Here is a 288358-nt window from a genome sequence, read left to right on the forward strand (position 1 = left end):
TAGCTGGTGCACAAGCCTGCAAGCCTCCACCACACTTAACTAAAATGCCAACGATGTGTCCAAGCCCAAGGGGGCTCTGCCTCATGTTACGCTCCAGGATTAGCACTCTTTGTGTGCAGCATGACAGGACCTGTATCCCAGAGCACAGAAAGGACCTGTGCACCCGGCTTTCAGTGCGTGGCCAGCTGCACACACAGGGACCATCACGTCTGGTGCACCCCCAGGCTCTGAGCCCGAGCTCCCAGTGCCTGCTGCCTGCGTCCCATCACCGATATCCCTGAGATATACCTGGGGTATCACAGAACTAAATACACTGGTTTGGACTTGAAAGTTGCCTTTGTTTTTAATGATGCCACGTCTCTAAATCCAGCACACGTAACAAGCCGCCTGTTTCCAAACAGCTGTTGTGTAACTCAGCTCCCCACCCCCAGAGATGTTGCCTGCCATTCATTTAGTGGGCTCGGTTTCACTGGGAAGTGCCTGGGGGAACCTCTTAGCTCCCTAATTAACAACAGACGGGGCCAGTCCTGGAGGTAGCAGTGAAACATTTGTGAGGTCTCGTGACAATAAGGGAGGCAGAGAAGGGGCCGTTTCCAGCTGGGAAAACATTAACTTTTATTCAACTTGCAGTGCAGAACAGAGGACTGAAGAGAAACTGTTGGAGGGAAGGTACTTGTAGAAATTATGAGGCTTTCTAGGCAAGAAAAGAGCATTTGTGAAGGGGGAGGAGGGAATGAGAGAGATTATCCACGTTGTCCATTGCTGCAGTCTGAGTTTTATATAAAACACCGTGGAGCAACACAGAGGCCCCGTGGGCTGGCTGCTGGTGGAGACAGGAGCGAGGCATTGCTGCGATCTGCTCTTAGATGTTTGAGCTGCCTCTTGTTAATAAGATTCAGGAATTAACAGCTTGGAAGTGCTTAGGAGCTCAGTGTTTCCTCTGAGGATGTGATGACTGAGGCTGAGGACAGAGCCTGCCATTCAGCACTGAAGTAGACTTTGGTGCAAAACAAGTCTCCCGCCAATCAGCTGAATGTCCTGTGACCTTACAAGGAAGGGGAAAACTTTTCTCATCCATTGACCGTGTGGTGATGTGCTTGGGGCTATTCCTTAATCCCCAGGACGCAGATCCATGTGGTAAGCTCTCTGATTTTTCCCATGCAGCTCCATTTCTGAGCAAGGCTTTTTTCATACAATACCAATTGAGAAGAGTTCTGGGAGCCTGAACAGTCCCAGCTTGGACCCATTGGACCTTGGGGACCATTCCCCTTCAGAAGTTATGCAGAGAAATACATCATTCAGTATCTCTGGACTGTGGGAGCAAATACCCAGTGAAGCAAAGGAAGGCCTTGCCAGCCTTAAGGACCTTCTTTAAAAGCAAAGAAAGAGGGTGAAGTTCAAAGACAAAACGAAATTGTGAGGCAGTCAGGGTTGCAGAAGCCTGGAGGAGCAGAGGGGAGATCTTAAACTTTCAGATATCATCCTGCCCTGCAACATCACTGGCCGGGAGCTCACTGGTAGTGGCCACTCACCAGGTGATCTTGTCCCTGCTATTCATAAAGATCCCTTGTTACTGAACACCATCTGCTCTCTGGTTATATTCTTAAGACAGTGAACCTGATTTCGTGCATAAAAAAAAGAAAATTATGCAGCAAAGCCTTCATGCTGTAAGATGAAGAGCAGCATGTTACAGCCAGGGCCATAACACCCAGTGAGGGCATTGCAGTGACTCTTCTGAAGGGCAGAATAATAATTTCTGAGTTGCAACAGCATCTCAGGTTATAAAAGAGCTGTGCTAGAAGCTTTTGTGGTCCACTCTTACCCGTGTCCGTGAGCTCATTTCATAACCAGAAATCAGCAGCTTTCCTTCTTGTGTCTCAGCTTTTGGTATTAATAGTATTTATGGGGCTTGGATTATGATTACATGCAATTGGAAATGAGAAAGAAGAAAAGTTAAAAAAAAAAAGTTCCTGAATAGAAAAAAAAAGTGGAATTATGCATACTGCAAGCTCCTCTCTCGCACTAGCAGGCACCCAGCATTTTGCAGAACTCCTGCCTGGCCTTTGAGTGCTTTTTCCAGCAGCACTGAATGGGCCTGGGAGAGCTGGCAGGTTATGTTGTGTTTGGCTCCTCCTGCTCCTATCCAGCTGCTAAACCAGCTGAAAAAATACTTCATGCAGTTCCATGTGCGCATTTTTTGTCATTGCTGCAAGGGTGATCCTGCAGATCAGTGACAAGAGCAAGACAAAAACACAGGAAACAAGCTCTCTGTTAGTATGTGATTTGTGCAATGGAAACATATTAAATCCCCTTATAAAATTATGCCAGTTGAAAAAGACTACAGGATGGCAACAACTGGAAGTTCAGATGGAGATGCAATAATGAGATACAGTATATCGAATATTAATCTCTATCTTGTTCATTTTGTTGTTGTTGTTGTTGTTGTTGTTGGGGTCCTTCTTCCCATGCCGGAAGAGCAGCTACACCAGCAAAATCACAGCAGTGGGACAGAGGCAGAAAACTTTCCAATAGTGCTCCAAGGAGGTTTTTTAAAAACACATTTGCTGAGACACCCTCCAGTGTAGGGAGATGCTCTGAGACGTTTGTGCAGATCCTTTTCTGTGGGATTCCCCTTTCCATTTGTGACACATGCATCAAAATCCAGTGGAAGGCAGCCTTGCTGACTCCAGCAAGTAGCTTCTGCCTGGATTTGTGCATTTTGGCCACTAGAGGATGTAAGCGAGAGGGGAAAAAATACTGTTTTCAACCAGACAATCTGCTGCAGCATCCCGGAGTGGGATTTTCTCTGGGACCCTTTGATCTTTGTCCACCAGAGCTCACACAAAACTCCTGCACATTCCTTGCATGTACGTAGACTGGATCCTGACATCTCAGCTATTTCAGATTTATCAGTGGCTGTTTGTTGCCTTTTAGCCCCAGGGCATGAATGGCCTTAGTGTGATCCCTTATATCTGAAGTGAAAGTTCTTATGATTCCCAAAATCTTTTAGACAGAGAGCAGCAACCTGTATCTTTTCTCTGCAGCATTAACTACCTCCTTGGCTCTTTTCACACACTCCTTGTACGGATCATTTCACTCTCAGATGTTTAAGACAGACCTTCTCTCCCCAGCCTTTACGCTTTTTCCTAGGGCTGAGTAAGAATTAGAATTTTGCTATGGTCTCCTGGAAACATCACAGGCCTGTTGTACCTAAACTTGGCACCTTACAGGGTCCTCAGCTACCTTCTACATGGGCTGTAATTCTTTCCTCTAGTTGCAAATAATTCTCTAGTCTTCTAACTATAGTACCTCTGCAGTCAGGGATACCATCTTCCAAGAAGCCTCGAGAGAGCTGGATTTTGTCTGGGAAATACAATGTTTAAAGCTAAGTAATCCAAAGAGTAGGCATGATCAAATACAGCTGTGGGGTAGCAGTAAGTTGAACTTCAACCAGATGAAGGATTTGCAAGCGTTTCGTCCTGATGGCTCTTTTTGATGGGGCAGTGGCTGCATATGAGCTCACAGCAGTACGAGACCTGGTCATTACAGAGCTCACTGGTGATGGGACTCCACTTCAAGCCTTGTACACAGATAGGAATCATGTCCTCTGCAGTAAAATGTAGCTATTCCTATATGGAGTGAAGTACAGCAAAGATAGTGCAACAATTGCATTTCCCTGGCTACAATTTTGGGGACAGGGTAATCAGCACAATGTTTTAAACCTTAAAAAATACTTCACAATCTTAAGCTAGTTATTTTTTCTCCAATAATTTTTATGTCAGTATTTTCAGCTTTATCATCATGTGATTGAAAATTAATAATGTCTTCAGTCCTAACTCTTTGTAGTGCACAACAACCAGTAGACCGAGCTTATTTACCACCACTGGAAGAACCAAAGAGTCTCAATTCCAGCATTTTGTGGACGGTAAATAGCAGCAAGTCACACTGATGATAAATGTATTGTACTGTACCTTATAGTTCATATCTTAATGTACAGCAGTGGCCTTGGTTGTGTAATTTTGTCAGTCCTTGAGTTTAAGAGACAAACACTTGTGTCATGGATCTCAAGGTCCTCAATTCAACTGCAAAAAAGAATGATTAAATTCACATACCTTAATATGTCCTTATTTATGCGCTCAAAAAAAACACAAAACCGTGGAAGAAATCCTTTTTTCTTCTTCCACCTTAAAACTCACTGACTGCAAAGCAGAATCTCAGGAAAACAAGCAGCACAGATTCCCCTATTACTTAGAGTTCATGGATAGAAATCTTTTCCATCTGAAGCAGACTCACAATTTAGTTTTTATAACTGGGGCTCACCATTGCCATATCTTTTCCACAGATGGAGACAGCAAAGTGTTGTGAGAGAACCCACCAAAATGACTAAAATTCAAATTTCAAGTTTCCTTGTTTTGGATACAAATGGGTCATGCACATGCAATGGGTCCTTCTAGCCTAGACCCTGTCTCTGCTGTTCTGCTTACAGCCTGGAGAGGGGAGGGATGGTTTGGTATCAGCCCTCTCTCTGTCTTTTTCATGTTGATTTGGGAACTTGCTAATCAGTTAGGAAATACTTCAGTTACACGGCATGTCACAGACACTGAAGATGAAAAATGTACCCAAATAACCCCAGTGAAAAAGCTTGCACGAGAAGAGCCAGCTCTATCTCAAAACAATAAACTTATTCTCTTACTTTTTTTTAAATTTCAGTTTAATTGCTGTGTCTCTGCGTTTCTGAGACTTTCTGTTTTTTAAGATACTAAGAACATTTCTGAGTCAGAAGACCAGTCCTAGATTTATCATATCGCAATGCTGGATTTAGTTGAAATCCCTAAAACTAGAAGAGAAAAAAGAAAATAACCCCACTCATCAGATAAAGCAAAAGAAAAAGTTTGATTTACAGTCTGCTTCTACAGAAGGCCTCACTCCTATATGTGCAATCAATTATTCAAATAACTTGTTGACAATTGATATAATTATTTCTAATTATTCTTGATTAGAGTCCTCTAATTATGTGATTACATGTTGATGTATGCATCATAAATGCAGAAGATGCAGCCTAGATGAGGAGGAAATATAGTTTTATTTTTCAGTGTATTTATTTTTACTAGATAAAAGGACTCAGAAAGTTTAACTTTCATGATCCGAAACAGAGGCTCACTGAACTCATCTTTATCACATTTCTTTTTGTAAGTTAAGTAGTAGAACCTCTTCAGTTATGGAAGCAAAATTCACTGTGTTTTTTTAATATTTAGGAAGGCTAAAAAACACAGTAGAGTTGTGTGACTGACATGCAAGTAATGTGAGTGTGCATGTTTTCTTTCTACAAAATCAAGTCTGTAGTGCTAAGGTAAGTGGGCTATTCCTAGGAGAATATAACCATTGGAAAAGCAGCGGTTAATTCAAAGTTAATTTGATAATTTCTCTTATGATTCAGATTTAAAATTTATGTTTCCTTCTACTGTAAATTCAACTATGTTCTTATGATTGTTTAGCATTTTACAATTACACTGCTGCTTAGAAGGTTTTAAGATGTATCAAATAAGCATCTGAATTTGATGCATTAATTCATCTGGGCGTTCAACTGTGAGAGTGGAGGAGATTGCTGGCTCGAAACAGCTGGGGGGTGTGTGTGAGGGGCAGGGGCAGGTTGGGCCCTGCTCTGGTGGCTGCCAATTCCTGGCACCCCGGAGGCAATGCTCCACACCTCCCTCTGGAGCTCCAATCTAGCCCCAGAGCTGCCAGATGACAGCAAGTCCCACCTGGGGGAACGGCCCAGGAAAGCCAAAGGGCACTTAAACCTGAGGCAAGCCTGTGTTGGCCCCAACTCCTCTTGGAACTTCTATGAGCTGAACACTGCTGGAACTAGGAGTGGTAGCTATACTTGTCCTTTTCTATATATTTTCTGTCTTTCTCTCCTTCTTCCAAGTCCTTCTTGGAGTTTTCAGTAATTTAAAATCAGACAGGCTTGTAGTTTGCTAAGTCGAATGGACTAAATTAATACTTCATGAAATATCTTATGTTGATTGCATGCTGCTCTAAACCTTTTGCTGAACTTCTCTGATTTTCTAAAGCTGCCATTAAAGTTTTTTGCTGTTTTGACCTCTTGAGAAGATCTTGTCAGTATTTCTCCCGTGTATTTAACTCAGAGTACATAAAAAACCGTAAGCCCTTTTAAGACTCTCATTGAGCAAGTTTTTGGGGCTTTACAGCAACCTAGAAGGGTACTAAGCAAAGCAGATGCTGAGTAAGCTCTATCTAGTGAGCCAGAATTAACCTGATCTCATTGCTTCTATGCATCTTCCACAATTGAGCAGATTGATTACACTAAAATTTCTTCCTTTTTAAATGATTCTGCTTATTCCAGTCCTTTGCTGATGCCTCCTCCTCATTGATTTTTACAGTCACTATGGAGCTAGATCCTTCATTGTCACCAGCTGTGTAATAAAGATGAGGGAATTACATCTCATAGTGGCAGACCCTTGCGGCTGTGTATCGCCCTGAACTACTGCTGGAGTTATCACCAGGTTTTCATAATTGTAAGTCCAGCTTCCTGTGCTTGGGCAGAACAGTTCCATGTGACTCAGTAGCAGGCAAGAGCATGGACTGAGCTAAGGACTGCTGTTGGAACCTCTGTACCTTGAATCACAGCAGCACTTTGCTTCATTTGCATGATATGATTTCTGTTAGGAACAAAGCCAGCCGTGCAGAAGTCCTGAAGACAAGAGCTGGATCAGCAGGGAACTGGTAAAATGGAGGGAAGGGCAGATGAGGATGAACTGAGTACCAGTGCTAGCAGTTGCAACCATTCTGAGGGGCTGCTGTACCTGCACCCTCAGCTCTCATTATTTACCAGGTCTGGAAAACCCCACTGCTTCAATTTGACATTCTGGATTATTTCTCCCTGAGCTACAGACAACTGCATTCACATGCCCATGCTTAAACCTTTTATGTCTCAATGGCATCTGAATTCAGAGGTATTTTGGACTGAGTTTACTCTTGCTTAGTGTCTGGCTCTCAGAAAAGACACTACAGAGTATCTAGAGGGACAACAGTTATTATCAGCCTATTGTATACAGTGCCAGTGCTGACATCAAGATTTTTCTGGCCTCAAAGACTGCAAGGAGGTGAGGGATTTTGAAACAGAGCTAAAAGAATGAAGGTGAGAATCACATAAAGCTTTCCTATCTCTTTCTGGCTTTGTTCCTCTGTATTTACACCCAGCTGAAATGTTGCAACTTGATGCTAGGCTTGGCAAAACAACCGGAGCAAGAAGAATCTAGAGATATGCCCAAGCAAAGAGATTTCCCCTCTGAACCTGCAGAGCAGAGGGGAAGGCAACTGGCACCAGGGTAATGTTTCCTTGTAAGATAATGCCATCTTCTGGGCCTTGCTCTAGCAGAGGAGGCAGTGCAAATGAACTTGGAGTACAAGTCTGACAGACCTAGAAGTGCTGCCTACCAGCCATGTCAGCACAGACAGAATGAGATTACATTTGCAGTTAGCTCCTGTATATGGTTTAATAGAAGCAGGGTTTAGAGATTTTTCATTCCTTACTGCCTCATACATTGCCATGGAGTATGACAGTGTACATACATCCTGTGCTACGCTCAGATTGCCTATTACTGCTGTAAGCTTTTCCCTCTGGGGTGAAAACCAAAGATGTGGTATCGTGATAGAGCAGTTGATACTTTCTGGGTTCACTGCTGTGTCACTTTTAAGTCCAGGGCAGGCTGAACAGTGCCTTTGTCATTCCTCCATCATTCCTGCAGTGGATAGACAATGATAGGATAGACTTGTCCGTGAAATTGATGTTCTGATGAGCAAGTAGGATTGCCTACTCACCACAATTCCCAAAGGTATGATCCTGAAGGCATGTTTGTTTGCGATATGCATTTGCTGGTTGAGCTGAGATCACTTATTTGATTAGAAGTGTAAGATGGTGGTGCCAGACTTGTCTGAGTTCAAATCCTATCCTGACACAGAACTGCCACGTAACATGAGGACAGATGAGGAGCTGGGAACTTTCCCAAGCTGTTCCTGTGAGAGGCTTCTTCATAGATATTTTGTTTGATGACAACACACTTGGAAGAAATTCCCCTGAGTGCAGATGTTGTTGTATATTTCTGGTTTTAGTTCTTCTTTTTTTTCTTTTTTTAATGGAGGAGGCATGGTTTTAGGCAAGCTGTTGCCTCAGCTGCCTGAGTCTTTTAGGGAGGAATAGCTTAGTCATTACCGCACACCTACAAACATCTCAAGCTAGTTACTCTTCCCCCTCAGAATCTGATCTAGAAAGGATGCTCAGATCACACCCTGTGCACATGGATTCATGCAGAACACTGTTCCTGCTGCTTCTGTTAACAGCTGCTGGGAGGGTAGTGCTGCCTCTTCCCTCACACTGTAATTCAAGACCCTGATGTTCAGGACATAAGCAGCAGAGATCTGGCTCTTGTTCTTGCCCTTGCCTGCAAGGATTTAAATCACAGCTCCTGCCTCTCAGCTCTAGCAGGACTTCTGAACTGGTATATGATAAATCAGCTCTCTGTTCGTTATTTGCCAAGAAGGTAAAGGAAGCAATCCCCAGTAGCACACAGACTTGACTTGCAATGAAAGCAGTAAGGTGCAGTGTTTGTCCACCTGCAGCAGAAGCTTCCTGTGGCCTTGGGACATGTGGTAAGGGATTATGTGCTCCATGTCGCATATGCTTTAAGGGCTCTTGCTCCAGAGGGTACAGCCATGGTGATTATATTGGATCTGAAATGGCACACAATGTGCTTCCTTAGTAGTACTGCACCTGCCTGGCTGGAAATTCTCCATGAGAACTTTTGAGGATTTTAATATGATGCATTTGCTACCTTCTTAGTAACAGCCATACCTGATACCTGTCACTAAGAGGTAGTTTACAAAAAATACCAACCTTTGATTGTGGTTCAGGTCTGATATGTAAACTGCTCAGATAAAGGGCAAGTAGCCTTCCTTACTTGCAGTATCTATTACTCTTGGCATTTATTTCCTACAGTCAACTGTTAAACAGCAGCTGTCCCACTTTATGAATGCTAAAAAAGTACAACAGCTCAGTATTTCTCTTTCCTAACAGGCCCATTTTAGAGGCCCTCACTTAGCAGCTTCTCTGATTCATGCCAAATGGAACCAATTTCCATGACTATTAAGGGTCATTTGCAGAGAGTTACACATACCACAGCACAGGTTTGCAGTGAACACTCCCTGAGAGCTGATTTTTCTGCTGGCTATGGTTTGTATCACAGCAGCACCATGACCATTTGTGGGTCTCCCTGCATCTGTGTGAACAGAAGCACTGTATAAAACCACAAAGGTTAAGTGAAAAGATCTACTGCCAAGGGAAATCTCTTATATCTTGTGAACAGCTTTCTTCTTTTTAATGTGTTAACTCCAACCCAAAATCACTTAACATAGGAGCCTTTGTTTTACCCCTTGTAGGACATGCATGCATTCCAGATAGAAAAGCCATTTCATATGCTTGAGGAGGATGAAGTATGAGTCTGCTGAGTCACTTGGAGTGATTTTGCTCTGAAATTTAAAAATGGCACAGTCTGAAGTTAGTTCTGCAAATACCCTAACACTGAGCTATTTTCAAGGCAGGACAAAGCATAAAAATGAAAGAAAAACATTCAGGGCTTCTGGGCTTCCCTCTTTGGATAGCAAAGAGGGCATCTAGCTCTGTGTAGATTCTTGCATAGGGCCGAGCTGTCACTGAGACCCTTATCCTCTAACTATCCCCAGAGAGCTGCAGTGAATGCAACAGAAAGGTTGCACCTAGTTAGTAGTAATGTATGAGGAGTCATCATTTTTGCAGCCTCATTCTTTGGTTTGAGGCATGCTCTGTCAGACTTGAACTTCACCTAGAGGCAAGGCACTCTGTGCATTTAAATTATAAGCAAAACAAGTAAACAGACAGAAATAAGAAGGTGATTAGCATCATTAAAGGAGTTTGCAAACTCGGTTTGATCTTTCTGCAATTACTTAATGGAACAAATTCACTCCAGTTTCTGTTAAATCTTTCAGATTGTCTCAATCAGGGGTGTGAATAAGCAGGGATTAGTTTGGTCAATGCTGTGGTGAAAGAAGGGGTAGTGAGTGCTGACCTTGCACGTGTGGATAAAGGGACTTTTAATTCTACAAAGGAGAAGAAGAATGCCCTAGATAACTTATTGAATTTCCTTCCAGACTTACTATGATGTTATCCCCTGTGGCATCAGGTCTGCACAGGCCATAGGTTTGTAAGGGCAAATGACATATGGTGTCAGCTTGGCCAGCAAAGGGTTTTTCCCCTTCACTGCTTTTCCTGTGCTTTGTTCACCTTTGTTAAATTCCTCCAGAGCCTCCTGCTTGTTGTAACAGACCTCACCAATGCCAGCTTTTCATTACACTCTTTTCAATAGACTAGTTTGTTGCCCAGAGCAATAGCCTGAGCAAGGCTGGGGACTGAAAAGATCTAAAATTAAAACCCTGCAGAGAAACTGTCTTTGTTCTTTCCCAGAGAAATGAAATACAAATATATCTTTGCCAGAAACAAAGGAACCTGTGTCACAAAGAAATGACAGTGCCCTGTCCCTCTCCAAGAGGACATAAGAGGACTGGATGTGGCTCCAGACTGCGAAACACCCAGGTATGGGAAGCAAAGTGACTGTGCCTTGCTCTCTGTTCCCTTTTCCCTTGCTGAGCACTGAAGGGAGCACGGGAGCCATGTGACCATTACCCTCATGACATCAAGCAGAAAGCACTGCTGCCATTTGGAAGCTCAGCCTTGCTTAGTTTTCTCCTTTCTTTACATTTCAGATGCCAAGCTTTCCCACAGCATGGATTTCTTTGTTACAGTGATGTGTACCCAGGCCAGTGGACTGCACAAGTCGTTCTTCTGCACGGCAAATAACTGCTGTGAGAATCATTCATTTTCCATGCAATGCTTCTGCTGTGAAGGCCATTTTTCAGCAGCTTGGCAGAAGAAAAGGGCCTGCAGAAGGGTGGGACCAGACTGTTTTTTTATTTGGCTTGAGAACTACTCAGAATACCTGCATTTTTTGACAGGAAATACCTGAGAAGCCACTAGACTCACCTGCCCCCCTTTCAGCACTCACACATGGTGGGACGCCAGCATGGGCTGTGACTTTGTGTGCGTGGCCCCTCTTCTACAGATTTTTTTGTTTTTAAATGGGTTTGAATCAAATGAAATGGTAACACCCTTTCATGGAGACACACAAAGGCTCAGGGGGATGATGCTACATGGACTGACTTCCAGTCTTTTATCTTTTGTAGGCACATCCTGCCTGGTACCCTTACGTAATAACTGTGATCAGAAAACATCTCGAGTCAGAGCACGCCTTTGTTTCTTTATTGCTACTTCTCTTTGTCTCAGGAGCTAAAAGTTTTAAAATGTTGAGGAACAGCACTTACCAACATTGTTAATTTTGATGCTGGCCCTAGCCCTTTGGGCAGGCCAGTGGAGTTGTACTGAGATGTGAGCTGAAAAGTACTGTATGGTGCTGATAGATGTTTTTCTTTGCTTAAGCTTGGACCTTGTATAAAACAAAGCAATATGAAAATATGTGATGCCGAACTTAGTTGTGACATAATCCTTCTCAAATTGGCAGGTTTCTTTTTATCAAATTCCCCATAATTTTCCATTGTTGTTTTAGGGAGGGGAAGCATTGGAGCAGGACAATGTGCCTTTGGAAACTGAAAGTGTCTTAGCAGGTCTTGTAGGATTTGAATTGAAGCTCTGCTGAGAAGGGAGGTAGTTCTCTGCCACGGAGCCAAGGAAAAGACCTGTTAAAAGCTTCATGGTACATTGGGTCATTTATGCTTCATAGATTTATTGGCTTTGTGCATTTTCTGCTCATCACCCATGATGCTGTAGGTACAAAGTAATTCTGGTTACCTGTAGGTTTGCTCATCTGAGAACACCAGGAATTTTGAGAAGAAGAGCTTTACTAGCTGTGTATGAGTCTAGGCACCTGGCAGAAAATTGGTACCCTCTGCTATGGCAAGATGAAGAGAGACTGAAATGAGATGAAACACTTTGTCTAGTTCCAGAGCAAAGCAAAACATGTAAGAATATCTTTGTGCCATCTGGGAGTACCTGAATACTTCAGCATGCCAAAGAGAGCTGCTTATACCAACCATGACATCTTGGGAATTCTTACACTCGCTTCTGCTGCAGCAAAAGTTGCTTATTTTTCTGATAGTACCATTTTATAATTCCTTTTTCACAGTGTACAAGCATTTCTTTTTATTATTTGAAAGAAGAGACAGTTTCTTGAAGTATTCTTGAGAGAGATTAATGAGCAGTAAAAGCCTGCTCTCTATTTTCATCTAACTACAGTCAGACCTTTAATGACTGGTACTATGAGATGTAGTTATTTTTGTCTGGGATATGATCTCATGCTTTTTGTGACCTACTGTAGCCCAGAACTGGCCCAGATAAATAAATTAAAGGATGTGCTGTGAATTTATTCAGGCCTTTGTCACTGAGTACGCTAGTGATGGCAGACCAACATACAAATTGCTGATGTGAGCTGTTGTTCCTTTGAGCTATGACAAAACTGATCTTTGGTAATCTCTCAAGTCTTACCCTTAAGAGCAAGCAGTTCCTAATCCAGCAGGATGGTATACAGTCTCACTGGGGCTTGCAGTTACTGTGCACATTGTGTAGGTCATTTGGGCAACTGGGACTTGATTTTGATCAACAGGTGCTCCAAAGATCTTTGGCTTGACTTCAGAGCTGGGCTAAAATGTTATAATGGTTTTGTTTGCTATGAATTTCTAGCTATGAGATCAGACAGGCCTAATTATGGACGTTGTTGTGAAGTCAGGAAGCCTGTATGCATTTTTGAGGAAAAATATCACTAATTGATATAAAGAGAGGGATATTAAGTTTATGTGGAGTACATCAATTGTTTCAAATTGTTACCAGACACCTTCGCTGCAGGAGGACGAGGTTCTGCCTCTGGCAGGGGCCACTACTGACTGCATTTTCGGCCTCTGCCTCTAGGGAAGGAAATGTGTCTGATGGGGCTCTGAGCATTTAACACCACAAACTTGTCTAATGGCCACTGGCCAGGCTGCACCGGATCTCATGGGGCCCTTTGCCACCATACCTGGGGACTCTTGAGCACCCATCCAAAACTGAACTCTGATACCTGACTCTGGCAAGTGAAACCTTTCTGGTCCTTGCAGAGAATTTCCTTCATTGCTTGTAAACTTGTATGGGTCCTGTGGGAATGCTAATTTATGCCAGGAATAATCTGTGCACTTCCTTTTTCGAGTCTTGTCTTTGTTACAGAATCTGCTTTATCCTGAGGGAGACTTTTGTGTACAACAGGTGCACAGTATCAGGTGGGCAGAAGACCAAAAGGGATCACTTGGGTAGTATCTTAAATTAATACTTCTCACTTCCAGATTGGAGGTCCCCATTCTCTCATTAATTTCTTTGCTGTTAATATAATTCATGTCCAATTCCTGTACACATTCCAGAAGCCATAATGATAGTAAACCCCTCTCCCACATTATTAACCTAAAGAAATGCAAAACAAGCTAACAAAACTTGGTGGAATTGCAAATAAGCAGTTTTGTAGGGTATATGAATAAAACTTGTGACAAATGACTTTTCTGTTTCCTCCTTATAGAAACGGCAATGGAATAAATTCCAATTTTTTTGAATTTCTAGTCCTGGCATTTATTATTAATGTGATGTGTCTGGCCACAGTGTGCCAAAGGCAGCAATGTGCATTCCTGACAATACAGCCTTTAAGTACTAAAGATCATAATCTTGCCATTTTGTTCCTTGTTCTTTTATTTTTAGATCATTATAATGTGGTTTTTACCTTAGGTTCACAGGAAATCAGATCATTTGAAAACATTTTCCTGTAAAGCATACTTTTTAGCAGCTGTTCTGAACTTTTCATTTGCCTGCTTAAAGATAGATAAGCCAAAGTCTTCAAAGTGTTCCATCCTTATCAAAATTTTAAGTCTCTAGCTTTTGTTGTATTGCACATAAGGTTATACTCAAAATAGAAAAGTAGTTCTCTATTGCTGCCTGTTTCTTACTTGGCTCATTCCATAAAATGTTTTAGCTTTCAGGATTGGAGAAGGCTTGGGACTCCAAGCATGCTGGGACTGAAACCTCATGGCAGAGCAAATACCTAGATGTGGTTTTCAACCTTTTCCTCGGATGTTGTTATTTTTCCCACTTTCCTGTTTGTTACCCTTTACCTATGGTGCAGTGATGAATTCAGCTTATTTTCTTGGATTACTTATTCACTAGAGTGTAATATGCTTGTTGCCCTGTAACCTGCAGAATTTTTACTCATGTGAGTGACTTTTATCAAGTCACCATAAAGAAGGATGCATGTCAAGTAGCTCCCTCTATCATACATATATAAACCATTGTGGAGGCATTAATTCTGACAAGGCATTGTAACAGCCAAAAATGTGAGGCCTCCTTGCGATAAATTTCACCCTTCAGTGTGAAAATTGACTTTTGCTGTACACTTAGGTCAGAGTACAGATCAGTGATGGGGTACAGACTTGCACTCTTTTGCACCATTTCATTGCAAGCACAGAAGTACAGACGTAAAGAGGTCAGGCTGCAGCATTCTGTCTATTTTGGGTGTCTCATGATATGGGTGAATCCATTGTATTGAGTTAGAACAACTTTTCTCTCCAAGTCAGGTGATTGAGAACTCTCTGCTTGTAGATCAGAAGACTTTAAAAAAAAAATTGAAGGGGCTCAGGAGAGTGTTTTTGGACTGAAGATCACTGGATGTAGACTTTGCTGCTTTGGTTATCTGTAAAGTACTTGGCTGTGTTGCTAATATAACCAGGGTCCATTTTAAAAGGGCCATCCCTGAAGTTTTCAGTATTTACAACTCTCTAAATTCTGTATCAATATGAACAGAAATGAATGTGCTGATCCTTTGGTTCTTCCTGAGATTATCCCATTGATGTAAATGGCACCTTTCATTAGCAATGGGTTTGTATGACCAGATCCTTACTTTTTAAGCTTGGCCCTGCAGATACTCTTGGACTCTACTGTTATGATACTTCTACATGAATTGAGATGCTTTAAGCATTTACAAGCTTTTAAAATGGAGCTCACTGAGCTGGTTCTGCTGTAGAAGACATGACCTTTCTGGGAGCTCAGAAATCCCTTGGAGATGTGTTAGCATCCTGCTGTTGGCAGGCTGAACATAGTCTTTGGAAGTACTATGTTACACCAGCAGTAAAACCTACCTAAGGGCTTACTGCCAGACTGGTTCAATAGTGGCTATATCCATAAAAAGGATACAGGGTAGAGACTGGAACATGACTCTTTGGTACTGAGCCATGATTTGTGTTTTCATCTTTGTGTTACCTAGCATCTTGAATGAGTTTTAAACTGCAGGCTGCAGAAGGCTGTGCAATGGTTGAAGAAAGCCATCCCTTCTGTGTCTCAAAATAGGACTTCGTTCAGAGGAAAAAATTGAGACATGGGAGCCTGAAAGTGGCTTACTGCTATTCAATTATTTCTTTGCCCTCTAATTTCAGACTTCCTGCGCATCATTTTGATGACACTGTTTCACCATTGGTTGTGGGACAGCAGGAATGAAGTGATTTGGAAGATTTCTTACAATGAGCCAAACACCTGTTCTGAATATTTTTCTCCTGTCTATAATATGGTTCTAAACCTGGGCTACATTTAGCAGAATTCTCTAAGTGGGCTGGAATTTTGTGTTGGGCCAACAAATATAGGCTGTTCAGGAGTTATTTAACCAGGGACAGTCTGTCTCAGCACACTATTAGTGTGTTATGTGCTTCAGCTACTTTAAAGGGTGTGCTTGTGCTGGTTGTGGCCTGGGTAGGGTTCATTTTCTTCCCAGGGGCTATGCTTTGGATTTGTGCTGAACACAGGGTTGATAATATAGAGATGTTTTTGTTATTGCTGAGCATATTTTGAAAGGAAACTTAACATGAAAACAGATGTCAGCAGCTGAATTTAAATTTTGTGTATTCTGCAAACTAGTTGTAGTAACACAGTGCACAGTAAGCAGTTAAAGTAGCTAACTATCTGTAAACAGGACTAATATTTTGTTTCCTGCTTCATATGATTGTTGTGAAGCTGCATATGTGAAAAGAATATTGAGTTCCTAAATGCAGATTTTTGTTAAGTGTATACTTCATTTTTTTGTGAAAACGGGCACTAAAATAATAATCAAGTAGAGTAATTGTCTTGCAAAAAGCATGCCAAATGTGAAAGTGACGTGCTCTGAAAAAAATGGGGACATAAGTATTTTGGGAATTAAGGTAAAGCTTCTCTTCATGGGAACTGATTCTTTCTCCTTGTTCTGCCCTCATCACTCCCACTGTACCTGAAATCTGTTGAGATGTTGTATTTGAAACACTGTGGGTCACAGTGCAGCAGCTATTGCTCACCCCACTGGGACCTGTGCAGTCAAAAGCTGTGTCTTGGTTTGAGACAAGTTTAGGGAGAAACGCTCTGGAAGGAAAGTCTCCTCCACAGAAGGCAGGTTTCAGCACTCCCTCCCCCACCCATACGAAAGGAATTTCTTGGGTGAAAGTGAAAAAAACTATTTATTTAACAGAGTGCCAGCAGGGCACAGGGAAAATGAATAACTGTTAAAATATTAAACCTCCTCGATGCAGAGAAAGCTGGTGGATTTAGAGTTCCTTATGTAGCTGGCTCGGCCCCTCCCGAGGTCTGAGACCAGGATGCCATGTCCCCGCAGCCTCCCTGCTGGTCCAAGGGGTCCAATGGTCTGGTTCTCGGATCACAGCTAGGCCAGACAGTTCCAGAAGAAGAAGTTATCAGAGGATTTTGGTATGCCGATAAGGAAACATTTCTTGCCTCAGCTAACAGGCTGGCTAAAAACAGGAAGGTGCTCCCTCGGCTCTGCAGCAGTGAGAACACAGGGGAGTGTGTGTGAGTCCTGGAACACAAACCACTCTGAAGGATTCACCTGGCTTCTTTCCCCCCCTCCTCCTGGACCCAGCTTAAAGCTGTGGGACCCATTTCTGGGCAATAAGCAGATGATAGGGAAACACATTATTATCATAAAATCACCCCAAGACAAGCTGCCTTCCTGGTGCAACATAAAACAGCTCTTACAAAAGCACATGCTACTGAGGCCAGTGCTTATCTCAGGAAATTCAGCTTCCTCCCCTCTCCTGTCAGTCTTTACCTTTTTGTTTGAGTATTATCTGCTCCTGAGCGTTCTCATTTCCAAACTACTTGGAGCATGAGTCTCCACAGAGCAAAGTATTTAGAATTAGATCTGGTTAGAAGCTTTTTAGATGCAAATCAGAGGAGAATTTATGTTCATTTGGTTAGGACTCTCGTAGTCTCAACAGAATGTGACAGCAGTTCTGGCAACAGAAAATCATAATGACTCTGGCAGTCTCCTGAGAAATGGGAAATGCAGCGTAGGGCCTGCTTTCCCAGATTCCAACTAGGATCTTAATGTGAGTGTACTAGAAAAGAGGATCACGTTGCAGAAATCCCAGTGGTCTGGCACCAGTGGCAGTGCTGCTCAGGCTCCGCAGAGCCCCGGATGGAGGCACCAGGTGGTCTGTCAGTGCTGCCTGCTGTGCCTTTGGTGTGTGTATGTACAGAGGAATGGGAGCCAGGGTACTGGGAGCTGGACACTAGGGGCTAGCATCTGGGATTTGGTGCTCACAGAAACACACACTGACAGAAACAGACCAGAAAGAATGAGAAAAGCATTATGTACTGAAACAAGATTCTTTATTTCAGTGCAGTACAAAGAAATGGGAGTTACTTTGCTTTGAATGAAAGTACCGAAACTAAAAAATGGAGCAGATAAAATACATTTGTGTATTTCTAGGAATCCTTGGATATCAAAGCAGTGAAAAATGATGTCTATGATGCTGCAGCATTAAAATCAATATTTACATATCTTTAAATTAATGCATTACTACCTTGATTTACGTTTTATCATTGGTAACTTAGTTTCCAGCAGTATATTACCACTGACAATGATGTCTTAGCCATCAGTCTTTCAGCCAGTGATTTGCTTATGTTTAAAATGCATTGGTACAAAAGCAACACTCTGTACCAAGCCAGGTCTCCAAAACCTCAGCAAAATCAGTCTCTTTTTTTCTTCCAAAAGATGAATTTGATCAGTTTTGTTAATTGCATTGAACTTTGGTTATGTATAATAATACTGTAAACAGTGGGCCCAGTTCACAATCAAGTAACACGAACTCATTGTATTAAGGTCATGAGAAAGTACTGTTTAAAGAAAAAAAAGATTGCTACATTGTCATCCTGCAGCACCAAACACAATGGCTGCTCAGGACTGCACGTTTTCAATTACAGCACTGTTTTTCAGCTTGCATCAGGACAGGTCATCTGTTTTCCTAGTAAATGTAGATTTACATTTTCAAAGGTACCAAAGCATACTGACATAGAGGTTCGCAGCAGAGTCAATGGCCCCATTTACAGATTCAGGGATAATGTGGGTTTTTTAATAAATAAACATTAAGTACACAGGTATTGCTGTGAACCAAGCCCATTGTCTAAAGGAAGCACATTTCTTGCCAAATTAAGTCTTTACATAAGAACATGTTTTTATAATGGATTTGAATAGCTGCTGTGCAAGTTATTAAAATCATGTGTCCTCCTGCTTGCACTTTGTACAAACACAAAAAAAAAGAATAAACATGCAGTAAAATGTAGCATTGTTTAGAAAATAATGTGTAAAAAAACCATTCAGTATCTTATATTAAAGCATTTACACTGCATAGGCATTCATATAAGGATATAGTATAATAAAACTTATCAAATATACAAGCATGCAGCAGTTGCCTTATATTCACAGTTCTAGAAATGACCACACATTGATTTCCTCAAATATAAACTGGATTATCCAAAATAGATTTTGCAGCCACTTTCCTTTGCAGTGGCAAACTATGTTCTCATGTGCATTGCAGATACTGACCTATATAACAGGCCTAAGCTATGCCGCTGTATTGTACACATCTGTGATAAATACTGTGTTTTGGAATAGGAAGGATAATGAGAAGTGATCCATACTTCTCATAGCAGAACTTGGAGACTACACAGTGCTTGAATTGAACAAAATATATACGCATATTAATTGTATTCTCCTTAGAGAGTAACACTGTAACCTTGCCACAGATCTAGCTACTGCATAAGCTGGCCATGCAGTTTTCAAAATAAGTTTAGACAGATTTTTCTATTTGATATTTATTCCATCAGAAGAGGTATAGTAGGAAACATATAGTACATACCCTTTTTGCTCTGCAAACTCTGCACAGGACTCCTGATACTTTTAGATTGTGTTGGGAAATACAATGCAGTGCCAAAGTCACACTCAGAGATTTAAAATATGTTTGCAGAGAGATCTTCTTTCTTCATTTGCTCCTTGGAAGGTGGCGGTGTTATATACGATGGTGAGCTTGGACCATCTTAACTGTCACAAGACAAGTACCCAGGTTAGACCCCCTCTGTGGCCAAAAGCCACCTGGAGGATAAAGTTGAGGTCACGTGTCTTGAAGTTGTCTGTGGTTTTGACTCGCTTGTTATTGCCTAGCTTGGCAGGTTAACCTGGCGTGTGACTCCAGGACAACAGCAAACAGAACACCTGGAGGCAAGGCTTGTGTTAGTTGTGCAAGGTTTGCAAAACTGAGCTCTAGATCCTGATACAGGTTTTGGATGTTCCAAGGTGAAATCAGATGGAGGAGTATGACTTTAGACCCTTTCCCTCCAGGTATTTTTCCAGTAGTGCCTGCATTCTGCTTCTGCCCTGACTTCCCCTGTCTTCATACACAGTAATTTGTGTGTCTTTAAACATCGTGTGCATGCACTTCCCTCTTCTGAGCACTTCAGGTAAAGCTAGTGGAAGTAACCTTGTAGGATGTTACAGCACCAACAGTGCAAGTTGCAGGAATTCATCCTTGTGTACAAAGCAGTAGCAAGGGATTCAGAAACAGCATTTAGGAAATAGCTTGAAAAGGAAAAGGACAGATGAGGCAGAGATGGTGGAAACATTTGCTAATTTGCAAAATGGAGTGTGGAAAGGGAAGAAAGAAATGGGGTGGTGATTGCTGTTCTCTCTATTGAAAAAAAAAGGAAAGGTATAATCCTCTCTGGAATGTTTCATTCAGAGAGAAACACTGCCCTTTGTTTTTTAAAAAAGTGAGCTTTGGCACACATGCAGTGTGGGAATGACAAGGTGAGTAGATGGCTTTGGTGTGTGCTATCAGAAATGGTGACATTGATGTCCCTCTGTGCTGCAGCCAGGAGTCCACTCATTATTCTGAGTCTCTTTGTGTGCATATTTGCATTTTCTAGTAAAGGATACTGGCCCTTTCCAGAAAGCTGTACTATTTCCTATCAGCCTTATTTAAGAGTAGGACAGCAGTGGAACAAGTCATGGTGGACGTTCCAAGCTCTTCTGGCATAGATACTCATTTTTCCTTTGAGGATGTGTCTCTGTGTGTACACGTGTGAGGAGCCTAAAGTCTGTATTTGGAATCCGATACAAGGACATTTGGAATCTGAGCTGGATAGGGGCATCTGAATGCTTTTATTGTATCAACTAGCACTTGGAAAATGGGCTTGCAGCTTTTTTTAGTTGGCTTACTTGCTGCCACAGATGTTGCTTTTCTGCCTTTCTCCAGACTTGTTTAGTAAGATCTCTGTGATGACATCTGAAGACACAAATGCTGTGAGAAGTGGCTGGTTTTCAATGATTATTTGGAAGTAAGATCTGCATAAATATACACAGAATCTCATTTTCTAGGCTACCTTTTAAGCTGTATACACTCAGAAATAGACATAAGACTTTGAATGCCAAAACCTTTGTGCAGCGTATCAAAGCAGTTCACTGATTCCTCTCTGCATAATGAGAGCAGCAGTTTAGATATGGGGACTGTCCATAAAAGTAACAGAGTTTAGGTTTATAAATTTCAGTCTCATTAATCTAAGTTACTGCATTAGCCTCTCAGTTATTTTCCCAAGTTTCCTTAGTTGGCAAAAATGAGACCGCCTTGTGGTTTTGATCCTGATTTTCTACGTATCTTAATATTTATACTACATTCTTTGGATTCCTCGCTGAACCTGCCATTCATTTTTCCTTTCCACAGGGAAAATTCTTACAATCTAGTTTAGTAATGCCTTTGAAGAATCTGGAGATTGTTAAAAGCAGATGTCACAACTGTCTTGAGCATAGTGAGAAGGAGGAAAAGGAGCTCTCCTGAGAAGTCTGACAGTTTGCCACAAAGAAATTGTTACTAAAGCTGTGAACCCCAATTTCCCACAGAGATGCACCATCTTGTGAGAATTAACAGAAGTCAGATGCATAAGATCTTTGCCTTCTTTAGAAACCTTATCAGCCCTATTTCTAGTAGCAACCTGGCCTATTCCCTCAGAACGGGAACCAATGTTACCTGCTTCTTCCACCTGGCCTACTTAGTGAAGAAATTAGTTCAATTCATAAAGACGAGGGGTGTTTGATCTCTCACCTTTTCATGCTAAAGTTAGCCACACATTTCAGTCATTGCAAATCTGTCTGTGTGGTGAAGAATGGTTTATTATAGAATAAAATAAGTTCACCAGAAGAGATATTTATATCATCAGAAGAACCTCTACCTCATTTAAAGCTTGTCAAGCATTCTCCCCACCCCCGCCTTCCATCTCTGTTTCCAAATTTTGTGTATGTGTTTTTCCACATTATATGAGGCAGCTGGAATTATGTGCTTGGCCTCCTTTATTATACTTTTAGTATCTCATTAGATGAGGGATCTCTCAAAGGGCAAAAATATGTTGAACAGCCAGCAGTTTTCAGAAAAAGCAGGTGACTAAAAATACTTAATTTTCTTTGCTACTGTCATAGGTTAGCAAGCATAGTCCCGGAAGGGACGTCCTTGCTAAGGGGTGCTTACAGTTTCCTCTGGGAACTGATAGAACCTATCAGCTGGCCAGTTTGAATATGGACACTTCTCTAAGCCACTTAAAGTTGTGATCACCTCTGTGATCCACATTTAAGAATAGGCAAACTCCCCTCCAAGCTCTCTCTCGTTTCCGGCGCTGGCACAGGTGGCTGCAGGCCCCGTGTGGGGGCCAGCGGGCCCGGCCAGGCCCTGCCTGGGCCAGGCCGGGCCGGGCCACGGCCATCCTGGAGCCATGGACCTGTTCCAGCCATGGAACCCCCCCCCCACTGCCTTGCCGTGGGCAGCCGGAGCGGCTCGGCTCTCCCCCCTCTCCACTGCGATAAGAAAAATTCAACATTCCAGCTGCAAAGCTGCAAGGCCGAGGTGAGATTAACCCTTTTATTGCTGTGAAGAGCTGAAAACCTGAGGGAAGAGAGAGAGGAGATGCTTAAAGCTGAAATTCTGTTGTGAAGCTATGATATATCAGAGTATCCTGTTGTAATTTCATGAAGATATGGGGGGTGGAGTGTTCAACTCGTGAGCAAAAGCACCTGCGCTGAGATAGGCAGATGCTGACGCAGCTGTAATTTCATGAGAAGTTTGGACAGGGAGAGATGAACCAGATGAGGACTTTTGCTCCAAAGGGGAAAGGAGAAAACCTCAGTCCGTAGAGATGAACCAGATGAGGACTTTTGCTCCAAATGGGAAAGGAGAAAACCTCAGTTCCTAGAGATGCTCCCAGAGATAGTCCTAAAGATGAAGATGATGAAGACCCTTTGCTCCCAGGGAAGGAGAAGGGCCTCTGTTTTTGTTTCTGAACGGCTCAACCTTAAAATTGTACCCCAAAAAACTTCAAGAGTGGACCCTCGAAAGCAGTTGTGGGAAAAGCTGCAAGTCGGGGGAAAGGACTCACACGCAGGCAGAGAGACTCCTCTTCCTAAATGGACTGAACAATATTTGGAAGTGGGCGGCTGTCTCGTTGTGATAATGTTTTCATAGCATGAGCAAGAAGAGACTTCTCTCTCTAAATGGACTGAACAAGGTTATTATGGAAGTGGTAAACAGACTGAACATCTTAAGGGTTGTCTTTTCACATTGTCAGTGGGAGAAGGGAGGAAGGTGGGGGGAGGAGGAGAGTTCTGAAGGTGGTATAATTTTTTTTCTTCTTTTAGGTCTGTTAATAAACTTCTTTATATTCTTTCAAGTTTGGTGCCTGTTTTGCATTTCTCCTAATTCTTATCTCACAGCAGATAAACAGTAATGAGTATTTTGGACCAAACCACTACACTAAATTGGTGTTTCTGCCCGGTTACAAACCGAACCCGCGACACTACTCAGGCAATGACAAGTGTAAGCCTGGACTGGGTTGCTGAAGAAGTAGGAGGCAGTAAGAGGACAAGTCAGATGCGAGAAAGCCCTCTGACCTTTAGAAAGAAACAGCTGTCAGTTCCAGAAGCATCCTGCTTTTTTGTCAAGTTTCAAGTAAAACACCGAATACAGGTACAGTGTCTCTTGAAGAAATACAAATGAGGAATACTTGCAGAGTAATTTAAGAGAATATTGTGAAGTAATTGAATGTTAAGCAAATCCACTAGAAAATATTTGTTAACAGGTCAGTCAAGAAAATGTTGGTCTATATACTTCCACTTGAACAGCTTCTCATTTTACATTTTTATGCTGTCTTGCTTAGACACCAATGGTGCATGCCTTTAATACATAACAGAAAGATTCCTTCCTCATTAAATTCCCCATTAAGTCCCCCAAAATGATATCTGAAAATAATTCTAGCTTCTAAGTGACTTATAAACTTTATATAGTTGGCTCTTCTGGGAGGATTCCTTTTCCTCATTTCAGTGTGTCAAGTTGGATTGCCTGATGCTTGTGCTTAGTTTTCACCAGTTTATCAGTAGTTCAGAATGGTGTCTGTCTGATGACTGTGCTTGTACATTGAGAGAACACAAGCAAATGCCACGTGTGATGTGAAATCTGCAGGCATGTGCTATGTTGTCAATTCTTGCTTATATTACACTAGAAACTTCTAATGTGCGAGGGAGAGTCCTCTTTCAAATAGTGCTTTACTACTCAGTACCTGCTAAACAGAAATGAACGGGCTTGTATTCATGCTGATTTCTTTCTGTTAAGCATAAGTTTGTAGCTGTTAAAGGTTCTTTCCTCATTCTGAAAACAATCGCAGGAGTTCATTCATATAAAGACAAGCAAGGAGGATGCATAAGAAATACAGGATTTTGCAGAGAAAGGAACAAAACAAAAATGCAGTCCAGAGCTTTTAGGTCAGCATCCAGTCCATTAACTCAAGCTGATTCAAGTTAGTTTGGCTCTTTTTGCCCCTTCCTCTCTACCCTTACTACATTTTATGCTGTTTACAGGAGGGATGGATTTTACTGTGTAAGATTCAACATCCACCACATGTTCACACAACACCATTGTGATACATGTAATTCATATTGTTCATGTTTGCAGCCATGCAACATAAAATAACACAAAATAATCCTCTGGAATGCTGCAGTTTCCAGCCATTTTATTGTATTTTGTTATGTTCTGTAGCCTGAATTGGCCATCAACCTTCTTTCTGTTCTTAAAGAGGGAATGATCACGGTTATTTTACAGGGTTAAAAAGTTATTGAGTCTTCCTGTAAAATCACAGTGTAGAATTTGTTGTGAGCAAAATAGAGCTTAATACACTATTATAGCAGAATAATTTGCAGCCAGAATTGAATTATGCTCTTAAAAGCTATTTTTAACAATGTTTTCAGAAATAGGCTGCAGTAGCTTGATTTTTGTCCTACATGTTTTTGAACTGTAGGGAAAACCTGACATTAGCATGTTTATGTAGTTGTATCATATAGATGTGGAATATAAATGTGGTTTCATGAAAATCCAGTTTAAGTTACAGTGTTGAATCACTCAATACAGCTGGATTCTTCACTCAGATTCTCTGTAAATTCCTGATTGCAAGGTAATTCAAACACAGAGTTCTCACAGACTTTTCCTGGAAGCCCATGCGGGGTTATCTAAACAGAAGATAAATAGAAAGCTCCACTTGATGGTAACACTGGAGTTTATCCATTGACTTCAGCACCCTTCAGAGCGTAAAGCACATGAGTTCTTCTTTTCTTGTCTAAACTATTTTGAATGAGGTCTCTTTTACATGCTAGTTTGGCAAGCTTCTAAGGCATTTGTGCAAGTGATGATCCAAGAGCAACCTGATTCAATACTGAGAAATTCATAAATAACATCCAGCAGTAATTAAAGTGAAAAACTACAGCTAAGAAAAGCAATCTCCTGCAGCTTCAGTTGAGCTGCTATACCTTGCAGTGTTAGAAGTGGAGCATGTTCACTGGTACCTTCAACTTGGGAGGCATCACTGTGAATTTTAAACACACTAAGGATTCATTCTGATTTCTTTACACAGATTGCACTGGAGTAACGATGACTGAAAAAACATGAATATATGATAGATGTAGGTAGAGAAAGAGTAAGAGTGGAAGAAAAACACAGCACCAGAAATTACCATCTGGAAACATACTAAACATTTAGTCAATATTTTTGTATTAAAATGAAGAGTTAATTTTGAAGACCAGAAAGGTTTTAAGACAACTTAGTGCACTCTATAAAGCCATGCTCAGGAGTCAAGTGCATAATGATCTGAGACTGGGATATTTAGGACTTTAGATTGAAGAACTGGAATAGCCAGCTGATGTCTTTTACCATCTTAATGAGAGTGCGTACACTCTTTCCAGTAAATACACGCTAAAGTCACAAAAAACCCTATAAATTGTCTGGATTTTTTCTTAGATTAGGGTTAACTGGCAGGTAACAGAACTTATCTGTTCAGTTTTTATGTGTGCAAATCTCAACAAAGTAGTAGAATTTAGGTAGCTGGTAGTATAGCAAATAATGGGTACGTCTTAAAAGTAGCATTTGGAGGCTTTTCTACTTGTTTCTCAAGCTCTCTTCTGATCCACCAGGACAGATTTACTGGGAGGCACACCTGGCCCTGTACTGGGTAAAACCTAAACCTGTTCCTGTTAGGGTACAGCTACAGCCATTGTGCTATGGCACATAATCCATGCCTTTCTGGTCTTCAAAGAGAAAGTGAGAGTAGTTGTGGATACTAGTTCATGCTTCTGGCAGAAAAAGTAGCTGGTCCAAAACAACTTGAGACTTAACATGCAAGATCTGGAAAGTAGCCACTATGTGATATTTGGACTTCAACCTGTGCTCACAGGAATTTCTATGATTATGGTTTTGATATCAGCCAGATGTTGGGGGAATTCAGATTTTATACTTTGGCAGGACAGAATAATTCAACTATGTTGTAGATTAGTTGATAATGAACCCAGGAGTAAACTGTGAAATTTAGTTCTTGAACCGGGATTGGATAAAAACACTCCAGTTTAGATGTGCTTGTGGTTTGGACCAATATCTTGCAGTCAGTTTTTGTCTTTTTGTGACTCTAGTTTTAGGTACTAAACTGTAAACATGACAATGTCTTTTTACTTAGGAAGTTTGCTGTATGCCTCAGTACTAAATACAGGATCTTTTGCAGGTCTTCATGTGAGGAACAGTTAAACAAAAACTTGTATGAATAAGGCACTAGTAAATGTTTGCAGCAAACAACAATTACAGTCTATATTCTTTAACAATAAAACTGTTCTGTTTAGGAAATTGCCTTTAATATGACAGTTACCAATGCCAGTTAGAAGGGGCCTAGAGAAAGTGCATCTTTTGGGTTATGCCTGTGAGGTTTGGGAGAAACCCCTGAATGCAAATCCCTGTTAAGTTAGGAAATAGCCTGTGCAGTGGTGATACTCAGGAGAGCGGAAGCAAGAGGAAACTAGTTTAGACTCTGAACCCTGCTAAACTAGTGTGAAATCACTGTAATGAATTTGCTTCAGATTTACTACAGTGGTAGAAGGACCTGAAGCCAAAATCGAGGCTGTTGTAGCAAATCTAGTTAAACAGTAACAGCGTTGGCCCAAGCCAAATAATTGGCAATAATCCCCTTAGACAGTTTCAAAAAATAATCTGGTATTTTAAATTTCCTATTTGCTGAAGTCCAAGGATGCACTTTGTCTTTTGGCTAATGTAATAGATCAAGGCCTTCTGTACTGCTTTGGAGCTGACACCATTCTAAACAGTTATTACAGTATTGATCCATACTTCATACCAAATGAAATTTGAGTCTGCCATTCCATTTATCGGATAGCTGGCCAGTATTTCACATTGAAAGTTGTTCAAAACCACCCAAAATCTTCCAATTCATAAAACTAAAACATACTGCCACTTTTAAAATGTACTTTTATGTATCTGCTCTTTGAGGGGGGTCATTGAAGCACCAAGAATTCGTTTATCTAGCCAATAATATTTGTAAACTAACAGATCTTGTTAGTATTCATGATCTGCATTTTCCTAGGATCTGTCCAGTAAAACTATTTTACTATTCATTTGTTATACTAAATCAGTCAGTGATCAGTCTGATTTCATCAATAAAATCCTGTTTTATAAACAGACAGCTTAGCTTTACTGTCTGACAAATTTCTGTTCCACTCAGATCCTCCATTATTTATACAAGATGTCATTTACAAAACTTAACATATTTTCAGGATCATAATGCAAGAGGGAATAAACCCCCTACACTGATTGATTACTGTATATTATTGCCATTAGGTGCTACAATTAACAACTCCAGAAAGTGTTTTTTTTTGTTTTATGTAAGGACATCGTATTAAGTTTATCTCAAACTTTAAGATCACCCATCCATGGGGACCTCAGACACTGTACAACTGTCTCAACCAGCTTTTAAAAATGTGGTGGGCTTTTTGTTTGTTCATTTTGTGGGGGTTTTTTTGACTCATAAGACTAAAGTTATTGGTGGTATAACTCAGCTGAAATTTTCACCAGAAATTAATCTGGACTTATATTCATTTCTTAAACAAAACAAAATATCCACAACAAGTAAGTTAAGTGCTGGGGATCTTTCTCCCATACTTGCTATACATACTCTAAATTATATACAGAAGGAAGAAAACCCAGAAATTTCTCCTCACAAAGATCTTTCCTCATAGCAACTCAGAAAACCATTTTCTTTTTAAATAGTTGTTTCTTATCAGTATGTTGGATTATATACTTTGCTGTGTGTGTGAGACTAATACGTGGCATGTGTTTATCTGAATATCAGAAAATGTTATTGACATTGGAGCTGTGCAAAATATTTTCTGTAAAAGTTGACAATCTTAAAAATTTTTTGTTTTATCATTATTTTCAGTAAGATGATGTAAATCTTTGCAATTGCAAAAGAAACAAAGATTCTTTGTCAAAAGTGTGCCTTTTGGGGTCATAATTAGTCTTGTGGGGTGTCTCCAGCTGACAATTTGAAGTTGTGCATATGTTGATTTATTAGAATTTCCTAAGCTGTGCTTACCTTAAAATAAATTTTAATTATTTACCTTATAAGTGTAACCTATGTTTTGAGAGTCAAGGTGGGTTTTTGACTTCCTCTTAAGATTAAAGTAATACATTGCAACGTGGTTAGATTTCTTTCTCTTTTTGCCCTCTGCTTTTGAAGTGTGCCAGCAGGAAATGAGAAGAAAAGTCATCATTTTCGAAAAGGTTCTGTGAATATTTAACGAAATGCAGAATGCAGTTTGCCTTCATGGCTATATTTCTTCAATGGAAGCAGAGGCATAGTAGTGAAACATTTTTATTTTGAAACTATGTATTACATCTCTGACTGGAGAAAAATCTGTCATCAAACATTTCTGTGTATTTCTTCAAAGAGTAAATTCACACTTTCATAGAACAGTTGCTTCTTGGTGCAACTGAGTTGTGATTGTAGAGGCACACTTTTGACACCAACTAAAAACTGTGGTCTAAATTAAAGCATCACTTTTCTGTCCATGCAGATGTATTTACCTATATGGATGACATTTTAACAAAAAAATGTCATTTCACAATTTTTATTTCTTTTTAAAGTAGAAGTTAAGAAAGCAAACTCTTCAGGTGTAAAAAACAACAAAATTACTAGATGATCATTTAACGACAATTATTGCATGATTTTGCATAACCCCTGACCTTTCGAAAAAGCAGTATTTGATTTTGAGATGTGCATTGGTTTGATAATGAGTCATCACATATCTGCTGACTCACAGATGATAAATATTTAACTTGGGGAAGAAATTTTCTTGAGATTACAAAAACATAAAAAAAAAAACAGTCCTAGGTTTTAGCTATTAATCCAGAGATTTTCACTGTTAGATGAAATGCATGTAATTGGAAATAACTATTCTGTTGAAAGGAATCCACAGTACTTTGATAAAAAAATCTGAGAAGCTTTAGGGAATATGACAAACTTGATGAGGCCAACCCCAACCCCTCAAAAATTTCTCATACTGTCAGGAGATGAATGAATTACGAGTCCTGTAACTTTAATGTATTTTAAGGCTAGTTAGAAGACATGGAATAGTGATACTCAAAGTAAATGCTCAAAACCAGGAAGTATTTTTATGACTAGGTAGTTATTTAAAGGGAATTATTTATATGGGTGAAACTTTGCTTAGTCCTTTACATTTTCTATTACAGTAAACCTACCATCTATTTGTATGTCAGTAACAACTGATCTTAGAATGCCATTTCATAGCTTGAATCTTCATTTTGCCTCAAGGTTTGTTCTAGCCAGGTTGGCAATTGGGGAAAGTCCTAAAACAGAAACATTGACACATGCTGATAAATTCAAATGTGGAACATTAAAATTCACATGGAAGCGGAAATGACATTCAGTGTCAGAAGTAACAAATTTGAAAGTCTTAAATAATTCATATAGAGAATATAGGTTAGACAGATTTAATATAAGTGTGCTTTTTCCTAAAAACACCCCCCCAAACCAAACTTTTTTTTTGCTTTTTCTTTAAGTCTTTTGTCTGTAAATATGAAAGAAGGCTACACCCCAACATAATTCTTCATTGCAATACTAAACGGTAAAATAGTCTTTCTAATTCACATTGCTCATGGCAGTCTTATTTGAAGTTCCTTTAGTAAGTCTGTGGTTAAAGCAGTTTGGGATTTTTGTTGGTTGTAAACTTTTGGCATAATGTGAATACCAGTCCCTTTCAAAAACGGCCTTGAGTTGCTTAATGATGCTTGTGCTGTTCCCCGCGTCTGCTTGGTTGATAACAAGGCCAGCTCCAGCATTCTGCGTAAAAGCATTTCCTACCCAATCAAAATTACCTGCAAGCAAAGGCAGGAATAAACAGTGAGTTTCTAACATTAAAAAAAAGAACCAAACAAAAAAAAATTATCTCCCTAAAGGCAATCCAGGATGAAACACTACCATTTTCCCCAGTGCAGAAATGGAAATCAGTTGTTGGGGTTTTTTTAACACTAGCAGGGAAGAAAAAGCTCCAATACATACCATGCGTAGTGAAGATTGTTCCTGGAAGTTTTAACAGCTCTAAGCCTTCAGAAGTGAAAACAGCTTCTTCTATTTATTCAAAACTAATTTGCTCTTCCTTTCACAGCTATTGTATTATTACTCCATTTACTTTCCTCACTGGCCTTTTCAGTCCTAAGAATAATTTTTTTTTTTTTGATGGATAAACAATTTCAAGTTCCAAACTAATAGATCTTTTACAAGTTACCCATTGATAGATACTCTCTGAGGAAAGAAAAATAGATGTTACTGGTTTATGCCAGTTATTACCACCTTTGTCGAAATCTAATGTAGCCAATTAGCACATTGAATCCTGGGGATAGCAGGGCAAAAAGGGTAATTGGACTAATGGAAAACAGGTAAACTAAGTGTTTCAGTTACTTCTTTTTATTTCACTAAAACTGTAGGTATTTTAATATAATTATACCTTAATTAATTAACTAAAATTTAATTAATATTAATAATATAATTGTACACTTAAAAGACATGCAGTATTTTGGACAAAAAAGGCTGTTACTTCAACAGGAAATGTTAAGCATTCTAAAGCTGTCAAGGATGATAAATTGAAGCCTCATCATAAAGGACATTTTTTCCTATGCTTTCAAGTAAAAGATATACCAGGTCCTTAGCATCCATTTGTATTAATTTCACAGAGCTTTGATAATTTCTTTTATTTATATGTAGCTGAGGATGCAAGGACAATGGGAAAGAAAAAACCCAACTTGGCTAAGAATCTAAGCTGTGTAGATGAGTTCCAAGGGACTGAGAATTGATCTAGCTATGTAAAAGAATTTAAAATGGAGTGAAAAAAACTATTTCTGGGAGGGGCAGGTGGGTATCATAAAACCTTCTGGAGATGAGGGAGGAATGAGCTGCAGTATTTGATGTAAAAAAAAAAGATTTGGATAGGTTATGAGGTGTGTGTGTTTCGAGCCCATCAGGGTGGGCTGTTCGGAGTAGGTTTTAGTTGTGTCTCTACACAACTTGGGATTGTCCCACTGTTGATGTATGTGGGCCTTGCTTTTGGGTTGCAGCCTTTGCCCTCCCTCACTGCCTCTGCCCTCACGGGCAGTCAGCCCTTGGCAGTGCATCTGTAAGATCCCTAAAGCATCGAACTGCAGCAGACCACAATGCATGTCTTCTCTCCTGGCTTTTTAAAATGCCATGAGTTGCTTTTGAATTCAATAGTGGTTTTCTGATCCCATAAGCTTATGCACAACTCAGATTTTTCCAAAGGTAGTTTTCAGCCTGCAATCAGTAGGCATTTGAGGGGTAGTGAACTTTTGTGAGGTGCCATATAGCACCTTTACTTAAATACATCTTCAACCCAAAATACCAGTTAGATATGTACCTAATGTTAGGAGAGTGTCTGAAATATCATTATAGTAAATGGAATAAGACTTTGGATGATGAGGATGAATGGCATCTGTACAGTATTTGCCAGGATTGACCATAGCTTTAGTGATCACATGGGGAAAGGAGAACACTCCATCTTCATTGGCTTGCAGAACCAAGAGAATATGCTAATAATGTACATTAATATACCTGCTTCATAAATTGTGTTATATTTGTGTTTTAAGATACTGAAAACAGAATGTTGGTCTTGGGAAACTGATTCGTAGGGGAAGAAAAAGTTTTAACTGAGAAGAGGCTCAAAGCTCAGTCATCATCCAGATTCCCCGAGAAATGAACTATTATCTTCACTTAAAAAACATTATCAGCTGTAGACAAAAGGCCTTTGGATACAAACTAGAATTTCTTGAGATGTGGTTACTTACCAATATATGCAGCTCCATCAGTCACCATGTATTTGTTACGATTCAATTTGGGAAGGGAAGTGTTCTTCTGTTCTTTAAGAAAGCAGGCACTCTCTTCCTCAAGGTCAAAGAATTTCTGCCATAAAATAGAAGGAAGCACAGGTTAATGAGAATTGCTCTATAAGAGACAAAAAAAATACAGTCTGTTCTCTAATCTTTATTGAAAATGAGTTGGTGCTACAGAACAGCTTGAGTTTTTACTGCCAAGCAGTAACTCTAATAAAATGCCAAGCATTAACTTTAATAAAATGTATTTCTAATGAAATTTTCATAGTTTGTGATAGTCCTGCTTTGCCATTCTGAACTATACAAAGTATATGGCTACTTCATGCTAAAAGCAATACAGTGCCAGGTAGTAAAGGCTGTGAAATTAACAAAAACCCCCATCTTTCTGTTATGCATGGTAAGAGCCAGGAACTTGTGTTTAGCTCATTTCCTCATTTTTCAAGGGCCACTGGGGTTTGAAGTCTGCTTCAGGATCGGGATTGGCAGACACAGCAACAGCTGAATTAATACCTCTGCAATCACACATTGCATAGCTCCCAACAGGAAACTTGACATTTCAGAAACTTAGAAGCTTCTCAGCATTAAATTTGACATGAAGAGATCAAATTTTCCAGGCAACAAGAGGAAAATGCATCTGTTCTACCCTGGAGGGTGAAGTATGAACAAGTTTAATTTACTTATTTATTTATTTATCATTTTAGAGCTATATGCACTCCTTGTCTGATCAGTACCAGACAAAAATGAGCAAGAATACACCTGCACAGCTCAAAAATAGCTTCACGTGGAGGCTCAAGAATACCTTGTGCTGTAGATAGATGTCTGTTCCATACCACTCCTTTGTGTTTTCCAGTTGTCTACAGACAGTTTAGTTCTAGGTCATAACTTCTGCAGGCCCTTTAAAAGCACACACCTTTCTCTGTTCAGCACCAAGCAGAGCTGGCCCCTTCCTGCTGCTCCTTTGAGAGTTACACCAGGCATTCGTGCACTCAAGATGCATTTACAGGGTCAAGTACAAAACTTAGGGAATACAGGATTTAAGGTCCCAAGAAACACAATGGTGAGCTCTTCACCTTGAGTCTGCCCTTTCTGATTCAAGCTTTAATTTCATGACCACATGTGGTTCAGTGCACAGGACAGAGCATCCCGTAGGTCACTCTTTGCCCTTTGGCTGTGTGCTTATAGCATTTAGTCCTCAAACAGCTTTCTACGTGCAAGTTCTTCCCAGGGATCATTTTCTTCAGAGTACTTGTATTGAGTTTGCAATCTCAAAACAGTTTCAGTTGAATCCAGTAATTATTAATGCTTATGTGAATGAGACTCCGAGATGCAGAAAATGCATAATGAGGGACTGTTTTCTAACTTCATTGACCTTGTTAGTTGCCCAGTATTTTCAATGTTTTTTGGCAAAAGAGAAAACACCCCACTTCTATATAGTGCACACCGTTACAACTCAGTGTTCACAGCTAGGAAATCATGCCCTGCAGTCCCTGCCATCCCTGCCCTCCACAGCAGACTGAAAACTTCACATGCAGCAGTTGGTGGCTGGCTTTGATCAGGACCCTGCCAGGTGTAACAGGGTTACAGTGCCCTCCTTCTAACTCTACACTAGCAGTTGGACAATACCAAAACTTCTATTTGCCTGGTCAGAGACCAGAAGAAATTAGGAGGAGATTCACATCTAACAGAGAAATTACATCTGCATCTCCTTCTCCAGGAAGACCATTGGCAAACCAGCGTACCCTGCAGCTGCAGCCAGCCATTGGCACTCACTGGAAACTTTCAAGCCAAACTGGTCTTTCCATAGGGATAAGAACAAAAAAAAAAAAAAAAAAACAAAAAACGGAAAACAATCAAGGTATATCACAGGGATGAAAAGCTAAATGAAAAATAAGAAGTTATTGAGTATGCTTTGTAGGACTTGGACTTACTATCCCCAAAAGAACAGAACAACAGGGGGATAGGAGGTCATGTGGTGCAGGTGTGTGTGGCATTTTGGTCAGAACATAGAGAGGTATTGCAGCAGCCTAGCAATTTTAAATAAAATTTCAATCAGAATTTGTAACAGGTTTCTCTTAAAATTTCAATGGTTTTATATATAAACCCACACAATACACATCTGCAAGACAGTATTTTGTGTACTGAGGTTAATCTTCTCATAGCCAAAGCAGAACTAAGAGGGAAAAGGAGAATTTTCAATAGTTCAATAGGTAATCTAGTTTTTACCTTGTTAACCTATTCTTTCTCCTCCATACACACACAGAGGTTTTTTTTCATTTTGAACCTGGCTATAACAGATGAATACAAAAGAAATCCAGCTTTAAAAAGAAGTTGCTCATCTGACATGCTTTTTGAATTAAAAGAGTATTGAGATGTAGCCTATGGCACAGTTTTCAGTCAAAATAAAATTGATACCTGCAAACTCCAACGCTGGCTTATCACTTGTACCAAGGTTTATTTAAGGCAGTGGCTCACCCAGACTGGGAAATGCGATGCACAGCATAGAGGGAACTGACTTATTGTTGCACCTTTACAACTCTCTACAGCTGATTTTTTTACTGGAACTTGTTTTTGTATTTTCTAACTGCAGAAACTCTAGCTGGACTATTTACCTAGGACAGATAGGTCGACAACTAGGTTTTTTTTCCTTTTATCATTTAGTTCATGACAAGATAAATTCTGTACAAAAGATTTTACCTGCTGTAAATAGATGGCAATGGATATAAGTATTAGGTACTACTTGAAAAAAAATTTCTGAATACATAAATAGAATTTTGATGATAAATATGGACCAAGCTAGAAGTTACTCAGAAATGAAGTGGCTTAAATGGAGTCAACTATGTATAGGGGTTTTTTTACGTAAAACTACAGTTTATGCTGGTTTTTTACAGAGGAAACTTACAATAACAACATACATTATAACAAAAAACCTTATTTCTAGCTATGCGTAATACCACTTACTGTGTGTATAACAAATAGTACTTCCTTTTTAGAATTGTTGTCAATTTTCAAAAAGCCAGAAGGATTTTACGGGATTGTCAATTTAGGAAATCAAAATAATTCAGCAGATTATTTAGAACTGTTACCTGGAAAAACAAAACAAAACCAGAAAGACCCACAAAAAACCCCCCAAGATCCAAGGTGGCTGATTTCCAGTGTGCCTCAACTTTATAAAAGGAACTGTATCACACTGAAAGTAGCACTTTACCATATATTCTGTTCTCTAATACATTAGTATAGTATTCTCACTTTCCGCTCCTGCATGCCTAATGTGGCCCCAGAGTGGTGTTTCTAGTCTTCTCAATTTTGAATTTGTACTCTAAACTTTAAAAATTTAAAGTCTTCATTATTTTGTCTTGTACTTCGCACTTGACTGAAGGGCAAGTAGATGCTTACACAGGTTAACAGTAAGGTTACATGAATGCAGACTAAACCATATTTTTGTGCTGTCAGATTTACTCATCTCACAATATAAACATGACCCATGGCCACAGTTCACTCTGTTGGCTTTGCTGTGAAAGACCACATGTGGTGTTTTACAATGGGCTCTCCATCACACCGACTGCCTTTTGGTACCACTGTATTTTTCTGTCTTAATTTTGAATTCTGTTACTACTAGGAGTGAATTATGTTCAATATATTACATTTTCTGATATTCAATTAAAGACTTTGATACTAACAGAGAACAATTCTCAGTTGTTAAGTTTTCTTGATTTTTTTTTTCTGGGGGGGAATATCTTATATTTCAAAGGAATATGGATTATACTTACAACTTTCAAACTACAGCTTGGAACTTCAGTGCAAATAGCTTTCAGAGATGAAACGAAGTTAAAAGTAAGGGGATCTGTGTCTCTTGAGAAACTTATGAGAAGCCGTACTTTAATACTTCGTAAAACTAATGCTTCTCTTATCTTCCCATCTAAATATGGCCAGTACCTGTGGAAAAAGAAGACAGTATTTGCGGAGAACCTTAAATTTGGGAGAGCCGCTCCCGTGCCCGAGAGCCGCAGCCAGAGGGCGCTGCTGGCCAGCCCAGACACGGCGACACAGCGCTGTCACAGCTCGCGCACAGGGAGCTGGAACACTGGATCTCTCCCTGGCTGACATCCTTTGTTTAACCCCAATGCATTGGGACCGTGCAGGCTGGGGACTGGAATGCCCTCCGTAATTTCCTCCGTGGGGAACTGGGAGCTGCTGCGCAGAGTGCCTGCGTCCTTCGGGAGCAGCAGATGAGATGGGTCGCTTAAGGAGGATGCTATGTGTTTTCCTGAGGAGGGTTGCAGAAATTCTGCCAGGAATGGGATGGTGGCTTCCACGGAGCTATTCTCACAATTGATAGCTAGGTTTGTATTCCTGACATTTGGTGGGAGCAGGTCAGGGCAGGCAGAATTAAACAAAGAAAAATGCATGTTTTCTACATTCCAGCAGCATCAAAGCATCTGGGCTAATGAAATGTGAGCTCTACTGTGCCAGAAAATAACTTAGAAGCAGGAACTGGGAGCTGGCAAGGTAGAGAAGCTGGGGCAGCGCCTCAAACACAAAGCCATGCTGTAGGAAAAGCACTGAAGAATTCATGTAGGTGCCTTCCGTGGATCTCCCTAATCCAGCAGACTGCTGAATTCTTCCAGCATGAGAATAAAGTAAGGAGGAGTACAGGAGATTAACATAAATTGCAACACTGTAGTGCTTCTACATACTAACATCCTTTCCAACATACAGGAGAAATAGGAGGGATACGTATTGTGAAACTGAGGTTCCTACAGCACTGCCCATGATTCTTTCCCTGTAATGGAGGCTGTACACAAGGAGTTTATTGGAAAAACTCTCTCACAGACTTAAAACAGTTTATGCTTGGTATCAGTTGTATGATAATTATTTTTTGAAAAAATTGAGCAGAACAGCTCTAAGTAGAAAAAGTACATAATCACATGCCTTGTTTGGCTTAACTGTGTTCAAATAAAGTGCATAGATGGAATGGCAGGCTTTGCTAGATTCTAAATTCATTCTGAGCGTTATCAAGACTAGGAGGGACCAGTGGATACCTGCCTCCTGAGTTGGATGGTTTTGATGCACTCTGGCTCCAGTTTTGGGCCATGAGTGTTTTTTAATGGTCCATCCAAACTGGCTGTTTAAAAATTATGTGGTTTCGTTTGGTTTTAGCAACTCTCAGTTAACCAAAATGTGATATAATTCAAATGTTATCTATGCTGAATTGGGAATTTTCATTTATATGTGTATGCCAATAAGATAATGACATTTCCCACACTGTATACAAGTCACAACATATTATTTCTCTCTTAACACACACACACACACACACACTCTGTGGTCTCAGGATAGTCAATATAATAGTGTAAGAAATAGGATTAATGTATAAGCAGACTGCTATATTCCTGGGTCCCAGTCACTTGCAGATGGTCAGACTAGGAAATTTCTGATCTCCTTCAACAGGTAGATCCAAAGTTTAGGACCCAGAACTGGAAATGTCTTCTTAGGTCCCAATTCTGCTCCCATTTACATCAATGGCAGGACTCTCACTGATTGCAATAAGAGCAGAACTGGGCCCCAAGAAATGGGTGCACAGTAGTAAGTGATCTCCTGTGGGTTCATGTTCTCCAGCAGACCCTAGTGGCATTACGGTAACCAGCTAGTCCTGGACTTGGACACTCACCGTTTGGCGTTGGTGTCGATGACAATGGGCAAGTAGTCCATGACAGCAATGTACACAAACTGTTTGGCATCGTCAATAACACTGTAGATAGCTTCAATATCCAGGACTCTGTCCTTGGGGCAGAAGAGTTTAGGTGAATTCTGTGAAAGGAGAAGTTCAAGTACGGCATTAAAAATAATTGATTTATTTTCTCTCTCCCTCAGTCTTCTTGAGATGATAAGTAGTATCCATTATTTTAGTAGAGATTATTAACTAATGCCTTCAGCTGTCCTGCTAGAATACTCAAAGCTACAAAGGAGAGCTATTTGCTTACTTGCCCCTCAAAAGCCCCACCATTTAGATGTAACTGTGGGTAAAATGCAGAAGACACAGACTTCAAAACATCTGCTGTCATCAAAGAAGCTGTAATTGAAGTTACCTTTCAGAGAACTTTGTTCCAAAGAGCCCCAGGACGGGTTCTTATAAGATGGAGTGTTCATATGTTATTGCCACAGGAGCCTGATGGATCACTTGTGAGCAGGAATGAAGTGGTTTATGTCAGTTGCAGGGAGATACTGCAGTTTTGCAAGAAACTTATCTTTAAAACAAACACAGCTTCAGGTATAAACTACCCAGCACTGAGCTGGTAAGTGGCAAGCCCAGATCTCAGCTTTTCTGCCTTCTGTCTGGGGCTGTCGAAGGCAAGGGGAAGCCAGCGGAAATTGCTCGTCTGTGGCAGATGTGCCCAGGACTTTCTACTGTCCTGCACAAGCAGGGAGAGAAAAGTGAACCTCCCCTTTCAAGTTGCTTGCAGGCAACACCACCATTCCTGGGGCAGCAGTTGTTGAAGGCACTTTAACCCAGCTGAACAGGTGTTTTCCTGTCACTCTATCACCTTCTCACCTTCATTACTTGCTTGGGTTGCAGCTGAGAGCCAGATGGGTGTGTTTCCTTTAGGGACAGATCCCAGGGGTTTTATTAGTCTTCCTTAATTTCAATACACTGCCTGTCACAGTGGTTTCTTATTACTGACTGGTGTTCTTAAGGATTTACTACAACTAAGTACAGAAAATATTAGAAAATTAACCGTAGCAAGATTTCAAGACCAATATTCCAGATCCATTCCTGAACACTAAAAAACCTAAACCTCTTACACTTTATCAGCCAGTCTGGAAGATGAGTTTGTTGCTAAGCAACACTAAGCCATGATTCCCAAGTGTAACAAAAAAATTCAATGGCCGTGTATTACGTTTGTTTTATATAGCACTAATATTGAAATATGTTTCCAAAAAAATGAATTTTGACTCAATAAAAAAGTGTAAAGTAATTTAAAGGTAGTTAAATAATTAAATATAATTTATGTCAATTATCTGAAACTTTTTGGAGGTTATTGCACCAAGATGTTATTCTTAACACTTGTATTATTCTCTTGAATTTTTAAGTTACAGAACAGCTGAAGAAAGAAATTCTTATGCATTGTATTTTTCAGATACATTCAATATAAATATCAGAAAGTGAAAGACTTCTTGAAGATAATTAGAAGGAAAATTTCAGCAAAAATTCTCTCTGTAGCATTGGGCTTCAACATTCCACTTGTTACTCTGTGGCACAGCTGATCCCTGTCCTGCAAGTCCTGGACTGGTCTAGGACTTGTCTCCATGTTGTGTAGCACTTGCTGTTCTGATCAAGTACCCACTTGTTCCTCGTCTTCACCTACCAGAAACAGGCCTTTATTCTGTCTGGGAAGAGCATCATTCCATGCCCCTACTCGGGGATGTGCTATCCCGAACCCACACGGAGGCAGCAGTCTGTCTCTGCCCCAGGCAGGACTGCCATGGCAGCAAGGGAACTGCCTGGCTCCTGGGAACTTCCTTCTGATCATTAGTTCAGGAACACACAGCAGCATTAACACTTGCTCCACCTAGTCAGTCCCAAGCCAACTCCAAGACTGCACTTCAGAGGGTCATGCTGGCAAACACTGAGAATTTTCTAGTAGGTGAGAAATTTATTGAAGAGCCTGTTTTCAGGAAGGAAGAACGAGCCCAAGTGGTTGTGGATACAAATTCAGGTAGCTCTTGGAGTTGGACTTCAGTGATATGAGCTTCTGAATACCACTGAGTCCTTCCTTTTTTTTCTGAAGTGAAATTTCAAGAGAAGAGGCTTCCTTGCCCATAGGAAAGGAAAAATCACAGAGAGGAAGTGAACACTGCAAACTGAAAGTAAGAAGTTTCTGTAGAGTCTCTCTCCATCTGCCTTTGTCTAGGGTCCCAGATTCCTTAAACTAGGCCTTAACCAGCTTTCCATTCTGTCTTTCCCTCCAGGACCGACTCTCAGCAGGATTTCTCCATTTCTTACAGATTTCTTAGAAAGGAGTAGGATTTAATTTTTCAGTGCATTATCTAACTGTCCAAAAGTCCATCTCTCATTTCACCTAGTCCTTAAGGTTCTCCAGAATCAATGGAAGTGTCCATTTTTCCAAACCACTATTAATTTTGGCTGTCTTAGGCACTTCCACATTTTCACTCCAAAATAGTTCTCTGTCTCTCCACTGACTGTAGGAGTATGAAAAATCCTGCACAGCAAAACATTGCCTGGCTCCCAGCAGGTAAAGGGGAAGCCTGCCCTGTATAACCACTCATCTGCACTGTCTGGTGCCAGTGGCTGTACAACTTAACAGTGGGCTACATGCCTTGTGTTGTTTTAGACATAACGAGGCTATAAAGCAATGGGGGTTTTCCCCTTGTTTTATAGAGAACGGAAAATAACTCTTAGCAACTTTGTTATATTCCCAATTTCGAAGAGGTAGTTTACATTCACATAATTACTCCCAAAATGAATGATACTCCTCATCTTCCAACACCTCTATCTCACTGGGTACTTTTTTCCAGTTTTGCTACATAGCTGCTGAGATGGAGGACTGCTCCATTTCTTTCCATTAAAAATACATGCACAGACAGTGCTTCCATGGGGATCACTGCTTGAGTTTTAGAAGTTTTAAAATGTCATTCGTAAGTTGAAGTAGATGATCTTGTACAGAAGTACGAATGCTTTGCAACAGTGTGAATCCTTTTAAATTACATTGATAAAAATGCAAGCTCTGATACCAAGCTTATTCTGTATCATTTTCTATGTCAGATTAATGGTTCCTTTACTCTCAAGGCATTCATGTTCTACCTATTAATGTAAGTAAAAGAATCTGATTTGAGGGGTCTCTGTATTGTTTTCTGAACATGAGTGGGAAAGTGTTGAACATTACAGAGAAAGGGAACTTGAATAATGCTCAAATGAAATCCAGCAGCATCTTCAGTCCTGGCAAACTGCATGTCATAGAAATCAGAATTAAAAAACAATATAGTGATTTGTCAAATTTCCAGGTCTTCCAAAGATATTGTGGGTTAAGTAAGTTTCTTCCCTTCCCCTCCACTCTGGAACTAATTTCAGAACTTACCGACACAAAAGCTTCCGATTTCGTCTCGTTCAGCTGCAGCGTCAGCTTATTTTGAGTATCGTACACTCCATAGAGTCTCTTAGACCAACTTGGAGGTATTTTATTCTTGTACCTTAATGAGCTATACAGGGCAAATATCCTTTGTAAATCCAGGACAAGGCAGCTACAGTTGTATACAATGACACCAAGTTCCTTCATCTGTGAAATTAAAAGTTGGATCATTAGTGATGTTTTTGCTGATGGATCTATGGATGTATGCAGCAAGAATGCAAAAACTTCACCTTGAGTACCCTGGTTTCTTCACATGTTAAAAGGGAGATAATGATACTTTTCTCCCACAGAAAGTAAGTACTCTGTAAGCATCAACATTCTCACATATAAATTATGAGGAAAAATAGTCCAAGTAAATACAGACAGCAGAGTACAATTAAATTCTTTAGCCTTCAACAGGCACAATTCCACTTCTCATTTAAGTCAAGGCATGTCTCCTGATCATCATAAATCTTGTTTTGGCAGAGATTTCATTAACTGTACATCCGTAGTACCTAAGCTGTTGACAGAATTTAATTTTGAAGGTATTGTTTGGCTTTTGTAACCAAAGTGTAACCACATGCTCACTCTCTTCCCTTCCTTTGCTTTAGAACAGCTCAAGAAAGGACTGGTGTGGGCCTGGATGCTATTGACCTCTCGTTACCTGCATTTCACAATAGTTCAGCCATTTCCTAAAACAAAGCAAGAAGAAAATCTGCATGTATCTGTTGGAAAACCATATGTAGGATAAATATTTAAAGGATCTGTGCTGGGTTTCTGCAGGCAAGCTCTCTTGGTAGCATGCCTGAGAAGTCTGCCCAGCCTTATGAAGAAAATAGGGGTAATATGAACTCTCCAGCATGCTTATTACCCTTTCACACCAAAATATTCCCACTGATGTAATTCCCTCAGATGAGACCTCCACAGTCACACGGTTCCTGGTAAAAGCGTATCTTTCTGTAAAGCCGGTGGGAACTCTGAACCGCGCACTGACGATATCTCAGCGCTTGTTCCAGTGCAATTCTCCCTGACTGCAGATGAGAACCACTCTGCAGGAGTGGGCACAGGGAAAGCAAAGGAGAGAATTGAACCTTGACTCTTTCTGTGGTGGGTGAGCAGAAATGACAAATACCAATACTCCAGTGAGAAGGAAATTTGATGGGTGACACATTCTTCAGGTCCCCAACCTGGAAATACCACATACCTAAGAATACACAACACTGAGCTATCTCATTCCTAAATATTTGCCAAATAGCTGCAACCACAGGAACACCACCTAATATTATTACTGCCTAATTCAGAGTATCTCTGCAAGCTTCTTTAATCTTTTATCCTGCACAGATTAAATTGAAATTGCGGATAGTTGGAAAAAACAGACATACTGCACTGAAGACTTTCATTTCTGGATAAGCCAGTATATTAATTTTGATGCTAAATATAAATATGACCAACATCCTAGCTGAAGAGTCTGTTTGGAATAATATCTTTAATTTTTCCCCTGGGTGCTGGTATCTTTGAAGATGCTCCTGTATTCAGCTCTAGGCTGTCCCTGTAGTCTGGGCACTGTTTGTCTCCAAATATTTTTAACTATACATTATCACTGTTTTCACTGTGTGCTGCCAATACAGCTCTCTTAATTGCCAGGCATGCCATTGCAGAGGACTTGTTAATAGTACTCTGTTACATCTATCTGCATAATGTGGTTTAATCGGCTTTTCATGGCTGTTAAGTTGATTCTGACATAATTATGTGGTTACAGTTTTCCTTTCATTTATCAGTCCCATTATTACTATTCCACTTTATCCCTTCTATTGAAAGTAAAGATAAAAGTGTCCTCACTGCACACGAGAAGCTGCCAGGATTGCATCTGCATGAGCAGCTCTCCTCGCAACAGGAGTGCCTGCAGTGTGTCCCCTCCCTGTGAATTAAGGGATTGCCCTTCTGCCTAAGTGGTTCCTCATGCACAGAGATAGGGAGGAGGCATGGGGCACTGATGGGTTTTGTTAAATGCCATCTTTACAGGTCACCACCTAGCCTGAGTGCCAACAGAAGCATTAGCCACGCCTTAGCGCCAGCCTGTCCCACGACCAGGAGCACACGGGGAGCACAGGGAGCTGGCCCTCCCTCCCGAGGCAGCGGCTCCTGCGGGAGCCGCGGCCGCTCACCGCCCGCAGGGAATACGCTCCAACCACGGGCTGGAGTGAAGCCACCCAGAGATGTGTTTACAGCGCAGTAATGAACCCTGCCTTCCCAAGGTGTTGCGTCTTGCAGCTGGCTTCTCAAAGCACCGATCAAAGCTTTTCCTGCTTCTGAAGCTGTGATAAGAGCTTTTCCCCATGGGGATTCCCTGCTACACGATAGAGGCAGGGCTCCTTTCCCTCGCTGGGAAAACACAGACATCCTCTTTTCCCAGCTGCCTGTTTTCATTAAGCCTTTATAAACTTAAGTTCAAATTTGACTCAACCTGACCAGTAGATTCAAAGCTATAGGAAGAGGGCAGACAGCGACTCTGATGCTTGTTGTGCAAACAGATTTCCTTAAGAAACCAGTTTAGATGTCAGCCTGTCACTTTGTGACCCTCTCAGCTTAGGTATGATACATCCCCTTGAAATGCAAACAATACACATATGCAGTAAAAACCCCCACCAGTCTACTTTCTTGTATAACAGGCTCAATAAGTTTGGAGACAAAAAACCCCCTGTTTCAGAAGCACCTTCTACATGGAGCCTAGTTTTACTCCCATACTCTGAGGTGAGGAGAAACTTCTCTTCTTCCTATTAATCATGAAGCCTATAATCCTGGAGGCATAGGAAGCAGCAAGGATGTGCTAGTGACAGATTCAGTATGAAGTGGTATGACACCTAGATAAGGGAAAAGACTTTCTTCCATTTGAGAGCTGCTGTCATTACAGACTTTTTTTTTTTTTTTCTCAGAAGATAAGCAGAAAAAACATCTATATTGTAAGAATAAAAATCTGAGTGTTGCTCCCTGGCTTGTTATCACGGAAACCTGCTGCTAAGCATCGTTTGAGGTACCTGTTAAGGTAAAATCCTTCAGGGAAGAGCTCTTAAGGCAAGGGAATTATTTCTTCATCCTGAGTTTTAAGAGCAATTAATACAGTAATGAAAATGTCACCGAAAAATTAAAGTGAAGGAGATCTCAAAAAATCAAAACCTTAATAAAATTAAGGAAGATAAATGTGAAATGAAAATATAGAGTCACAAATTTGATTAGCTCAAAATGGAACTGAAATGTTTGCATGGTAAAGTTGTACAGATGCTTGTGAGTGACATTTCCAGGGCATGTGCCAGGGACTGGGGAAAGGAATGGTTATCTGCATAGAGAATTTTGTGTCCTCTCTTAAGCAGGTTTCTTCCCCTCTTTGGTAAGAACTACCATGCATGCTCTAATCTAAGAATGAAAAATATAGGAGCTGGTATTCCTTGTTTTTCCCCATGCCATTTACATTTGTGCAGAGCAACTGTTAAAGACTACCAAATTACTGTTGGACTTTCTTGCCAATAAGGGCTTTCTTAAAGCATCAGAAAAGTGTGTAATTACACTTGGCTCAAGAAATGTAGCTTCCTCCCACTGTACAATGATAGTCTTAACTACAGAACTCAGTTAAGCTATGAAAAGTAATAAATACGGCCTAGAAAGAAAAATAGCAATTTTTATGACAAGAGGAGGAATTCCTTACTAGATTGGACAAAAAGCAGCATTTCACAAACAGGAATTTTTGCCCATTTTTTCCCCATGTACATTCATAGGCATCCTATGCAAAAATGAGGAAAAAACATGGGAAAAGAACCTGAACAATCCAAGTTGTGGACACAGAACACTGTAAGTTTCCCAAACTGAGAAACAGTGTTAGCAGGACTTTCCAGGTACGTTTGGGTTGCAGGCCAGAGAGGGTGTACGATGTGTCCCCTCCTCCACTGTGCAGACGAGACATTACATTTTATAGTTACCTTATTTTATATTTACCTCTGAGAGACAACCCCACTGTGTAGGCAAGGTACCATTTGACCCACATAACAGTGACACAATCTGGTTCACAGCTTGCAATATCTGAGTCGTGGCAAATGTAGCAGGAAGCTTTAGAAAAGCCCTTGTTTAAAGAAAAAGTTTTTAGCAGTTTTTCACACTTGAAACTGATCCTGTAAACAACAGGCAGCTCTCCTCAGGCATGAACTGCCACTTGCCCAAAAGGTCTGGCCACTGGCAGGTGCCAGGAATCCATTGCCTGTGCTACAGAAACTCTGGATTAACTACCGGTAGCCTATTGCACACAAAATTTACTGAGTAGACTTCTGGTATATAGGACAGTACATGCATCTGTCATTTGTCTGTGTTTGAAAATGTATTTATATTTGTGCATTCGAGCCTCTGATTTTTTTAATGACGAGTTCCTAAATGAGTGACTGAGCAAAGCCAGAATCAAAACAGGGTGAACTAATGGAGTAACAAAAAGCACTCTATACTGATAAATCAATTACTAAAGCCTAAAAGGACCTAAGATTTCACTAGCTTCAAAAGAAAAATAATATACAACATATTCATTATCAGCTTAACACAAACCATAGATATTTCGAGTGGTACTCTCATCTTTTCATAAAATATGCTCGAATTACCCGGTTAGCCTGCGCTCCAAACATACTTTCTTCTTCATTATCAGGATTACCCAATCCCTACTGCAGACCTCCCTTATGTTTACATATGGTATCCTTTAATACTGAGTGAGTATTTCCCAATCACACACAGCACCACTGAAGGCTGCCTCTGTGCAGCTATTCTTTACCTCTCTTTACCAAAACCTGCTGTGTCCATCCCATGCCAGGCACAGGTGACAGGCGAGTGGTGGCCTGGGGCAGCAGTGCATGAGGAGAAGGGCATTCTGATGGGAGTGACCATCAACAGGAGGGAGAGAGTCAGAGATGCGAGAAAGGTAAAAGTGTTTCTTTGTGCAGAGTTGTGTGCTGTGACTGTTGTAGCACACTTTGCTGGAAGAGGCTGACAGGGGTAGTGCTAATCACAAATGCCCTCAGTGTACAATCCCATTCAGGCAGCTGTCATTTTGATGTAAACCAGATGTGCAACCTGATGCTGAAGAGACTGAGAAGGCTGTAGCACTGCCTGGCCCCTCTCTCACAAGACCTCTGCAAGTATTACAGTCTACCACAACAGCAAAAGCATGTGTCTCAGCTAACACTTCACTAGAAACTGCAACCTACCCTTACATTCCTGAGACAAAAACTCTCCTTCTGTGCTTGGCTGGTAATACAGTACAGAGACTTCACACTTTGTTATGTTAAAATCAAAAGTAATGCAGTGAAATGCAAATGCAGCACAGTCCTGCTTCTGCTCCAAATTCCACTTTTTCTTTTCATGTTGCTAAGAAAATGGGAGCTACACTGATATTGGGAAATACTAAATAGAAAACATTAATACAAATGGGAAAGCAGTGTTTCCCCAGAAAGTTAATAAAACTCTGTCTAGCTTAAACTATCAGAAAGTGAATAAATCTAAATTAACAGCATCTTTGGATGTCAGAAATCATCTAGGGCATAATAAATGTTCTTACTTGAATTCCCTGTTATTTTGACAACCACAAACTGCTTTTGAATATTACTTAGAGAATTCAAACACATTAAATTTGAGAGTAACTGTTTCGTTGTTTAATTGTGCAACTTTCCTGTTTTCCATATACACTTTCATTGAATCAATGGTATTTTTAAAATCCTACATTCAACTCTCAACCGTTCTTCAATTGATCACTTTGTGAGTCTTGCACTTAGATCTCTCTTGTGCCTGGCCTATGTCCTATAGCTGTGTAGGTTTTACATTTCTGTCATCTAAGGCTAAAGGTTAATTTTCTATCATGCTGGTTTTAAGTAAATTGAAATTAATTACCAGGTAGAATTTCTAATGAACTAGAAAAGAAGTCCTTCCACTTGACAAAAGAATGCAATCTCATCCTAAGCCCGGAACTCAATCTCATCACTGAAAATGGAAAACTGTCACTCAATCCACTGTGCTGAAAATAAATCTTAGCATGTGACCAAGAAAAGGTGATGCATTTGACATAGAGTGCACCCAGAATTGGCACCGAATGTCAGTATAAAGCCATGACACGTCTTCACCAAAGGAAAGGAAGTGGTATAAGCGGGCTGACTATACCCCATTGAAGCTGATAAATTTGAATTGTCAGACACTAGCAGTCCACTGATCTATAATTTTCACCTTTAGAAAGTACATTTGATAGATTTGGATCTGTAGGTCTTGTAGAATAAAAGTCCCAGGAAGTTACAACTTGTTATGCTGTTTTTACTAGTATTACCTAACGACAAAAAGCTGCCATGATAAGGCAGAGAAGATCTTTGAGGAGCTGCTAATTTTTGTGCTCCCTTCTTTTTTCAGTGGTCCATAGGCCAAGAACGCAAAACTGCAGTGATGCTTTACTAATTTCCACTTCCCTTCAGCCTCACCATTATTTTTCATAGCACCCTGATCTTAAGAAAATCATGCTGAGAAAAAAAGATAGGCGTAGCATTTAATTTCTGCTGAAAAGTACCGCTGCTGAGATGCAAAGCAAGTTAGACACTCAGACAGAAGGGGGGCTTGTTTTAAAATGGTGTGGTTTAAAAAGAATTTTGTGATGAAGAGGTAGTAATGCAACTTCAAAGCAGAAAACCAGAAATCCCCTGTGTCCTCATCACATTAGAAAGAGGCCCCATGATGATTTTCCTTTTTCAGCCACCTGCTCTATTGATATGAAAAACTCAGCAAAAATAATTTTTTTGTACAAAAAATTCAAATATAGTTTCCTTAAACCATGGACCACTCTGTGATGATGTTTACATAGACCCTACCACAGGATTTTGAGTGCAATTTGGGCTTTTTACTGCTGTTGAAGCTTGTTAACAAACTGAGCCTGACACATGGCTAATTGTCAGAGCAAGCCAGAAGGCAGAACTGAATCAGTTAAAAATTCATTGCCATATAATCTATCAGCATAATTAATATCACTTGGCATAATCACAGCCTAATTTATCATTTTCAAATGACTTTTCAGTTTACAGTTTCATTACCCCCTCAAAGCAAGCAAAAGTGTCTTCTTTAGGGGAAATGGAAGCTCGCAACTGCAAGAAAACATTTTTCCAGGATCATGTTTGATTTATTTCTTGTTTTACTGCAGGAAATTTAATTAATGTGAATTCTAATTTGATTGTGTTTCTCTTTTGAAACACTGTTTTGTTCCTTTTATCAAAGAAAAGTGCAGGCTGGAAAGAAAAGGATCACGTTGTGTTGGCCTCCCATCTCACTGCTGGCAAGCTGCACCACATTTCAGTCTTGGTATCATTCACATGACATTAAAAAATTCACTTCTCCAGTGGAACCATAACAAAACGAACAGGTGAAGTGGAAGACCCTGCTAGCTTCTGAAAAGCCTGGACTGTCCCTCACCACGCATGTGTGTGTAGCTCCTGCAGCCTCTTTCCATCCTCCCTGCACCAGAGCCTGTCCTGTCAGCCCTTATCTCGCATTCTCTTCACGCAGCTGGAAATCACAGCACGAGCTCTCAGCATTTGTTCTCATCCTATGTAATGCTGCAAAAGGCAGCCTTCATATGTGTTCTGCTGTACAACAGAGAGAGGAGAGTGCAAAGGGCTGATCTCAGAGTAAGGGCAATATTTATGTCGAAACATTTCTCTCAAAGCACACAGTTTCTTTGGGGCTTTTGGATCCATGGCCTTCAGGGAAATGCAACAGCATGTAGTTGACTAATTGGATGCATTATTTATAACATTACTGACACACACAGTGAGTTTTCCTTTTGCAAAGTGAATAGAGATTGGTAGCAGGCATGCTGGGGACACAAACTGGGACAATGACATTGCATATGAATTATTGCTATAACTGTTGAGCTTTGCCAGACTACCTGATCAGAATTAGAAGCCTATCTTCTTGGTGTAAGCTGAGGCCCAAAGGCATGCTAATTAATTTTTGACTGAGTCTTGATTAAATTCAGTGTACAGGACCTTGAGGTAAGCTAGAAATCCAAGCAGTTTAGATAGGTAAGGCAATTCAGCAAAATGGTACATAGGCAGTCCCAGAACAATGGCCGGCCAATATGAAAATCTATTCTAGAAATCCACTGTTGCTCTATGTCCTTTTCTCCTGAGTAACCATCTGAGATATTTGTGATATCTGATAGGCTATATATTGTGATATATCACTGATAGGCTTCTGGCTGCTTCAACATGGAAGCAATGTCTCCTGCAAAGATCTGGTCCTGGTATAGGCCCCTAGGAAGAAAACTTGTAATTGAATTAATACATCATGTTTCTGCCTCTGGACTCTAACAGTAAAATTTGGAACACACAATCGCAGACTGTGTAAGGCTGGAAGCATCCACTGGAGGTCATCTAGTCTAGCCTCCCTCCTACCAGGGTCATCCTAGAGCACATGGCACAGGATTGTGTCCAAACAGTTCTCGAGTATCTCCACTGAGGGAGACTCCACAGCCTCTCTGTTGTGGCAATCTGTTCCAGTGCTGGGTCACCCACACAGTAAAGAAGCTCTTCCTCGTGTTCAGGTGGAACTTCCTGTGCATCAGTTTCTGCCCACTGCCTCCTGTCCTATTGCTGGGCACCACCGAGCAGAGCCTGGAAACATCCTCTTGGCACCTCCCTTGAGATACTCATAGACATTGATGAGCTCCCCTCTCAGTCATCTCTTCTCCAGGCTAAACAGGCCGAATTTCCTCAGCTATTTCTTGAGAGGTTCTCTAGCACTACATTTGAAAGAAATGCCTAATAAGTCATCATACTGATTAGAAAAAGTTGCCTGTCCAATACCATGATTCTCATGACTTCTACAGTTCTCTGAAGACACACTTAACAATTCTGTTTGCAGGCACTGCCTGCCCAATACACCTCCCTCATGCAAGGATTAATAGTTTTCCACTGAGCAGTTCCAGGGAAATGTCAATGATTTCACTGTTTTGATGGCTGCTGTTTATTTAGAAAAGTTAAGAAAGGTGACTGCATGATGACTTCTAAACCAGGCCTTGATGCTTATGACGACAATATCAAAATCTGAAAAGGTTAGTGATGACATTAATGCTGCACATTCATATGGAAGGAATGCTTTGTCAGACTGTTTTGTTCTGCTTGATGACTTATGGGTATAGAAAGATGAGATTTTATTCTGAACTGCAGAGTCATTTGTCTTGTATAGAATGACTGAAATGATTGTCCTTCCTTACCCCAACTCATGGAGATTTATGCCGTGGTATTTCCAGCCTGATTTACTGTGTGTCTCTTTCACAGGACAATACTAAATCCAGTTTTCCATGAAAGGATTCCAACTTTCAAACAGGAGGTGACTGGGCTCCATTTGGGAACCTTTTGGAGTTGAGGCAGTTCTGAAGGAAGACATTTTTCTAGAGGGGAACTGTCATCTGTGCAATATCAAAGTGTGTGTGTGTGGGTGGAATCACATATTGGGAAAACACTTTTAGGATTATTTTAATGTTGTTATTTTAATTGTTTAATTGAAAAAGATTGATCTGATGGGGTATGCTAATAACTAAATCCCTCTGAGAGGAATCTGCCTCCATTTGTTAACATCACTGACCAAGATTAGTTGCCAGCAAGTTCTTGTGGAAAACGACAGAATAGACTGTGTTGCATTAGCTCCCCCATAGAGATTCAGCTGGGGTTTAATGAACAAGTTTTCTTTCAGCCTAACATAAATCAAATTTTTGGGGAAGTGGTGGATTTACTGCTTTTTTTATATCCATGTAAGTTTACTGGTTATTTCAGACTACCACTGGGTAGATCACCGCAAACAGGCTTTATAGAGATGTGCCTAGAAACAATTTTAATCTCTGTGACTAATTTTTTTAATTTTTTTTTTTTTTTTAAAGGCAAGACAACTGCCAGGTGAGTTATTTGTGATGCAGTTTCTGGGAGATCCTCCCAAACAATTTTTGTAAATTTCAACAGCTTAACTTTTAGACTACTGAGTCTTATCTCTAGGCCATGGGCTCGTGTAAGCACACGTCACCAGCACTGTCTATTCACCACAGTATTTGCTTCAAGATAGCAGAAGGGGTCTTAAAAGCTGTCTCTTTTTTTGCACACACTTTTATGGATGATTTTCTATCCTGTGTGCAGTGGTGTACAGTTTGTGTTCTGGCAGCAAATTCCTACATGCCTCCAGTTCCCTGAACACTTTTAGAACCCATCCAAAATTTTCAAGTCTGATAATGCTGTACACTGATATTATTTGTCAAGTATCTGAGGGACCAGTAACAAACCAGAACCAATCACACTCTCTTTGCAACATCTATGACTCTTAATTAAGACATAGTGGTGGTATGGCAAGTATTAAAAAGAAAGCAAATGATAATGATGTTAGTTTACTGGAGAAAGAACCTTCTATTTTCCTTTGGGTTTTGGAGATCCAACTACCTGAATATGCCATGCTGCTTTGGAAAGAAGTCAGTTTATTCATTCAAAATGGATATTCCATAATTTTGCTCTGTAGGCTTATTATTTATTGATTTCCAATCTATTATTGATTACTCCAACAGCAGGAAAACCTGTTCACAGGACTTCCACAGCAACTAAAAAAAAAAAAAAGATGAGAAGAAAATAGAAACATAGAATGGGCTGGATTGAAAATGTCCATAAAGATCATCTAATTCCTATCCCCCTGTTACAGGCACGGATGCCATTCACTAGATCAGATTGCTCAGTGCCCCATCCAACCTGGCCTTGAACACTTCCAGGGATGGTGCATCTACGATTTCTCTGGGCCAACCTGTTCCAATGCCTCACTACCCTCACAGTAAAGAATTTCTTCCTAATATCCTGTCTAAATCTATTCACATTAAGCCTGGCATTCAGCAGATATTCAGGTATCCAGCTACCTGAATATGCCATGCTGCTTTGGAAAGAACTGCGTTTATCTGTTCAAACAGAATATTGCATCATTTTGCTCTGCAGGATTATTACTTACAGATTTACAATTTATTATTGATTATTTCAATAGCAGAGAAACCTGTTCTACAGCACTTTCAGAGCAACTCAAAAAAATCAACAAAAAATCAAAAACGAGACAAGATCTGTAATTTCAGAGGTCAGAAACAGAGTGATGAGCATATACCTACAGTCAACACAAATCAAATAAAAACATGCAGCAAGCCATTGTTGTATTTTGCCCTCTCCTACACTAAATACAGACACACAATGCAGATGATGCATTGATGCATGTGAGAACAGAGCACAACAGTGGGAGAAGTATGGCAAACAGGAACAACTTCCTAGTTCCTCCGAGCAGGGAATCAGCACTGCAGCCAGAGAAACTAGCCAAGCTGAGACCACTTTCTGGCTCCAAGTGCAAGGTAAATATATAGATCCCATGCTGTTTTCAGTCAGTAAATCACAAACAGGATTACAGGAGTAAGGAGCACACACAAGACACAAGGGGAACAGCCACATTACCCATGTTCCTGCCCAGCTTTAGCCGGCCCTCTGTGAGCAGTGCACAGCAATGGTAAGCAAGAGACAAAATGTCCTTTTGCTTCACTGATATTTATTTGTAAATACTGGATGCACAGGTAATAAATTTCAAGCAGAATAAGCATAATGGGCAACACTGACTGTCCTGATTTACTGGATGGAACTGAGAAAAAGCAGCCTGTCTCAGTTAAAGAATCAAACAAAACATTTTTTTTGTCCAAAAATGCAAACTTTACACCATGATAAATGCATGCTGTGAGATCTGCACATTTCCAAGAGCAACGTATCTTCTTCCAGTGCCCCATTCCTTGGGGGGAGAAGAAAAAAGAAAATAAGAAAGCTGCAATTTTGGAGATAGGTATTAGCCACTAAACTGCTCTAGACTGGGTCAAAGATAGGAACACCAGCCAAAAGCTCTTAGTGAAAATAATAAAAATGTCCTTTGAAGGACAAGCTGTAATAGCATCACAGCAGAGTTCTGACAATACAACTAGATTTCTATGCAGCAGGAAATAGAAAAAGGTAATAAATAGTCTAAAGAAGTAATTGTCAATACAGCTCTCTAATATCTCCTTATACCAGCTTTCTTCACATATTGCCTCATTCACCTATGCTTGAAGACCTGTGTTGCATTTTTCTGTTATCTTTAAAATATTAGGTAGCTCAGGAAATGATCCCATAGAAAGAAAACCCATAAAGGTTTTTTTTTAATGATTGGATCACATGGATATCAAAACTTTTTAGGAGATATTCTCTGTCTTATATAAGAGAGATTCATTAAGACAGAAATACAAATTTAGATAGAATACACCAGGATTATGTTGCCTGTAGTTTCAGTCCAGTATTTACCCATCTGAGCTTGATTGAACCTCATGGACAATGAAGCTGAAAGAGCCTTTTTTCATGTTATAGGACACTTGAGACTGTGCTCAGTTTACTAATAGCCATATGATACTGAACACCATTGGGATAGTAAGAAAATTAAGCAAATTACTAGAAGAAGATGGCAAAACCCGACAAAGTGCACATTAGGGACAAATCTGTAATTCATACTAGAACAACATTTTATCAAATGGAAACTCTCAATATAACTTTTACTTGACTGAAAAGATGGAATTCTACTGTCAGACAAAGTATCTTATCTCAAAAGGACCAGATGCACCATTACATAACTTCAAGAGACTCTCTCAGATAAAAGTTCAGAAAAACAACTGACTGATTATAGCCTGCCTTTGCTCTATAAGTTCTGTAAAGATCATCAACAGAAGTTTCAAATTTGCAGTTCTTGTCTCAGTGATCAGTTTTGAGAGGTGGCTCTGCTATAGCAAGATTTTGGGGAAGCTGGAAACAAGTGTGATCATCATGATGTATTTTGAGATATACAGAAATCCAGTATTTATTACATATTGGTTTTATTGGAGGACATTTTCTTCACACAAATAAATAGAAAATACAGTGTTCGATGATATAATTTGAGGAAATCATCATTCCCCTTTCCCTGGGAGAGTTACATAAAAAGAAACACAGGTTGCATTTGCTCCTGGCAGCATTCCATTCTGAATTTTGGGGAAGTTTTTATTAGGATCTATATCCCCAGAAATGAAGACCAAGAGAAGAAGGGATAATTCTGGGATGGGTTTTGTCCCTCATACGTGTGGCCTTTGAGCTATATCTCCTCCTTATGAGTGTCCTCAATACAACTGGGATGAGACTTTTGAGTAAAGAACCATGTGGATTGCTTCCAATTTGATTTTGCCCACCACAACCAATCAAAGGGTTGATCCTCTAATATTCCCAGAAACACAAATGACCCCAAACCTGCCACTTCAGGTGCAGCTCTTAATACCTGAAATACCATCATTTACCAGCTTTTTTCATCTCAGAGTAGGATGAGAAAGAGTTTGGGTTTCATCAGTCTTTTTGTTGCAAAAGATTAGAGGAGAAGGTGGTACAGGTGAATTGAGAGTGCTGCTTTTGTCTCCTTTTTTCTGTGCTATAGGAAGGACAGCCTGAACAACTCAACTGAAACCCCCATTATTTCTCAAACCAGCCCTGTCCTGTCTGGTGATAAAAGGCAAGACAAGCAGACACATTCCAAGTGCTCTTGGAGACATCCTGCTGCAAGCCTTCCTATAGCTAAGTTCAAAAAACTGACTCACTCTAAAACAAATCAAATATTGGCTCATCAGTTTTTACTTTAAATGGACACACAAAAAGTGTATCTTTTGACCAACTGAGGTTTTGGGAGTTTCCTCCCTCCCTTTTTTTCCCTTTTTTTTTTGGTTTGCTTGTTTGTTTTTCTAATGAGTACAGGCTTATTAAGTTCACAAATTTCAGAATCCAATATACTTTCACTGTAAGTATGCACTTGATTATTCATACTTATCATAAAAGACATAACTTTGTTTATCTACTGTGTCTACAGATGCTTAATAGATCGTTTTTTGATTAATTCTCATAGCTCTCCATCCCACTTAATTTGACTGTCAATTCAACTAAATTATTAACAGAATAAATGAACTGGGCAACTTGTTCCTTATCCTTCAAATGTAACTGATACTTCATAATTGCTACAAGTTTCATGTGCTGTAGGACTCAATACTAACAAGACAAGTATGTTTTACATACTAATAACCATAATGAAAAAATAGTTCACAGAGAGTTTCTCATTCACACACTGTCACATCTCACCTTCAACAGTACTTTGGCCCTCTTCGGTATTCATTTAACATCTTAGGTGCAGCAAATAAACACCTAACTCCTCAGATTAAACAGGTCTCTGTTTCCAACCTGATGAAAAGTGTTGGGACAGTTTATCTAATTTTCTACTTACCTTAAATTATGTAGATAAAATCAGCAGTTTGTAACTTATAACAACAAGACAGTAAGAGGAGGATGGAGAGGAAACTGACTGATGCATTTTTAAGATGAAGAGAAATCAAATGCCTTTCTGAAGTCTTACTTTATATTGGTGAAACAAATCACACAAAGAATCCAACAGACATGAAATGAATGGGAAAATGAGAACAAGATTACATGGTTATTTTTTTGTCCTTAAAGAAGTATGTTTTTCAGCCTGGTTGGGGTTTTTATCCTTAAAAACCCCCAATTTTTACAGCCTGGTTGTTTTCTATCCTTAAAAAAAATTAAATCTTGCAGCCATTCAGCTTAAACTTATGTGAATTTAAAACAATCAGAAGAATGAACAATCCAGAAAATACATGGTACTTAAGAGGCATCTTAGAAATCAAAATCCTCTGCTAGCAGTTTTTACACAGCTCAGAGAAGAAATCATGGGTCTGCTTAGAAACTTTGCCTCAACATCAGCTGAGCCAAAATTTAAGCAGGAATTTTTGAGATAATGCTTTTAAGATGTGCCAGACGAGAGAGCAAATGACTCCCTGAGGTGGATCTAGATATTGGGGTTTGTTTAAGAACCAACAAAATGGGAGCTTTTGCAACGAATTGATTATATTTCACACTTTCCATCCTTATCCTCTGTTCCTGCAGGGAAGTGGCTGCTGGCCCCAGATGCTGAGCAGAAAGTTGGGTCCATCCCTGCTGCATGGCTGCTCACCTGTCTCAGGCATCACCAGCCAGTGGTTTTGGTGCATCCCCTGGCTTCCATCTTATCCACAGCTCTCTAATCTCCAGGATCTCTCCCATCTTAAGTTTTCCTCCAGTCAGGAACTTCACCTTTTTCTGTTTGGGTCCCCCTCCTTTGTTTCAAGACCACTTCCTCCTGGAACCCCAGACAAGCCACTTCCCTTCAGTCCAGATGTTTACAGTCAGACTCCACAATTCCAGGGAGCAAACAGCAAGCTTCTACTTGAGACCTTAAACATTCAAATTTGATTATTAACCTTCACACATACACTCAACTACCTGGTATCATTAGTATTCATGACTTATGACTTAAGCTATTTTTTTTTGCCTACAAGACTAGCTAATATTAGCCTGATTTGCCTACAAGACTAGCTAATATTAGCCTGATTTCACTTCCAGCAAAGACAATTGGATTAATTTTACTTGTTTCAGGAATTTTCAGTAATAGTATTTTCCAAGAGCTGATTATTTGTTGCACATAAATGCATTTTTCTGAAGTAGTTCAACTAATCCATTACAGTTGTTTGCCCACTGGATTCAATTATTCATATGTGAATAAAACTTTTCCAAAAATGTTGCTAGCATAAAAAGCTCCAGAAATGTTCATATTTATTACAAACCTCAAGCTCCTTAACAGAATTAAGGAACTAAATGCATTTTCAAGCTTTGCTGGAACATATCATAAATACATGATACGTTTTGTTAGCTTATGGGTTATAACAATGGTTATATAACCCATTTCTTTTATTAAGTAATAAAAAGCTACTGGGTTAAGGAACTAGAAACTAGAATACAGCACCATGGCCATCTTGATTGCTATTAGTTCAAGCCACAGGCAAAAATTAATCAGTATACTTACACAATTTTAGGCATGCTTGAGTGACAAATTTTTCAGGTTTTTACCAGTATATATAAATTTACCAGCAAGAAATGAGATGATTTCACCAGTAAAATCTTACACAGCTTACTATATCTAAGAAAGTGGCAAAAATCTGGTTGTTCATAACCCTCAATTTTCAGTGGGTTATGTAATTGGGTAATACTTGGATATATGGATAACAAAAGAAAAAAATGCATCCCTGACACAAAATCTAGACCTGTACAAAGAAAAATTCAAAATATTCCACTGTGAATGAAAAAACATCCGATTTTTGTAAAATCCTGCTTTCAGGAAGTCTAAACAGTACTTTACATTTCCCTGTGGAGTTTGATTTCAGACTGAAGCAGATAGCTGGCATATATGATGTCAGCCAGCATTACTACAGTTTTGACAAACTTTCAATTTAACTGAAACACAGTTTTACTTGAAGAGTAATAATGTGCTCTTAGCCTTGCTCATAATTTCAAGGCTGAGACTCTGGCAACTACTAAAACTCTGACAGCAGAGGCACAGGGTATGTGCAACTTTAAAGGTTATTCTTAATTAGTATCTGCAGCATATGAAAATCTCTCCTTGATGCAGAAAATTTACTTCTAAAGAAAATACTCATATTGCTTTTTGTCTGTGCTGGCAAGTCAAGAAAATGGCAACAAAACTAAATAAGCTTCTATGAGATTGATTTCTAGTATCTTATAAACACAAAGAATTCTCCACAAATATTGCAAACCCAAAGCATTTAAGTCCTGATGACGTTTTTCAAGGAGCTGTTAAATTATTGTTTCAGCTTTCGATTTAGCCTCCTAAGAGACAAATGATGCTAACAGACTTGGGGTTTTTTTGTTTTTTTTTTTTTTTAGTGTCAGGCAAAGGGACAAAAGAGGGAGAGGGAGAGGAACCTGATCCCTCATTTGCAGCTATACTGGGACTCTGGTAACGAGAACTTGTGGGAGATACATTTCCCCAGTGAGGGCTCAGCTCACTGTGGGTTTCAAGATTAGGTCCCACACGTGTGCAAAGCATTTTGCTTGAGGAAAGGACTCAGAATAAAATGACAGAGTTCTGTGCTTATTTTGCTTCTTAAGTGAAAAGTTCAAGACAGATTATTATTTTAGGACAGCATATCACATCTCTTTGACAGTTGCCCTGATTTATGAACCTGAAACTCTGGGGTAAGGGAATTGAATACTCATATCTAACGTCAACAGAAGCCAAGCATCTAATTTCCTTTGGCTCTTCTGAAACCACAGCATACATTTCTCAACTAATTGAAAGCAGATTCTCTTTTACTGTAATGCAGAGAGATTTCGTTTTGCATAGTACAAATATTCTTCTGAGCTTCATCTTATAAATACATATAAAAATATACTGTTATATGACAATAAGATTTTAAAAAGTCCAAATGCATGCAGAAAAAGAGTGATAAAATTAACAGGGAGGAATCACTTTGGAAACACTGGCCTACAAGTAACTGGCATCAAAGTTTAATGGAGATATGTTACAAGATTTAAGATTTACTTCAGCACAAGAATACCAAACCTATATGGAATTGTATCATCTGTGATGAAGATCAAAAATACATAAGCAATATATAAATAATACAATAATCTGCATGGTAAATGTGCTTCTTTACTCCACATTTATTATTTTCACCGGTACTCAAACCCCCAAATAGAAGAGGATTCCAAGCTAAACTATTTATAAGCTAAATAAATCCTATGAAGAGCTATTTTGTTATGACAGAACAATTTAGCTCATGAGGCACAGATAATGTACAAACATTTTCTGAACCGTCCAAAAGCCCAAACTGTATGTTCTTACATTGACTGAAAATAAAACATCCTCTTCTCCAAGACTTTCTCTAACAACATTGTTTTTCTACCAGTATTCCAGATTCCTTTGTAAACATACCTTTTAAGTAAATTATTATCATAGGAAGAGCAAAAATGCATTTATTCAATCTCTTTACTAAAATGGCTGATTTGTTTTTTACTCAAGACTTCCAGTCTCTTAGCTCAAAACAAACCTTAAAAAGTTCAGCACAACCAAGACACACCTTCTTCTCTGCAAAATCATTAGAACCTATGTTCAAAATTATTCCTGTGTTTCTGAGATTCTGCTCATATCTAGAAAGCAAGCTTTTTTTACAGCAACCTGTAACTATCTAGGACTGCTTCTTTCCCCCCTCCATTGTACATTTCAGCTATTGACGTCTCAAAGTACAGGTTTCACTCCATAAGTGTGGCTGAGAGCAGCCTCACACAGTCAGTGGCATACAGCAAAAACGAACATGACAGCCACTAATGATCTTGAGACTGCTGCAGAAAGAAAAAAAGGCAGACATACCTACAAAAGGCAAATGAGCCGTGTTACTGACGAGTTCCTCAAAAGGGTCACAGACTGTGGAGAGTTCTTAGCACTGGTTGTTGACAAAGGCCTTAGTGTACATCCTTCAACTCTCATGTTTATGAGGAATAAAAATGTGGAATTCTCTCTAATACATGCAGCCTTCAAAATATTACACTATTTTGACTTTCAGTACCCGTAAATCTGACCCTTCCCAAAGGTAGTGGGTATTGAGGTGTAATACCCACTTTCCATTTGGAAGTCTTTCCAAATTTGGGGTTTGCTTTTTTAAATGGCAGATCAGAGGGCCTAGGTCTTGCCCATGATATTACCACAGAGTTTCCACAGTGGTTTGGTATTTACCAATGGGTTTGCTCACTTTTTTTTAAAATAAATAAACTGGAATATATAGTGACCATCAAAGAAATTAAAAAAAATGAATAAAATATTTAAAATTGAAGTATAACCATGGAAGATACCTGTTATAATGAAAAGAAGGAAAATTTATAGTAATATACTCCTGCCAACACAGAAGAGTCATCAAAACTGGGGCAGTACAGTTTTGGAGGCTGGCACTTTTGCCAGTAAACTATCAGAAAAGAGAGATATCCAAGTGTCCTCAAAATGTTCCTTTTTTTTCTCATTCTACCCTCAAAGGGTATAGGATTACTTTTTCAATTAAATTACCTGTCCCAACGATCTCCAGTCTAGGCTGGCACTTCCAATGTATACGTGCTGTTTATCAACAATCCAGAAAGACGACTGAAGCCGACCTTCATTATATGCTGACATGTTCATATACAACACTTCAGCACCTAGAGATTTAAGGACAAAATAATAAATGGCATTACTTAGTATGAGATAATTTACATTATTAAAAGAAGAAATTACTTCACATTTCGTGGCCTCAGTTTCCAAAATTAATGAGGGACGTAAAAAACCATACCATTAAGGTTTAAAATCAATGATAAACATGGTTACTGTCCCAAAACTTAAGACTTTAATTAACATATATTCCACTTATATGAAGAAACATTTACTTAATGCACGTCCCAGGAACATTCCCATACATTATAATGTTTACCTAATTTCCTTCCATTTTAGATTAAAATAGTCGATTTTTTTTCCAGCACTATATGTTCCTAAAAATAGTTCATTTCTAAATTTCTATTCTGTAGCACAAACCAGCTACATATTGCAATAATGACCTCTGAAATACGAGTGCAATTAAAATCCCTGCCTAAAAAGCAGACTCTGCTCTGCTCCTCCTGCCCTGTGCAATGGTTTGAACAGGTAGCTGCAGTGGCTGTGGCATGGAGAATTAAGGAAGTAAGCAAAGGCCTAAATAAAGTAGGTTGAAACTGCTCTTAATCCTGCTAATCTGTGACACTCAACCTACCACTCTGAACAGCACAGTTTTAATAAGGATTATAGGCCACTGAAATCAAAGGAGCTCCTTGTTGGCTCCATCACACCACCAAGAATGCCTGAATTGGCCCCATCTGTACGTTTGCAGAACTAAATCCAGAATATATTTAATATTAGGTAAGTTTAGGGGATTTCTCACACCATTATTGTTCTTTCAGTGCTCCAGTGTTTGCAAAATTAGGTGATTAATCTGAATTAATCATTGCTGAAGGCATTTTACAGTAACCCACTCATCTTCACATTTCAGTCATGACTAACCAGGGAAGAGAAGTGACAATAAACAGCAGCCTGGGGGCCAGTAATGGTACCAACCATCTCCTATTAAACATTCATGAGGTACCACGAATTCCAGTAATGGCTGAATATGAGTCACAACTTTCAAAGAATTCCAGGATATATAGAGAACTAAAATGTACTTCTTTTCATTGAACTTCCTATTTTTGATCTCCTGAGAAACATTTGACTTGTAATTTTAGGCAACAGTTAGCAGTGCTAAATATTTCTTTATTATTATGAAAACAGTAACTTTCCTTGAAAAAATTATTCCAGAAGTTCAGACATCAATAAAAGAAGGAAAATCAGGTAAGGTGCCACTTACCATGACGCACCAAACACACAAAATAGGATTTTGAGCACATTACAGAGTCTGGTTCATTGGTCAATTGCATTTTGTGCAACCCAGCTACCTTTCCAGTTTTTTGTACGTTTCACTCACCCACACTCGTCTATGCTTAGAAACAAAGATTTTTCCAATTTCCTTGGAACGTATTGCTGCTACTTTCAATTCATGCATCAACAAGCACAACTGTGCTAATTATTGAGAAAATTAGTGTGAAATGGAAAAGAAATCAGAAAACACTGTCGCAGGTGTTAAATGGTTTAAATTGTTTTCTGGTGAATAAACAAAAGCAACTGCTATTAGCTAAGGATAACCATTCTGTTAGGCACTAAACTTCTACCTAGTGATCCGAAAACTTTGTTTAAAATCAGGTTTAACAAAGCAATTTGCTTTGATGATGTTTTCTTTCCATACATATAATTTGCAGCATTAAATAGCAGTAGGAATTTAACACCCACAACACACCTACACCAAACAGGTTATAAATGAAATGTTAGGATTTTTGCATAGGAAAGATAAAACAATAGGAAGCAACAATGAGCTTTCTTCTCATAACTGAGAGCCTAAAATAAACACAATTTAAAAATATTTTTGAAATATCCAATCACAAACAAAAATGCTGACTGCCGAAGTTATAACAGGAGACTATTTAACCAGTAATACTAACATTAAAAATAGCAGACATCATCAGTAACTTGACACAAAATTCCAAAGTTGTAAAACACCAGAATTTGTTGGTGTGGGTTGTTCAGACATGGGCATAAGCAGTGGGATGGGACTATGACCCTAAAATATAACTAGGCTTCAATTACCAAAATAGTGACTATAGCAGTGCAGAAAATATTGCTATCACATATACCACTAAAATCAAAACCTGGAACCCAATTTCTTTTCTGGAAACAGCCAACTGATAAGGGAACAGGTGAGGAAGCAGTATTGCCAAGTTAATTTAAAAAAAAGCCATGTGTTGCAAACAGCAGCTGTTCTGAAGCCTATTAATGAGCTCTTACCTTTTGATGAAAGGAAATGTATCAATATTGATAATTGCCTCTGTTCCAGAAGCCCTTGAGATGCTTTGTTAAAATAGGCTTATCAAGCCTTCAACACAATCCACCATCCCCAGCGTGGTCCAGGCCCCATGAGGAAATTAAATTGGACTGATCAATATGTGAAGCCATAATAGAACTCTCTGTCATGCTCCAGTCTCAATTACACAAAGCTGTGAGTCTCCTGAGTTCAACCAGAAGGGCACATTTGTAGGCTTGATGGCTAATAAACATGCCAAATAAATCTAACTATTTTGTTTCACTGGAGATTAAAATTCAGGATAAGAACTTAGAGAAAACCAGTGCTGTCACTTAAAACTCAAGTGGATTTGTCTGTCCCTAAAAATTGTGCATTCTAAGGGTTGGGACAGATTACAGATTTTCTGCAGAAAAAAACCAAAAACCACAAAAAAGAGACACTGTAGGGATCCAAGCATGTTTTAAGTAGCAGACATTTATCTGAGTACTTTTTCTTCTAGATGGGGAATTTTTTCACACTGCATAAGGGAGATGACTGATGCAGTCTGGGATGCATGGAGCAGGCCCTGCCACTGAGAGCCTGGACCTTCTGCATGTGATGCAAACACAGCCCCTGGAAGCACCAGGTTGCTACTTACCCTCTAGCTTTCTCTCATAAGGGAGAAAGAAAACAGAAGGTATCAGCAGTATTGCAAGAGAGACTGACTTTTCATCCATTAAAAAATAAATCCAATTCCCAAAGTAATCCCAAAGAAGAGGGATGGCCCAAGAAAATGCCATTTACAATTTCTAGCCTTGCAACATCCTGCTTGGTCCAGCTGCCTGCTCTCAGATACTTCACTAACAATGTCTGAAAGCCCTAGAGCAAGCTTGACTGCAAGAATAGGAATTTGGAAAGAACTGGGATTGTTCAGCCTGGAGAGAAGAAGGCTTCATGGTGGACCTAATTGTGGCCTTCCAGTGCCTGAAGGGAGCCTACAAGAAGGATAGAAGTAGACTTTTTCCAAGGGCATGTTGGAAAGAGGGAAGGATGAGGGGGAATGGATTCAAAAGTAAGTTTAGATTAGATATGAGGAGGAAACTTTACTGTAAGGGCGGTGAGGCACTGGAACAAGTTTCCCAGAGAAGCTGTGGATGCCCTGTCCCTGGAAGTGTTCAAGGCCAGGCTGGATGGGGCTCTAAGCAACCTGGTCTAGTGGAAGCTGTCCCTGCCCATGGCAGGGGGCTGGAACTAGATGATCTTTAAAGTTCCTTCCAACCCAAGCCATTTCATGATCCTATGAACCTAAAGCTAGGACATTTTTTAAATATTTGAGGCAAAGCACTAAACTCTTAGCAGGAGCCTTTGATCAAGAGCTCATCACATACACGCTGTCATGAAAAACCATGTCAGACACATTCTTGGTGCAGATGTGCTGCAGCTGTGGATTTTACTGCTGCTCAAGCAAGGTCACCAGACAGCTACACAAACTGGGAGATTCCTCTTCATGGGAGACTGCAGGAGGCTGGAACTCATTGGCTGCCACTTGGCCTCCACATCCAAGTTTATGCAACAGTTTGGAGAAGGTGAACCTTCTTTGGAGGCGTTCACTTTTCTCGAGGCTATGGATCCAACACCTGTGAGCAGCTTAGGATATTGTCCTTGTACTGAGGCGACGTCATTATGCCAAATCCCCTCACTGGTGGATGCAGTAAATAATTTTTGTAAGGAAGACCCAGAAAGAGCAACTGTTTAGGCTGCTATTATCACAGCTGCCTTGAAAGCAAACATGCAAATTCTGCTTGCCACAGTTTTCAGCACTACCAGTTACAGGCTAAGCTCACTCTGGAGTTAGCAAACATAACGCCCAAGAAACAGAAGCTGCATTTGCTTGTACCATGCCTAAAATTGGTCTTCTGTCTTCACAACTTTCTTACTTTCACTACAGTGTTTTTAAAACCAGAGAGAAAGAAAAATAAGGGGAAGAACTTAAGGAGTAAAAGGAGAGCCAGTGTTATCTGTGAAGTTGCAGCAACAGTGACAGGCAATACACAACAGGCAGAGCAAGGATGAGAAAAGCACCGAGAGGCCTGACCTCAGAAGCCCCAACAGCAGGAAAGAGTGCTGCAGCAGAAGAGAGTGTGGAGAGACGTGCAGATACATCACCTGATGGCACGTGTTGGCACTGCACTGTGAGAGCCCTAGGAGAGAGGTCATGGAGCAGGCAGTGCTCTGCTACCTTCTGCTAGGAACAGGAATGTTATAAAGGTGGAGGAGATGAACAGGGTGTCTTTTGAATGTCTCTCCTTCCCCATTTTGGAAAAACAGAGCTTGTCAAGTAGAGGTTTCAGCAGGTGATGGAAGGGGAACACACTGGGGCAGGGGTAGCTAAGACAGGGAGTGGGAAGGTGGTAGAGAGATCACAAAGAAGAAGGGACAGCAGGGTACAAGGCAGTACTGATACATGAAATAAGTCCGGCCAGGGAAAGCAACATTGCTCACAGCTCTCATATATTTGCAGTCTGAACCTGACAAATGCACTTGCATGTCCAGTCAATCCACCGTGCATCTTCCAGACCCTGTTCCCCATGTCACAACAAAGCTGGGCACAGTAGCAACAGCTCCCCTCTCCTGCTTATCCCAGTCTTGTCATCCCTTCACTCTCCTCATTGCCATGTCCATACACTTTGCTCACACCACAATTTTTCCTCCTCTCCTAATTTTTCACGTGCAGAAGCAAATACTCTTAAGTAATGAGACCTTCAGAAAGGAGAACGTGAGCTGTGGCCTTTTTGTTCCACCCCCCTGCCGACAGTCACTTGGCACTCACGGATACATATTTTTACCTATGCTTTGGAGGGCAGCCTCAAGTCAGAGTCAAGAGCAAACTTACCCAGTCCATACCACAAACCCTGGAGCTCACAAGCTCATGCCCACAGGAGTACAGCCAGTACAGCCTGCAGGACACCTTGCATGGCCTCTCTGGGGGGCTAACACACAGCTGAGAAGCAGCACGTGCAACACTTGCCATCGTGCTATAGACCTTCTGTGTTCTTTCAGCTAAATTGCCTTTTCAGATCAGCACAGATGCAGTTAATCACCATGTGCTTACTCAGCAACAGCAACAGAAGATCCCGTATCACCTTTAGGTCCCACATTTATTTTTTAAAATACAATTTGCTCATTAGGATATGGATGCATCTGCATATAGATACATAAAGTGAACGTCTCCCTACATTTTGCAATATATGCTTTCATTTATTTGCTTTTGATAATAAGCCTTAGCACAAAGTGCAGCCATGAATAAACATAATTTTTATTCCACTGAGACAAAAATCCAGAGTTTTCAATACAAGTGGTCACAAGTGGTGGAGTGTCTCATTGGGGGCAGACACAAGTGACCCAGGCAGAGGATCACCTCCCCATGAATTTTCAGGCTTCTTTCTCAACTGATTGCAAAAAGCATGGACTTTTTCCAGAAGCCCCATTAGTGTGACCTGCCACCACTCAGAAGAGGACAGGTACAAAAGCAGAAGAATGCACAACTTGAAAACAAAGTTATTTTTACTAAATCTCTGAATGATTAAAAGACAAACTAGACTATTTACTATTTCTGTGCTCTTTATGGAATATTGGGTTTGAAATACAATTTAAAAGTCTGCCTGGCCCAGAAAGATTAATGATTCAGATTTATTTTAAAGAGAAAACACTCAAGGACTTTTAGGGAAATCTCTGATGGTAATACTTTAACTTTGAATCAGCTGTTTTGTTTACATTGCCCTCTGCTTCTCTCTCTCTCATGCACATACCTCTGTCCTTTTTAAAAACTACCAGGACTGAATCCTGTCACTCTGGGATTATGTGCTATTCATCTGTCTAAAGCCACAGTAATTTAAAAAAGAAGCAGCCTAAAATCAAAACCTTGCTGCCTTTTCTTTAGCAGCTCTATATTCAACTGTCACACATGCAAAAAATGAAATCATAATTACTCAAAGAAATTACATTCTAGCACGAGTCCAAGTAATCCCCAGAAAGCTTTTGCAATAACATTTACATTCATGCCATCCTGGCCTGCCTTAAACTCAAACTACCTGCATGAGAAACACTCACTCCCAGTGTATGATCAGCCATAAGCTGTGGGCACACGTAGCTTCTCAAAACTGCCTTTAGGAAAACTGGGCTGTTTCTGATGTCGATGTTTTTCACAAAAATTTACTGTAATGCTTACTATCTTGTTTTACAGCATCTGAGGTCACTGACACAAAGATAATTTTGAGGAAATCAATGCCCAGGAGAGGAATATGTGACCAAAGCTCCATGAGCCCCTCTGGTCTCTCTCTGGAAAGACACAGGTGCCTGCAGCACCCACTGGAATGGCAATGGATGGGCTCACATGCTTGGGGCTGCGGCGTGGGTGGTTCAGGGACAACAAGCACTCACTCTGCCTCCTGCGTGCTGCCACTGTTCATCTCCACTGGCACACTCCCCAGCCAGCTCACGTGTCCCTGGCTGGCTGGAGCTTGGAAGAAAGGCTGCTACAAGAGAGCTCTCCTAAGCAGACAGGCTGCAGTCAAGGATCTCCCTGTGGAGTTGAGGACGTGAGAAGAGAGGTCTCCATTGCTGCCGTCTGACTTCCCAGCCCCCTCTCCAGGCCCTGAGCCAGCTTCTTGCCTGGCTGCCTTCCCTCCCTAGCAGACTGCAACATGCTGTTGGGCTCTGCCCTGCATGATCAGGGGAGCAAATATCCTCTACACTCACCATTGCTTTTTCACTTTGTTTTTTACTCAGTCAGTGGATTGAAATAATTTCTGTGAGGAGGTACAGTCCCAGAAACTGCTCTATCCACACAGCTGTGGAAGCCAAGAGCTGAGAATGTGGATGGGAAAGAGCAGGAAGAAAAAGGAATAGTGACAAATGAGCATTACAAAACCCAGCTCTCTAACTGAAACCAAAGTATTACAGAATTATAACTTGCATGTTTAAAAACGGGAAAAAAACCCCAAACCCAAAAAACCAACACCAGTTACCCCCCAAAATAGTAGCATGAACAGATCTCATCTTCAGCAACCCTTCTCCTTCTCTCCACCACCTCTTCAGCTGTGCCAAAGCAGCTTTTTCAGGGAATGAGCTGGATCAGAAAATGGATCCAGGTTAAAAATAAATAAAAATAAGAAGGTTGTTTCAAATGTAGAACAATTCACTAGTCCAGCTCACCACATGGCAGTAAATAATTTTTTCCAACACAGCTGAAGGGGCAGCACAAGTGTGGAAATGAGTGGCTGTGGCTGGGTGCAACAAGATGCAAGAACTGCTTATGCCAGTGCTGCCATTTAAAGGTACACCCACATAGTCTCAGCCTCCATTCTTCTCAAAATCAGGCCTCAGTAATTCCAGGTGGCAAGCTCCAGAATTTGTTTGCCTTTTATCTTGCATAATCATTCGTCTTGTGCAAAGTAGATAAGAAGGCAATGCTGGCATTTGCTTGGGTTGGCATTTTCCACATGCTTACACAGGGGTCCACAGTGACGCAGAAGATCGAGAAAAGTCCCACCAGGGACCCTCATGTGTGCAGAGTTTGCTCACTGGATGCAGGATGGCAGATTTTTGAGAACAAAGGAAAGGTCAGAATTAATTTCTTGCAATTGCTTATTTAACTTCAATGACATCTTGGGAGCTAGAGTTAGTTCCCAAGGTAACATTTATCTAAATATGCCCTTACTCTGGCTTTGAAGATGTCAAATGTTGGCCTTTGTTGCTAGCCCAAGTAATGAAAACACTGATTTCTCAGCTAAGTACCCAGCTGCAGCTAGAGTTCAGTGTGGGAGTGCTACAGCTCTCGCCCACATGAATGCATTTTGTGCTGCCTGCTGGGCCCTTTTGATTTACTCAGCAGAAAAACCCCAGAAATATAACTTAAGTGCTTCCCACCCCATCTCACGGGTGAGACAAAAGAGAGGCCCGACAGTATTTCTCTGTAATACTTACTCAACCAGCTACACCTAATTTCTGACTCACCAGCAAATAGCCAGGGGTCCATCACAAATACGACAGCACCGAGATAAAAAGTCCCCTCTTTACCCGCAGGATAGACACAGCAGGAGAACACTCGACCTTCCCCATGCATAGAATCATACAACAGCTTGGGTTGGAAGAAAGCTCAAAGGTCATCTAGTTCCAAACCCCCTGCCATGGGTAAGGACACCTTCTACCAGATGGAAGCCCAGGTTGCTCCATCAAAGCTCCATCCAAACTGGCATTGAACAGTTCCAGTGATGGAGCATCAACAACTTCTCTGGACAACCTGTTCCAATGCCTTGCCACCCTCACAGTTGAAAAATCATGTGTGGACATGCTTAATTAACATATACACAGAATTGTAGACTGCAAAGAAGGAATAAGCTCATATAACTACAGATCTCTGGTCCTTCCAGTGATGGCAATCCAGGGCATCAGCATGTCCTTGAGACGCATGTGCTGCCACCCAGTAGAAAATGCAAGCAGCCAACAGTACAGCTCACTACATAGAACAAGACAGGAAAGGACATGCTCCAACTCTACACTTTCCAACCTAGATGTGGCCTCTGAAGCCAGTGATTTCTGTGCTGTATTTGCTAAAGAATCTCTTACTGCTTGGGCCAACGTTTAGGGCTCCCATTTCAGTCTATCTTTAAAATAAAATTAAATTGAGTTCATGCACAAGAATTTAGTCTAATTTAAAAAGCTCCAAACAGCTTTTCCTTCCCTTTTAGTAATTTTATCAAAAGTGGCAAACATTGCTGCCTCTTTTAACAAGTGTTGCTGCCTGATGTTGTTGCCTGTTGCAAACCTGAGAAAATCCTCATTTTTTTACTGCCTAGACTCTGATACCAGTATTTTTAAATCAATTTTTACTTCTTTGAGCTATTTGAAGTATTTCATATCAAGTCATAGAAAATTTTGAATGAGAGCATTGATCATCAGTTCAATTCTTTCCCCTTAGCAAAACTCAGCATTCCTTTAAATAGCATTTTCTTAGTACAAATCTCTTCTGAGAGTCTGATGATTCAGTAGAGTCTGTAAGAGAACTAATATACAACAAAGTTTGCTAGAATATTAAAAAAAATTCCACATCTTTTTTTGCCCTTCATTATTGGAGAGTAGACTGCTCATTTACTAGACAAAGCTGTAAAAGTGATTGCTTTGGAGATTGGGAAAAGTAATTTTCTTACTTAGTTGATTCAGGCAACAAAGCATATTACTGCTTGAAGGAAGACTATAATACAATCAGTAAAAGCACTAATAAGCTGGATTGTGGCTTTCTTTCTTTGCCTAATTATAATTGCATATGTTTTTACTATAAAAGAAGGCTATTTTAAATATAATAGAGAGATTAGTAAACTCGCTCACTGCTTACCCCACTTCCTTTTGAAGACTTTTCTTTACTTGGATTAGCATTATGAAGCACTATATTTATTTATATACTTCTTGGATGAAACATCCATGAATTCAGTGACATTTTTTCATCCTAACACACGAGGAATTAGGATCACAACCTTTTATGAATGAAGAAGGCTAAATCTCTACCAAGAAAAATGTGGTGACTATTTATCCCTATCTCTCTTTTTAACTTAGCAACATGATTTCATTCTGATATTTTTATATTCTAAAATCATCAGTATTGGCAACAGTCACTTCTAAATATGCTGACTAGCAGTAACAACACTTGTGCGTCGTTCTCAAAATGCGCTCCTCAGACATCTGGAGCTCTGCTTTGGGTTCTGTCAGTTTCCTTCCCCTGAAGGAGAAATCCCAGTTCTGGAAGGTGAGATACTGCAGGGCAGGCAAAGAGGTGAGAACAGTTTGCCTCCTTGAGTGGCTACCACTTTTCATTTTTACAATAAGTTCATAACAGAATCTATTTTTTTCCTGCACTTTCATTAGCTGATTCCCTGAGCAGCCCTAGAGTATTATTTACAGGCTACCAAAAGCCAAGAGCACCAGCTGACCTGGCTGTGGCCATACAAGAAAAGCAGAGGCACAGCCAGAAGTAACCTGGGTCTGCCAGTGGCACAGACATTTCTTTTCACTACTTCTCCCTTGTCTCTCAGCATTTTCCCCATCTCTTTCCTTTGATTCTATCCTGTTATCTTGCCGAGTCAGCCTTTGACTGTACTACATTTTTTTCAGATCATTCCTATCTCAATGCCAATTATTTTTCTCTCCATGCTGTCACAAGCCCACTAATAACATGCTTCACCTTTTGACGACATTCTGTTCTGATCTTTTCCTAAATTAATTACTCAGTTTTCAGTTTCTGACCTTTGCTTTCATCTGATTCATTCCTCCCTCTTATTTCATTTTCCCCACTACTTTCCCCCAACATAATTCATCCTCCCTCTCCATCACTCTCTTCCACTTCATACTCAGTTCATAATTTCACTCTTGCCCTTGCCTACTCTTTCATTGTTTCATGTATCATATATATTCATCCAGTTACTCATTCAGTCCCTCTCGCTCCAGTTACTTAAGGAACATATTCTGTTTTATAACTACATAAGCAGTATGGCATATTCTTCAAGACTTTACAAATAAATTTGTGGAAAGGAAAAAATATATTTTCTTAATAGTTCTAAGGCTAATCACAGCTTTGGGTTACCCAAATTGGTTCTAGTTTTATTTTATTTACATGTGCTAGGACTTCTACAGGTATTAACTCATGATATACAGCCAAAAAATAAACAAAGATTTCTGATGGTTGTTGCAATTTGGGACTCTGGGAATTTCTTCTTGCTTTCTTAGTCCAAACAACTGAGCTATTTATTACCATGAATCTAAGGTTCTTGAAAGAACAAGACACTTCTACAGCCTCTTCTTTTATCAAAGTAAGCACATAGAATAGATACTGTAGCTCTGCTGTAGCAGACTGAAGAGTCTCACACTTGATTTACTATTGTTTTGACCAGCCTGTCAGATGCATTTTTGAGGGCTTCAACATTCTGGCTTGGTCATTCAGACACTTCATACATTTAAATGGAGGCATTTTAAAGAGAAAAATGGACGTGCCCTGATGTCAAAATCAGAAAAATCCAGACAGTGGACAGAGAAAAAATAAAATGTGTATGGGGGAAAAAATGCTTTCATTTGAGGAAATATGTAGGGGATACAAATCAATAGTTTGTCAGTTAGCAGATTTTTAACACGGATTGACTTTCTTCCAAACAGCCTATTTGAAGTGTAGAAAGCAAAACAAAAGGAAGCCACAACTCCACAGATTCTATCTTATTAGCTGGGTGAAGGACACACACAATATACAGTCAATAAAAGTGACTGCACACTGAAATCACAGAGGATTTTAGTGTCACAGAGGGACCAGACCACAAATATTGTCTCATTTCTACAGTGTAATATCAGCAACTGCCTGTGAAGGACATGAATATAGGTATATTAGTCCCCCATGACTTTTTGAACTGGTGGAGAACCAGGTCTGTAGGACTTCTTTTTCTACTCCAAACCACACAGGACAGACAGAATTAGCTCGAGCACAACAAGCGACAGAGATGGACCAGTTCAGAGCCATTTGGGATGGCAGCAGGGTACAGGACAGGGGCTGCGTAACTGGACTGCTTGCAACTGACCATGGGATCTCTACGAAAGTGAGACCAGAAGGCAGCACAGGCACTTCAAGTCCCAATATCACATCATGGACTTGGTTACAATCCCTTGTCTTATGGCTGAGAACAGCTGCTCTGTGGTCCTTTGCTTAGGAACTGTTATTTTTGAAAGCTTATCATTGCAATCATCACAATGTTCTTTTGAAGAGATTTTGGAGCTTAGTATAGATATTATGTAGTCCTAAAACTGCTGACACTTTTGTCCATCACTTTATACTAACAAAACTACTGACATTAAAAGCTTCAAGAGCAGGGATCGGTTTTGAGTCACTGAAATGACTGTCAGTTTCTGTACTACCTAATTACTAATACTTACACACTGTAGAAAGCTATTATTTTGTCCAAAGGAAGGGAAAGAGGCTGAAATCACTCTGTTCTCAAGCATAAATATTAGAGAAAATCGCTCGGTAAGGGCATGCAGTAAGAGACGGAAAAGATGGAGAGTAACACAGAGGTATCAGTCTGGGAACTTTGCTTCCAGTTGAAAAACTTTAGAAGGAGCTTAATGTAATTTGCTTTCCAACCATTAGGCTGCATAAAAATTCATAACACACCAAAGTGCTGTAGAAGCCAAAGGTTTGTTTGAGAACTGCTATAGGAGATAACCAGAAAGGTCAATATTAGCATCATAGTGGCAAATCCTTGTTACAAAGATCACGCTTGATAACTAATGCTGTATAAACCAGCAAGATTTGGTCACATGGGTTTACTTCATGCTACAGTTGTGCTGTACACAACAACCCAAGCTGAGTAGCCTTTCCAAAGTGTTCATCAAATGAAAACCAAATGGTGTTGGTCAAAGAGTGCCAGTTTGGTCTGGGCATTTATTAATGCTTCTTATATAACTTTGAGCACACAGTACTTTAATTGGGTTTAAAGCAGAAATGTTATCTTGATTGAGCTAAGCAGCAAAGGAGCTAAAAGAACGTAATACAAGTGTCCCTGTCATGTCAGCTCAGTCTTCTCAGAGCTGCCCGAGTTTGAAGTTACACTTCAGTCTAGATGACACAAAAGACTTGAACAAGGTGAGAGATGAAAAACTCAGCCCCACGGAGAAGGCTGGAGCCTGCTTGCAAAACAGTAGCAATCAACAATATACCAAATCATACCAGCAAGACTTCTGTGACTGACAAAGATACAGTTCTAAGAAAACAGTCAGGCTGCCAGTGGATATTAAGTATATGAAAATCACATGAATGGACAAAACAGAATTGACCTAAAATAAATTAACTTGCTTTCCTTGGACCCCTTTTAGGACCATTAGCCTTCATCTCTTTTCAGTATGAGATAATGTTAGTGCTTTTGCATACAAGAGAAAGAATGGGGTGCCAAAATTTCTGCAAAGGTAGCACAGCTACCTAACAAATGTTTTCTGAGCTCACACGGCCCTGGCAGCTCTTACCAGCTCTTTCAGTAGCTGTAGGTAGGAATTTGCACACTACCCATATGTTTTAAAAATGTCACAACAAATTTCTGCTAATGCCATCCGTTATTGGTTCCTCTGTACTAAAGAGTGTCAGCAACTCAAACCAGCTAGTGCCACATGGGAAGAATCCATTCCAGCTTGTAAACCATCAAGCAAGATTTGAAGATGATCCCTGTGGCACAAACCTGCTATGTTGGACCTGACTAGGCCCTACCAGACAAGAGAACTTTGCTGTTCACAAGATGGCTGGATTACAAATGCTCACAGTTGTACTGGAGCTTGTTAAATACAAAAGTGCCCACTGCTGTCAAGTCCATGAATGCACACACATTAGTACCAGACTTGAGTGCAACGATATTTGCAATCTGAAATTACGTACTAAAATACTGACCAATCTACCATGAAAGACCTTTTCCATTACAAAATTCAAAGCAGAAGAATTATGATATTGTTTCTGCTAAACACCTAACAAATATGCCTCACAGTACATCTGTCCCTAACATCTTAAATGTGCCTCACAGTACATCTAGCCTTAATTAATGAGGAACATGAATTAAATGAATGTATTATTATTTACCTATGCATGTTTGAAACAGTGACTACAGATACAGGAAAGCATGTGACTGATATTTTATAATGCAAAAGTACACATCACCAATGGGAGGGTACTGTCTTTGGGTACACAGCCATTTCTCTCAGCAAAGGTATTCATTTTTAAGTCTACAGACACAGAAGCTGTAGAGTTTAGAATGAGGATTTATTGCTTACATATCTGGCTCTAAAAGACACAGAATTTTTGGCTTAAGTGAACCTTTTTCCCCCTTCCTTTTTGCAAAACAAGCCAGCACAACCTAAGGTCCCGGCTGCCTTCAGAATTTAAATTATTGTGAAGGTTGTTTAGGTTTTGTTTCCTCCCTCTGTTGGCTGTGGATGTGACAGCCTCATACTGCAAATCCTCTCCTGCTAGAGAATTCTGTAAGTCAGGCTATGCCTAAATCTTTTTAAAGTTAGTGTGCTTCAGGCTCACAAGAGAAAATAAGCTGCTCACATTGTGAACTATTATGGTGCCTAAAATGAGGATTACTGTGTATCCAGGGGAAGTTTCACTCTCAGATTAGGCATCTAGTTTCCTGTAGAACCTATAATAAAAACTGGATTATAACCAGTTTATTACATTTTTTGAGTTAAAAGACATCCAAAAAAAGCAGCAGGCAATGCTGTAAAAAATGTTTTTACCCAGCTCCTCATTTGGAATTACACAGAAGGATTGATACTCCAATGAAGTTTTAAAATTCTGTCCTACAAGTAGAACCTTAAAACAATTCTGTTGCTATTAAGGGTAAGACATTTCTTTCAAAATATATCTGGAGGCAATAGAAGGAGTAGAAGCAGAGTAAGGACTGGAAGCCGGGTTTCTTCCATCCCAAATGGATGTGCGACTACTACAGCCATCTTCAAATGTAGATAGAGATTAAAAGATTTTCTGCAAACTGTTAGAAGTCAAATAGGAAGGACCAAGGGAGCACCACTACAAAATATCTTCTGCTCTTCCTAAACCTTTGTGACTGCAAACTCAGTTTTAAGAAGTTTAAGATGTTCAATGCTAGCTTAAATGATTTGCTTTCTGTCAGGTGCCTGGTAAGGCAGACAGCTGTAAGGTAAAAGCTGGCAGTTTAGAAACCTTCAGACAGAACAGGATTTTCAACATCATCTTCTGCAACTCAGACAGATGTTCTGTGTTGAAGACATTTGGTGTATTGATACACATCTAACAAAAATACTCCCCACCTGCTCTTTTCAGTCATGTTTCATAAGGTTGGATGTGGCTTACTTTACCTTGCAGGACCTAGCTCTCCAACTGAAACAAGTAAGAAACATTGCACACGAATTCTCATGGGATTTAGGCACAAAACCAACACTGAACATCCCCTTGTGATCAATACGATTGTGGATGCGTGCACACTGTGCAACATAAACTAAGGTAAGACAGCTTAGGTGCCTAAACAGAAAGATGTTTCTCCAAAAACAAACCTAGCAGGAGTTTCTGGATGTTAGTGTTGCCTAGATGTTAGGTAAGAATGCTTGAATCTCTGACGCAAAACTAATACCTGCCTCTTTTGTTTAAGGATGGGATGCAGCTAGCTTTGGAAATTCAGCTTGGTAATTCTCACTACGTAGAACTCTGTCAAAGTAACTATGCATTCTAAGAGGCAGAGAACTTAATGAGATCTTTTATCTTGGAACTGGCTTTAAGATTGCTTGTCATAGGCTTAAAGCTGAGAAAATACCAGGAAATGCTCTTCAGCAGCAACTAATAAAAGCTAAATCAAATCATGCATCTACTCTTTTGTGGTACCCAAGTTATATAAAATAATAATAACAAATGAACAAGGCCTGATTCATAATAAATCAAAATATAAAAATGAATTTAAAATCAGATGTCAAAGATGTTGCCAGTGCAATTTTCATTAGCTGCCTTTTGTACACTCTCATATTTTCAAGTGTGACTTAGAGTTTTAGAAAAATGTCAACATTTACGATTTGAAAGAAATGGAAGAGATTTCTCCCCCTCTGTTCACACGCACCTTTAACTCTGTAAAACTCACATCCAAATTACTTGCTTCCTTCAGGAGGATTTACCCCTAGTCTACTGGTCCTCTCAAAAAATCCTGCTCACTTCTTTATGAAAAATCATAGGGAAAAAATAGTCTATTTTTGGTACTGCTGCAGGAACTTCCCCCATCTTAACATCCTTCCCTCACACACAGTCTTGGAGAATCCAGCCTAGGAAATGCATGAAGAAAGCAATGGAGCTACAGATCCATTCAATGCCTTACATAAAACCATCCACTGAACATCAGCTGTCAAGAGCACTCTTTACATTCCAATGGAACATGCATCAGATAATATTATTTTTATGGTACATTGTGCAAAAACTGGCCATCTGGACAGGCAGAAATCTCTTCAAGATCCACCTTCAGGATTCCAGCCTTCCATGACACGAATGGAGTGTATTTTCTTTTTAGTCTTTGCAGAGTACTTACATTGATTCTCAACATTTACTTCACATGAAAAGGAATTAAAGACTTAATTAGAATCAGAAAATCCCAGGTTAGAAGGCCCCTCAGAAGATCATCTGACCCAGTTTTTTGTGGAAAAAGGGAGCCTGTATGAGATCATCCAGCACCCTGTCCAGTCACGTCTTGGAAACCTCCAGTCATGGGGACTCTACCCATCTCTGAGGAAGGTTGTTCCAGTGAATGATTGTTCTTACTGAAAAAAAGTTCTTTCTTACGTTGAGATGAATGTCCTTAAGCACATAAGTTTATGTTCTCCTTCCAAACTATTATGGAACTATTAAACCCAGCTTTGAAACCAATCTAGATCTTTCCCATGCACCAGAGCTACAAGGCCATTCCTCACAGAGGCCTGTTTATTTTATTCTTAAAATTGCCAGTGATAGCTCTATTCTAATCTCTTTACAGTCCACTGTCCCCATATTTTGAACATTTTCAGTAGTACTGAAACCAAGTGTTCTGAGCTTAATATAAATCCATGTCATCATTGTTTATTCTACCAAAAGCTTTCAAAAAACTCAAGTCACCCAAACCCCAAACAGTTTCAGGCCCAAAGAAACTTACCAGGAAATGTTCCCTCTTAGTCTTATAGCTTTATCTTTTCCGGAAAAAATGGCAGTTTCTCCCAAATGGTCAATTTTGCATTCCTAGGGTTTGCAGTGTACAAAGGGTCTAGTTCAGAAAAAGTGCCCAACTCACAGCTTGTTTCATAAGAAGAAACTGCTCTGATACTCCCAGACAATCTCCATCTTTTCTATGACATAACAAACACCTTTCAGTTCTTCTACAGTATGTTAAAAATTACATCTTCCCTTCTCCCACAAGAAGATAGGGAAAGGGAACATGATTGTGGCCAAAGGTAAAAGCTCATGCTCCCACAACTCTAAAACTATGCAGCACCGTAAGTGTGCCAACAGAAGCAGACAGAATATGGAATTAAACACATTTCATAATTTATATAAATCACATTCACTATTGCTGCCCATTGTGCTACACTTATGTTAAGACAGTACAGAAAAGTACAGGAAACCCTCAAACTTCTTAAGAGTCCCTTGATATTACATGAACTTGAGCTCTCTGGTGCCATGGCAGATTGAACCTATCTCAACCAGGTTCCAGTGGTCCTTCCTCCCTTGTCAACCCCAGCTATGTGTTTCCTTTTTCTGTGTTATCCCCAGCCTGTGAGATCACACGCTGAGTAAGGCAGAAATCTAAAGCAAATGACAATTAAGCTAGCCAAAAAAACAAGCAGTCTGTAGCCAAAGCAGCCCCCTGAACTGTCTTACCACATGATCACTGGTGCAAGGAAGAAGGCAAGGACAACATATGGTGGGGAGAGCAAAGAGGAAGCTGGGATCATGCAGCTGCCCAGATACAACCTGTTTTAATTTGTCACGGAATGGTATCTGTTAGTGTTTGTAATCTAAAGAGCACAACTCAATGCATAAAAAATTTCTAGAGCTTTACTATCTACTCATTTATTTGTCACCCTGCAACAATGTAACTTTTTAGTTTTTCTGTTTTGGTTGTATCTAATTAGGAGAAAGTGTAATCCTGGGCAAATGTACATGAACTCCTCAGTGAACAACAGCTGCACGTGTGATCTAGTTACTGGATCCTGCCCTATGACAATGAATTCCTATTATTCTCCAATTTCATTGCTAATACTCAAAAGTGATTAGTTGAGTTAGATGATATTTTTTCCTTAAATCACACTGTGACACAGACAGACTCCTCTTTTCTTACCCGCCTCAGCCACCATTGACAAAAGATAAAATATCCCTTGCAAGTATATGAAAGATGCTTAATGAAAAAGGTGTATTGGGGTAAAAAAGAAATAGTAAAGGAAGCAAGCAATGAAAATTGAAGAAGGAAAATCCATTGGAATGTCTTAAAAATCATGAACACTGTCAGCTAAAATAAGATTGCAATTAGTAAGAGATTTAGATTCTGTACACATGAGAAATAATACAACCTGCTAATTGGAGACAGTGCTATTGAAATGTTACTGATGAACAAAGACTGGTACATAATTATGTGTAAGGAGGGGGAGGGTTACAAGCAATGTCTCAATCCAGTAGACTGAGCCACAGCTGAGAAAAGGCTAAAACAATAACCATGAAAACAAGCATTAATAAGCTACTGTCACAGTATGAAGAGGATAAAGAAGAACGTTTGTTTACACAATGAGCCAAATTCTGTCTAAAGACAGACCTACCTTTCACAAGAGTCATATACAGATATGCATAGTATGGATATACATATGTCCTACAAAAATAACATCACTGTTTATAGTCTGTCTAGTAATAATTTTGACAACATGAGCTGGGAGAACTTACATGTGGTTAATTTTTTTTAATTACTAATATACTTTTTAAAATTTTAATTGTGACTATAGAAAACAAATGCTCAGCTCTGGCTTCTGGTGCCTGTGTTGCCACTAACAATCACTGGTTGTCTCCAAGAGACAGAAGGAGCAAGAAACCTCACGTAACAGTCATGTTGTAAAAATAAATTAATTAATACTGTATTTTCAGAGCACTCAGATACCACAGTGAGAAACAGCATGGAAAGGCCTATGAGGAAATTAATCATTCTGCATTCAGTGCAGGATCTGGCAGATGTGCAATGAAGAAAGCCTAGAGACACATATTAAATATGAAGATAAAAAAAGATTCTAGCCATTACCAGCAGAAATAATATCCCCTGAATGAACATCAACTGCCTTAGGCATTAAATGTTTGATGCATTCTCATTCAATATAAAGGAAAACCCTCTGATTAATATGGCAAGATTACAAGGAGTACCAGCCAGGTATTTTGTGCAAAATACAAAAATCTGATAATGTAATTAAAGTCTATCATAAATGTATGTTATGGGATTAGTATTTCCTAATTTTTGCATGCTTAATTTTGCAACTAAATAACACTCCCACAGTCCAGCAATTATTAGCAAATGTACATGACCTCAGCACTCAGAGAATCCTGCCGCCACAGCTCTAGGTGTGGTATGTGTTAGCACAATAAATCAATCCATGTTTCACACTGCAGCCATTGGATTCCTGTAATCAATCTCCCCTGCTTTACAGCTACCTCAAGTAAGTCAGGATAGCATAAACAGGGCAAAAAAAAGTCACTGGAGTGATGACAAACCTGCAGGTTCACAGCTAGCTCAGATGTCTACACTAGCACTGCAACTGTGAATTACTGATTTTATTTTACTCCACATCAGTGCAGTTCTGCTCCCCCATCCATGTAAGTTATGCTTCATCTTACCCCATCAGCCCACATCTGAAGTCAGATTTCAACCTTCTCCTCTATTAATCAATAGGGACAGCTGCTGGAGAGGAAGGATGTGTGGAGAGGACTCTAGGTAGGATGTACCCTTGCTTCCTACAGTTCTTCAGAAAGGGGGAGAAGAGGCAAGGGGACTTGATGCATGCCTGTCTAGAAAAAGGAAAGATGTGCTGGAATAATCTGTCTGGCAGAAACAGTCTCAACATCTGTGTTGAGATGCAGCAGTACAGGAACCTACCGTGGTTCCTTGTACAAAAAAGCTGAAACACCGCATGAAAACATATGGATGACCAAGTACTGGTCTCCAAGCAATCCCATGTGTTTAAACCCATTCCACTTCATCAAGGCTACTTAAAGCAGACAGGGTGTGCTACATGAAGATTCCTTTTAAGGTTCCTGGGCAATATATTAGCAGGTGCATCCGGGGCCAACAGCCAAATTATCCTTTGCCCTAGCCCTAGGAACCAGTCTGCACCACATGAGGGCACAGCTCAGGGGTTCTGATCACTCAGTCTGCTGAAAAGAAAGGCAAGACTCTTCCATCCTCTCCAAGAAATAGCAATTCTCTTTCATAATCAGCAGAACAACTTGGAGACAGTCTGACTCTTGCATACAACCTGCCTTGGAAAGAAGAGCCAAGGCTATGCCCACCTAGCAAGGTGAAGGCAGACTCAGAAAGGCAGGAAATTCCCAGAGTCCCACTGATTGCGTATGTGCTTTCTGTCCATACTACTGCCCATGGATTAGGTGCCAAGCACATTTGCTGCTTAGGATCAATCAGAGTAGCTTATCAGCTGATGAAACCCAGAGTAGTGTTTAGACTCTCCGCTGCCTAATTCAGACCACCACCACAAGTCTGGGTTTGGGTTTGTTCAGACAAACATTCTGGTTCTCAATCTTGAGATGCTTCACAGCTTGGCTGAGCTACTGATAACATTTATTGCTTTCTTCTCCAAGAGAGGAATGTATCTGTTGAAAAGGGGGCATGGCATATTTTAAAGACAAATCTGACCACTTGCAGGAAAAAAAAAATTAGTTGTCTTCATGGATATATGTCCACATGATAATGCACAGCTCCCTTTCAACAATCGGTCCTGACTGATTTCTGAGGGTGCAGGTGACCAGCCCCTCACATGCAAAAAGATTAATAATTTTAGTAGATAGATCTTCCAGGACAGCATAGCAAAGATTATTGGTATTTTTTCTTTTTTTTTTAAGCTAGACTCCCACTGACCTTCTGTTTTACACAAGCAGGACATACCATGAACTGCTCATATAAGGTCTACTCATTTCAACATAAAATTAAGACAACTAAATCTGACTGAATTTAAAACTAATTTATTTCTTCTCAGGAATGCAAAACCAAGTAAAGATTTATCTACCTTTCATGGAGATAAAAACCAAACAACAAACCTAAATGAGTGAAAGAATTGCAACAGAGCTGGCAATCACCTTGCCATAACCAAGACATTCTAATAAAAATATCAGAGTTTGTTGAAATTAGCAGACCAAAACATGGAATAAGAAAAAAAAAATCCTAGTGAGAAATTCTAGAAGTTGCAGTATTGATGTTTGAGACAGGCCAACAGTACACAGTGATATATATAATTCCAGGGTTCAAAGATGATGAAAACAAAACTCACAAGAATTACTAGCAACTTTCTCCAATCCTTTGTAGCTCAGAGCACAAATATATTGATCAATTCATTTGAATACTGTAAGATTTCCTGTCTCAGAAATCTGAAAAAGGCATAAGGGAAACTGAAGCTAGCAAAATTGTAAAAGCCTCTGCTCTGTTGTTTGGTCTTTTTTCAAAAAGCTCACAGGTTGGATTAATTCCCACATAAACTGAAGGATGTGTTAAACATTTCTCCCCCTTTTATAGCTAAAAATTTCTCCTCATCTTTTTTTGAAAGAGGGTAATTTTTGGTATTGGGTATTTTTAATTGATAGTTAAAATATCTATTGCCAGTACACCAATATAAATGTACAGGCCCACCTCTCCCATTCTCTGACTCACCGGAATTGGGATATTAGAATCACAGGGAAAAGAAACAACTTTTTCAAAGATAATTTCACTGACATTGATGTTAAAATACCTGTTTCTTTTTCAACAGATCAGAAAAAGATACTTCACATATATCTGACAAAGTATTTGGTATATTCTTACTGGTTATCAGAGGATCGATATCTCTTTTGGTTATGTAGCAGAAATAATCAAATCCCTGAAACAGGCAGTGTCATGAAATGATGAGGGTCTATAGTTACTAATTTTTAAATTAAATTTAAGTTTATTAAATTTAAATAACATGTTATTCTTGATTTAAAAGCCAATCTCCCTCAGGGATAAGGACTTCCATCAGCAATATTCTTTTACTTGTGCAGTGAGGAGGTTATAAGGAATTCAAACAAATATAGATTGATTTTTGTTGGAAGAGGGTGCTCTTTATTCATTACCATGAACAGTCATGCTATGTTAAGGTGCTACTACCCATAACAAGTCCTTTGCTTAATTAATTTTTTTGATTTCTCTTTGTAATCCAAATAGGCATCTGTGTCAAAAATGATCACCATCAAAATATATAGGTTCTTTTTGCTCTTTGAAATGGGTATCCTACCCTTAAAATCATGCTTTTATCAGATTATACAGATAACTAACAGGAGAAATGTGTATGAGATTGCTAAAACTCCTAAGAGAGACAAATTTCTTTCAGCAATTCTTAAAATCTCTTCACTAGCTTCCACATAGTTTTATATAAAACAAGTTTATTCATGTAGTGCCAATGCACAATCCCTCTTTGGATAGGGATTTTTGCACCTCAAAGTAACAATTAGGAAAGCAGAGACCAAAGAAATACACATAGCACAGAAAACCTTGTCAGCTCGCTAAGTCTGACCAATGGTCCAGTGCATCAGAATCATCAGTACCATACACATTGTTTTATAAATTTACTTTGCTGTTGCTCAAGAGGAAAAATATCTTGTCCCACAAAGTATTACCCCAGACTCTCAGGTTATGTTGCCTACTATTAAAATGGCTACAGGGAATTTAAACACCTATCTAATCATGTACTGCCTTTTTATTTGCTTGCAAACTGCAAACATCAACTACAGTAACAGTTTCAGATTATTGACATCTACGAACCCGAGAAAGCTAAAGGTTTATAGGGTAATAGTTCAATACCAGTAGTGGGCATTTTATGTATCATCCGAGTCTGCATTTTAAATAACAGGAACATCACGCAGCAGTCAATGGCAGGACAACAGAAAGACCTTGGTCTTACCCTTTGTTTTCAAGTCGTTTAATACCTTTGATTCCATGGGCAGTTTATCGCTCACTAGTTTTATCTCAATATTTCGGGACGCCAGATCAAGCAATTTTTCAAAAAGACGCTGACCCTGGGAAGAACATTAAAGGAAAGGAGAAGCTTTAAGACACAGAATTGATCAAACTGCATATCAACAAATTAAAGAGGCACGTTAAAACAAAAGCATTATAAACAACAGCTGTGTAACTATGTTCCTAGATATGATTAAACCTACCCTAAAGGTTAGCAACTCAAATTCGTTTTCTTGGAGAAATACTGTTCCAAAGGCCAAAAAGGTTGCTTCCTTTTCCCAGATTGTGCAATACTGACGAGGTGACAGGTGTCAGGCAGAAAATGAAGTGTCCAGGGGTTTTATGCTGCATGCGCACTTTTTGACATTAACTTTCTTCTAAATAATCACAGCCTCTTGACTTAGGATTAAAAGTTCAAGGAAAAGAGTTTATTACATTTTTTTTCTGTATTGAGTGATATTTTTGCAAGTGGTTCTAACCAGAGTACAACACATTTCCAAGTAGCTGCATGCTCATCTTTAGATGAGTTACACCATGAAGGAAAACTATGATTTTTAGGTATTTTACACGCATTTACTATTTATACTAAATAAAATTTTATTATTTAAATCCTATTTCTAACACAGAACAAGAAAGGGAATGTCATACTGAGGTGGATACATGTCAAAACAGAAATCAAGACATTTGTTTCACATGAAAAATAAAATTTTAAATTGCCACATTTTTCCATATCCAAGAAACTAACAAGAAGCAAAACTTCTGATTGCATTGTAAATGTTTAAATTTTAGGTTCAGTATTTTAAATTAAATTTAAAAAGTTAAGTTAGTAACATCCAACTAGACCACATAAAGAATAGACTCTCCAGTGTATTACTCCTGTGTTGTTACTACAATTACAGACAAAGTTCATTTCCTTGCTGCTATTCTAACTTGCTACTTCAGACACCACTTTCAATTAGCACTCCAATACACAAAGACTTTGGGCTTATGCACCTGACAAAATGCCTGCCCTACCTACACAGTTCACTTTAGATTCAATGTAATGCTTGTCCCAAGGTAAAGCTAAAACAAAAAAAGCAACAGCTATACATCAACTTTCAAACAAACAGGCAGAAGATAAAGCTCTTCACAGAACCGTTACATAATTCTCTGTAATAACTGTTACTCTGAGAATCTTAAAAGGATCTTTCAATTCAACAAAAATGACCAAACCAAGAACAGTTTGGGATGATGTAATATGATGTAGCATGGACCAACAAAACCTCAGACAAAAGCCCTCCCCACAGATTGAAAACCCATAAGCAGCAGACAGTGGAAAGCCAACCTTTGCCCTGAAATTGACTGCACAGATTGATACTTTGGGCCTGCTGGGCCTTAAGCATTACATAGCCACAGAAAGTAGTGCTCCCCTGTCTACAGTACAGACCTATCTTTTAATAGTCACTTATTTTGAATATATGTGGCAAAATAAGAATACCCATCCTCCTAAAATATAGCTTCCTCAAAATTACCCATCGGCCAGAAGCTGCAATAGAAACAGAACTACTGTTTGGTTGACTTTTGTAATGTATGCCTGCTTGCTCACTCAAATCCATGGTATAGCTCCCTGCTCGTCCCAAGGCTCTCAAGAACTTAGCAGTGAACACAATACTGCCATAATGAAAGCATTGAAGAATAGCTAACAGAACAGGAAAACAAAAACATTCTTTGCATGAAGTTCCAAATGCTTCTCATGCTCAGATTCAGCATTTCTCAAGGTGACTAGGTGGTTCCATATGCAAGAAATGCCATCCATGATTTTAACTCACACACCCAAGAGCCCTGAGTTGCTGTCTAAGTCAAGAAGTGGCTTTCCCTCACATACCTCATCAAGCTAAAAAAAATCCTTAATTCTTATACCAGAGATTGTGCTGGATCTTTTAAAGAAGAAGAGCAGATGTTACAGAGAATGTAAAAACTAATGAGATAAGAGTGGGGAGGAGATGGATGCTGCATATGGAGTTGTGCAGCTGCTCCAACACAGTTCTGGGGCAGCGGAGGCGCACTGACCAATCTTCCTGGGCGCCCTGCTCCCTCCCAGAGGGTTTCTCCTGCAAGTGCGACAGTCTGGCACTGTTAGGCTCTAATGAAATATGGGAACAGCAATCGCTGCCTTGCTGTCTGCTGAATTCCCAATCCTTGCTTTGCCCTATCCCCCAGCTAACCCAAAGTGTCAGCTCCTGGCATGTCAGAGCTCAGCCAGCCTTTGGATGTGCTTCATATGGGTTCCCCCACTGGAAACACCAGCAGTTTTGGTTTTCATTAGCTACATCTTTGCAAAAGTGAGCGGGGAAAATTAAGGACTAAAAGGTTTGCATTATGCATAATAATTAATATACATATAAATAGAAACAGCTACTCAGAAAGGTTCTCTATGTTGATTCCATTTACTAGGTAGAAAAATAAACACTGGTTTTGTTTAGGTTATCTATAAAAACTGATTTTGTCTAGAAGTACAGCAGAAAGCTCTAGCATACAAAAATAAACGTGGAAAATGCATTCATAAATTTGACGGAAACTTATTATCATTATCAATACAAATTAATGCGTTAGCTGTTCTGATAAAGAAATGCTTAGAAAGTTAATTTCTAAAACTGATAAAATGAATTGCTTCAGGGGGATGGTTCCTAATTTTATTTCCCTATGGTAGTTATTTTTGGATATTACTGTCACTTCTACCTGCAGGAGATTTACATATGATTTATAAAAGCTTTGATAAACAAGCCTGGACTTTCTGTATTAACTGTAGTTTGGACAAAAAAGAACCTGGCAGCACCTCCTGAGTTTTCCTTGATATTAGTACTCCCTGATGTAACCAACATAAGCATAGCTGTCTCCTACAGGCCATGCTGCTGAACAGCCCATCCTATGGGTTAATAGATCGCTTGGAGTGCAGCCCTGCATTCCAATGAAACCATCTTCTCTGAAAATGCATCTGTTTTCCCATCAGGGACACCACAGACTATTCATTTACAGTTTGTTTTTTTTCAATTATGTTTATAAATGGTAAAACCTCAAATTGATTCAATATTTAAAGTATCTCTAAGTAGTGATGGTTAAAACTAGGAGTGCACTCACCACAAATATCTGTGTTTATACAGGTACACAAAAACCACCACCCGTGACAGAATTGGAAAGAATTCCCTTTGTCTCACCTGTCACTGCATCATCCCTCAGCAGGCATTCATACCCTCACCGAGGCTTCAGCTAGACACACCAAACTATGAAAAATTCACAACTTGCTTTTAAAAGCAAGTAAATAGGGTTACTAGAAATTCTTCCTTCACTGCTGAAGAACCTAGACTTCTTCTCCATTAATATTAATTTGGAACTCCGTTTCTACACTTTCTGACATGTTTACTTGTAATTTTACTGGTTCGTTCTATGAAAAGGAAAAAAGATGGGATGGAAGGTCTGAAATGTTTTGTTACTGCTGTCAGAACATTTGAAATGCTTCTGTTGAATACAAACCCTTATGCTGTCATTCAGACCACACTCCTTTTGTGAGACAATACCAGGCTGCTGCGCGGCTACGTGACAGTGATCAGAAGCATTTCTATATACCCAGCTTGTGAGGACTGACAAATAGGAGCAGCCAAGTGCTATGAAACTGTGGCTACCTTATACCAATATCTGCATTTTAACAAACAATACCATCAGAAATCTGCTTATCCTGATAAAATTTTCTGTTACACTTTTCGCTGGCCTGTTTGAAAAAAACTTACCAAAAGTGACAAATATGAATGTAAAAAGTATTTATCACATGAAAAAATGGACTTTTGCATGGTAGCTTTAAACTATCACGAATCTCAAACATCAGTTCCAACTCTACCTGCCACAGAAAACTGGTGAATGTAAAAAACCAAAAAAAAAGAAAGCTGTCATTACTAAAATGTCCTGAAATTTCCCCCAAAGCAACTTATTGGCAGTCTCTAGACAAGCTGATTGTAGCCTGGCTGATTTCCCTTGCCTGCTCGTCTCTATCAGCATAGGTTCCTCATTAGAAATAACATGGGGAAATACAAACATGAAAACGCTGTATTTACTGAAAGACTCTCAAATTGTTTTATTGTATTCTTCAGTAACACAGATTCCTACAGTTCAGAAAATGCTTATCTTTTTAATCCCACAGAAAAAACCTGGTTATTTCACAGACTTTTCTTCTGGTTTTTTTAGATGTAATTCTACTATTTTTTCCCCCAAGTTTTCCTATAATCAAGCCTCTGGGTATATTTCTAAAACATCACTAAAAACCCTAGCATGCTGGCAGAAACCAATAGAGCAAATAAACCAAGAAATCCTAACTTTTACTGCTGCTATTTAATACAGAACTTCAGAAACTTAAATGCTTTCCTCAATTCTTCTAACCAAACAACTAATGCAAAGGGAGGGAATATGCTTTCATTTTGAAAACTCCTTTCATGGAATTTATTTTCTATGCCTCAGTCAGTACCAGGGAAACACCACCACCTGAAGAGGGGAGATGTTTGTGTAAAGATGAGCTGATAGATGTCTATAGCTCATCCTATCCAATTTCTGCTGGGAGCTGCTAGGTGTGGAGATACCCTTTTCTTTTTTTATTTATTTCCATTTTTTAATAATTTTCAAGGAAGGGAACTTACGCTCTTTCACTAACATTTGCTCTACCAAACAAATCACTTAAGCTTCTTGGGCAATGCATGTGTGAGTGACTCACGATTTCTCATCAGAGATTCATTACAAATCTGGACAGCTGCCTTACATGAGACAAAGTATCAGATGGATGGGGCACCTCCCATCAAGCCATTTGGGAGATGTGCAGTACGTTGGTGAACAAAATCAGAAGAATCTATTTTTTATGTGATACTTGTGAAAATCAGATGCAGATCTACCCTTCAATCATCTTATGTTCATCCAAATATCCATCCAGGGACAGCTGTGTCATACTCATGGCAATACCAATAAGCCATGAGGCATTGATTCTGATTTGTGAAAAACAAACTGAAGTCTGTGAAGGACTTCGTGGAAATCTAAAAGGTCATTCTAAATTAAAGTTTCAAAATACAAGATGAGCCAGAGGAAATGAACTGTGAAAATTGTGAACTGGAATGATCTTGTATTCACCTCTCTCTTTTCAGTGAAAATGAATCAAAAGCCATCCTCAAAAAAATGTTTCCATTTTCCTCTAATATCTCTAAACTGGCACAGGAAGAGTCACATACATTCCACAAAAACCTCAATGCTTTTCCATGACAACTGTCCTGCTATCTTGAAAACACACATATGACAACACAAAGTCACCACAATATGTGGATTTTTTTCTGAATGATAAAAGCAGTGTAGAGAGAACTCACCATTTTGCAAAGCAAGTATTTGTTTACTTGACTGCTTTATCTGTTGAAGCACAGAAACACTGTCTCATCATGTGTCTGCCTTTAGAGAATCCAATTTAGCAAAACTCATCATCTCAGATGACTGAGTGTGGCTGCTGTGACCTGGACAGCTCAGTTGGCATTCAATGTTTATTCAGATTCTTAACAACAAAATATGGACAAGCAAGAGTCAAGGACACCAGGTAATGTACCCCCAAACAAAAATAAAGAAAAATACAGCAGGAAGTTCTGCAATTTTATATATGCAAATGTGTGCATTTATATATACATATATATATATATGTATGTCCAATATATATTTGGACAAGATGGACGATATGTATACATACAGATGACACATATATTTGGCATATACATGTATGTGTGTATACAAAGTCGCAGAATTTCCTGCTGTATTTTTCTTCAATATGTATATTGCCCATATGTGTGTGTACATGTATCTATGGATGCATGTAGGTATGTGACTACACAGACTTACATAGAGAATGTAGTTAAACCTTGCAACTAATTAAGAAAAAGAAATCTAGCCAACTCTGCTTTTCTCCTTCAAAAACCCATGTCTGTTAAGTGCTCTTGTGGAAAACCTTGCTTTCCAATATGCCTTGACTGTTCATAAAACGAGAATTGCTAATTATAGAGCAGGATGTGGGTCCATATGGAAAATGGATATGTCCTTAGTTTCTAAAAAACAAGAATCATTCACAGAACAACTAGAACTCATTCACTAAGCACTGTACTACCTGGGAGTTTTACATCTTATCCCCTTACCTTTCATAATGCTCCTGCTATGTTAGGAAAATTTCCCCAAACTCAAACTGTAAAGACTTGAGGGCATTGGACTTATTCTTCAAACAATTATAGTGTATATATATATAAATATATATATATATGGATTATAGTTATTGAAGCTCCTCTGAAATTTCACTTTCATTTCACCAAGTGGAGAAAGCAGATGTAATGATTCAAGTTTTCTCTCTTCCCTGTCTCAGACTGAGCTTTGTGTACATTCTCTGGGGCAGCAATTTGCTAAGAAACACTGCCTCTTGGCAATTTTTTAGCAATCAGACTGGCCAATAACAATACAGTGTTTTAGCATGAATAGACAAGCTTGACAGAAAGATCTATCAGCTGTTCAGCCCACACTGCTGTATAAATGAGGAAATGACTGGAATATTAATTGCCTTTAAACACAAGTAATTACTCATTTTTGTAAGACTACTAGCAGGCAGAAGAAGATAACTCAAACAGAATATTATGAAAAATGTTTCATTTTTCTGGCTTTAACTGTGCATTTGAGGACAAAAGACCAAATTCACCTCTTAGATGTCTCTTCTTCTTCTCCCTGCTGAATAGTATCTTACAGTTTTTACTTTGCAATGCGAATGTGGATTTGATGCTTAACTAGTGAAATCCCAATTTCCAGTTCACTATTTTTTGTCCTCTGTTTGGGATTTGTTAGGCTCTGCCAGTTTTGAAGCAAATGACAGGCTGAATTTTTTTCAGACAATACTTTTGAAAGATTCATGCACACATCAATTCATGCACATCCTAGAAACATCTAAGGCACCATCTCTTTGAATTCATCGCTTGAATGACAGTACATGTGTTTGAAGTTACTTAGGCAATAAATTTAAATAAAGCTTAGCTGCATAATTACATTGTGAAAAAAGTCAATATTTTGATATTCCATAAATTTATTTACAAACCATATTCCAATATTTATAAGCACTCTGAAATGAAGGGTTTGCATTACATTTTATATTCATCTGCTCACCTTATATTTTCAGTATTTTAAATGGACAGGCAGCAAACTTACTCTGAAGAAAAGTTAATGTATGCTGCTCAACTAGGCTACAGTCTATTTCAAAAGAAGCAGAATATAGTTGGTTAGAATACCAGGATTTGCCTATCATCTACCAAAAGGCATTTTTTACTGCACAGCATCAACAGAACTAGAAAGGAAAGCCAAGAGTTTATGCCATAGTATAATAGAGTTGAGTCCTTACAGTTACCTGGCTGTCATTTTAGCCCCATTTCATGTCAGCTGAGTGGCTCCTTTTGGCAAACAATCTATCTAGTGGAAAAGAGGAGATACTCTCAGCCTATCACTTCTTTGATATCTTAGTTTCTCAAGTGATGCTAAATGGAAACCTTTCCTGACCATATTTCTAAGAGGACTGCTCTCAAGAATAAAGTGTTTGTTGGCACAGCATCACTGTAATGCATGTCTGCCTTATTCACTATGATTTATGATTTTTCATTCTGTTCTTAATTGCAGAAGTCTCAAACACCGCTCTCTCCCAAGAGTAATTTTGAAAAGCTATGAATCATCTGATACTATATTGTTCTTTGTAAGTCTATCCCTCTATTTGGCTGGAAAATTAATCCACAGGCTTGCCTTTTTATTTCATCAGTAACACCAATAGAAAATAATTGCATAGATTCATGAATATTCCCAAATAGGTGGATGTGCAAATATAGATACAATTTGACAGCTTTCTTAAGGTTACACAATGCCTTTCTTCCCTAAGATGGAAGTGCTGTGAGTATGTGTTGAACGTTATCTAGTCCAAGCACACCACCACTCTCAGAAACTTTTCTATTGGCAGGAAAATCCCCATAAGAAAATGAATTTTTAGACTACCCAAACAAATAGTTCTGCTATAGGGAAGGGTTTTAGTTCTGTAAAATTAATAGTTTGACAATAAGAACAGACTGTTAAGGTCCCACTCTTTCGTTAGGCTAGAACATACCTGGCATGCTGATGGATGGCTGTGATTGAGGTCCCACTGGGAAGATACTATGTCAACAGACTTTTCAGCCATATTAAGCAAATTCATCCAGCCTTGGAAAAGAGACAAATGGGATGGTGCACTGTCTGAATAGTTGATCCCTTCAGGAATATTTTCCACAAGAGCAACCCTGAGAATAGATAAGGAAAAAATAACCACTTAACAAAAGCACTTTTCTTTATTAGAAGGTTCCAAATTGTAAAGAATGTCATGTTTTGGGCCTGGGGTTCAACATCTGCTCCCAGAGGCTCTCAGCAGTTTGCCACCCTGCAACTCTCTCTGAAGCATGACTGTCATGCTCCACACTTCCCAGAACAATGAAGTGCAGAAATGACCTACTGCTAACGCAGCAAAGCCAATCAAGCTTTTGAAGCTCTGCAAAATTAGCTTACACAGGGAAAATGTTATTTTTTACAACACAGTAAGTGGGAATCAGTGCTTAAGGTGAGGATGGGAAGAATGAAACAATCTCCTCTTGCTTTGCCATTCTCATCTCTGAATATATTTTCTTTTCTCTAAGGAATGTGGCAAGATGTACACTCCCTGGCATTCTCTTAGGTCTGCTTTTACAACGGATATTTTATTACATCGCAGTCCCTACATACAAATTCTCCCTTTCCAACTGCTCTAAGCTACCCAATTTTTCTGCTTTTGTTTACCTGTGTAAGGCTCTAACTGGGATCCAGTGGTTAAAAAAAGAATTATGACCTTTTAGCTTCCTGCTTTTTTTGGAAAGCTCTTTGATCTTACTGCCTAGAGTATTCAAAACATTTTCAAATTAGACTACAGAAATTCATACGGATACAATCACATCCAGGAAGCCAAACGAGCATTGTAGTAAACTGTCAGCTCAAAATATGCTCCTCTGCTTCAGGGAAATGATGTGTTTCATTCAGCACACCACCTCACTGCTAGATTTCCTTAAATTCCAGCAGGTAAAGCCTCTCTCTACACTCAATAGAGGAATTTCAAAATGAAGCTAAGTCAAACAAGTTCTTCAATCCTGTCTTTAGGTAAATTTTCAAATAAATGCTCCCAACATCTGCCACTTTTACTGTGAATGATGCAAACCAGATGTAGGAAAGGTGTAGTAGGAACTTGGAGAATACAAGTACCTCAAGCATTTCCACACTGTTTTTGTACTTATCAATAGTGTTAATTATCAACTCCAGTAATATGAATATAATTTGTAAACTTTAAGTAAATCATTATTACAGAATTCCAGAGTAAAAGAGAATTGTACATATTTTGACTCTTGGAAAAAAATGTTAGTGCAGTATTTTCTAGTTTATCCTAGAGGGTTCACATGGAAACTTTTACAGGTATTTCAGAATATCAAGCACATTTGTGAAGTGAATCCATTAAAAGATTGAAAACTGGTACTTGTAAACAATGTTAGGAAAACCCAGCAAGAACTGTGATAAAATCAACCCATGGTCATTACCACACTCTCAATCTCCCGGCCTGGCAAAAAATCCCACCACCCAAACCAGAACAGGCACAGCTCCTCCTGTATGTTCTCTTAGTCCCCAAAATCTGTCAAACATAGGTATCACTAAGCTGCAATTACCAATGACACTCTTCACATCTTACTTTGAACACACTATTCTATTTATTACCATTAAACTTAGCTACGTTGCAGTAATGGAGTTGTAAATCAGCAAATAAACTGTAGAATGTTAAAAACGCAACTAGATTGTTTTTATGCCATAAAGTATATTTCATTCTAAAACATTCTACCTACCTTGTTTACAAACTTTCTGAAATAACTAGTGCTCCAAAAATTGAGTGCCCTTTTAAAAACATTTAGAAATAAACGATTTTACTCTAACACTCAGGGGCTTAGGCTTACTTCTGCCAATAATTCTGTTACAGAATTTCATAAAACTGTGGTTAGATCCCTTGAAAGCCTGGCTTGTTCTTTTTCTATAGTTAGAATTACTAATCATATTGCAGCTCTTAACATGCCCAAGTTTCCAGAACTGTTTTATGGAGAGTTGTAGGATGGCCACCTTCAAAGAGCAAGAAATTGAAGCTGAGAAGATAAAGTGATCTCTACGAGGACATATAACCCCCCTCAGTAATCCAGTTGCAAAGGTGAGAAATGAATGCACCTCTTTCTGGAATCTTCCATGCCCATCTCAATCCCCTCTGAACATGGGAAAGAGTCATTCTGAATATGCTTAAGAGACATTCTTAATATCAAATGATTATTCAAAAATAAAATAATGTCAAATGCAGTTCTGATTTAGCTAGAATTTAAAAGTGCACACCACTCTCTTGAACAAATAGTGACCAAAATTTCCCAACATTAGAATATTGCCTGACATACATGGTGTTTTCTAGTGGAACCCATACAAATGAATTACACAGGAGCCTACAAAACAACTGATAGGATAGAATCTGTCACAGTCACTTCCAGTGGCTTTTAATAGTGTTTCCTATGGGCTATACTGAACTCATGTCTCACTGGAAAGCATTAGCTTAACTTATATTTTTCCTGCCTCTTTCTCTGGCAAGTTGAGAGCTGCCAAAAACCTAACACTGTCACAGAAGGGCTAAAATTATCTGGAGGTCATTTAGTTCAACCCTCTTTGTCAAAGGAGGGTCAGCGCCAGCAGGTTGATCAGGACACTCTCCAGTCAGGTTTTTGCATATCTCCAATATCTCCAAATCCAAAACTCATCGTGTTTGAGATGAGGGACCTGACCCAAACACATACATGTTTATTTCTGACTTCACATGATTTAGGTCTGCATTAAACTATAATGCAGGAAGAGTTGTGGCTGTGGGTCACTGCAGTTTACATACATTTTGGTACAGATACCATCAAGATATGCACAAAAGTTGGGCTCTTCCTCATTTCTCATGCATTAAAACCATTTTTTTGTTCAAAGAAAGTAGCAAGGAAAACTTACTGGGCAATAAGGAATTCAACTCCTCCTAAAAGGGCCCTTGTCAAGGACAAGGCGCCTCTTGGTAAGGAAGTTTGTCCCAGCTACTGGAATGAACTTGCCCTTCACTGGGAGAACAGCTCCCAATTTCTAAATCTGCGTAGCGTTCACCAGGCTATGGCACCAGCACTAAATAACATACATGACTACACAGCTCTTGCCATTGCATAATTTGGGTTTGGTTATCCAGTAGAAGCCAAATGCATTCCAGTTAACAAAACTGTTATTCAGAACAGACATTATCTGGTAATATTTTTCCTACTCTTCTGCTATACCAAACAGCAAGTACAGGGAAGTGGTCATAGCACCAAGCCTGTCTGAGACCAAGAGGGTTTGGACAATGCTCTCAGGCACATAATGTGATTCTTGGGATGTCCTGTGCAGGGCCAGGAGCTGGACTTGATGATCCTGATGGGTCCCTTCCAACTCAGCATATTCTATGAGTCTACTTTGTGTTCTTTAGGAAAAATAAAAGAAAAAAAAAATTAAAAAAAAAAAAAAAAGACATTTAATCTAGCTGGGGCACTAGTTAAAATGTTGTTTTCAGAGTGTAGATTTCCCTTTAAAAATGAAATGATTCTGCCAAAAACTTCCAGTGTTAAAACCCAACACCAAGCTCAGCAGTTACATAAAAAGTCAAGCACCAAGTTTTTATACTAAGTGATTTTGCCTTTATAATACTCCCTTTTTGGTTGGCACAATAGCAAAATTCCAGTGCTTAGTCAAGATGAATTTCATTAAAACTTCTGTGCAAAAATTTGACTTTGCAAGCCCAAATTCCATCAATAAAAGCTAAATTTAGCTTTCATTTTTGTTCCACTATGACCCACAAAGAGGTTCTCCAAATACAGTATTACAAAAACTTCCAGGAGAGAAGGTCATGCACAGACCTTGAGGAAAGTTAGACATAGTGACATAATTTATTCTGCAAAAATGGCAATTTAACAAAGGAAACCACAAAGGTACCATGGTGATTAAAACAGACTTTTCCTATCCTCAAAATCATTAGCAGATAACCTCACACCTGTTGAATGAAGATGTCCTTCCCCTCCCTGAGTTCCTGGTGCTCTCTTTCATCTGATAATGCCAACATAGGCTTGTCTCTTCAGTTTTACAGCTGAATACTCTCAAAACTACCTCACACAGACTGCGAAAGTAATGTTACACAATTTCTGCGAAGTTAGAGAAGAAGAGAGATCCAAGCTCCTCCGAGCTAACAGAAATGTGGCAATAGAATGGTATTTAATGCCTACCACAGAAAATACCATGACCTCAATAATAAAACTCTTCTGAGCTCAGCTACGACTTGCATTTAGCAATCTAAGTGAATTCAGTACTCGGTTAAGGATTCTTCTTCATCTTTGACAGTTCTTTGGTCAGAAAGCAAGAAGGTTTGTTTCTGATCTCACACCAATTTGTGAAAACAGAGGAAACAGAGGTTCCTAATTTAGCACATGGGTTAATCAGAGTAAAGAAGGCTAGGACAGTGAAAATAGGCAGATGATATATATCTGTCTCTTGAAAAAAATTGGGGCTATTGGCAGAAATTTATAGCTCTGTCAGAAAGCTTAGCTCTAACAATTCTACCAGTATGAAAGGAATTTTTTTTTTGATGACTCACACCATATTAAAACCATAAACTCTGGAACATTATTCACTCCAGTTTTTCTCAATCCATAGTCATCCACTAAAGAAAGCCCAGTTCATATGCACTTGAGCATCTGTGTATCATCTGAATTTACTCACCATTGAGGGAAGAAACATGGTAAGAAAACACTGCAATAGTTTGTATGAGACAATAAAGAAACAAAAGATGAGCAAAGGCTTTGACATAAGGCTGCTCTGTTTCAGACAAGGGAAAGAAAAAAAAAGAAGATAATTGAGAAAGGTCCACGAGTCCTGCCCCTACAGTAGGGTCCTATTTAAAGATACCCTCTTGTGACCCATTTTTCTTTTTTTCTTAACCCAGAAGCCCTGGAATCACCATCCCCTGGCCTGGAAGGACTACATCTACTCACAGAGTTCCAGTTCTGCCTCTGTTATAACATCAGAGACTTAATGTTTATTTAAAACCTACCATCTTTCTCACACCAGTGCTTTCAATTAAGGCTTCCACCATGTTACCTTCAAACCCCCCACATCCTTCTTCATCACGTCTCTTCTACCACTCTTCCCCCCACTGAGATCTAATCATTAGCTGTCATCCTGGCCAAGAGCACCTTCTCTTTAGCTTCTCAACTGAACCACAGCTCCAGCTCTTGATTCTGAAAGGGATTAAGAAATGCCCTTCCAGACGGGGTATAGTTACAACTTCAAAAACATGCAGAACAAACTCTGTTTTCTGGGTTCACAGAGAAAATATCCTAAAAAACGAGAGAAAGTATAGCACAACTGTATTTGGATATTCTACTTAAACACAGGGGTAATGACTTGGAAGATCAAGTGCAGTAAGTCTGCTTTGAGATCAGAACCGGAGCATAAAGATATGCAGGGTATTTGGATAATTACATGGTATATTCAGTAAAAAAAAATCAAACTGTGCATTATATGTAATATTTACTTTGTAATTAATTACATCTAATTCTTCCAGTAGGAGTTACAAAATCTGCTATCACACACTTACTCTGTGAATTTCAATTTTAAATAAAATATGTTTGACCCATTAAAGGGAATTTAAGAGAGAACAGCAGAGTTAAAAGTGAAATGCAAAGCAGCTGAGATTGAATTTAAAAAGGACTGTGAGCTCATACACAGTACTCAAAAACACCTAGACTATTAGCACCTGAGAATGTATCACAAGTTCTGTAACAGTCCTCTGACAGTCTTAACTGGTGAGGCGTCTGTGTGTGTGTGTGTGTGTTTGTACGTGGGCACGTGCCTGAGTACATGTACACCATGAAAACTCTTTGATGGCATTTACTTGTCTGCTTTTTGAATTTTAATCATGAAGACCTTGATGTTCAGAGACAAAATCTTGGGATGATGAATGCTTGGTTCAAAATTATTCTTTGAATTAGATCTGCAGTGAATGCAGATAAATTCAGGTGTATAATATTAAATATATTTTTATTGCAGACATGCAAGGTACAGAGCTTTATTTGAACATTTCCAAGTATGTGGTAGAGCAGACTAGAGTGATGTTCAAAATGAAAGGCTGTGCTGCCTTAAGCCAAAGAGGACACACTGGTCGTGGGCTTCTGGTCTTTATCACAAGAGTCAGTCAGTGACTCCTCACTCACACTGCTCACGTGGGCCAGCGTGGCACCAGGGCACCCTGACATAAGAAAGGGTCCCAGCACTTTACACTACAAATGCAAAAGACACAGATGCTTTGCTCAGTAACATGTAGCAAGAGCCGCTCAAGCTGTCCTGCACCTACTGCAAACATTTTGACAGATCTCCTAAACAGTGGCCAAAATTCTGTGAATACCATCTGTGACTGGACTCAGAAGGCACAGGCCTCTTCAGCCAAGTGAGTGGCTTGATCCTTTTAAACATGCAGCTGCAGAAAGTGGCTGTGGCACAAGAATGGGAATAAAAAGCCCTGCCAACCTCAAGTATTTACTGAACTCCAGCCTTAAGCACACCAGCTAATTCCTATAATTAGAACTTACAGCTTTCCCCTTCTACGGCCACCTCTTCTTTGCACATAGTTTCTTTTCACTTTTTCTTACTGATCCACAAACGCAAGTGAAGTATGATAACTATATTTCAAAACATATCTTAACTCCTCACCACTTAGGCCTTGTTATATTTTCTGTAATCAACTTGAAGATCACTTCGTTATTGCTGTGCCAACATAATTGTTTTTGTGCCCACTCAACACGATATCTAGAAGACAAATACAGCATGCGGACATGCACAGCACATCCATTAATCTTGGGAGATTTTATGTCCCACATTCTTGTTTGGTACCATATAGAAAATAAGATTTTCAGACAGCACTTCGGTCAGTGAAACACTATTGGTTTTTACCAGTTAAAGATTAGACTCAATTCTCTAGGTCTACAGAATAAATAACTCGAAGCACTCCAGGAATACCTCTTCTCTTCAGATTGTCCCACGGATTCTTATGTACAAAAAAGATTATACCCTCCCTCTCATACCATCATCTTCAGAAAGAATGTACCAATAATAAAGTCCTACTGTGATGAATAACACAATATCTGTGTTTTAACACACCATAAACACGTAAGTTTCAACAGAATTCACCAGTCATCCAAGGTTTAAACCTGTGAATGATTTCTAATTAAACACATTTTAGGTGATAAAATGAAGTTTTCACAGTTGCCTTTCAGATGCAGCTTTCAGTTCCCAAAGGAAAAACTGCATCCAAAAGAAGGAAAGAATTGACCAGATGTTTCACAAAGTCACTTCACCCTATGGGGGATGGTATTTCCCTGGTGTCAAAGCAAATCTGAACCTTAGTCAGAAATTCAATCTAGCCTGCTGAGATCATTTTAATACTGGAACCAAGATAGCAGTCATATAAAGTATCAAATGAAAAAGGAGCACAAGAAAGAATAAAGAGCAAACATTAAAGATCTTCATTTATTTTACTGACATGACTGATACTTGCTTCAGTTCAAAAAAACATAAATAAAATGTAATGAGCACAGAGCTTTAAGTAGCCTTATTGATTTTCTTAGGACTTTTCATATGCTTTGTGCAGACTTGGGATTTCTTGTGAATTATACAGAACAGTCCACTCAATACTGATCTTTCCCTACACTTTTACATATCCAGGTGCATACCAAAATAATTCTTACCAACTGCCCCTTGCTCCCTAAATGTTGAAATAAGGATGTTGATGGCATCATTAGGACTCAATAAAAAAACCCTCATAGACAAAGAAAAAAAACCTAGAATCTCATTGAAGGGGACAGACAAAATATGTATAAAACCCCTTTCGGAATAAAATACCGTGTGGTTTTGCTTCAGGTTTCTAGCTCTGTTATATTATGCCTGAGCTATAGCATTAGTGCACCTGTTTGGAAATACCTAAACAGATTAGGTGTTTTTAAATTATTTCAAAAGCAAATTAATTTGTCTGGTTGTTAAAGTCTACATATACAAGCAAAATGAATCTGAGAACTAGTAATCACAAACAACTATCATCAGCTGAGACTCTGAAATTTCTAATTGCTAGAATTATCATCATAAGAATGCAGATGACCAAAGAAATCTTTAATTTACTGAATTGACATTTAATTTACTGAGAAGACAGGATGTGGAGTTTAGTCTTCTAGACTTTGGTCTGGTGTTGCTCACCAATTCAGCAAAAGAAGATTTTTCACAGGTCCTGAACATACAAATCTCAGAACAATTTATCCTCTTTTTCATACCTTCTATAATGATTTACATACATACAGATCAAACAGATAAAGACCTACTATGCCAGAACATAGAAAAACTTTATGGAATAATTACAAATATTGCATTGTTTATGACTGGAATAGAATTTTTTTGACACCAGCTGAGGAAAATTAAATTATGAAGCTGAGCAGCCAAGCCATCAAACCAGAAACAAGCATACCTACATTTAATAAGGGAAAGTGTAAAAATATTATAAGGCTAAAATCTATATAATAGAGGTCTTGTGTTGCTCTTAATTTCAATTCTCTATATAAATTCAGGCCATGAAAAATAAAAGAACTCAATACCTGAGATTAACAATAGATTAACTAGAGACTTCATTAAGGCTGGTTTGACCAGAAAATCACTATGTTATTCCAATGCTATGCTTTATGGTCCCAGCTTTCCCATCTTCATCTATGAGAATTAGTGCCTTATTCCACAAGGAAAGAATTACTTGCTATAGTGACAACTAGTGCTGCAATAGTGACAACTACATCTGAATTTCCAAGACACAGAATGGAGTTTCATTTTAGGAAACATTCAGGTGTCGTATCTAATCATTTAACTTCAGGTGAAATCTTGCAAGAACTGATGAGCACTTGATCACTGCTGTCTAAATCCAGCCTGTGCTGGCAGTTCTTGAAGCCCCACTGTGCTGTGTAATCAGTAATCAGAACTGATACCTACCACAACTTTCATACTATACCCAAAAGTTCAGCACTAATATAGATTTACTAAACATCATAATGCAGAAATGGATTGCTTGATAAGGCCACAAGAAGTGTCAAAAAGATATTATTTGAACCAAATTGGCACAGCTATCATCTCACTTTCACCATGTTCTGATGGAAGTTGACCTTTCAAAATTCATAATCAATAGAAAAGGCATTATAAACCGCATTTTTAGATTCTTGCAATTCTTTGGTAGCTGTCAGAGCTTTGATTTGCACCCTTTTTAAATGCAATAATGCCTATTATTTTCATCAGAAACAAATTTATTAAAGTTCAAGTAAATCTTATTTCACAATCCCTTGTTTGAATTACTCTAAGTTTTTTCTCAAATGAAACACCAAGGCACTTTTATGTCAAAGAAAGCAACAGCATCTCTAGACACCAATCATCATTCATTTCAGAGCACGCCGCAGCTGAATTTCACATAGAAGAAGGCACAATACAGAGGTCAAACGTTGCAGTGTTCTGCTCATGGCTCTCTTTATGCACAACAGATATAAGCCTCAGGGATATGTGTGAAATCTATTTAATGGACACAGACTAAGAACAGAAACTGCCATCTGTTCCTCATATATATTTGGGCTTTCTGTAAGACACTTCCATTAGGCTATTGTTAGGCTATGACGAATCATGACAAGAAGCTCTAAAATTTGTCTGTGATACGCCCCTGTCCTTGTCATGTCTAAAACGTGCTATAAAACTCTTCAGCACCTCATCACGTGCCAGAATAACTTCCTTTTAGACTGTATTTTCACAATAGTGTTTAAAAACAACAGAGGGAAAACAGCTTGCATTTTGATCTTATTAAAAACATTCATCGCCAAAGACGGATGTCATATCAACGTTTGCATGTGACTGAAATTGATTTGGGGTCACAACAGCACTTCAAGAGCTCCTATCTGCTCTGTCAAACTTCAGGTGGCTTAACCAGCTTCCCTATGACTACTACAACTTCATTCTTTAGTTCCCTTATTTCTCATCAATTCCCTCTTTATTTTCCCCAGATGCTTATTCATTCCAGCTCCTTGTGGAGAACTTTGTGACAGGGAACAAAGACAATTTCTCTCAAGGTTATCCTTCATTATGATGATGTTTTATACAATGAAATTTGAACTTTGTTGATAAGTGCTCAAAATGCATAATTTTGAATGAACTGTTCATTCTTGGGAGATTTTCTTGGTTTCCTGTTCTTGAGAAAAGAAATTATGGGAGGAAGCCAAAGTGGAGTCAGCAGTCCTTTTGTGGGGATCATTGGGCTTTCTAAAGACAACAGGCCTACTCTTGTATTTTTTCCTGAGCCTTCTCTGCATCAAAAAAGCTTGTTCCAACCATGTGCCATCTGTTATTTTTCACCATCTTTTGCTCTAAATATGCTCTATTTTGAACTCTACCATTCTCATGGCTCCGTCTCCCCTTGCCTCCCTCTTCTGCATATTACATCTCAGATGACCTCTTTTGTTTTGCTCCTTCTGATTAGTCTTCCTCTCAATAAATTTCTTCCAAATTACTTAATTGGCAGAAAACATATTATTATTATTATATTAAATAATATTAAATTATTTAATTATTAATTATTATTAAATAATCAATTTATTTAATTATTAAATCTGCAGGACAGATCTGTGCATTCTAATCTGTTCCTCGACCATATCTAATTTGTTACTCAAGCAGTAGTGACAAAGTAGGATTCATCTTTGGTAAATTCCTAGGAATTACTGCATCAGAAAGAAGCAGCATGGGCCAATGAAAAACTCTGCTGACACTAAACATTATCCAGGGACAAACTTTTAAGTACTGCTACCTAAATTGTCATCATTCAACTCTTTATATCAGATGCCTCATGCAAGTCTAATTTAGCTTACTGCTTTGGGTGAGATTTTTTGTGTATGGTTTTTTGTTGGGTTGGGTTGGGTTGGTTGGTTTTTTAAGGGGGTTTACGGATATCTTGGCAGCTTCCTAATTACAAGAAGCACAGCAGTAACAACTAAGACTTCAAATTACTATTTCTAATGGTAACTCTTCGGAAGTTTCCTGCAACTTTCCTTTAGCTGAAGTAAATACAAAACCAGATATACTGATTTAAAAATGGAACCTGTGGACAGTGTGTAGGACCTTAAGCAGGTATTCCAAACTGAAAGGGAGAAGGTTTCCTGGGTGATCATGTCTCTCTCCTTGCTACTTCAGGCAGAGTTTCATATGCTTTTATTCTTAAATTATCACAAAAGCACAGAATATTCTGAGTTGGAAGGGACCCACAAGGATCATCAAGTCCAACTCTTAAGCGAAAACCTTCTACAAGGGTTTCAACCCATGACCTTGGCATCCAGATAAGGAAAGATAATAGGACAAGGAAGAGTTTTTACCACCACTTGTCATACTGGAGTATTTTTATCTTGCTGTTTTCCTAGGCAGAAAACCTTTCCTTTTATCTGCTCTAGCTTTTATCCTCAATAACTGAGATCCCACCCTGTAATTTCTCTCTCCTGTGCTATTTTCATGGATGACAATAATTTCCCTTTTTAGCTTTCACCCTGCACAGCCAAGTGCCTTTAGTATCTTTCTTATTAAAGCAACTTTTCACTTCTAGAACTTTTCACTTCTCCTACTAAGCACAAGTTCAACCTTCTTGATTACTGATGGTCAGGTGCGCACAATATTCCAGATTAAGCTTTATTGACGCCTTTCAAAATGGAATTAATTACTTGGCACTTCTGGTTATATCTTGCCTGATATAAATAGTATTGCATCTATCTCTAAGCAATTCTGTCTACTTTTATTACAGTTCCTCTAAGGAACTGTTTCCCTTAAACAGCATAAAGATGGAAAATCTAATAAAATTTCAGTTGGACTACTGCCTAGGAGTGACAAAAATTAAACTGTTAACCAAAATGGTACTTACATCCCCATGAGTAACCAAAAGATGCAGTTTAAGATTCATAAATTTGAAAAAAGTGTTTTTCCATTCTCAGTAGGGCATTTGTTGATCACTCAGTTATTTTCTGCCTTCAGAAAATAATTATTTTCTTGTTCAAATTTAATTCTAATGATCTCTGTAGGAAATGTATCTTTAGGAGGCTCTACAGTTATGTCCTGCTTCTGCATGACTTCTGTAATTTGTGAAGTTCAAAGAGTAAAAAAGATATCAAGACTAAAGAAGCAAACCAATTAAAAGCCAGATGATGCTGAGATGTGTAACAGGCATAAAAAAAATCTTTTTACAACCCTGTTTTAAAACTGTAAGCAACATGTTCCAATAAAATAGCTGATACTTGACGTAACTTTTTCTCAAAGTTGCTTCTGAGGATGTTTTATTATTATTTTCAACTAATTCAGGATCAGACTAACCTCAGAACCTAAGGAGCGATAAACTCCACAAAATATGAAACAGGAGAAATGTTGTTAAGGTGTGATGACAAAAAGAAGGTAAAAATACAGAAAGTCTGCAAAGAACAATTTTGAGGTATTAACCCAGTCCCTGATAAGAAATTGCATGAATCTGCAGAAAAAAACCTTTAAGAAATTGTGCTGAAAGATCTAGGATTAACCCTCAACAGGAGATTAACGACTGCCAGAATCACCTCTGTCATACTAAATCCTAGGGAAGGCAAACACCCCTCTGAGCAGTGCACATAAAAAGCTCACATCACTATAAGGAAGGGCACTACTGCAGAAGAGAGTAAGGAGCTCTAACTGGCAATCCAGCAAACAAAACAGCAGACAGTATTATCAAATAATTCAGGTTAGATGATCCCCCTGGGGGTATTCAGTCTAACCTCCTGCTCAAAGCAGGTCCTTTTAGAAGAGGTTGCTCATCACTTTGTCTGGTAAAGTTTTAGGTATCTCCAAGGATGGAGATTACACAATCCTCTCTGTGTGCCTGTTTTGATATTTAACACTCTCACAATGGAGAAAAATTTAAATTTAAGAAGAAGATTTCATGACAAAGGCTACTGTTCTACAGCGATTTCCAGCAACTCGAGAAATCAAATAAGGCCTTTCATTTAATCCCAGTCTATGAAAATTCAAAGAGCCTATGTCAATAATAAAGTAAGATACCTTGCTCTAATCCTCACGCTCCTCCAGTTCTTCATTTGCAGCACCCATTCTTGCTTTTCATCTGCAAATCAATGATTTTGTACTTTGAAGTATTAAGTGACATTTCTGTAACTCCAGACCATAAGATCACCTCATGCCTTCTATGATATTATCCTATTCTTTTGCAGAACTCCCAAATTTTTCCAAACAGTCACAATATTTCCCATCCTAATCTTTGAGCACAGAACACGCTCATTAGAATATGAAATGGTATTGATCTCGAGAATCATTAATTCTCAAAAAACCCTGCTGTACATTCCCTGCTCATGATTTTACAGTACCCCCTGCTGCCCTCCCGTGTGGAGGGATTTCTCACCCACCAAAAGGTTTGCTCAGACTGATACAGAGTACATCTACTGCCTGACCTTGCTACAAGAGTCAACTCCCTTATCACTGGAAAGACGTTAGTGTGGTAGAACCTACCTCATACAAACTAAAGGGAATTTTTTATCCCTCTTTCCAACATCTGTGTTAAAGTATTGTATAACACTGAAGTAAAACTTACAGGCTGGGATTTTTTTTAAGCAGAAGATGTGTTAACTTACTAACACTACCTGGGAAAGCATAAAATTTCAAGTAACCGATTCCAAAGAGACCAGACTTTCATCACATCAGATGAAAGAATTTTCTTGACTTAATCATAAATTATAATGAGCAAATTATAATCAGTAAATTAAAGCAATACAGATGGGATGTAGAAAACTCACTTGCAACAGCGAATGAGATGTATGAAGATGATTAATTAAATTAATCATTAAATTATTACAGAACAAAACCAACTGCAAAACAAGAAAGGTAGATACATAAAAGCAAAAATAAAGCTTATTTCAAAGGAACTACAGTAGGAACACTAAGGAGTAAAGCAGAAATACTCCCTAACATACTCTTGCTCAGCAGTTGTGTTTATAAATTAATTTGTACATTCATAACAAGAAATCTCTACAGAAAAATAGGTTCAAGATCAGAGGAACACAAAATGTCCTATTATTTTACCTTATACAAAGTGATTAGATATGAAGTCATCTTACCTTGATTCAAAAAAAGAAAAAAACCTCCACATTTATTGGTTACTCATTACTCAGGCTAATCCTTTTCCTTACAAAAAAACCTCAGTATTATTTAATTTCGCCATTTCTGGTACTTTCTGGACCTAGAGCTGACCCTAAGTAGGGTCAGTTAACACAACTAAAGGCAAGTTCATCAGAACTGCCTGCAGTACCCATATAGACTAAACTACCACTCATGCTTTTCTTATTCTGTCTCTAATACTTATCATAAGCTGTGTGCTATAGTGTCTTACAGTAAACAGTTTATCCAGGCTTACTCAAAGAATAAAGATTGACAAGTCTGCGTTGCTGAAAGTTTATTTTCCCACTGCAAGATAGGAACATATGATGAAAACTCAACATTTTGAGATAGGAATTGCCTTGCTCCATGCCAATCTACTCCATATCCACTATTCCTCTGGTGGATACTTTAGAGATATAATGAAAGGTTATTACATCCCACATTCTCACAAGTTCAAGACTAAGTTCTGTCAGGTACAGATCATGTCATTCCTGGTTTTGTGCAGTATCTAACAGCTCTTGGACAATAATACACTACACACCATATTAGGCCTATGTCAAGATAGAAAGATAGATGAAAGGACAGAAAAAAACAACAGGTTACAATTGGATTAATTTATTGTTCCTAACCCTTACTGGTAAAAACACCTGGAGCCTCAACAAATAACCTACAACTCCAAGTAGATTCCTACCACCTTGTCACAGAACTTTTTGAAGCTACTTTCCCCAGTCTACCACTATGGAAGGAGATGTTTTGAAAATAGGATATTGTTCTGAGGATTTCACATCTCTGTTCCCAAACCCAGAGAAAACTCAGGGCTGAGAAGGAGCAGGGAGTTTGTTTCTGTGAGCTGGTACTTCAGTTATAACTGATTATAAATGTTTTAATAATATCTCTCCTGAAGGAAGAATTTTGATGACTCTCTTTAATCAAACTATGCTTATCAATGCAGATGTTAGGGCAGGAAAAACATCTCAAAGTACATCTCTGTCCCTTGGTCCCAGTGATTACCAATAAATAACACAAATTACTGATAACCTGCACAGTACCTTCTAAACAAAGTCCTCCTTACTGATGGTCCAAAGACAGAAATTGAGACAAAACCACAGAGAACAAGAGACTCTAAAAAACTTTATAGCAATGGTGTGGGAGAAGGAAAAAATCCGAAGAGTATCAGCTCATGTCTCTCCTATTTGTCCACTGGCAAGCGAAAACTTCTCACAGAAGTCACAGGTTTCCTTCTGCCCTCCCAGGTGCAAGCCAACTGTTTATGGAAACTGTTCACAGATCCTTCATGTGTCACTCACCTGAGGAGGCAGATGGTGGACTGTGACGAAGCAAACCAAATTAAAATCTAGACTCCCTAAAGTGAATAACAAAATTCCTAACACTTCAGTTGGAACAGAACTTAGCTCCAAGTTACTGATTTTAAATAACCTCCAAGAAATATATATACAGAATTCCATAGTAGCTCATTTTTCAAATAACCATCTGTTTGATCTCATTAATAATCAACTTTAGTTAATTCTGGCCCAGCAATTTTATGTGCCTCATGATTTTATGCATACAAAAAAAGAATAAATAATTAGTATGTAGAAGAATTACAAATGTTCAATTTGCAAGGAATTAAAATTGTAAGTGAATGTTTTTAACAGTCTAGTTTAAATGGTTATTGATAATCAAAAGCATTGTAGAAAAAAAGCCATTTGAAGCTGTGAAGTATCTGCTGTAAGGGACAGGATCCACTCAGGAGCAGCCTCATCAGTGGGCCCACACACGTAACACACAAAATTTAATAAATCACCCGCTCTCTCTTTACATAGTTGCTCTTTCTATGGGTCCTGAACTCTGCATTATTTCCTACCCACAGTTTCCACAGACAGCACAAAACGCACCACAATACATGCACCTGACCACGCCCCTGATATGGTGATTAAGACACCGATCCAAAAAGGAAGAGGCGAAGAAAAGCTTACAGCTCAGCTCTTCTGCTTTCCATCTACTGCTTACTCTCTAAAGACAGGCACAGACATTCTCACTGCTAAGGTCATAAGCTCAGTGGTGTGAGCTCAGCTTGGTTCTTTCTGTCTGAGCATGTGTCCCAGATCAGTAATTACCCAGAGGAATATTTTAATTGTGAAACCCAATTTTGCTGAAGGACAAGATGGGGAATTCTCCTAAAAAGGCAGCAGTGTTAGAAATGCAGGGTACAAAAAACCTTGCCCGGTTGGGGTACATTTTTCACTGGAGCAATTTTTTTAATAGATTAAAAAAAAATCAGTATTTTAAAAAAAATCAGCTCTGCACTTCAGCTCCTAATTCCTACAAAATTCGCATTTCAGTACACAAGGTGTGGTTTGGGATGTGGAACCAATGCCAGCCAGCTCCAAGATGGACCCACCACTGCCCAAGGCCAAGCCCACCAGCAGTGGTGGTAGCATCTCCAGGACGACACAGTTAAGAAGGGGGGCAAAAATAATTGTGCATGAGCAACTGCAGCTGGGGAGAGGAGTGAGAATGTGAGACAAACTGTCCTGCAGACACCAGTGTCAGTGGAGAAGGAGCAGGAGGAGGTGCTCCAAGTGCCACAGGTGAGATTCCCCTGCAGCCCATGGTAAGGCAGCTGTCCCCCTGCAGCCCATGGAGGTCCACAAGGGAGCAGAGATCCACCTGCAGCCCACGGAGGACCTTACGGACAAGCAGGTGGATGTGCCTGAAGGAGGCTGTTACCCTGTGGAGCAGGCTCCTGTCAGGACCTGCAAAGCTGTGGAAAGAGGAGCTCCACGCTGGAGCAAGCTTGCTGGCAGCACTTGTGACCCCACAGGGACCCACACTGGAGCAGGGGAAGAGTGTGAGGAGCCCTCCCCTTGAGGAAGAGTGAATGGCAGAGATAACGTGGGATGAGCTGGCCACAACCCTTTCCCATTCTCCTGCACCACTGGGGGGAAGGAGGTAGAGAACTTGGAAGTGAAAATGAGCCTGAAAAGAATGGAGGGGTGGGGGAAAGGTGTTCTTAAAATTTGGGTTTATTTCTCATTATCCTATTCTGATTTGATTGGTGATGAATTAAACTGATTTGCCTAAGTAGGGTCAGTTTTGCCCATGGCAGTTAACTGGTGAGTGATCTCCCCCTGCCCTTATCTCAACCCATGAGCTTTCTGTTATATTCTCTCTCCCCCCATCCAGCTGAGGAGGCAAGTGATAAAGTAGCCTTGGTGGGCACCTGGAATCCAGCTGAGGCCAGCCCACCACAGCATATTGTCAGGTCTTTCTAATCCTGGCATTATTAAACAGTGAAAAATTTCTCAGCCACAGGAGTTAAAACTTCAACACTGAAAGAATATATTCTAATTTACCTGAAACAGCTGTTCAGGACAGGATTTACTCTTGAGCCTGGGGAAATTTATAACAATATTCCACTGACTTCTTTTAAAGTATCATGACCAAGTCTTTGGTAATTGGGCTTGTCCATGATTTGATTACTGCAGAGATGAGAAATAAATCATTTACAATACTCCTTTTTCTGGATAGTTTCCATCCTATTTGCCCTCTCCTATTGGCCGTTTTCCGACTCAATTCATCACAATTTTTATGACAAATGCTTGTCAATACTTTATTTACCTTACAAAGCATTCATAAAAGAATTATTTCAATATAAAGTTACATCTCTTTGCCAATTCATGGTTTTGCCTTTTCTCCCCAACTGTGTTGCAATATAAACTTCCTTTCCCAATTTTCCTTAATCCTTCAGGTCTTGGCTGACACACTTTCAAATACACATTAAGACACCAGCTTCAGAAGTTTATGTTGGCACATCCTCACTGCTGTATTTGATTATCCAGGTTTTGAAAAGTTCATTCTGGAAATCTATCCTGGGCAAGAAATGCACTTGGATAATAACACAATCATTACTGTGACTTACAGAACACAAATGTAAACAATTTAAATTATTCTTATTTTATACTCTCTATATTCTTTTCCTTCTATCTGATTTCAAAGAATAACTAGATTAATAAAATCACTGTTTTATTTGCCACCAGCTCAAATACAATCAGAAAAATACAATTTTTACCACAAGCCTATTTATAACAGAAAGTGGTTTTTTGACATCTTACAAACACACATAGTAAAATAGCTATCAGTCTATAAATTGCATGTCTGGAAAATAACTAAATCTTTGGGCAACCACTTTGATCTCTGGAAGAACAAAGTTAAAATAAATACGAAACTCAAAAAAGGTCACCATGTAATATGTCTATTCAATAAGATCAGTGAAAATTACAAAATTATAAATTCTGATGGAGGTTACTAAAATAAAAAGCAGGGCTAGCAGGACGGATCTGAAACAAATACCATCAACACCCTTCCAACCCCCCAAAAAACCCCACAACTGCCACAGGCAGAAGGCAAGTGAGCAAGGCAATAAGAAGCCATGTAGCTATGTAGCTAGTTCATTATTAGTTTGCCACTATTAAAAGAAATCTCAATAATTTTAGTCTTTGATGCAAAGAAAATGCAGCATGCTTAGCAAGATTTTCTGTAAGCCTCATGCATGAAGCTAATGAAGGATTTTATACAATTTAATCAAATTAATTCCAAATATTATAAGTTATTATTTGATTTTTTTAAAATATATGAAATTCAATCAAGAAGAAATTAAGTAACAGATCTCAGGTGCATAGTTTGTGGCAAATTAAAATTAAATTAAAAAATTATAAAGTGTTTTGGTTTGATTTTTAAATTTTATTTTGTTTTTACATTTTATTGTATTATTCCCCTGCTCCCAATATGGAATACAGCTTTCAGTATCAACTAAAGTTCATAACACTATTTTACATTTATGAACTCTATATATCTTCTAGACAGTTCTTCCTTATCTCCTTCATTATTGCTGAATTTTAATTCTGTATTTAATAACTGCACTGCAATTGTAATTTTGAGAGCTTTAGTGAAAGAAGTAATATGTTAGTTAATTAAAATAACAACGTGACTTGCATAATGTGGAAGGAAGTTTCAGGCAACTTTTCAGCCCTAGAATGTCTGACCTGGAATACATGAGAATCACACTGCTAAGTGTAAATCTATCTTTGTTAAAGTATGGGAACATGGAACATTTACTCATTATTATATTTTGTCATTTCAGCTACTCAAACCAAGAAGCAATAGCCACATACCTTATAATTACCCTGAAGCTATGAAGTATATCAGTGAGCCATAACAGTATGATCTCATGAAAAAGAAATTACTTCCACTTCAAAGAATGTGAAAGCCAAAAATACACATTGCTGTCTTCTCCTCAGCACATAAACAGACCCCATGAGGGTGGGACTGTATGAAAATCCAACATGTTCTGCCATTGCAAGCTTTCTACTGTAAGTCAAATAACTAAAAGACAAGAAGCAACTAAAATGAGGATTAGAACAATAGTTGTTTGCTGTAAAAAAACCAAACAAACACAAAAGTCTCCATCAACAACCAAGAAAACTAAGAAGCTTTGCTGCCATAATAGTCTATGCTGAACACCCCCCCCCCATGTACCACCCCTCAAAACAACAAGCTCAGTACAAATTCAAATGGGGACCTTTTATCAGCTTCCACATAGTTTAATTCTGAGCTGGGGAGACATCAAGACTATATTGGGCTGTACTTGGCTGGCTGGCTGGCTGACCTTGGGTATTTCAGCGCCTTCGCTCCCAAGCATTCCATAAGGAAACAATAATAAAAAAAAATTGTTATAGGTAGAAGACATCAACTATTCTACCAAAAACTATCAGGGCCCCAAATCCAGAAACCACATACACAAAGCACCTTCTTGTACAAACCCCAAGAACTGAATGATTGAATTATTAACTACTTGGAATTTGGACTTTATTGTGGTACAAGAAGCAAAAAAAGCATGAACGAATACACATTAATAAAAGAAAATTACTGCAAATTTTCAGCAAGATACTAAGCATTAGCAGAAGCTTTTTGCTTCTAGTTAGTAGTCATACACAAAATAATGGCATCTGTAATGAAAATCACTTTTCCCACTGTTGTCTTCAAATGCAGAGTAAAGTTTCAGCAGCTTGAAAATGGTTTCTATTTTACTATCTCAAATTGGTTCTTTTTCACTGGAAATGGGATATGTTTTTTAGAAAGCCACTGAATGGTTAATGAAATAGGAAAATTTGTGTTACTGTTGCACTACTTTAGTGTCATAGACTTCCAAGTAGTCTTGAATTCACTACAAATGCTTTGCATATGAAATAAATCATATGAATTTCACTCTAAATGAGAAAAATGCTGTTACTAAAAATCTTCATTTCACTCTCATATTATTAAAAAAAAAAAAGCAGCAGCTAAGTATTTAAAATTAGGTAAATTTGGGGGGAGAAAAGAAGTAAATTTAACATGTTAACTCCTCAAACAATCAAAACACTTTGTTACATAGGTGTCTTAGACTAATTTGGAAGTAGTTTGTGATGTAGACTCTCTCTTCAAATGAGAGACCAAGCGGAAACCCTTTGCTCCAGTACAGACTTGCAGCAGTAATTTCAACTTCCAACTCAGTAGTTCCTGCATTCAAACACGGTAATTCCGGATTCGTATGATTAGCAATACTCCAGCAGAGAGACTCAGAGACAAGAAATAAGTACCCAGAGGGTGCTGATGGAGACAAGGTGCCCCAACTCGTTGCTGGTGGGAGCAGTGATCACAGCGCATTTTCCTTGCTACAGTCACGCTCCCTTCCTCCCACGGCATCTGATGGAGGGGAGTTGTGAGTACTTTAGGAAAGAGATGACCACAGTCTCCCAAAGAAGCAAAATGCCTGGCAGTAAAACTTAAAGGCTCAAGAGGGACATAAACAACCATGACTGCTTCATTAGCAATGTGATAGAGAATTCAGTTACTCCATTTCTGTGCTCTCTCTCATTGATTACTATCCTAACTACTTTCATCTAATACCAGTATGGGTCCAACATCACACCAAGCCAGAGTGAGGTAAGCTGTGCTTTGCCTTTAGAACAGTTAACTTGAAGCTGTCAACCCAGCAGAAAAGAGCCCTCCTTGATTTTTAACTAATTATAATAGCAAAAAAACCATGCTGGGAATGTGTTCCTCAGAAAATAAGCAAAGATCCTTTCTTTATCTTTCCCTCTTTCTGATACAGAGATGGGTAATTTTTATTTAGCTACATTTCATGCAATCAGGTATTCTGCACAATTCAAGACTGGCCACTTTGCGTGCAATGTGATGACCTTCTAGTACTGGTTTGCTACAACATTGGCACTAAACTGTAGAACAATATTTACAACACACCTCATTAAAAAAAAGAGATGTGGATAGGAGAGCTTGGCGCTTTGCCACTGCTTTTGATCTTCAACAAAACCTAACACAGAATTTTTACTGAGTACTGAGGAACAATAACAAAAGGTTAGTTGTTTTGCCACTCTAACTCCAGCTATTTTGTATTCCTAACTCGTCACATGTAGGAAGAGTATCCCATGTTAGAGTCATTATTAACAACAGGCCAATCAGCATTCTTGCCTCGCTAGATGGTGAGACACATAGGAAGTCCATTAAGCTTGAATATGTCAAACAAATGTCCCTCTTCATTGTTACATTATTAGCAACAGTATGAGTTCAAAGAATTGAATTACCTGTAACCTGGAAGAGGGGGGAAAAAAGGTACATAACCATCATCATGATGGATTGCTGGATCTGGAGAGCAAAGGAGAGGAAAAGAGAAGATGCAACAACAACAAAAAAGACTCTTATGAAGACAATTTACTTCTCATATGAAATAAGTTAGTTCCAAATAAAAGGTAACACTTGGAAAATGGATGTTTACTCTTTGATTTTTGTTACTGTTTAAACACTGCACCTATGTGCCTCCCAAAGAAAAGCAAACCATTTGTTGCTTGTAGATAAGTCTTTGAATTTGATTAAATACTTTTATTATCTTTAGTAGATTTTTCAAATAAACTCATCTTGGTTATAACTAAAAACAGTAAAGTCAGAATTCGAGAGTTAAGGCTCTGAACACAGCGGTTCCAGTTTACTTCCAGATGAAAGACACCATAGAAAGTTTTCTGTAAAGAATCTACAACTAACTCTTTCTTAGAATTGCTAGATGTATGTTATTTATCTAATAGCATACTAGGTCAATATAAGAAGGGAAAACTTAGAGAAATGCTTTTTTATAAATTAGAACACACAAATACTCCACAAATGTATCAGGGCGACAATGAAGATAACACATACAACTGTAATACCATAACACAGCTAACTAAACTGCAGTCAGGCCCACTGGTAACTCCTCTATCTTGCAATATGGTTTCTCAGAGAAGCTTAAAGATAAACAAGTTTGGTACAGCAACAGATTATCCAGCTGATGGGTCTTTGATTACCAAAAGATTACAAAGAAAAGAAGCAAGTCTGTGGTTGCTGAGATCAAAAAAAGCTAACCTACTCTTTTGTAATTAGTGCACACCTTCAGGGTACGTTTTTGTCAACACTACTGAGCTCCTCAAACAGTGTTAAACATCCCACATTTAACATTTTTCAGTTTCATTCCCCTGTGGGAGGGTACCATTTTTTCTGCCTTCTTTATATTTTGCTCCTATCAATAGGACTTCCACACTGTGCGTTGAAGACTGCAGACAGCTCTGTGTGACCCAGATTTTTCTGAGTAACTGGTGAGAATATTGTATGCCCCTTTCCTGACTACTCAGACTAAAATTAGACAATACTGAAGTATATGTATTAATTCCATATTTGTGTACTGTTGAGATCACTACAGAAACTTTACTACAAAGAGCTCCTGTTTCTTGATATTGCTGAATCAATAAATGCTCTTGAAACACTCAGTATGCATCTCAGTAGTGTTATAAGGAAGTACACAGAAAAGACATTATTTTGGCTTATTATTTACACCTGTGTAAAGCATCCTGAAGGTGGTAGTGACAATCTTCAGAGAAAGTAATTTGTTGAACTGCAAAGTAGCCCTTTCCAAATCCTACCTCTCCTTGTTATGCATCACCTAATGTAAAACTGAGAGCTAAGACAAAGTACAGCAACACATATACAGCAACGCAAATACAGCAGATGACTGCACTTCAGAGGAAATTTATCATGCCCATTATGCCTTTGCACACAGGGCAAAGGAGAACTAGCAGAGGGGGAAATTACTGCATTGTTTCAACAGAGAGTACATTATTACAGTGGGAAAAAGCAGAAATATAATCAACTCCTCCCTTTCTTTAAACCCTGGTTAAGGGAAGAAAATAACATCCTTCAAAACAGTCTCGAGTATCAACTGTTACACAGCTGTTACATTATTTCAGATGAGAGATGAAAGAAAAATAGTTTTTAAATTTTCTGATCATGTCACTGCCTTTTCTAAAATCTGGACAAAGCACTCAGCACCACTTTCTTTCGCAACAAAGACAATTACTTTAGTTAAATCATCTTGCTTTTAAAGAAAAACCAAAACAATCTCTTTGACTCAATACTCTACTGACCAAGTCACGGGCACCACTCTGTGGATTTGACTTGGCCACTGCTCTACAGAGCACCAGTGGGTACGAGCAGTTAAAATATCTGCTGAAACAAAGCTGAGCCTTCTATCCTGGGCTTTTCTATAGAGCTTCTAAGTATTGCATGTAGGCAGGTGACCTCAGTGCCATTTTTGAGCCTAGGAAGCAGTCCTTCCTTTGTGCACCAACAGAGCAGAACATCACCTCTTAGCCCATTATTTTCTGTTTAAAAATAAAACTAAAAAAAAAAGACATAAAGCAAACCCTTTGCACTAAGCCCTCAGGTGGCTGAAGAACCACAATATTAGTGAACTTACTAATGGTAAAAGCTTCTCTCCCATTGCTTAAAACTTAGCATTCCAGCTGTATCAACTACCATAAATCCTTATGCAGCACTGAAACATTTTGAAAAGCATTTCTTGGCATCTTGCCCTTCAGCACAAGAAAATTTGCATTTTTACAGCATTTCTGCCTGTCAGCACTACAACATTTTAATGGGTTTTGCAGCTGTGGGGAAAATTGAGAGCTGGTCAGCGGATTCTTATGGCAGACTGCTGAGAGACAAGTGCCTGAGGGTGCTGAGGCAGGAGAAACCAGCTGACCTGACCAGTCTTCACACTCCACAGAAAATTCAAACAGCACCTTTCACTTCCAATGAGTGTACCAAAACAAAGGCCCTTCCTGATCCATGGGCTCTGTGTAGCAAGGAACGTTAAAATCCTTACTTTTTTTTTTGCTTCATCTTAACAAAATAAGCAGCTTTCTGTAAGAACTCATCAAAAAACAAAAGCATAGCCAATTACAACTTCAACTCCCATAATCCATATCTAGTGTATCCGGTTTTAGTCACAGATCCCAGTAACTACTGCAGGCAAGAGCAAAATCAGAGAACCACAGGGTCCCAAGTGTCTCCTGGGGACAGCAGTGTGGCCGACTTAAAGGTGCTTCTTCAAAGGACATTACTTAAATGTAGGACCGAAGGGCAGAGTGAGAGGTAGCAGCAATGCCAGGAACCAATCAGCACGTGGAGTATCTCTGGAAGAGCTCCATGCTGAGGCGGCTGGCAGAAGAGGATTGCAGTACCAGGAGCTGCCATTCTGCAGGGGAGTCATTCAACATCTGCATGCCCAGTTTCAAAGCATGAATTAAGTTCAGGAATCCAAGTCCAAGTAAGGGGTTAAACACACTTGCCTCTGCTAAAAGCAGAATAGCACTTCTTCTCCACAGTGTCTCTTGATTAAGCACTGATGTTGTATATTTCCCCCCAAAAGACATCCCTTGGCCAACCCAAGAAGAGTCTGTCTTGTTTCAGTCAGTACACCTTATTAAAGCCTACTAATTGCTGTCACAAAATACAATCCTTCTCAGGAGTAAAGAGCTGGTATATTTTGATTTCAAGTCTAAGAAAATTGGCATCACATAAGCACATTGACTGGATTAACTATCTTATGACACAGTCTTCCAATAATTACACCAAAACTAATTAGCCAAATTCTCGTCTTAACCTAATACTTAAAACTGTGAATTCATTTGATATTTGCAGCACTGTGGCCAAAACAGATTTATCCTCCAGACACTCTCAGTCTCCAAATATAGATTCGAGATAGTTCATCTAGGCAGGGAACACGCATGTGTGTGGGAGGGAGTCTGAAAACGTTCCAAGGAATGGAGTTTATGCCACTTTCTAAACCACTGGGGGATAGGGAAAGACCACAGAGGCCTGCAATGAAAAGCCCAAGGGAAGGGCAAGCACACCATCAGAATCTCACACAGCCAAACCCAAATGACAAGGTAAAGAAAGAGAGAAGGAAAACAAGTTATAGATGTCTGTCAAGGGGAAGGAAATTTTTAAAAGTGCAAAAAGTAAGAAAGCAATGAGGAAACATCTCTGTTGCATGACAAGATTCAATCAGTGTGTAAGCCAAGAGAAAATGAAGCACACACTAGCAGTAACATGAACTACTTCCAGTCAGAGTTTGTAGATAAAGTATTAACAATTTAACACACCACCATTCATTATTCAAAACATCCACAGTCACATGAAAGTTCTTGAAATCTAGCTTGCTTCTCAGGTTTGATGTTAATGAGAGGAATGGCATTCCCTGCATTAAAGCTTGCCAGTATCCTGCCTATGCGACAGCCACAGTGCCTCTGTCATTTTCCTAACATCAAGGTGTTACATCACTCAGTGCTTAAAAAAAATTTAAAACCTCACCCTTGTAAAGAGCAGATCTGTAGCTCACATTGTCACATCATAGACAGCTAGGTGCTACATTGAAGGGTAAACTACAAAAACATGAGGATCCTGAGGATCTGAGGTGAATTGAAATGAAGAAAGAGAAGGTAAATTTTGCAAAACTTCTACAAAAAAAAAAGAAACAGTGACCCAATTCTGTTGAATTTAGAATAAGAAATTTATCTGCCATTGCTGTTTACTATCTAGAATGCCATATATACCATTAACCAAGAGGCACTACATCATTTGGTTTTCTCTGCTCACTACCATACTGTAATTGAAGATCTCCAGGATATGCTTATCAAAAACCCCATACAATTGCGTTGTCTACATCTTTCAAAAGTTCATGCTTAATCTCTAGACATGAAAGGACAAGGACACCATCAGAAGAAAAACTTCTTTTAAACCCTGATTTTAGTTACCAAATGCACATTACCTGTCCCACTTTCTCCTTAGTTTTGAGAAAGGACCAGCCAATTTTTATTTTATTTAATCACTTTTTGCCCATTAGATTTCTGACCCCCTACCAGGAATATGGAAAGGCTGAGCTAGTTTTTATTTCTGTTCTAAATATCTTCATTGGAGTTTGATGCCACAGTTCTAACATATTCTCAATTTATACACAAAACCACCCTTGTACTACCAAGTTTGTTTTCTCAACATCTTATTTGTTTATACACTCTTTAATTCTGAGCTGATATTTTCAAGATTCATTATCTATAAATGTTATTAGATCTTCCAAATACAACAGTCTGCCCCAGATGAAGTGCCTGTTTCCTGACAGTGACTCCAGGCAATGCACCTAAATGGCAGCTGGAGAAGCTCTGCCCCCAACCCATGGCAGGCAGTTTCCTTCCTAACAGAGATGAGGACAGCAATGCTGCCCTCCGTAGGTGAAGCCATTCTTGCCCCTGTCGTGCCTAAGGAAATCCAGCTGCACACTTCAGGAACACCCTGCATATCCATGAGTCAGGAATCAGGAGCTGAGACTTCTCAGCACAACAGTAAGTGCTCACTTGGTACCTGTTTAGCTACCGAAAAGAATCTCAGCCTCTTTCTTTTGTTTGTACCGTAAGTCTTGAGTAAATAACATTACTATGACTTTCAAATTATGTAAAATTCAAGAGCTGAGGTATCTAGTCAGTCCTGTATCAAGCCATGTAGCAGCCACACAAGCCCCTCTCATCAGCTGTTATGTCTATTTAGCTCTTTTGAGCAGCAACCCATTCATTGTTCACCCATCTGTAAAACACAGTGAAATACCCTAACAGAACAACTTTAAAAAGCCTCTCAGAACAACAACAAATATCGTATAAATAGCCCTTGTTATATGCATTAATTAGTTAACCAGATGTTCTTATTTTATTTCTACATTCAGTTTGTGACTATGTTCATACTAAAACTTTTTATAAGGCTTGAATATGGCAAATAATTACAGGGACTACTAGACCTTTCTTTTTTTTTTTTTAAATAACAAAATCTATGTTGTCTTTTTATTTCCTTCCATACAACCCTTGCTCCTCTCATATGGACACTTTGTAACTGTAAAGAGCAACATTAATTTGGACTCAATAATCACATATCAATACACAAGAAGTGGGAATTTTATTGCTACTATTTTTCTCTTGGCCCATGCATCTTTCTAAAAGGCCCTGATTATCTTGGTATGACTTGAAATGGATATACGTCTTAGCTTATGGTGGTAGAAACCAATCAAGAATCAAAATATTATTTTTCCTCATAACTAAGCATGATTTTATGGTGTTAACAATAATTGAATGAGAATCTTCTAAGTAAGAGCTCTCTTATCCAGAATAGAAATTAAGTTATATTCTATGATGTTGGCATTTACACAATCCAACAATACCCTAAACTTAATGAATGCCCTTCCTGCCCAGCAAGAACAAACAAAACTGCTTTGCAAAACAACAAAGGAAAATTGAAGGTAAAAACTTTAGTCAGCAACTATTTGAAATCAGCACTGCAAATTCAGCAGATACAGTCAAGGTAGGAACAGTAATAAAAATCCACAGATGAAAAGAATAAAGTACTTAAAGTATCCATTCCCAAAGGACATTGCCAGCACTCAAATTACAGAGGCAAGAGTCTATGGAAATGTTCCAGGATACCTTAGGAGTACTAAGATAGGTTTAACTACTGTCAGATGGTTTTATGTGGTATCTATTTGTATTTCTGTTTTGTTGTTGGTTTAATTTTGGTTTTGGTTCATGGGGCTTGTTTGTTTTGGTTTTTATGGTAATTAAGTTAGGTCCATCCAGAATTGCATCTGATTAAAATTGCATCTTTAAAACTTGTTGCATCCTAGTTAAAATCTTGGGGGGAAAAGAAAGGAAAACTGATAGGTCCATTTCTGGCCAAGATGAAGAAAGTCAGGAAGCTCTTCCCGTAATAGACACAAGCCATGTAGCCTGATAAAGCAGTGTTTTAAGAACACCACAGAATTAAAAAAACCAAACAAAACAACGCCCTTCTAGGTCTTAGTAGAAAGCATTAACTGAATTATTGGTATTTACCCTATGGAATACATTTTAATAGCAAAATCCTGACTCTCAAAAAACACCTGAAAACATAAAACCTCCCTCAAATATTAGAAGTACTCTTCTGTCTGGAAATTCCACCATGGCCAGAGCAGTACCTCTGACACAGAACCACTTCGCTGCCCATTTTAGGTATTCGTGTGACTCTTCTCAACAGCAAACTGAAAAACTCACTGTTTTCTCCTCTCCTGTCAGACCTGAGGAAGTCTTTTCACATGCAAACAGATATGTCCCTAGAGAAAAGAACAGTTTGTCTGATGTCACACAGAGGTTACGTCTCTACTGCTTTCCCACACCATTCCCCAAAGCTGCTGTAGCAATGGACTGGCTCCAGTTTTGGCAGCATGTCTTGGCCCAAAACTGGAAGGTGTATAGGGCTATCCTTGAGGGGGCTCACATGTGTCTGTGAAATACACGAGATGGGGCAGCTCTTGCAGTCTGTCACTGTTCCAGTGGCGCTGGCTGCATCTTTGAGGAGACACTTCCACTAGTCCAGCACTTCAGCCTCCATTGCCCCAAATACATCACCTCAAGTATCCTCTAAAGCATTTACTGAACCCTACCCTCCACCAGCATCTGCAGTGAACTCTAAAACATGCACTGCCAAGCTGATACAAGTGACTCAAACTGGCTGAAGAAAGGACTAGAGTTTCTGACAGTGAACAAAATTCAAATCATGGCTGCCTGCCTCATGCGGGTGACACATTCATTCTTGCCTTAAAGTGTCATGATCAGTTATGAAGTTTATGCATATTCATATTTTGCTAAACTACTGATAAAAGTGCATTTTTCTCCAATACTCAGCCAGTAGAAGAGTTCTAAAAATTATTCTTATTCAAGCCCAGCTGACTTGAGGAGCTATTTCATAAATAACAACAAAGAAAGTTTTTTAAAAATCACTTTATTTTCCCAACAGGGAAAGAAATATTTTGAATATTTTAAAGAAATATTTTGATAAATCAGTGAAAATCCATTAACTAGATACCTGCCAAACTGACAAAAGATACCAGATATCATCTGTGGTCATATGTATGAGTGTAACATACTTATTCCAAGAGTTCCAAGCAGATCTAGAAAAACAGTAAAAAGTCAAAGCCAACACTTCCGATGTGCCATTAAATATCCACCAAAAGTTTAGTCTGAGGCAAGATGAATCCTCCCCCTCATATCAGAAGGCATGCAAATCACTGATGGTTCTTAGAAGAGCCATTTCAACACTTAGTACGTGAAGAAATCAGCTTTAAACCTACCAAATTATGATGCTGTCAGTCATAAAAACTCACTTTGAGCTGTAAAACAATTTTGAAATAATCTTATTTGGAAAGGACTGGTCATTAAATAGAGAATAAATGACAGATCTGCATCTGGCACATACCAAAGCTGGTATTTGAGCATTATTTTTTTTTGTTTTACGGTCTGGTTGACAGGAAGCAAATTAATTATGGGAAAAAACCCTAAAACATAAAATGAAAAAATACTGATGCTAATGAAACATTTCTCCAGTGCCTTTTTTTACCCTTGGTCAAGACAATTGGATGTAGGTAAGTTGAAAAAAGGAAGAAAACTCATATTCTCCTGATTAACACAGGTCATTGACATCTTGCCCAACATTCAAGAGTACTTTTTATCTGACACGTTACACACAATGATGCTTTGACTAACTAGAGAGATGTGGACATACAGAGACCATATCAGAGACCACGGAGAGGTGACTCTGGCTTCACCTAAATTTCACCCACGCATTAAGAGGAAAATAAACCAGGAAGGAAATCTTCAGAATAAGAAAGAAAAGCCCTAAATGTTTCACCAAAATATGTCTTCCTGTACATGTAAAGAGCATCTGCTAAAAACGGTCCGAACAAACCTCAACCAGCTCTCCCTGATGCCTCCCAGCAGGGCATTAACGCCAAGAGCCGCTGCCCTTGGGGCACAACCCCAGAGCCACCACAGCAAAGGGAGCTGCACGTGGCTGGGGAGAGTCAGCTCAAGCCCACCAGACCCAACAGTTCTGCACAACGCTTTAGGCTTCAGCAGGGACCACACCTGCTGCTTCTTAAGCGTGGCACTGCCCAGGTGCTCGGCAAGGCAGGCTCCGGCACCCACTCAGCAGGTCACAGAAATCATCGAGCATGATACACTTGCCCTCCTGAGGAGTATCAAATCGTGCTAGCCCAGAGGACACTCACAGTGCTGCCCTAGGATAAGACCCAGAACACAATACATCTAATGTAATCTGACAGGATAATAAGTATCTTTTTCATATACTGCTCTGAGGGCAGAGAAGCAATTAAAAATAAATAGTGTCACTGGAACAGGTGCTTTCTAGGATCTGATGCAAAGTCAGCTCTGGCTGAATGAACAAGTCACCCTGAAATGGAGCATGAACTCAGGCAGATTCTACAACAATTTTTAGCCACTTTTAATGCCTTTCCCACAAGCAAAAGGAAGAAGGATTTATCAGGGATATACATCACACGTATTATTATGCTGTGTGGCTATTCTCACCAGGGAGAACAAAAACCTCTCTGAAATGTCACAAATTGGTTTTCAAGATCATGAGAATAATTTTAGATTTAATAACTCTCTTTAGTATAGCCTTACAATCTGGTATAGAAAATGACCTCAGAAATCTTTTGAGTTCTGCTTGGATGAAGTAATTTCAGTCTTCTGAAGACATTAAGGTGAAAAGAGAAAAGAACAAATTAAGCTGAGAAGGGAGAAAGGGAGAAAAAAAACAGAAAAGAAAAAGATCTAATCATAGAGCAGTTCCAGCAACCTACACATGAGAAAGGATACTCTTAACATATGAATTGCTCCTTTATCCCACCTGCATTACCTAGAAACCTTGAAGTAATTGGAATTTGATTTTTATTAGCTTGGAACATTTTCTCTGATATCAGTTCATAAATTCTAAGTCATAAAAGGAGAAATAAACACATACTTAAAAAGGTAACTTACAAGAACACAAAATATGTTAATATCTGCCTTTAATCCTAAATAGCATGTATCATAACAGGAAAAACTGCCTTAAGGAGACTCTAGAGCCCTCTGTCCTAAACTCCACAGAAAATAATTAGATTTAACAGAACAAAGAGTAGGGAAAAGAGTAGGTTTGTGTGTTTGAACAAAACAAGTGGAAGCCCAGACCTATTTGATACAATGTAATTAACAATGAACTATCTACTGGGAGTAATACAGACAGAACAAGACCTAAACAGATCATGAGTTTTGTCACTCATTTATTAATATGTGAAGATATTCTTTATAGCTGAAAGTAAATGCAAAACAAAAGAAAAATTGTCCTTTTTATTATTATTATTTGGCACCAAAACAAAGGAAAAAAATTGTACTCTGTACAGGTACTGAGGAACTGTGTCAGTACTGTACTGTTAATACACTACCTTTTCCATTGAAATCCATTTCGAAAAATGAAAAATAAAAGGTAGTATAAGTAGAATTTCTTCTTGTGCAAGTGTGTTGAAGTAGTGATTTCCCTCCCTGGCTTTGGATGTTGAATGGACTTGCATGAGGTACACCAGGTCTTTGCAGTGTCCAGTCAAGAAACTTCAATTGAAAATGTATTCCTTCTTTTGATGCAAAAATAAAAATGACTTCAAATAGAGATCATCTGAAAAATTAGGAGGTTTTGTAGCTCATTCTCTGTATTACTCAAAACCAAGAGGAAAACAGTCACTCTAGAATTATTAAGGTTGGAAAAGATCTTAAAATCACCAAGTCCAACCATTAACCCAGCACCACCCTGTTCACCACTAAACCACGTCCCTGAGCCCCATATCTGTAAGTCTTTTAAATACCCCCAGGGATGGTGATTCTACCACTTCCCTGGGCAACTTATTTCAATGCTTCATAACCCTTTTGATGAAGAAATTTTTTCTAATATCCCACCTGAACGTCCCCAGGTTTGAAGCCATTTCCTCTAATTCTGTCACTTACCTGTGGGAGAAGAGACTGACCCCCATCTGGCTACAGCCTGTTTCAGGTGGTTGAAGAGAGCAATAAGGTCACCCCTGAGCCTCCTGTTGTCCAGACTAAACAGCCCCAGCTCCCTCAGCTGCTCCTCATAGGACTTGTGCTCCAGACCCTTCACCAGCTCCGTTGCCCTTCTCTAGACTCGCTCCAGCCCCTCAGTGTCTTTCCTGCAGTGAGGGGCCCAGAACTGAACACAGGATTCAAGGTGTGTCCTTGCCAGTGCTGAGTACAGGGGGCAATCACTGCCCTGGTCCTGCTGGCCACACTATCCCTGATACAGGCCAGGTGCCATCGGCCCTCTTGGCCCCCTGGGCACACGCCGGCTCATGTTCAGCTGCTGTCACCAGCACCCCCAGGGCCTTTCTGCTGGGCAGCTTTCCAGCCACTCTGCCAGGGCCTGCAGTGCTGCAGGGGGTTGTTGTGACCCAAGTGCAGGACCCAGCAGCTGGCCTTAGTGAACTTCATACCTTTGGCCTTGGCCCACTGATCCAGCCTTTCCAGATACCTCCTCAGAGCCTTCCTACCTCCAGAAGATCAACACTCCGCTCAAACTGGTGCTGTCTGCAAACTGACTGAGGTAGACTTGATCCTCTAGTCCATCATGTTGACAGAAAGCATTTTTATGCCAAGTGGAATAGTTATTTTGTAAATAGAAATCTTCAGTTGCTCTTTAACAGGCTTGTTTTCAAAATCTGAGCATCTTGTTCTGTTTAGACATTTAACTATTATGCTTGTCAAAGTTTGTTTATTAAATAGAAACCAGTCAATATAAACCTTGCTATGTTCAGAACCCACGCATCACAGAGAAAATCTCCTCCACAATTAGCCAGGGGCAAAGCACTTCCAAGGTAAATGAATGTAAGCATGTGCTGCAGTATGCTTATTTAACAGGGCTGCAAAACCCTACATGGTTAAATAGCAGAGTAGTTGAAAGAAAGATTTATAAAACAACAGAAAAAATCAATTGTGGGCCCTTTTTCACAACTGGAGAATAACCATCTAATGAAATTGAAAGCAGTGCATGCAACACACAATAATTGTTCAATATATATAATTATTGTATACAACCAGATTTAATCTCTGAAACTCAGTGTTGCAGGGTACTGTTGAATTCTAAAGCTTTGCATGTCAACAGGAAGATTCAGCTCCTCTCCAGGATACAAACCCTTATCCAAAACAATCCAAACAATATCTAAAGCAATCACAAACACTGCTCAGGTATCATCACCTACTTGTTTTAGAGCAGAAGTGGTCAAAGCCTCCCTATAATCAAGAAGTGAACTAAACAGGCTTTGCTACTCCTGTCATATAGAACAGCAAATTCCTCCAATGCAAATCCAAACACAAAAGAACAAGTGCCTTTATTATGTATGACTCTGAGGAGAAGAGAAATGACCAAAACAGCATCACTGGAATAGAATGCAAGACAGAATCTGCCTTGAAAACGCACACAAACAGAAAGCAAGAAAATCCTTCCACTTATTATCAGAGAAAGGCAATATTGAAAAAAATTATCATGACAACAGTTTTAGTTTTAGCTTGGGAAGCATGGAAAGTAGCTACCATTGCTTTCCTTTCCACCTTGTTCTGCAGTCTCTCTAAAGAGATAGGGCCAAACCCACAGCCAGAGGCAGGCACTATGCCAGCTGCTACCACTGCTTCAACGGATATTGGAAAAGCCAGTGAGACAAGGATAATTGCGGGCATGTGCAAACTCTGTAGGAACCCTAGCATGACTATCAGCACCAACAAGCAGGAGAAGAGGCTCAAGTTGAGCCTTGAACAGCTCAACTTACTGTTAATAAATCAAACGACCTTGGTTCCAATAGTTTGGATAGCAGACAATCTCTTAATAACTGTAATTTCTTCTGTTTCCCAGATTGCCATTTTTAGAGTTTATCAGTCAATTCCAAAAAAGTCAAGTAAGTCTTAACTGACGTTATATCAGAGGCTAGCCAAGATTTATTCACAATAGATCAGCCATTAAAATGTACTATTTTCAAATTACAATAATCTAATTTTATAGATTCAGTGTCTAATGGACCCACAGCAAGACAGGCAAAATTCCCAGACTGCTAAGCATATCCTCCTAACAAGTGTCATCCATCAGGGCTGCCTAACAACATTATTGTGGATGTCTCAAGAGAATTATTTCCAGCACATACCAAGCACAAACTGCAAAGCCTGAACTTTTCACAGTCATTGCTACTTTTTTATTCCTTTAATTTCAATCAGTTGCCATTCCTTTTAATAGGATGGGTACCATCAATCCCTCCAGCAATCAGAAGAAAATATGCAAAAAAGCCTGATTTTCCACTCCTGACTTATTTTTGTTACAAAACCCTCAAGAGAAATGAATACATCAATAAAGAGTAAGGTCATTTTGGGAACACATGCAGTAAGTATTCCCCATATAATAAGAGTTTAAGGAATGGTTTATAGAAGAGGAACCTCATGTTGAATTACAACAAGCAGATCAGAAAAGCTGCATTTGTGTTCCTGAAAAATCCAATCACAACAACAGAGATGTAAGCTTTACTGGAAAACACCATTTGCAACATACCTCAAAGATTCCTCTCTCAGGCTACAAAAAGCTCTAGACTCTAAAAATGTCTTCCTCTTACGTTCTCTTTCTCTCTCTTAAAAATCCTATTTTTTGACACAAGCTCCAAAACTTTCTAGCCAGAGAACTTTTCTAGACCACAGTTCTATTTCAGGTGTATTTTCCTTTAAAATAAAAACACAGAAATTAAATTTTCCAAAGAAAAGGGCCATTAACAAACCATCAGCAAAGTTCTCAACAGCATCCCTTCCCATCAACATTCTTTACAAAATCAGTTAAAATCAAAAAAAGAATTCTATGCTCATACATACAAACTTACATTTGACAAATACTTCAAAAAAAAAAAAAAAAGGATCATCTGTTACCATTCTGTCTCAGCACATCCTGCAAATTTAAGCCCCTCCTTCTGAATGTCAGTGAAAGTACTCACACAGCAGAAATGTAAGAATTCAATAACTCTTGTCTTACTTATTAAAAGCGCTTAGCCCAAGTACTAAATACATGCCATTGGCAGCAATTGATTTGTGACACTTCAGTTGAGTCTGCAATTTATTTAACACATAAAGGACCCTGGGTTCATTGTGTAGGGAAGTACTCAATGTTAGCAGGTAGGAGCTGCCAGCACTTGGATACTGTTATTAGAACTGGTTAAGGCAGTTTTTACACACAGCATTTATGTGCTTTCTGGTTCAGGCATTAGTAGCTAGATCACGCACTTGAATCACTCTGTGAAAGGCACCTTAAAATAGAGCTGGGGTCTGAGTTCACTTTTATCCCTGTAAACGCAGAGCAGTTTAATTGACTCTTATGTTTAAAGTCAGAGTGCTGAATTTAGTCTCAGGCTCCTCTAACACAATCCAGGAGGGGACAAGACTGACACATGTGAACCAACAAAAAACACTGAGCAAAGGCAAATATTCTTCGGAGGGGCAGATTGCAGTAACCTATACAAAAAGACAGAAGAAATTAATCTCTCACATAGAAAAAATAATATCCCTGTTTTTCATAGCACTGTGTATCATTTCTACTCCATCTTTTTTTCCCTTTGAAGAATACAAAGTGAAGAAGGTGAAGTCCTTCCTTGGCTAGGCACAGCTACCCAGAACAAAATGGGAACCATTAGTTAATACAACTAATAGGAAACATGGTGCAGTAGTTTCCAAGTGTGTTGAAGTTGTTAGCAGCACATTAAAGCCAATGAGCAGAAAGACCTTCCCCTCATCTGACCTAGTTCTGTCAAAGATTCACACATGGAGACAGTGGGTGTAGAGGTGCCACATGCAGTATCTTCAAAAATTTTGGAAGGCAACATCTCACAGTGAAAGACACCTAAGACCTTGATGGGGAAAGGAAAGCTGGTTGAACTCTAGAAAATTCAGAGAAGATATCAGAAGGTTGCCCAGACCTGTAGGCGTAAAACAAAGTGAACAAAACTAAACCTAAAAACAATTCTGGGAAAAAGTGCCAGAAGGACAGTTGGTTTCAGGACAAAGCTACCTGATGCTGCAAGTATATTCCATCTGAAAGGAGATACAGACTTAAAGAATCCTCTTGGTTTTGGGTCGTTTCTTTTTTTTTTATTAAGTAGCATGCAAAAAATAATATAAAAACCCATTACAATTGAAAAACCATAATCACATTTTCTGGATTCTGAATTAATGCTGTCTGCAGGGTGACAGGTGCAGTATAAAAAGGCACTGTCCCAAAAGAGTTGTCACACAAAATGAACAAAGAATAGCAGAAATGATTACCGAAGGCTCAAAGAAACATTAATCTTTCATTAAAGTATTCTAAAATGCAAATGTCAATTACCTCCTACCCGCTGTACACCTAGTCATTGGTAGCTCAGTAGATTCTGCACAAACAATGGAACAGGGTGCCCAGAAAGGCTGTGGAGTCCATCCTTGGAGCTACACAGAGCATGAGTGTGCACATGCCTGAGCAATCTGCTGTAGCTGACTGTTCTGAGCGGAGTCACGGACTGGAGGATGCCCAGAGGCCCCCTCCCACTCCAGCAATTCCATGATCAGATTAGAATGGATTTCTGAGAAGTTATTTAATAATGACTGGTTTTTTCTCAAAGTGGATTAGCGAGGGTGCTCTGTATAAACGTTAAAGTCTTGAAAGAACCCAAACAGAATACAACTGGGAAGGAAGTCTACAAATGATTTTTAAGTCAGCTTGGTGGACAGAAGAGGATCTGGGACAGTATGACCCAGGAAAAGCAGTGGTGATCACTAATGAACAGATTCACAGAGTAAGCTGACAGTGAGTAGCAGCAAAATGAGATTCAGTCTGGAAATGAAAGGCCCAAAAAATGAATCACCTACTTAAATCAGTTCTGTTTTAAGAACCAAAAGTAAAAAGATATACACAACCATGGCAGGTGTCTGAGGCAAATCTTAATTCAACACTGTCAACACTCGTCTCTCTGATCATATCACCAATTTCCTTCACAGTTCATAGGTAAGCCACTGTGTTTATAAGGGAAATGCAACAAACAGGAAATAGAAAAGCTTCCTCTACACAGAAGAGACAGCAATCTTAGGTCAAGAGGCATCAGTGACCTTTCTGGAGAAAGAAAGAAGTGCTCTTGATGAGACAAAGAATTGGGAACTAGGTGATCCACCTCAGTAGTTAATCACTGAAACTTAATGGGCTTTGGCTCAGGCTTACAAAATAACTGATCTAACTCCAAGGTCTTGCTCAAAACATACCACCTAAAATAACTTGAAGAAGTGTCCTTTATTTTGTGAAACTAACCTCCCAAACCAGAAATTCAAAATGAGAAATCATTTCTTCCTCTGTTAGTTGCTCTTCCCAATACCACAGGACTATGGCAATTACTTCATGCCCTTATATAACACACATATGTTCCTTTCCACCCCAAAAGAGAAGTTTTGTTTGTTACCTCTTACCGACAGTTATTTTGACAGTTCTTTTCTGAGAGTCCATCCTCATCTTCTCCCATAATATCCACTGCCGAAAATATCAGTGCAACCAGAATTGCAAAGCAGCATACCAGTGCAAAGATCACAATGCATCTTTGCTGGGACTGAAAGAGATTAAGATTAAAAAAGTTTTAATGGCATGAGCACATTCTAGTCAACTACTTGAGACTAAAACTTTTACATAAGATCTAAATTTCTTTGAAGACCATACTGCCATAGCTGTCAACATGAAACACACCTCAGGATGAAAACACTCTCAAAACTGTCCTTCATGTATCACCTTGAGATGTATTTTAAATGTCTCAGACACTGTTAAATAATTCATGTCACAAATAATATTCATAATTTAAACTGCTTTCTGTTTGTACCAGAAGGAAAGCATTATGCATTAAAATAATGACTCCTACATTAATGACGTATTTTCTGATTGTGCCTTGCAGGTAAAGTACACATTTGGGATGGCACTTAAAAGTTTCATTGTGTTTGGCTGAAATAAAATGTCATTGCAAAAAGAGCAAAGTTTCTTTTTTTGCTACAAAAAGTACCTGACATTGTCAGTATGACTGTCACAGCCACTCAGACACTTTGGCTAGTCCTTGCCCCACAGTATTTATAATATGATGAAAACAATTTCACAGATGATAGATAGGATTCAAGGAAACAACAGGAGGCTGTTGCTCAGTATGATCGGTAATGCCCTCCACATCTCCGATTAAATATTAAAACATGGCATAGCACTACGTTATGAAATCTTGCAGTAATAAATCAGATGCACCTGGTAGCGCCCTAGATAAATGTGAAATCTCCTAAAGCAGTCTCTTGACATGCAATTTACATAAAGGATATTCTATTCTGAAGCCAAATGTTCAACAAATATACTGTGCATTTTTCTACTGAAGTAAATTTAAACAAGACCACACACATAAAAATATCAATGTCTAATGTCTGTTTCCACAGTTATTTTCTTAATTTTCATTACTGCCCTGTAATTAAAATGTCACATAGAGGAAAAAGCCTCATAAAGGAATGGGAAAGGGGGGAAGTGCACAGGAAAGCATGGAAAGTGTAAGGGAAAGGAAACAACATCATGCTTGCAGCTGATAACCAATTTCATAGAATTTCTATTGTTTCTGACATTTTGTTTAAGAGGCTGTAAGTTTCAGAGTAATAAGAACATTTTCCCTTACACATAAAGAAAAAGTCTAACTTCTTTTTAAATAAAAAAACCTCTAAAACTTCCCAGCTAGTGCACTTCTCAGGAGAAACATGCTCATGTTTCATTTCAGAACAAATCAGATATAAAGATTTTTATTTCAGTCTGAGAAAATCCAAAACACAGCAAATGTCTTCTTCAGACAAACAGGAGAAAACTCATCTGAAATTTAGTGAAAAATGTATCCTTTTATCTAACAGTAACACTGAATGTGTGGCTGAGGTTATATGCATATTTTAAATATAATGCACATTAGACACTTTTATACATTTCAAATATATGTTTAAATCTGTATTTCTAATATATTAACTAAAATCTTACAAGAAAGCAGCATAAGAAAATGTTCCTCAGCCATAAAAAAGCCTACTTAGGAAATAAATAAAATGTGGGAAGTTTTTTTTCTGCTGCTAGGTAGAATCATGGCAACTTTTGAAAAGAGTTGTAAACTACTGCACCTGGGTGTCCAGAACTAAGGCTGCACATTGGGACTTAAGAGAAAATTGTTAAACGCTGTCTCACTGCCTCATACTGTTGGGAAGAAAAACTAAAAAGTGCCAGAGAAAAGTAGGTATTCAGGTCTGGGACATTGCTCTATGCCTTCTCCTCATCAGGCCGCTTCAGACTCCTGTTAAGATGACCCTTGTCTCATGCAGTTTTTTTGCAGTACTGCAAGTGTATTCACAGAAACTGTTTGATGCAGGTTCCTCCATGCACTGAATGTATCACCACGGCAGCAAGATAGCAAAGCTGTTCCCATAACCAGCAAATCAAAAAGAGCCTGGGCTCGTTTTCTAGTCCCTAAGAGCAGTGGATGTGACCCAGCAGGGCTCACAGCAATAGGGCTCTTTTTCCTCCCAAATCAGGCTAACTGCAGCCATTCTACACACTGGGACTAGCTCTGAGTTACTCTGGATAAATTTGTAGCACAAGCATCCTAGCTGCCACATGGTGTGAAAAACTTCATACTATTGCTCCAGGGAATAACTCCCATCTTCTTGTTACGCTGCCATGCAAGCTGCACAACAACTACACAGAGTAGTGGGATCACTGGACCAGCAGGAACCACATCAGCCTTTGACGCTGGGCCACTACACGCGGAGACAGCAGGAGATGCTTCACTAAAAGGTGGCCACAGTGTTGTAAGTCGTAACACACCTCTAGAAACCTCTTAACATTCTTAAAGCTTGAAGGCCAAATCCATGTAAAATCTACAGTGTACCAACAATAATATGGTATCACAAGGAGGAGAGGGTGTGGGGGAAAAAAGGTAGCTGCAACGGATGCTTTAAGTTCAATACCAGGAAATTTTATGGTAGCAATTTCTAGGTGCTCATGTTAAAGCAATATGGAAAGGGGAAGTCAAAATAATTCTGAATGGATCCTCCTAATCTAGCATTAATTTCCATTCCACATAGTTTTGGGGAACATATTCAAGGTTTCTTGACTTCTGCTTTGTAGCTGAAAATCGTATGAAGTTTAAATCCCTGCTCTTTCATGTATACAGCTCATCAAACTCTGCAGTTGGAGTGACTGCTGCTCCCTGTAAGCAGTACAAACTCACTACCATTAGTAAGATCACTGCTATTCTACAAGCACTAAAATAAAGACAGAACCACACAAACCTATTTTACTGCTCTTATTTTCAGAGCTCCTTTGTATTATGCAGTTGTCTTTGACAACTATAATGGATTAATTATTTCACTTTTTCTTAAGTACCAGCTTAACAGTATGATAACAAAGAGCATAGGGAACCTTTTAAATCAACATTCAAAACCCCCCTGTGACTACAGCAGTTTTTATTTAAACTAAGGATAATACAAAATAGTAAATAAAATAAAGCAAAAGTTCCAAGTTTGTGATTCTCTTAACTCTAAATTTTTAGCCACAGGTCTGAAGGGTCAAGTAAAGACCAGCAAAAAAAATTAAAGAGAATAAGGAGGATTTAAAGAAGTTTCACAGTTGATGTTGAACTTACTCCTGCTGAGTGGTGGGCTTTTCATTGCTTTTAATTCTATATATTACATATAAATTAATGTTTGGAAATTGCTTACATTCATATTTATTCTAGAAAAGAAAGAATAAAAAATAGCTGCTTGTATCAAACAAGTCTTCTGAGCCTACCTTTTCACAACAGTAATAAGTCCTTATTTTCACACACTTTGCCATAATGCTGACAATTTTCAAATAATCTTTTCCTAATTAAAACAGATTAGGACAGACCATATCCCTGGTCTATTATACCATCTATGAATGCCTCTGTCTGTGTGTATGTGCAAGTAATAGCAGCCTTCAAGAAAGAATCCAAAATCGAAGAGCTCACACCACCGACAGACTAGAAGGAACATGCTAGGCTGCTCTTCAGACCCCTGTGTCGGGGGGCTTGGGCAGACTTTTTGTTTGATGCTGTCTCATGGCACATCCCCTTGGCAACTGGGATCCCTCTGAGCTTATCAGACCTATGCTTCTTTTTGCTCCAGTAAATGCATTCATCAGTGTTCAAACTTTCAGTCTTCAACCCTTAATTACACAATACAGGGTCGTGAGGGATCTCTAAAACTTATGCAGTCCATCTGTCCATATACATAGTTATTTGTACGATTATTAATTCTGACAGTTATTTGTTTAACCTGTCCCCAAAAATCCACAGTTGAAAGAGATCCTGTAGTGTTTTCAGGCAACCACATCCCATATCTAAGCCCGACTGACACCTAACTTAAGTCTCTTATGCTGCAACAATTCTTTTTTTCCTTCCTGTACTCATGGAAAACAGAAAACAGAGCATTTCATTCTTTCTTTTACATATTTAAAGGCTGCTACAGATGCTAAGAGGCCCAGGGCCAGACCACCTACTAGCTTGACTGTACTGATGTGCAAGCCCAGAAATTCTGTTGCATGAGAGAAAGATTTGTTCAGAGCTTATGGAAGATTGGGAAAGAAACTCCTGCAGGAACAAGGACTATCAAAAATACCAAGAGTAAAACATGTTCCTTTCACCTGGCTCAACTAGCTTAAACAATACCTAAGTTAAAATAAATCCACCAAAATGCTGCATTTACTAAAACAAAGCATGGTGATTTTTCATGCTGTTATACCTCTAGGGAGAGAGTGAGAAGAAAAGCAAAATCTGAACAATGGGTATGCAGTACAGTACTATTCAGACTAAAGTTTAATCTGGGAAGGACCTGCTTGTTCATTATTAAGAAAAAGGATAGTCTATGTCAATTAAGGTTATCAGAGCCTGTGATACCCATGCAGAATTGAGAATGAGAGCAAGAAAAAGGCCTCCATTGTTACTGCACTCACATTGCTCAAAAGCTGTTATGAACACTTTACTGGTTCCTAAAGCTTTCAGTTTCTTCACAAACAACAGGCATTTCTGTGAGGCTGAGATTTTAATCAGGAATTTATTCTTCCTCCAATGCAGTACAAGAATGTCCTCTCCCAAAACAGGAGCCATGAAATTGCAATGCTGTATCTACAGAGAAAACTGACTACATAACAACAAAACATGTCATGGCTTCAAACCTGTGCTTCATTTTTTTTATACCTATTTAAAGACTAAAGAAGGCAATACTTACACACCACGCTAATACAGAATTTATATCTACTTGTCAGAACTGCTGAGGCTCTAAGAGGCAGGTTTTCACATATCATAATCTGCTCCTTCCCGCAACACAGGTGAACACAAAAGTGACAACAAAAGCGCTCGTCTGCAACACCCATAACTGTTCACAGCCCTTACAGAGCTGTTTGTGAGTCAGGTTCTATGGCATGCTACAATACGCCTGCCAAAGAGAACAAGGAACTGGACTTCAAGAATTAGCAATCATTCCTGGATTACCCTTGGTTCTTAAAATCGTCATGTGTGTTTATTAGAGAAAAACATTGCTATAAATACTATTTCTCCTTAATCTGGAATCTGAGTACACTAATAACCTTCAATGTAGCCTTGGATCTCCCAGCTAGTATGATTAATGCCAATCAACAGTTAAAATCCTCTTAAAAATAATAGGAAGGAACAGATTCAAGAGTGTGAAGGGAAATTAAATATTTTAAAATTGGCTGGACCTAGTTAGCTTTATCCTTGGATATTTAAGGTAGTGGCTGAAACTAACAGAGAACCTTTGGGACTCATCTCTGAAAACTCACAAGTCTGAGTGAAGTATCAGAAGACTGGAAAAAGCAAAAGTGTTACCCATATGCAAGAAAAAATGGTGAGCAGACAGTAGAAGTTGGGAAACAATAAGCTAGTTATTTTCGCTTCAGTCTCTAGAAAATATGTAGATATCTAGAAAGTATGAAGCTTTGTCATGCAGAAGTCACATCAATCAATTTTGATTTCTAGCTTTCCTAGTCACAAGCCCTATTATTCTGCTGGAGAGCTGAAAATAACATATACTCTCACCTTTAATAAAAACTTTCTTACAAACCACAGCAACTATTACAGGAGAGGTGTAAAGCTGGTTGAAATATCAAGCTCATTGAAAAATGGGAGGACATTTTAGAAAAGACTCAGAGGAATCTGCTGTGTATCTGTTTTTGTTCATGTCTCCACTAACAATCCAACTTATGGAGTAGAAATGAAGAGTGCTTATTACGTTTTCAATCAAAACCAAAGCAGTACGAATTGAAAGCATGCTGGAAAACTAGATTAAAATTTAAAAATGTTCTTGACTCTTTAGGGAGTATGTCAACAAAAATAGGTTAAATTTCCATAAAGGAAGATAAAAGAGCTACAAGCAGGTAGGACCAATCAGTTGTCCATATACAGGAACTGAGAAACCACTAGAAAAAAGAATAACCAAAATTATTAACAGGCTGAAACAGATGCTTCAGAGGAAGACAGACAAAAAAAGGGTAGGAGTCCATAGTTTGGAGAGTAGAAGAACTATGACCAAGGGGTACAATATCTACACATGAGCATCAGGTATAGTGAAGGCAGAATTATTCATCAAGCATCACAGTAAGAGATATAGTGGATGTTTATTGAAACTTCCGGGAGTCAAGCTTCAAAAAGATAAAGTACTTTTTATGAAGATGATATTAAGCATCTGGAATTTGTTGCCACAGGAGGCTATGAAAGCAAACAGCAGCAGGAGGTTTAAAAAGAGTTTAGACAAAGCCTGCAAAAATACATCCTCATAAGATGCTAGAGAAAACAGGCTGGGATGTGCTCTCTACTAGAGATGATGGGAAACATGCCATTGCCCACTGGTAGGCACACAGTACAGGCCTGGAGACGCTGTGAGTCCGAGCTGCAGAATGTATTTTCTACATTCTTAAATAGTTTAATTTTTCCACAGAAGGAACCAAAATTTATAGCAGAGAACAACCTGGCCATGTCACATCATGCCACATTGCGTTGACTTAGGCTTCTACATCCTGCTATAATGCCTGAACTGCATGCAAGGCAAAAATAATCCTTAACCTCTACTTCAAGTTGGCATATTTTGTTCACCTTTCAAGACTGCATGCAGACACTTTAAAGCAAAATCAACAGTAAATATTTAGGCCTACGGTTGCCACTGAAACAAGAAAACCACCAATTAATTCTCCAACCAACACATCCTTTAATATGTTTTCCAAGCAAACAAGAAGACACACTGTCCAGCAATCTCCCTGGCTGGCCAGTTTCTTTTGAATCTGTATTTGAAAGAAAGATTTATATCAATCTAATTATCTCAGACATTTTACAAGATCCATATGCAGGTAGATTTGGCTGAGAAAGACACAAATAAGTGCCTCTACCAAGGGAAAGACGGTCCACCACACCCAGGGCTCAGTAGCATGCAGCCTCCTGGAGACAGGGGTGGAGGAATCACTGCCATGGGGGAGTTGTGGGCCCTGAGCACACACCCAGAGAAGCAGCTGTATTGGCTTCACTGCTCTCTGAACAAACGTTTGATCCAACAGCTCAGGCACATAACACATGGACCGGCACATGGCTATAAATAGAAAACCAATAAACTACTTTGGAAGAAATCCAAGGCTTTAGAGGTTACTTCTCTGGACCTCCTCCAAACAGGGTGCTATACTGCAGACGGATATTAACATTCAGAACATGAGGTCTGTAACAAAAAAGGGTTTCCAGCACATAACCAGCTAACCTCTGATGCAATTTGTTGACCACAACTGGCATAAGAGAAGGGATGAAAAGCCTGACTATATTTAAGTGTTCATGTGCCGTTTTCCCGAAATTGGGCCCTGAGTTCTCATCATGGTATATCGACTCAGGCTTCAGCATAATGTAAGGCAGTATTATTATTTGGCAATGTCAAAAAAAGCCATTGTCCACCCTAAAAATAACATTCTACTCAAATCTAATGCCTCCTACAAAGAGAAAAAGAAAGAAAAAAGCTATTGAACAATCTCAACCTGGCCTGAACAGCCAATTCAGAAGACTATTAATACTTCATCAGTATGAAAAAAAACTGTAAATAGGATTTCTATATTCCAATATATCTTTATGCATCTTTAAACCTGGACCCTCTAAGAGAGGACTCCTACTGCAGCTAGCATTACAGCCCTTACTTCACCAAGACAAAACCAAACAAAAAAAAAGCAAAAATTGTGTTACAAACAGGTATACAAATGCTGTACCTAATTTTATGTATTAGATCTTTTATGTACAGATAAGAGACCTTCTATGTACAACTTTAGTTCACAAATATAATTAAAAACTGAACTCTTGAGAAACCAGGCGAAACCCAGCAACTAATCACAGAGCAAACAAAGATTTGGTCTATTATTTGCTATCAAGAGCTGGATCCCATAAGGCAGCATTTTGAGAAAGAATTAAATCGATAAATACATCAAGATGCAAACCATTAATATATTGCAGAACAGTCCATTTAAAATCAATTATAATCATCAGAGGACAGCTGGTGGGGGGGATATAGCAGATGATAAAACGACTGGCCTATAGGCTACATGTCCTGCTTCTCTCAACACCTAGTTTAATTTTGATGCTGACACTCTTAAATCCTAATGAAAAACTAGACTGAAATATCAGAATCTCTAAAAATGAGAATCTTCCATGGACCCATGGACACAAAGCAAGGAGTTGCAGTAACTTGCCATATTGCATCTGTCTCTAGCCAGCAATTCTCTTGTTTTCAAAATCAACAGGGGAAAGAAATAGTCTATGGCACTACTCTCTTTTCCATACTTTGCTTGCATTCATCAAAATCACATTTTTCTACTAATCCTGTCTCATGAATTTCTTAAATCTCTTCTGGAATGAACTGTTTATTGTACATGTTCAACTTTCAATCTAAATTACATTCCTACTAAAATGAAATTGAATGCTTTAAATTAAAAAGAAGGGGGAAATTGTATTTTTTTCTTAGTTGCTGATTAAACATGCTCAAAACTTTTTCTCTTAGATATTTCAGACTAATTTTAAATGTCTCACCAGGAAAGGGAGGACATCCTACATTTGAAGTACTTGAAGCCATGCTTTTATTTCAGGTTTTAGTTCAGCTTTCATTTTCATTTGGTCACTTTTGAATACAAAAATGAGCTGGAATGCAGAAGTTTCCATTGGCTACAATGACTCCAGAGTGATTTCATCCCAATTCCTCTGGATCAGTCTAATACATGTTGTTCTGGCAGCATAATTCTGCACCAAACTAGGCAGAACTGCAGTGACTAAGACAGCTTTAGCTTTTCAGGTAAGGCTCCTAAAGGGCAATATGAAACAGATATAAATGCTCAAAATTTTAGTAACAACCATGTCATGCTATTAAAGCATGTTCCAGTATAAAGACAATCTGTTTAGATGGCAACATCCAGATATTCAGTACATTTTAATAGGCTGAATACAGGATAGGAAGCACTTGGGAACAGAGGACAGGACAGGGCGTGCTCTGGCAAACTATGGTATTTACCACTGAAACATCAAAGAGTTTCAGACTCTGACAAAGGAGATCAACAAAATGTTGGGCAGCTATTTTGTGAGCACATGATAAATAAATTTTTATGTGCTAAGAATTTTTTAAAAGAAAATACAGTAAACCTAACAATATCAGTGAAAGCATGTCTGTGACAGATCACTCCGTATCACGGAGACACCCAAAAACCACTGAGACATCTCTGTGTGTCTTACCCATACGTGTGCCATGTTTCCTGAAATCAGAGAGCAGTTGTAATGTAGATTCTGGTTCCAGGACAGTTACCAATTTGTCTCTGTGTGTCTGTGTGTGTATATATATATATATTCATTCCTAAATATGTATATTTATACACACAAACCGACATGTAATAATGACCACCAACATCCAACATAAATCTGTCTCTAAACCACAAGGACAAATTAGCAATAGGCAGTGCGAAGTAGCAGCATGAAGGCAGACCAGACTCTATACAGATGAGTACACTGATTTACACTAATTTACATTACCATTATATTACATTACAATACTCCAATTTACAAATGGCAATGCCTCTGTTATGCTTAAAAGTAACTATAATTTATTTTAGTACATTAGTAACTCTAGAAAAAAATTGTAGAAAAAAATTGTAGTAATGTACTCAGTTAAGTAACCTAAGACTTGCTGACAGCACAGCTTCAATTACAAAAGTCACTTTCTTTCAAAAAAGTGTTTTATATAATAGTGCTGCTAATTAAGAGAAACCAAGTGAAATTTTAAAGGAATGAAGAAATTTTATTCAGTTTGCATATGTCATTTTTGACACATTAAATGATCATATGTACAATCAGCTCAAGCTTCATGCACACAGCTTTTGTTTTGCTAAGATACTTTCAAAATGAGACAAGAGCAAATAAAAGATAAAAAAAAAAAAAAATTGTGGCTGCTGGCACATAGACTCCATCAGGGAGGCTGTGAGACACAAATCTGAGCTCAAGTGAAGTTCTGTAGAATTAGAAATTCATCACTACCTGGAGTATGTGTCTTCTTTTCCAAATTAATGAGGCAAAATACTTTACGTTAAAGTTTTAAAATTAGATTTTAGCATTTAATCCTGTGATTGGAACAGGCTAAGAATGTATCTACCCTACCATCAACTACAGCATCATTACATTAAGTTCCAACAAAGCAATAATTCTATAATCAAAGGCAAGTGGTGCAACTGAACCTGGAGGGACTAACTCATTTTGTTAGATAAATCACAAATTTCCAGTTTCATAAAGTGTAAAAAGCAAATTAAGAATATTTCAATTTTTTTTTTTTTAAAGTTTGCTTTCACTCATTCTGACAAGACACACTTAGAGAAAAGTTTTATTAACTCTACTATAAATTAACACAAGTTCAGGAAAAGAAATTATCTCATGTGGGAAGCATTTAATTTTAGCTCATTCTGAATTTTTAAGTACATGTTGAACTAATAGATTTGCCATTCGGCCAAGAAGTTAATTCCATTGTCAAAGAGAGCACAACCAATGTGACATTCACAATAGGAATTATATTCTACTGTAAAGAGAGATAAAGGAAAACAGAGGTTTTGATCTGCAGCTAATCAGAGATATAAAGGTAAACTAGTTAATTATAGTGATTAAGTGTATCCGATCTATGCTTTCTTTCCTACGGCAGACTCAGGAGGTAATTTAGGTACCATGGTTTTTATTCTACAGAATTCTGTATTTGTATTAAATGACAGTGTTCACACGTCTATATTTTAAGTAACTCTACTTGATTGAAAATTCCTTTACCGGCTGAAAAATATGTAATATTATGAGTAAAGATGGGACTGCCATACTGACTTCAGCTTCCCTGAATCACAACAAATGAACAAATATTTGAATATTTACAAAGACAATACATTTATAAGCACACACAAATATACAACAAGAAAGCAAACAAAAAAGAGCACCAAGAGAAATAAAGACAAGAAACAAACAGCAGCAGACCTTTAAGACCTCCATCTTCTACTTCCCTCTACCACAGTCTCTTTCCGTGTGAGATCTGTTCCAGTGTTCTCAGAGTTCCTCATAGTTGTAGAAGAATTTTTTCTACTCCTAGTGAAGTTGACACATACCATTATGGGTGGAGGAGATAAAGGTACGAGAATCAAGTTAACCGGGCAAAGCAAATTGTCCCTGGATGTTTTCTTTTTTCACTATTCCAACGATATTCATCCTTTCCCCCTTCCCTGCTTCACCAAACAGCAAAAAATAATTAATCACTGTCATGGTCTCACTCCAACTAACAAGCCCCCACTCTATTCTGCCATCTTACACATTTCTGCCTTCATACGGAGCAGACAAAAGTTGTACAACAAGGACACAGCTTTCAGAACCAGCAGAAGATAATGGGTATCTTGAGGGGAGAACAAAAAAATCAGCACCAGCAGGATCTAGTTTTGAAGGGTCAGAGAGATTATTTTTCTAGAGAGAGCTGCAACCAGGTTCCTGCAGCAGCAGAGTGAAAACTACTGTATTCTGATTAACTTTTCACCTCTCACTGGAATTACCAGATACCTCTTCCACCAGAAGCAACACTCCCTGCTGTTTGCCCTTCCTGTGCTGCCTTATCTCCATATTAATAAGGTCAGACTCCTTCTGGTATGTTGAGATATCAAGGTGTCCTGATTTACAGCATTTTGTCAGGTTTTATTTAACAGCCTTGTTTTCTCATTTGCTACCTTTGTGGAAAAGGCTTTGTCCTACTCTTTTCTTTGTTTAATATATTACTGTAGTATTCTACTGAATTGGGCTCATTGCCTATTGTTCTATTATCTAAGTCTGTTTATAGGATAAATAAAATCGTTTTTAAAAATAATAATCTCCACAACAAGATATATAAGGACAATCTATCAACATCATAACTGAGTGGGCAGACATGTTAACTTGGCTTCCTATATTTTCTTCCTTCAATGGTTTTTGCATCCAAGTAGTTAAAAAAACAGATAAAACAGAGCCCCATTATGTAAAACATTTTCCATTACCAGGTGGCAGAGATTCTCTTTCCCTCAACCCACCTTCAAATATCATGACACCTGACTTGAAAATGTCTTGAAGACCTCCTCCTTTATATTACATAATGTTTAAGTCATTCAGAAGTTTAAGTTATTCAGAAGGAAAACTATGAATGCACAGGAATATACATATTTACATGCGCAGCCTTGACCACAAAAGTCTCAGTTCAATAGGAAAACTATCTTAGAGATTAAATATGATAACCAACATATATGACTGGTTAAAAAAAATGAATTAAAATATCTATCTAGGGACATGGTTGTTTCCATTAAAACCATAAAATGTTCTGGCCTACCTGAGTGTGTGTCTAGTTTTATTATTGTTTCAAAGTAGGCAATCATTACATATTTTTTAATGATTGCCAACTTGGAATTTTAATCATTCTGCAAAATGAAACATGGAATGAAAGTACAGTGAAATTCTGTCTTCTTATTCTCAGTTCTGTAGCAGACAACCCTAAAAAAGTAAAAATAGTGGGAGAGATGAAGACAAACCTTAAATACAAAACAGCCACAGAGCAACTTGACATGGTGGTGGCACACATGCCTCAGAGAAGTTTCAATGTTCCTGACAGCAGAGGAGGTGTATTGCACCTCACCAACAGAGATGCTTATGTACCAGACAAAGTTCCAGGAAAGACTGACTGCATGCCAAACAGTGCCACTAACCATTATCACCTTTCATCCTACTCTGAAGTCCAATATTTTTCTGGTGCTGGGGATTTTTCCACTCCCTTTCTTTTCTGACAGCAAACTTCTTTGGGAATACTTTCTTAGGAGGAAAAGAAACCAGCTTATTTGGAATAAAAGCCTCTTATGGCAGGCTATCAATTGATGAAAATTGCTATGGGCACAGGTTTGTCTTACAGTACCTTACAAGCCCTTTCTAAATTGAAAAATAAAGTGCAGCTTAAGTTTTCAACACAATATCAGGCCCTAACACAGCAAAGCTTCTAGAGAAAGGTAGAGAGATTTATCTGTGAAATCTCAGTCTTAGGCTGACAGTCTCATTCCCAGTCTAGAAGTAGCAACAATTTAGTAGAAGCTCTCACTCAAAAAAGCAGCCATTTTGTTAAGTTCTATAAAATTTACACAGACATCCACATTTATTTTCCCACACTGTCAGAAATGTTCATAAAATAATGTTCCAAGAGGTCTCAAAATATGAAAGTTTCCTCATTTCTCAGAAAGCAGCAAAATGCTAACTAATTGCTAGCATTTTGGAAGTAATTTGAGATACGCAGATTTACACAGTCATATTAATTTGCATTTTAAATTATCTCCTGAAAGCAGTAGCTGCGTAACACATGCACATTGTACTTACAAAAACAAGCTTAGTCCTAATATTTTTTGCATGTGTTGCTTAAGGCCTAAATATATTCCATATGAATAAAAACCAATACAGTGTTCACTGCGTATTCTGGTATAATAACCTATAAAATTCAATTAAAATTGGGTACATATTTGTTTTCTGAATGTGTAATATTTTAACAAGTATAATTTTAAGCAATGCACATAGATACTCTACTCCTCAAAAACAGCAAACTCAGTATAAATTGATAACATTTCCAGATTACTCTGTGTTACCCTGTGTCTCTGTACACATTTGTTGAGACAACAGTGATTCCCACAATTCTTCACATGCAGATTCCCTCTGTATAGGAAATGTAACTCTAATGGCAACAGGCTTGCTTTTCTCAGTTTCCTAGCTATTTATAAAGAAAATTAATTAAATGTTCAGTGGTATAGACACACTAGGTATGTGCTTCTTCCACAGCACATTCGAAACAAACTATTCTTACTTTTTCCTGAGATAATATACAACATTTCAACATGACAAAACAGACTTACTGCAGAAGCTATATGAGAGGCCAAGCATCTGCTCATACTATCAGTTGATTGATACTCTATATTCATGTCTGTGTAGAGATTATTTTTTAATTACAGGAATTTATTCTCATATTAATCTATTAAGAGATTTTCACAAGAACAGTTACACAGAAAGCATTGCCCCATAAACTGGAAAAAAGTTTCATTTTGTTGAATGGCATGCACTGCATGAACTACTGGTAGCCACGCAAATCAACAGATAGCTAGAAATCAAGAGCCACAATAGAAACCCACAACTATTTTTAATCACAAAATCGCAATTGCAATGAACAGTAATATTTAATACAGTTCAGTGTGTCAGCTACAGATCACCTACCATAATTTTTTAGTTATCAGTGCTGTCCAGACTACATCCTAACATATTTCACAGCGAGAACTTAATGATCTAGGGTCAAAGTTCCCTTTCCTTGTAAGTGGAGAGATATGGGGAAGATGCACAGACCTCACTACAACCAATCTTTCCAAACACACAGCAGAGATGCTTGGAATATGTATTCTAAATATACAGCAAAGGACAAAATTTTGTAGCAACTTTGAGCTAAAGACGTGCGTGCGCATGCATTAGAGACAGAAATGTCCACAAACACACCAATGACACTTGCTTTGCAGTAAGCTCAGCACACTTGTTACATTCAGTAAGGAGTCACTGGGGAGAGGATTGCTCTGAAAGGCTATGTTCACCCACTAAATAGCCACCATGCATGCTAGCACACTCCCAAGGCAGATTTAAGTCACAGTGTGAGCCATGATCTATGACATTTCTCACGTTCCCCATTTTTGTAATGATGACAAACTTCCCATCAGCTCCTGCCTTTCTTGGCTACCCACCTTTCTTTTGTATTGAATTTACTATTGGCTTTGAAAAAGCCTCTGTGTATAATAAGAATTTTGCCACTGTCTTTAAAAGGAACAAGGCTTAGCTAAACCTTCAGAAAGAATACAGATGGATTTATATTGCAAAAGCCAGAAATACACTTTGAATAAAAATGTGATAAATTTCCTTCAAATCATAAAACTGTAGCCCTACGTTTTCAGGGGGCATTAAAATGCAGACTATGATCACATAAAAGTCATTCATTCTAAACAACCTTTTCAGGGATAATATGCAATTCATTGCTTAAATACTTTGCCTTTTCTCCTGTCTATTCTATCTGTCTATGGAAACTCCAGTTCCCTATGGCCCTAAAGGCATAATTAGATATATGCCCAAGCCAAAACTTGCCACTGAGCTCAAATTCAGATTTTGCTAAGGACATAAAACGGTGGCTATAATCTACTATATTAATTTTGCCACGTTCATATCTTACAGGCAGGTAGAACACTCATAGCTCAAGTACTTCTGTTTATCATGGTTCTCTGCTAGACAAACCACTTGATCCCATTTTGAGATTACACTAAATATATAAAGAAACACTATTAGATATGGTGTAATGTCACCAGCCTGATTCATACTTTGAATACAAAAGCCTTGATCAAAATTTAATTGATGCTTCAAAGCATCTGGCATTTCATGGAATATTTAGATACTACCCTATTACATATTACCCTATGACATATTACCAAGAATAGATTGCAGTTTCATTTTCCGTTGCTGCTAAGACTTTAATATGTTTATAATTTTCTTTGTCCTATTCTTCTCTATATTCTTTAGGGACATTTCCACAGCATGCAAAAGTTCTAGAATTTGTTTTTCTTATGATGATTTTGCACCCCTTGGAGAAAAACCAAATGGCAAAACAACTCCCTTTGTCTGCTAGGATTGCAAGGCTCTATTTCTTTCTAAACATTAGCTTTGCACTCAGCTGCTGAGCTCTTTACTGAGAAAAAGTGAACAACCTGAACGATAAAGTGTTACAGTAACTTCCTTTTCTGTTTTCAACTGTGTTCTACCATATACGTACTGCTATAATAACCTTACAAAGTCCATAGACTTTCTTCAAAATTTGTGCTAATACAAACATGAACAGAACTTGGCCCTCGTTGTTCTTAGCTCCTTCATGGCTGAAACATCTATAAAGTTATTTAGTAAAGATGAAAACATTTTAATACATGTCATTCTGGTATATCTGCTTCTTGCATGGTTTTCAGCTCAATTCTTATATTAAAAAAACCAATGGGTATACTGGAAGCTAACTAAGCTTGCTATCTCAACTACATATTAATAATAAACTGAGGTAGTTTGCAAAAACTTATTATAAAGCTTAGCAGTTCTGCTTGAGAAGCATATAAACTTTTTTATTAAACATGAGGGGGAAAAAATAATTAGTTTCCATCAAAGCTACAATAATTCAAACTAAAGAAAATTACCTAGCAATTTATAAATTCAATAAATATGCTCGTGCTTATCCAGAGATCCCTCCAAGGACATTGCAACTATTTGCTGTATCTGCAGAAATTAATATATTCCCTTTCTGATGTATTGTAGCTGTGCAAATTGCTTTGTAGATGGCAAGATTGGCAATTTATCTCTTTGCTATGTAAGAATGGGCTCAGAGACTGTAAATGATTATTTGACCAAAAGCATCTCAGGTTTTTTGGCTTGATGCAAGAATTTTCCAGTACTCTGTTCTCTGTTAGACTCTGAAGAATCACAAGCTGAAAGAAAGCAGCTGGGCAATCCTCCTGACTGAAATGAAGATCTACACTTTTGAGAGAGAAGAGAAACTATCTGAAGGTTAAAAACAAAAAAAGAAAAAGAAAAAGAAAAAGAAAAAGAAAAGAAGAGAAGAGAAGAGAAGAGAAGAGAAGAGAAGAGAAGAGAAGAGAGAAAAGGAGAAAAGAAAAACAACAAACACTCTGAAAAAAATTGCAATCACCTTCTTTACCGTAGTTAAGCACAGGACAGAACACAGCACGTGGTCCAACAGTTGTTTAAAAATGTAACTAATGATTTGGATGGCACCCTTCTTGAAAAGCAAGCCCTGTCTCCTCTACACTGGGCTTCCACAAAACTCACACGGCTACTTCAAGGAGGGTACCTAATGTGTAGACAAACTGAGCCACTCTGCTGTGGTAAGATGGGGAAGAGAACAGCCCTGCCCTATCATTATTTAAAAATCCGGAACATCTATAGGGCAACACCAAAAAGCCATCAAAGTGAATTAATGTCCACTAGGATGATGGCATTCCACAGGCAGTTTAGGATAATGAGGTAGTAGAAGTCGTTTAAGGCCATCTTTCTGAATAGTAATCTTGGCTTATTGCACAAGGTGATTAAAACTGAGATGGGAGGTAGTGGGCTGTCTGTAACAGCCAGTGCTGCTAAGAAAAACAATTGAAAAATCTTTATTATTTATTTCTCCAAGGTACACAGCCAGAATTATCAAGAACATGGTTCCCTTATGTGATATTACAGGTTCCAAACCATCCTTTTCAGCCTCTCTGATAGAACAATATTCTATGGACTAGAATGAGGCAGGTCTATGGGACAAAGGAAAAAAGAAAAGACAGAAGTTGGAGCTCACTAACTACAGTGGTTAAGACAAGTAATTTAAAGTACTACTATTAGAAAAGTGAAAAGATGAATACTACAAAAATATTCCTGGTATTTGTTGCTGAATTTCCCTGAAAATTATATATTGACTTGCAGGCAAATCCAGCAAAAGACCTAAAGCCCCATGCTTGTATCCCCAAGGATGCCCAGGATGAGGGCTTTCAGCACTATCACCGAAACTACTGTAACTGTGCTCACTCTCCATGGTCTTGATGTTGGAGCACAGAGCACAATGAAGAAAAAATTCCTGTCATGGTGCATCTGATATTCAAAGAATTCTTCTACAAAGAAGCTAAGCTCAAATTTCTTTTATCTATTTCCCCCCATTTATTTGTGTCTGGTTTACCTTTATAAATATACCTTCAGAAGGTATACTTTCATAAGTGCCTGGCACATCCAAAGGAAAAAATCTCAATCTTTTCATGTAAGAATCACAGTATATTTTGCTATTTCTTCGGCAATATTACTATCTTTTTACTATCACTCACTGATTCTCCCTCAATTTCAGCAAGTTCCCTGTCTCATCTCTGAAAAGATATCTTTGCACAGGAGAATAAAGATGCATTGAGACTTTGTAGCATGCCTCAACACCTTCACTCAAATAGCCAGGAAGGCTTCAGTATGTTCTACAAAAATCTTTTGACTGCTGTCAGAAGTGTCAGAAAACAGCATCAAAGTCCCCTGAGAATACAGGAGGGTGCCAAAACAGGAGGAGTAGCATAAGCAATTTCCATCTACCATTTTAGATTGTCATTTTCAATAAACACCTGGAAACTTCCAATAGTTTCAGCATGTCCAAGTCCATGACCACAGCTCTTAGGGCTATCATGACTTACTCCATCTATAATAACACAATAAAACCTATGCAACTGTGACAGCTAATTTCAAAATACCAGTCCAATATCAAAACACTCCATGCTACTAATAGTGCAGAAAAATGCACATGACATTTCTGACTTTATTTGCCTCAAAATTATTTTTAAACTATAGCCATCTATGAACATGATGACAGATTTAGCATGTGAACGTATGGAAACATCAGCTTAGTTTCTGGAGTTGAAAGAGGCAAGCTGAATTTACTAGAAAGGAAGCAGGACACCAAAGAAAATTTCTTCATATTGTGAATTTTTATACATTTGTGGGCACAGAACCTCAAAGTCACGAAGTTCTGGTTCACTCATTTCAAAAATCGCAGAAAATCTGGAAGAGGTATAGAAAAAGGTTAAAAGGATAGTCAGAGTCTAGAATGTTTCTATATAAAGAAAGATTAAATAAACTGGTAATCTTCAGCTTGGAAAAAGACACGACTAACAGAGGAATGTGACAGAACTATAAATTCATAAGCAGCATGGAAAAGATGACTATGAAACAGTTATTCACTGTCTCTTCCAATAAAAACACCAGAGGGCATTAAATTAATTATGTTGGCAAGCTTGAAATGAACAAACAAAAAAGGGTATTCAAGGCATTGTTACGCTGCAAAGTCCCATGCTATGAGACTCATAGGTGATAGAAGCTTACATAGGTTTTAAAGTGGGTATCTTTGGGTTTTCTTCAAGGAGAAAAGCCCTGGAAGCTAGTAAAGACAAAAGATGCCAACTCCAGGAACTGGAAATTACATGACTGGGTCTGCTTTGCCAGGGTCCCATCAGAGACAGGATACAAGGCTGGCCAGATGTTTAGCCTGAATAACACAGCTGCTCTTGAGGTCCTTGGTACTCCTTTTCTGGAGAACAACTCTGGCTAAACACTCCAAGACTGTATTTCAGGGCAGTACTGTTGTAAGACACACTGCCTGCTCAATATTAGCAACACAGTCACTTGTGGCAAAGAATACAAACACTGAATTTTCTAGAATCTGAGTTCAACAGCTTCAGGGAACATAACAGAACATTACAGCTCCCAGCCAGACCCCACGGCTCCTACTGCCAGCCCACCTTCCAGAAGCCCATGTCAGCTACGAGGGATGTCATTCCCTGCCCCAGCAGTGCCCCAGCAGGGCGGGGCTCCAACTCCCCACAGTCCTGCCCTGCCCTGGGCACTGCTGAGCCAGGGCTGCCTGCAGCACAATGTTGAACACCAGGGCTGCCCCCAAGGTGCCCTCCTCCCTGGCTGAGCTGGTGGATGGGCCCTGGTCATCAGGCCCTGCCCTGACAGACCCCCACCAGTAGGAGCCCCACTCCTACTGGACTCTGCTTCCCAGGGACATACGGCACCCTGGCCAGTGGTGCCCACTGCACAAAGTAGCCTACTCCTCCCACAGCAAGGCAATGCAGTCATTGATCCCTCAAAATCTGCACCCAAGGACAACCTCACTGATCACAATTTTTAGAGACACACCTTGCAGGCACAAGAGAGAAGTTACTGCATTGCACACAAGCTGTCATGGGTGACAGTGAGGTCTCAGCTGCTCCTGCTTTAGGGACCCGGAGTTCTCACTGTTGAGTGAAGAATGACCATACAATCTGATTCTGTGGCCATTTACCTTAAACACATCAATGAAATCACACTATTTCTATGCCCTAGGATTGAAATAAATGGCAAAAAAAATGTTTAGTTGAACTCTCTTGCATTTACCGTAATTCCAGAGTGTTTATTAGGTATCAGTGTGTTAGGCTTTTTGTGAGCCTGAAATCTCACTGTCCTGGAGGCTTTCATGGAAATATCTTGTCCTAACCTCCAACATATCTATCCTGAAGAACCTTTTAAAGATTACTTTCTTCTTGCACATCATTGTACAGTGAACATTAACTTTCACTTGTCAGCTTTAACCAGTCACCATTACAAATGAGATGTATTACTTGAATAAAAAATTAAAACTCTGGGCTGATCAGTAAATTTTATTCATGACACAGGAAGAGAAGGAAGACAGAGAAACTCCTTTACATAAATCTGTCAAAATCTAAGACCATTTGTATTTAATTTATGACAAGTGTTGTATGGGTTCATTAAAGTTTATGACCTCAATAAAAACAACAGCAATTGCTACATAGAAACAGCACCAACATGAATTCAGCAAACTGGCTCAAATGTTAAAAAATAAAGCTAGAATGAACACTGTCTGATGTAATGCAAACAACATCCAATTACATCTATCAAAGAAGTAATGATATCAAACTATATCCAGCTACTAATGTATTAGTCCTGGCCTTCAGAGGAGGACACTTTTTCTTTATTATCATACGAGACCTTGGAGCATCCCAGTGCCACATGCTGCCATGTGTTCTGTGCCAAAACTCAGCTTCCAGATAGCAAATACATTAGATTCATGAAGACAGCAGATTAATTTTCTCCTTGCTTTCTACTTTAAGAATAAAGTTTATTGAGAAAACATAGTGCTTGCCCACTGTAAGAACAGCTCTTATATTTATGGACTTGTGTTATTTCATATATAAACCTTCCATATAAACACAAGCAGCAATGCAAGTAAGTCTCAATAACTGCGCACACAAAGGTACTGTGTACTTTGGCTATACGGCCTGCTCTTCTTTCCCAAATAATAATGGAAGATAAATTAATTTTGGCAGTACCCCACAGCCACCTGAGAAGTCTATTATCTCTATTTTGCCTATAACACACATTTTATGAATTCAGTTTTTGCTCATTTTGAATAGATTCTGATTACAATAAAAGGTAGAGATACTCATCACTTCTGAAAAAAAAAGTTAAAAGGATAGGTTTCGAGCTCCTTAAGTGTTACAGTGGGGATACTGCAACATGTGTACCAGACAACGAGGCCTGTGGAAAAGAAATATAAGGACCAATTCTTGACAGATGTTTCAGAGATGTTTATTTCTCCAGCCACATGGCCGGGGCTCTGCCGAGGAACTCCCACAGTCTGGGCTGAGGGTCCTTGCCCGCGCAGGGGAACACAAAACAACCAATGGGGAACGAGGCTGAGCAGGGGCAGGGAAACCCCGTGCCTCCCCTCAGGGCCCCTCTCCCAGGGCTACATGGCAGGGGGAGGAGACCCCAACATCTCACCCATTTATTTTTAACAAAGAGAGATTTAAAACTTAACATTGAAAACAACTGGATAAACATAACAAGAACAGTTTCAAAACAAAACAAGCCATCCTCCTGAGTCTTTAAATGTCCAAACAAATTCTCTGGAACATCTTAAGGCTGACAGAAGGGAGACAGGACTCTCTGGGCATGCTTTGTGGGGAAACTGAGGCAGGAGAGGGTTTCTTCCATTTGTACCTGTTGGAATGCTAAACAACAATAATTAATTTCTTCCCTCCCCCTCTTCATCCCCCCCTTGGCATCAGAGAGGAGTTGTAGGGAAAGGGAATTGTATAGGGAAGCCATGGGGTGAAAAATGGATTAGGGATTAATTGGGGATGGGGTAAACTTAGGAAAGGGTTCATATTGGGTATAGGGTAAAAGGGGAAAGTAGGCTGTGGGTAGGGAAATTGCTGGGATGGATATTGTTTATAATTTTGTGCATAACAGTTGCCTTTGACTGGAATATCCCCAGGCCCAGTAACATTTGCTGCTTGTAAACCCTTCTTTCCTTGCACTATATCAAACTGTACAACTTCCCCATCTCCTACACTTTGCAGGTAATTTTTAGGGTTATTCCTTTTAATGGCAGTTCTATGGATGAATAAATCTTCACCTGTATCATCTCGTGTTATAAATCCATAGTTGTTTTTTACATTGTACCATTTCGCAGTTCCTGTGACTTTCGTGGCTACAACTTCTCCCATCACGCGCTTGTGTGTTTGTCGTGGCTGCTGGTCCCGCGTGGCCGCCGCCTCGCTGACTCCGATGTCTCAGCCGAGCCCCCGCGTTGCAGCTGCTCCACGCCCTCCGAGCGGCGCTGCTCCGGCGTGTCTGGGCTCTGCGCGGCCCCGCGTTGCCATCACCGCTGGCCCCGTGCCCTGTGAGCGGTTCTGCTCCGCCAACTCCACGCTGCTTTGAGAGCGGCCCCGTTCCGGCTCGGCGCTGCGCGGCTTCTCGTGTCGCTGTGGAAACCGCCGCTTCTCCCTTCACAGAGCTCTCCGAGCCAGTCGCTCAGAGCGGGCTTCCACACCGACCCCCAGTTCCTGGCTGCTCGTGGGGGCCACCTCTCTGCTGCATGTGGCCCACGACACCCGTGGCGCCTGCGGCTTCGCTCCCTCACTCGCGGTCGAGCAGCCGGGGGCCCCGAGACAGGGATGGGGTCAGCGATAAGGCGCAGGCTCCCGAGGGGGCCGGGCGCATCCAGTGCAGGCACCTCTGCCAGCACGGCTGCAGTCACGTGCTCCTGGGATGGCGGCCGCGCCGTCTCGGCCACAGGATTAGTGTCATCCTCTGCTCTAGGGGTAATGGGACCATACAAATGCTCTTCAAGAGCTTCAGTGATTACAATGGATCCACGGAGAGGTTCTATCACTAGCACATGTTCTGTTTGATCCTTTATCTCACACAAAATCTCGGACCAAAAACACCCGTGACTAGTTCCAGGAGGATCAATATCAAAAAGTAAGTCTCGAGAAATATAGAAGAAATTTTTGAAAAGCCAGTTAAAGAAATGTTCTAGATCTCCCAGAACAAGTACTTTCCTGTTTTATTGTTCAAGGATTCCTTTAACTTCTAGATACATTTCTTTCTGCGGCTCAGAGAGCCACATTTCTTATGATTCTTCCATAGTCCAGGGAGAATATCCAAACCAAGGCGAGAAGAGAGAGATCTAGAGTGGTTTTTACTCACAAATTTTCTGCCCTTAGGGATCGGTGTCTTGCCAGCATTTCACCACCATTTGTGCGAATTACTGCAACATGTGTATCAGACAACGAGGCCCGTGGAAAGAAATATATATGGACTGATTCTTGGTAGGTGTTTCAGAGATGTTTATTTCTCCAGCCGCATGGCCAGGGCTCTGCTGAGGAACTCCTCAATCACGGGACCCAAGGGTCCTTGCCCATGCAGGGGAACACAAAACAACCAATGGGGAATGAGGCTGACCGGGGCTAGGGAAACCCCGTGCCTCCCCTCAGGGCTCCTCTCCCAGGACCACATGGCAGGGGGAAAGGGACCCCAACACTTAAGTTGGTATAATTATGAAAGGCTTGTAAATGTCTCAGCAAATAGGACAAAACATACACTCAATGTCAGCGGGCGAAGCAAGTTTCATTGAATTTAAGGGAACTGGCACAAAATTCACTATGTTGATATCATTAAAGTGAATGAAAAAGATCTGCTAGTCCCACTGGAAACTTGACAAGGCTGTAATTGATCCAAGTTTCTACTAAACAGAATTAGCAACTAATAAACCACCTAGGGAAGAGAACTGTCATCACTGTCTTCTGGCTCTGTAAAATGTATCTGCTGGTGGTTGACCAACACAGAGGAGAAATAAATACAGGCAATCCATTGCAGCTGGGCAATTTCTGGCTATTTCTTAAGCCAATCTCAACAAAGCAAAGAAGATTCTAGACTCTTCTGCTTTTTTTTCAGCACTCTCATGCTCTAAATCTAAATCTAGTCTCTTTCTTCCTTATTCGGGTTTGAGGGGTATTTACAGTAGGCAAGCCACTCAGGAGTAAAAATATACAATCTACATTAATTCTTTGAATAAGTCAGAGTTTACCTGGCCATGATTCTAGAACCAGAGAACCAGCTGTGTAAAAAGTGAAGCTATTCAAACAGGAAAAAAATAAAAAATGTAAATTTAAAAATCAGTTGTTCAAAAAAATAATAGGGTTTATTAGGTTTCAAAAATGAAACTATTTAGTGTTATGAAGCAGCTTCTCAATTCTTATTTATAAATACATTCTAACATCTCAGCAACAGAACCATGTTCTTTATACCTATGAATGCAAATCCACTGCGTAATTCTTTTCTGGATTACTGGTTTCTAAAACATAAGAACAATACATAGGCATCAAGAGAGCAAAGCATAGTGCTTGCTCTCTGCCTTCTGAAATATTGATTCTTCAGGTAGGAAGTAAATATTCTGATTCAGATAAGGAGAGAGAGATGTTTTCCATTTTCTTCTATGCACTGTCCCTGCTTCTCTTCATTTAAAGCAGAGCAGCAGGTACAAGACCAATGTTGATAGCACAGTTAAGAGTTACATAAATGCACCATGAATTTCTTAGAGTAACATTAAAAGCAGCAATGAATCTTCGATTTAGATGCTGAAAAGGTTCATTAGTTTAGAGCACCAGTAATTTAAGCATCTTTGTTTTACAGTCTGCAGAAGGAAAACCAGTAGAATTTCCATCTGTTTCTCAGACTGCAAGCACAGTCTGACAGAAAAAGCTATGAGAACCGATTCTGCAAGTCAAAACGGCATTCAAAGAACACAAGTACCCCAAGTGACTTTCACGATCAGAGAGTAAATTCCAGTTTCCAGTGTTTTCTTTTGTGCTTTCACAGTCTTAACATACTGTCATTTTCATTTATGCTTAGCAACTCTTGCCTTTATGAGCCCAATCACAGATTCCTTGCCAAATCAAAGTCTGCAAGACTCTCCCTCATGGTAGACAATGTCTTTCACCACAGAAGCCCAAACCTCACAGTTAGTTTTCAAGCAAGCAGCTCCTGTAATAGGTTCATTACAAGCGATGGCATTGGCTGGAGGAGAAGGTTGGGGTTGCATGGCCTGGAGTATGACAGCAATACGCAGCCTGGACTGGATCATTTCAGCTGCTTTGAGTAGAGGTGGTCTTGACAAATTCCCGGATAACCTCTTGTATAACTACAGAAACAGCACAGAACAACAGTGATTATGAAGTATTGTAGCTATCTAAGCAGGATGCTTTGTTTTGGATGATGTGAATTGAATGGGCCTTCTATATTTCCATTTTCAGTCATAATAGAGCAAAGATTCCTGAAATTAAAAGAAGGCATGCATATCTTTCATTCTTATTGCCTTGCTATTTTTGTTGAAACATTTGTGAATTCACATTGATCACTAAAGAACAGCAGTATGATTCTGTCAGTGATCTTCCATGACTTTCAGGCTACTAGCTAAATGAACCAGGAGGCATGTAAACCACTTGGAAATCAAACACACAACCCTTTCTTGAAAAGACCAACTGTCTCTTGGGTGATTTTTCTAGGGGCACTAGGTGATTCACAGCTATCACAATTCACCTAATACATCTACCTCAAAAAAAGTCATCACCAAGACAAACTGAAGTAACAAACTGTATGTGCTCGGATCAGCATTCTTAAAGGCAAGCACAAGAAGACAGAGTCCTAATATTTCAGAGTAAATTCCCGTATTTCCCACTTTCATGCAAATACCAACCCAGGACTTTTTGTTGAAGGCTCAGCAGAACTCAGAACTCTTTAAAAATCCTTTTGTCTTGGCACTGAGCAAGGAAAACTCTGTTCAGTTCATGAGAACATCTGTCATCAGTACTAACTGCAACGTAGCAGGATTGAATTTGTGATCGTGACAATAGCTTACAGACTACATATGGGTTTTCCAAAGCTTGAGTTCATTTGTTTAGCTGCCTGTTTTCTGTGCTATAGAGGGAAAATACAGGCCATTTTTCCTGACAACACTTGCACGTTTTGGTGGCAAAGACCTGATTGTACAAGGACCCTACCTCCTCCCTCCCTTCTCCACTCCTCCAAGAAAAGTTGTAGCACACTGACAAAACAGCATGTGGAAGTTTGGACTGCCACTGTCTAGAGAGCACATATTCCGTGGGCAGGCAGACTATTTCATTTGCCAGAGCTGTCAAGCCAGCCCTTTCTACAAACACTAGCTTAAGACAAAAGAAAAGAAAAATTGTAACAAAATGTTTTAAAAGCTACATGCAGAGGGCTGAAGCAAAGGCATAGTAATTAAGTGGTTTCCTGGGTAACGAGGGGCAAACTGATCAAATCTGCCTGCTTAAAATAGATTCTTAAAATCTACATTTAGACATCTAAGAGTTGCACAACTCCCAGGTGTTCTGAGTTGCAGGTGTTTTGATTAACTGCACCTCTAGCAAAGTAAGCAAGTCAGTCCACAGTTTTGGGAATCTAAGTCAGTATGATTCTTCCTCTTCCCCAGTTGTGACTTCAGTATAAAGTACAAAAAGGGCTTGATTTGCCAGTGTGTCAGCACCCACGAACTGTGAGACTGAAGCCAAAGTGACCTTTCAAAAATGTGAACAATGTGAGATTGCTAAATTTAAGCATTAAGACTAGAGGTTTGCCTACCTAAACACAGGTATGAATCCAGACCCCTGTAATAAGAGTACATGACATGAAAGGACAGCTTAAAATCTGAACTGTCTGATTTAGAGGTGAAATTCATGGCAGAAATCCAAGAATGAAGCTTGGAAAATTTCCTTTACCATTCCCCTCATTAGGTATCTGCATTTCTTGAAAGGGGCAACAGGGAAATAACACAGGTGAAGTGGTTAAATGCTATACATAAATCCACTGAAATATTCCCCTCTCCATGAGGGACTTTCTGTCTTGCAAGCCTCCTATGAGTGCTCCACATGCTTTATCAGTCCTTTTCCCTTCTGGCAGTCAGTATTAGCAAGCATAAGATCTCTGTAATGAACTGTGCAGCGAGGATTTGAAGAATTACTTAGAAATTTTATTTACATGAAAATGAAATGCACACCCTAGCAGATGGGAAATCATGAAAGACGGTTAGGACTATCTAAATCATTTTTATTTCAGGAATAGATAAGCTCTTGTGCAGTTTTCTAAACCAAGGAATCAGACATCTGGAGATCTCATTGTTGTAGCTTAAAACCTTATTTTTATACTAGTTTTTCGCATCTTTCTGTGTGTGGGAGGCTGTGTGCATGGGAAAGAAAATGGTATTAGCTGGCTAATCAGTGACTTCCCATTACAAACAAAACCAATTACACATGGTTTTCTCTGCCTTGTACAACAATACCAGCCAGATTCTGGTGTAACTTAATGAAACAATTGGTCTCCTGCTAGGTATGCATTTGTGCAGGTGGTTTACAATGTTATAACAGAAATAATGCATGCATGTAATTCAGTAACTAGGGTTCAGAAAAAACCCTTCTGGGTAGAAAGGGAAGTAAGATGTTCTTTCCTCTTATTTATCTGTGATAGAAAATACACACTCTAAAAATGAAAAAAAAAAAAAGTGACAGGTGGCAAAGAAGCATTTGAATTATGTTCCAGCTCTTTAAAGAATTGAGTCATGGGAATTCTCATCTTTCAAAATAATTTGAAATCTTCAGAATGTTATTCTCTGTGGTGTTTCCTAGAAGGGTTTTTTTTTCACTAATTTAAGCAAGAACAAACAACACTGAATTTTAATTAACTATCAGGTACATCAGTTTCTATTGCAAACCTCCTCCGGGAAACAACTATTTTAGAATTTAACATAGAAGGGTGTTTTCAGTTACAAAATAATATGCGTCTCACTGCAGCCTAGTGAGTGTCAGGCCCTAAAGATAGTAAAAATCTTAAGCTAAGCATGGTCTCCTGCTGCATGTTTCCTTAGAGTACACTGTCCATTCAGAAATAGTGCTTTTGATTTAAAAAAAATACATATGCATTTACACAACATAGGCTGAGACTAGAAACTCAGGAGAAAATACACGTCACTACTGAAAATAGAAGAGATTCTGCAGGTTTGCCATATTCAGCTGTGGGTCTCACTTTGACCATTAAAACCAACAGCACTGACTTTTTTTAAGGTGAGACGGTTACATAGGTTTAGGTTTTGAAACCTCTTAATATCTGAAAAAAAATCAGCTTCATGGTTTTGGTCAGGATCCCTTCTTGAAATTAATGCTAACTCAATGCAACATCCTTCCCCCAAGCTGCTCAGGTGCAGTGTTATGATCTGGTTATTAAAATTGTTAGAGAGATGCCTCTGCCTGAATTAAGGTTCATACAAGACTATATGCCGAAGTGAATAGTATGGATTTATGTAACAGTAAATGTGAGTGAGAGAGAGAGAAAGAGAAATAGAAAAAGGGGGGGCTGGGGGTGAGAAGAGAAAGAGAGTGACAGAGAGACAGATTAAGTAGAAAATACCACCACTCTGTGGATCCTGCGGATCCACTTTTTGTGGCCTTTCTGTGGTGAGGGTCCCAAAAAACCTGGGTTCACTGGGTTAATATACATTTGAGCCAGATGGGAATGCCCAGCTACCTCCCCTGAGGGGGGCAAGTTGGACACTGTCTCTTGTAACAGACTCTGGATCACTTTCACCACTTGGATCATGTGCAGGGCTCTGGGGCAAGGCCTCGGGAATGAGTCTGGGAGCGCTTTGGGGGTCTGTGATGCATTATGACACCTCCTCAGCTGCCTCTCACGTGAGTGTGGCCTTCCTGGGGTGGGGAGGGGGTTTACAACTGAGCCAGTTTGTGTGAGCGAGGGTGGGTGTTCAGTCTCTCTGACCAGAAATTACACCACACACCCAAAACTCTCCTCCCCCTCTCCCACCCCAATCCCAGCCAGGGATGACTTTCAGCGCAGCTGCTGGGTTTGGCTTTCCTGTGGATACATCTTCTCCCTCAGCCTTGTTGACTCATCCCTAGACCTGAGAGAATTGGCCAATAGTGTCACCTTTATCTTGTCTCAAGTACCCTTAGGGGGTTTCTCTCACAGTCCAAGGTTCCAGTCAGGAGGCCTATTCAGGGAGGGGTGGGCTTCCATGGTCACAGCTTCTTTACACAGTTCTGCCATAATGGGCAAAATGTCCTTTCTAAAGACATTTAAACCATTAACCATAACATTTCAGTCTCTCACATGCAGTCTAGGTCAAAATCCTTCTTCTATAGTTTGTGCAACACTTCATACCAAGACATAAAACAGGACTGGCAAGAGCATTCAACTTTCAGTTACCATAAGGTCTTAGTATGGTGCAGGCAGTTGCAATATCCTATGATAATTCTCACTTAGTAGCAAAATTAACAGTGAAACAAACTGAAATGAGCCTGTCTTTAAAAGAGAGAAAAATGGGTGACTCCCATTTTTCAGTTACAGTGACATGGCTTGAACTGCGTTTTCTTTTTTAAATAATAGTAGTTATGTGATAGCCTAAACGAACCTTCCCCAAAGGTTAACTGCTGTGGCAATTACTTTTCACCATATACTTTCCACAGCACTTCCTGAATCAGGCCTAGAACCAAAATGTTACACAGCAAAGTCTTAGTGAAGCAGACAATGCCCCAGCCATGGGTTCAGGCAGGGTCAGGGCAGTGAGTGCCAGCCTTGGCCCCTGATATCCCATCAGATCTCCTGGCTGAGCGTCAGTGCATCACACAGCATCCTCAGGAGACTCCAGCTCCTCATGCCAAAGGTTTCTTTGGGCAACACTAAGAGCACAGCCCACAACATGTATTTTTGACCAAGAGTTTTCAGGTGCATCTAAGTTGTCCATTCTTACAAACAAATGTTACCTCACACACTGCCTACAGCTTTGTTTGGAGACAGCTAAAACAAAGCTGAAGCCTTTTTCTTCCCACAGAAAATGAAGAAGTAGTGGGGAGGAGGAGGGGAACTGGAACACCTTTTTTTTTGTCTGCTTAGGATGCAATTAATCCTAGAAAACTCTCAACACACCATGCCCAGCAGTAAGCACTCGTGAGATTCAGCCCTAAGCAACTGATTCTGTTTTCATTTCTGATGTCTGAGTCACTGCTGAGTTACTTTCGAAGTAGGAGACTATTCAGCAGCAGGTGAATTAATATCATCACCTCTTCTGGACACCTTTGAACAAACATGGGTATGATCCACAGCAGTGGCAACTATGCACATAATTAAAATTATATTAAATAGACAAAAAAACCTATGACTTTGGAAAATTTCTATAGTTCTCATACTTCTGCAAGAGCAAATAATTTTAAGTTATGAAACAAATGTTTACAACAGTGTCCTGTATTAGTGCTGTATTAAAATTCCAGTGTAGTATGTCCAACAAAAATTTTGATCAAAAATTCTTTTGCTGAAGAAAAAGATTATTAGGAAAAAAATGCTGTGTTACAGATGGGAAACAAACTACTTAGAAAACCTTTATACCATTGGTAAATTAATATTATGTACTATCATTCCAGAGAAGTAATTTTTTCCCTATAATTATCTATTGCTATAAAGTACTTTCTCAAGCAGCATCTTGCAGGTATCTTTTACAGGCATGCATTTAATTATATTGTTCATGAAAAATCCTCCTACTCTCTCATCACTGCCTGGAAGCATATATTTTATGTGCTTCCCTATCCCCACTGACACAGATCAGAGCGAATATTTCATTGGACCATCAAAATGATCCACAGCAAATGCACGACTTCCATGAACCTGCACTAGAAAATCTATGAGGCTGAAATAACTGGTAAAACTATTAAGGTCACTCTACATGAATACAAATAGAAAGTATTTTAGCCTTTTTTCACCCTTCAGATTCTTCCACAAATATTTTTTATATTTCTTTTTACTAAAAAGAGACTCTAATCAGCAGTGAAGCCAACTCCATTAGTAAATTTATGAAAGAGGTGTAGCATTTTGGGGACTTGTGATATGCTGACAACAAAAAACCTACTATAAAAATTAATGTTTCACAAAGTCATATAAAATTTTGAAATATTGTGTAATAAACTTCTTTCTGTAACAGTTTATAAATTGCATGTTCTGTGTTATGATGCACTGCATCAAAACTGTTTATTCAGTTAGACTGCTTGCATTTGCCATGACTTCAAGGAGCTCTGAAACTGATGCAATAGAAAGATTCGTGTTTATGCTGGTACACTCTTAAATCTGTTTATTTTTTTCCAAGCAAGTAACTCTAAATGAATGTGTCTTACTAGGCTGCAGAACTGCTCCCTATCCAAAGTAAAATACCTAAATACACATTTGGTGAAAGTTACAAATATTAAACTTGTGGAGGTGTTTGTTTTCTATTTTCTTCAAAAGGAAAGAAGAAGCAATACATTTGTGCAATGGCGTACAACAAATGCTGTTATTGCAAGCACCAAAGGAAGGAACTGCTGCCACCCTAGAGCATGTGTTCTCAATCCATACAAAACTATATCCACAATAACAGTTTCCTAGTATTTTTTGGTTTGTTCTGATACACTTAAACCCAAAATTATGACTGCCTCCTTTCTCAAAACCTAGAAGTATGGCAATTACCTGTCAATCCCAAACCCGTCAAATCCACCAGGATCACCAGGACAGAGAACTCTTTTGGGACTCAGTCATTCAAGCTCTTCTCCAACTTCCTAGAAGACCAAACTAAGCAGTTGGCTTTGGATGATGAATACATGAATGACCTTAACAACAGAAGATATATACACAGGGCACAGCTGGAGATGATGGAACTCCACTTGCTAACTGCAGGACCACACCAGCACTGAGGGGCAGAGGAAATGCAGTCCATGAGCAGCCCCAGTGCACAAAGAGGAAACAGCCAGCTACAAGCATCATTTCATGACAATCTCTGCAGCAAACAAAGGCCAGCAGAGACCTTAATATATTCTGCCTAAAACATCTCTAGTGTGTGTATTCATTCTTCACATAGAACTCACTTTTTCATGCTTTGCATGTACAAGGAAACCAATTTTCTGTCTACCTATGCCATAGAAGAATTATTAGATGCAAGTGCTGATTTTGTGATCAATCCTCTGTAATACTGGAATGAGGAGTAGAACAAAAAAAAAGGTGTTTTTAACATGCCTAATACTTTTGACAATCCTACAAGGAGAAAAATAAGAAAATTAACATTAATGAATACAACAAGTTTAGTCAAAGAAGAATCTAAAAGTTTAATTGTCTTAAAAGACCTTTTCATAAGTTATCGAGCACTTTCTAAAATTAGTCCCTTCTATTTCTTCAACAAAAACAAAAAAAATATATGAGGAACATTTCTTTTTCTAACATAAATTTTGTGGGCCAGTTTGAGTCACTGTAAGATCATTTTTATCTGAATGATTTAGAGGTCTGCAGTAGCTCTTTAGTGACTCAAGACCAAATGGCCCAGACAGCATGCCTGTCCCAAATCAAGTATATACTTTCCCAAAACTTAATTTCTAGAATTAGTGCTGGTAAAATCTCTACCACACTACACAAATTTTTCCTTTCTGAAAAGGAAGGACCACAACAAATAGAGTAAGTATTTGCAGGAAAAAAAGCTAAATCAGAGGTGCAGTCTCATACCATCATCTTTCTTGTCATTTCTTCCAAATGAATATATAGTCTCAGTCATCCAAATGACTGACCAAATAAATACCCATTATATGGCTAAGACAGAGTTCTCCCTGTGACTGGACATGTGTATGTCCAGTCACAGGAAGAACATGTCAGCAGCCTCTACCCTGGTAGCCTGACTCACATGCGCCATCTCCTATCCTGTGACAGGGAGAATTATCACATAAAAATGCTGTCATGAAAGCCACATCACGTAAGGGGAAAAAAGGCTGCAACACAAGGTCTCAAAGTCTCCGAGCTGTTCAAAAGGTTAGCACTATGGAGTTTAAGCCATGACTATTAAGAAAACCACCCTACTACAGTAATGGAGTCAGAAGTGTTGAGGTTTCACCACTGGATTTATCTACCATCTTTGAGTGAATAAGGATTGATACCAGAGATTACCAGCCTTCTGCTGTGGGTTCCAAACATCTTCATGGATCCAAAAGCTCTAGTCAGATACCCAAGATATATATTGGTGAGAAGAGGGGAAGTGGAGCCCCGACACATTGGCAGGGGAGTAGACATCTCTTGTCTCCAAGCTGAAACTTCATTATCAAAAGATATAATAAGGCTGACTAGGGGCTGCGTGTCCCCAGGTGACACCACAACACTGGAAAACATTTAAATGAAATATTTATAACAACAGATTAACAGTACACTAAAAACTCAAGTGCAAGGTCTAGAGAATTTCTTTAGGAATGGTAGCTTCTCATCACCACTCTGTGTAGTGAAGCAAACCAGGAAATCTACCCAAATTGCATCGTGTCTCCCACCAATGCATATTAACCATCCTTAGCTCTGGTCAGAGCACACTCCTTTACAGAAGCACTGGGAATGTATCCTGCTCTTCTTGCATCTGCACGCTATCAAGTGGGTATGAAGTTGTCAGTAGCCTTTTGTCTTCTCTCGACTTCTTTTACATAAAAGGTGCACAGTAAGTCTCAGCCTTAATTGTTTTCAGTATCCTCAGTATAGCCATGAAGTACCAGAACAGGTGCAGCAAAATATCACATTGCTATGAGGGTCCTAAGATATATGGGAAGCACAATTTTGTCCTGATAATTCAAAACACTGCAAATGCCACAATACAAACATTAACCAGATGCAGAAAACTACTATGTATTATCCAGCCACCTTCTCACTACAAGTTGTATTCCTCTGGAAGCTGCTCCCATCAATTATTTCACCTAGGGACCAGACTGACCTTTTCCCCTGCCTTCATTTCTGATGGCATGACAGGATAAAAGCCAAAAGGACAGACTAATGCTGAAAGCATCCATTTTTAATAGTTTCTTCATATATCCCATGGCTGAAGGAATAAAACCCTGTCTTGAACACAGATGCAGCAGGCATGCTAATACATTATGTAAAACACACCAAATAATTTATAACTTCCTGAGAGCAACTCATTTTAAGTTATACTACTAGTGTAATGGCACAGCTTAAAAGATGCATTTCAGTGAGCAAAACCTGATCTGCATAGTAGGTTGATTGTAGAATCAAAATGGAAATGGCTTAAGAACATAATCCTCCATCACCAGAAAAACTACTCTTCTTGCATACACCTTGCCTGCTGACATATTTTATTCACTGAAAGTATTCAGGCTCCATGAACATGGATGCTGAGATTTTAAAATACAAACTTACGTCATTATAAGTAAATGCTAGTGCATATACATATATATGGAGATATTTCAGCATTATGTTTCAATTAAAGTTTAAAGTGGTTTATTTTTATCCTTCACAAACAATATTTATGGAGCATGCAAGAGTGCATTTCACTCTAGAATAGTGCCAGACTTGCTGGTGTGGTAAACAGCCTGACACAGTTTTTTCACTAGAACCAAACTCTGCCAAAAGTTACCTGGGACATGTAAGTTAGTACTAAACACATGCACAAAGCTATACTGCAGCAGATTCCTTCTGACTACTATCAGCATGAGTACTTCTGAATGAACAAACTCTTATTTTTTTACCAGAAAATTGGCAGAGTAACAAAGCAAAAATGTACTAAAACAGCAAAACCTGAGAATATTATTGAGTCTTGAATCAAATTCACAGCAGATGCAAATCTATATTTCCTTTCCCTAAACATGTTTTATATTATATATAAACTCCATAGCTTACATATTTATAATATACTTCTTTAAATAAGGATTACATTTTCAGGCAGATTATCAGACTTCAATTTAGTTACTGAAACAAAAAAAAATATTTAGCCTAAATTCATCTGGATGAATAATACATCCAATTGTTGAATAAGCTCTTTTAAATTCTGCACCAGGACGACACTTCAAATGAACTTTGCTATACCAAGCGTATCTCTTGCACTAATTATACTTTATTAGAATTTAGCACTGTAATAGTCATGTTTACAACTTTTCAGTTTTTCTGGTAAAGCCAGTACATTATTTATAATTTTACTTTTGTTCCTTAGACTTACTAGAAAAAACACTTTGAATAATTAAACCTGATATCTAATGCATTTGATAGCTTGCAATTTGGTCTTCTTGAAGACCATTTACTATTTACATTCCACAAGAAATCATATAATCTAAAAATTTAAAGTGAGAGGCTGTTCCCTCTGGACTAGTCATGTAATTTATTACATTGCTGATTACTATTAAGGGTACACCTTCAGGGGATGTGTGTGGTGTGTGTTTCTTTTCTTTTTTTTCCCTTCAATAACTTATGCAAGATCTTTGCCCAGGCAATCCAAACTGAAAGAAATAGATCCCTTGTGAACTCACTGCTTTAGTTACTGAACTAATCCATGTCAAGCAAGACACAATGTAAGTTTACTTTGGCTAAAACTCTATCAACACCAAGTATGTGGCAGTACATGACAGTTATTTTTCCAGAACGAAATGTTTTTATTAACTTGCTGTTACAGAAGCTTATCTGTATTTGACTCATGTAGGAACTAGAGAATCACAAATGTGGAAATGTATGTAACATCATTTGGTATTAATTACGTTCCATGATCACAATAGGGAAAAGCAGTCAGATCTCCTACCTCCAGTATTTTCCTGTAAGAAAATGTAGATGCAGAATACTACTATCTAGGGGCACAGTATTCTCTGGCAAGAAACAACAATATATTCAAGTCTCTTCAGTACAACAGTACTGCTTAATGGTTACTCATCACAGGGGATTTTTGTCAAGAAAACAGCAACAATAATATTAATAATAATAACAAAAACAACAAGCACCACACTTAGATTCATACTAAACATCTTTCCAAGAACCTTACAGCCTGGTTGCCATTCAATTATTGATTTTGCAATCTATTCTGCATAGTAAGGAGGAAAAACAAATCTTTAACACATCAAAGTGCGATGTGCAACGTGAAATATATAGGCTATGATAACATGATTGACTTCATTACTTCTATTTCTTGCCATTCAGTGAAACCACTTAGAAAAGGAAAAGATCAGAAAGCATTTAGTGAAAGTTTTAGGGTCTTTTAATTTTTATACTGCTGAGAAAGAACAAATACACAACAAAGATTAAAAATACCAAATCAAACATTGTTTCACATTTGCTGTACACTTTTCTAACTCTCATAGTTGTTCTATAAAAAATCTCCTCTTCCATTTGAATCACAAAGGGAGTAATTCCCTACACATCAAGCTGGACTGTCAAGTAAATGTGTTTCAGTGCTCTTCAGACTTATTTAGTAATTTGTTTTCCTTTCACCCTGACGTACTATAATCTCCTAATCAATAAATTCCTGGACGCAGTAGGCACTTAAAATGAACAGCTGAGTTCCCATACAGGAGACTGGGCTTGATGCTTATTTCCGTCAACACCCACCCGCCTACCCCCAGCCCCCAAAAAACCCCAACAAAACAGTCTTGACAATGAGTCTTGGGAGTAAACACTCCCAAGATGCGTTTCCTCCCTCCAATCCTTTAATACGTACAAAAATGCTAATATGCATATTTTTGTTCTATTATCAGGCATTTTTTAAACCACTAATAGCATTGGTATCAATTTACACTATATTCAGATGCCACATTCATGTGCTTTATATTCTACTTCTATTGTTTTAATACCTAGATCAGAATATTTAAATTGGTACAAATAATAAAATCATTATTCTAAAAAGTTTTTCCTGGTTATTTTTCCCATCAAATAATTACACTAGAGAAACAATGTGATTAACAGGTCTTCATGGATTGAAAACCCTGAAAAATAAAAACTTCATAGCTCCCTAAAAGTCAAAGGCATGTACTGAGCAGATCTGCTTTTTTCTAATAAACAAAACCCCAAAACCCCAACAAAAGAAACCATATAAACATACAGCCTGCATGAATGATTGGCAAAGGTTTATTTATATTTTTATTTATAAAGTCTGTGTCAGTGATTATTAATCCAAAATAATTTTAAAAGCCCATACAGCTGTCCTTCTGAAACAAACAAAGTGGACAGACTTAAAATTTACACCAAATGCTAGTCAGCAATGTTTCCCAGTTTTAAAAGATTTTATATAAGCTGCACAACATGTTCAGTGCCAGATATATTTGTCACCAACTTGCACTGCTGATCTCTTGCAGAAAAACATAATTCCTCTCTATCTTACATACTGGTTTTTGTTTTAAATACTTATCTCTACCAATTTCATAATCTTTTAAACATTCTTTACAGAGTAATAACCTAGATCTGGTGATAAAGTAAAGAGCTTCTTACCATCCTGATCCAGTATTTTCCCCGTCTCTGGAGTTCACCAGCAAGGAGCTGTTGCTGTTGCACTGCTTACTAGAGACACTGGAGGCTTTGGAAGCAGAGAATGTTTTATGTGGTTAAAATGTATCACCACTGATTATATTTCAGTCCCTCGATTCCTAGCCTTGATGCTCTGGAAATCAGCCAATCCAAGTGATAAAGAGGTTTGCAACAAGAAGTTGCAGAATTTCCACAGTGAATGCTTCATGGAAATGTTTTGCTTCTTGATACTTGTTTTTTATATCCACTAAATGTTAAAATAAATCCTGGCTCCCTCTTCCCTCCTCCTCTTTTTTTTTTTTTTCCCCCAAAATGAGATTCATATATTGTTCACAAGGGACTTTGGCATTTGCTATAGCTAGGCACAGTGCAGAAAGGCATCATGCCAGATTACGCATACATCTCAGCCAAGATACCTGAATTTTGACTTGCAACACACCCTGTTATTCCAAACATGGATCTTCCTAAACCAAAGCTCCTAACTGCCAAAATACACAGTGTTTTTGTGAGGCAGCCAAATGCCCCTTCAGATTAGCTAAGAGCATCTTTTATTTGCAATGTGGTTGCTCTTTGTTGGCTTTTCTTTTTTTTTTTTTAACACTTGTTTCCCTAGTGAAGACAAGGTGGTAAGTTCCAAAGGGATGAAATGATCAACTGGCACTTCTCCTTCCACTTCTCTCAAGAATAAATTTCACACAGCAAATTTCACAGCAAAGTTCCCTGCAATGCTACAACTATAATTAAATATTTAGTTAATATTATAACCATCTTAATGCTCTCAATGATAACCCAGGATGCTGCTGTCCTTGGTGTGATAAAGTAAAATAAAAAAAAACCCAAACAAAACAAAAACAAAGCAAGCAAACAAAAAAGCCCCACAAAATCCCACAAACCCAAAAACTAACAAAGACAGTCCTGACTCCACGGACCTTGCTATCAAATAATACAATAAAAGGTGACAAAGAGGGAGGCACAAAAGGAACCAAGTCATACTACTGGGTAGTTTAACAGGTACTTAGAATAATTTCCAAGCTTTTTGGGCCTCACAATAAAGGAGTTTTAAAGAAAGGATTATTAAGAGGCTATGGAGACTACCTTGGAGATGCTCTCAAGAAGAAAGCATATTATTGTACTAAGAGAGCACAAGACTGAGCCTGAAATTTTAATGAATAATGGAAGAGGATGAAGCGATGCTTCAGCAACAACTGAGAATTTAGAAAGGTCTAGAAAAGTGAAGACCGTATTCTGTTCAAGGAGGGAAAATAAATTCAGAAGAGATGCTTGTAGGTTTCTTCTATTCTGTTTGCAAAAGGATACAATAATGATTTTCACTGAATCTGAATGGGTATGGAAGCGCAGAACTGACCTGAAGAAAGCAAGGAAAAGGATGCTGGACTAATTGGCAAGCTTGTTTAATAGGTGAAGAAGATGTGGATGGAAGATTTGAATGTTTGTTGAAACAGCAAGGAACTTACTTTAAGAAATTACATTAAAAAATAAGATTTAATCATCAATTACACTGACAGTGTTGTTTCTGAACTCAGAGAAAGAACAAAGTAATAAATGACATGTGTTATGAATGCCATGGCAAGATTAGGTTGTTTTCCAGAGTGACAAGGAAGCAGCAGGAGGGAGTCTGCAGGAGGCCTGTTTTAGCCATGTTGAGCTGCTGACATCTAGCTGAATAGCCATAAGCAGCTCTCTTTATTCCAGACCCTTCTTCTTCAGCCAGAGCTAAAGCAATTCATTTACAAGGCATCATGGCAAAGATGAATTTGATTTGTATTTACAGATCAGATTGTCTGACGTAAATAAAAGGATCACAGTTCAATCCCTAAGAAAAATAGCAAGATGGAGTGGAAAGAGGCACTGAAAGGCTGATGAAGAAGATAGAAGGGTAAAAAATAAGCAAACCAGGGTCTATGAAAACAAGAGAGACAAAATTTCAGGAAGAAAAATGGACAACAGAATACAAGATAGCTCCCAGGACAAAGACAATCAGTAGACAGCCCTACTAGTTTCATTGTTTGACTGGAAAGCTGTCTACAGATACTTTGTCTTGAGCAACATCAACAGCATGGAAGGAGCAAAAGATGCATTGATTGGTAAGTGCCCAGTGCCACACCAGAACTCTGGCAATGACCATAAACAACTCACACAGTTGTATTACTCACACTGCTAATGGGATTCCCAGAAGAGAGGTTCCACTTCTAATATCACTGAGACCCAACAGAGAATTCTGTGCAACAATTCAATTGCAATCAATCAGGCTATAGAAGTCTTGCTCTATTTAGAAATAAAAACTTTTCCATCAGAAAGTTTTCAGTCATGTAGTGACATGAATAGTAGTCTACACAAACCTTTTTCTGTAATCCTTGAAATTTACGAAACCCTTAAGCTCACAAAGACATCTGCTGGGATAGTGATCAGATGCCAAATATGAAGACATACAGCCAAGTTGTGCTCCTGCACATTTCTACACCAAATGTGTATGGGGCAGGGTAGTATGGCCCTATGCATACATACAAACAATTTTCAACTCTGCCTTTCAGTCAATGAAGCCAGAATACTTCCATTTTTTACTGAAAAGCTATTCAATTATTGAATGTATACAAATTTCAGAATGAATTGTGTCATGGCATTCTCACAATTAAAACATGCACCTCCCAAATTCAAGCACAAATATCGCCTCCTAAATTCAACTAAAAGACATTTCTATACAGAACAAAAGCTATCATGCACCTATACAGGCAGAAAAAAAGATTCAAGTTGACTAACTTACTTCAGCATTAGCACACCTGCTTCGAAACAAAGCCACCTTTTCCACTTACTTTGAACTCCTTCTAACACAGAAAAAGAAGTGCCCACTAAGGGAAAGAATTATGTACTGATATAACTGCAAAAGTTTAAATGTGAACTTTAACTTTTACATCTATAAGCCTTAGAGATGAAATTTTTTTTCTCCCTTCAATTCTTGAAGGATCCACAAGCAATGGGAGCTTAAATTTTCTGGACAGATCCAGAATTTCTCCTTTTTATGAGGAAACCAACTTCCTCCCAAGTTTGAGTTAAAGCCCCTAACTTGATCCTTGCTGACTGGTTACAACCCTATTGCCAGACTTTACCCCTCTCAGCATATAAATTACCATCATGAGCTCCATACTTCAGAGCCTATTTCAAAAATAAAAATAGAGCTCTCAAAGGCATCTGATAACATTCTTTAGACCCCTTTAGAAATGTAGTTAGCAGGCCACATAATCTAAACACTAGACAGCTTTTCTTAAGCAATGACATAAAGATGCCCTTGAATGCTCTAGACTATTAAGGAATGCATAACAAAGCTGAAAAAACTAAAGTTGGATTAGAAGTAATCTATCTTCTGTGATGAAAATAGGTTAGATACGGCAATACAAGTTATTTCACACATGTATTCTTTGCAACATGTAACCAATCAGACTAGAGCCCTCAACCTGCAACAACTGAACAGTTGTACTAACTGGGACCAAACAAAAAGCAACTGATCAAAGAACTGAATTTTTTCATTGACAAAATTCCTTTTATTTTGGCATTTGATTGTTGTCTGGAGTAAAAAAAAAAAAAAACATAAATTTTTCATTAAATGAAAAACCCTAATACATTTAAATACAGAATTGTTGAGCCATTTTGGATTTGCCTGAGATGCCACAAAGCCTCAGGGACACAGTTATGGCTTTCTTGGGGCACTCTGTAAGTCTGTCCAAATTGTACCTAGAATTATGATGCACCTTCTCTCCCCATAAGTTGTAAAAAATAATGAAAGTATCTATGAAAAATTTGTTGTAAATAGATAAAAATAAACCACAGTTTGATAAATAATAAGGCACAAACATGCAAAATTATTTGGCATCGCAGAATGAAGACAAACAAGACTACATATGTCTGCAGAAATTTTAAAAGTCAGCAAACCAAAACAGATAGAAAACCTCAAAGACACCTAGACAAAACATGGACTGTATCAATAAAATACTTTAACTTCTTTTGCCACGAAGAAATATGTCCAAAGTGGTAAATTGGTAAAATGCTGTATTTTTGTGGGCTAAAAAAGTCAACTGAACACATGCCAAGAAACACAAAAATTCTCCATTCCTTAAAAAAATCTAACTAGAACAGGAACTCTAAAACCAAATGACACAACTATAAATGCCAGTATCAGCTCTTCATTCTTCATCAGTTTCATTAGCAACATGGAAAAGCAACAGGATTTGCAGGAAAAAATAAGGTAGGAAAGAAAGAGAGAGAAAGCAGAAAGAGGGAAGAAGAGAAGTGTCAGAGGCAGGGTAGGGTGCAGAAAGAGACAGAACTTCACAGTATCTCAGTCTGGTCGATCTTCAAGACTTGCTGGATCTACAAATAAGTAGCTAGCACAAAAAACAACCAACACTAAATATCAAAGATGGATATTCCCACCTAGTCTGTTACTTGTCCACAAACACAGCAGTGTTTCACCTTGCAAGAAGCTTTACCAAAATCTCAGATATAAGCGACATCTTGAAATCACTCACAATTCACATATTCATGTCAATGAAACTTTCCAGTGGTAAAATCCTGTTTTTCAAGAGAACTTATAAAAGCACAGCCTCAAATACTTCAAATAATGTTCTGAAGCAGAAGTAAGATTAAGACATTCTACTGGCCTTGCAGGAAAGAAAACTTTTATGCCAAATTCTGCTTGTAGAGATTTGCACCTCACACAGTGGAATGTAATTTCAAATCAGCAGAAATACATTCAGATCTTATGAAACTGGTACAGCATCTACAGAATAGAAGAAGCTACTTACCAATTAAAACCCTACCCAAGCAGTAGCCAAAGACTGAAACATGGCATTATCCAGCCCAAAACTGATGTGCCAGCTCACAGATCACAACCGGAGGCATATCAATACACAGAGGATGATGGGGTTTCATTGCCATCAAGCACAAATATTGCTAACAAATTTCAAAGAAATATTTTCCCATTATTTTTTGAGGAGCTAAAAGTGTGATTTAAAGGCAAGAACAATTGCAAAAGGAAGTCCATTGCATTTTCTTAAAAAAACAAAAGAGAGAGAGAGAGAAATATAGAAATATAAAGCCTCCTTATCTATCAGATGCAGCTGAAAAAACATATGAGTGCTGCCTCCCAGAGTCCAGCTGCCTGGAACAAGTCCTTCTATTTTTACAGTGATTTAGCAGCCAAGAAAATCACCAAGGGCTGAGTAACAATAACTACATTCTCTGTTTCTGCCAACCACTGTTCCAAGGGGGTCACACCGGACCACCCCAGCTCAAGCTACACATAGATTCAGGCCTCTGTATTACCTAAACAGCACAGACAGGTATCAGCTTCAAAATGGAGCTGAATTCATCTTTCTCTTTCACATGCACATGAATCCCTGCCCTCAAAACCTCAGGAAGGAAAACTGAGTTTACAGACCCTCTCTCTGCACAGGTCCCGAGAACGCTGCACAGAGACTCTGTCTCCCACCGCTCCTCCACTTGGAGCAGCCGGGCAGGTGGGCTGTAAGAGCCTGTTCAGCACTCCGGGGAGATGGCCGCACAGGATGGGGCACAGGAGCAAGATGCAGAGCTGCTCTGAGAGGGTGGGCAGCTTCCACTTCCTGACATTAGTGTCAACAGGGGCAATGCCACTGCTCCTATGCAGGCTGCAGCCAAACTACTCAGAGCAGCACAGCATTTCTTGATCTAGCCACTGCAATTAGCACACACTGTAAACATATTCTAAAGCAAAAAGCAGATGTTAAAGGAGTCCTATTTACAGAGGTTTAGTGTTTATTGTATTTTGAGCACTAATCACAAATCACTATTTTGCAAGTTTGCAGCAATCCTTCCATCACACAGTAACTCAAGAGACGTTTCTAAAAACAAGCCAAGTACAAAGAGCATGATCCTATTATTTTAGGCAAAAGAAAACAAAAATTTGCTTTTTTTTCATCATTAGCAAAGATCGGACACAGCCTTTAAAGACTGAGAGTGCAATCAGTATAATTCAGCAAACAATTCGTTTCGATCACTGAGAAATGCGGTTGCCAGGACAGCATTTCCCTTACTAACTTCCACGGCCGCAGGAGCCCTGGCCCGTGTTCCCCGCGGGAAGCGGACAGGAGCGGACACAAGCGCCTCCCCCCGCGGCCACCGGGGGGCGGTGCAGCACCGCGAGCGCGCTGCCGGCGGCGGGCGAGGCCGAGCGCGGAGCCGCACCGGTACCCGCGCAAAGACACCTGAATTAACTCCGTCAGGCTGAGCAAGAATGACCGCAAGAAACGCTGTCGAGGACTTAATAAGGCAGCGTTTTAATGGAAGAGCCTACGTAATGCATACACTAAAAATAGCCAATTAGTGTTTGGCCTCCTATGTAACAACATTAGCTGTGTTGATGTAATTACCTTTTGTTTCCATGTGAAATTACACTTAATATGATTTTACTGGATTATAAAAGACATTTCATTCTGCTGCAATACTCTGCCTGATGCCAGTCTAAAACTTTGGTAGAAGAGGAAAGAAATGGCAGAAAGATAAATGGTGCTACCACTAAGTTGAAAATAGTTGAATACAAATGTGGAGAAATGGAGCAGCCCCCAAGGAGATCTTCAGGGCTTTGTGTGACCCTCAGGGTTACTGTAAATAAAGGTGACCTGTATCTGTTGGACTTCTTGACCATGATGCCTCTCCAAAAAGGTCCTGAAAAGGCAAATGCCTGACACACATGCTAAAGTTGGATGGCTCTGGAAAACTCCAGATGAAACACAGAGGCACAGCAGAGCACTACTGCGAAGTCATATGGACAAGAAAATGCTCAGAAAGGCATTGGATGTCTAAGGCTCATATTCCTGCGTGACACAGTACCTGTCGGACACGGTGGCAAATCCTAAGCAACAGGGCCAGGAGAGTGCCAAGCTACTCCAGTATGAAAAGCTCAATGACAGATATAACCTACTTTGAACATCAACACAGGAGTCTGCACAAGTGGTTCTCAGGGAAGGGACCAATCTTAAGAAACAAATGAAAAGTATTTGAACAGCACCAGCACTTGTTCAGGTACCAGACGCTGAAGCAGGTGGTGCTGATTAAACCCACTTCCAAATGAAGAGTCATGAGCAAGAAATCAAGCAGGCAAATGACTGCTACAGATTTGTGAAAACTTGAGAAGTGTAGGTGTACACAGTATGCATCTCCAGCACAGGCTAAGCAAAAAATGGAGCTCCACAGTGCTGAAAGACATATGCAAGCTCAGTATCCTCCTTACCTGATAGGATTTTGTGAAAAGACACAGCAAGGGGTCAGACAGCTGAAAAGAAACAATCTCTGGAAATGACAGATCATTTGAAAAACTGATCATAGCAGTGGATGACAATCTGGCTGACTTGTGTTAAGAATACAAGAAAGAAGAATAGGGATTTTAGTGGCAAGGTCTCTGAACATATTCTAAAAAATCTTCACAAGCTTCTGGACTAAATTCTTTAACCAAAGTATTATCCATGTTGCAAAAAGGAGAAAACTGATTTAAGGGATGGACTGTTTGCTTAAAAGACAGAGGAACAGTGCAGTTGTGGCTTTACCCTAAACTAATTAAGGCCAAATACAGTGAGATCATTAGACCAAGTCTTTCACTCATTTTACCAAGCTTAAAACCTGTCCACTTTACAAAGGATCACAAGATGTATTATTCCATGTCCTGAGTGGTAAGAGGCTCCTATAAATGAAAAAGTGAAGTCGAGTGTCCTACAGTAAACTCTGTAAATCCATGTTTTTAAAACAAAAGAAATTGCTGAGAATGAATAGGTTATCTCCCTCTGGAGACTGACGCACAGAGCTGCCAGTCCAATGGCCAGGAGCTTGGAAGTAACGACACACACAAATCAGAGTGGCAATCTGCTGTCACACAGACACTCTTGACCTAACAGGCACACAAAACGGGCCTGGGGAGCAACACCACTCCAACCACAGGTCTGCAAATGGTTTATGCTTACATAAACTTGGGGGGGGGGGATGACCCTATCAGAAGATCAACACACACACTGCTGCTCACTCACTTTCCCCCTCTCAGTGGCACAGGAGGGAAATGGAAGAACAAAGCAAGGAAACTTGTTGATCAAATTAAGACAGCTTAACAGGTGAAGGAAAAGAGGAGACACACCACCCCCAAACCAGCAAGTGACTCAAAGGAAGTCACTCCCTACCTTCCACAAGCATGGATACCCTTCATGCAACAACCACCATAGAAGACACACACCCTCACACCCTCCTTCTTCTGCCTCCAGTTTTTATTGCCAAGTAAGCAATTGTAGCTGTATCCAATCCCAATCTCTTTCCCACCTACTTTCCTACTCAGTTTGAGGGCCAAGGGAGAAACAAAGACCTTTGTGTTGTGCAAGCACTCTTCAGCAATAGCCAGTTAGTGCATTATCAACACTGTTTTAGCCATGCATCCAAAACACAGTACCACACAGTACTGTGAAAAAGATTAACTACACCCCAGCTGGACACAGACCAACTATTTTGCAAGAAAGTTGACTGTCATGATAGGCAACCAGCAAAAGAGAGCAATATGGATAGTATGGACAGCTTCACTTTAGACAAGTCTTAATGTGAGAGAGAATGCTGCAACTTGCCTGAAGCCACCATAGATGGGGTTGATGTTAACTCAAAAGACTCCATGGAGAAATAAATTATTAAATCAGATATAACTTCATACATGAACATTCTCAGCCTCGCCCTTTGTCGCCAAAGCATTGCTTGCTTCTCAAATGAAATATTTCTAGTGGTTCTCTGGTGTCAGCTGGTAGGATGACATAAGAGCTACAGTTAGGAAAGAAAAGTGAGAAAGAAAAGCCATCAATAAGGTAGCAAAAACCCAAAGCCAAAATCAAGGCTGCTTGACTTCTCTGCACACATCTTCCAGATGGAAGGTGATCACTGCTTGTAAGGCTGTGTTTTTCAGGCTAGCAAGCAGTGACTGGACAGTGGAATAGTGGTTGAGTAGCAAAGTAAAAAACATTTTGCAGTGAAGCATGAGACAAAACAGGAATATACTGTGCCTGGTGCATACAGAAATTATACTACTCTGGCAGAGGAAGAAAGGAATAATATGCATTCATAATAATTTAAATTAATACCCACATTTTAGCAGTGTAGCTGAAATTTAATGTTGGGTAATGAGTAACTTAATGAACTTATTACCGGTCAAGCTGAACTGAAGGCACAGCTTAAGTTCATTAATAGCTTAATCATCTAATAATTTTAAGGCATCCAGAGGCAATTAAAGCCTAGGTACTCTTCCTGGCCAAATTCTTTGCTGCCATAGCGCATATACAATCTCAGTAGTTTCAGCTGTGTTTCACTTGTTGCTGTGTTCCAATTGTTTACACAACTGAAAAATATGGTGTTGGTGAGACTAAGAGTGACCTGCCAGGAAAACAAAAATCACCTCTGAAAAACTAAGGTCTGAGAAATACACACAGAGAATGGCACACATTGCAGAATGATGTCTTCATCCCTCCCTTTCTTCTTTTGGGAAATGTCTCTTCAGAAGACAAAACCAATGCACACACACCCCCCTTAAAGAAGCCTCGATGCTATTTGCTTGCCTGCATAACACTAATAGAAGATAGAATGCATGGCTTCTTCAGTGAAGAAAAACCTGCATCCCTGCAGTCCAATCAAGCTGCAAGTTCACGAAATGCTGGTATGGACATGGAGTAGTAGAAGAAGGAGAAGAAGGTTTAGAGAACAACAACAATCCCCCAGTTTGATATTTTTTATCTATTATCTACAAAGAGAAGCCCAAAACCTCTGAATTTTTCACCCTGTGACAATCTTACATAGTAGTCTATCACCTAATTCACACCACTGTATTTTCTAGTTCTTGTCTGATCATTGGTAATTTTTTCCAAGGTTGGAGGTAAAAACAGTGTTGTTCAGGGGGTAAGAACCCTTAAAAACAGACAGAGAAATCCTCTCGGCACTCTGGGTTCCTACAACTAATAACATGCTTTCCCAGGTGATGTACAAAACTCTGCAGAATGAAGGCCAACTAGTCTCTCTGAAATTTTACAACTAAATCACAGCAGTACTGTTTTCCACTACTGACTTACATATCTAGTTGACCTACACATCTAGTGCATTCCTGAAGAGGCTGTTTAATACTACTGTTAAGAATTACTGTATTTCAAAAGGCAGGGAAAGGAAAATCACATCTGAACATGAAAGAATTATTTTCAAAATATTACATAGCAAATATATAGCAGCCACATTGAATGGTTATTTTTGCCAGATCAGAAGTTTATGACTGGAGCTGGGAAAAGTAAACAATTTTTCCTTTTGTGTAAAATAAGTATCACAAAAACTTTATAAACCAGAAAATTCATTAAACATTAAAAACAGATAAAGTACTGGAAAATTCTGCCCTAACAACATGCAAAAACTATGACTACTAAATTTAACTGCATACTAAACAGCAAAAGTAGCATCCAGCAGTGCTCTCCACATTTCATTTGTTTGTGTTGTCTTTTCAGCCTCTACTGGATAAGCTTCAGTAGCAACAGACCCAAACACCTCACACAAGGGGTTGAAGAATCCCTAAGTCAGACATCTGAATAATAAAAACATGATTGGAAACACCTCCACACTGCACTTGGTTGCTGCACACATTGCTTTACAGCAGAGAGAAGCCTGTCTCAAAAGGCATCTTCTTGAATAAAGAACTTGAAAGATCCAATGCTCAGACTTAATTTTGACTCAATTAAAACCCTCTGTATTATACACATAATACTTCCTACCTTGGTAAGTCTTTTTTGGGTGGGAGAGAGAGGGAAATATAACTATTTTCATTATTTACAAGAATTACACATAACGTTTCTGTAGCCAACAAAATACAGCTTCCTGTATCTATAAATTTCCTTAAGATAGTATCATCCTTCGAATCTGCTATAAAGAATTTGACCACTAATTAGAGACAAAGCCACAGCATGTCCACATAATTTACAGGAACTATTAAAAACCACAGATTAGACTACCCTGAGTTACAAATTCCTTTCCACAGATCTAAATATTTGAATTCTTCGTTATGTCTTTACATTTAAATTAATTACATTTGGATTATATTCTGATCTCTTAATATCTGAAGGGAATTGTTGACACCACTTTTACATTCTGTCTCTATCTTTCTCTCCAAACAAGGTAGTTACTTCATGAAAACCAGTCTCTCAGAAAACAGTTATACTTGGACATACTCCCCTTGGAAATCTCTTCTGACCACGTTTCAGTAGGCTGCTTTCAAAACTTTATTGAGCCTTCTGAACACAGGAGAATCTCCAGCTAACTGAGTCCTGATTTAAGAAGAATATTGAATATATTTTTGTGGCAAAAACCAAAACCAGATCCTCCCCATTCCAAAGACCAGAGCTTCAATCCCAAGAACTGAAATTGTAAGATACATTATGCAAATGAAAACCCTACTTTGTTTTCCTGAAGAGTTTATTTTTTGGCTAAATGACGGCTGTACCTTAATTAGAATTTTAGATTGCTTCAAGAGAGTACTTTTGTAAATACACAAGTCTCCTGACCATCCTTGTCTTGTACTGGATTCCAAGAAGCAGGAAACAAAGCTCTTCAAGACAGGTAAATATTTATTAATATTCAGGAAGAAAAAAGTTTGATCAAGTTATAAAAAATCTCATGTCTCTTCTGATGCTTGGAATCCTCAGATGATGCAGCACTGGATTGGTCTCTGGTAAGGGCAGGGCACAATGCCCTTGTCTTCACCTTGGAGAGGTTCAACAAGTGTATGTTCACTTGCACAGGATTGGGCTTTCAATACAGATTCATCTTACACTGGAAGCCATCAAATCTGGAATATGAGCTTAACTTTGAAGAGAACCTTGGTGGGAGACCCTGTTATTCTTTTCTCATCAATAAACCAATAGTTCCTGGGAACAGGTACATATAATAGTTGCACATTGATTAAATACACAACTCAAGTAGCTATCAGTCACCTGTATTCATGGCAGGGAGGCATACATCTGGATTTGCTATCATGCAGAATACTAACTCCTTCTACAATAGTCTTCTGGGATGGTCACCATAATCCCCACTTCAGTTTGTTTCACAGAGTGAAACCTGGATTAAACCCACATGTGCATTTCAGGAGTGCAACTAGTACTCAAAAACTTCTGTTAGGTGTTCAATCAATGGAACTGCAAAAGAGCCAGTTAAAACCTCCTATTTAAACCTCCTATTTAAACCTCCCAAGTGCATACAGCATGGACTCTCAGCCTTAGCACCAAATATGTTTGCTCTGAAGACCTGCTTATATTGCTCTGTACTATTTGTGATTGTAGACATAGCCTGTGCTAGTGCCAGGGCCAGATGAAAACTGGGGGCAGTGGGCCTCTTACAGACACTTGCAATAAAGAAAGACAAGCCCAAAAGTGAAATATAGTGGCTAGGACATTAATCCAGGAGTTAAGAGAACTAATTGAAATCCGAAACCAACAAACTGAGACAAATTGCCATTCTCTGCCTTTATTTCACCTCCTTAGCCTTCATTACAAGGCCTCTCACTGCATTTGCACAGCATAAAAGGCCCTTATCTCAGTACAGAATGCTAATCCACATTATTATACAATATGCTAAAATATAAAAAATATTAAAAATATAAATGTGACCTCCAACTTTCTCCATAGGCTTTCACACAATTTAATTTCTGTGAGATTAGGATACATATGTTCATAAATTAAGACTGTGTCCCACAGTGAGCATGGAACCTGCCCAACTTTGTCCCTATGACCTCTGAAGCCAGTCCAACTCTCCAAATGTATTCAAAAGATAACCCCAGAGCCAAGTCCCTCCATCTTCACTGCTACCAGAACTGCGAAACTGATGATAGATGCCTACATATCTTCAAATTTGTAGTGTGTTCAATACAGGTTTACTACTCAGTTTGAACCAAAACAACTTTTGCAGTTGGATAAAAGACAGAAAGCAGTTTCACCAGAACAGGCAGATGCTTCAATGGTATACTTCACATTTTCCAACCACTGAATACATACTAAATATTATATAAAGTGGCTATTGCAGTCTCCTGAGCCAAGGGGCTCTTCTTCCTGTAAAGATAAAGTGAATAATCTAAAACTGTTCAAATTCTCCTTCTATCCAAAATAAAGGCATGGTTTTCATAATTTTCTGCCTTTATTTGTAACATTATCCTTTGGACATCTACCACAACATGGACAAATCTGTAGCAATGTAAAAGGCTGTCAAACTCTGTGTTATGCACAAATATCTTTAACAGGCATTAAAAAAAAAAAAAAAAGGTGAAACTGTAGCCTTAAAAAAGGAGGAAGAATAAAGAAGCCTGTAAGCCGGTAACCTGAAGTAGTCTGATGGCATTATCAAATGAGACAAGAATGCCTTTTTGTTTTAACCTGCATTATGTGCCTGCACAGAGGTGTAAAACAAATCACTACTCTTCAATGAAGAAATCCCAACAACAAAAGTGACCCAACTTTTCTGTAACAGAAGCTTGATAAGAATGAACATAAAATAGGTGTTGTCTGATACACACTGTAAGCAAAGCATAATTGTTGTAGTTTGTATCCCAAGACAGTCAATCATTCTTTGAATTACTGTACTCATACATTTTTACCTAGTCTCTACCTTTTCTTACTTAGACAAAAACTACAACTGCTGATTGGTAACAATACATTTTTACCAAGCTGCTTTTTCAAATTCCATCTTACTAAAAAATGTTGACCCAATGACTCAGATTTTGTGAAAAATGGAATAAACAGAATTATGTCTCTGAAGAATAGGAGTGCAGCCATAACAAAGGTTCTTTGAATATTGCCTGATTTATACTGACCCTCACCTGCTGCACAATGACCACCTACTCTGCAGCACTCCAAACCTATAGGAACTGGAAACACTGGGACTCCAGATGGCAAACAGTGCAGAATGTAAACAGGTTATTAATCACCTGATGAGCTCAAGGTAGGTGTTAGGAAGGCAGGACAGGCAATCCTGTTATCCTTTTTATTTTTTAAAATCAGAAACTAATACTTGCTTGCTTTAGCATATAGACTCACAGAAGTGTGAAAGTACTTAAAACTATATGCCCTACTTGCACCATTTTTTTTTTTAATGAAGAAAAAAGATGACATTCATTTTCTGAAAAAAGGTAATGTAATTATGTCAGGTCTCTGGTTTACAGGCTTACATAAAACATGGCTTTCTGTTATTATTAAAGTGTTTCCTTTTAACGGGGGGGGAAGGTATACTGTAAGTACAGTACTCATTCATGTTCAAATAGAAAGAAAACTAACAAACAAAAGCAAAAAACACACCACTTCCAAAGCCCCAACCCCTAACTCTAACACAACACACTTATAAAGAAAAGGACTCTATTTCAAACTATGACAAACTAAAGACCAAGTCAGTATCTGTGCTGAATATAATAGTAAAAATGATACACAGCCTAAAGCCCTCAAGACAAGGGCTCCACAGTAATCAGCACTACATAAGCCATCAACATTTCTTCCCACAGAGTTTAAAATTGAGAATTTTAAAGCCTTGATCTCAAGTTCATTGGAATTAGCGGAGTTTTCAATGGCTTTGGATTATGTCCTAGAGAAATAAGCAGGCACAGGCAGACTGGAATATAAGGCAAGGTAACAGAAAAACACATTAACAGTAAGAATGAGCTTCCTGTATTTCCTGAGAAACAATTTGCACACCTGCTTTATTTCAAAATCCTAACACAATTATACTGCAGGCTACATTTGCGTGCAAGAAGCAGCAATTTCTTTGAACTGAAGATCTTTAGCTTATTTCAGGATGAAACAGTAAAACCAATCATAAAAAATATTAATAAATGTATTATAAGCCACAGGGACATCATAATTTTGTAAGCAAAGAAAAAATATCACCATTTTTATATGAACTGTAATGAAAAAGATTAGATACGCTGGTCATAACTGATTGGCAAAAATGCAAGAACACTAAGTTCTAAATATTTTTTACAAGAAACCACTATTTTAAGTCATTAACCTGATGATCAAGTCTTTAACCTGATGACTAAAATAAAATTTCATCAATCATTCAGTACTACACTCAGTTATAGCTAATGCAGTCCAGCAGCATAAGCATGGACTATGTGGCTCTCAATCTTCCTTTCAGTCTTGTTTTTTATGATTTACTTAAAAGAGAGACATATTTCATGGGCATGCTGCCAGCAATTCAATTATAAAACATATACAATTGTAAAAGTTGACAGAATGTATATACAACATCTTATTACACTATTTTTCTTCTTTTCCATCTCCCAGCAAAGCAACTCTTACATTCTCAGAAAATACCTCTTATATGTATTTTTAAGTGATCTTTTATCAGTGCAGCAGCTTAATAGTTAACAGGCTTCTGTGCCACACTGTTTGCATATGTAGCTTACAATTTAATGAAAAAATGTATTTTATAAAGTTACAGAGAAATGTAACTAAATATTTTAATAACTATCTCTCAAAGACCACTTCTTGGTTTAAATTACTCCAATGACTTGAGCAAAGTTACATGAGCTGGTAATTTGTTTCCATTTGATAGATTTGTTCAAGAATAAACATGGTTTGGTACTTGATCCTTCACAGTCTCCTGTAAGATCTTCAAAGGGAATCTGACGAAATAGGGGCTGGATGAGCAGACGGTGAGGTGGATTGAAAACTGGCTGAAGGGCCAGGACCAGAGGGTGGTGGTCTGGATAATGGGGCAGAGTATGCCCTCAGCAAGTCTGCAGATGATAGGGAACTGGGAGGAGCGGCTGATATGCCTGACGGTTGTGCTGCCATCCAGAGGGACACTGACAGCCTGCAGGAACCTCATGAAGTTCAACAAAAGGAAATGCAAATTCCTGCGCCTGAAGAGGGACAACGCCAGCAGCACACGTCAATACGTGCTCGGGGCAGTCGGCTGGAAAGCAGCTTTGCAGAAGAGGCCCTGGGGATGCTGATAGACACCAAGTGGAACGTGAGCCAGCAATATGCCCTTGTGGCAAACAGGACCAGCAGTATCCTGGGTTACATCAGAAGAAGCAGTTCCAGCAGGTCAAGAGGGGTGATCTTTCCCTCTCTTCTCAGCCCTGATGAGGCCATAGCTGCAGTGCTGTGTCCAGTCCTGGGCCCCCCGGTACAACAGAAACACGGGGCTACGAGAGAGAGCCAAGCAAAGGGCCATGAAGGCAGTTAAGGGAGTTCATCAGTATGTACAAATGTCTGAAGAGAAGATGTAAAGGTAATGGAGACAGACTTATCAGCGGTGTCCAGTGGTATCTTGCACTGTTTATCAAAATATTTATGGATAAGTTTTCCTAGCTGTGTGAAGCTATGGCCACATAGAGTATGCAAATACTAATAAATGCTATAGAAGTTATTGGAGTGTGTGTGTCCTGTGTGCCTATGTTTTAATAAGTGCACTCCTCAAAGGAGACAGATAAGAAGCACTTTATGTGGGAAATTAAGTGACTGGTAAGTAATATTATGAATTTGTACTAACAATGCAAGTTTAATCAAAACTGTCTAATAACACAAGCCTCAAAGTTTCACCCTTCCTGAAAGGAAACAATAGCTAAATCAGTATGCTAGAAGACTGAAGACAAGAAATCTGAACTTGCATAAAGTCATATTAAGGCTCTCTGAAGCAGCAGTTATTAAGAATTGTTCATATTAATATTGCCTTTCAAAACTAGGACCTAGACTGTCCTTCACCCTGAAGCCAAACAAAAGCCCTTGTTCAGATACACAGCCTAAGAAGGAGCCCTAGCAAAATGCTAAAATGTAATATGATAGCATTTAAATTTCCACCTGTCAGAACACAATTATATGCTTCAATTTGCTCTTAGCCCCAAGTTCTGCAAGGCAGTGAGGACACATCTTGTAAATTCAAAAACTTCCAAGCATGTCAGAGCCCTACCTCAGAAGTCAGTAGGCAGGTCTACAGAAATAACCTAGTCCTGTCATTTTGGGAAATATTTTCTCTGTTAGGCTTTGGATGAGGGTAAGTAGAATTGGACTTTATGAAAGCTAGCTGTCTAATGACTAATGCTGATACTGACATGGAACAAACAAGAAATTGAAGTAATCTGTCCTCAAATATTCTTGTGTATTGCAACAGCCTGCCACAGCCATCTAGGTTTCTACTCTGAAAAAAACAGAGATCTAAAAAGCATACTCTGTATGAGGCCAAGATGAAGTCAAATACATGTCTAAAGATGCCACACTGCTTTGCATTTCAACCAACCTGAGTATACCAACCATCAAAAGGGAGGTTTATGATCAGCTCCTCTCCTGTTCTCACATTCCTCCTCCGTTCTTTTCATTAAATTTGCTCACCCTGCAGCAACATGAATGCTAGATCAGTTCACCTATCTGACAGAAAGTAAGCAATTCCATTTGGGCAGAAGACTAAGTAAATTTTCTATAAAAATAAGCAAGTTAATCAGCTTAGCCTCTGGTCACAAGATCACTAGCAGCAACACAACGAATGTGGCTGACCCCATTTCACTATCAACCTGCAGAGGAGACATGCTTAGAACTGCATCTACAATTTCCAGTGTACCATCTATTCTGGTGAGCTGAAATGAAGTTATACTATCATTTATCTAAAGTATTCACATGGTTTACAACTTGTCTACATGTATATTTTATCACCTTTACCAGATATATCCCCAGAACCCTTATGAAAAGCTGAGTAATGCTATTAATCCATTATACATACAGAGAAACAAGTTTTAGTAAGAGCCCAAGGTCACAAGAAAAACAGAAAACCTGTTTCCACTCTACCTTTAAAAGGAGTAGTCCTGAGATACTGTCCTGAGATTTGATTCCCTGTCTATGCCCAAAACATTTCTTTATGTTAGGCCAACTTTAAAAGACTGAATCTAGAAGCTGAATATGAATGCATAATGAAGTGAAAATTGAATAATTTCCATCTGCTCATTTCCATCACTCTTTCAAAGACTAGCCATTTTCCTGGAAACTTCAGGGAAGCTAAGCAAAGCTAACGTTGCAAGAGACGAAACTTCTGGCATATGAGGAAAGTTGGTCAACATTTTGCGTCTCAAAGTAGTACTTCTACTGTTAGAGACTCCTTTCTCTATTACAAAAAGAATTACTCACAAATGTGGTCTGAAATCTCTCAAGCAAAGTAACAGTCAGCCTAACTGCAGACAGCCTGCCTTGGGAGTAATCCCGGAAAGGTAACAGCCAGGTGCACTTAAGTGCAGGTGCAGGGGAGAAATTCAGCCCACTTCTTTATTAGAGTTGGAAATGGCAAACATTTCCCGCAGTCAAAGTGAGGTCAAGCTCAGGAACTGTCCACTGAGAGGCCAAACTTGTCATACTTGAAGAGAGAAGGCATCAAGTGAGGAAGATGACATGGACATCACCTGGACTTACCAAAAGCAAATTGTATTCACTAACCTGAATGCCTTCTGTGTGATACGACTGTGAACTCTGTGGACCAGAGGAAGGCATTCTTACTGCATAGCTGCACATTGGCAAGGCTTCTGACAGTCTCCCATATAACCCTCACAGAAAAATTGGCAAGATGTGCATTGGATAACCATGTATGTTGGGCTGGGAACTGTACAACCCATTGGGCTAATGGGCTGCAGACAGCATAGAGTCCAACTGGTTTGCTGAGTTTCTCAGGGATCACTACCAGGATCACTGCTGGGCAACACAGGCCTACAATTCAGACAGATGTCAGCAGTCTCAAAAAATAGTCTGACAGAAGGCCTGTGAAAGTCAACGGCAAATGTAAAGTCCCACACATGGGAGGGGACCACTATGAGTACTGAAGAATCAACTTTCTTTCAAATAAGTGATTAAAATTAGTCCACAGAAAAGCAAATGGATGAATTAGCTGGCATTGATGAAGGGTTACACAGATAGTCATGCAAAAGAATATGTTATCTTCTCTAGAAATCCAGAGCAACAAAAATCTCACAAGTTTTCAACTAAATCCTGAGCTAAAGTATACAGGGCTTTTATTTTTATCTAAGAATATAAAAGGTTGCAGTGGTGTAAAAAACTTAAAAGCACAGACACTTAAAGTCACACAAAATTAAATCTGTTAACAAAAACCAAAAAAAAAGCTCAGGAACAGGTTCTCCAAGTGGTATGTAATTTCTCTTGAGGTCTGTGAGAACACGGTATCTGCCACTACTTCCATAATATGAAAGAAAATAAACTAGTCCTATGTTTAAGATCCCAAAAGACAAGACAAAATGAAAAGGCAAGTGTAAAATCAACACCTTTATTCCCTCAAACCTTAATACATAGTGGAAAAGGACGCTTCCTGAGAGTGTTAAAGAACTTTTTGCAGACAGGTTGGACTTTAAATAATACCTTCTCCTACCTCTGAAATTAGGATGCATACATAGTCAAGAATTCAGGATTGAGAAAATGAAAAAACTGGTATTATTTCAAGTTGCCAACAATCCAATGTTTTTTATCTGCAACCAATAATTAATTTTATTGAAAATGCAAACTTTGTGAAAGTAATATAAGAATTGAAACTGTTGCTATTGCCATACCTGGCATTAATACCGTACTTGGAGCAACTCTAGGTCATAAAACAGATGTTCCCATCGGACCTGATGTTCTTATCTGTACTCTTTTTATCTTCCTGTCCCACAACAGGAAGAATAAAGGAGAGGAAGGAAGACAATAAAAGCTTCCTGATTATCTGAAATATCAACTCATGTTTCCCTTCTCAAGTGAAACTGCTCATGAAACACAATAGAAAGGTAGGCAATTCAACACTCAGAAAGACAATGCTGTCACTCAAACAACAAATGGAGACTACTCATAGCATGTAATGGGTCATTGACATGAAAAAAATTATGACTGAAGTGACTCACTGTTCTCCCTAAATGCTTCAAGTGGTATAGCAGCCTTACAGATTATATGGTAGGCAATAACAAAGCAAAACTATTATTTCATTTCTGTAATCTTGGTTTAGAATCCTCAGGAAGGAATTCTACTCTTAATGTAGTTTTTCTTTGCAAAGTGGTCTGAAAACTGCTTGAATCTTTACATAAATAAATGGCAACTTGTCTGACATAAAGACTACAGAAAAAAACCAAAAACCCTGTATCTCAGAATAAGGATGTTTAAACAAATCAGGTGAGACCATTACGTTTCACCTCTGTTTTCAGGTGACATCCATACATACAGAATTTGGAATGAGCTTTTCTGGCATTGACCAAATCTCAGAAATGTTTGTGCAAATGTACTTTTGCAAAGGCTTATGTCCAAAATGTCCACGTGGCCATCTTGAAATTACTCATGTGCCTTCTCTGCAAACAGCAAATATTAAAAAAAGAGAGCGAGGTGAAGACAGCATTATTTGTGTCCAGTCATACACAGTGAACTGCAAATAAATAAAGAATTTAAGCCAATAGAAAATCCTAAAGAACTTGTCAGCTGCATTACGACTTTGATAAAATTAACTCACAATTAGAATATCCACATCTTGTGGCCCCTATTCAGTCAAAATACTTAATATTCCTCTTTTGGATGGTTTCTGTAGCTTCCACATCCCTCACATGCAACAGAAGCTAGTTCAATCAGGCAATGAGTCCACATGTCTCAGGAAGACATTAGAGTCCATGATACCAATTACATTTAAAAAAGAAAATCAATCTCTGCATCAAAATCCATGTATGTTTTTAGAGCCCACTATTCCAAGAAGCCAACCATGAAAGTTGATTTTGCTGTTCTTGTCTTGTTGCAATATTTGGCCAGTTTGTATGTGAAGATTCATGAGAGAGTTTCATTTCAGGCAGAGCCTTCAGGGGAAATCAGTGAGTTTGCCACTGTGAGTATACCAAAAAACAGACAAAAACAGCAACAAGAAAAAAACCAAAACCCCTACACCTCTCTATTTCTAATTGCTTGCACAAAAGTACTAAGCTAATACAGAACCCAGAACTCAAACCCACTGCATGAAAAAATCTGAAAACAGATTTTGGCCTTATCATCTTTCAGGGCAGGTCTTTTCCTCTGATTTGGCTATCCAAGCCAAAAGCTTTCAAAGGCTGAGCTGAACAATCTTGTTTTTCCCTCCAGAACCCTAAAAGAGCTTCTATCTTTCTGTCTACTACTACAAGAGAGTTCTCTGCTCCTTTCAGCAATCTTCCAGCCTACAGTTTCCTTCAGTTTCTTCAAGCTTCACCCTTCCTCTCCTTCTCTGCTTGCCCCATCTCTACACTAAAAGCTTCTCTGGGCCTCATGGCTCAGTTGCTTTCAAAAATCACTAATCTCTCCCTTCACAGCAGAGCAGCCAGGACAATATAATAAGAGAACCTTTCTTTTGCTGCCAAGCTGCCTTTTTTTTTTTTTTTTTTGGAAAAGGAAGAAAACAACACAATGAATGGTAAATGTGCAATAACTACAACTAAACAAAGCTATGGGTTACAGTATCATGCTTAATAGTTAAAACTATACACATATATAGACATGTAATTAAAGTTAATTAAGTACAGCTAGAACAAGCTACTGTAAAACCAGTGTAACTCACAGAAGAGAGGCCACCACCGGCATCATCATGTCTCAAATTAGACATGCAATTATTATCTGGAATGGTATTTTGGGAAGGTATTTCCTTCATGGTGGTAACAATCAAACACCCATCAGTAACTAGCTCCTCATCAAGCTGTTCTACTCAAGTCAGGAGTTCCACACTATGAGCCTGAATAAATTAGCCAGATATGCTATTAAAAATTAATAATGCCCAGAAACAAACTGAGAACATCTGATGCCAAACAGAATCATAAAGTAAATAAACAAAGCAACAAGTATTCCCAAAGGCTCTTATAAAATAGTTTTAATCTTGCAAATACTGGAGAAACACACATTTAAAAAACCCAAAGCACAAACAGCTGTTAGGGAGAGATTTTTAGCAAAAAAGAAATCATAGAAAGCATCAGCTCCAATACAACAACCTGATTAGTCAAAACAGGAAGGGATCTTACAGCCTTCCAAAAATACCACACCCTTCACCCTCTCTTATTTAAGCAATGTATTAAAAAACCCCAAAACAACACAAATATAACATACAGTGGTAACCTGAGAGCTAAAACATATAAAAATTTCAAGTATTTCATGTGTCTTAGGTACTGTGGCCTATAAATCAGAAGGTATTACAGCGGTACTCCAGTAATAAACAGGCATTTCTACATCTGCCATAAATTTCTCACATGATCAGAGAAAAACCTACTTACTACCTGCACAAATTAACTTGAAAAGATGGACTCTCAATTGTCTCTTCCTGAAAAACAGAAGTAAATGTGCAATCATTTGAAAAACAGATTCCGTAAGAAAAATAAACTGTTTTTTCATCCCTTTCAAGACACAATGGTACAGTTGCTTGTATTTCTCTGCACTGAAAAAAAAATCAGAGCTCTTATTTAATTTAAAGGAAAGAGATTCTGAAAGAACATGCTGTTGGCTGACACTACAAAGTCACACTGGTGGTGAAAAGTTTTATTGCTCTTCATGTAACCATTGGCTTTTATATTATCAGATCTATAGACCACACTTGCAAGGCTGTCAGCCAACCCAAACTCACACACCCCAGAAGCTTCCATCTTCCTTGTAACTTAGGGTTTTCAGAAGTCCATATTCAGTATTTATGAGTTTAAATCACTTAAGAACTTCAGAAAGTGTTGTCCTGACAGAACAGAAATTATGTAGAAACCTTGTAAGAGAAGTGCATTTTTGCAAATCCTACATGTATTTTACTCACCATACTTTCCCTGGGTGTTTCACACAAGGTGCATCACAGAACACGGCATGCAATACCAGAACAGGGCTGTGGATTTGTTAGAGGAGTTTGAGAGGACAGAGCAGCAGGGTGGGGACAAGGGAATAAAGAAAAATAATTTAAAAAATAAGCACCATGAAAGAATTTATGAGATTATATAAATAGGAAAAAAAATGAAAAATTAAGGGCCTTGGGTAGGTAAATCCGACCTTGCAATAGAGTGTCTTGTAAAAAATGGATTTGAACAACAGTTCTTTAAAGCCAAACAGAATTCCTGGAACAGCCCCAGCACGGATACACAACAGAGGAAAAAAGTGTACAAACTGAAAAAAAAGTATTTTTTAAATATTGAAATTTCCAGCAGACTAAGGTTTCAGCTGTCATATGGTTGCAGAAACAAATTGATTTAGGCTGATGTGCATGAAGTCCATATACACAGAGCCAGAGAATACAGTGTGGCACATTCCAGCTTTCCGCAGCAGGAGTTTGATGCAGCTAAGACATGACAAAAAGGCTCAGAGAGAACAATATTGCAGAAAATGGGATAAAATAACACAGAAGGGGTTAGCTGCCTGCCACAAGCCCAATGGGGAATTGAAAGAAAAGTCTGCAGGGACAGCAGCTCACATTGACAAAGGAAATTGCATTGTTCAAAAGGATAACGTTTTCCAGAACACTTAAGGGTTTTGTTTCATGCTAGACCCAAAGGAATTGTTATCCAAACAATAAATCATTTACACTGTAAAAGCCTGAAAACAGCATTTGGTGTATTGATATATTTTGATGCTCACAACATCCCAAGTAAGTACCAATCAGTCTTCAGCATCATAGATTTGTTTCACATTCTACAAATAACTCACTCAAAAATAGTTTAAAATTGCAAATAATTTCAAAATTGTTTGGCTTTCATTCATCAGTGATCTTTTCGTCTGCTTGTTTTAAGTAACACATTTTCAAGTCATCTTTCCTTAGAACCATCCCATCAGCTGCACTAACCAGGGGGGTTATGTAGTCTTTATTTATGTAACAGGAATTACTCAAAAGATGCACCTTCTCAAGGATCTAAAAATCACAGTTCCAACAGAGAGGCAGCACTGAATATACTTCATCCCGTATTGTTTTAAGCAGCACTTATGCACAGGACTGCATGCATGACTCCAAGCGACTCTTTACCTAGTCAATAGCAGAAGTCAGCTGTTCACAAAACATACTGGTTTTTTGTGAAAAGATACAGAGAATTTGTACAGTTTAGCAAACACTTCAAACCATGACTGAAGCCACATCTAAACGATGTGAAGAGTCGGTGCACTATCCAACCCGAATTTAGCACTATGGATCCTGTTGAAAACTCTGGGAAACTACTTTTCCATAAGGCATCCAAGATCACAAAAGCAAGTAGATAGCTACCTTCACTATTAGAGCTTATAGGACTAAACACATGGCTGCAGGCCGTAAGACAATTCTTTAATAAGCAGGAAGTAGTTATGGAATGTACTGATTTAGGGAAAGAAAGAAAACAGTGTGTTTGCTACCTGTGCCAACCCACTGGCTTAAAACCTTTGAAACACATTCCAGAAGGTACCAGCAAATGGGCAGCACAGGGTTACAAATGCACATCAGCTTCTGTTTAGGAAGACATAAATCCCCCCCCCCACTGTCCTGCAAAGGCTTAAAGGTTAAAGCTGTTCCAGTCCTTGAGCAAACTGACAGAGCATTAGCTCCAACTTACTCCATTTCACTCATCTTCCCAACCTAATTTATGCTGGCTAGTTTATCACTGCCCAGGAAGAACTAAACAGGCCAACTTCTGTCAGCATCTGCCAGAAAGCCACGAGAATTTCTGTATGACCCCTCGTCACTTGTGTTTCTTCTTAGTGTTCAGGAACACAAGCCTTTCTAAATGCTCATGGGTCCTCTCCAACAAACAACTATGGGGAAATAGCAGAACTTGACACAAGTCCCCAGCTTTACTGTAGCCACCGGTCAACTCCAATGGACATTCTTCTATTTGCTCATCTAATTAATGTTTTGCAAGAGGCAATGAGGTGTTTTGGTGTCTTCTTTATTTGTGGGGCTTTCCCCCAATTATTACCATCGAAGCAGGTGCACTTTTGCACTTAAATTAGCACAAAACATGAAAACAGATCATACCTGCTATCATTAATCTGAAATTATATGCCAGTTTAGGTTTGATTTGCTTTTTAGTATGATGGGCTCCCTTTTTCACTTACACTTTCTAATGAGGTACAGAAGTATTTTAATGGGGAACAAAGAAATAATTTCACAGATAGCTTTGTTCTGCTGAGTTTTCTTAAGATATCCATTCATTACTCTTGGCATGTAATTACAGTTTCAAATGCACCCTGCACCCATCTAACTTCCTTGTGTATTCTCCATTCTGAAATACCTTAAGGTGGGCTTAAATGCTGAGCAACTGGATCTACATAATTTTTTTCATGTTCACATAGATATTACAGTTTCTTACATCCCTTCTGTTATATCAGGATGCCTTCTGTCCTTTTGATAGCCCTGTGCTAACTGCAGAGTGTTCTCAAATAATTTATCCAGCAACTAGCCTGATGATCCAGAGACTTAAAGCTCAAGAAAAAGTGAGGCTTCCAAGGCAGATTTTTCCTCCAGCTGCTTAGCATGAGATATTGAACTTGGTTTTTAGCTCCAAATCTGTGACAGCCGAGCTGATGCACAGTCTTCTCTCAAGTAGCTCATATACAACTTGATGCCATAGTAATCAAGTCAATGGATCATGGTTTTGGAACAAGATCAAACAAAAGTGCACAAGCTGCATTTAGGAAACAGTGTCACCTTAAACACCATTCCCAGAAGCAAACAGCCTCAGCTGAGGTAATGCCTGAAGTTTGTTCAGTCCATAAAGCATATTCCCTTATCAAAAAATCTCCTGCCTAGAAAGGATCAGTCATGAAATTCAATGGACAGCAGCATCACTTCTGTAACACGAAAAGCAGCAGTGAGGCATGACACGTTTACTGTGGCTGGAAGTGCTGAAGACCTTATTAACTTTTAAATGTTCCTGTGTTTCAAAACGAATACAAATCTGCTTGTTATGTCAGGCTTTTTACAGCATATACTAGCTTTTAGAAAACCAAGTAAGAGTACAACCCCAAGTAAATATGCCTTCACTGCAGTAACAACAGGATCAAGGATTTTAAGCTGGTCACTATCACTGTCTCAGCACTGCTCCACATTTGGTTCTGCTCCAAACAGTTTAAAATGCCTTGGGGAAATCCAGCCTATTTAATGTATCAGAATGCCAGGAATTATCTAAATCACTATTTTTTTTATTAGCAGCAGTTCTCAAATACATGAGCTTTTTTATTCCATTAAATATTTAATTACAACTGTAAATAGAGATACATGAGTAGCAACAAAAATAAAAATAGAATGACTGGTGTTTATGAGCTGCAACAACTTTATCAAATACAAAACAAGCCGCTGATTATGTTGACATCATACAGTCAAAAATGAAACTTACTAAGTCCTCTTAAAATCCTGGTTTTAAGGTAAGAAATTAATAAAAAGCACTTTATTCCCTACAAATACTGCACATAGAGGGTTTTACAGGCTGTGCAAAAGTGGGGAGAAATAGGTAAATTTTTCTTCATCTTCAGAGAGCAGGGCTATGTAGCATTACTAAAAATACCACTCTGATACTTCTTCATCCAGGGCTAGATGCTATCTACACAGTCAAATTCACAGTGCATTGATCAAAAAAAAACAAGACAACCCCCTATAAAAATACTCAAATCCTTTGTTATACTTGGAAAGTCTTTATAAAAGTTAAAGAATTCTGAGGAGCAAATCCTATTAAGAAAAAAAATCAGACCAAGTTTTGATGGATACGGACTCAAAAAAACCCTAGGAATAAGTTTCCAATCTAATAAAAATTCTTTTCTGATTAAATCAATTCATTTAACTGGCACCAATGTATCATCATCCTCTCTTGCCCCTCCTCAACTTCTGAGGTTCTCCCAATTCCCCACACACATTTCTTTAGCTGAGTGGCCCCTCTGTCCACTCAGGCACAGTAGATAGTCAAGCAAGCATAAAAAGCCCAGCGTTTGTCACTTGAGGGGACAGTGGGTTAACTGCCTTCCCTTGTCACACAAATGACCAAGGAATCTGTGAGTGCCTCATTTCTCCATAAATGGATCAACTGCATCCCCACCAGGCAAAGGAGCACACCCAGCTCATCGTTCCCCCCGTGGGCATGCAGGTTTCAAGCAAGCAGCAGCACACATCCTGGATTTAGCTCTTTAGGGAATACACACTTATTGCCTTAATAGAGATTTATCCTCAAGTAATCTACTTTTGTTCCCAGAAACTGTGAAGGACAAGTTGAAAACAGCTTGATTGTCCACTCAGACTACACAATCTTACAAACATTAGAGTGTCACTGCATGGGAAAATTAATGTTACACTTTTTCACTCTACCAACTGTCATCTAGGAATGCAAAAATTTAAACAGTTGCATCAAAATCTTATTTTAAGAAACCTCCTTTCAGACTCTGAAATACAACAGAGGAGTTATTTGGTGTAAGACGATATATGGACCTTGCAAGACATTAGCAGGGTGCTCATTTTTTTTCCCTCTCAGTAATGAAACCATGAAAAAGGTATGGGAAACAGACCTGAAATAATGTTACAAAAAAAACAAAGCAAGAGAAACCCATCTCTTGTGCCTCAAGAAAACATTCAGTCAGGGGAGACAGATCTAGGGAGTTTATCACAGGACTTTCTTTTTCAGGAACAATGAAGAGTATATGATTTCCCATCCTGAATGGCAATAAAGCAGGGTTTATTTATCATAGGCATGAGCTGGCCTGTTGTTTCCATCCTTCCATAGTCTGAGAAGTTCTTTTCCCTTCAGTATTTTACCATTCCTGGTTATGCACTGGAAGAAGGCCTAAGCTAAACATACAACCAGTCATAGCAACTAGCTTCTTTGGGCATCCTCTACTGACAGTGAACTGATTACATTTGTGAGGAGATATTAATTAAGCGTAATTTTCCTTGTGTTTTAAGTACTCCCACTACCCTTAAAAGTGTTACAGTCAATGGTCAGCCACAAGACCAAATCACTGAAGACTGCGGAGTATTTGGTTGTGTAACAGACAAGGAAATTAAGCTGCAAGTTTCTGCATCCTTAAACAAGGATGGTAAACGCTGATAAAAAGAAAGGATGACAATAGCAAAAAACTAATTTGGATTTTCCTTAATGCTGGTAGAATTAGGAAAAGCAAAGCAGTGAAAAGCACTTTTTCTATACCTACACTGAAGTTAACGTCTGGAAGAAATATAGGCTAAGATTTATGTCTTTTTTTCAGAAACTAGAAAACTTCATTTCTCAAAAGTCTTGAATGGGCTGAGTTAAATTTATACATGCATACATATATAAATTAATTTTTAGTGCAACTTTGAAACTTAAAGTCATTTTGTATTACTGTGCAACAACATAAAGTCAGACACTATAAATTAAGCTTGCTACAGTGAATATGCCTCTCAAATTTTTTAAATTTAGCTTTAGAGATTTGCACTTTCAAAGTGACTGATGTTGAAATCATCAGAACTGATATGTTAGATTAATGCAATGCTGAATGATTTTCTCATATGCCAGAGAAAGAGCTGCTCCTAGGATTAGTGTATTTGGTTTACATGGCTAGGTTTTGGGGGGGGTGAGGGGCCGCTGCCAAGGTGGCCTCTGTGAGACCAGTGGCTGCCTCATGCCGGACACTGCCAGCTCCAGCTGGCTCCCTGCCAAACCTGCTCTTTGCCAAAGCTGGGCCCATCAACAGCACAAGTTGGTGCCTCTGTTGATTACACATATAAGGAAAAAAACTTGCCCAGGAGCTATGGGAGAGGAGCAAGAAAAATGTGAGAGAAACAGCCCTGCAGATGCCAAGGTCAGAGAAGGAGAACAGGAAGGAGGCATTCCAGGTGCCGGAGCAGAGACTCCTCTGCTTCCCATGAAGACAGTAGGTTGTCCTCCTGCGGCCCATGGAGGACCACACCAGAGCAGGTGACCACACTGCAGCCCATGCCAGAGCAGGTGAATGTGCTCTCAAGGAAGCTGTAGCCTGTGGAGAGCCCACAAAGGAGCAGGAAGTGCAGCCCATGGGAGCCCATGCTGGAGCAGTCCATTCCTCGAGTGCACCCCAGGGAGGGCACCCATGCTGGTACAGTTTTTGAAAAGCTGCAGCTTGTGTGGAGGACCCACACTGGAACAGTTTGACAGGGACTATATCCTGTGGCACAGATCCCACACCACAGCAGGGAATAGTGAGAAGAAGTCGTGACCAAGTGTTATGAACTGACTGCAGCCACCATTTCCCAATACCCTGTGCCACTTGGGGCATTGAGGGGAAGGAGGCTGAAGATTCAGGAACAAAGGACTGAAGTTGAGCTGGAAAGATAGGGGGAAGGCAGAAGGTGGTTTTAGTCTTGTCCTTGCTTCTCACTATCCTATCCTATATTTAATTGGCAGTAGATTAATTTAAATTTTCCCCAAGTTGAGTCTGTTTTGCCTGTGACAGTAATTGGTCATCTCCCCATCTTCATCTCAGCTAAAAGATGTTCTATCTCATGTTCTCCCCCTGTCCTCAAAAGGACAGGGGGAGAGAGAGAGAGAGTGGCTTGGTGGGCAGCTGGCAGAAAACCAAGGTTAACCCACTATAACCAAAAAGAGAAAAACTGTTAGGTATCGTTATTTTCACTGGGTTGCAATACAAAATTACTTTTGTGTGTGGTAACTACAGAAATAAATTATTCAGGATTTGAAATTCCCCATATCATTTTCAAAAGAAAACATTTAACATTTTTTTTCCCTAAAATGTTATTCAGTATTTTCTCAACACTGTTCAATTATTTTGGTCCACCTTTTCCACTTTTCTGAACATTTATTTTCTCTAATTATGTTTGTCTACAAAACATTATTGGAGAAAGACACCTGCAAGGAAATCAGCATTTCAACATAAGAATTCCCCTCCACACACAGTCTGTCAGCAGTGAAGCAGACTGCATGCTACTACTTCAGCAAGAATCACAACTCATGCTAAGTACTACTGCTCCAGGCAGGCGATCCACATACCAGTCTCCTGTTGAGAAAAAGCCCAAATCCCTCTAACTTGAGTTTGTTCCCTTGATTTTAACGATGAAATCTAAATATAGATACCTATCTCCAGGACCAGACAGACATTTGGAATTAAAATCTACAACTGTACCATCAAAAAGCTTCAAATATTGGAAGCTGACTCTCCAGAACCCTCTGAACTGCCCCCATACATGTACTGTCCTACACAGCACACACCATTATTTTTGGTGTCTGCCATTATTCCAGATGGCAAATTATTTATACCTGCTTAATGCAAAGGACTCTGACAACTGTGCACCAAGCACAGCATCACCAGTTGGGCAACGGAGGGGATCGTCCTGCTCTACTCTGCACTGCTGTGGCCTCACCTCGAGTGGTGTGTGCAGCTCTGGGTGCCACAATATAAGAAAGATATGAAGCTGTTAAAAAGAGTCACACCAAAGGACACAACCGAGATGGTGAAAGGCCTGGAGAGGAAGCCATAGAAGTGACTGAGGTCATTTGGCTTGTTCAGCCTGGAGGAGAGGAGACTGAGGGGAGACCCCATTGCAATTACAACTTTCTCATGAGGGGAAATGGAGGAGAAAGCTCTTTTCTCTGGTGCCCAGTGACACGACCCAAGGGAATGGCCTGAAGCTGTGTCAGGGGAGGTTTAGGGGGGATATTGGAAAAAGGTTCTTCACCCAGAAGGTGGCTGGGCACTGGAACAGGCTCCCCAGGGAAGTGGTCACAGCACCAAGCCTGACAGAGCTCAAGAAGCACTTGGACAATGTTCTCAGGTACATGGTATGATCCTTGGGGTGTCCCTTGCAGGGCCAGGAGCTGGTCTTGGATGATCCTGTGAGTCCCTTCCAACTCAGGATATTCTGTGATTCTATTAATTCATTTAACTCAAAAGAAGCCACATGTTTGCATTTATTTCAAGACTGGGGCTGTTTTGGGAACATGGGTAATGTTTTTTGAATTCTGATTTATATCCTGGCATTATTCTTCCTTAAACTGAAGCCACTGGCGCTGTCCAGCAACGGACTGGGCTTGACTGGGTTCTACTCCTGTTAGTGCTTTACATCAAGCTATGTCCACCTTCTTTGTTTAGGTGATGCAGGTTATAGCTGTGCACATGGTGTCTTCTGCATCCTTCTGAAGATTACAAATCTGTCTTCTGACTTTTGACGTTAGTGTTAATTTTAATGCAAGAGCAGAAATGCACTTGGAAACTGTCCAACAATGCTTTTGTTGAGAATTTCCAGTATCACTAAAAAAAAAAAAAAAAAAAAGAGAGACAAACAAAGCTGCCTAACAGACCTACTAGTTTTTGAATAATAAAAATGAACTGGCAAAATTGGATTTGGGATTTCAACTTTTATAAAGGTATTATGACAGGTGAATTAAAGCTATATTTTATTTATGATTTGGTCATGCAGCTCTGAGAAGTATTCTGGCCACACTTGTCAGGCACCATTGTAAACTGCCTTAAGCCTAACACTTGCACATCAGATATCTGCCTCTGCTGCCAAGTGACACTGCTACCCCTGTACCTCATAGCCACTTTGCTCCCTGGGTGGCAATGCTGCCAAAGACATAGCAGTGTGCAACAGCATCAACTGGTCAAGTAACAGCAAGAGTACTTAGAATCTGAAAATCCCAACATTGCCCTTGCTGCTGATCAGAACTTCAGTAAAAAAACAAGAAATGATGCAATAATTCTCAGTAACTTCTCCTGATTATGATTATTCAAAAATAACAGACTGAGGATTGCCAGGAAATAATGCTGTCCTGATGTCAGGTCTCCCCAAAAGTTAGTTTTGAACCAGTTTCTTAAAAGAGAATTTTTTAAATCTTTTAACATAATCAAGCAAATAATTAAATTTAGACATTATTAGAGAGAGTACCACTACATCCTTGGGAAGGAATATGTGTATTTGTCAAAAATGAATATATGCTTGAAGCGTATCTCTTGTAGCTTAGAAAGAAATCTGTTCAGTTTTTAAGCTTTTATTATACAAAATTAAGTTCTCCAGAATTCTTTGCTGAGGTACCAGGAAAGCAGCTATTCAATACTTGTCATTACTCTGGGATGCAGAGACATGACAGAGAGCTGCTGCAAATTAAACCAGACTAACTCCCATCAGCTAAAGCCTACCAGGTTGGCTACTCTTTCCCAATCCCTACCTCCTCCTTTTTCTGTTAATGAATTCACATTTTATCAAAAACAGGCAACACCAATGAGAAAGAAACAAAAACCACAAAAACCAAAACCACTATGCAAAGAAGCATTTAAGAATATTTCACACATCAGTTTTCTCTCCAACACTTTCAATACCAGGCAAACAATTTCACAAAGAGGCACAAGGAACTAGTTGAAGCAAATACATAGAATCTGAAAAATCTCAGCTCTGCAGAGATTTCAGGTAAAGGTTTGCAACATCACTGTGATCACATCTACAGTGTTGGAGTTCCTCGCATCTCTCGTAAATTCCTCCATTAAGAGTATGGCTCTTCAGCACACTGGCTACAGCATGTGTGTACACTGAGGCCTCACTTCAGCAAAAACTCCTCATTGGGCCTTCAAACACGTTACAGCAGATTCATTTAATCTTAAATGCAGCATCTGAGTTCACAAAAGAACAGGGGTGAGTTGTGTTCACATATTTCATAGTACAAGCTGTGTTGCTGCCACTTGGAAAAAGATAACCCTACAAAAACAACTAGCCAATGAGCCACATGATATTAAGATCCATTTGAAGAACAATTAATTAGCAAGACACCAGCAATATGTTCCAGATTTTTACTTCCTCTATGGTTAGTCAATAATTAAATATTGATCAATTTTAAAGAACAACTTGCTCTGTGCTTTCAGAAGAGATAATGCAGTTGAATTTTGAACCTCTTTACCATATTCTTGAACCTCTTTACCACAGTCCTCAAATTGAAATCTGTGTAAGAAAAACCTAAAACAAGCACAAACAAACCAAAAACCACACCACCATAACCCACAACTGTTAGAGTTTTGAAATCTAGAAACAAACTGTTCCTATATTTGACAACCTTTTTACATAAACAATTTGATCCAAATTGGCTTCAGAAGATGTTTTTTAACCCCTCAAACTCTACATGGATTAAGAAGTGTTGCACATGAGTAAGTTATGCTATTCACTTCAACAAAAGTCAATATGAAATGCCTACTGTGACCTACAAGGATTTACTGTAAGTAATGAACAAAATACGCTGGCCCAATTTCATCCCTATTACAACTGAAATCAATTTAAGAAATCACTTCAATGAAGCAAAACCCAACCCCCTCCTCAATGCTGAAAGACTACATATGAAACTTCAAAATCTGTTCATGTGTATCTTGACTTGCACTCACTATATACCCTCCTTCTGCCTCACCTGTCCTTGTGCAGCATCAAGTCTGTGATAACATACTTTTACATTCAGTGCCTCCATGAATGCTCACTCCTTGTATTTTGATTTTCTTTGTAGGTATCAAGCAACATGATTATCTCAGAGGGAGCTGTAATGAAATGTTACGCAACTTCGTGAGGTGGATGGAGGATGTGAATATCTTCATTATGCAATACTGGCCGAAAGCTATCATATGTCAATGACTATCCCATTCAAAATGATGCATCTCAAAGTAATTAGTTTGTCTCCTGGAGTGGAAGAGTGGAGTGTAGGAAATAACTTCTTCAGCAAGAGAACACTCAAACCCCTCAAAGATTTATCTGAAAACAGAAAATAACAACCTTTCTCCAAAACTGTATAAGCAAAATAGAATTTATAAATAAATAGACATTTTATTTATATTCATGCAATAGCCCGTCTGTTACGACATTCATGAGTAATGCAGTTACCTTAAACCACAAAACAAAGTATTTTCAGGTATCTACTGTTGGCATATCAGTGTACTGCAGTGTATTCACAATAAATGTAAATTAAATAAATACTTTATGGCAAGCTAGATATATCAATGCTCCAATTTTTTTCCTCTCTGCATTGTTCAAATAGGCTGTGGGAGTAAAAATAACTGGATCAAATGAGAGGGAAACCCCCAAAAGAACATGCATTCATGCCACACAGATTACAGAGAAAGCTTTTCACACAAATGCTGCAGGGTTATTGAAGACTACTATTGTGACAAAATATTGACTTAATAAAAATAATAATAACCCCCAACAACAACAACCCAGCAATAAAACCACACACAAAATCAAGGTTTTGCACTTTCAATCTTCAAACAAGTTAATGCCTATTTTCCTTCTTCCTGCTAATATGATTTATTATACAGGTATCTGACCATTCAGCTACCACACATCAAACTGTTGACAGACTGTTCCCCCCTGCAATTAACAATCATTCATTTGATCACAGATATCAACATGTAGAAAAATCAGTTACAAGAGCCACAGCTCAGATTTCTGTGCTTTCCATGTTTTAGCTGTACTGAGATAAGGCACTGACCTTTCTTCTTGATTCACAATGGGTGAATACTCCACTTACAAGCTTACTACTGTGAAGCCTTGTTGTCAGCGTGAAGAATCACAAAATTGTGTTGAAGGCATACAGAATTCAATACCTTTCTCAACATTTGAAATGTGATCTTTGCAACTGATCATCAGTTCTTGTCATTTCCCCCAAAGTATAAACAACTCAAGTTTAAGATTTCACTAAGAGGGATAAAATACTCTGCAGGTTAATGGGAAGGGAGGGTTATAGTCCATGAACTAGTTGGTAAAGGACCTTCTTTCAGGCTTCATCTTTAAAGGACTCTACTATGCCATCTAGGATTTTCACGTAATAAAGGCAATTTATCCTTCTAATCAGACCATTTCTATTCAAAGAGACTTCAGGTGGCTGTACCACATGAAATATTTTCCTGTGCCTCTTGAAGTCAATGTGACTGTGATTGCAAATTCACACTCACTAATGTAAAGAATAGCAGACTGTTGCATTATGCAAGCCCATCCACATTCTTTCACATCCCTGTAAATGCAGCTACTTTCCTGTCTTGATTGTACTGTACACCCTAACAATGGGTTTCACCTAATAAGCTATTCAGGAAACTTACACAGCGTGCAGGTCCTCTCAACCCATTTCCTTGCTGTTACAAGTAACATGAAAAATGCTTTCAAACATCATCTGAGACAGGAACACTCTGAAGCACCTTAAATTCTCATAAAATATTCACTAGAGCTATCCACAGTATCAGTTCTATTGTGGCCTCAAACACAGTTAAGTCATGTACTACTGCTGCAGGAAGAAAAGTCTTGAAGGAAATCTCTACCCCACATAGGTAAGAGTATGTTCAAAGTCCTATGCATGGAGAAGAAAAAGATGGGGGAGGGGAAGAATGAAAATCATATCTAGAATTTAAAGAAAAAGAAAACAGCTGTTTTCTTTTAGCTATTCTAGAATTACATTATAATCACCGTGAGATAAATGCTCTAACCTCCATCTGTACCATCCCAATCTTCCTCCTCCCACATCAGTGCTGAATTTGCTGGAATAGAAGAAGCAATCAGCCAAGAACGTTAAAAAATATTTCCAGTTAGGAAGAGACTTGCATGTGGTTTGGAACAGTACGGACATCCCATTTACCTCAGATCTGACCACTACGGGACCTCTAAGTGGCTCCTTTCTCTATCATTTGGGAAATGCCATGCCATGTAGTTACTGGAGCAACACTTTTCTTCTGGAGTCCCAGCTGGCAGACAGCCTAACAGAGCACCTAGACAGTGGTCTAGAAAATAAGGAAAAAAAAGAGGTGGGGGGGAAAAAGAAGCTGGCTTACGTGCTCCAGTTTGTCTTTCCTCCTCAGCCAGACACTGGCACTGTAGTCCTGCTGCTTGACAGTGCTGTAGAAGTTCGCACCTACTCTGGTGAGGCTTGGGGAAGGCTCCCTGGGTCTGCTCTTCAGCCTCATCTGCTCGAAGCCCTCATGGGGGGATGAGGAGAGCCAGTCATGCCTGACTTCCATCTTGACATGACAAGGCAAAGTCCAAGGGAAAAAAACCAGAAGAAATGAAGAAATTAAGAGGCACTAAATGAAGATGGTCCAAAAAGGAACAGGATGGGAGAAGAAGAAAGAAAAGGAAAGCAAAAAAACCCCTTAAAACCAGAAAATGGTAAGAGAAGGGAGAGACAAGGAGAAATAAGGTAGAAGGAGTGGAAGGAGAAGAAAAGGCTGCAGGTACGAGAGAGGAGCGGGCTGGGAGAGATGAAAGGGCACTCGGGAAAGAAGATGCTCCAAGATGCCGCTGCTTGTTGCCCTGGCCGCCACCGAGCTGCAGTCCAGGACCGACGCAGCGGGAAGCGGCTGCGTGCGGCTCTGCCCGGGACGAAGGCGAGGGGCGGCGCGGCCCCGGCAGCCGAGGCCGGGCGGGGCTGCCGCCTCCAGCCCGCCTGCAGGTTGGCGCAGTGGAGGGGCCGCCGCCCGCCCGGGGATGCGCCCGGCTCCTCCCCCACCTCCCCTCCCCGCAGCCACCTTCGGGGAAGCAGCCAGCGGCACGGGAGAGCCCCTTCCTTTCGAGAGGAGCTGCCGCTGCCGCCGTGCTGGGGCCCCCCGTGCCCCTAGGGAAGTTGTCTCGTTTGCTCTCCCCCCGTCCCGGCGGCACCGACCCGCCCGCAGCCCGCCGAGGGCTGGGCGGCCGCTTGCCACTCCCTCTCCTGGAAGCCTTTGTCCGATCTCCCCACGGCGGAGGCTCCCGGGGCCGCTGCCCGCTGCCCTGTCCTGCCCGGCCCGGGGCGGGATGTGCCCCTCACCCCGCCCGGCTCCGCCGCGGCCAGCGGGGATGCGGGGCTGTGGGCGCCGGAGGCACCGCGCCGGCCTCTCCCGCAGCCCCTCTCCGTCACCGCGTCCCCTCCCTCCCTGGGCAGGGGCTCCCGGTGCTCTCGGGCGTAACCAGACCGAGCTGCCGGTCCTTTCGCCGGGGCAGCCAGGAGCGCACCTCGCCTGACCAGGAGGCGAAAGCCCCGGCTCGGCTCCGGTCCAGGTCCGAGTCCCGCCTGGAAGCCCTCGCCGCTGCAGCGGCTCAGCCAGCACCAGACCTCAGGAATCAAATCGCTTCTGTGGTCCCGGTGGACAATGTAGCTGGGATGCCCATACTCGTAGATCCCTGGCATCTAGGATTTCTCTCATAAAATAAAAGACCTTTTGGGGTGGTTTCTATAGTCCGCTGCCATCTCTTTTAGTGGAAGTTGATGTGTGTTGCTATTTAGCTCAAACGTGTTTCAGCAGAAAAAAGGACTTTCCTTTTTCACAGTATGAAAAGCCACCTCGCTAATTGCCCACACACTTTGCAAAGCTATATTAGGCATAGACAAGAAAACTTTCTCACACAGTGCATCAAGAAATATTTACTGGAGCTCAGAACAACATTTCAGTTTCTGGTCAATACTTGCTGTCAGGCAAATGTTTGCCTGTATTCCTGTCCTTTGGAAATAGGTGCCTCTATGAGCATGTACAATTAATACATCAACATCTGCAGATTTTTTTTCCCTGCTACAGAACTAAACTGATGTAGCTATTCAGATAAAGGGATGCTGAACTAGAAGTCTACACTTGAATCCAGTTAACTGCAAATAGCCTTTGAATGGTAAAAAAAGTTCATCCAGACAAATTTCTGAGAAAATTGTGGAACAGCCCTCAGCTAATCACTTCATCTACAGTGAGCTCTACTTCCATCTGATCAAAAGGCAAATTTAAAATATCCTTATGGTTGGACTTAAGGTGTATCACTGCAAAATATCAGCTAGAAACCAGACAGATAATGATTTTTTCCTTTCAAAATTCTAAGGATAAAGGCAAAACTCACATCACAACTCATAACTGAGGGCTATTATTAAAAGATAATACTAGTATCTTTGTGAAATACTGGAAAAATAAACTGAACAGTAGCGGAGGTTTGGTAGGAACATAAATTACAACATCTTCTTCTAAAACTAGAAAGACAATTTCAAAATACTTGCCTAAATACTACTACAAAAAAGAGTGTACCAAAATATCAACAACCAGAACCTTCAGTGTTATACACAATGTTATATATTTTTAACTCACCAGTGTAAAGGATTTGCAGTTTTCTTCCTATTAACTTTCTAGTTTCTTCAGTTAGAAAATTTAGGTATTTCCAAGACTGTCAATACAACCTCAAAACACCTGGATCAAAAATGAGACCTATGTGATCCTGCTGCATGCAGGACACACTTGAAGGCACTGAGATTTAATGTATGGCACATCCCAGCTGAAGCAGTTTTAAACTTACACAGAATAACTTGATTAGAAGCCTGCTGAACTGAACTTTAGCTGTAGATGCCCATTAAGGAATTCTATGTGCTCATGGATGCACCTACTCCCAAAGGACTGGAATAAATGCCATCATTCAGTCAGAAGAAAGGAAAAGAAAGGAAAAGAAAGGAAAAGAGCCTCTGTGTTTCTTCAAGCGTATCATAACCCAGCAGGTGTACATATACATATATGTATGTATCATGTTCTTAGAAAAACTGCCTGTGCTGTAAAGCAGGAAAGCCTGCTTTGTGCTGGTTTTGCCTAAGAATTTTCACATTGTCTCTATAGCAGTATATGAAGCACTTAAACCTTGTCTTTAGCCTTCAGATCGTTCTGGTTTATGCTGCCTGCAAATATTAAAAAAGAAGGGCTGTTAGTGTCACTCTGCAGTTGCCACCTGCTTTGCTCCCCATCCCTTAGTACTATAACAGAATCCATATGCCACTGTACTTGAGTACAAGACATTGTCTCATTCCCCCCATGTGTATTAAGATTTTTTTTTTAAACATATGTTAGCTTTTTGGTAGGGTTAATTTGTCCTACCTTCCCTAGCTACACTACCAGCAGACCTCAACTGCCAGAGGAGCTTCTTTCTGCCTATCCAGGACAGCCAGAAAATGGAGTCCTAAAGTTGCTTTTAGTCTCTAGGCTATAAAGAGAAAGTTTGCTCCTTTTTCCAAGCACCTTCTTTGACACGTAGGTGTGCTGCATTCTACTACTACTACTGCCAACATTATTATTATTATCCCAGTCCTACTCTCACTAGGAATGAGAGAGAAAAGGCAAAAAAGAAGCCTGGAAAAAGTCTGTTAAAATCATGTGAGCAAGCTATGCTTGCAAAGCCTTTGTTGCTTACTAACCCCAAGCAGAAAAGATTCCTAGTGGGAAAACATAATCTAATGACTATAAATTTTTGTGTTTTCGTAAAAATTTTACTCAGGCAAAGTAATAAGATAAGAATACAATGTCAATCCCTAGTGAATACATGACTATTAATCTAATTTGAAAAGAGTAAAGAGCTGTTTCCCAGATTTTGTGTTCCAGTTTATTTCCAGGTTAGATCTATGCAAAAAAACCCCCCAGTTTTGTTCAAACAACCACAAGCGTATCAACAAATTCAACACAAAGATAATTCAGCTCATTAAAATTCAATCAGATCAGCAATTCCAATTGGCTGTATGAGCTGGATTAAACTGCTGTCTTTCTCTTCCCCACAATTTTCAGAATTACCCAAACACCTGCTCCTGTCAAGGCCCTTTGCTTCCACAGCTAGATGACTACAGCAGCAAGGATGACTGAAAATACAAACATCACACTTATATAATTAGCAATGGATCCTAGTCATGCATATCATAATATGATTTTACCTTACCATGGTTCAGACTACCATTTTCTTCAATTCACTGCCCATCTTATCAAGACTCAGAGGAACTCCTTTTAAGCAATCTACAGAATTTTCCATTTTCCATACCAACAGGATGAATGCTGTAGGGGGCAGAGTTAACTCAGGCCAATGCAAAGAAAATCAGGATATAAGTGGAAACATGTAGGTAGGGCTACAACAGATATATTTTTTTAAAAAGACAGCTTCTATTTATCCCAAAAATCATATCCAGACAAGCTTTAAAGGACCTGCTCCCTGTGCTCTAGCTTTCTAAACACACTGTTTTTAATGAACAGGTTCTAGCAATTCAAAATATCTACAAGAACCTTAGACTTTTTATCAGCAAATGGCGTCTACCTAGAACCATAAAAACTCCTATAGCACAACTTTATTTTGGCTGCATAGCTCTACTTGCATGCGTGCACCTGTAATAGATTCAAAGCCTCCTTACAAAGTACTAATTTCTAATGCAGAGCTGAGCTGCACACAAGCACTGGCCCACTTTTTAGAATGTACCACACCTGACCAAAACAGCAGGCAGCAATTGCCTGCAGGCTTCAGCTGCTGTCCAGTCAGAGGCGTGTGACTGATGCCAGCTCCAGCAGCAGTCCTGGGCCTGGAAGCCAAGTGGGAAGGGAACTGTCCCCTGCTTGTTCAGCTGAACTTGTTTCTCATCTAGGAATTGACAAAAACACTCAAATGGGGAGATCTTTTTTACCTCCCAATAACACTGGCCTGTCCCAGATTAAATTAATAGTCTTTCAAACAATTTTTAGAATTACCAAAACACCAGCTCCTTCCCCACCCCCCAAATTATCAGCCTACAAAGAAAAAACCCGTTGCATCAGGCTGTTTCCTCTATGCTGATATGCTAGCCATGTCACCAAGCCTATCTGCTACTACCTCCTGGAAGCAGCTGCCAATCATTGAAACATGGGTTTGCTATAGGGAAGGACCAGAGAGAAAAAAAAAATAAAGATAAAAGAGATTTTTTTTTCCCTATAGTGCAATGTCCTACAGTGCCAAGCACTAGGTCAGAATAGTAAAACTCACTAGATGCGCAGTAGGAAAAATGTAAGGAAGGAGCTGGACTGCTATATGGAGATGTGTAAATAATTTCTGCATTGTTGCTTTGCCAAATCCTATGCAGCACAGTATGAAACCTTTGTACAGAATTTCTATATCTTCAGTTTTTGGACAAGAATTGAAGTCACAAGTATGTAATGGGAGTTTCAAACCTAAAGTGAAGTTTTAGAGTTGGAGGTGCTTCAGATTTCAGGTTATGAACATATCAGACACCTACTTCAGAAATTACATGGAAGTGTTGTCTAATACTGATAGTGTTCCCTGCTTTAGCTTCCCTGTGTCTTTCTGAATTCAACTATTAACCAAATTCTTCTGTGTCTCTTGCCTGAAATTTTAACCTCAAACTTTTTCTTCTTTGCATGATCTCTGATTCAAAATGAACAAAAACCAATACCAAACAAACAAAAACCCCCAAAACACAAACAAACAAACACACACAACAAAACCCACACAAAGAAACTAATTATAAACCTTAACACACAGAACAACCACCTGTTAGGAACATCATTAATCTTGAGACACCTCTTGTCTGTCAGATTTGGTGGAAATAAACCATGTCCCAGACTATTGTAGTCTGGGATTGACAGACAAATAGTATAATTACATAAACTTTGTTTCCTTTAGAAATGAAATAAAAAATACCTGAGACATCAACTAATTCATTTTCCATTTGAAATAAAATATTATCCTGTAAGTATCATCCAAATTTCCACTTTGCCTAGAAGTCCAGGGCTAGAATGTTTCTCCTAGGGCATCCTTTCCACCTCCATGTAACCTAAGAAGGTGCTAAACTGGCCCCTTGGCTCTGCCTTGTCCTGCATGGATACCAGCATGGACTGGGATGCTCTTACTTTCACTATGGATTGTGAGAGAATATATGATACCTTCCATCTGAAATCAAATTCTGCCTTCATTCCTTCTACGCTCCTTCATCCCTTCCCCCACACCCACCCACACATTGCCAAAGAACATTTTCAGTTCTGGGCCTCAATAATCTTCTCCAGACAAGATTTCATCCTGCACCTTAAAATAATATTCATTAGTTCCACATATTAATGGGGCCAAATTCTGTCCTCTATTCCACCTCTATGTCCCCACTGGAGTCATGAAACAAGAATAATTGTATAATGAACCTGTAACCAGGGGCCAAAATTTGGCCTACATTTCTTTAAAATAAATCTACAGCAAGTAATAGGTGTCCACTTACCCTGAGGATGAGGCATTTTTGTGAAGGGTGCTGGCTTTTCTTTTCTGTTTACTGGGCAGGTTCACAACTATCTCAGCTTGAGTTCTTCATGCTGAATTTATCTGGTTGGTGCAGCAAAGTGCAATAAGCAGACTGCTGACAAGATCTAAGCTCTCAAGGAGTCTTGCTCTGAAGTGATTTGTTAAAATTGTTCCAGAGGAGTGGCAGTCAGCAGACAAAACACACTGAAAGGGACAATGTTTTTAACAGTTGTTCAGGGATACAGGAATGCTCTTTCACTTTTATTTTCAACCCATATGTAAATTTTGCTTGATAACAAGGGATATATTCTCTACCTCTGCACAATTTGAGGTGTAGGGAGGAAGGGGAGAGAAAAATTGAACAACCTTTAATGAATCATTAAGGTTGGAAAAGATCTCTAAGATAATTGAATAAAACCTTTGGTACTTTGTTCACACTAAACCATATCCCCAAGTGCCACATCCACATGCCTTTTGAATACTTCCCAGGTACGGTGATTTTATCACTTTCCTGAGCAGCCTGTTCCAATACCTGAATGCTACTACATAAATAAAAAAAGAATGTAAAGAAAATAAATTCAATTAGAGGGTGGCGGAAGTAAAACAAAGAGGAGGAAACATTAGTGAATATTCTTTTGTGCCTGGATTGGTAGGGCAGTATAAGGAAAGAACAGGCTCTAAGATTAGCACTTTGAAACTTCCCTAAGTATATTCTCACAAGGATTAATATGGTGCAAAGAAAGAAATGTATTTCAAAAATAATAAAATAGCACAAAGCCTTTTTTCTTTTTATTTTTAATATCAGAGTACCTCTGTAGTATATGTTTGTACTTACTCAGCAAAATTTTCATCACAAAAAGTATTAAAACAGGAATTATCCAAAGCAATCTTACACAAAAGACTTTTTTTCCTATAAAGTATTTTTCTACCATACAAAAGAGTATACTTCAAAATAATCCAAAAATTTTTAACACAGACAAAAAAAGTCAATATATTCTACCTAATTTCACAGCGCAGAAAATTTTTGAAGATATTTCTCTGAACCAAAGAAAATTATCTAAATTATAATTGCCCTTTGGAAATTAGCTCAGAACTTTCTAAATAATGTCAAAGTGCAAGCTACAGTATCAGAAGCTTTAACACAACCTATTTTCTAATTGCAATAAAACTTAGAAGAAAAGAAATTTATCTGTATTTGTGCCATCCTATCTACCATGGATACAGTTGCCTTGCAACGTTTTTCACTGAAGTGTTTGTAAGCATTTGGATGGTGGCTTCCAGTGAAATACAGGTGAAAGGGTCTATTTGCTGAAATATTTTCCACTGAGAGAAAGCAGAAAGTTATGTCACAAAAGTCATGACTTTTTTTCCCCAAAAGAATTATGTCATGTTACAGCAGACATCAGACTTCCTTGTGTGACCAGAAAGATATTTATTGGTGTGACAGTACCTAAAATTAGATTAAATAGGACTCATGAGGCAATGTGACATGAGTTCTTTAACTGTGTGCTTATCTTTGTACCATGGCCCAACAGCATTTGGGGTAGTTGCATTTGAATCAGACCAGCTATGCGTAGAAGAGCAGAGAGGAAGGACAATGTTCACACATGGTTGGTGCAGGAGAGAAGAAGAATAGACTGTAGCAGCCTGGATTTAGAGTGGTTTGAGTTACAGAGAATCATGTCCTTACCAATAAGTGTATTTTATATAAAGCTTGACTGATTCAGATGATTAACATTTCAGGCCAAGTTTTCTAAAGGTTATTATCAATGAGTGCCTAGCATACATTATGGCACAGGTACAGTATAAAAAAATTACAGGCACTGTCTCATTCACATTTGCTGTGACAGATCTTGGGATTCTTTGTGCAAGATTTTGCATAGATATATTCTAATTGATACTCTCTGCCTCTCAAGCTTTCTATCTGAATAAACAAGACAGATCAGAGAAAGAAAGGAAGCAGTTATTTCATTTTAGCAGATAAAACTTGAGATACAAAGAAGACATGCCAAAAGCTATTAAGTGGCATGTAAAAGACCTAAAGGTTGAGATAGGATCTCCTAGAATTCATTCCACTCTTTAGCCAGAAAACACACCATGGTTTTGTGTTAATGATTCAACACTACAGAGGAAATTTCAGCTCACTGGTTATGCAGTAAAGGATTTCACTATGTTTCTCTACTATGGCTTTACTAACATAAGTACCAGTGAGGGTGCTGAAAATACTATAAATGTGCTGTCAAACAGATATGGCCTCAACCAGACTTGGAGAATTCATTACATGATTTTGACAGCTGTATTACAAACTCTTGATTAATTTACAACCCTGATGCTATTTTACAAAGTAACACAGAGTGAAGGAGAATAAGGTACAGAAAAACAAAAATACAGACTATATCAACTGTTACTTAAGGGAGGTGGAAATTAATAACTATTGGTGACAAATGCTAACAGGAGACAAAACCACTTGTAATAAGATGGTGATAAAAAGCAAGCAATATGTACCAGTTTGTGAGTTGTAACAATATGAGGCAAAGATAAAAATTTTCAGGAAAGTGCATTTACCTTGACAACAAAAACAAAGTGGATTCCTAGCACAAAAAGATTTACAGGTAGAGGGCTAGAGGGGTTTTCTACCAAGATAAACTAATACAAAGGAGGAAACAAATGCAAGTACCAACAGTCAGGGTTAGGTTTTTCATTGGTGTAGATCCCCTCATCTGGCTCGGCTTTGTTTCTTGGTTACATGGGACATGAGTCAAAGCTGCTAATATTCTGTCCCTGACAAACTGTTTTCCACCTCAAGAAGCAGTAGTTGGTTTGGAGATTGAAACATGTATAGTGTCTCACATTTCAGAAAAATGGGGAAGAATTAATGATGTAGTCTTTCTCACTGCCCCCAAAACTATTTTTTTTCCTAATGCATATATTTCTGTTACATTTAACGTATTTGAAAGGGGACATCCTGGAGCTGGCCAGAAAAGCTGCTGGTTTATACTTAATTTTACCCATTTGAATATCCACTCATGTGCAATTTTGTTAATGTGAGCAAAGTGACCAACACTTTGCTGAATCATTGATGACTATGATTCAGAAAGGACTGAAGCTGTCTGAGATCCCTGGGATATAGGATAGTCTTACTTTTTATGAACTTCTGGGAGCAGATTAACATAATTAAACACAATATATTTGCCTTTAGAGCCACAGCTCCAAAGAAACAGTCTTAGCTCATCCTCACTTGGCTGTATCCTCACTAGGAGGTTATACTGGAAGACAAAAGCTGAATGAGGGAGCATGGATAAGTGTCTCTGCAAGCAGTGCTTCCTCTACTGTATCATTTGGTTAGGCCCTTGTATGCAGAGTCAGGCAGCATTGCCATAGCTCCAACCTATCACAGGCACATGTGAGACATGCTCCTGCTGAACTTTGCTGACTTCTTGTACAAAATGTGTTTCATTCTAACAAAATCCACCGGAAATGTATTCTAAGGTAAGAGTTATTTTTCCTCATAAACACCCTCAATAGCTTAAACTAAATCTTCTTGAAATGAAAAGTAAAAACTCCTGTGAAGTTGGAAAACTTACTTCCTTAAATCACCAGAACGGCTGTAAACTGGCAAGGGAGGGACTGCAGTATTTACACAGTTTGCATACTCTACTCTAGAAAGGAAAAAATCAAAATTTCTTTAGGGGACTGAAAAATAAAAATAATTAGAGCTTTTATCAAAGTGGAATTTTGATCATCTGCAAAGCCTAGAAACTACTGTAAATGTTCAAGCTATTGAATGTTGAAGTAGGCATTACCCTTTCCTGAAAAATGTTGTGGTGCATGTGATCCCTTTTTATATGGCACAAGAGGGATTCAGGTAATCCCTAGATGTGTCGCTCAGATTTTTTCATGCGGAAAACATTTGCAATTGTGGTAGTCCTTAGGAAAAGGTAGAAAAGATTGATGCAGTGTAAGATATTTTAGTATTTAGTAGATATACTGGGTTATTGCTGTTTGTTTTCCAGTTAATTTGCAGCACTCTACTTTCCTTCTGTAAAGTATTTAATTATCCTTATGTAATGAAAGTTAGAAGCTGAAAAACCTGAAGCAGTTACATAAATGCTTAAACCCATCAACCAAATTTATCAGGCATTCTAGAATTTACAAATTCAAATACAAATTCTTGAAATGTTATAGAAATCAAAATAAGGGCACTTTAGGGATCTTTTTTTAAAGATGTTTAATATGCTCCATGCTTTGGAATAGAAGCAGAATTTACAAGGGGTTGATTTTGTACCAGGAACGTGCTTCTACATTTCTTGTAAAATTTCATCCAGAACTGACCATGTTGTAGTTCTAATTCATACAGTTTGCTCATTATGTACTTCTTAGAGCTCACATGAAATTCCAAGAAACTATATAGGTAAAGAATGCCCCACTATCACATACTAAAGAGTTTTCCTAGGCTTCTTCTGTCTGTATTTCTTCTGTGGGGTTGGGAACCAGAACAAGAAAAGATTCTCTCTTCTGTGAATCTCTGTCTTAACAGCAAGGCATAAAAGACAGAAGAGTTCATTCAAAAAGGAAAGGAAGTTTAGAAATGGAATATTATCTCTGATCGTGGGAACTGCAAAGTGGGAGTTAATTAGAACTGGCTTTCTAGGACTGAAGGCAGTCATGGAGTTTTCACCAGAAGAGAAGAGAGTTTGCTTTTAGAGAAGACTGAGGCTTGTCTTTCTGCAATTCAGAACATACTGTTTTGGGGCTATCCCGTAAGTGCCACTTCCCCACAGTCAAAGTATTGATCAAACGTAAGTTCCTTCTGCTGGTTCAATGGATACTTCTTCAAGAGCTTTCCCTGTAACTCTGACTTTAGGCAAATGCCTGGCTAGCACCATCACAAAATCATTAAACTAATCTCAGTATTACATAGAATCATAGAACTTCTAGTTGGAAGGGATCCATGCGGCTCATCAAGTCCAAATCCCCGCTCCTTGCAGGACTACCTAAAAGTAAACAGTATGGCTAAGAGTGTTGTCCAGCTGCACCTTGAACTCTGGCAGGCTTGATATTGTCACCACTTCCCTGGGAAGCCTGGTGATTCTCACTCTGTCTCACTCTCACAGGCAGGGTGAAACACTTTCCTAATGTCCAATCTGAATTTACCCTGATGCAGCTTCATTCCATTTCTTTGTTTCCTAATGCTGGTCACCAGAGAGACAAGATCAGCACTTCTTCCTTTGCTGCCTGCCTTGAGGATGTGTCTTAACTAAAGCATGCTAGCAGTCTTTATCAAGTCTGTTAATGACAAGTCTGTAATGGCCCCAGTCTGAGCACGGCAAACAAAGGGGATGGACTAGCCTGAAGAGGATTGAGCAACATTATGGAGCCTGAACTCAGGTAGCTGAATTCAGAGCAAACGGGACTTAGAGTGAACAGAGAGGCTGGGGAAAATAGTTTAGCATTTAGCTGTGTGCCTGCAATGTAAAGGCCTCTCTAAGTGGAGTTTCTTTATTCAAATTAAACTGTAATTAAACTTTTCCAGTCTGCTGTGAGGGACTTGCAATTCAAGATGCGAATGTCACTATTTACATTTGATTTTGAAATATCCTTCAACACTCTTCTAATACACTTTAGCTTTATCATCTCAAAAGAACTAAATCCTGTGAAAATTTTATATTTACTTTTCTCTACTAGTAATGTAGTGAAGGAAACCTTAATACTTATGAATATGTTAAGGGAATCCATTTTGAACAATTCTTTACAGAATATTTCTTTCAAAAACTAATTATTAATAATAATGAATATGCCTTCCAAGACTAATAAAACAATAAACCTATATAATTTCTTTTTGTAATACAAGCTGTAAAGCAGTTCAAAATGGAGAAAGAAAAGCATGCTAAAAAGTTAAAAATTACTCTTTGAACCCTCAACACTTACAGCCTGACATGCTGCTTATGAGCAAAGAGCCAGTCACTGTGAGCTGATATTCCTCCAGTGTTCTTCCAAATACATCTTTTAAGGAACTAAAGTAACTGGCTGGGAAAGGTATCTGATGTAGCTCATGTGAAAGAGCAGTGGGATGTGCCTCCAGATATTTTCACAAACAAAAGAAGAAACACTGGTATGGCTAGGGCCTGGCAGAGAGGAAGCTTACATTCAGGGTAAAATAATCCACGTACCAGTTAAAAAGTGAGGAAGATCTGGAGCATCCTCCATTACCTTCAGGCCAGATAATGCAGAAATGTCAAGACCTAATGCATAACTACTTGACCAGAGCTGCAGGATGCAGTCTCCTCACCTTGTGAACAGCTGCTCTACCCAGCCCTCTTATTTAGAACCATCATTCACTATGTAGTTTTGAAACTCAAATATAAAAGTTTCAAAATTAATTTTTTAAGAAAGAAAAAGCTTGCCATTAATCCTCAGAGCACACTACAGGGGCCACAGTATCTCATACAAGCATATCCCATAGCCGTGTTCTGTCATGTCTTTATTTAGCCAGCCTAAGGAGGTTATCATCAAATAGCTGTTTGACCCGTGGTAGTTTGGAAGACCATCTAATGGCATTCAAAATATTCAGTAAAAAAGAACAACCAAACAAAGAATCCAATGCAAAATAGTTTCTGCTAACAAATAAGAATTTTGTATGTTGCATATTTGAGGGAGGAGAGTAACCTAGGTTTGTAGAAGAAACCCTGAAAATATGACCCAGTTGCGCCTCATGGTTTTAAAGAAACAGAAAGCAGATACAAAAGATCACATTTACCAGTGATTTTGGCATTTGGGGATATATCATGTTTCATCCTCTTTAAATTATTGAATTTGTCAATAATATTATGCAAGATTTTTTTTTTTTTCTGGATACCTTACAGACATAAGTTTCTTGCTTTTGTACTACTAATTAGGCCATCGACAGCAGTTTCAGGTGGTTTGTGGTTTCCCAGAGTATCTGTTTTAGGAGTGAGGAACAATACTGTTACTTCTGTAATTAATGGATTGGCTTATCATTAGGGCTTGGAAATCAGCTGCAATATTTGTGGCTGCAGTACATAACTATAGCTTCTGTAGTTTTGTATAGTGGGATAGGAACATCTAATAGCTTGTTACAGAGCCTGCCTTAAAAGCTGAAATATTTGCCAGTCTTCTGCTTGGCGTTATTGACATTTGGTGTCAGAGAGGAAAAATAACACACTGAAAAACAAACAGAGAGCACGAAAATAGAGAAGAAACCAGGCAGAAAAGCTTGGAAGTTAAGATATTGATAATAAACTTTTCTGGGACAGCAATAGTTTCATTTTCTTCCATGTTTCCATATCGTTCAGTTCATTCTGTTCAATAGGGCAGCGAAGGCAAGGCAAGGGAAAGCAAAAGAGGGGAAAGAAGGGAAGGCAAGAAAGCAGGTATTTGTTTGACTCTTCTGTACTTCTAGACATGTACAAAGAACAGAGTGGATTAATCAATAGCCCAGAGGATAGGAGTAGTAACTGCACTGTATGCTTGTCTCCCATGTATAGCAAAATAGGCCTATATACTGTAGTTCTGTCTACCTCTCTACCTATTCCGAGTGAGAAGCAGTAATAGTGATGGGCTCACAACTATGCATGGACTAAGAATTCTCCTTGACCTCCTGTACTTTGGAACAACATTCTACCTTGTGTCCACTTGGCCTCCCACAGAGGAGAGGGACAAAGAATAAAAGAAGAAAAAAAAAAGGGATCTAAAGGAAAGCAGCGGCAGCACATTTTTTTAGGCTGCAGGGCTTTTCTTCCTGCAAAAGGAAAGCAAATGGCTTTTTATTCCCATTGCTGCCTGTGGCACTTTTCCTCTCTGTGGATCCCATTAATTTTAACACACTGGTCTTACTGTGTGCATCCAAGTTCCTGTCTCATTTTTGGTGCCTTTTGCTGACCTGAAGACTCACAAGAGGAAATAGGACATAGCTTCACAGGACCACAGAAGGCAAAAGCTCAAAGTGAGAATTTTCTACAGAAATAATAGATTGTTGACAACCTTGCAAAGTAAGGCAATACTTTCCCCTTCCTCTCTTCATTCATTTTCATTTATTTTACAGTCAGAAAGGGGAAAAGTTTTTCTGCAGAAGTTAAGTGTACTAGTTTGAAAACAAACCAGTGGGAGGCACCAAGTCAGAATAACAATTTAATGGGGAAGTTAAAGAAAAGAAAAGAAAAAACTAAAAGAAAACACTGGTTCAAACTGACAGAGTCAAGATACAACCTGAGTCCCTGTTAGGCAGGGTGGTGGTAGCAGTCTGGTAGAATGGTGGCTGCAGTCCTCCCGAAGCTGCAATCCTGTAGAAAAAGGGTCTGCTCTTCCTCAGAAGGTCCAGTGGTGGCCGTGTAGCTCCTGTCCTCTGGAAATCCAGTGGAAAGGCATTCTCTCTGGTGTTCAGCCTCAGCTTATATCCACGATGGGATGCTTGGTTCCTCCCTCTGGGTGGAGCATCTCACAATGGGGTAATGAGTCATGAGGCCAAGTGTTGATGAGGCTCATTAACAGAAGATAGTCCGGAGGGAGTTATCTCTGAGTCAGGTGGCAGGACAATGATGGGTCATTAACAGAAAGATAGTCTGGGGGGAGGAGGCAAGGAAACGCTGCCCCACCTGATTTCAACAGCTCATGAGGATGGTGATAGAATACACTGCAACCCAGGACATTGAGCTTCTGTCTACTTCTTAAATAGTCAGAGCTTGTAATGCTCTAAGTGATCATTTTTGGACTAAAGTAAATGAAATCTCTATTAACACATTTAAAATGTAATTTTTAAGCAAAATGAAATAAAGAAGGTGGAAATGTATCCTTGCAGTTTTCTTCAGTGACTTTGTATTAGAAATCTTATTCTTTTCATGGTTAATAAATTCCACAAAAACGTCATTAAGGCAGGTGCTTTGTAACTAGTATTGGTGATCAATGACTAATAATCACACTACCCTATATTTCAAGAAATTTAAATTGCAAAGAGGCAATTGTGTGTTAGTTGGAATTACTGAGTTCTAAGCAATCTCTTTTTCTGGGTCTACTCTTGGTTCATGATATAAAAATTAAAATTACATTTTCAGCAACTCAGAGCAGTTGAGATTTTAACTCCAAATTTTCTTAACCTTCTTTCACTGAGATTGCGCAGGACTGTAAATGATGCTGAGTGGAAAAAATGGGAGAAAGTAATGCAATCTTATTTTGCATCAAACACCAGACTTTTTTTTTTTCATATTTGATTAACAGTATTCTCTCCCAGTTCACAAGAGAAAGACTTCCTATACAGAATGGAGCATGATTCTATTTTTATGGAGATCAGTACAAACAGGTATTTACTGCCTTTCTCTATTGTCCTCAAAGTCTTTGAAGATGTGATTTTTGAATGTCAAATATTTTTTGTATCATCCAAAAAGTATCATATGCAATAAAAATCAAAATAAATATTCATTGTTTAAACTGAAGGTAGTTGAGCATGATCGTTTTGTGAACTATTTTGCATTCTGCTAACCACATTTTGTAATCTTCTGAAAGGATATGCCTGTATTTTCTTTGATCCACTGGCAGCATCATTATTTGATCCATACAATTCCAAAGACAGATATAAAAAAAATAAAAATCTGTCTCTCCCAAGATTAATCAACAGCCACCAGCACTGAAGTTTGTTCTTAGATTCACAGAGAAAATAGGGAGCTCTAAAGCTATATCACATTTTTACTTGAGTAGATTTTATACACAGTGCTGAACTCAGCCATTGAACAATGCATTTTGTGATAGCCTGCTTCCTTAAAGTCCTTTGCCTGCTAGACATAATCATCACATAAATATCTTTCACAGTAAAATTAACCCCTTGTTTCTCTTGACCAAGAGGAAAGAGCATGTTTCAAATGATGCAAAACCAGACTTTCTGAAAATGAAACCAACAACAATGAGGCGAAGAGAGTTTTTGTCAGTGGAAACTTTTTCTCTCTCATTTTCTGGTGGTTGTGTATGCAAATGTTTCTACATTTTTGTTACAGGAAATCAAATTTATTTACAACTGAATAAAAATTGCAAGGCATTGATTTTTTTCTGACATTGCTGTTCTGATTATTATTTTGAGCAATAAAAATGAATGCAAACAAATAAAGAAACCACCCCCAGAACATCAAGGCAACATGCCAATTTCCTCACTGCTTCCTGTAGCAGTGCTCCTGTTCCAAGGCTCATCCTTGTTTATAAAACATCTCAGTACATATTGCAATGTTACCTTCATTTTTCCAAAGCCTTATGGTATTTTCATCACTAGTCAAGCCTTAGGGCATTATCATAAGCTAGAAACAGGGCAGTAAGAACTGTAGTTGTACAAGACAGTACGAAATGAATGCCCTAAATTGCACAGTCTTAACTTGGAATAGCCCAACTTTTCCAGCTGCTGGCTGCAAAACCAGCCAACACAATGGAAGGCTCAGGCCACTACAATGAGAAAAACTGGGCCTTTTGTCAGGAAAAGCATGCAAGCTGCAGAGTACAAAAGCATCAGCAACAGACTGATGCCTACGTTAGTGTGAAATACATTTCCAAAAGCATTTCAAAATTTCATCCAGAAAAGGTACAGTATAGAATTGTTATCTGATACTCTCTCCTCAGTAATGAGTGGTGGCCACAACATTGGCAATCTTAGTCATCACTTTGGTTAGGGGAAGGCTCTCTTTCAGCACCTCAAACCTATATTTAAACAAGAGAAATTAATCAACACCAAGGCTCTGGTGCTTCAATTTATCTCCCCTTGCTGCTATTTCACCTCTGTTTAGCAACCTAGGAATCTTTCCAAAGTCCACAGAGATACAAATTCTTTATCATACTGGATTAAGTCCTAATGGAGTAAATTCAGAAAAAAGTCCAAGCTTCTGTTTATACTAATGCCAGCAGCCACATCAATCTAGTAACGCCATACAGAGCAAAAAGATAGATAATAGAATCTGATTGGGGATTACGTGGGAAGTTTCTTGCAGTTTCTATGGACATGGCTAATTTGTTAAATTCTGTAATGGACTGGATTTTGCATTCATGCAAAACTATCTCTACATCTTCTCTCTGCACAAGGGAAATAAGGAGCTGAGTAACTCTCAAGTCTATTAATTGCTTATTCTGGACTGCAGATACCATCAGTGCATAGGTGCAGAAACCATTCAAGATTATTCTCTGCCTTTCTGCAATCTATTTTGTCAGAGAAAGTCAGGAAAACCAACAGGTTTCATAGCTGAGAGTGGCATTTTGGCATTTGCAAAGCTGTGCAAGTTTCCTGGGTAGTTCTTTGTCCTTTTGTAGCCAAACAAATTTTTACCCCATTTGTTATAATAGAGATTTTGAGATTGCCGCTATTATCAGTAAAATAAATAAAAACATTAGAGTTCTTTAAAAATTCTCTCAGGAAACATGTAAAACCACACAACCCCAGTAATAGTATTTGTTATTGCTACTGTGAACTGCTCTTTGATCCTAGGATCAGGAGAAATAGCTTGAAAGAATTTATATTAATCATTCCAAATAATGTGAGTTCCTGTAGAATAATGCTACCTAAATGGAATACTAACATTACTCTCCAAAATAAAGGCCAAAACTCATGACATCAGTTTTTATCTATAGTATAATACTAGTTACTTTGACAGGGATGCAAAAATATATGCTCCATTATTTAAGCTGCAAATACTATGCTGCTATCATAAACAGATCTCTTACAAAGTATTCTTAATATATTTTTCCTTGCCTAGAACTGATTTAATATTCTCAACCACGATTAAAAATGCTCCAAAGGTAATAGATTTTGATTGTTTGCCCAGTGTCTTCTAAGCATACATAAGAATAAGTAAAAGTATCCTGACTCAGCATAATCTGAATATATGATATCTATATTTTATCAATGTATTTCCCTCTCTTTTATGTGTGGAAATCTGAATTTTCTTTGTATACACCTCTGAGATGACCACCAGCATTACTGTACAGAAGGAGAAACTGGACTTAAAAAACCTTTTGCTCCCTTTTGTTAGCATTAATTGCATTTACAATGAGTAAATTTCTTATCAGTAGCAAGTCCCTTCCTAGCAATAACTTCAGAATATGTGTTAATCTGGGATGTGATAACACAAATGGAATGTCAACTGGAGCAGACCCAAATATTACAATTTATTTCAAAGACCAAAGTTGTCAGGGAAAGAGGAGGCATTTTAATCAGAGAAGTCACCTCAGCAGGTGTATCTAATCCTCAAAAGAGATCTATTCAATATTGCAACTGCAAATTTGAGCATGGCCAGAAGGCCAAAAAGAAGAAAAGAAGTTTATTTCTGCAGCTCTTTCCAAAAAAAGTAATTAAAAGAGCACCCTCTCTTCTTCTTATTGCTCTTAGAGAGTACAAGGAAAATTGAAGTGTAAAAGGGTGCTGCAGAGAGTGTTGAAGCAGACGTAAATTTGAAGGCAGTTCTGAAAAACAGAGACAGCAAGGAAAAAGCTGAGAATTAAGATTCTCTTATTACTGTGTTAGAACATGCTCAAAATATATTATGCATATTGCCTTATTGGTTTTTGGTTATGTTCAGGTACAGAATCAGAGTAATATCTGATATACTGTCTCCTGATACCACTTGCCACTTGAGGTCCTGAGGCTGTTCTTCAGGTTGTTGTCTGCAATTTCTTTTCTTCCTCTATTTCCATCCTGTAGCAACACTGTTGCATTTTGCTTTTACCGAAGTTATCAAGAGAAAACTAGAAGAAAGTTATAAAAGATAACATATGTATGAATTTGCTCTTGTTACACAGTGGAAGGCAGTTCTGAAAATCATGTATTGGTGGATCATTTGCATTGATAATTATTTCTTTGAATTTATCTTTCAGTTAAAAAAAAAAGAGTGTGTGAAATGTGCATGTGTGTGTTTTATTACATACTCTATGTGTATGCAAATGGTATATGAGATCTTCTAATTGAGAAAGAAGAGGAAAAACATAGACATACAACAATAGTGGAATTTAGGTGAGGCACAAATTCTCTTTCTACATTCGTCTTTTTTTTTCCCAAAGAATTTAGCAGTTGGACAAACACTTATCAGCAATCTGTCAGCCCTTTGTGTTATTACAGTAAGCAGAAAGCTGCTACTGTCATATGGCCTGTAGCAAATGATGAAATGTTCATGTGATGTAACTGACACCTGAACATAATTGCTATGGGTTTGGGTTTTGTTTGATTTTGTGTGGTTGGGTTTTTTCACAAATTGGTTTCAAATACTTTAAAATACTGAAATAAAATTTATTCTCCCACACATTGGGTATGTGACCACAAATGGAAAATAATACTATTTTGAAATGGAGTTTAGATGTAAAAAAAAGTCATTTGTAGTGTGTACTTTATGATCTGATTTTTAACACTTGTACACACACGAGAAGTTGTCACTAATTTGTTACTCTTATTCCATTAAATAATATTTTCATGGCAGAGAATAAATTTCAATCTATATTGTGTCTAGTCCCATGAGAAGAACAATTAAATGACAATGGGATTAATTATTTTCTTGGCCTCAAAAAGCTGCACAGATACCTGGAGGAAACAGAAAGCTGGGTTTGCCAAAACAGTGAGCTATAAACACTGTTGTTGCTATTTCTAGGTGAGAGGAAGGAAGAGGCTTCATTTTAGACTGAGACCAAGAGTCAGAAGAGGGATGCTTAGGATCAAATCACCTCTTAGATGCAAATAGATTTCAGTGGCCTTCTGCTTCCCTCAACTGCTCTCTCACCTAAGAAGTATCAAGATCATGATGTCAAGAAAAGGATTAAGGGATTTTACAGATAACCAGAATTTGAATCAGCAACTGAAATTAGAAGCTGGCAGAGTCAAACTGGAAAAATAATGCCATATTTAGTAGTGAGACTGTGAGGGTGAACATCATGGAACTTGACAAATTCATCACCTTCCATTATGAAGGTTATTCATGTCCTTCTAAAAGATCACTCAAATGAGGATTTTACAATTCAAATGTAGCAATGACTTTTGGTAATTCAATATTAATATTATCTAAGAGGTCAAACAGACATTTAAAATATTTGTCTGACTTTGAATTCTATGAATATTATTAATATATACAGCAGAAAACTCTAACACATGTAACAGGATATTTATGAATGAGTAAAAGATGAAATCAACTTTTGCTCCCAAGTAACCAATTTTTCATTTTATACTTGCCTCTAAAAAGAAAACAAAGTAAATTAGATAATTACATTGGATAATTTTAATTAATGTTGTAAAATAAGTATATGCTAAAAAATCTCTATAAAAATAATAATTGCAGTAAACATGGTTTAGAGATTATAAAAGAAAGTTACTGATAAGCTTGTTGAATCACCTATTTTAGAATATATTTAAAGAACATCAGAGGTAATTGGAAATTAATTTATTAAATGGTATCTGTTTAAGGTATCTTCTCACTTGAAAATGCTGAGGGACAGGTGAAATGTTCAGATGATGCAAGTCACAAAAGCCACCTGCTGAGGTGTAAGGATGCTTAAAAAAATACTTTGGATCAAGCTTCAGGAAAAGGCAGCACATATATTACATTCTCCATCTGGAGGATGTGATCAAAATGGGTCTATCCAAAAAAAAGAGCTTCAACCTCTAAGAGCTTTCACTGTGGTCACAGCTGGAAGCTGGGCTGTGGTTTTGTAGGCCAAGCTTTTACACTTATTGCTGATAACTATTACAAATATGTGGAGTGCTGACAGGTTCTTTTCAGGCACTGACCTAGATTTAGCCTGATTCAGTTCAAAGGCCTTTTTGTAGGGAGAAAACCCTGCCCTTCCTTATATTCTGTCTAATTTATGCAACTCGTTTAGTCTAGAAGACCCTACAGCCTGTAGTACACAAAGACAATTCAAAGCATCAAGGGAAGACACTAAATATGAGCATACCCCAGTTTTATTCATCTCTGTGTCTGACAGCAGCAAAGATTATTCTATAGCATTATAAAATCATGATTCCCATGAGCTGTTCCCAAAGGACAGGCATCAATCAAAGTTTCAATCTCATTATGGATTGGAGAGCTTTTATCTCCTTTGACAAGTTCAGGTTCAGAAGGATGACTTTGACCTTCTCAGAGCACCTCCAAAGTCACAGAAATTGGTGTCTTTGCCACGGGCACATATTCACATATATAAGCAGAGCAGATTATAGACATTTTCTACTGTATTCACCATGGGCTTAGATTTCACTTTTCCACTCCTAATAAATTCCTTTTCACATGAAGAGAAGCCAGGCATCTACCACTACTCTCATCTTAATAATTACCTATTAAAAGTTTACCTATCCTTAAAATACCAAGATTACATTCTAATGAGTACCTTCCTACCTAAATCCTTACATGCTTAGCAAAAAACCCCAAACCTGTGTTTTTCTTACTAAAACAGCTGTGCTCAACCTCAGCTGACCTCAAAGACAGAAAGATGTCACTGGTTACACGGGGAGTTTGTGCCATTCTGTACATTCTGCTCTTTTCAAAGTTATTAATAGTTGTAATAATTTCCATGTTTTATTGTGTTAATGTTTAAATTCTCCAGGGTTCCTTTTTCTTGAATTCTGCTTGTCACACTGCCAATTTGTATAGTTTCTTTAAATCTATTTGAATCCAGTCCTTTCCAGCTACAAGTAATGTAAACAGCATCTACATCTTCAACCAACTTAATTAACATGCAATACATTCTGACTTCTCAGATTGTCACCAAGGGCAAAAATATACAGTGAAAATGAGGGCAGAGGAACTATTGATGCATAATTTGTAAATATGTAACTGAAATGCTAAAACTAGTTGGTTTTGGTTTTCTTTTGTGGCCAGTAGTGAGCAAGAAGACAGTTCAAAGTGCCTAAAGGTGGCTTCTCCTTTCATTTTCTTGCTGAAGGTTGACTATGTAGGGAACCTAAAAACGAGATTTGTCTGACCAAATGCAGATATGAAGAGCTGCAATGGTCACTTGAGGTTTCTTTTCAAAGTCAGTGGGAAAAATAAGGAGTAAATCTTCTTTAAACGGCATGTCTGTAACAGGTCTAATGAATCACTTTCTGCTTCCCCCACTGACCTTAAAAAGAAGCCTCAGATTACTTTTTTAAGTGCATATGCCTTCAGCTTATGTTGTAAATGCCTGAAGTTGATGAGATGAACTCCACACGAACTTCCTAATTTAGATTATTAAATTTAGGTAGCAACTTCATGCATAGCTCCAGGCTATCCAGTAATTAAACCTTCTTTTCAAGCATTGAAATGTGTATTATTTTGTTACCTCACAGTTCATGTTTAGTTTTCAGGCAGCAAAAAGAATTTAGCAGACACATTTGACACCGAAACTCTCCCCACCTTATCCTTCCAGGCCTGTAGCTCCCACTCCATATCCACATCAGACAGACATCCAGATTCATGAAGTAAAAGTCTTTAATTTGTGATGTCATGCGGGCAGAGCCACTTCCTCTTGTGAGGCCCCTATGATCCCAGCCCTCAGTAGGACCGTTGGTTCCTTCTGAACAATTGGCTCTGGGATACTGGACAAATTTTTGGATGCAACAGGAACATACTAGTTCATAAAAGGTGTGTAACTATTAGAATTATACATTGCTTTGCCTGGAAACAAGAGACATCCTTGGAGACATTTGGCTGAGATGGCTGCCAGAGAGCTGTTTACAGTAATTTATGAAATTGGATGATCACCCAAGACACTGGTGGTGGTGAACAAAATAGGAACAGAAGTAGAGAGGTGTCTGACTTGGGCATTAGGAGAGAATGTGTCATCCTTTCCTTGTAGATTTCTGTCTCAGCTCAGAATCTCTAAATTTTGTCTGGAATCTCCTTCCAGTGCATAACTGGGACAGCAGCAAACTGAACAAAATGAAATCAAAGTTTGAATAAATGCAAACTATACATTTTTCTTATACACTTAATAGTAATATACTTCTAACATTTCAAAGCATTTTTACCAATAAGAGGTCGCTGTTTATCAATACAACTTATGGTAGCTCCTGTTTGGCAATAACTATCAACAAACTCTTCGCTGATTTAAAATTTTGTTTTCTTTTTTCAACTATTCATAATGCCCTACAAATCATGAGAGTATTTTCTTGATAACAGAACTGCCTCTTAAAAAACAAGACTGTACTCAAAATATATACATATGACTCTTAAATTGTCAATGCTTCTAAAATTATGTGACCTTTTGCCCAATTAGGATTTTACATAAGTAAATGGCACACAATTTTTTATAATGGCAATTACCAACAAACTCTTCATCTGTCTGAAGGAAACGGGTTTCCTGCAGCAGCTGGCAGCACACTTGATTCTATCAAGACACACTCGTTGTGTCTGTGAAAGGGGAAAATGAAAAGTGTGACTTGTTCTGCTGCTACTCCACTGCCATCATACCAGAGCCTTCCAAGCAGGGGGAGCACAATCCACGCTTGTATCACTGTACTTTTTGGGGTTGTATCTTGTAGTTGTACTGGCAATGAAAACCCCATAGAGCAGTGGTAGCAAAGCACTTCCAGGGAGGAGCAGGAAGGGCTGCAAAGCTGAAGCTACTCTGCATACCAAGCTCCCACCCAGTAATAATCCACATCTCATTGAGGGGGTAAGTCAAACTGTTTGCTTCTTTCACTGAATAAGAAATGTTCTGCCAGGATGATGGGAGAATTGGAGTCATTGTAAGGGAGGGAAGTTTTAAAACTGTTTGTGAATGCAGTGAGATATTGCGGCTGTTGCTTTGGGCTGCATCTTTTAAAGAGCTAGTGGGGTTCCTTCTGCAGGAATATAAGCAGCTCAGAAAATGCCTTGCTGGTTCAAGACATAGAAAGAGGGTAAGGGTGATGTACATGCCACAGGGCTGCAGAGATACAATGTGCCTTAAGTAGTTGAAGGACCTGAGGAGCAGGTCTTAATTTGGGGAAGAAGAGCAGAGATGTACGGTAGAAATAAAGGGAATTATCAATCACTATGGACTACAGAGGGGAAACACTGACCTTGGAGGAAAATGGTTAAAGAGATAGAAGGTAATATGCTGGGATGGTGGATTAACAGGCAGAGTCTGCACTGGGTCTAGAGGATATGTATATATTTGTGCACATACACAAATATATTTATGTATGTACATGTATATATTTTTTACTTAAGTTTTCTATAGAGTATAATTTGTCTTTACTAGAGTTGTCAGTAGTTGTTAGAACCATTCAGCAACATGAATATACCCTACTGTGTGTGATAAATCAGTAGTACTTGCATTCAGGCTTATTTATCACACAAGTCAAACATTGTATCACCAGTCTCCTCTTTAATTACTACCCCTACTGAAAGACACTGGCCTGATTTACAGAGCAGTACAGCAAATGTGAGATTACACAGACTTGATAATGAGCTGTAAGCACCTATGAAAATGAGGCCAACTTTATACTTGGGTGTTGCACAACCCAGAGCTAATGAAGCAGCCACACTGCTGAACACCTCCTGTATAAAACATTCATAATGAAAAGTACATACTGCAGTGTGGAGGCTGGCACTTCGAGAGTTTGTTGGTTTTTTTAGTCACCTACTTTTCCTTGAGCTTTGCAATATCAGTGAGAACAGAAAGATGGCAAAAGACAATGACTTTGATTTTTGCTGACTGTAAGCATGAAACTGTTTTATTTTATATAGTCTTTAGTCTATCAATTTATTTGAATACCAAAATATTGGTGTAGTTTGCTAAACCACAAATCATGACGATACGAAAAATTCTAAATACAGAGAAAATAAACCTAAATATATAACAAAATATGTCTGACAAGAAAGCTAGGTTCTTTCTAGGTCTTAAGGTTTTTATTTTTATTTTTAATGCTGAAAAAATGTCCATATATATCTTACAAATTTCACAAATGTCTTATGACTACACGTGTCATAATGAAGTCTGTTCTGGTTACTTCTGAAGTCAGCACGTGGCTTTTATTATGAGCCTTGCTAACCTGCCATTTCATCCTGCTTAAATTCCTGTAGGGCTTGCACAGCTTCAGCACAATTTTCTCTTTGCATGCATTTTTAAAACTAACGTCTTAGGAGAGGTACTGAAAATACCACTTTGACCAACATTCAGCCCTACTGTAAAATGCCTGAATTCTTCTGAAGTTTGTGAAGTTTAGACTATACTCTGGCTAAATTTGTCCCCTTGTTCTTATAGAAACAAAGGTGATTTTGGTAGCAAACCTGTTAGAAGCTATTCAGAGCTTATAGTTGTTGTTTAGTGTTTGAAAGTCGTATTCTTCATGACATGCTTGTTGATCAATATTGAAAAACTACAATTTTAGAGTAAAAATTCCCAAATATTCTGTAATTATAGGATTTGAGGGACGAGAGCATTTTTTGCAAAATCTAATGCAATGCTGCTTGCAAGTTCCTTGAAAAGTGTAGCAAGGGATTTAAAAATGCAGTTGCAGTCCATAAATGCCCAGGAGAACTTATGCTGAGAAATGATTAGAGACTATTCCTGTAATGTAATGACCTCCCTGAAATACATTCCCTGGCCATGAATGTATTAACAGCTGTACCTCCTCTTCACTAGAGTTGAACCATTACAAAATACTGATAGATTAAAGTGTTAGAAAGTAATTAAACCATAATTGCACAGTGAAAAATAACTATTAGAATGGTGAAGAAAAGAACAAACTTACCAGATTGTTAATGTTTTGGTTTTTAAATACAACATAGCAATGTAATCCACTGGACTACAGCATCTTTTCTGGCACCAATGGGAATTTACAGAAGATTTCAATTAACAATTTTCTTCACTGTTCAACACTGTCAATTAAAACATGAGATATACATTTAAAAGAAGTCTAAAACTGCAGAGCCTCAGAATTTAGATAAGACTAACCTCCATCATTCATATCAACATCTTTACGTGCTGCAGTATTTTATGTAAATCAGACTGTATTTACATCCTCAAAAAAGCAAAAGATTAGACAGGACTTCAAGCCTAATTAATTACAACGAAGGACCTGATTATGTAAAGAGTTGAGCATAACTCACAGGAGCCTGAAAAGGGACATTTTATCTGCACCCAGCTTCCAAAATATAAAAATATGGTATAATCTAAATTGTGATTCCTTTGCAGCATCTGAGCAGCCTGGACTAGTGGCAGGTGTCCCTGTCTATGGCAAGGGGTTTGGAACTAGATGATCTTTAAGGTCCCTTCCAACCGAAGCCATTCTGATTTTACGATTCTATGATCTGTAGAAAAATATGCCTAGAATCTTTCTGCTTTAAAAAATCATCGAGACTTGTGTTTATCTTTTGAGGAAACCTTGGTCTTCTGATTAACTTCAAAGTGCTGTCAGAATCCAACACTTGCTCTTCATCAAAAATGACCCAATTGCATTAGGTATTTTTAAATTGAGGATTACCCGTAGAGAAAAGATCATGCTGAAATGTATTAATTGCATCAATTATCTTAAGTAATTCATTAAAATGTCACAACACTGAGGGATGGCGCTCTCCAGAGTTCATGTATATATGGTCTTGGTTGCTTTAATGTTTATTTTGTATCACCCATAATCATTTAATTCAGACAAAATGCTTCTCTGTGTATGTAAAGAAAACAATGAAAAAGTTGTTCTTTCTGGACATGTAAAATGTGAAAAACTTGTGCACAGATCTGAAAGCGTATTTTTTTCTGGTTTTCTTTTCATTATTTTGGAAATAAAAATCTCCTAAATAAATCACTGAGAATCCATGGACTATGTAATAATGTAATCTCTCACTCTGTTTTATATTTACCAGTACTCATAGAGAACGTGTTTTAATTGGTTATTCAGTGCTCCAATAATTATCTCAAGCAGAACTAGAGCTTGTTCATGTTTTAGGTTAAGCTCTAGAAGACAAAAGGAAAAGTAAAAAGTGGCATGTTGATTTCCAGGTCTCACATAAAAAGTAAGATATAAACTATGTGAAGTAAGACATAAGCATATGTTAAGTAAATTGAAACCCAATAGTAGGTTTTGAAGTGCAGTGCTGACTTAGATACAAAGGTCACCAGGCACCAGAGACACTGAGACATTGTGAGGATTTGATATTTTCAGTCAAAATATGACATGATTATATAATGTGTAGCTATTTTTCTGAGAAATATTTTTTAAAACATCATTAGCCTAGTAGATGAAAGCATAAGAATATTCAAAGACTGGACAACACCAAGCACAAAATTACTTGTTTTCAGTAGTCAAAAAAAGTAATAGTTAGCTCCTTAAGAATTCATGGTTTAGGGTTCACATTCATAGAAATTAGTCTGTATCATGTAGAAATTAGTATGTTGAGTGTGGAGCCATTGAAATGCAGAAGAGAGAGAAGAAACAAATGTGAAGGCATGCAAAGGCTCTGATACTGAATCAGAAGGCTGAGAGACAGTTCAGAATATTTACCCCATGAGTTTTCCACAGAACTTAGAAAATATGGGTAGGAAACACTTAAGGAATTTCTTCACTGTCTTCAGAGCAGAATATAATTCAGTGTATGGGAGATAAAGGGAAGGACCAAGAAGAAGTTAAAGAAGAAAAGGGAAGAATGCCAAGCTCACAACTGTGATATTTCATTGCAAATCAATGATTAATTCCTAATAATACAACTTGAAGACACAAAGGTGTGACTGAGACTTCCAGTTTCCTAGACTTGCACTCTTTGCACTCAGCAAAAATAAAGGATAATTATTTAATGGGTATATAATTGCAGAAAAACCAACATCAATTTTAGATACTTTGCACCCAGGATTTAACTCGTGCCGTCCAGTCTTTAAAAAGACCACTCAAAGCATAATGTCATTGTCCAGGAACAAGCCCACAGCTAACCAAAACCATATCTGCAGGATTCAAACTCTACCAGATAGAAAAATTAATCTGAGCAGTCTTTGATTTTCCTTGCTTCACAAACTCTAGTAGAACAATTTTGATGTTAAGAAATTAAGACTTTATTATATCCTTTCTATAGTTACTAAGATGTATTTCCACAGTTATGTATATAAATACATAAATACTGATATGTGAGCACATATAAACCAATCATACTTAATGAATTATGAGATTAAGTATATTATTTTTGTGTTTCAGTGTTTTTGCTTGTATTTTTCTATAAATGTAAATCCCAAAGTTCTTTTCATTTGAAAATTCTTGGCGTAACTTGAAGCAGTGATAGTCTGTTTCAGATCAGCATTTCTTATTTTTTTCAAGCAGAACTCTGCAAATGAAAGTAAGTGAAGTTCCCACCTCTTTCACTTCTCTAACTCTCCTCCAAAGTCAGACCAAAGACTGACCTGTCTTTGTGTGTGAGTCATACTTTAAGCAGTTCTCTGACTCCCCAGTGGATCTTTCCATACTTTTAGAGAAGATGAGCAATGCGAGACAGGGATTTATTTCACCACAGAATGATGGGGAACACATTTACTGCACAAATTTATGATCTTCTGTGAAGAGAGAGAGCACTGTTGGGAACAGTGTCACCAGATATGTGACAAAATGCATAGTCTGGATAGGTTTGGGATTTTTAAAAATAAATACTGCATAAACATGGACATATATAATGTAGATCCCTGCCCTGTATTTCTAAGATCTCGTTATAAATACATGTGAAATAAGTAAACAGCTCAGTGCACCTAAATTTGCTGTAATAATTCATCCACATTAATGAAATCCCAGAAATTTTACATCATCGGTGAACTACACAGAGAGCAGAATTTTTCTTAGATGGTGCAAAAAAAACCATAACTGATGAAAAAAACTTCTAGTAGAACTAAAGAGAGTGTCAGATGACGCTATGCATGCAACTTTTATCTCTGAAAGCAGAAGAGACTCTGCAGAAGGATGGAACTAGAAGAAACCAGAGCATCTGGTCAAAAATACATGAATTTTTTGCTACATATGGTCTTTAATTCATAGAGGTAGTACATATTTGATGATGAAAAAACATAGTAACTACTGTAAATAATGTTAGAATAAAATTTCATTCAATTTTATAGGCAAGTCAATATAGCAATATTGCTAGCATGACTCTAGTAATTATAAGCAAGTCTAAGCCTCTCAGAAACCATGGATCTATGTCATCTGTTGAAAATAATATTTTTATTATGCAGGGAAAAGATCTGGAAAGTTGTTTTATTTCAGAATAAAAGTAGATCCCAAGTTTCAGAAAACGAGAAGCTTGTGTTGCCATCACAAGTCATCCCAATCTGTCAAAATGGTTAACATAAAGAACAAAACAAATCACTGAGCATTTGAGGTTTTAATCATTCAAATGTGCACTTGGTATAGTTGGGGTGAACTGTTTTTGGTTTTATTACATTTCTGCTACTACAGTTAATGAGTACCATTGCCTCATAGTGCTCCAATACACACCATACTCTCAGTCAGGCACAGAGTACCATGTGGCCACTCTGCATCTAACTCACCTTTGGGACTTAGAGTGCACTAATCATGCTTCACTTTATAAAGCAAAATGCCACTTTGGTTGGATTGAAAACTGTCTGCTGGAAAACTGGGAAAGCTACTGCCAGGGGATCTAGAGTATTTGGTTACATATACATGAGATAAAGGAAAGAAGAAAAGAATTCTAGCTTAACTAGAAAGAACTTACCACCTATGAATGGAGAATGTCTAATATGAATTTAATTCCCAGAGCTGAGTTGTGGATGCTAAAGAGCAGGAGCAGAGGAATTTTCCAGCTGCTGAAGCATTTTGTAAAGTTTTCCTTTCTCATGCTTTAGCTGAGAAACAGTGAAAGAGGGTTCTGTAAATAACTCTCTATCTTGCACCTGCATGGTCTTGTTTTGGTTCACTGAAGAAGATATTTTGAAATAGGGGTCGTAGCATTCAGCCAATCACTCTGGGAGGTGTATGGTCAAGCACCCAATAATGTCATTTCTCTATTGCGAACCAAGTTATATAAACGAGGTGATAATTAATTAAATAATCCCATTTTATCCTGGAATTCCATGTCATGATTCTCGCCATCCTTGGGGACAGCAGAGACACTGAGTAGTAAGGGAGATAAAGGGAAGTGAATGAACTAGCAGCTCAAAAACCAATACCAACAAAATGCTAAGTTTTAACTTGGAAATAAGCAGGTTACCTTAAACATGTGGAAGACTTAGTGATCTTATCAGTTCATTTTATTGCTGTCTCTAATATGTGGGAAAAATACTTTGATTAAGATGATTTTGACCCCTCTATGAGAATTGTCTTGGGTATTAAATAACTATCCATTCAGTAGTACTGTTACTTGTACCCTGAATGTACTGATAACAATCAGCAGTTCAGGGCTCAGAAAAGACGATCTGAGCATTGCAAATGACAGCATTGCAGTTTTGCTCAGAAAAAAAAAGGCTGAGTAGAGTTTGCAAAAGGATTACTTACCTGCGATGAACATTAGCTAACTTTTCATTTCATTCATCTAGAATGGGCCTTTTGATATTAGAAAACTCTTCAGAAGATAATGAAGATTAACAAAACTTATGGCACACTGTTAGAGCTTCCTGTCAATTCAACACAGTCCTATCAGAAGTCTTGTGGCATAATATTGATCTCAAATAAAGACTTTTTGACCTGCCAAAGAAAGCCAGAAAAAAATCTTTTTCAGAAAAATCTGAAAATCACCAATGCTATTGAAATGGCAGGTATTATAAAAAATTGACTATCTATAAAATGAAATGAAATTTTATTTTAACATTATTTACACTAGTTACTGTGATTTTTCATTATCAAAAAGCAACAAATGTATTTGGTAAAAACTCTGACCTTAGATTAATGAAGATGAGAAATAAGATGACTAAATGTAATACATACTCAGAACAGTTTTTCCTCTCTTATGTGCTGTTTTACATAAAAGCAAGCTTTGAAGAATTCAGGTGGAGTACAGTCACATGGATACTTACTCCTCAAAGCAAAAATAAATTAAAATTGCAAAATTATATTACAGTTACATAAAAGAGGTTTCACGACAGCTCTGTAAAGTTGTCTCTTAATGTTCCCACTAGGTATTACTCAGCAGCACACAAGACTGTGCTTTGGTATTTAAAAAGGCAATGAATAAGTAATATCCTTTGTATTAACCAGCTTGCCAAAAGGTAGTTGTGCAACTGTTTCTTCTGGTCATAAAATTTGTATAGAAGTCCATATATTTTCATAATGATTGATTGGGGTGCCCTCTGTATGTAATGTAAATATAAAAGAAAGATTATCATCTCAGAAAGAGAATATACCAAAAAAAGCATTTTTAATTTAGATGGTATTGTCATCTATATGTAGAATTCAAAGTATTCAGTATTTTGACACATGCAAAATGAAATGGTAAAGGGAGTTAAATAAATTCTTAAACAATAGAAAAGCTAAACAAAGCTGTGAATGCTTCTGATTTCAGTCATAAAATTGTAAATAGTATTTTAGCTAACTTCCAATAATTACCTCTGACATATATAGAACCTTTCATGAGTTATATTTGCAGATTCTAAGTATGTGGAAGAATTTATTTGTGCACAAAATCTGTTCATCATTAAATCTGGAAAGTTTAAAGTCAGAAACACATTCAAATTATTTTAAAAATTAAAGTTAACTTCCATGCAGCATTAGTTTATACTGTAAACAGAATAAGATGTTGCTTTAGAATGTCTCATAACTAAAAAAGCACAGACAGAAGGTGGATATTGATTTGGTTGACATTAATATGAAGAAACTTTTCGATATTCTGTCTCATAAAACAATGAAAGCCGGAAGAAACTCCATCAGAGCCAAGGGATTCACAGTCCTGCAGAAGTGATTTGAAAAGAGAATATAGACCGTTACTTCTTTGGCATCTTTCCAGACAGAATTTTTATCCCAGCACTGCCTGGATTGTTTTATTCTAGGCAGTAGCTCAGTGTATGTTATGGATTCAGAGATCCTCCTCTGTGCTTACAATATATATTCACAAGATGCAGAAGAAAAAAACTAACAGCTGTGTAAGTACAGGAATAACTGTTGCCACTGGCAAAGTTTTCTATCATGTATCAGACAGCTGCTCTTTAAGAATTTTTGTGCTTCCTTGTCCCAGTTACAACTGCTTGCTCTCTTTTCCTGTCTTCAACTTCCTTTATCCCATTTTCACATTTGTTCTTCTGTCATGTAAATTCACTGCAAAGTCACTCAGCTTACATTGGACCTGTTTACATTTACATTTGAGTTTGGCTCGAGTGTGCTTTTGAAGTAAATCCCCTCTTCGTGCTCTACGTATCACGTGTTGGTTCACATCACAGAGCAGCTATATTATGTACAAGAGACTTTCTGTATGAAACTGAACTGAAAGATGCCCTCGAAGGATGCACCTCCAGCACTGGCCATTGTATCATCTGCACCAGCTGCTTCTCCCTACACACCTGCTCCTGTTGGATTGCACTACATGCTAATTACTGCAGTTGCATGCAACCAGCAACAAGCCAAATGTATCTCTTGGTTGCCAAAATAATTCATTTCCTTCAATTTTGATTTGTCTTTGGACACATAGCTGAATTCTTTTTGTAACAAAAGGATGTGATGAAGAATGTATCCTCTTGACACAGGAGCTGGAGAAAAGGCTGTTTAGGAGTGTAATGTGAGATAGCAAGAGGTCTGTCATGCAATTTAGCATGACAAATGCATATGAGGAGCAAAACATGCAATATGTGCATTGTATCAGTGATGGGGAGGGTAGGGTGAGTCCTATTAACACCTGGGAATACTTCCCTTGTCTGTCCTCTCTCTATGCATAGCTTAGTTCACCTTCCTTTCACATTTTTAATGGTAGTCCTCAAAATGAACTGGTAGGAATAGAATTGGGGTGGTGATCTCCTCTACGACCAAACAAGGCACAGTGTCTGTGCTTACTCCCAATACTAACTTTGAAGGAGGGTGGAACATGGGGATCCTTCCCAACTGCGATTGACATGTTGAAATAAAGAGAATGAAGGGACCATATGTTTTGGGATTCTGACTGAAGAGATTGTCATCAAGTCATATATGTGTCTAGCCTGCTAATGAGTAATCCAAGCCTCTTCTGTTACACTGTTAATTTCCTGTGCTGAACAGTGTTTCTCTAAGATTACAATGAGTTTGGGATTTAAGTATTATTTCTGAGGGTGGTGTGTTTACACTGAGTCATCCATCCATCCTGGTGTCCTCACCTTTCTTGGAGATTCTTTTTAGTAGAAGTTTTGTTTTCTTTCCATTTGTTTGAAGAGTCAGATGGGGTTTTGGACTAGTTTCAAGGATGTTAGCAAATGCTGAAGGGTCAGCTGGAGCGATTAGGGGCTTGTTCTGGGGAGCCCCAGAGCTATCTAAGTGGTGGAGATCTCCGGGTTGAATCAATCAGAGAACTCCGATTTGAGCTCATCTGTAACTTGAAAGTTTGATGCTTAAAACTGAAGACTCATGTCTACCCTTGCTCTTTCAGGGGCCTCAGCTCAGGTTTCAGGCACTCCCTATCATACTGAGAGTAGGCCTTTGCACTGGAATACCATCAGCATCAATGTGCAGCTGTGCCTGAGCTCGTACATCACCTATAGCTTGAATTCCATAGACGAACTAAAACTCGTAAGATAGGAAGAAAACCGTCAGAGTGTGTATCAGGTACATCTGGTACTAAGCCCAAATGAGGCCAATAGCTACTTACAGCTAACTACCAACACTTTCACTTAGCCCACTTCAAGCCCAAGATACCTTTTAAAATTATCATTAAAAAATAACACCAGAGCTACCTCTCTTTTACTGCTCCTAAACATGCTGCTTTCTCTCTATCCCAGTTCTCCTGTGGATTAAATTCTCATCTTCCTGCAGCTGTCTACAACTCTCCTTGCAGACTAACTCACCTGCCTCCTTTAAAACCTGATTCAATCCCATGAGCACACCTTGCTGTGACCTTTTACAGCTAGCTTCCACTTTGCTTCCAGCTTGATTAATTTTGCCTCGTTTTCTTCCTTCTGTGCTCTTATTTGCACATCTCTCTTATACAATCTATTTGGCCTTGTCCTCTCTTTACCTTTGTCTCTCTCTTCAGTTCTCTGCCTCCTGCCTTCTATTTACACTCTTTCAAAAGGAACAGGGTTCTCCTTCCTGTGCTCCAAATATTCTTCTTTTTTCCTCATCATACAGCCCTTTTCCTGTCCTCTTTTGCAAAGCCTTACTATAATAGATTTCTCTCACAGTGACCTTTTGTTTTCAAAAGTGTTAGTCTGCAAAACTGCTTAGCAGTGAGACCTCAAGGATGTGTGCAATGGTAAAAAGAAAAGAATCAAACCTGAGTGCTTGACCGCTGTCTGCATGTAATGTTCGGTTGTTCCTTCTCCCCCAGGCTTTGCCTGGATGGTTCACACCAGTTTTCTCCAAAGCACCCTCACTTCATCTGGGCATGATTCACATCAGGGATCACACTGAAAAAGAGTTAACATAAGAGTGCAACAGTGTTGGCTCTCCCCACCCTGTACAATTCTTCACCACCACGTCCTCAGTAACCAGGGAACCTCAGGGCCTGTCATGGACAATGTCAGTGCCAGGTGAAAAAACCATTTTGGTGGAATGTAGAACATTCCTCACATTGTTTCAACATTTTTGAACATAAAAGTAATTGCATTTTAAGGCTACAGGAATACCACGTCAGCCAGGTGATAAATAGCTGCCTGCTGTAGAAGGTACCAGCCAGAAGCAACGTAGGTATAGCTGCATGCACACAAATTTGCTTTAGAGACAAGGATATTCTTCTGACTTTTTTGGATTTCACTCTGTAGATTTTTTTATTATTGTTTTTAAAGTTTGTTCCCCTACAGAATGAGCTAGGCACATATGGCTCAGTGCTTTACAGACATAATCTAACCCACCATGATGATACCTTCTCCATTATCACACTTGTGGCTCTTCAGAGCTACAACTGATCTCAAGACAGACATTTCTTTCTTTCATTCAACACTTTTTCTGTCAAGTTAGTCCACGCTATGTGCACGCTCAAGCATACATGCATGGGTGAAAGAAGTGCTGAATTTTCCACGTGCCCAATCTCCATTTAGGCTTTCTTCTGCAACTGAAAGCAGTAATGACTAGATGCTGCTGCTTTGTACCTGTGCCCACAATGTACCTCTCTCCTGGTTTTTTTTTTAGGTCATGGTCTTGCTCTAAGATCCACAGAATATTGCAGGACTGCCCAGTTTATTACAAACTCAATGCCAGGTTGTATTCTGATAATTTACTCATTGACCAGATGGCAAATAAATCTTTAGAAATTATGTCAAGTATCAATGGAAAAAGAGAGACCAGATGGAATTATGTTGCTGGCCTCTGATTGAACAGTTCTGGTTTATATGGTCATAACTACATGAGGGCAAAAACCATTTTTACCAAAATCAGTGAAAATCTCTCCATTAGTATAGAACATGTGGTGATCATAGTTTGAATGGAAAAGTGTATTTTTTAGAGCAGTTGATACAGGTGGAAAAAATAGACAAGCATTTTTGCACAGACTTTTTTAGGTAAGAAAACAGAAACAAAAAACAAAACACTTCAAATAGCTTGTGAAAATTGGTCTCAGTTTAATTATATTCATCAGCCTGAAAAAAAAAAGAGGTAGGAGTTAGTAGTCGTAAGATAGGGTGATATTTTAGCAAAGGGAGGAGGAGAGAAGTTCAGTAGCTCCTGTGAGAATACAGAAAAAGAAGTAATTATCTCCTATGGAGCAATGAGGTAGGAGTGATGTTTGGCACAAGGGAAATTCTAAAATCTTGATCTCATTATATGATTTTTTTGTGGATTAAAGTTATGAGAGTCAATTCCTAGGCTTGTCTTTTAATGATACTTTGAAAGTTTTCCTTGAAATCCAAGATGTAATGGTTATTTTGTGAATGTTCTGCTAATGATAACATAACTCTTCCAGCAGCTCTATTTATGTCTTGCTTGAAGATTCCTTTTCTGTGGAAGTTACATATCTAAGATGTATGTATGTTGAATATCCTGCTGGATAAGTGATAGATACAGATTATTGCACATTTAAGGGGTGATAAATGAGATGCAAAGAAATAAAGAAAGATGAAGAAAGATGAGGAAAGAGGGGAGCCTGCTCCTAGAGAACAGTGGCAAAGGGAAGGAAACCTTAGCTTCTGCTCTCCATCTTCACAGAAGGGACAAAATAATGAAAAGGAAGTTAGAGGGGAAAAGATGAGATAGCCAAACTCCTGCTCTACAAATGAATCTTGACTAATATTGAAGGTACTCTAATGGTAAGTCTGGGACTTTGAAAAGTGAAGAGCTACATTTAAGAAAAATTCTCCCAGGCACTCATTAATTACTTCCTTCTGACAAGCAGCAGAGGAATGTGAAGCAGCAAAAGACTTAAAAAATTCACCCCATTGTTACATGAGGCAATGAAAAGAAAAGGAGCAAATTCATTAATTCATGGAGACTGGAAGTTTTGTCAAAGTTTACTTGAAGGTTGTCCATTTAAATGTATATGCTGACTGCTTGAAATATGCTGAAAAAAAAAAATCTTTTTCTTCCTTACTATTCTTTAGGATTACATTGAAAAATCTGCTTTAAGCACTATTGCTTTCTGGAGGTCATACCTTGTTTACTTGCTTTTTTAAACCTTTATTCTTAGGCAGGTCAGAGTGAGTACCTTATCCTATCAGTAGTACAGGAATGTAAAAACCTGATGAACAATGAATTTAAGTGAACAAAAAAAAAGGATAGGCATTTAGTGTGCTTGGTTTGCAGCAGCATCTAAGATTTAAGCTTTCTGGGAACATAGATAAGCAGGTCTTTCCTTTCTGTTCTCTCCTCACCAGAACTGAGGAGATACATTTGTTGTGGGTTTCCCTTCAAGTATTGTTTATCAGGTAATTCTGTGCTTTGGTGGAGAGAAATATAGAGAAAATTTATCTGCTTAGAGAGAATGTTCCAGAGGGATTTGAAATTCCACTGAACTGGATGTAGTGTTGGATGTAAATGAGAGGACAAGTGGGCTTTGTAGCTACTACCAAGCAAAACCACCCTGGATATCACGGAGTATGGGGAAACACAATTGCTTTTATAAGTGCAAACTTGACCCCTGCTGTTCTTATTCACTGTGAAATTGTCAATAAGCAATTTTTACTCTTTCATCAAGCATGATATGCATTCAGAGTAAAAAAATAAGAGAGCAGTGTTAGACTAATCAAAATAACGTCCTTATTATGATGAGCTTAATAAGCCAAAAATGTATCTTAATTAATTAGCTTTAAATCAGATGCTAAAAAAAGTATCTCAGTTCTAAGTGGGACCTCAGATTAACTAATTAGTTAATGTTTGCAAAGTGTGGTGAATATGTGGAAAGGGAGGGAGTTTTTTCTGTAGTGCAGGATCTGTGCTTAGTCTGGGGAGTGTGGTCTCAGCTGAGGCCCTGCCTGGAGCTTGCATGTTGGAGAGGATATAACTTGGTGGTTATAGTCAGCTGTTGCCAAAACATCAGGGTTCGGAGCTGAACTCTGCTACTGATGTACTGTGACTGGCAGCAAGTCTGTTTTGTTTCTGTTTATAGCAGAAGAGTTAAAGCAGACTACTTTGTTAAGGCAGCAAAGTTCAGTCAGCTGATGGTTGTGATGCTCTTGAAAGGCCATTGAGTGATACTGAGTGTGAATTTAATCTCTTTATATTGACTGTGGTCAAATGCAGTCCTAAGGATTGTGCTGGTAGGGTGAGGGAGGATAATGAGTTCTCTGTGGCTTTCACAATGCCACGTGCCTGCATGAAAGCAGCTAGGTCTTTTGTTTAGTTGGCATACCAAATTGCTTTGATTTGCAGATGTACAACTGAGGTGAAGTGACCACCGTACACAGGGAAGCATGGAAAAGATTAAAAGCAGAAGAAATTGAGGGGCAGCTGTCAGTGACAGGCAAGAAGCACAGATTGAAAAATGAGGGAAGGCATAAGGTGGCTTATGACACAGGAAAGGGCAAAGCGGGGAACACGTACTTAATAACAGTACTACAATTAATCTTCAATTCCTTCCTTGGCAAATGACAACACATTACTAGAAATTGTTTTCTCTCTGAGAATTACTCAGAAATAGACCGGGAGGGGAAAAGTCATGGAATTTTTACTGTTATGGAGTAATTTGAGCACTTGTGAAGGATGGCAGAAGGAATTTATCTGCTTGATGATACTGTGTAGATCAAAGGCATTGTAACAAAGCAGGTATGTTCATGCCCCACTAAACTGGCTCTTTCTCACATCCAGATGAGAAGATGACACTTGCTGTATTTTGTACAAAAGTTCGTGGCTGCTTGTTCTAGTTGCTTTCCCCTTTGATGATCTGCCTCTCCTTCTACCCTCTGCTAGACAGCCTGCACCACTGGCTCACCACTGGCTGTTGCAGAACTGACATACGTGTCAGGATTCTTGGTGACTGCCTCAGTGTGCTCCTGCCTAGTTGAGGACATCTGTTCCTCATTAGATTTATCTATGAAGTCAGAAACTAGCTTGGTCTCAGGCTCCTTCACAAAATTACCAAGTAACACATAAAACACTAGTGCCAAAACAGTGTTCTGTGATGTCCACTGACAATAGCTTGAATTAAAGAATCCAAGCCACAGCTTTTTCCATATCCATTTACTCACTTCTTTGTATGCAGTATCATGCATTTCTCATAATTAATCTTATTTTCTTCTATAAGTTGAATTTTCATTACTACTCAGGTTCATTAAAATGAAGGAAAACATCATTTCCCATCTACAAAATACTGTTTTACAATGTTTACTATTTTAAATTCCTAAAATGTATTTAATTTATTAGTAATTTCTCCACTCTGAGGAGCTCCGTTCAAGTACAAAAAGGAAACTTCTACAATATTTTGTCTCTTTATGAAAGTTTCATACAATACTCCAATGGAAACATGCATGATCTATTAAATGCAGTTACTGATGAATTAATTTCAGGATTATTTCCCTTGCATTCTTAATATTTACCTTTGCCTCAGTAAGGGCTGTTGCATGCTGCTAGAGGCTTTCCTTGGTTTGGAAGCAATCATTCCTATCTCTATATTTCAGTATATCATCATTTAGAATTCAACAGTGCCTACAAATAGCATCTAATATGCATTATTATGGATTTTTCAGCAATTAATTTCATCTTTTATTATATTGACAATTTATCTACCTTTTTTTTCCCAACTGATCTTTAGACCTGACTAATCTAATTACTCTTTTGTTCTTCAAAGCTGAGAACAACTTGACTCATCTGAGGAAACCAGGACCACTGAAATGGTAACACAAAATGAAGCTGGCTAACAGGGAAAATAAGTTCAGGTTACTTCAGTATCCTTTCCTTGAAAGGATACCTTCTTAAAATTTTAGTTTTATATTTTAGCTATGTTCTGGAATATACTCAAAAGGAATAATATGCCATATTCAGAGAAAGCAATCATTTAGAATTCACAGTCATGTGGATTCACACTGGAAACACCAGCCAACCAGAGTGATGAGAAAGTACAGCGACATCAGGGATCCTTACTCTTCCATGATGTAAAAACAAAACTGTGAAAACTGTAGTGGTTTGGCTTGAGAGTCATGTTAGAGCTGGACTGTCTTCCTGTGCACATAGAGATGAGGCCGAGTATTTCTTTTGCCTACCCAATCTCCTAATTATGGTGAAAGTAAGTTCAATGGGAGCCCTGCAGAGCAAAAGGCTCAGATTACCCTTAATCCACACATCCCCAGAGTCCAACTTCCACATGGATATTGGGGAAGTTCAAATACTCATATGTGTACAAAACCCATCCCCACAATTCCCACCACAAACGTAGGACAGGGACCAATGTTACAGCTTCACCCTTCTTACTGTTTTTCTCTTCTTCTAGTCTTCATCCTTTTCTCTCACAATAAGTTCCTTGACCCCCACTAATTTACTCCCATTATCTCATTTTACTTCTTTGCCTCAGCTTTTGTACCCCTGCCCATACTCTTTTCTTTCTCAGTTCATCATGAAAATATTCCTCTACTTACTTTTCTAAAAAGGGCCTACTTCCCTATCTTCCCTCTAAAGAGTGTATCACTCCTTTGATATTGTGTGGGCTTCAGCAACGTTTGGAGGATGCGAAGAATCTGGCAAACACAAAGTGAAAGATACAGCATATGAAACAATAATAGACATTGTTTGTAACTAAGAGTAATTTTACAAATTAAGAAAATACATCAGCTTTTAATTTGGTAATTTTAAAATGGCTCCTTTAAGTAATTCCACCTTTCCTTTGAACGATATGAAAAAATCTGACAAAGTGCTGCTAGCATGAGGGCTGTCAGGGGACATGACAGTGATAAGTTTTGAAGAGAAAGCACAGACAAAGAGGTTTGATGAAGTAGAGCACATTTTCTTTGTTTCTGCTTAATTTGATGCAGCAGGAGATATAAATATGACTCTTGGTATCTTGGTTCAAAGAAAAGGAACATAGCAATCTCTTCTCACACAAAACAAAACTCAGCTGAGCCATTACCTGCAAACGGATCTGGAAGTTTTGATAGCTACTTACTTTTTATCTGAGGTGTGCTTATCAACCCCACATTCAGATCAATTTCATTGCATTTTAGCTTAATGTGATAAGGAAGAAATGTTTTTTAGGAGAATGAGAAGTCAGGCTCAAGACAGTTTCTGCTTTTAGCAAACCTGGGCAGTTGGTAGCTAATCTCTTGCACATTTGGTCCACAGTACCACCACACAATTTTCAAGTGCCTTGTCAGGACAGACGCAATGTCAGAACAACAGCAGTAAGTCAATACACATGTTCAGTGCTGTCAGAGGCAGAGCAAAGAAGGCTTGTACAGACTGGAGTTTGGAGAACTGTGGTATTTTTCCTCTGACACAAAAATGTGATGTTATCTCCTGTCTCCCAGGAGATGAGTTTGATTTAAGGAGTGAAGAATTCATTCTGTATAGCTATTGTGTTGAGGGAGAGATTCATAACAATCCTCAGGATGGTGTCTGAGCAAGAGATGTGTACTTCACTTCAGGTGATGTAATTCAAAACAGACTATAGGAATCTAAGGAAAGTTTAAAAAAAAATTAGGAGTCAAAGAAATTTAATGATCTACTGAAAATATCCTCTGTAGCCTGAGGAGTTTATCAAATTCATTATCTTTTTTTTTAGTATCAGCATTATTAATTAATTGATTAAAAGAAATCAATGTAGCTAGTGAAACAATACACTTAGCAGACCTTTCAGATATCACAGACAAGAAAAAAGAAGCAGTGACTATCTAAACCACATAGTTCACATACCATCTTTAATCTGAAAATTTTTCACATATGCTATTAGTTTGTGGAAATGTGAATAAGTAGCAAAATGAAAAATACAAAAAAGGCTAAATTTATCTCTAATTATATGTGGTTTGCAGGCTGGGGACTAACTTTCTGCTTTTCAGTGTTTGCTTCCTTTTGTCCTTTTTCTTACTGTAAATATTTTAGAGACTTTCTGAGCTAATGGCATGACTGATTTTTTCCAAAATGTCCTTGTAAGTTCTCAGCAGGGAGCTTATACTTATCAGTATCCTCTTCTTTAACCACCTATCTTCAGGGAATCACTGCTTTCAAAAACCCAGGTTTGACCTGAAGCTGTGTGTATCCATGGAAGAGAGAAAACACACCAGTCACACAAATTTTTCCTGTAAGCGCCATGCTTGAATGCTCTGTGCAGGAAAGAGATGTCATGTTAAGTTCCATACCTAAGAAATATTTCGTTCTTTGCTGAGTCTGCCAAAAAAATAGTCAATTAATGCTAGAGGTGAGCATAACCTACCCTCTAGAAACTAGTAGCAGACAGACAAACATAATTTCATACAATCCAATATTGCTCTAGTGAATAATGCAGCCATGCTGATTGACTATTCCCATATAAATCCCACCTCTGAGGAAATTCTGTTCTAGAAGAATGACTTTTCAATGCCACAAGCAAGTGCAAAAAAAAATCCTCCATACCCCCTTTTCATGTATAGAAACAATGTACAAATGAGATAGAAATTGAATCTAACTCAATGCTTCCTTCAAATTCTCTTGACTCTTGAGGTGATCCCAGCCAAAAAGCCCTGAAGCTCCACTCCACCTGCTGGGATCCAACCTATTGGGAGTCCATCTTCTGGTGTTGGCTGCAGCCTTCTATTGAACAGCTAAGCTTGTGAAGATTCTGTGTGAAATCTCTTCAGATATGTGGGCTGTGGGAACTCAGATTTGTGAGGACAGCGCCTGACGGTACCACAGAGGGTCTCTGCAATTACTCACATCAGCCTCACTCATAGGTTTGGAGAGAGAACTGGTAAAAGATTAGACTGTCAGTTTTTCTTGCTACCTATAGGTCCTCAGAAACGCTGAAAAAGTGCAAAGAAAGATGTGTGTGAAAGTGGTGACCATTTTCTACCCACAAAAGGAGTCATTCTCCCAAGCAGCCTTTGGCTATAGAGAAGCACTGATAGCAGATGAGCAAAATAGCAGAAGGAATTTAAAAGTAGATGCACAGAAGGAAGATTGTGGCCTTCTTGATGTTAATTTTCTCATGCTCAGAAGGTGGACCCTGAATAAGGAAGGTCTTTGACTACATCTTCTGATGAATGTACACTTTTTTATATCATCGCCTATGTTTTATACACCTATTCCTGTACTGTTAATTGCAGCACTGGGCTTTGAGGCTAGGTGAAATGAGGTCTCCTTACTAGGTTAAGTTTTCCTAAAGCAGCTTCTAGAGTGACAGAAGTTTGCTTCAGTATGGAAGAAATAAAATTTAAAGTGAAATTAGTATAGCAAAACCATAAATTGTGCCAGCTACAGAGCTTCATTTGCTAAGCAGCCTGATTCAGCCTGGTACAGATTCAGTTGCTTATCAGCAACTCAGTGTTTGAAATCCCAACCATTGTCACAGGACAGTTTGACATTGCTTTAGCTCACAAACCTCAGTTCCTTGGGGCCCTTCAGTACTGCTAATGAACTAAAATAAGGAAAGGCACCATGTGTTTAACTCACAAAGGGAATCAAAATGCAAAAACCATGACAAATTATTAATATAATTCATAATCCTGCAGAGACAAAGTAGAAGTTTCTGGTAGAAGCTAACAGAATTAAAGACTTAGAAATACTTTCCTGTTTAAAGGACAATTGTGAGAGGTATTTTTCTCAGTGAACTTAATTTTTTCTACCAGAAATTCACGTTGAACTATTCTGTTTGGGAGGAAAACTTGAATGCAAAGAGCTGCAGAATATACTAGCGTGTATATGCTAGTATGGGGGAGGGGGTTGTTCCCTAAAAAGGGGACTTGTACCCCTTTCCCACAACAGTCAAACCAGGTATACAATTTTTATATAATATTTTTCGAGTGTGCATTCATGAAGCTTGTTGCATCTGTTCAGTCTGAAGAACAGGAGGCTAAAGAGGTACCAGATTGTAGTTTTCAATAGCCAAGTAGATAGCTATGGAGAAAATACATGGGAAAAGGTCAGTGTCTATTTGAAAGTGCACAGCAAAAGGAATAGAGGCAACACTCACAAGTTGCAGGAAGGGAAATTCCAAAGAGAAGGTAAAAATTCTCCAATAGGAGTGTGCTTAAATGCTGAACCCAGCTACCCAGAAGGGTTGTGGAATCCCTGCCAATGGACTCAAAACTCCTGTGTACAAGTCCCAGAGCTGCTCTGACTGAGCAGGTAACTGTGCTGTGAGAAGGTTTATCATGTCCTCCAAAAGTCCCTTCCAAGAAAGTCTCTAAACAGTACTTAGAATAACTTCATAGTTGCTGAATGTCAGAGTAAGTATAAGTGAAATAGCTGCATTAATGAAAGGCAAGGTCAAAAGGTACTACGAATGCATGGAGCTATGTAATCACAAACTCTGTCATTTCAGCATGAAAAATTAATTGAATTTACCTTGAAAACTGGGTCAGAGACAAATTGCTTCATGGAGAAGGCTCAATTTATTCTTTACCACATCAAAATCCAAAGCTCAGGTTATCTAAAAATAGTTTGGGAAAAAAAAATATGTGGTTTTGCAATAACATTCGATGTTCTACAAAACAAAATATTCTCTGACATGTACTTATACATGAAAACATCTACTGAGCTGATAAAACACTGATTCAGCTATGACTTTGACAGTGTTCAGCTTCAAATGCTCTGCTTCAAAGATGTGAAGACTACTAGGCAAGTCTAAAAAACCTGAATGATTAATTGATCCACCACTAAGAAGAGATAGTGAATAAGCAAACAACCTGAAACTAAGATTTTTGTATTTGCTGTAATTCAATCACTGTTTATTAGAACAATGCCAAACATTTCCAGTAGTGCTGTTCATTTGCATTATACTTTCATATGCTTACATTCACCATAAATTTAAAAAGAAAAAATAGTCCATGTAATATTCAATGATTGCACTGATGACCCCCTACTATGAAATTAAAAATATGGTTTTATTCTGAAAATAATCACCACTCAGAACCCTTCTGTTCATAGGTTAATATTTTTATTGAAAGGGTATTTAAATTGGGTCATACTAATTTAAAAAAAAATTATCACTGTTTACACTGAGGTACTGAAACTAAAACAATAACTGCAATGAAAAATCAATTATCACTTAATAACCTCAGTCATTTGACCAACCAAGATTTAAATCAAAAATAATATGCATGAGCAATAGTATCAATAGACATAAAATTGAATTCAGTTTTTTGCCTGTTAAAACATAGCATTTAACACAGATTTGGCTCACTGAAGAAACACTATAGACAATCATCATATATACAGGTGGATGTACACAGGTGTGTATATATATATATAGCATACATAAACCTGTCATTATACATGTGGTCTAAAGAGGTTTAATGTGTTTGTCTTATACCGTTGCTGTAGTGCAGCATCATTTAAGATAATACGAGCATAATCAAATAACAAATCTCCATCACACAGAAATTTTTTTTAATATCTTGTTTGAGTTGGCAAAATTCTGTGTTAGTCTGTTACACTATGGTTGTCACTGACTATTGTAGCAGTAAAATCCAGTCCTATTAGTTTCTGAAAGTGATCTGAATTGTTTGGTCTATTTTCTCTGAATTATCTGTGCCCATCTCTCTAAGAACTCTGGAAACAGAAACACAGCATTGTACAGTGCCACTCTGCCACTTTCCCCCGTGGCCTTTTTAAGATCTTTTCACTGAGAACCTCACATTTTTCTTCAAGCAATTTGTATCTACTGTGACATTGCTCTTTTTCCTGACAAATCTTTTCTGCAAAATTCATTAGCATTCCAAATCATCTTTCTACATCTTTGAGTTCCTTTTCCTTTTGTAATCAACCTGTTTCATGCTAAGGAGAAAAATACATTAATTATTTATTTCTCAATGCAATGCAATGCTGAATAAAGAATAGCCAAATGGCTTCAACTTACAGTTTGCACTGCACAAAACACTGAAAGAGGATTAATTTCAGCTGCTATTATTCTCCAATGTGAGTTCTCCATAGCAGCTGCATTAAATATTTTATCTAACTCTTCTTTTGCAGCTAATTTTTCCACAGAATACTTTTTCTGGGAACAAGAAGAAAACACGTACAGTTTTAGCAGGATGAAAAATGGGTTTCTGTTATGTAAGACTTATCCTTTCTGTAGATTAAGACCCTCCCTTACTAACTTAACAATACATAACAATAGAAAAGAACTCCTCAAAGATAGTCACAGAAATACTCAGAGAAGCTGTCATTGATTGTATTGTGATCAATGACTTTCAAAAACACTGGATCAAACTCAAAAGGAAATGCATTTTAAGAAGAAAGATTACTTAAAACATTAAGAGCAAGTAGGTAGGAAACTCTTGGTAAATAGTTTTTACTTTATACTGCAAGAACATGACATTTGTAATGATAAAGAATTTTTTACTAGAAATAAATCATAGACCACCTTTAAAGTACTTCTTTGTCATATAGCTAGCTTTTCACCTTAAAATATTTCATATTTATTAAAATTCAAAACATGATTTAAACCTGAAACTAATAAAATTTCTTACAGGAGGAATAAGAGATTCCTCTCTAGCCAACAGGAAAGCACTCAAACCACATAGTCAGCTTCAACAGTGAAGCTTGGAAAAGCAGAAATAAATGCACCATCCAAAAAGATTCCCAAAAAGGTAGGAAAAAAGTTCTTTCTGTTTCATCCTATGAGATGGACACATTTTTCACTGTCATGAATTAAGTAATACAAAGGCGTTATGTCATTTGTCCAAGGAACAGTTTTGGTCTTAAGAGAAAGTTTATGAGCATTTTTGGTTCCTTGGCCTTCCTGTTCCCATGAACAACTAAATTTATACCTTCTAAAATTGTATTGTGCCATCTGACTTAACCAGCTTTAAGGCCCATACTTCTACCCTAAATCTATATAATCTGGAAATTTTAAATTCTGTGCGTTAGAACTTGTAGATTATCCATTTGGTAGGTGAAAGCTGACACACTTAAATATTAATGAGTTTGTCACCAATCCACTTAATTTAAAAACTAAACAGCATTTCAATTACTTCCGGCTTTCTGAGGACAAGAAATTGAACCAAGTTCAATATTATGATGTAAAACCTAGCACTTGTTTCAAGCAGCTCATTTATTATAGTGAGTATATCATCATTGTTATTCACACTCCAGTGTGATCTCCAAATGGCAGGATATATATCATTCAAGTTGATATTTACAAAAGAAACACCACATGCTGCAGAGAAGGATTGGGAAAGGAGTAAGCCTTTCAGTGAGTTTTTTCCTGTGAGAAGCTTACTATTCTTGCCTCGCTGTAAAAAAATGGCAAAACTCTCAGTATGCTTCAGCCATTGTCTCTTGCAGCCATTTGCCAAGCAAAAAAGGTAACATAGCAACTATTTGTAATCATGTTTCTGAAAATATTTAGACAGATGGTGTGGTGACAAGATGTTGGTAACTGCAGGTTTGAAAGAAAGCATACTTTCAAAATCATCTTAGTCCACCCATTTACAACAGCAGCTTAGCATAAACAATATTGCTCACATATACGAAAGTTTCAGAAAAAGATTTCGTTAAAAAAATCTGCAGAAGTTTCCCTGGCATAATTGAAAGCAGACATTGTTAGGCAGTTAAATTAACTGATACAGGAAATAGTGATAGTAGAATAGTCAAACAATAGCCATGAGAAACCCATATTCTCTTTAAAATTGATTAATAATGCAACAGTGTATAATCCTTACACTATAAAATCTAACATTTATGTAGCACTTAGTAATATTGAATTTCATGTCATTTTTATCCTTTCAATAAATATTAAAGAGATAACAGCCAATCTCCATCAAAATCTGTGATAAAATTTCCCAAGGACTTCAAGGAAGACAGGACTTCAATAATGTGTCTTTGGGAAAGGGTCACTGATTAAAGTGTTTGCCATAGATCCAAAATGGCTAGAAAAATATGAGATTTAAAAAAGGTAGATTCTTAGGGAACAGAAAAGATGACCTGTAAAAAGCCAAGAGAACTGAGATTAACCAAACTTTCACTTCAGAACATTTGCAATACCTCTCTGTCTTGGAAGAAAATATCTTTAAGAAAACTGAAAATTGTCACTGATGTACTAATATAATTCTAAATATATTTCTTTTAAAAATGTCTTATATTTTATATCAGCAATTCCATATTAATGATATTGAAAACATTTTAGCTTAGTAATTCAAAAGTGATACATTTGTCATACATGTGAGTTCCACCACAGACACTCACTGATTTCACAAGCTTTTGTGAAATGGAGGCATGTGGACAAATCAGTCTCATGGCTCAAAAGCTCTCTTTGTCCTAGTGAAGATGCTTGGAATTTTATGAAATAACTCTGCAATATCTACATCAGCCAGGGTAGCTCTGAGTGCATTACAAAGACTGTAAGAGGAGCCCATAATAATTGTAAAAACATGAAACAGTAAATAGTAGTTAATAAAGCAAGCATACAGATATATAAAATTTCTATTCAGAACCTCACCTCAAATTTCATAACTCTGTGGGACTTTATTTTATTCATGGTACTATTGAAATTAGAAAGTCCATTTCTGGCACACTAATAACAGAGAATAATACTCCTAGAATGCATGCCAGCAGACTGATTTTGCCTGTACATTTTCAAGCAGAAACTCTATCAGACAGATAGGATAATATCAAATAAATCTGCAGATCAATGAGTACAAATGAAATGGATGCTCTTGGAGACAGAAGTTCTGTCCAGATTGGCATGGTTCCATTTGAAAGTAACAATTTCTTGCTTGCACAGTATGGACTGTAGATATATCTGTGCTGTGATCCATCAGTTTAAGTGATAAGAAAATTACATTTCTGTATCTAGTAATTCTTCCACCTGTTTTGATGCTGCTAGAAAGTGGTTTATAACTGCTCTGCAGGTGACAGGTGCTTTGGAGACAGCAGCACTATGGAATGTAATGATAGTACAATAGGAATTTCTAGCTATTTTACTATAGACACCCAAGGAAATCAAAAGGCATGTTTAAGATTGCCCATGTATGCTTGCTCAGCCACACTGTGTAGACACTACTATGAACAACTCTATGTAGGACTCATGAGCACAAATAAACACATCCTCAAAGAGGGAGCAGTCAAGGAAAAAGATTAATTGAAAACTTATTTCCAAATATATTTTGCATTTTAGAAGAGTATAAGTTGAAAAAATATCATTAATCATCTTCAAAATTAATCTTAAAGATTTGCTTTTGTTTTTTGAAGCTCTGACAGTTCTTTTCCCTTCTGTACTTGTTTATCCATTCCTAGTGAATTTATTCCAGTTCTGAGTTCCCAAAAGTCTTCTCAGCAAGCCTACAACATCTTCTTCAGCTAACACAATTCAATTACATAGAGCTCATCACTTCGCTGGGAATAGATATGCAGCATAATAAATAGGGGAAGATAAAGACTTTTCAACTCACTGTCTGCTCATTTTAAAAACACTGCTTTGGTCTAAGCTTTACACTGGCAAAGATCAGCCAGGTATAGCAGAGGAGTCAGTTCAGTCTCACAAAACGGTTTGGTACAGAGTGCTGACTTAATAACATCTAAAAGTGGAAAGTACAGTGCCAGCAGGGATGGAAAAGTAAACAGGTGTCACTGCAGGAGAGAGTGATATGCAATATTATCAGTATTCTTACTGCCTCCATTTCAGGAGATCATAAGTGGACTTATGAAATTCCATGATAAGGAAGAAAATCAGCAAGTCAGAAAGACCTGCTACTCTCTGTTAAGTCTGAATATTAAGATATAGCCATTGTGGCACTATTAGCAAAGTCAGACAAATGTTAAGGTCACACAGATGAAAGTGCCATGATATTATTTGCTGGAATGAAGCACGGAAATCAAGTTCTCTGTTCACAAGGCCAGGCAATCTTTATTCTATTATTCTTGACTCCTGAAAGCTTGATTTTGCATCTAGTTTGCATAGTTTTTGCATATAATATCATCTATATTGTTTTGCCAAATAGTAAGTGATTTATTTTTCTTCTTAAATTCTAAATGAAATGTGTTTACTTGTTACCAAATTGGGAACCACAGAAGATAAAGTAATTGCCTCAGCTGACTACATTCTAGCATGACATATCTGGATTTAGTTCAAAGATGTGGTTTTTTTCTTTTCAGTCAATTAAATCAATAGATAGCCTGTAATATTTTCCAGCTAAATCCCTACGTACATCATATATACTTATTGTTCCAAAGCTTTTGTATGTTAGGATCCATCAGCACTTGCAGTGGTAGTAAATAGAATGCTAATTTAGATCTGTGTACATGGAGTAATTGATTATTATTTACAGTTTGCATGAGTTTGCCTTGAGTAAATCAGCATGGAATATTCTGATCCAAACACTTTCCTGAGAAAGACAGCGCTTTGCTCTCCTTTCAGGACACCTCAGTTTCCGTATCAGCCAGTAGTTCAGAAACCTCTCCAGGGAAAACAATTCAAACAAACAGGAACTTTTCAATGAGTTTAAAATCTTTTTTTCTGTCAATTCCAAGTCTTCTTTATTAAAGTTCTGTCTGAGGCCTTAAGGTAAATTTTCAACAATAAAAAGTTGTATTTAAGTCAAAACTTCACTGCTAGAAAGATCTTTAAAGTAAAAACCGACCATTAAGAAGAGGGGAGAAAGAAGGACAGGAAGTAAAGTCAGAAGCCAAGACTCAAAAGACATCCAAAGACACAGACACCCTAGCCTTCAGTAAAATGTTTCTGCAATATGTTATTAGTGCAAAAATGAAAATACATAGTACAACTGAGGTAACACAATCCACTAATTTCCTCCTTGACTATTTAGCTGAATGTTATTCTAAAAGTTCTGAAACAGGAAAACCACATAAACGGCATTCGCTTGGAAAAGGATGTGGAACATAAGGTAGTTCAGAAACTAAACATATGTCAGCAGCAATGTGATGCCATGAAAAAGAAATTATTGTGTACAATTTTTACCAGGTAACACTCATAATGAAATTACTTCACTCTGCTCAATACTGGTAGAGCCCCACCTGGATTATGAAGCTGACTGCTAACCACTGTAATGCATACAAGATGAAAAGACTGCAGGGAAGAAAACATCATCCCCAAATGATCGACAAACTATAGAGGAAAGAAAATGGAATCTGTTTGCTCTACAGGGTGAAAAAAGAGCAAATATAAATAAATTTATCAAACACCTAGTATTTTAGAAAATAAGAGCACAAAAATTCTGCAAATGTTCTCTGAATATGATTTACAGTAATGTTTGAATTTCAGCAGAAATATTTATAATAGATGTCAGAAGACACCTTGTAATAGGAGAACCAAGGTCTAAACAATTGCCTGGTTGAAGAAACACTCTCATTTTGAAAATGGTTGTATAGTAATTCAGGAATTATGGCAGGCTGGTGAGGATAATATATTGATATTCTTCCAATCTTATTTATATTATCCAATGAATAGACATGTACACATATGTACAACTACATATTGCTTATTCAGATTTCCAAGACAGACCTTTCTTATTTGAAGAACAAAAGAGCAAAAGCATGAATACAGTGATAACTGTACCAAACCCCAGACTCAGTTCCTGGCGTTCGTCAGATTAGTGCGCTTTATAAGTTTTACAATCATGGCACGAGATAGCAATTTTACAGTTGTTTTTCAAAATATACTCATGAAATTCAAACTGTTTTACTGTTATTATTCATGCCACAGTATATTTGAAAACTGCAATACTAACATAACTAATCCTGCTCACATATGAGGGGCAGGTCTAACACTTTGCTGGTTTCACTGAGTGATATCGTGTCACCAACATTTAGGTTCTCTTTCTGATGATTCCAAGCAGAAGTTCTACTGAAAGTAAGATGACACAGTATGATCTACTGATATTATATTGCGTGTCCATACATTTTAAGAAGGAAGATAAGCACATAAAATGATTAAAATCATAGGTTTTTTCATGCTGCTTTATTTCAGAGTGGCTAAAACATGAGAATAATACAAGGTATTTTAATTGGTGATAAAATAGATTGTAGAGCTATGTAAAAAGGCATATAGATTATAAGTGGAACACTTCAGTCACATAAACATTAATTTTAAAAGAGATACTTGATCCTATTCACCCTCTAATATCCTTGGAAGACACTAATTATCATGCTGATATGACAACTTAAACTGGGCAAGTCAGGGCCTTCACTTTCATGTAAACATACTGCATTATCCGCAATATCTGATCCTCACGAGTTTCTATGCTAATTTTGCAAACTTTGCAAAACTATTACTTTGATCCTGCAGTCATAAGGGAGCATATGGCTGCTTAGGTTTTGAACCAAGACTGTCCACATTTAGCTTCACTTCATCACAGTATCTACTACATTTCCCAAGTTTTCTTAAGTTCAAGTCAGTAGTTGGATCCTGCTTGACTGAGAAGGTGGAGCCAAGGCTGTGTGGCACAGAAAAGGGCTTCTCTAGTTTTGAAATGCGACACTGGCCAGCAGTTGTCACTTAATGGTATTTGAACCATCTCCCAAGAAAACAACAGAACAAGCTGGATGTGTTGCCTCCCCTTGGGAAGCAAACATGGTGTGTGGTGTGATGATCCATATCTTTCACCTGTCTGGAGTTTGCCGGCACCTCCACATTGCCTGCATGCCCTCCTTTCCTTCCTGTGGGTGTCAGGAGTAGAGAAGAAGCTTGTGGGCACTGGCCACTTTGTTTTCAGATGCGGGTGTTAAAAAGCACACTGGGGTACAGTAATATCCAAGACTATCAAACTGTGGATAAAATTCCAAAGGAAGCTAACAGTGGAAAACATCAAAAGGTTAGTTTCTCATTATACCTACACATTTTTACAATTCACAGGTATGGTTTTCTGTAATTTCATGTCTTTGCACTAGTGAGAAACTGACTAGAAATCTGTTTCAGACTTAAAACTGCAGAGTTGTTCATTCATCTTGTATAAAATTTTTAGTAAGAACTGACATAACTATAGACAAGAATTTACACAGGGAATAAAACTTCAAAACCTAGAATATTCAAAAGAGAGACAAAGGCAGAACAACAGTCAGAACTTACAAGCAAGTAATTGAGAGATTCAAAAGACTGTTAAAATGCATTTTTTTAACAATAAGGAGCTACTAAACCATTTCTCTGAAATCTCAGAAAATGTAAAAGCTTAAATGAGTGTAAAAAATCAACCATTTTGTTTCAATAGTAATCAGCATTCAATTTGTCTTAATGAGGATGATAACTTATCCCATGCAACCATTCTCCTCCTTTGTGGAACAGGGTAACAGTTCCCTAAACTTACTTCTAAAAAAACGCCTTATTTTTTCAGGTATAATATACCAAAAAATATAAGGAAATTGTATGTACCTCTAGACAGGAAAATCCCACGAAGGGAGAAATTCAACTTGAAAGCACATCTACTAAAAACTCTTCTAAAAAAAAGTTACCAGCTTCCATCAATTACTGTTTTGAACAACAAAAAGTAGATATTACTTTAAACTTGAGTTACAGTGCTAATATTTATTGGCAAACACCGCCTTTCTGCTAGTCAAGGCAGTGATTCTTCAGCTCCCTGTCTTTTTACTATTAACTGAGCATTACTCAGCACAGACAGGTAATGTTTTTAGGAGCTGATTTATCCCTGCAAGTCTAGAGGCTTTGGTATTAGGAATCTTCAAGGAGAGTCAAAACTCACTGAGCACAAGTGGAACTACAAAATGAGTAATGTACCAACAGGGATGGCAGTCCTGAAAAGTGCAACCTGACTGGTAATTAAATACAAGTGTGTGTCTGCTTTTTGCTGAGGGTTGAGAAGTAATAGTCACACCTCTTATCTAATTCGTTCCTGATATCACTCTGCTTTGCAGCACTGAAAAAGCAAGCACCTGATGTCACCTAATTGAGAAACCAGATTTCTTACAGTGTTAACATGCATTTTTTGAAGCCTGCAAACATCTTGCCTGTTAGAAGAATGTGTCTATACAGAATTGTCTCTGACAAGATTTTGTAAGAGTATATACTAAAAGAAATATATTTTCCTAATACAATTACATGGTCTGATAGAAATTCATCCCACTTCCAAAATTTATTCTCAATAACCATTTGCAGACAGCATAAGCAAAATAGTGTGCATATGAGAAAAGACTATTCCTGGGACATTTAAACATCTAGAGGTGTTAAGCACTATAATGAGTGTTAGCAGAGACATATCAAAGATAAAATAGACACCTATTTTTTCAGTTTCTAATACACTAATCAGCAAAGCTAATAATTTCCCAAAGAGCTTAAATGCATAAGGCAGAACTGAATTAAATAAATTGCCATGATTACTTGTGAAGATACTTCTCGAGCTGTGTTTTGGCTGACCTTCATGATTTAATTGGCAGTGCTGTAAAATATCCAGTGTCACATACAGAACTGGTTGAATAGTTGACTTCAGTTGTTGGAAGAAATTTTCAAATGTACAATATTAAGATAGAAATCAAATACTTACCTTCATATTTACCTACATATAAGACCACACCTCTGACATTTGGATCCTATATTTCAGCTCCCAAACATGGATTTTGCTGCCTTCAGTCAGGCAAAAAGATATAACAGGTTGTGCTAACATTTTCTTACTGAATTGTTTGTGTTTGCCTTCTGGAATGTATTTTCTTTCATGTGAGCAGACCTCTAGCTAACAAAGATGTTGCAACAATTTGACTTACTGAGTTTCTATCAAGGATGTGGGTATTAATGTGCTCTATAGCAGATGCTGGTACTTCTCATTATAAAGCCACTATCCCTTTAGAAAAGCTTTTCTGGCTCTTCAGAGAAAATATGACTGTTGTAATTGAATTTAATCCTAGGGTGAATATCTGTTTTGTGACTTGAGATGAGAAGAGAGTGTTAAAGTATCAAACCCCTCCAGACACAAAACAATCTAAATAAATAGATCAGTGAAAACTATGCATATCTGGAATTTTATTTATCCTTTGTGGCTTTCATTTTTAGTATCAGCCATCTCTAAATCCATAGAAAGATGACAAGTAAAAAGTACTGGATTAAGTGTCTGTAACTTATGCAACAACAGAGAGATACCAATATTTGTGAAGTGAATTAGACACATTAAAACACTGATTATAGAACAATCACTTTGCTGTTATTCTCCTCTAAGGCAAAAAAATTAGAAAACTCTGCTAAAGTTCCTGAATCACCCTGAGGTTATTGTGAGGCTACAAATCTCTGAAGTGAAAGTTTCTTCATCCTGTGAAGACCAGCTACCAGAACAAAAGTACTGCTCTTAAAACGACCTTCTGTCAAGGATATCTTCAAAAAGATTTCTTTACTTGCCTGCAAGCTAATGGGCAGGAAGAATTAAAGTTTTTTATTTTTTGAAAGACATTATATATGGAGAAAATCATCATTGTATAGACTGACAATGGATGGAAGGACACTTTGTCATGACATATCCAATTGACATGTTAGTCCTTTGTTTACTCCTGAACTCACAGGGTAAGACATTCTATCACAAAATAAACCCTGCATAGATGGCAGTTAGGCAATGGCAACACATTGTTATGTGATTAAGATTTCCAAACCACTTCCTACTTAGGAAGATGCAGCAGCTCATAATGCTACATTTCATGGATTCTCAAGGGTTCAGATATGATGCTTGTGCTCTTCTTAATGAAATTGGTGAGGCTAGAGACTAACAGCTGCCATTGATCACTGCTCTCTATGTTGATATATATAAATCTTCAGGGAAACAGTATTGCAACCTTTCAATAATTAAAGTGGGCTTATAAGAAAGATGAGGACAGACTTTTTAGCAGGGCCTGTAGAGATAGGACCAGGGGTAAAAATCAAAACTAGAAGAGGGTTGATTTAGATAAGATACAAGGAAGAAGTTTTTTGCAAAGGCAGTGAAGGCATTGAAACACTAACAGATTGCCCAGAGAGGTGGTAGATGCCCCATCCCTGGAAATATTCAAGGCCATGTTGTATTGTCATCCTGCTTCCATTGAAGATGTCCTGCTCATTGCAGGGGAGTTGGACTACAAAACCTTTAAAGGTCCTTCAATTGAAACCATTCTATGATTCTATGATTTATTTTGAATTTCAAAATAAAAGGACTTTAGAATACAGGATAATTCTCTCTGTATGCTCGTGAGATGACAAGAGCCTACACATTTCTGTAGTAATCAAAAGTCACTACCTCAAGACCAGTTCTTCTAACCTGAATTCCACTGGAAATCCACCACTTAAAGAAAAAAACAGCCACCATTTACTTTCTTACTGTCTGAAGTATGGGGAAGAGAGCTTCTGCTTCATGACTTACATGACTTAAAGTCTCTTTTTCGTAGTCTTGTTCACAGTAACTAGATACAACAAAAATGATTCAAGATCTATTCTATTAGCTGTCTCAAAGGTGACACGGTTTAGAATGAGATCCAGTTTGAATGTAGGTGAAGTTTGTCATAATGGATTTTATGAAGATAACTTCACAAGGTACCAAGAACTAAATTTCTACACAAGAAATCACAAGTATGCTTATGCATAAACTATAAATGCATGAGACTGTGATCATGAAACCTTGCTCTGACGTTTGGCTGGCATCACATCTGGTTTACCTAAGATCTTCTGAAAAAGGCAGAAAACTCTTGCAAGTGATATTTGGTAAGGTAAAAAAAACCAAAATAACTTCCCTGTTTCTCTCACAAAAGGTAGAATTCTGTATAACAGTTCTTGTGAAAAGAGGCTGAGAAAACTCTATTTGTTGAGTCAAAAAAGATGGAGAGGTTTTACTGCCCTCTTCATCTACTTAAAGGCACACTGCAGAAAAGACAAAGCTAGTCTCTTCTCACTGGTACATACTAAGATATGTATATTCTGCTTTCTGACATTTAAAGAATAATACAAGAAATGTATTTGACTTTATCTCTGATGTTTTACCAGACTGCAGTCAGGCACAAATTGTTTTACAAAGAACATCTTTAGAAAAAACCAATATATTTGTAATGCCGAATTAGTACGTGTTCCTTTTTCTAGATTACTAGAGCATGGGGTGGTATTTCATTAAGAACCATTACACAGAGCAAAGCACACTGAGTTATGCCCTTTATGTTTTATTTGGTCTGCACTGGATAGAGAATGTAAATAGTGCTGAACCATATCAACTAATGCATTAAAATACATTTGTGTATCATTGTCAAAAAACTTAAAACAGACTTATTACCATTTTAATTATTTTTACAAGCTAACTTCTTAATCAATATCTATAAACCATCACTATCTTTCAGAACAAAAAAAACCTGCTCTAAAGTAACAGCTTTTTATCCTTACTAAGCAACAAATAAGGTCAATAAAAGCTTTCTACATAGTAAGAAAATTTCTGTATGAGAAGAGAAATAGTAATCAACTTATATCAAAATTCCAAAGTTTAGCATTTACTCTATGAACTTCTGCAAAGCTTTTCAACAGGATCAATGGTACATGATTTGAGGGAATATCTGATACCACAAACTGGTACTACAAAAATATGAAAATTATACAGAACTCCTAAAGAGTGCATTTAATAATCATCTTCATGCTAGGAAATTTCTAGCGATGCATTCCCCTTAGATATCTAATTCCCACCAATAAGCAACAGTTATTCAGGGCTGCATCCTTATGATGGGATTGGCCATTTTTACCATTAGGTTTTTACATTAATTTTTACCTTAGGTTTCTACGTCACCACTTCATGCCTATACTCTGCATGGTCAAGACCGGGAGGGCCTGAGATGGTCTCACATTTTCAATACAATCTAATTCTGTCTCGTGACTCTGTAACTATATCCCCAATGCCCAGACTGTCAGCCTTGTCCAAGTTAAGCTTCAATCGTGTGGCCTTTTTTCTCAAGTACTTAAAAATTGCCTTGACTGGACCATATACTGTCTGCCTGCTTAACTCCACCTCAAAGTCATTTCTGTGGCAGCACCTACTCCTTTGTTTTCTCGCAAATATTTAATGGCACTCCAAAATAGCTACTATAAATATCATCTCAATATAAGCATTTCCAGATCATTCTGCATGAACTCTTAGAAATAAATATAAATATAGATTTTTAGCAAGTGAATCAAATGCAAAATACATGGTAATTTGGTCAGTCTACCAGTGCACACTGCAAACATTTATTCTTTCAACATATCTCATAACAACCTCATAACAACAATGGCTCAAAGGGAGACTCACAGGTTGTGAATTTTTTGTGCATCTCAGCACTTTAGTTGAGTTGATATGTAATGTATTTCAAGCAGTATTTAGCTGAGGAGAGAAGTACTGCAATGGCTAAAGAGTAAAACAGAAGACTAGATCTTCAAAGAAAAATAAAAATGTGAAAAAAGATTGTTATCTGTTTTATTGCATAACATATCTTTAGTTAGGAATAATAGTAAAAATAGACCAACAATTAGGTGGAAAAACCCCAGGATTTATCAATGCAGCCAGTGACTCTGCACTGAATTTAAATTATTTAGAAGATTCAAGGTGCCTGATTTTTTCTAATGAAATCAATTGGAATAATAAAAACCCTTTCAAAATATGTTAAGCTTCTTCAAGAATCTACTTTAAAAAGAAATGTAAATCTAATGAACCATCTTCCTTGTAAAATCATCACTTATTCAAAGAGAAAGTAAAGTTTGTAGCAGTTTTATGCAGTAGAACATTATTTTCCTCACATATAACCAAGAGATAGAAACCTTGATCTCCAAACAGAGCACAGTTCAAGCTTAACTACAGAGCTAAAACCCTTGCTCCATGGCATACATACACACATGTTCATTCAAAGGGATGGTTTTGGTCTCCATGAAACCTGAACACTGAAACTGCATATGTCTAGACATGATTTTTTTCATTGCTATTTTTTTCTTGTCACATATTCCTTGTTTCTCATTTGCAGAATCCCATGCTGTTTGCCTAAGCAGTGATAAGGAGGATAGATAGTAGCTGCACAATTCATCGCAAATGAAGCAGCACCACAACTAACGAACAGCAGGAGCTAAGGCTCACTAAAGCATCTTTAAGTCAGCCCTGAAATGAACAGGGGAACACCACTGGGGAATTCAAAAGAAACACAGTTACCAACATACTATCTGGTTTAGAAATCTTTAAGAGAATTAAAGCCACACAGATTGACCACACTTTGTTGAATAGGATAGCACTCTTCATCACTGTTTGTTTATATGCTCTGCCTTTAATTTTTAATGTTATCTTGTATTAGCTCATTACCAAGTATATACAAAGGAAAAAAAAAGATTAATCAAATTCATACTACCATTTGGATTCTACTTAGAGCAATTCCATATTTATTCTGCGGATTGATTAGCTTTATCTTCTTGGTTAAGAGCTTTGCTAAAAATATGAGCGAGAAGTAGTGAGAAATGATTCAGGAAGAAAAAACAACCAAGCCCCCTAAGCATTATGATCATCTGTTTCAGCTCAGATAAAATGCTGAAAAAACACCAGCGTCCCATGATTCAGTGAATCCAGGTCTGCCTTGTCCTGGTCCCTTCCTCTGCCATCTACCAATCCTTTCTGAGTTTATCCAAGACAAGGATTTTTTGTTAAAATTTCCTCAATTATGATTCTGTCCTCCCTTTGCCACTGCACTGATGCTGCTCCTTCTTTCACACTTCCTTGAGCATTTTAGCTTCACCGTGCAATACGGTCATTAAAACTGAAATAGAAAAAGCTCTATGGGCTATCTTGAACTGCTACAATAATTTACCATGAATATTGTATTATATGTATTTTCTGCCAGTCTGCTGTTAGCTTGCATAAAAATGTGTGTTTGAACATTGAAAATTACCTAAAGAACTTGTAATTAATGCAGGTCCCCCATGTGTTAGTCTCAGAAAAGTAACGTCTGGAGGACTGGATTCTGAATGTGAGCTCCTCACTGGATGCAGTTTTTAGAAGCTCTGATGGCAGCTGCTTCTTATAGCTCCCCTCACACACTGTTTCTGCTTTTCTGTGGCTATCCATTACCCAGGCTTTTTCCTCGTAAGAACCACACAAGAACAGGGGAGGAACTCTTGTAGAGCTCTCTGAATTTGGCTGAGATGGGTGAATCCTGATAAATCCAAACTACTTTGCTCTGAAAGCAAATATGCATTAATTTGTTTTTTCTCAGGTGAAGTTTCTGGCACACACAGATGCAGAGAAATATATTCTGTAATATGCATTTTAGAGCAATCCTTCCATAGCTGATTCTCCTCATAATTATCAGTGCTCTACCAGTCTCTTGCCACTACATAATTTAAAGGAAATCTCAACGAATACTTTAAGCGATGCAGGAGAGAGCAGCCCCCAAGCACTGAGATATGTCATATCTGGTTTCATATACAAGCATCTTTATGAGAGAACTGAGAGGTCCAGATTCTAAACTAGCTGCAAATTTTATTTAAAAAAATAAAATATTAGTATTCAGTTCTGTTTCCACATCAAAAAAAAAAAAAAAAAAAAACAACAAAAAAACCCAAACCAAAATAGGAACATAAGCAATCTCCTTCAGAAAGCATCATCTAAGGAAAAATATTATATTCAAATGTTTGATGAACATTTTTCAGTGTGCCTATAAATCACTAAAAATCACTGTCATCATTTCATATCTGGAGAAATTTAAAGGGAAAAGTTAGCCTGTACATGATTTATCTATTCACACTCCTAGAATTCCTAGTTCAGGCGTTCTCATCCTTTTGATATCCAAGTCTCAGCTCAAAATATTGTCAGGTGAATCCAAGTCTGCCTAGTCCCTGATCCCTCCACTGACATCTACCAGTCCTTCCTAAGTCTATCTAAGCCTCAGGATTTCTGTCCCAATTTCCTCAGCTGTGTTTCTGACCTCCTCCTGCCACTGCATGGATGCTGCCTCTTCCTTCTCATCCTCTATACTCTCAGCTGTAGCCACATTGGTGCTGAAACAAGAATAAGGAACCCATTGAGATGCATCCGATTGGGTCATTTTGATACCTGTGCTTGGGAGCAGGGGAACGGTGCAGAGGCTCTGACACCAGTCCTGCACAGAGATAGCATGGATACGTGCAGCTCTTTGCTTGGAGTGTCCTAGAGGAAGGGTCTAGTCAGCAGAAACCACTTTCCTACATCACATCATCTTTTGTGGGCTTTCATGTTTATGCAAGGAGAGTAAATGTGAAAGAAGCTGTGCAAAGCAGGTCTCCCAGTAAAATATCTCCTATATGTTAAAACAATGATTTCTCTCCAGTTGGTTCACTGGGGAAACAAAACACATTATCATTATTTAAAGTCACTGGAATTTGATGAAGGTATCCCATATCAAAATAGAATTGTGAGAGTATGAGCATCTAGTGGACTTCTAACAGAGTTCAACTTACAATATAATAATTTGCCTCTAAGAGGGATGTAGCTTTACATAAAAAGACTTTCAGAATCTGACAGTACAACCCTACAGAGAGAGAGAAGCTTCTTTTTGCTGCTTGCATATTATAATATGCATTTTACGATGTACCTGACCTTGTCATGCAAATGGAAAATTTAATCAGTGCAGCTGTAGAAATCTATGTAAATTTTAAAAACTAAGTTGTTATGCAATTCAGAAAAAATCAATAGCTTCCAGACTAGATGTTTCCAAGCTATTATTTCATAGATAATTTAAACTCCAAACTGCTAACAGCTGCTCTCATAAGGTACCGTGTGTACAACTGTTCACTGAGCTTATAAAGCAGACCTTCTGGGGTTTCTACTTGAAAGCATAAAACAGAAAACACCATATATTGTACATAATTCTGTATGATTGGTATCATCTAATCCACTACTATAATACTCCAAAAGATGAAAAGGCAGTAGCAACTATGTCAAAATTTCCACCTACCAGCCTGTTTCAGATGAGTGCTATTTATCCTTTCAAGGTAATCAGGAAACTAAATGTAAGTGAGCATGGAACAAATGTCTGATGGGTGACTTACCCGGCATTAATGCTTTATACTTAGTGGGAAAAAGCAAGCTAGTGTGTGCTTAGCTCCAGGCCTCAAAGGGAAATATTAAGATGGACTGAGTGGGGTAATCTCCTCCTCACTGCAGGAAAGGATGGAGCTACTGGTAAGAGTTAGTGGACTCGACAGAGAAGGGTGCAACAGTAAAAGTGGTGATTTTGTGGCAACAGTGGGAGACCAGACAGCTTTTTTCAGAAGGCAAAATTGGGCTCACTGAGCCATTCACTTTAGGAAGGGAGCACAGATGGCTTATTGACACATTTATCAGGCACTTCAGTGACAGAGCTTCAATTTTTATGCAACTTTGATGAGATTAATGTTTCTAAAAACATTTCAGTAATTATCTATTTAATTTTTACCAAATTCACCCTCAAGTCTCAATCCCTTCAGTTAGCATAGCTGGAAGCAGATGAGGACCTCTAAGTTATACTCTGCTAAATACTGAAAAATGAAATTAAAAATCTTCTTGCTTCCTACCATCACAAGGTGTAAATCTCACTGGCATTACTGGGAATTTTATGAATAGAGAATAGAAGAAGAGTATTTGACAGACAGTTCTTTCATGCACAAAGAGGAACAGAATGAAGTGATAAATGTCACTACAATTTGGATGAACTATTAAAGAAAAACTATTTTTGTCACAAAACTAGGTAAGATAGTACTGGATAAACTGATCAAAAGGCTTGCTAGAGCTTTGTATGATATAACAGAAAGCACCTTCTTTTTTAAGTAGTCGTAATTGTAGTCTATAGTATCTTCTCATTGTCAGTGCTGCAGATTCTTTATCTGAAGCTTGAGTATATACTGTGAAAATGAGGGAAAATCAGCTTTCTAGAAAATAACACCTCTGGGGTAAGTTGTAGTTTATGTGAAACTAGTGATTATGCAATGCAGTTTCTTTCTCATTCTTAGTCAAACTGCTGAACAATTTTGCACTGCAACATTGAAGAGAGTAAGAAAACAGAAGACTGAAACAAGAGGAGAATAGCAAGGAGCTCTGCCATACTGCAGCACCTCACTGGTCACTTCATACTCAGTCTTTGTTCTGACAGAAAATTCCAATCCATCCTTTCATTAGTCCTGGTGATGTATAGAGGTTTACAAAACAAAATGGCCCTTGGAGATATGAGCCATTTCTTTTACTTAGAGAGCTGAAGGACTAATTTACAAGATACTGAGTTTTTTTCTCTTATTTCCAGATTCCTCAGAATCTATCACATTTTTTTTTCATGTTAACTCTGTATTTGAATACAGTATTGATCACAGATATTTAAAACTTGTAATATATTGGATAAATAATGTCAGTAATTCCCTCTTTCTCAACTGAATGAACATTTCTACAGCTAAAACATCAGCTTTTTCAAATTGAAGCAATCTGCAGATATTCCTCTATGTAGCAACAACATTCACAGCTAATAAGATGTATTCTGTTTTTCCAAATGTGGGAGAGGAGAATTACCATAACGCAGCATTAAATTAAGTTTAATCATAGCAAGCCTTGTTCATCCATTCCTATAGACACCATGGCAAAACATGGCTGATGAATAAAATATGGAGCATTTTCACACTGTCTAGCACAAGCTGAGGTAATACCTAATACTCTTCTCCCTTTGACTCTGCTTAGTCCAGAATAGGACAGAGTGACATATGGAACCTTCTTTAAAAAAATTATGTCCACTTAAAAGCAAGGATCAAATGTTAAAAGAAGGTAAAAATGCCCTTGGGGCTTGAGGGAACTGCCAAGTTCATAGGCTTTGCTTTCACAAGCGATTACATCATGCAGTGTTTTTCATGAGGTGATGACATGTCACTTAGAAGTACTGAGTGCTTTTCACCACTACACTAATCATTACTGGCCAGCTGTTCCCAACTCTCGTGAAGTGTACTCATGGCTATTTAATGTTTAGGTTTTCTAGTACTTAGAATGTCTTGTAATTTCAATATCTCATTTTCCTTCCTGGAATCACACTTTGAAGAAATCCTCTTGTTTCCTCTAATGTTTTCATAGACATTTTAAAGTAGTCAGTTTTCATAATAAAATGTTTAGTGTTATCTTATCATGGGAATGAATCTTCTGTGAACTTAAAGCTCTAGATATTAGTCTAACTCCCCACATAAATTAGGATTTTGTCCATTCATGTTAACTACACTACTCTGTAGTGCTCTGCAGGGCGCTTCTTTCTTCAGACAAATTATATTAGCAGAGAGGATATTGGTCAATAAGCTAGAATCAGCATTTGTCTGTTCTGGATTTTTCAGTCAGTAAGACACGCCAATTTGCAGACTTTTAAAGATTAACTTATTACTTACTTATTTTTTCAAAACCATGTGTTACTCCAGCCTAAAGCCATTCTGATTCACTCTCTGCTGCTCTCCCAGTCCAAGATAGTCCTACCATGATCTAGAGCTGTCATAACTGTTACTGTGACATCACATTCTATTATACAGGTCACGCTCGAGTAAAGGCTAAACCATCCCAAATTAGAATAGATAAGTCTCAAATGGGCCAAAGGCAAAGGCCAGATCTTCCATTTCTGACAATATGCTGTTAAACAAAAGCTTTTTTCCCCCACTCGTTTGATTCAAGCAGAAGTCATACTATAGATTTGGCTTATCAGATACCTAATTGAATCTTTCTTTTGACTCAACGCCTCCTTATATAAATCCTCAGCCTGAAGAGAAATTCACTCTTTATGTGTGAAAGTACGGCTGGGAGGAGATTTAGCACACAGATGTGGACCTACATACCTCAGGTAAGATTGTAGAACAATCTAAAACTTGAGTAGTACCTAACTGCCCATAATTTTTCATGCAGAGTGAATTTAATCCTAAGGCAAAAAGTCCTCTCATCCCCAGTGCTTGCAGAGAGAAAGGGAAAAATTTTTTGACGACAACATATAACAGCTACAGAAGAGGTTCCAATTTCAGTTTGGGATCTCTTCAAAAATAACTTGAGCCTAAGTGATATTAGTGACTTATAATGACACTAACTAGTCACATTACTTTCAAATCCAAAACAATTTTGTTTTCAAGTGGTTTTGAACTCAGAATCAAGTTGCATATCTAGACCCAAGGAAGTACTGTGCAGATAGGATTTCTTATTTGAATGTAGAGTAACATTCAAATAACCTTACAGTACATGCTGTTTGACTGGAGACATAAATTTTCTGAGTTGACAAGGCAGTAGCACATTCACAATACAATGATTTTTAACAAAAATCTAGTGCAGTTTAAAAGAGATACAGCTTATGGGATGTGTTCATCTTATGCAATATAGTCCAGTGATACTGTCTATGTACTGTCCAGTTATAAATAGAGTTTATAGTTCTTGTTTAAATATCCAAGAAACAATAGAATATACCTGAAACATTTCTTGTATTAAAGGCATAGAGCTTTTGGTTTTATTATTTTCCTTAATACTTCTCAAGGACTAGTGTAAGAAATTGCTACTCTACCTTGTTCCTTTGTGGGAAGTTCCCAAAGGCAAAATTCATCATTTTGAGAAGTCCATCTGCTTTGGCAACGATTTGCAATACCAGAAAGGCACAGGGAAAGAATGATAGAGTAGAAGATGGACTGAGAGCGCTTCTGTCTATACTTTTAAAATGAGAGGCATGCCTGCTATTTACCTGAGACATTGCAATGGAAAGATTTTCCTAATAAGAGGAGCACCAAAATGTATTTGCCTGTCTAGAATACAGCTTCTTTATATCCTGTACCAAATGTTGTTACATTTCATATAAATACCTTCCATTTTAGTGTCTCTGGTTGTGTTTAAACACTGAGAGAATCAAGCAACCAGCAGAAATTTCTGGTCAATCCTGCTGACCAGCGTAGTGAAAACAATATACCCTCTCATAAACAAATTGACAAAATCTTTCATGCTAACAGCTACTTATATATCTAGGGATTTATTAAAGCTTTCCTCTTTTAAGGTACCTGCAACACATCAGCCTTTAAGACATTTGTAAAAACCTTCAAAGACATCTTGAAAGTTTCCTTCTAAGTTCGTAAGCACTGGAATGTATGTACAAATCCTTCCTCTCACATCGTTAAGCAGATCAGAAACCTGTCAAAACAAAGTATGGAGAAAACATTCTGTGCTCAGATACAGTTCTAGGTGCTGGAATGAGAACAAAATACAGCTAAGACATTTAATTTTCTGCTTCAATGATATCAGGAGGCTGAGGAACTGTGGTGACCTAATAATAGCTGTAGTTTAATGGATCCTCCACTTGATACTGCAACAAAGGAACCATTGGTTGTTTTTTCCTACTGTTTCATTCTTGTACCATCAGCTTCATTCTCCTATTTGTTTTACCTGAAAGGCTAAAAGCCAATCTGCTAAGTAAGGGTAAACTATTATTGCTAAAGTCTTTTTTCTGTCTTCAGAATAAATTGCCATAACAGACTAACTTTGTAACCTTCAGTTGGAGGTCTCAGAATTCTAATGAAATTACAGCTGTAGGCAAATAAATATCTCCTAAGTGACCTAGATAGCTTTTTGCATTATGTATTCTGTGTCAGTTTAGTGTGACACAGAGCAAGAGCACATTTGATATGAGAGCAGTTACTTCCCCATGAGCAGAGTTTCTATTATATTAACATTCTCTGGTTCCAAGTTGACTCCTTCTTTCTTACATTGCTTATACTATGAGCCTATCCCCTTGTAACAAACTTGCAAGACAAGCGAAAACCTGAATGTTAGGATCCAAATTTTCAAATAATACTAAGATGTTCAGCACTGCAGTTGTGGAATATCCAGGTTAAGACTCCTATGGACAGAGATCTTTTGGATTTTGACTGGAGTTACAGATTTCAATGTCTCTGGAGAATGAGGATGAACATATCTTGAGCCAAGTATACAAAAACGTAGACATCTCATATCTGTGACCCAAAAGAAAGTGGTAAGATACATTAAGATTTTAAAAGGGTATCTCTGATATTATTGAATGATGGAACAAATTATCCATGTTTATACTAGGTGTAATTCGGTGGCATTATGTCAGCTCTGAATTTGACAAGTAGCCTCACATGCCACACAGAGAAGCAAAATTTAAGTATTGGAGCTTTCACAACATATGATGCCTGTGAAGTGGTCACTGAAGACATGAACTATGAGGAGTAAGACTTCTCTCTAAACCAAACAGAAATGTTTAAAACTGAGGCATATCAAAAATGGGGCCTTTATAATGGAAATAGTGACAAAGCATCATAACAAAATAGGATGTTACCGCAGAGAACAGGAGAAAATAATACTAATGAAAAACTTAATAATCTAAAGAACGGCTGAATTATTTTTTCTACCTGTATAGTAGGAAAGTGGAACATATAGACAGATATAACTACTTTGCAGGCAGAATTTCGTCCTGTCACAGAGGAAGCAGTGTGGTCATGAATAAAAAGTTTTCATGTTTTTCCTTTTTTCTTAGTTTGAAATAAAAGTACATTTTCTCTAAATGCTACTGAATGACTATAGGGAAATTAAGTGTGAGGATCAGACAGATTTTTTTCATAGTTTCAAAGGTTTTTGCAAGGTTACCTCATTTACCTCATTTCTTCCTTACTTAATGAATACATACAATAAGGTGTACTGGGATCCTGGAGCCAAGTATTCTTATTGATATTGATTTTAATGCAGGTATTCAGATTAAAAATGACACTGAACGAATCAGCCTTGTTGTGTGTATTTTTCCCATCATGTAAGCTACAATACAATTAGACAAATGCAGCAGCAATTTCTCTATTAAAATTAATTTTTTTTTTTGCTTGAAAGACAAATATGTCATCCTTTTTGGTGTGAAAAAATTACTTTATGCTTTGCCAACTAACACCACAAATATATGAATAAAAATAAAATTCCTTGTGGATATTAAAGTAAGCCTGCTGCAGTTTCTAAGGCAGTATTATTTTAACAATTAAATTCTTCAGGCATACCTCAGCACAGATCTGTAAAGATGTTGGCAATTTTTTCTTGTTATTTTTCATACTGTGATATATTTCTAAATTTATGCTATTTTTCACTACATATATTATGGTAATATTGCCCAATGAGACTTAGTTCCTTTTGTCCTCTATAAACACAATGGCAAAATCCCAGTCTTGAAGGTAATGGCATTTTTTCTTAGTCAAGGAAAGAAGAGGCTCCCACTTCTGCTGGTAAAGAAGACAGTGTATTCTCTTGTCAACAGAAGCCTGTCAATATTTGAAAAACGTTCTTAGCTGTCATACCTCTTGATCTCTGCTAAAATATGAGAGGTACATTCTCTGCTTGGTTCATCATCACAGATTACACTAATTTCTCCCACCTAGAAGGAAAACATCTCAATGTTATTGTTTCTTTCTCTTCAATATTAAAATCATAAAAATCTCCAAGAACTAAAAATAATCCAGGTAAATATGAAATCCCATCCAACTTTTAAAATTTCTGTCCTGTGCTGCTACAAAATCATTCTCAGTAAGGCAGCAGCCATGGCTTAGGCACTCGAGATGAAAGAGTTACTGTCTTTTTACTGACCAACAGTTACAGGCGCATAAGTGCAGATTTATTTGTGTTGGTATAAACCTACTCATTCTTATTCAGCTGCAGAATACAGGGAAACAAAAGCCCTGATATCAAATTCCAGTTCCTGAAGCAGTGTTGCATAGGAACTACAGATGTTTTAATTAAACGCACGGGTTTCGCAGATTTTCCTTCAGAGATGGCTTGCATGAGTTCATTATGCAGAATGTACCACCACTGAAGTGTAAAAAATAGCAGGTGGAACATCTTTATGCCCTAGTTCCTGGTTTGATGCATCCTTTTATAACTTAAAGAGCACTTATTTTTCACATAACCAAGGAGCCAGTTTCAGGTGTTTTTTTTCCTGTGTGACATTAGAAAGCCCTGCCTGTCGCAATGCAACAGCTGACATCAGGTAGGGGAGTCCTTCTGCTATCGTTTGTGTGCAGGTTCTGTGGCTGGAGGCTAGGTGATTTCCAGGTGCAATCTTCATTTTTGAAACTGGGAGTTTGATCTATAAAGCCAGCACAAGGTTCATATTTTCAGCTAAAGCTTTGTTTCAGATGTGCCATGGCAACATCCTTCGTACAGATTCATAAAAGCTATATCCTTTTGATTTGTGTAATGGAAGTCATAAGTCCCAGAGTCAGTAATGTCATTATGGTAGTGGCTTTAGACAGTTCTGCTGAAGGAGCTCAGACTTCTAGGATTTGATTTTGCCATTTCCTGTTTAAACAGTCATAATATTTTGCAAGAAAGCATTGACCAGAAAGCCAAACCACTTTCCTCCAAGACTGGAACAATAATGGAGCATTGCTTGTTGTCCACCGAAGTTTTAGACCTACAGACTAACAGTAAACGTCAGAAAATGGTCACAACATTTTACCGCACCTCAAAATACCATTGCACATTTGAAGTCTGCAGCCAACAGGCTTCACTGCTGACAGTACACAGCTGGTGTTTAAAGCTGTGCAGAGATTACAGTATCTGCAGTAAATACATCAGAGGTTTTAAGATACTAATTGGATCCGCTGTAATTTGGAAATTCCTATGTGACTGGGCATATGCAATGAATCATGCACATCCTTCTCTGCTCTTAGCACCTAGTAGGAATATTTATGACAGTAGCTAGAAGTTAAATCATGAAGGACATGCCATGGTCCTATCCCTGGATGATATATGTGTATACATATTGGGAAACATAATACAATAGTGTATTTATTACCTCCTACGGCTTTGCATAGGCTCTGTCACTTACAAAGATAATAAAAATTGATGTGTGTTTTTAGATACGGTCTCCCACAAGTTTTAAATCACATAAAAATGGGGCAATTAGGCAACTAAATTTACATAATGTTCGGAACATATGCGAAGGTGATTTCAGCACAGATTTTCAATTAAATTTTTAAGAGTTCATTTTCCTTTCATTGTTTTATTAATTTGAATATTCCATAAATTTTTATTTGTGTTGTATTGAAAGCCTTACCTACTAAAAAGTGGGAGCTGTCTTGATCATAGTTTTTAATCTAAAGCCTGCTGCCAGTAGTTCTAGCTTGCATTAATTAGGTTTGCTGTCTTCCACTGATCACAGAGAAGTGAAGATCATTATTCAACTTATAGACAAGCCTACTGTTTTCTACAGGCCTGTTTTCCCCTAATCTAGGAAGCTTTGTTCTAGTAACACAATTGGGCTTGGAATCAAGCCTATAGAAACACAGAAGGATTTTTCTTGCTTTTGAGACTTCACTTCAGGCCAGGTTCTTGAACTGCCAGAAAAGAAAGGATGTAAGTTTTTTTAGCAATGAATTCTGTTCAGTCCTTCAGACAATATAAAGAAGCGTGAGGGAGAGAACAGTGTACTGGGAAAGCAATAGAGTAAACATGGCCTATAGCCAGAATTTGACCCTCCTAATCAAAGACACTTGTCCATCTAGGAATACAGTTGCTGCAGGCTCTTTGTACAATCAAAGATCTACAAGTATTCTTACATTATCTTAATTATTGTCTGAAGATTTCTTGCTCTTTTTCTAGAGAGGAGAGTTCAGGTTGAATTCTGTCACCTGTATAACACACCTAAAGATGGGTCTGGATGTGTTACATCTAAGAAATATATGCCATGTTGGGAGGATGATTACTAGACAGAAAGGCTGGCAGTACCAGGTAGTGAAAATTGTGCTTTCCAAGGAGGTGGAATGGAATATTGTGGTTGGAATGTAAACTTGGCCTCAAAAATTAGGAAAGAAAGAAGCTAAAACATATCAAATCTGAACAAACTATGTGAAGTGCAGCCACAGTACATTAATTATGTTAAACCAAGATTTCTAATTCTGACCTGAAACAATCAGTTAGATACCCTGCCAAAGCACGTGTCCTATACCACTTCCCACTCTACATGAAAGACAACACCCAGCTGCTGCTCTTAATACTTCGTTAGTTAAAGTAGCAGCTGTTAGCCTGAAAAGGTTTCAGCCCTGCTGATTGTAGCTGTTAACATGATTCTGTTTCAAATGACTCAGTTCAGTTTTGCATGTTTGTTTGTTTAGACTGGAAATTACACATCTGAAAGTTGGCATTAGAACAACAAGATTAAGATTGAAAACCGCAGCTCTCTGGGAGATTAATGCCAGAATTGCCCAAAAGTTTTCTGATGGGCAATTCACCAGGATGGCAGTCCAACTGGGCACATGCAACAGCACAACTACAGGTTCCTGGTGAAGATTGAGGTGCCTGTTGCCTAAACATTAGAAGGTTCCCCAACAACTGGACGGGGGTTTTGTGAACACCTTGCTAGAGTCAGTAGTCTAATTTAGGTGCTCCTGTCCATCTGAGTAGCTAGATGTCTGATTCTTCAAACAGGTGTTTTTAAAGGGTGATGAAGGATAAGGATAAGGATATATGCATTTTCCAGTTATCTACCAAGGGTAGATGTGCTACTAAGCAACCTAATATATGCATACTAGAATTGTTTCTGTGCTTTCCCTCCCTATGGGGCTCACTGCAAAACACAGCTAAAATTAGGACTCAGAGATTTACCTTCTGCTCTACGACAAGAGATGCATAGATTTATTAACTGGCAAAGACAACAACCAGGACCTTGTGCACATGGAATATTCCCTTTCATCTTTATTTTAAGTGCAGTTGTGTAGCAGTTGCATTAATAGGACAAGGTGATATTAGGGTCCATGCCACAAGCTGTACAAGCCACCAATTCTTCCAACAGAATTGTGCAAAAACCTTCTGAGAAAACAGGCTCATGACAGTAACCTTTTCTTTCTGGCCTGCAGTATCTCATACCAGATACTACAATCTCTCCTAAGTAAAAATTCAGGAATATCACACCAACCACTGCTTTTGGTTGGGTACATTTACACTTCATATCTTGCTACTTTTTAGGATTTTTAAGTGATTAACCTATAAATCCTAATGACTGATAGTTCTTTTTCTACCAAAGCAATGTGGAAAAATCACACTGATTTTTCATGAGAGATGATTCCTTCAAGTTCTGCTGGAGAAAAATTTCATTGAATTAGATTGTTTCTGTAGTTGCTAACTTAAATAAAATCTAGACAAGCAGACGACCTCTTAACTTTGCGATGTAAATAAATGTGCAGGTCCCATTAGAAATAGTTCAACTTTTCTAAGAATTCAAAATCTTTTGCATAAATGATTTAACAAATATTTAATACGGTTTCTCAAATTTCAACTATAGATGAATGTATAATTTATTATGTGTGTATGTGAGAGAGAGAGAAAAGCAGCTAAATAACTTTTCAAGTAAAATTTGGAGCATTTATTTTGCATTATTTACTGAGATACTCCAGTAAAAGCATGCTACTGTTGAAAAACAATGGCTGTAGAAAGAAGGCTGGTGAACTCCCATATGGACTTGACAAATACTTTTTAGGCTGATAGATGAGCAGGGGGAGCTCTCAAAACTGCTATTCAAATTCAATTCATTAAGCTTAATGGAAGAAACCCCAGCCAAGGTATGAGCTTCTAGTTCATCATGCATGCAAAACCCCAATTATGTTCCCACTTCCTCTAGTGCTAGCAGCTTTCTTCAGAAATAAGTAAGCAGAAGACATAGCTGAAATCATAGGCTTGAATAGATTGTTTTTACCTAGCAGAAATTTTTAATATCATGTATATTTAATTCAATATATATGTTAAAAAATTGTTTAAAAAGAAAGGAAGAAAAATTTGTCAGGTGCAAATTTTTTTTAGCATCAGACAGAAATAAAGAGAAAAAATTGCAGCTAATTATTTGTTAACAAAAGTGATTCTCTGAAAATCTTATTTTTGACATCACAGTTAAGAGTAGCTATTTACTTCTAGTTAGTATCCAATAATAAAGTAATAGCACAGAAAGTGCTGTAGTAATTATCCTTTATGCTTAACAAGGTAATGATTCTGTCAGCCCCACACATGTTGAGGGATAATTTACTCTGTATACTGTCCTAGTAATATGAACAAGTTATTTTACAAATCAAGGTATGACTCAAAATGAGGGAAATCCTTGAGTGATTCCCTAAACAGAAGAAGTCACTATAAATAATAGAAGCCATGGCAGACTTTTCATCTTAAAAATAAAGAGTTTGGCTCTTTAGACCAAAAAATATATTATTCGTATCAGAATTTACTTACTGATAGGAATGCACAAATTCTTGCACAGTTACAAAAAACAAAGCATTTTGAGTTGCATGTATCATCACTACATTATTACTTTGGAAGTTCTGTCTTTTATGTTTTGGGATTTGTGGTTTTTTCCTCTTTATGACAATTTCCCTTAAGCACACTTTAATTAGTGATTTTTTGATCTTGACTAGTCCCTGTTGTAAGCAGGACAAATGCAGCGTTTCTTTTCTGGCTTGCTGTGTCTGCAGTTTGGGGCAGGGAAGCAGACATCTTTCTGAAAGAGAGAGGAGTACCCATTCTCATATTTGAAAAATGTTTTTTGTTTACCATCACCATTTTGTTAATGACTGAGGAGAGCCACTTTTCAGGTATTCTTGAGACTGACATCCATCCTCATTACAATAAGAGTGCAAATCTCTCCTCTTCTATCAGGACTTGCATTAACATTTTAATTTTGCCTACTGCACAGACGCATTCATTTTTTAATGGAAAATTTAACAAGAGCACACAATTCCCCTGCACAAAATACTGGCCAAATCTTAAACTAACAGTATAGCTCAATACTTTCTAGAGTCCTCATTGCTGAGAATAAATTTCATAAATAAGGGAAAGCAGACAGACTTTGGTTCAGACCTTACAAAAAATTGTTGCTTATCTGCTCTGAGGTTTTCCCAGGAAAGCAAGCTCTAGATGATGGTTTTATCAAATTTTCTTCAGTTGGTTATCAGTTAAGTACAAAATTGAATTGTATGTTTTGACATGATACCAAAATAAGGTAAATTTCAGCATTTGTAATACTTCTTGAGATTATATATATAATTGTATTGGTCAATACAGTGCATCAACTTGTAAAAACGTTTGCATGCTTTAGGAAAATTAATTAAGACTGCATATATGCCTTTCTAGAGTCATAGCACTCTTGCCATGATTATATATCTAGCTGTCATCGAGTCACACTTGCAGAGATGTCCTTTGCTTTGTGGAGAGATAAACAGCATGATCTAATAGGTCATTTTCTATTCCTAACTTCTATGGCTCAATGAGCAATAAATAATATTACTGTGTATATGTAATGTCTTTTTCCAGCAATAAAATATTGCCCACAAGACACAAACATCACTGAGATTGTGATATAATGCCTCAAATGACTAGAAATGATCAATAGATCAAACACAGTATAATTTTTCTGTACTATGGGCCATATTTAACATTGCTGCTTCTCAACAAATCAATTTGGTTTACCCCACAAATTAAAAAAAAAAAAGGAAACATGAGAGTTTTAAATCCTACAGAGAGAATCTTACAAACTAAGGCTCTTTGTTTTCTGTTTTCCTTCACAAAGCACATCACAGATAAGCATCTCTGTTAGACACCAAAGAAAATAATTTGGTCCTAGCACACTCACAGTGTTAAGGACAGAATATATATTCAGATGTGCACAGAAGACACCTAACATTTTATCTCACATGCTCCACAGCTGCAGTCTGAGTTTGGATAGGTGCCTAGAGAAACCAAATGTTTTCCCCAGTGATGATAAGCTGAAGCTGAAGATAAAAATTATATATTTGAGAACAGCAGAGTACCCAATTAGATGGCTACATTGGTCAGATATGTCTTTATGAGGATGCTGGGGTTTTGTTTTCACACGCCTTACTTAGATCTGTCCCCTCAGATAAATTAGAAATTTAATACATGGAGTGCTTTTCTATTTAGAAAGCAATAAAAAAGAACAAAAATACTTGCAGTTCATACTGTTTAGCAGTTAAATCAAGTATCTGAATTCTGCTGGAAAAATAAATGCATTATCTCAATATTTAAAGGTACAGCAAGCATGATAATATGGTTTCCATTATTATCACAGTCACCAAAGCCTTTGTAATAATTCCTGGATGAAGTCCAAGGAAAATCTATATTGTGTCTTCCACCTCACTCTACTAGACTAAAATTTATATCCAGTCCCCTTATCAGCTATGTAATCACAAGGAAGTACTGTACCAGAAGCTTTTTATAGTTTCAGGTGCATTAAAAAAATAAAAGTGCATTAGTTTCCAGCTCTCCAAAAAGTCAAGATTCCTAGAAAAAGAGCTTCTTCATTTTTTTTGTGAAATATACAATAGCAAAAGCTTGAGCCATAGAAAGCAGTGTGCTAATATTGCCAGTAAAATGTCAAGATTCCTTCATAGTAAGGCAAATTCAACCAACAGATTTATTTGCTTTTGCAAATTAATTTCAACCCTGGGTTGCAATACAGGGTGTGCCGTATATTCCCATAAATATGTAATAGGTAAAAATCAAGCTATGTAATTACCTGTCTGAATTTGAAAGTGTTCTCATATTTTAAACAGAAAATTTCTTCATTGTCCATCCCTAAGCAAAATTTAAATTAAAAAACTTTATTTAATGATTAACCAAATATCAGATAATGAGCTGAAACAGGAAAACCAAGAAAATCCATGAAATTTAATTATAAGTGATGAAAAGGAGATAAAAATTCAATGTAAAATTTTTAAAAATTTTATCCAATTATTAATCCACCTCTACTAATTTCCCAGTCCTCGTAGAATAAAATACTCTTTCCAATGGCATAACTCCTGATGGACTTCAGTGTTTTCATGTTGATCACTGTTGTTTCTATTGTCCTCAACATTTGTTCATGCTCTAGGTTTATAAGATAATGAGATGAAGGTTTGTCTGCCCCATATCCTCCAGATAAAGTTTTGCAGAACGCTACAAGTATTTTCTCCTGTGGAATAATGACATAAAATCATGGCCACGTGTAGTAAGTGCACCAAACCAGAGCTGAAATGCTCATTCTCAGCTCTGCTATGGACTTATTTAGAGAGTGAATCAGTTTAGATCAGCACACCCTACTTTTAGAACTGAGTAATAACAATGTCGCCTCACTTTCATTTTGCATGTTTTATGTAGACTCTACACTCCTGCACACAGGGAATTGTTTAAACATGTCCCATGTTAGTTTAATGGAGACTCAAATCTAGACATACAGTCCGTGTAGTACTATAATTAAAAAATTACTGAATTCAGTCTAACTTAAGATTCACCTTGGGCCTGAACTTTGTCAGCTATAAACCATGGAAATCTAGAACAATCTTGCTTTATGAGTTGTGTAGCCTACCTATGCCAAATTCAATAGACTCACCACATAGCCTTAAAGTTCCATCAATGAATTACTTGATCAAAGTTCTTTTGTTCTCTGGATAGAGTTGTTTATCTCCCATTTGAAACATGATCATAATCCTAATATAGCTACTTATAAAATGGAAAAGTCTAAAAAGTCTATTTGAGTAGAAATACTGAATTATCTTAATATAAGCAGGATGAATTTCTGTGTTGACAATGGCAAAATTGTACAGTTATATCTTCTATTTACATTGATTTTAAATTTAATGGACTGGTTATTTCTAACTGAATAACAATCTTACTGAGAAAATTAATAAAGTTTATGCCAGTTTTGAAAATTAGTAGTCTGCTAACAATTTACACTGATGACTTCAGGGAATCAAGCCACACAGCTCCATTCTTACATCCTTATCTTCAAGATGAGGGATTTTGCCTCAAATTTTTGTAGCAGTCCATAAACTAAAGTTAATCTTATAGTATCTGTTCCAGTGTTTTATTCTGAGCTGTAAAGATGTCAATAATCTTCCATATAATAAAAATACTTATTTCATATTAGTTCCAGTCTTCATAAGCCAAAAAGGTCAGGCTGAAAAAAGTTTGACAAGGGACAAGTTTGACAAAAAAGCAAGGGACATGCATGGTAATACAAACCGTATAGGAAAAGAATTATGGTGAGAAAGTGGAGGAAAGGACAGATTTCACAACAAAGAGAATTTGAAGAAGCTTTTAAAAATATCTATAACTAAAAAGATTAGTCAAATATAAAAAATTATAAGTAATTCTTGGACTTGAGTGTTAAATGTAACAACTGAAATGTTCTTGGGCATTTATTTGACCAAATTATCAGCAATGCATGAGGTAACTGGCAACATAATTGTGTGGAAATATTAGCAGCAAAGGGGAGTATTGCAAAAGTGTTCATAAAAACCCACACTGGACAGGTAGGAGTATATCTGGAACAGCACTTTAAAAAGGCAAAAAAAAAAAACAGCACCAAAAAGGGAAAAAACCAAAACAGACTCTTTCTAGAGGGACTCCATATCATGGTTGCTGACTGTAAAATCCTCAGCATCATTCATACAGTGGTTGCACTGCCTACCACTTCCACCCAAGCAGACTAAACCAACACAGCAACTTTGCGAAAACAAGAATTTGTTTCTACAGATGTGGAAAGGTTCACATCCAAATTCAAAACACGCTATCATGAGCAAAATAGCTTCTATCAGGCTTCCTTTGAAGGCAAGACATTAGCAATTAATTCAGTCTTGCCTTGGCCTACAGTATTGATTTGTTTATTTCCTTTCCAATACTTCCACTGAGGCTGTGATAAGAGGGGAAAAAAACTGATTAAATTCAGTAAGTTCAGAAGAAAAGCACAAGGAATATCGCATCAGATCTGATTTCAAGTCAGACTTATCTGCTGACAGGAAGAGAAATTCAGAAGAAAGACAAAAGAGGGAAAGAGAGATGCTCTTTCATACAACTTCTGTTAATGCATATATTCAGGGTGCATTCCAATCCTGGGTATCATGCAACATAGCAACTATTTTTTTTAGGGAAAATTTCTACATTGTAGCATTGTGGCAGCATTTTGCTACTCTTTTGCAAGAGAATTCTTTGTTGTGAATGTTAGGCTTTATCCCCAGAGATATGCCTTGTTTCTTGGCTTTAGAGAAGACAATATCAAAGTAACATCTTTATACTTGAGGCAGAAGTTAATGAGATGTTCTATAATCTCAGTTCCCAGAAGGGATTTCATTCCAGTCACAGGCCAGCTCTCTCTTGAATTCTGTCTTTCAAAGAGGTAATTTTTTACACCTGCAACTCTATCTTTGCTGCAAAGAGAGACACAGAATCACAGACTCTTAGAATGGTCTGGGTTGTAAGGGACCCTAAAGATCATCTAGTTCCAGACCCCCAGACATGGGCAACCTTCCACTAGACCACATTGCTCAAAGCCCTATCCAACCTGGCCTTCAACACTTCCAGGTGAGGGTATCCATAACTTCAATGGGTGATCTGTTCCAGTGCCTCACCACGCTCACAGTAAAGAATTTCTACCCTATATCCAACCTAAACTTACCCTCCTTCAGCTTAAGACCAGTCCCCCTTGCACTGTAACTGCAAGCCCTTGTGAAAAATCCCTCTCTAGCTCTCTTGTAGGCCCCCTTTAGGTACGGGAAGATTCTGTAAGGTCTCCCTGGAGCTTTCTCTTGTCCAGGCTGAGCAACGCCAACTCTCTCAGCCTGTCATCATAGGAGAGGTGCTCCAGCCCTGTGATCATCTTCATGCCTCCCTTCTAGACTCACTCCAACAGGCCAACGCCCTTCGTATGTTGGGAGCTCCAGAAGTGAACACAATATTCCAAGTGGAGCCTCATGAGAGCAGAGGTGGAGAATCCCCTCCGTTGACCAGCTGGCCATGCTGCTTTTGATGCACCCCAGGATGCAGTTGGTTTTCTGGGCTGTGAACATGCATTTTTGGGTCACATTGAGATTCTCTTCCACCAACACCCCCAAGTCCTTTTCTCCAGGTCTAGTCTCAATCCATTCTCTGCCCAGTCTGTATTTGTGCTTGGGATTGCTCTGACTGAGGTGCAAGAGTTTGCATTTGGCCTTTTTGAACTTCAGGAGGTTTACACAGATCCACCTCTCAAGCTGTGACAGTCCCTATAGATGGCATCCCTTCCTTCCAGTATATTGACTGCACCACAGAGCTGGATGTTGTCAGCCAGCTTGCTGAGGGGTGCACTTGATCCACTGTTCATGTCACTGACGAAGATTTTAAACAGTGCTGTTTAAACAGCACTGGCCCCTGAGGAACATCACTCATCACTGGTCTTCACTTAGGCATCAAATCCTTGAACACAACTCTGAGTGTGACCATCCAGCCAATTCCTTGTCCACACAGTGATGCATCTGTCAAATCCATGTCTCTCCAGCTCAGAGACAAGGATGTTGTACAGGACACCCATATGCCCTGCACAAGTCCAGGCAGATAACATTACTCACTCTTCCTTCATACCAATGCTGCAACCCCACCATGAAAGGCCATGGAGTTTGACAGGCACTATTTGCCCACAGCAAAGTCATGTTGGCTGTCACCAATCACTACCGTATTTTCCATGTGCCTTTTCATAGTTTCTAGGATGATCTGCTCCATGATTTTTCCAGGCACTGAGGCAAGACTGACTGGCCAGTAGTTCCTTGGGTCTTCCATATTTCCCTTTTTAAAAATGGCAGTTATGTTTCCCCTTTTCCAGTCAGTGGCAACTTTACTGGGTAGTCAAGAGTGCATGGGTAGAAAGAAATTATCACTGGCAGTTGTCATCCCAAAATCAGGTACTAATCTGAAGAAGGGGTGAGAGAGTTTGTTTTGGAATTCTGTGGGAAACCGAAGATGACAGAAACAACTACTGTTGTACTGTGCCTTCAGATAAAAAGCAGAGTTCACTCACTGTTAGGGGTCTGGCTTCAGGCCCAGAATACAAGCCAGGAACCCCTGAAAAGCAGCAGAGCATGAAGAGCGGAAGGCTCACACCACTATCCTTATCCTACAGGGAGAAAAATTTCCGATGCTAAATGTATCCATTGTTAATCAGCAGAGAGCAACCTACAAAGCAGCATGCTCATTCCAAAACACCCCACAGACAATTCTGTCTCTGTGAGGGTTCAGATCAGGAAAGCACCCATAAGCTCTCTTACAATATGAACTAGTCTGTGGATATGTGCCTTCAAACAAAGAAGTCTGTGCTGTCACTTCACATTTTTCAGTATTTCACCCTTCTGTTCTTCACCAAGATACAAATATTTTAAGTGCATGCCTCAGCCACTGAACTATTCACAAAGTGGAGATGGTAGAAATGAGTATCATCTGTGCATTTCTGGCACCTGAGCCTTATCATCTTCACTGTTTACCTGAAGAATACATGTGCTTATTGAAAAGATTAGATACACCAGGATTCTAATAAGAGTTAGGGGTCTGGTTTCCCATGACTTCCTGGCTTCCTGGCTACTCCTCTTTGCAGAATGAGTCTCTTTACTCAATCCTAGACTCTTTCCATTTCTCTCAAATGTAAGAGAAGTATTTCATGGTCAGTGCTGCAGTGGTACTCAGGATTTATGAGTGAGAATATCTGCCTACAGAACATTGAAAGGAAGAAATAATTCATCAATGCCACTAACTTCTATGTCTTGGTTTGTGTCCAAATTTTTCACCCAAGTTTATAAGAGTTCAGCCTAGGATTTGAGCAGAAAAACAACTGATATGTCAAAACAGAAAAAGAAATACTGGCAGCTGTAATTGTGTATGTGAAAAATTGATACTGACTACAGGTAAGTATTTTGCAATACAAAATTCAGAATACATCTCTGGTTTAAAAAAAAAAAAAAAAAAAGCTTGAATTCAGACTGGATAAATCCTCATGCTAAGCATCTCTAGAGGCTTAAAATTTTTATTGTTAAAATCCTCTTCATCTCATGGAATAAGTGTTTCTCCCAGTGTCCCAGAAATACTAACATAATGTGCAATCACAGATCACTGATTTTTTTCTGCTTATTGTCAACATTTGCCTCCCATGATGATGTTAAGAGAGCTTAAATACTATCCTGCTTGTTATTTCAAATTGTGATTTAGGATAGAAACATATTGCAACAAAGCCAGAAAGAGTTACCTGTTTTTCTTTCTGTTTGTATAAACCTCTTCCTGTCTGGGATTTAAGCTTACCTCCATTTCTTACATTTTCCTGTAATGGAAAAAACATAGTTAATGGAATATGAGCACCTATTGTGAAAGCAGTTTAGGGTACACCATAGTAGATAATAGCTATCATAAATTAAGCTAGGTAAGGAACACTTTGTTTTGTTTGCTTATAAAGTACACAAGGATATTCAGCTAGAGATCTGTCACGAAAAATATTAAAAAAACCAAAATAGATTGCCTCTAGTTTTTAAAAGGTCAGTTATGGGAACTATTGTCCACTAGGGAAAAGAACTCAAACAAAGAGATGTTCTGAAGATCTGCTTTGCAGATTATTTTTTTTTACCTACTGAAATTAGCATAACACTGTGATAGAAAAGCTGAATCCTGATGCTGAGATAAAATGAAATTTCCTACCTGCCTCGAGGGAGGAGATCTGTTTTTTGAAATGAACCTAATAATGGTGGTAGCTGCCCATTATTCGAAACATAATAAAATGATTATGCAACTACTTCACTGAGGATTTCAGTGACTCACGGTCCTTGAATATCCCACAAAAATTATTAGCAAACTTAGGGTAGCTAACTCTGGGAATTTCCACCATATTAACTAGCCCAGATTAAGTTCTGTGGAGGATGAGAACAGATTCTGTACATAATAGCTGATTCAGAAAATCACAAAACACTGGAATTGCAGGTAGATGATTTGAGCTGCAAGTGTCCTAGTAGATATTAGTTCTGTAAAATGCCTGTTGGTACCTCCAAGTCCCAACACCTGTTTAAAAAGCTGGCTCTCAGTCTCATTGAAAACAGAGTTGAAAAGTTAAACTATTAAAACCAAACTTTTCTTTAAAGTGGCCTGGTTTTCACAAGCTCCAGAAGAAAATGAAACTTCCTAGCAAAAACTAAAAATCAAGAAAAAAGAAAACAGTTCATTACAATTCACCATTCATCTCCCTAGCCTGATGCGGACAAAGTTTCTTTCAGATTGCTCTTTTTCAGGCATTGAAACCTTATGAGAATAAATGTGTAACTTCATAATTAAAATAAGTTCTTTCCTATGAGAAACAAGACACCCAATAAACTACCTCACAAGCTGAAAATCGATCACTCTAATGCAGCTACCAAGAAGATGCTTAATGCATATGGTATAGTTAGTTACAACTCTCCAGTGTTAAATTCATCCAAGATTAATTCCAAAGAATAATGCATTCTTATTTGGCCAGAGCTAGTTGGGTATTTAGTTCTGGAACAGTTATTGGTGAATAAGGAATTAAGGCTGTTGCAACAATAGCATATGAGAAGACTGTTTCATTGTCATCATTTTTCAGACTAGTTCACTTTGAGAGCTGATTTCTTATACTAAATGCCCATGTTAACCACAGAAGTTTTTTATCCTTTATCAGACTCTTAAATGTTCTGTATTTAAAAGCAACTCTCTGACTTCAGTCACTATACTTTAGATCTTGTCAGAACCAGGATTATTGATCTACCATGAGAAAAAACTAGTCTATATTAAAAAAACCTAAACAACCCCAGTTCCAAGAAAATTTTCTTTTTTGTTGTTTTATTTAGTCCATATATGTAATCTGCCTTTATTGGTAAAGACAAAGGGGAATCTCATTAACTGCAGTTATCTGCAGAATACTGAATTACTTTTAATTTGGTGAACAAGGCATCACGTGGTCACAGGTAGAGAAGGAAGAAGGCAGAGCAAATGAGTTCTTTTCTGATCAGAGAGTTAGGGTATTTCTGAGGAGCCGGCCAAGCAGTGGGATGGGGCTATGGCTCGAGGATGAAATGTGAAGAGTTTAACACTACTTCTTTGAAAATGCAGCCCTCCTAAAGAAACACACCCTCTGACGCGGGCGAGACCTGACTGAACCAAGCAGTTGCATCAAGAAGCTGGGTTCCCTGAGAACGAATGCAGAGGCCTGCCCTGACAAGGAGAGAAGCTGATGACACCACACCAGGAATGCACAAGAAATATCAGAAAGTAAATTTCATGAAAAATGCATAAAATACAGCAGATCTGTTCTTTCCTGAACAAATTACAATTTACTTAAGTCTAAAGTACAAGCATTTTGAAAACAGGGACTATGGAGAGAAAAGAAGAATATTTGCCATTAAATTCTCCATTTGCATATAAGCATTAAAAATCATATTTCCACAGACTAAGAGCCTTAATCTTCCTGGAGAAGTGAAATTCCATTTCATATCCAAGAGATATTAAAGGATATTTACACAAAGAGCCAAATGAAAGTACAGATATATGGATGGTGTCACTTTTCTGGAGATGCTGAAATTACTTTGACCTGAAATTCTTAACATGTTAAAGGTTCTGCCACACACGTTCATCAACAAAAGAGGCATTTTGCATGTATCTCCAAAGTCAGTGGACAACAACTGTGTTAACTGGTCTATATGTCTTTCAGACTGTAATTGAACTGTCTAGTGTAATGAATGAAGCATAGAATCATGTGCATCCAGTTTGCCTTTGTTTATCCACACTGTCAGGCTGACTTTGGTTCACTTTTACAGGAAGATTTCTCTATTAATGTCCATATAGTTTCTTTCAAGTTTAACTTCCCAATGCTTAGCACTCCTTCAGGCACAAGACTCATTACAGCACTAGACTAATAATTGAAGTGTTTTTCTTTCTGTCACTGTTTTATGTAAGTAAATAAATGAAACAGTTTTAGAATGCCATGAATTACATTAATCATAGCCTTATATGCACAACTTTTCTCCTCACAGTAGCTCAATCTTCTCATTAAGTTCAAGCATGAAACACCAGCCAACAAAAATTTGCTTTGAACAACAATCTTAACAAGTTCTTAAATACATGAGAAAAAGAGGGAGAACTGGCTTTTCTTTTCCACTCCAAAATATATAGCTCCAAAAGTTTTTCCATGCAATGTTATTCTATTGTGTGATTTATTCCACATAAGTACATAGAAAATTCGACCTTAAGTATTTATTAATATTTTGCAATTAACACAGGCATACAAATGTATGTTTACTAAGGGTATTTCTGGGGTCCTAATTTGCCCGATATAAACAGAAACTCCAGTAAAACTGAAATATATGTCCATTTTATTCTTTGAACATGAATCAAATCTCGACAAAGTCAAGAGGAAGCATCTGTGCATTTTCAGTAATTCTGCTGAAGTCTAATTGAGCTTCCAGAGATCCATTTGGGGCTTAGAGGGATAGAAAACTATCACTCCCACTCTGAAGTGCATATGTTCCTAGAGCAATAAAAATTTCCTGCACACTCATAGTTCTAGTCTTCCAGACAAATATTATATTGTCTGGCAGTTTTTATGTACAAACATAAAACAGCAGAGACAGTTTGATTGCATGAACAACCTTACTGAGAAGACTAAGAATGGGCCAGGATGATTCCCCTCTCAGTAAATATCACCACAGCTGAATATCCAAGAGTTCTATTCTTGCAAGCATTCATTTAAGGATTCTGCTTTGGATCAATTTTAAAAGCACATACATAAGGGGGGAAAAAACCTAACCAACCAACCAACAAAAAACCCCAAACCACAAACAACAGCAACAACAAAACCCAATAGTGTATCCTTTCCTTACAAAGCTTAGGTTAGCGCATAATTACTGGTTTTGACAAGCTTTAGTTGATAAAAATGAATGGGAAAATGTTTGCATGTGTCTATGTATTTATATATCTATATATCTATATTCACATCTATAAATTGGTTCTAGCTTACACTTGATGAATGGCTGAGATCTAAATTCCAAGTCTCCATTATTTCTTATTAAATATGGCATCTGAATGATTAGGTCATAATCTTTTCTCTACAGAACCTATCACATGCTTCTTCCTAACAGCATGGATTGTAAAGTCAGTGAATTAAGTGTCTCCTTTGAATTTCTGAAGGAATCTGCCATCTACCTAGATGTAGGCAGTCCTGCATCACTCTGCATGTCCTGTATCACCAGCCTCATAGATTAGGACAGGAATGCTCGGTGTTTATCAAATTCTACGTGAGGTTCAGATTATTCATAGTCTTCTGCAATTATATGATGAAGGGAGGGCGAATCTAACAATGTTCTAACCTCTCACCCTCCCTAAGCACAACTACAGAATTTCAGACTTTTCTCTCCATTCATGGAGAAGTCCAAAAGAAAGTAGTTCAACCCTAACACAGATGTGTCACTAGATCCACAAGAAAGATCTTCCAGAGTGCATGTGCTGGTTCCTAGGTGGCCAAATAAGTCCGTAGTTTACACCATTGTTAAAGGTAAAAGATTCAATTTAACAATAAGGAGGTTGGGTGTCAAATTCATGGAAAATTGCCATGTATTTATCTGCCAGAAAAAGTCAGGGTGCATTCTAAAATCATTCAACAAAGCGGTATGAGATAACCCCCTCCCCCCCGTATCCTAGAACAGAAAAGATCTTTTATTTGACAAGTCACTAAGCCAGGTGTTACGTCATCTTCTTGTGACCTTAGACCATGCACTGAGTTTCATCATTTCCGGGAAGAGTGCCTATGGTTCATGATAACTGAAAAGCACACCCTGGATCTTGCAAGCTCCAGGGAAAACACAGAATCAAAATAAGAATTAAAAAAAAAAAAAAAAAAAGAGGTAATAAAAACAACTTCCCACCTTAAGTAAACACCAATAAGCATAAAACTTCCCTAAATAAGAAATAATTGGATGAAACTTGCAGAAGAGTATGCCATTGCCTGTGTAAGGCACAGAGT

The 288358-nt window shown here is 38.4% G+C and overlaps 1 protein-coding gene across 3 annotated transcripts; it reads right to left on the reverse strand.

Moving 5' to 3' along the window:
- Window positions 1-26631: 26631 nt before the first annotated feature.
- Window positions 26632-203509, reverse strand: PLD5 (phospholipase D family member 5). Of its 3 annotated transcripts, none has more exons than XM_042022993.1 (10): window positions 202935-203509; window positions 129749-129885; window positions 91717-91885; window positions 83497-83611; window positions 60399-60526; window positions 41319-41516; window positions 37892-38031; window positions 35991-36156; window positions 32179-32293; window positions 26632-30198 (listed from the first exon to the last, which is right to left on the reverse strand). In XM_042022993.1, exons 1-10 carry the CDS (start codon window positions 203118-203120, stop codon window positions 29963-29965), a joined length of 1590 nt encoding a protein of 529 aa, XP_041878927.1. In that variant the 5' UTR covers window positions 203121-203509; the 3' UTR covers window positions 26632-29962. The 3 variants fall into 3 exon arrangements, with proteins under 3 accessions (XP_041878927.1, XP_041878928.1, XP_041878929.1); XM_042022994.1 differs by lacking the exon at window positions 202935-203509 and adding an exon at window positions 167128-167381; XM_042022995.1 differs by lacking the exon at window positions 202935-203509 and having other exon boundaries at window positions 129742-129887.
- Between the last annotated feature and the right edge of the window lie 84849 nt (window positions 203510-288358).

The sequence above is a fragment of the Corvus kubaryi genome, unplaced genomic scaffold (assembly GCF_017639235.1).
Source record: "Corvus kubaryi isolate FWS band 111438036 unplaced genomic scaffold, C.kubaryi_AGA036_p1.0 37232, whole genome shotgun sequence".
Lineage (NCBI taxonomy): Eukaryota > Metazoa > Chordata > Aves > Passeriformes > Corvidae > Corvus > Corvus kubaryi.

What these genes read in the sequence shown, in the direction of transcription:
- PLD5 (XM_042022993.1), bottom strand. Translation starts at nt 203,120, where the DNA reads ATGGAAGTCAGGCATGACTGGCTCTCCTCATCCCCCCATGAGGGCTTC. An exon ending in AAACGACTTGAAAACAAAGG is followed by an intron (nt 60,527 to 83,496) that starts GTAAGACCAAGG and finishes TTAAATCTCTAG; the next exon opens with GTGCTGAAGTGTTGTATATG. An exon ending in ATCGACACCAACGCCAAACG is followed by an intron (nt 36,157 to 37,891) that starts GTGAGTGTCCAA and finishes CTTTTTCCACAG; the next exon opens with GTACTGGCCATATTTAGATG.